Below are 226,842 nucleotides of genomic sequence, written 5' to 3' on the forward strand. Positions count from 1 at the left end.
GAGAACTTGTTAGTGCCTCTGGAAGCATGATTAATTGGAGGGAGAAACTTGGTGGGAAAGGTTTCTGACATCCCCCCGAAACTGGAGGGATAGAGGAGCCATAGGGAGATAGGCCCAAGGTGCAGAAGAGTTGAAGGGAGGGGGTTGTACTGCGGAAGCTCTGATAAAACAGGACCAAATTCTGATGCCCTTGCTCATGTTGAATAGGATCCAACTTAGCAGCTAGTCCTGTTGTAAGCTCTCTGAGGCAGGGGCTGTCTTTTTGTTCTGGGTCTGTACAGCAACTAGTGCATTGGGGTCCTGGTCCATGACTGGTTCTCCTCGGCACTATGATAATACAAATGATAACTAATACATTGAAATCAGTGGATTAAGATACCACCCAACACAAGAAAGGGTGTCAGAATCTGGCCTTGGCTGATCATCTCTTAGGGTACGTCCATACTACCCGTCCGGGTCGGCGTGTAGCGATCGACTTCTCGGAGTTTGATATATCGCGTCTCATCTAGACGCGATATATTGAACTCCGAACGCGCTCCCGTCGATTCCGGAACTCCACCACCACGAACGGCGGTGGCGGAGTTGACGGGGGAGCCGCGGACTTCGATCCCGCGCCGTGAGGATGGGTAAGTACTTCGAACTAAGGTACTTCGAGTTCAGCTACGCTATTCGCGTAGCTGAACTTGCGTACTTTAGTTCGACCCCCCCTCCCAGTGTAGACCAGGCCTTAGACTTCATTCGAAAGGATGCAGAAGTAGTTAATTAACTGAGTTCACTTCATTCACGGCCATCTCTCGGGTGGAGGGCAGCAGCCATTTAAAGTTCACATGCACGACTCTGATGCACTATAGTACAGGACAGGACATGAGGAAGAAAATACCTTCAGCTGACACTGCAGGGGAAGTTTAAGGACAGTAGAATAAATTACCCAAGATGGGATTTGACAAAGGTGGTAACCTTGGACAAGTGTCTTGGGAGCCTGAACAACCACAAATGGTCCAGATCTTGGTTTTGCATCTTGTCTATATTATACTGTTCCTTAAATCCATGCTGGGACATTGGCTCAGTGCTGACTCAGAGGGTCAGAGTGGAGGAGCCAGGACAAAGCCGAGAAGGAAAGGAAAGCTGTAAGCCGTGGGAGTGTAGTTGATGGAGCTCATTGGAGGCTAATACAGGGCAGCAGTGAGTTCTCAGTCTAGCCAAACATGGCAGGAGAAACGATGGAGTAGCACTGGGCTCCATTTGTTTAATATAGCACTGGTAACATTTTCTATAGTGAGGTCAAGCAGTGGAATGGAAAGTCCTCATTTTGTGCTCCCGCTGACGGAGGAGAACTGTGGATATTTTGGGTGAAATGCAGAAGGATGGCATGGGGACCACCTGCTTTTGGGATGATGGCATCATCTCAAAGATCCTGAGGTGAGCTGATGTGTCTAGTAGTTAGAGCAGGGCCCTGGCATTCTGTTTCCTAGCACTGCCACTGATTTTCTGGATAACCTTGGGAAAGCCACACCATCCTGCCATGCCTCAGTTTCCCCACCTATAAAATGAGGCTAACAATGCACCGCCCAAGAGGGGGGGCAAGTATAATTAGTAGCAGTTCATCTGCAGAGTTCCTTGGATAAGGAAAGGAGCTGGAGATGAGCAAAACATAATGAGGCTGAGCACTAAGGTTGTGTTCTGTGAGGCGGCTGCACTTGGGAATACAGTGGTGGGAGGTGGGTGTAGCAAAGCATAATTCCTAAGGGGTGCTTGGAGAAAAAGCAGGCGCATCCCAGCATAGTCCATTCAGTCCTCCCCCCCGCCGAGATAGAGAAGTTGAGATCTGAGTTTACTTTCTGGGGATCTTGCAGAGGTCTATAAAAACTGGGGTGCTCTCTGCACTCTGTGGTCACTAAAAACCCTATGACACATCTCATATGGGGAACTACCATAGTCTTTTGGGCTGTAATTTCCCCTATTGTGTTTGGTGGTTACTGGCTCCCACCCCAGAGCTATCTGCATTTTTTTTGAATGACATGAGGCCAGGAGCCCAACTGCTGCAAACACCACTCAGTGCATCAAAGCAAAGCGAGGCTGGGCATTGTAATTCTCTTGGCATATGAGGCTGCGGCGAGGTGAGGAGCAGGCAGGTGGCTCATGCTAAGATCTAACGCCACAACCTCCCTGTGCATTAGCGGTTCTCACTCCCATCTCCATGGAGTGCAGCGCAGATGCTGACAGGATCATTACAGCTGCTATCTGGGCTGCTGTCTCTCCCCTCTCCCCTTCTCCTTTTGCATAATGGATCGGCTGTGAGTAATGGGAAATGGCAGGCCAGCCACGCTCGCTGGCAGCCCCTTAATGAAGAATATGGAAATCTCATCAGTCCAATCAGGCCAGGAAATGAAGCTGCCTTCCCCTGCTGATGTGAGCAGAAGGCTAAAGACTTGTGCTCCCCAGTTCCATGCCTCCCCCAGGGCGCCACCACATTTTGTGTTGACAACTTAGCTGTGAATTTAATTTTATGCAAGCGAAGCCCCTGACTTCCCCCAGCCTTCTCCCCACTCTCCTTCCCAGGCCTATGCCAGCAGTTAGAGCGGGTTTGAGACTGTCCTGCTGCGGTTCCAGAAACTCTGACTTCCCCAGGCAAGATCAGATTCTGGGGGTTCTGCTGGTGGATGGCCCGTCTTGGCCTGCTGTCTCTGCTCCCAATTGATCTGCTTTCCCCAACTGCTTTCCCCAACTGCCGTGTGCGCCTCTCTCTCCATCTCCCCGGCCCTCCTAGGGGCCAGGCTCCGCTTTGGTCTCTAGGAGCTGATTGCTCCATAGCAGGTTGTTTTATACCTCAACCCAGGCTAATGGGAGTTGATTCATTGTGGCGGGACTAGCGGAGACTCATGGGAGCCAGAACCAGTCAGCACTCCCACCCATCAGCGGTCTTACCCTTGTCTGCTGAGCTCTCACCGGAGCACCCAGCTCTGATAAGCTCCACAGTTCAGTGGCTTCCCCATCTCACCCCCTTCAGTTTATCCCTGTCCTCTGCCTGGGGTATCTTTTCTTTGCTGTGTTTAGCTGGTGAGTCTCTCGCGCAGGAACCACATGCTCGACCCACACCTAGCATGGTGAGGCCCCAATTCTGAATGCGGGCTCTGGGTGTCATGCACCCGTGCCAATTATGGACTGGCTACAGACCTTGCTTCGGAGCAAAATACATACCAGATATGTTCAGTAAAAAAACTTTTAATTGCCCTGTGGCTGATGTTAGCTTAAGAAAAGTGTGATAGACACAGGGCCATCTAGTGGCCAAAAAGTATAATACTGTTAGCATTCCATTACATCTCCCCCTTTCGAATACTACATTCCTTCCATTTGAAAAATATACACTAGCCTGTTATAGTTGAAGTTCAGTGTCTCTGAATTGTGCTGGTTTTTTAAATTACACAATCTGGATATCTGTCTTTCTATTAGTTAAATTGACTAGCTATAGTCAATGTGGAATTCTTGTGTAAGAACCTGCAGGTGATACTTTGAGGAGTCATCTTCTTGTTTTGCATCTGCTATCTGTGAGTTTTCTCTGTTGATTATTCTTTTTGAGGAATAAACTGTAGATGTCATGATCTGGGCCCTGAATTCTTTTTCTTTATGATATTTGTCTATTTTTTTCTCCATCTGGTTTGACATGAACACAGTCACCAGGTTCTAGACCTAGCAGCTCTCCAACTCAGTGGTTCTCAACCCGGCGCAGAGGTCTTCCAGGCGGTACATCAACTCATCTAGTTACTTGTCTAGTTTTACAACAGGCTACATAAAAAGCACTAGTGAAGTCAGTACAAACTAACATTTCATACAGACAATGACTTGTTTCTACTGTTCTATATATTATATACCGAAACGTAAGTGCAATATTTATATTAAGGCTGTCAAGCGATTAAAAAAATTAATCGCAATTAGATGCACAATTAAACAAGAATAGAATGCCATTTATTTAAATGTTTTTGGATGTTTTTTACATTTTCAAATATATTGATTTTAATTACAACACAGAATACAAAGTGTACAGTGCTCACTTTATTTTTATTACAAATATTTGCACTGTAAAAAACAAAAGAAATAGTATATTTCAATTCACCTAATACAAGTACTGTAGTGCAAGCTCTTTACAATGAAAGTTGAATTTACAAATGTAGAATTATGTACAAAAAAAACTGCATTCAAAAATAAAACAATGTAAAACTCTAGAACCTACAATTCCGCTCAGTCCTACTTCTTGTTCAGCCAATCGCTCAGACAAACAAGTTTGGTTACAATTTGCAGGAGATAATGCTGCCCACGTCTTGTTTACAATGTCACCTGAAAGTGAGAACAGGCGTTCATATGGCACTGTTGTAACTGGCATTGCAAGATATTTACGTGCCAGATGCACTAAAGATTCATATGTCCCTTCATACTTCAACCACCATTCCAGAATATATGCGTCCATGCTGATAATGGATTCTGCTTGATAACGATCCAAAACAGAGCAGACCGACGCATGTTCATTTTCATCATCAGAGTCATATGCCCCAGCAGAAGATTGATTTTCTTTTTTGGTGGTTCAGGTTCCGCATCAGAGTGTTGCTCTTTTAAAACTTCTGAAAGCATGCTCCACAACTCGTCCCTCTCAGATTTTGGAAGGCACTTCAGATTCTTAAACCTTGAGTTGAGTGCTGTATCTATCCTTAGAAATCTCATATTGGTACCTTCTTTGCGTTTTGTCCAATCTGCTGTGAAAGTGTTCTTAAAACGAACATGTGCTGGGTCATCATCCAAGACTGCTATAACATGAAATATGTTGCAGAATGCAGGTAAAACAGAAGAGGAGACATACAATTCTCCCCCAAGGAGTTCAGTCACAAATTTAATTTATGCACTATTTTTTTAACGAGCATCATCAGCATGGAAGCATGTCCTCTGGAATGTTAGCCGAAGCATGAAGGGGCATATGAATGTTTTACATATATGGCACATAAATACCTTGCAACGCTGGCTACAAAAGTGCCATGCAAACACCTCTTCTCACTTTCAGGTGACATTCTAAATAAGAAACAGTCAGCAATATCTTCCATACATGTAAACAAACTTGTTTGTCTTAGCAATTGGCTGAACAAGAAGTCGGACTGAGTGGACTTTGTTTCGTTTTTGAGTGCAGTTATGTAACAAAAAAAATCTACATTTGTAAGTTACACTTTCACGATAAAGAGATTGCACTACAGTACTTGTATGAGGTGAATTGAAAAATACTATTTCTTTTATCATTTTTACAGTGCAAATATTTGTAAGAAAAATAATATAAAGTGAGCACTGTACACTTTGTATTCTGTATTGTAATAGAAATCAATATATTTGAAAATGTAGAAAAACATCCAGAAGTATATAATAAATTTCAATTTGTATTCTATAACAGAGTGATTAATCGCAATAAATTTTTTTAATCATAGTTAATTTTTTGAGTTAATCGTGTGAGTTAACTGAGATTAATCGATACCCCTAATTCCAAACAATTTATTTTATAATTATAAAATGAGAAATGTAAGCAATTTTTCAGTAATGTGCTGTGATATTTCTGTATTTTTATGGCTGATTTTGTAAGCAAGTAGTTTTAAAATGAGGTGAAACTCAGGAGTACACCAGACAAATCAGACTTCTGAAAGGGGTACAGTAATCTGGAAAGATTGAGAACCACTGAGTGACATCTGCTGTAAAAGTGTTCCTAGGTTGTTCTACCCTTTTTATTCAATTTAGCTACTCTCTTTGTGTCTGGCCACTTTTGGAAAAGAATCAATCCCCACTTTGGGACAGTAGCTCTGAATTGTCTTCCCATCAGGAGCTGTGCTGGGCTAGATACAGTAGCTGCTGTTGGGGTTGATCTGAAGCTCAGAAAAGCAAGGAATGGCTCTTCCTGTTGTAGGATTTTCTTGGCTGTCTGTACAGCTCTCTGTCTCTCCATTCACTTGTGGGTAATGTGGGCTGCTAGTAATATGATCAAAATCATATTTTGTTCAGAATGACTTAAATTCTGCTGCAGTGAATTGTGGCCCGCTGTCCATCACTAGTTGTTCTGAAATACAGAAGTGAGCAAAAGTGCACTTCAGTTTCTCAATAACACTGTGACATGTTATGTCTTTCAACTTCGTTATTTCTATATACCTGGAAAAATAGTCCATGACGACCAGGTAATGATGTCCTCTGACACTGCATAAATCTGCAGCTAATCTCTTCCAAGGTCTGTCTGGCAGAGGTGTTGTTTTTAAAGGTTCTTTGTGTTGTGTTGGTCTGTTAGTTCTGCATTGTTCACCACACTGACTGGTTGGCCAATTCATGGCATTTAGTTAATCCTTGATGTCCTTCATAGATGAGGTTCTAGGATTCCTCCTCTTGTTTCATTTGGAATAACAATTCAATTGCCTTTAATCAGAAGCCCATTTGACTCATTAATTGTCCTCACACTGGCCAGCCAGCCCTAATGGAGCTTAGACCTTCCTGAAGTTATATATCTGTTAAGGTTTTTGCTTTTTGTAGCTGTTGTAGTCTCTTTTCTCATACTGGTCTGTATATATCCATGTACACCTTTACATCATCTTCAGGCTCACAGTCAGGTTGAGTGCGGTACTGCACTCTGTGATGGAGCATCTGCTACTAAAAGAATTTCCCCAGAAACATATTTAGCAATTTGGTTAAATTATATTAACGTTATCAATAGACGCTGGCGTCTCAGCAGTGCTTGATCCAGGTCTTTTTCACTGATGAAAGTTGCAAGAGGTTTATGGTATGTTATCTGGCTGGACTGGATTCATTTACACTGATATCTGTATGAGTTCTCACGTGCCCATATGCTTGCCAGGCACTCCTTTGCAATCAGTGCGTATCATTTTCCAGCTGCTGTGAGTGTGCAAGAGCAAAACACTTCCACTCAGATCCATGTAGTTGCAACAAAACACCACCTAGGCCATAGCTGCTGTCATCCATGCTGACCATTGTGGGTTTGTTCACATTATAGTACTTGAGAACTGAAACTGTTGAGATAATTTATTTTACCTTTTTAAAGGCAATGTTTTGATTTGGCCCCCATGCCTGCTTTTCCTCAAGCAGCAAAGAAAAAAAAAAGCCATGATCACGAGCTGCAGCTATACCGCTGCCACTTCAGTCTTCAGCGGCAATTTGGCGGCTGGTCCTTCGCCCCGAGAGGGAGTGAGGGACCCACCACCGAATTGCCGCCAAAGACCCAGACGTGCCGCCCCTCACCGTTGGCTGCCCCAAGCAGCTGCTTGCTTGGCTGGTGCCTGGAGCTGGCCCTGCTTATGAGGCGAGGCTGATGGAACTTGGATTATTTAGTCTGCAGAAGAGAAGAATGAGGGGGTATCTGATAGCTGCTTTCAACTACCTGAAAGAGGGTTCCAAAGAGGATGGATCTAGACTGTTCTCAGTAGTAGCAGATGACAGAACAAGAAATAATGATCTCAAGTTGCAGTGGGGGAGGTTTAGGTTGGATATTAGGAAAAACTTTTTCACTAGGAGGGTGGTGAAGCACTGGAATGGGTTACCTAGGGAGGTGGTGGAATCTCCTTCCTTAGAGGTTTTTAAGGTCAGGTTTGACAAAATCCTGGCTGGGATGATTTAGTTGGGAACTGGTCCTGCTTTGAGCAGGGGGTTGGACTAGGTGACCTCCTGAGGTCTCTTCCAACCCCGATATTCTATGATTCTATGAAAGCAGCCTTGGGGAGGCTGTGCAGAACCCAGCTAATTAGCAGGGGGCTTATTGAGCCAGCCAATAGAGAGAAGGCTTAGTGGAGCAGCCAGTCAGGGCCAGGCTGGCCCATAGAAGAAGGACTGCTGAGCAGAACAGAGGCAGTCTCTCCCTGGAGGTCCAGGGAGGAGGACTGGCTGCCTGGTAGGAGAGTTGGGAGAAACAGCACCATGGACAGAGGGGTGCTGGGCAGGGTCAGGGGAGCAATAGGGAGTCCAGCCTGAGGGCTGCCAGACTGAGGCCCTGATACAAGGGCGGAGAAGGTGCTAGGGCTGTGGGGAAGTGTCACAGGGAAACAGATGGCAGAATAGGAGGAGGGGGCAGTATGTTGCTGCTGACTATGGGGTCTCTGGGTCGGGACCCAGAGTACCGGTTGGGCCTGGGTCTCCCCCACTCTCCCCCGCCCCAGTTGCCACTGAGGGGAGTGGCCAGTGCATGAACTGCATTTTCCCACTGAGACGAGTGGCTAGACCAGAGACTGCGGTTTGCCACCAAGGCAAATGGCTGGACTGACTGTCGGATCCCCCAGGAGTGGGGAGAGAACCAAGTGGGACACAGCCAGAGGGCTGTGTCCAGAAGAGGATGGGGAGCGATGTGGATCCTACAGGTGGAGGCAAGAGTGACGACAGGTGAGACACCACTAGGTGAGGGCACTCTGGCAAAATGAGAGTTAATTCCCAGGACAGCCAGTAGGAGGTCCTGTGGAGGTGAGTCCCGCCCCTTTAGTGAGAGGTTGAAGGTGATTAAGTCCTTTCTGAGATGACTGTAAAGTTGACTCAGGAGCTGACATCACAGTCCATAGTCTTGCCATGAATGTTCAATTTCACTGTCTAGGCAGGCTCTCTCAGTCACGTGATAGGTGCCAGAAACAATGGCTCTTGATTGCCACACTACAGCAGTTGGGGGTTGACTCATATTGCAGATAAATAGCTGGAAAATACCTATATTTTGTAAATGTACTATACCTTGTGCCTTTGGTGAAACATATATCTGTTGGTCTATGACATTTTCCACACGTTGTGCATGTAGGCTGAAAGGCTTTGGGTTTTGCCTGAAATTTGTCACTTTTTATTCCAGGGGTCTTATGATGATTACTTTTAGCCTTCATGCTGTTTACCGCTCCTGAGCTAGTTTCAGATTTTTCAAGTTGTGCCTGTTTTTTGTTCTGACTAGTTCAGACAGCTCTGCTATCCATATAGCTGTGTGTAGGGTTAAATCTGTCTTTAATTGGAGTTGCTGTAAAAGATTTTCATCTGTTAAACCAATAACCAGCCTGTCTCTGATATTTTCATGTCTTGCAGTTCCAAAAAGGAAAGGAGTCGAGGAAAGCTGGCTGTATTTTAAAGAAACCTTATTGAGGTTGCAGGAACAAACCATCCCGATGTGTAGGAAGAAAAGTAAATATGGCAGGCGACCAGCTTGGCTTAACAGTGAAATCCTTGCTCGTCTTAAACACAAAAAAACAGCTTACAAGAAGTGGAAGATTGGACAAATAACCAGGGAGGAGTATAAAAGTATTGCTCAGGCATGCAGGTGTGAAATTAGGAAGGCCAAATCACACTTGGAGTTGCAGCTAGCCAGAGATGTTAGGAGTAACAAGAAGGGTTTCTTTAGGTATGTTAGCAACAGGAAGAAAGTCAAGGAAAGTGTGGGCCCCTTGCTGAATGAGGGAGGGAACCTAGTGACAGAGGATGTGGAGAAAGCTAGTGTACTCAATGCTTTTTTTGCCTCTGTCTTCACAGACAAGGTCAGCTCCCAGACAGCTGCACTCTGCAGCATGGTATGGGGCGGAGGTGACCAGCTCTCTGTGGAGAAAGAAGTAGTTCGGGGCTATTTAGGAAAGCTGGACGAGCACAAGTCCATGGGGCCGGATGCGCTGCATCCGAGGGTGCTAAAGGAGTTGGCCGATGAGATTGCAGAGCCATTGGCCATTATCTTTGAAAAATCATGGCAATTGGGGGAGGTCCCGGATGACTGGAAAAAGGCTAATGTAGTGCCCATCTTTAAAAAAGGGAAGAAGGAAGATCCAGGGAACTACAGGCCAGTCAGTCTCACCTCAGTCCCTGGAAAAATCATGGAACAGGTCCTCAAGGAATCAATCCTGAACCACTTAAAGGAGGGGAAAGTGATCAGGAACAGTCAGCATGGATTCACCAAGGGCAAGTCATGCCTGACTAACCTAATTGCCTTCTATGATGAGATAACCGGCTCTGTGGATGAGGGGAAAGCAGTGGATGTGCTATTTCTGGACTTTAGCAAAGCTTTTGATACAGTCCCCCACAGTATTCTTGCCAGCAAGTTAAAGAAGTATGGGCTGGATGAATGGACGGTAAGGTGGATAGAAAACTGGCTAGATGGTCGGGCTCAACGGGTAGTGATCAATGGTTCCATGTCTAGTTGGCAACCGGTATCAAGTGGAGTGCCCCAAGGGTCGGTGCTGGGGCCGGTTTTATTCAATATCTTCATTAACGATCTGGAGGATGGTGTGGCCTGCACCCTTAGCAAATTTGCAGATGACACTAAACTGGGAGGAGTGGTTGATATGCTGGAGGGTAGGGATAGGATACAGAGGGACCTAGACAAATTAGAGGATTGGGCCAAAAGAAACCTGATGAGGTTCAACAAGGACAAGTGCAGAGTCCTGCACTTAGGACGGAAGAATCCCATGCACTGTTACAGACTAGGGACCGAATGGCTGGGCAGCAATTCTGCAGAAAAGGACCTAGGGGTTACGGTGGACGAAAAGCTGAATATGAGTCAGTGTGCCCTTGTTGCCAAGAAGGCTAATGGTATTTTGGGTTGTATAAGTAGGGGCATTTCCAGCAGATCGAGGGATGTGATCATTCCCCTCTACTCAGCACTGGTGAGGCCTCATTTGGAGTACTGTGTCCAGTTTTGGTCCCCACACTACAAGAAGGATGTGGACAAATTGGAGAAAGTCCAGCGGAGGGCAACAAAAATGATTAGGGGGCTGGAGCACATGACTTACGAGGAGAGGCTGAGGGAACTGGGATTGTTTAGTCTGCAGAAGAGAAGAATGAGGGGGGATTTGATAGCTGCTTTCAACTACCTGAAAGGGGGTTCCAAAGAGGATGGATCTAGTCTGTTCTCAGTGGTAGAAGATGACCGAACAAGGAGTAATGGTCTCAAGTTGCAGAGGGGGAGGTTTAGGTTGGACATTAGGAAAAACTTTTTCACTAGTAGGGTGGTGAAGAACTGGAATGGGTTACCTAGGGAGGTAGTGGAATCTCCTTCCTTAGAGGTTTTTAAGGTCAGGCTTGACAAAGCCCTGGCTGGGATGATTTAGTTGGGGTTGGTCCTGCTTTGAGCAGGGGGTTGGACTAGATGACCTCCTGAGGTCCCTTCCAACCCTGAGATTCTATGATTCTATGATTCTATGAAAATTACAGCTTTCAGCCAATGCATGTCAAACTATTATAAAACATTCAACATTTTCTCCTCATTCTTGAATTCTCTGGTGAAAACATACTCTGTCATAACCCACATTCCTCTGAGGCAGTGGTCCCCAACCTTTCCGTGTGGTGGGCGCCGGACAACTAGCCGCCGAGGAGCATGGCCACCGGACAAGCAGCCGCCAAAATGCCGCCGAGAAGCGGCAAGGCCAAGAAGCGTCGCCACCGAAATGCCACCAAGAAGTAGCATCATCAAAAGGCGTCACCGCCGAAATGCCGCCGAAAATCAGCAGCATTTCAGCGGCAATGCTTCTTGATGTTGCCGCTTCTCGGCGCATTTCGGCGGCTGCTTATCTGGTGGCCAGTAGGCGGGTGCGCATAGATGCCCTGGCGGGCGCCATGGCACCTGCAGGCACCATGTTGGGGACCCCTGCTCTGAGGCATAAAGAAAGCATCAAACACAGCCAGAACCCTTTCATAGTCCTTTTTGACTGGCTTCAGTAAAGCCAAAAGATTTAAAGATATGTTCTGCCTGCTTCCCTATAGTAAAAATTAAAGAAGATACCTGAATATCTCCAGTTTCCTGGCAGCGCTTTGTAGTAATTAAAAGTCTTGCATAATACTGCTTCCAGTCTCTCGTTTGTGAAGGTTTGTCAAAGCTGAGGTCCACTTTAATCTAGTTAGTGTGGGCAACAGTAGTAGTGTAGGTATGGTGGCATGGGATAGCTGCCCCAGTACAAGGCCACTGGGCAGCCTGGGTATATGTTCATGTGGCTAGTGTGTGCTGGAGTCCATGTCACTGCCTCTTCATTGCTAATTAGACTTGACCTTGGCAGGATTGGAGATGTTATCAGTGCAGGGTTGTCAGTGAGCCCTAGAATTCAGAGAAGACAGATGGCCTCTTGGAAAGAAACTGGATTGGTTGGGACTCAGGAGATGCGTTGTCAATTCCCTGCTCTGCCACAGCCTTCCTGTGTAGGGTGACTAGATGTCCCGATTTTATAGGGACAGTCCCAATATTTGGTTTTTTTTTTCTTATATAGGCTCCTATTACCCCCCAGCCCCATCCCGATTTTTCACACTTGCTATCTTTGGTCCCTCTAGTCCTGTGTGACCTTGGGCAAATCACTTGATCCCTCTGTGCTTCAGGATAATATTTGTCTACTTAGGTTATAAATCCTTTTGGGATAGAAACTACATGTTTGTGCAGCACTTGGCACAAGGAGGCTCTCTGCTTTGTTGGAGCCATTAGGCGGCACTCCAATACAAAAAATAATTAGTGCTGTTTGGAAACCAGAATTTCCATTCCATGGGAAATTCCAACACTTCAAATTCTTTTTACATTCCAAATTGGAACAATAAGCCAAAGTTTTGAGATTTCCCATGAAATGAAAGTTCTGACTTAAATTTGGGACCATTGAATGGTTTCATTCTATCATTTTGCTTAATTTTTTTGTACTTACAATAAAATATTTTAGAAATGATGAGATGGATCCGAACACTAGAGCTGAAACAAAACGTTTGTAACCCTAGTGAAACGAGAGAGTCCAAATGAATGATTTCAGTATTTTCCCACCAAAAATGTCATTGAAACTGGCATGTTCCCAAGAAACGTGTCATCTTGGATAAAACCACTTTTTTTTTTTTTTACGGAAAACTGTTCTGTCAAACTTTCCAACCATCTCTAATAATTTGCTTCCGCTGTTGCTCCAACAGCACCTGAATCTGCCGACTTTCAGCCTCTGTGCAAAGCCCATCGGTTTTCTTGGCCCTTAGACTGAGGACTCTTGTTTAGGAGAGTGCCTGTTGTTGAAGCATTAGTACTGCTGGTTTAGGGTAATGTTTAATTACTGGCTCTTGCAGCCAGAACATGGCTGCTAAATTGATGGTGTTCTTAAGCTGTCAATTTGCCCAGAGGGGCTGGGAGGGATATATGTCTTTATAAATCAAAACCACTGAAATAAACGTACTCATCCAGCATGGTAGAAATACACAAATATATACACGCTGTATACTCTCTGTTAGTGTGCAGTGCTAGCTCAGGCTTGGAAAAGCCATTCATCTTCCCAAGCTAGAAGATCATGTCATAAAACACTCTTAACAAGCAAAGAATGGTGCCCTGGCCTAGCTAGAGCTCAGGTGCTCTCCTGCATGTGCTTTCTGTATACAACAATAATGATCCAAATGAGCTGCCACTCAATTCTGATCAGCGTAAAACCACTGAAATTAAAGACTGAGGAGGCACAGAGTGTTGCCATAAATGTTTATGGCAACACTCTGTATCATCAGCTGTTGATTTTAACACTATGGAAATATGCAGTCAAAATAATGAGATTTGTCTGCAGCCATTGAACAGTTCCTGATGAGTTGTTAGAGAGATGCTAAACCATATGCAGTCCATAGTATGTGGCCATTCTTTTTTAAAAAATTAAAAGAATTTGCTGCCATTATAAACCATAATAGCAAACCTGGAGTCAATATAAACTTCCAAGGTAAAATTGCAGCCTAATAAAATATACAATTCAGAGGATGCATTATAAAATCCTATGGGATCAAAGAGCAATAAATAACATTGTAGGCTCCAAATGCAGTGTGTAATTTGCTGGAAAGTTGACTTTGTTTACGGTTTGTCTCAGTATATTTTTCATTTGTTTGATCTTCTCTAAATTGTTCTTTGTTCAGTCAGAAAAGCAAGTCCAGGAACTTCCAAGGCTGCTTAGCTGTGGTGAGGCAACTCAAAATCATTAATAATGATAATGATCTTATGTTCATAGACCCGAAGCATTTATAAATTGTTCCATCCATTACTGAAATGCTGGCACTTTTGGGGGTGTAATACAGCTGCTGTGCTAACAGAAAACAGCTCTACACTACAGGTTTGGGCAGGAAATGAAGAAGTTTATAGAACCCAATTGAAACAGCTTAATTGTCTGTTGGGTTGGAAATATATAAGTCCATCAATGGCTATTAGCCAGGATGGTCAACAATGGAACCCCATGCTCTGAGTGTCTCTAGCCTCTGTTTGCCAGAAGCTGGGAGTAGATGATGGGATGGATCACTTGATGATTGCCTGTTCTGTTCATTCCCTCTGAAACACCTGGCATTGGCCACTGTCAGAAGACAGGATACTGAGCTAGATGGACCATTGGTCTGACTGAGTATAGCCATTCTTATGTTCTTATACATAATGCTCTTCCACTTATCTGGTGGGAGATTGAGAAAGAGACTTGAAGAACAATCTTAAAATAACAAAGCAGTTGACAATTGAGGATCATCTGATGAATTTTTTTATATTGATCTGAATGTTTAAGATATTGGATTTCATTTAAAGGATCTCCAGGCAAATTCTCTCTCTCTCTCTCTCTTTTCCCCCTCACCCTCAGAAAAATGATCCCAGTCAAATATTCCCATGAAGGAGCCTTTGACTGATGTGCATATGAAGTGCTGGCTGGTTGGCTATGCAGAATGTTTAGCATTAAAGCATGATTGATACTGCAAAAGACTTCTCACAAATTTTCCTCAGGTTTTAAAAACAAATTGACATTTGGCTGTGTTTATACCCTTATATCCCTCTTAAGCTGTTATGCAGGCAACACAGAATCCTGTCCAGCACTCCTTTCACCCCCCAAAACTCTCACTGAATTCAGTGGGAGTATTAGCTGCACAAAGGGATACATTTTTTATCCTGGCTAATCTATCATCGTTCAGTTTCATTAATATTGTAACAAATTGGCTAGTATTTTTTCTGCCCTCTGCTGAGTGGGATCAGAACTACTCAACAGAGTATCATTAACCCTATATGACTAAGAGCTAAGGAGACACTTCCTTTAGTTCAAGTGAAAAGAGGCTGTATTTCAGGGTCAGGGGACTTGAGGCCCTGTCGCAATGGATCATGAAATTCCCAGTAGCTGTGGTATGCATCATGGTGACACTCTGAAGTCCTAGGTAGCCATGGATTGGCTATGATATCAATGCAAAGTTCTATCTATTGGTCTCCCTGACTACGGTCTTCCTCCTCTGTAGCATTCTGAGCAGCTCACTTGTGAGGAGGAGGTGGCTCTAAAGAGAGACCTATAATATGTCGCATCTATCTTTTTTTTTTTTTTTTTTAAAGAGTCTCAGAGGGACTTGGTGCAAACAGAAGCAACACTAAGCTGGCACTACCTAGGCTCAGGGCCGCCCAGAGGATTCCGGGGGCCCGGTGTCTTCAGCGGCGGGAGGGCCCTTCCGTTCCGGGACCCGCCGCCGAAGTGCCCCGAAGACCCGCGGCGGGCCCCCCCCCGCCGCCGAATTGCAGCCCGGTCTTCGGCGGAGAGGGGCCCCCGCCGCGGGTCTTCGGGGCACTTCGCCGGCGGGTCCCAGAACGGAAGGGCCCCCCCGCTGCCGAATTACTGCCGAAGACCGAGCTGAACTTCGGCGGCGGGTCCTGCTCCGTCTTCGACGGTAATTTGCCGGGGGGGGGTCCTTCCGCTCTGGAGCAGAAGGACCCCCCCACCAGCGAAGACCAGGAGCGGCAGTAGCTCCTGCGCCCGGCCCCGCAAGAGTTTTCCGGGCCCCCCAGAGCGAGTGAGGGACCCCGCTCCAGGGGCCCCGAAAAACTCTGGTGGGGGCCCCTGTGGGGCTCGGGGCCTGGGGCAAATTGCCCCTCTTGCCCCCCCCCCCCCCCGGGCGGCCCTGGGTTACACCAGCGGACAATTTTTCTTGTGCCTTTAAAGCCCTCAGTACATATTCCCCATTGGAACTGCCTTTTGTGTCTCCCTCTTGTTCCTTAACAAGCCCCTAGCAGGGTCCTAGGACCCAGGTTCTGAGTGCTCACTGACCCAAGTCAGACTGGTTAGTGCGTGACTCTCGGGGGAGGGCTCAATAGTTATTAAAAATGAGGCTGTTTAAATGTTTCAGGATCCCTAGTTATGTCTGTAAAATCCTGCCTGTCAGTTAGGGAGTCTTAGGGATTTAGAGGCCAATTCCCATTAAGGAGTTGGGTGCCTCTTTCTGAGGCTCCTTTGATGATCCTGGCCTGGAGATTCCTGGTTCTGCCACTGACTTGTTGGCAAGTCTCTTAAGCAAAAGCCTTCAAATGTCTGCTAATTTGGGGATGGGGGGGAAACTTCGGTTTTAGTGAGCTAAACTGGGTCACCTGGAGGGGGTTGCAGGGGTTGAGTTACCTGTGGCTCTCATTGGCATCACCGGGGCTTGGCAGCTGTCAGGCGTCTAATGTTTGTGACGCTCTGAGTTTTGTCTGGTGAAAGTGCCACAGAAAGGCAAAGCCCTATGCCGAGGGAATGGAGCTCGGTGCTGGGGAGCATGAGGCAGGTCTGGTGGGTTTTGTTGTGTCCAGTAAGAGCAGCTGTGGTGGGAGTTGCAGAAAAAGAGAGATGGAAACAAAAGGCTTTTTTCCGATGGGTTTGTATTTAGAATGGTGGGCCAGAGAGTGGAATTTCTTTTCTTCCCCATAAAGTGCTTTCTTCAGTGCTGCCTTCCCTGCATGGGGCCTTGGTCAATAACATTCCCCACTCTGACCTCAGGGAAGGAGACTGGCCACTCAAGCTGCCGCTGAATGAAATTCCTCTCACCTCACCCCTTAAGCATCCGGAGAGTCTGGCCCCATTATGACTGGGCACAAAAGTCTGGGTCCACAGCTGAACAAAGGGAACCGGGGAGGGGGGGTGAGAAAGTGCTGGTTGCCATGGCAATGCTGGCCAGGCCGGTTGTTTTTATCAGCACGGGGCCTGGGTTTTCTGCCTGAGTTACAGGAATCCAAGGCAATTTATTTCAGTCAGAGACAGAGGGGTTGGAGGAGAGCAGAGGGAGTGTGGGCAGGGCTGGAGGAGGCTCTGGCTCTGCACTGGCATGGGGTATTTCCAGCAGGGCAGGTATGGAGAGAGAGGCTGACTCAGCCAGTATGGGGATCCCAACATGGGATGTTCCAGTTACACACACACACACCCCGCAAAAAATATTTTGAGTAGTTGCTCCTCACGGTGAGGAAAAAATGGCTGGCCCAGGTCCCGGATGGTTAGAGCATGGGAATGAAGCTTTAACAGGCCATGTCAACTCCCCCCCCTGCCCATTATACAGCACCTGATCCCTCCCTGCCAACCCTCTCATACAACACATGCTTCTTCCTAGCCTCCCCCCACACCACCTGCATGTGGCATCAGCTCTGTTCCTGCCCTTTACTTCCTCACTGATCCAGCCCCTGAACCCTCTTTTTCCCCCCTCCCTTGGGCATTCCAGAGTCCCACTAATCTATTCCCACCCTCCACTGTGCCTCCCAGCCCTTCCTGACACCAGCCTGGGTCTTATCTGCAGAAAAGCAGATTAGGGGCTGTAACCTCCCCAGCTGGGACGTGGAAGTTGTGCTCAGTGAAGGGGAAAAGCTGGGGAGAAGTTGGAGGAAGAGGGCGGGTGCTTGGAGGAGCTGGGGCACTCTCTCAATACTCGGTGGTGGAATACAGACTTGCCTCTTATGTCTGGCTTTCTCAAGTGGCCGGCTGTCCACCCTGGAGGTTTTTTCTGCCTGACATCTTGCATCAGCACTTTGGGAGCTGAGACCTTTTCAGTCCCTTTGATTTTAAAACACACACACAGAGGACACAGACCCCCTGATGAATCAGAAAAGCACTTGCCCAAACAAAAAGCCAAATCTGCCTTCCAGGGACTCCTTAGCAGTGGTCACTGAGCTAGTGACAATTATTCTTGGGAGTAAGGGGCTGGGCTGAGCTGAGCTGAGGAGGTTAATAACTTCTTGGGTAGGGAACCAGCTGTGGATTGAAGTGTGAGGGGATCAGTTTAAGCCTGGGTAATACAAGGCATATGGCCATAGGACAGAGAAAATGCAGGGGATGAGCTATACATGCCTCTTCTGTTCACTGCTGCTATCCTCCCAGCTGAGCTTTACTCTGGTGTTTTGGTCTTGACTGATCCCCAGCACTCAGTGTGACCGAGTCTATACCACAAAGGCTCAGCTGGTTCTGGGCTCAGACAATCTGAATCTGTCAAGTTTAATCTGGCTTCTATTTGCAATTGTAGATTGGATTGGCTTTGCCACAGACTCCTCCCCAAATTGCAGCTTCAGGCCCAACTGATGTCAATGGAAAAACTCCTGTAGATTTCAATGGGCTGTGTGGAGCATACAAACTAAATATTCTGCATACAAACGTGCACTCATGCATGCTCGTGGAACTAGCAAGGCACCAGCCTAACTTCCCTGTTAGGGAAGTTGATCACCCTTTGCAACTCCCTCCCTTGTTGGCAAGATGTGTTGCTGAATTGTAACTTCTTCAGGGTAGACATCATTTCTCTGTAAGGGGCTTAGCACACTGTTGATTTTAAGCAGAGGTGAAAGTAAGCTGGTGTGCCCTGGTACGGCGTACCAGCAAGAGCCGGTGCACTCTACCGGGGCAGATCGGCTTCCCCCGGCAGCCACTTAAAGGGCTTGGGGCCCCTTTAAATTGCTCAAAAACCACTGACTGGGCAGGATTTTTGCAGTTCCTTCTCAACTGCATGAGATTAGTCCCTAGATTGCTGGGGGGGGGGACCCAAACACCTATGAAACGTTTAAAGATTTTCACTCAAAAACCATCCCTATAGCTATTGAGAGCAAACACCTTGCACTTTCTAGAGTTCTGACATTTCCTATATTTCAAATTGCCTTGTGCTGCCCCGCCAACCGGTCCCCCTGCCCCGCGCCCCCAGCAGCGCCCCGCCAGCCGATCACTCTGCCCCGCGCCCCCAGCAGCGCCCCGCCAGCCGGTCCCCCCTGCCCCGCGCCCCCAGCAGCTCCAGCCCCTTTAAATCGTCCCTGAGCCCTGCTACCGGATCCCCAAGGAGGCGGCAGCAGGGCTCTGGAGACTATTTAAAGGGCCGGGGCTCCGCCCGCTGGCGGGGCGCTGCTAGGAGCGCGGGTTAGGGGGACCCAGGGCCGCCCAGAGGGGGGCAAGTGGGGCAATTTGCCCCGGGCCCAGCAGGGGCCCCCACAAGAATTTTTTGGGGCCCCTGGAGCGGGGTCTTCACTCGCTCCGGGGGCCCGGAGCTTCTTCGCTCCCGGTCTTCGCTGGCGGTGGGTCCTTCCTCTCCGGGATAGAAGGACCCCCCCCGCCGCCACCGAATTACCGCCGAAGCGGGACCCGCCGCCGAGTGCAGCCAGGTCTTCGGCGGTAATTCGGAGGCGGGGGTGGGTCCTTCCGTTCTGGGACCCGCCGCCGAAGTGCCCCGAAGACCTGCGGTGGGGGCTGCACTTCGGCAGCAGGTCCCGCTCCGGCGGTAATTCGGCGGAGGGGGGTCCCCGCCGTGGGTTTTTGGGGCACTTTGGCGGCGGGTCCCGGAACGGAAGGACCCCCCTCCGACTTACCGCCGAAGCGGGGCCCCCCGCCGCCGAAGACCCCGGGCCCCCGGAATCCTCTGGTGCTGGAGGCGCGGGGCAGGGGGGACCGGCTGGCGGGGCGCTGCTGGGGGCGCGGGGCAGGGCGGACCGGCTGGCGGGACGCTGTTGAGAGTGTGGGGTAGGGGGACCAGTTGGCAGGGCAGCACAAGGCAATTTGAAATATAGGAAATTTCAGAACTCCAGAAAGTGCAAGGTGTTTGCTCTCAATAGCTATAGGGATGGTTTTTGAGTGAAAATCTTTAAATGTTTCATAGGTGTTTGGGTCCTTCCTCCCTTCCCTCCCAACAATCTAGGGACTAGTTTCATGCAATTGAGAAGGAACTGCAAAAATCCTGCCCAGTCGTGGTTTTGGAAGGATTTAAAGGGCTCCCACTGCTGCTACCTCCGGGGCCCTTTAAATAACCACTGGAGTCTAGCTGCTGGACTCCTGGGGTAGCTGCACCGGGGCTCCAGTGGTGATTTAAAGGGCATGGGCCTCCCAGCTGCTGCTACTGCAGCAGAGCCCGGGGCCCTTTAAAGCTCCACCAGAGCCTGGGGTGGCAGCTGGAAGCCCCCCAGGCTCCGATGATGATTTAAAGTGCCTGGGGCTGCGCTGCGGTAGGGCAGCTGGAGCCCCAAGCCCTTTAAATCACTCCTAGCTCTGGGGCTCCCAGCCGCCTGTGCAGCTGGTAGCTCCTGGGGTGATTTAAAGAGTCTTGGGATTTAAAGTCCCGCCTCTTCCGGAAGAGGCCCCTCCCCTTCCTAAGGACTCCGGAGTACCGGTAAGTCCTTTAAGTTACTTTCACCCCTGATTTTAAGTGGAGATTTTAGCCCCGGTGACAAGGCCAAATTTCCAGTCTGGGTAACTACATTTGAACTCTCTAAATTCTTCTGCAATTCCAAGCAGATGCAGTTCCCTTCACTCCCTGTCCTAAAAATGTCCAAACTGCTGTTTGATGTTGGTGAAGCTGAATGGCAGCTGCATTTCCCACCCTCATCCCCAGAGGGGGTGCATTTCATTGGTGAGTGAGTGATCCATCCACACAATGCCAAGTTGTGCTCAATTACACCTGTGCTACCTGACTGATTTCAGTGGTACTATGCAGGTAGGGTGACCAGATATCCTGATATTAGGGGCTTTGTCTTATATATGCAACTATAGTTTTCCCCTCCCCCCCACAAAAAAAGTGTCCCAATTGTTTACATTCACTACACCTGATATTAGGGGCTTTGTCTTATATATGCAACTATAGTTTTCCCCTCCCCCCCACAAAAAAAGTGTCCCAATTGTTTACATTCACACATCTGGGATGCTGTGCTCCAGGACCAGGTGCCAGAAAGGAGAGCAGGGAGCCCATCTCCCCTGTGCATTCAGTGACACCCCTGATAGTGTAATATTCACTACACATTACACCTATGTGCTGGTGTAAATGAAGGTAAAATTTGTTCAAGTCTCTAAAGTCTATTTGGAACCTGCTGGATGAAGAGTGTCTCTCCAACACACTGTCAAAAGAACAGTAAAGTTGCAAAGCGAGGCAGTGAAAGTTAGGAAATGCCAAAATTAAGGTTCCTTGCACAACCTTATTTCAGCCCCCAGTTGGGGAGGAGGGTGCATTATGAGACTGTCTCTAATGATCACATACTATTTCTTTTTGCCACAGGACCCCAGCTTTATTCCATGCATAGAATGGACCTGCTCTGGAAATGAATCAAAGTTACATAGTGAAGCAGGCTGTTGTATGTAGGAGGCCCTGCCTCATTTGTTAGGCCGCTCCTGATTATAAGCCGCACCCTTAAAGTTTGGTGCTATTTTAAAAAAATTAAATTTTTAACTTTTTTTAACTTAAAGAAAATATACACATTAGTAGAACAGTAAAACAGTATTTTATTTAATGAATAGGAAGACATGTACCAGTATTTTTAACACTTTTAACACTTTTGGTAGTCCTGCTTTTGACGGCATGTTATATACTCAAATATTGAAAACTATTTTGTAGTTATACTGTAAATAAAGACGGGAAAAGGAATGGACAACAAGGAGACTGATGGGAACAGTTCTCACCCTCTCCCCTGCACAACAATCAACAACATTAGCAAACGTTCTTAGGGTTAGGAATCATGGCCCCCGCCCCGAACTCCTGCCCCATCCAACCCCCCACGTTCCTTGACACCTCCCCCCACTCCAGGGACCCCTGCCCCATCCAACCACCCCTTCTCTCTGTCCCCTGACAGCCCCTGGAACCCTTGCCCCTGACTCCCTCCCACCGCCCCATCCATCCCCTGATCCTTTCTAACTGCCCCACCAGGACCCTTGCCCCTATTCAATCCCCCTGTTCCCTGCCCTCTGAACCCCCCAACCCCTATCCACCCCGAACCCCCCTGGCCTCTCTCCAACACCCCCTCTCTGCCCCCTTACTGCGCTGCCTGGATGTGGCTGGCGGCACTACAGTCCGGCCGCGGCTGTAGCCAGGAGCCCCGGGATGCTGGGCCGGGGTAGGAGTCACGCGGCCGGAGCCCAGAGCTGGAGGATGTGGCGGGAGCCGGATGGCCAGAGCCAGGTAGCTGGACGGCCAGAGTAGGCGGCCGGGAAGGGATGCGGGCCAGGGCCGAACCGGGGCCGGGCGCGGCGGGGGACGCGCGGCCGAGCAGGGCCGCCCAGAGAATTCCGGGGGCCCGGGGTCTTCGGCGGGGGCCCTTCGTTCTGGGACCTGCCGCCGAAGTGTCCCGAAGACCCGCTGCGGGGCACCTCCGCCACCGAATTACCGCCGAAGCGGGACCCGCTGCTGAAGTGGAGCCCGATCTTCGGCGGTAATTGGCGGCGGAGGTCCCGCCGCGGGTCTTCGGGCACTGCGGCGCGGGTCCTGAACGGAAGGGCCCGCCGCCAAGTACCGCCAAGACCGGGCTGCACGGCAGCGGGTCCCGCTGGGCGGTAACTCGCCAGTGGGGTCCTTCCGCCCGGAGTGGAAGGACCCCCATCCCGCAGGCGAAGACCAGGAGCAGAAGCAGCTCCTGCGCCCGGCCCCGCAAGAGTTTTCCGGGCCCCGGGCGAGTGAAGACCCCGCCCGGGGCCCCGAAACTCTCGTGGGGCCCCTGCTGGGCCTGGGGCAATCCCCTTACCCCCGGGCAGCCCTGAGGCGCGGCCGGCGGAGGCGGGATGCGGCTGGGGCGGGAGGCGGGACGCAGCCGGGCCTGGAGGCGGGACGGCCGGGCTGGGCCGGGCGGAGGCGGGAGGCGAGGGGAGGCGGGACGGCCGGGGAGGCAGGTACGCTGGGCTGGGGCCGGGCGGCAGGGGGGGCGGGGACGGGGCTGGGGCTGGAGCCGGGCGGCGCGAGGCCAGGCCGGGCGGAGGCGGATGCGCGGGCCGGGCGGCGGGGGCGAGGCGGCGGAGGCAGGGCTGGGGCTGGGGCCGGGCGGCAGGGGCGCGCGAGGCCAGGCCGGGCGGAGGCGGATGCGCGGGCCGGGCGGCAGGGGCGGGGACTGGGCTGGGGCTGGAGCCGGGCGGCGCGAGGCCAGGGCCGGCGGAGGCGGATGCGCGGGGCCGGGCGGCGGGGGGGGCGGGGACCGGGCTGGGGCGGGAGCCGGGCGGCGCGAGGCCAGGCCGGCGGAGGCGGATGCGCGGGCCGGGCGGAGGCGGATGCGCGGCCGGGCGGCGGGGAGGCAGGTACGTGGGGCTGGGGCCGGGCGGCAGGGGGCGGGACGGGGCTGGGGCTGGAGCCGGGCAGCGGGCCAGGGCTGGCGGAGGCGGATGCGCGGGCCGGGCGGCGGGGAGGCGGGACGCGGCCGGGCGGAGGCAGGTACGCGGGGCTGGGGCCGGGCGGCAGGGGGGGCGGGGACGGGGCTGGGGCTGGAGCCGGGCGGCGCGAGGCCAGGGCCGGCGGAGGCAGGTGCGTGGGGCCGGGTGGCGGGGAAGGTGGGGACGCGGCCGGGGTCGGAGCCGGGCGGCGGGGGAGGCAGGGAGCCCAGAGCCCTCTGAGTCCCGGCCGCGGCTGGGATTTAAAAGGCTGTGGGCTCCCCGCAGCTGCCGGCAGCCCAGAGCCCTCTGATTCCCTGCCGCGGCTGGGATTTAAAGGGCTCTGGGCTCCCGCCACGGCTATTGTCCCGATTGTAGGCCGCACCCCTAGTTTAAACACTCACCTTAGGGGAAAAAAGTGCGGCCTATACTCGGGACAATACGGTATGTAGTGAATGAGGCAGTGGATTGCAAGAAGAGAAAGGATGGACTTGGTCCCAGTCTCCGCCCCAACCCCCCACCAGCTTCCAGTCCCAGTCTCTCACTTCCCTTTCCTTGTCCCTACTCCTGCCTGCTGGTCTGGCTCATGTCTCGTCTGCATCTGACTCAAACGACTTCCTCCTCCATTCTGCCTGGGCTTAGAAGGGGTGTCACTGAATGCACAGGGGAGATGGGCTCCCTGCTCTCCTTTCTGGCACCTGGTCCTGGAGCACAGCATCCCAGATCAGCATTTCCAGAGAAAGGCCTGCTTAGCCCTGGGCTGGAGCATGCTCAGTGTGGGCTGAAATTTTGCGGAAACTAGCTGTCAAAATCCAAGAAGTCTCTACTGTGCATATGCAAGCTGCAATTTTTCAAAGGCTTACAACATGGCCAAATGTGGGCTGATTTTCACTGGAATGGCAAAAGGCACATCCCAGACCCAAAGGCCCAACCCCCTGTTAAATTTCAAGTCATTGTTCCAAAGTATGGGGTTGCTAGAACTTTTTAAAGAAAAGGCTGCCAGAATTTAACATGGGCAAAACCATATATTTTCCTCTAGCCTTGTTCTCGAAATGGCTGAACCGTTTTGGATATTTTTTTACACAGAGAAAAAAATTAGCTTGAGGCAGACACCCTCCATGAAAAATGTCAGCCCAGACAATTAAAGCTTGGCAAAGTTATAAGCAACTGAAAAGAGGAGCTTATAATGGGAGGTGTATGGCAAACTTAATAATAGGTGGTGCTTGCAGCCCTGCCTATAATATGGTATTATTAATAATTAAAACAGAAAGGATCTGCATTCCTTATACTACTTTAGGTGTCAGAGATGCTATCAGCTGTAACAAAGGAAGTGCAAGACTATGATCTTGATTGGGTCTTTCCAGGTAGATGAAGGAAGAACTGGCTTTTAAATATGATTTCAAAATGCTAGGTCACTTTTACATCTGCAATATACATTTGACTTGATCCTGTAAGCAGCTTAATATTGTGAATATTCCTGTTAATTGTGAAAATGGCCAATTTACCAAATTTTGCAGAAAGCAGTATTTCAAATGGCCAGAATACAAAATGACAAGGGCTTTCACTAAATTATCTTTGCCAATTTGTTATAGCTCTTCTGCATTGCTATATCATCTTGCTGTCTTCCATTATCCCTATATATTTATCACAGTATGGCCAAGGCATGTTAAAATGCATTATCATTTCCTAGCTATGTAATGTTGTTTATAACATGGTTGTATTATCAAATCCAATCTGTTTTATGCTCTATCTAGGCAATGATACCCTGCTATGAGACACAACATGGTATTACAACTTGTGTATGTTATGCTGTGTACTTTCTCATGTCCCAGACTGGGTCCCATGATCTAACATCTTAATCATAGGACTGGAAGGGACCTCAAGAGGTCATCTAGTCTAGTCCAGTCCCCTGCACTCATGGCAAGACTAAGTATTACCTAGACCATCCCTGACAGGTTTTTGTCTAAACTGCTCTTTAAAATCTCCAATTAGGGAGATTCCACAACCTCCCTGGACAATTTATTCTAGTGCTTAACCACCCTGACAGTTTGGAAGTTTTTCCTAATGTCCAACCTAAACCTCCCTTGCTTCAATTTAAGCCCATTGCTTCTTGTGATAGCCTCATATGTTGTGTGTGTGTGTGTATATATATATATATGTGTGTGTGTGTGTGTGTGTATGCCCATGAGTGGATACATGTCAGCATCTGCATGAATGTGTGTGTTTGTGATTCTTCCAACACCTGCCTGGTGACTCCCATTCCTGGTGGGCAGACTTCAGCCCTGCTGTGACCGCTAGACCAGACTGCCTATGCCCAGTCCCTTACAGTGAGTCTCTGTGGGTAATTGTGTGCATGTAAGCACATAGGCACGTGTAATGGGCACGAGCATACAAGTGAAATGTATGTGCCTTGGCCTCACGTTGCTTCTTATTGGGAGAAGATGGGTTTGCCTCTAACCTTCAGGAGTCTGGGCCTGTGTGGTTGCCATGGCAGCCTGATCATCCAGATTAACCAGTACAGGGTCTGGAATCTCTGCAGATCCCAAGGGCACAGTGATGCCCCATGAGGCAGCAGAACAATAAAAGCCTCATCTTTCTTCTCTGTGCCTTGAATCAAGAGGAAAAGACAGTGGCAGCAGCAGGGCCTGGATTACGGTATTTGTTGCCATTTCCTGTTGCCAACAATAACGAGAGGGCATCATTAGTTTCCTGGGCAACGTGCTTTGTATCTGTGGCTTTTCAAGGGCCTCTTGCATTGGGGTCTTTTATTGAGGACCCTATTTCCCCCCCCTTTGTCTGTTAGAACTATTGCTCTGTCTGATCCACTCAACACACCCTTCTCTGCATCTCAGTCCTGCCCTCCGGTGGCTGCTAGTCTTTCGTTCACAGGAAGGCAGGCTTTTAACCCTCTCTTTCATGCTACCTGCTTTGACCTTTGGGCTAAAACAGCTGTTGAAATCCTTCTCATCTCTGTTGACCCATCGGCCAACACCAGATGCTTCTGGAAACCATGAAAAAGGAAGGTTGAGAAGGTGCAGTGAGGCGGCTCAGGGGCGGACTGGAGACCAGGGATGGCAGCCCTTTTGAAGTGAGCTTGACAGTTGGAAACATGACTAAAAAAAGCCCATTCCTTCCCCACGTAATGGTGTCTAGGTCTGACCCTCCTCTAACTGACACTGGAGTGACTCCACTGAACTCCATGGCCATTCAACAGTGTACATCAGAATTGGGTCTTGCAGACATAGAAGCCTCATCTGCTTATTCTACTGGCTCAAGCAAGGCTTCATGCCCATAAACCCTCTGCAGCCTGTTCAGCTTTGGATACATCTACATTGCAGCTGGGAGGTGTAATTCCCAGCTCAGGTAGACAGACATGCACTAACTCTGGATGAGCTAGCGTGCCAAAAATAGCCATGTGGCTGTGACAGCACAGACAGTGGCTTTGGCTAGCTGCCCAAGAGCAACCCCCTCTGAGGTTCTCACATGGCTAGTCCAAACTATGTCCACACTGCTTGGACATGTACATCTACCTGAGCTGTAAATTAGACATACCTTTAGAAGGCAGTAACTGGGTTCTATCTTGTACCATGGTGCAATAACATGAGTTGACAATGTCCCACAAGCCCTGTTCAAAGGACACAGCCTAGCCCCAGGAAAAGCATGGACAACCTGGTGGACTATCTAAATGTTAGGGCTTGGTGTTTTGGGATCCAGAAAAAAGCTGAAAATAGCGGTGTGTGGGTGAAGTTGAACAAAGCTGAATATTTCAAGGGACTTATTGAGTGAAATTCTCTGGTCTGTGTTGTACAGTTGGTCCAAGGAGATGGCCCTCATGGTCCCTTCAGGCGTTAAAATCTATGAAGCTGTGTGTTTGTTTTTTGTGGGTTTCGTTTTGCTGCAGAGTGCCCAGTGCTGGGGCCAGAATCATGTGCAATCTCATTGTGTGGCTGCGCTTTGCCATCCAGCAAAGAGCAGAGCTTAAGTCTGTTGGTGACTCCTGGAAGCAATAGCCTGTGAAAACAAAGGCACAAAAACTACTAACGCCAGCATACATCCCTGCTATTTACCCCCTGGGATTTTCCCAGTGCCCTTTCTCTCATAGCTTATTTCTGTAATGGGGGAGGAAACTGAGCAGGGAATCTGATATTTTGGTCCTATCCCAAGAGATGCAAATAAACATTCCAAATAGGATCTAAAAGTAAAGGCAGGGGGGGGGGAAGGGGGAGGGGGAGATGGAGGTGGATCTATTATTCATGAAGGAGATAATACTACAACAGTCATCTTGAATGGCCCCCAACAGTTCAGTGTAATGTTACTATAGTGACGCTGGCTAGGGATGGCCAACTCTGTGTCCGTTAAGAGACAGCTGCATAACATAGAGCGATCAAGAAAGCCATAAGCCTTGCACCCCCCCCGCCCTTCAGTGTAGAGAAGAGCAAAATAGGGCAGAACCCTTCCCCCCCAATATTTGGGAGTGTGCAGTTGTGCTTCCAGGTCATGCCCCCCCTTGACTCCTTTACAGGCCACAACCAAGATCTGTGGGGCTGGGAGGGGCAGGCACTGGATATGGTCTACTGCCCTTGGCAGAGCATGGATTTCTCAGCTGCCTGCTTTTGGAGAAGAGGGGGTGGGACGTAGGCATAAGCGCCAGTGGCAGCACAGGTCCAAAGAAAGCTATGCTGCTCAGCTAGTGAGAGCCCAGAAAGCCACTTGGAGGGGCTGCCCTTCCACCAGAATAGAGGATCCATGTGTTTCTATGTTGATGCGTGGGATCCTTGGGTTTTACAACTTGTCTCCTCCTTCCTCTGTGTCAATCAGACTTCCTTCCCCTAAAGGGGTGATTGTGATTTTAAGTTCCTGAACTCCACAGTATGAAGACCATTTGCAACCCTCCCAGAGATGGAAATGGAGGATGGCTCCAATGTGAGCTTGTAATTATGGCTCACCTACGACACTTTCTAGCTGCCTTTTCATGGATGATTTTTATTTTGTCTTCCAGGCAGAAGGGTTCTTCCTCTTCTTTGCTGCTTTGTCTCTTTCCTTTACTCAAAAGTCACTGCCTCCTGCTTAGCAGGCTGATTTCAGTGTGTTTTGTGGTGCTGGATGGGTGAGCAGTGGTCATTACTACGCTTTATGTGGCTGCATAATGCCAAGTGGTATAACATGGAGGCTACTGCATAGCAGCTCTCCTGGGGAATCGGAGGTTTCAGGGCACTTGGGGTTATGACTGTGAGTGCTGATTTGGCTATATACTGTTAGAGGCTATTCCCACAGCATACTGTGGCATTCTTTCTAAGGGATGGGGGTGCGGATAGCTGGGAGAATAAGGACACAGTGAAGAAATGGGGGCTTACAGAGAGACTGAATTGGAGAGAGCTGTAGAATTTGTGGATCTTGCTTTCCTCAGTGTGTTACCTGCAATAGTCTCTTTATTAGTGTTGCCTAAATTGTGCCTAATTTATTAGATTGGCTAAGCTCTTACTTCCGTTTGCAGATTGTCACTGTTGTTTGTCTGCATTACAATTTCAGTGGCTACGTATGTGTGTAGTGTGTGTGGAAAATTGGCTCATTTTGTTGAAAACAATATGAATCCACAAAATGTATCAATGCGAGGGGATTTCTAGAGGAGAGAGACCCAAATCAGAAAGGTCAGATTTTCAGTCCTATAACTGGACATTTTAGCAGAATTTCATTTTGTGAAAATGTTTGAATGGTTTTGTTCCTATGTAGAAAGTTGCTGCAAAACTGAATTGTCGTCCTCTGGTCAACTCTAAAATATAAAATACAACCCCCTGAGAAGACAGTCCCTGCCCCAAAGAGTTCACAATCTTAGTCTAAGATGAAAGAGAACAAGTAGATCCATCAAAGAGATGGGGGAGATGTGGTGGGGCATCCATCCCACACTGGCAGAGAAGGGGTTAATAGAGCCCTGGGGAGGCTGTGTGGGAAGCAGCCAATAGGAGAGGGGCTGTGAGGAACAGCCAATCAGGACCCAGCAGGTCCATATAAATGGGAGCTGCAGGGCAGATTAGGCCAGTTACTGCAGGGAGCTCCAGGGAGAGAACTGGGTTCCTAGAGTGCTGCAGGAGGGTAGTGCCTCAGACAGGGCAGCTGCTAGCAGGGACTGGGGAAGCCAGAGAGCTTCTGGCTCGCTCCTAAGACTTCCAGGCTCGAGGCCTTGGGAAGAGGGTGAAGAAGGTGCTGGGGCCGTGGGGAAGTGGCCCAGGGAATTTGAAGCAGAACTGGTGGAGTAGTTAAAGAGAGGCAGTGGGAGGCTGCTAGCTACAGAGCTGGAACCTGGAGTAGTGGGTGGGCCTGGGGTCCCCCCCTTCCCCCACTCACCACTGGGGAAGTGGTTAGATTCTAGAACTGAGAGTCCCCCCACACACACACAAGGGGGAAAACACACAGTGACATGACCAGAGGGTCAAGTCAGGCAGAGGATGCTGCAGTATTTGGACTGAGGTGGGTCTTCAGGCAGTGACGATGATGGGTGAGGCAGGAAGAGGGCACACTGTCTAACAGAGCTAATTCCTGTGATGGCCAGCAGGAGGTGCTGCAGTGGTGAGTGAACCTGTGACAGGAGAGAACAAGGTGACAGCAAGATAATGCTGTTTAGTGTAATAAGTAGTGCCCAGTTTGATGGGCTTTGGAACAGGCCCATAGGGAGACTCTACTTTCCCCCCATTACACCACCTTGCCAGCTGAGTGAATTTCATTAACTTGCAGTTTTTCTTCCAGACCTATAGTGAAGATGCTAAATAAGATGGTACTGAGCCCAAAATCGAGTGGTACCAAGCTATGCACCTCCACTGCCCCTCCCTAGTTGGACTGGCATTGCCAATTATTTCTGTTCCTTCTGCTGCTTTCCAATTAAAGTGCCAATGTTTGCATCCACATTGATTTGCATTCCCTCTGGGCCTGCTCCTGTGAGGTGCTGAGCACCCTTGGTTGCTGCAACCTTCAGTAGGAGCTGAGAGTGCTCCATGCTATGTAGGACCAGTCCCGTGAGAGTAAGAGTTGGTGAGACATTAGCATGTGTTATGCTTATACAAGTATATGGTGACTTCTGTTTTCACTTCACTCCTTCCTTGTGTAGTTCTAGCCAATAAAAGGCAATCACATGTCTTGCAAGACTCATGCTTTATAAACTCTTGCTTATCACGTATGGTTGTGTGCTACCTTCTGGAAGGTTATAGATTTCCCTCTTAGGAAGAAACCAGACCAAATACTGGGGGCAGGAGTCAGATTTGCCAAACAGTAACTACCCCTTCTTGCCTAGTCTGTTTATGGATACTACATTCACTCTACTCTAATCATCTCGGGCCTTCCCAGTTCTTCATAACTCTTCAAATACCATTGACAGTGGTACACTGAGGGCCAAATACTGATCTGCCTCCCCACGCAAAGTGGCCTTTTAGGATTTATCTCCTCGGGACAGGATGCACAGCAAGCTAGGGTGAGAATCTACAGGGAGCTAGCTTGTAGATAAGCTCTTATGTCACGTTAGTCCTTTTGCAGTGGATGGCTGCTGGTAGGTAAAGTACTACCCAACGTGAATAAGGAGATCAGAATCTGGCCCTATATGTATCTAATTCCTAACATCCTACATCATCCAGAATTAGACTGAGTAACATGTTTTTTTTCATTTTCACGTGTTCCCTTAACTGCTCTTATCAATAGGCCTTGTAGAAATGTCTTCTCAGTATTATTTTTGCTTTAAAAAAGAATATTTCAGCCATTTGTATATTACCCTATATTCCATCCTTAACTCTTTCGATGAGCATTAGGTCATTGTACCTTTGCACAGAATGAAGTGAAACACATACTCTCACAAGTACTCCTTGCTCATGCCAATACTCCATCTGTGTCAATAGGTTTTCTCAGGTGAGCAAGGATTGGGTTCTGTGGTTTTCCTTATGATCCTTGCAGGTGATGACACCAAATCATTGTATCAAGGGAAATCTTGGGTTCAGCCATACTGGCTTGGAGCACAGACTATGCGCTATGCTCATTCTGCCAAACACTGCAGTTGGAAGTATTTGGTTCTCACCTGGAATATGCCGGGCGGTGTATCTGGAAATTAAGGGGGGGGGGTTAATTGCACTTGGCTTTTCTGATCTTCCTGCTGGTGGTTGGCCTCTTGTTTAAAAAATTTCACCCAACAGCGTGTGGGCCCAGTGTCAGACTATAAGCAAACCCCCCATCTGGCTTTAATTACTAGTGTCACATTGGCAGAAGAACATGCTATTCAAACACAAATGTTTGACGTTTGGAATGGAAAGCTCTTGATAATCTTCTTGATAAGGTTGCAGGTTAAGACTGAGGTGCATTGTCAGAACTGTATCTACCTATCTATCTAAGGTACTTATATGGGCTTCCTCGCCATAGTGTCTGAGTGTCTTGGTCTTTAATGTATTTATCCTCTCAGCACTCCTCAGGGACAGGGCAGTGCTATTAATTCCATTGTACAGATGAGGGGAAATGAGACACAGAAAGTTGCTGCAAAACTGAATTGCCCATGGTCGCACATCAAGTCTGTGGCAGAGCAGGGAATCCCTGGCTAGTCACCTAGCCACTGCACCATCCTTTCTGAAGGGGAGCCCAGGACTGGAACTGTAAGTGATGCCCAAGATCAGGACTAAGGTGCATTTGTGGAGCTGGGTGAAAACTCAGGCCTGGAGTACCAAAGGGTGTACATGTGAGGAATTAAGGGACATTAGGAGACCTATTGCCTGTGGCAGGGGAGATCAGGTCAGGAATAGAAGGGGATGATGCAGGTCTGGACTCAGATGCTGGGTGGAGGAAATTTGCATGGTGCAGTAAGAACTGGAGTTCTGCAATGCACTCTGTGCGGACAGAAGGGATGCTTAAGTTCTTATAATGAACGAGCCATTCTATTGGGATGTGGTCTAGAACAAAACATATGGACTGTCTGAATGTGTAACTCTACACATGCCATTACTGGAAAGCTGCAAGATGGGAGATAAGGAGAAAGGAATGAATGGAGCCATCTTCTTCAAAGCAAGCCTGTCTGATCCCACAGGCTACATGGTGGTTCATGCCAGAGGCTGATGAAAGAGCTACTAAAATAGCATGGAGACTTGACTTCTGTCCATAGCTTGGCTTGATCATCTCCATAGAATAAAGTGCAGTCATCATGCCCCAAGTCTAAAGCCATTAATGCACACCCAGGAAGCTAGAGGAATCAGGTTGTCCTTGGACCTGACTTGCCAGCACGGTCTTGGTACCCTTCTCCCCAGAAAGGAAATGGGACAGGAAGTGGAGGGTGTTAAAGGATGTTTTCTCAAGGATGCTCCAATTCCATTCCTACTGACTCCAATGAAAGTCTCCATTGACTTCATTAGACTTGAAAGGTCTAACCACTGCTTCTTTAGGGTGACAGTCACCTTGCTCTTGTGAGGCAAAGTGCTGATAATGGACCCAAAAGCCAGTGGGGAGAGCTTACTAGCCCTGAGGGGCAGGAGTCTGGTCTTGCCAATTTAGCAGACTTAGCCATTCTCCTCCCTCCCCTCCCCACCCCATCACCACCTATGGATAATATGGAACTCTGGAACTTTGGGTGAGAGAAAAGCAGACAGTGGCATGATACTTCACAGGACTTCTAGCTAGATTGCCAGATAGGGGTACAGAGGAGCACAGCTTCTCCTTGCTCTTAGGCATATATCCCAAGTCAGCTGTGGCATCCCTCTTTAGCATTGCACAAGCATCACCCAGAACACATGGCCAAATGACGAACCGTGGAAAGTACAACTCCTGGGCTATCTCCCTTTGGGGGAAATGGTGCCCAAACTCACCAGAGTTGGAAAATGGGATTGAGTTTCCTTTCCTTGCACCATCTGGTGACTGCTGAGGCTGGCCTGAAATGCTTCGACAGCTAATTGTGACATGTCACTTACTTTAGCTTGAATGAGGTGTGTGTGTGGGGGGGGATGTGTTACAGAAGATGTCAGCATAACAAATGTTTCCTCAATATATCAGCTGGCACCAGGGCTTCTTGATGGCAGCATGTTTGCCTGAGTTCAGATTGCCTTGTTGTCCTCTCCAAGGAGCACTGCTTGGCTTGGAAAACTTTAAAGACAAAATGTGACAGACCAAAATCAATCAATCAGTAAATAAATTGTCCGTCTCGTTCCTGGGATTCTGCAGTTTATTAACTCAGCACTGATGAAAAATAGCTGAATGCTTAGTAGCTTCATGAAACTAATTATGATAAACAGCCCCATTGCTGTTAATATCCGGCCATTAATTCCGAAATGGAGCCGCGGAAAATGTCAGGAATGGAAATGTCAACTCTCTAAGACGACCTGACAGCTGCTGAAGTGGGGACTGTAGCATCAACACATGGAGGGGGAAGGGGTGAGCCAGAAATCAGCATGATGATGATATATGGTAGGAATTTATAATTATTTGACTTGATTTCCCATTCCTTTCCTATAAGGTGCACTTCCTGCAAGCCCATGGCTACGGTTTACTTCAAATCTTGGGTCATGTGCTATTCCTCACGTTGAAACAAACGAACTTGCAGCCACTGGGTGTGCATTACACGCTCCCCCTCCTCCCCCCCCCGGCGAGGAAAGCTCATCTTGAGTTTCCGAAGTCCCTCAGCTTCAAAACTCCATATGGGCTCCTACTTGTAATGCTGCACTTCGGTGAGGGTCACAGACAGTGGGGAGCAAACCTGTGACTTCTGCATCTTAAAGAATGAATCTCTGCTGTCTGAGTTGAGTCCATAATTCTGTGTCTCAGCCAGGGGGACAGAGCACTATGCAGAATGGGTGCGCATTACATAAACTTGTCACAACTCTAACACAACAGCAACCAGAGTCTGGTGTCCACTGAATCCTGCATCTGTCTCCCTGATGTATTCTCTCCAGAGCTCCACGAAGGATGGCCTTTGACAGGCATTCCCCACATTCTTGTGAACCAATGACAGCTATAATGGGGGAGGGACAAAAAGGATTTGTTTGTTTGTAATATGGTTGCACCCAGGGGCTGCACTGTCGGGTGCTGTGCATGCACACAAACACACCTGACAGTCCCTGCTCCAAATTCATGTTTATTCCTTTCAATTTCATATTGTAAACACTGTTACAATAAGCCTCATTTGTACAATAGCCAGACAGAATGTTGTACAAAATTCCATTTATTGCATGCTTCCCTTGAATATTCTCCTATCATTTGTGTGAATGTTTCAAAGGGGAAGATCACCAGAAGATTCACTACTGAGTAAGCAGGAAGGAATTCCAAATATGCAGATAAATGATGGGGGAAAATAGGGATATTGACGATCCAGCATGGCTTATAATAGAAAGCCAAGCTGGTAGTTGGTGCAATAAATCAAGTGATGCACAAGTAGCAGGAAGACACACTTGGGTGACAGGATCCAATCTATACATAGAACCTAGAGTGGCATCATGCTACATGAGTCAACAATTCAGATGTTGGCACGGCTATGTCATATTCCCCTGGAATGTTGGGATATTTCTGTAGTTCAAAGCTGGCTGTCCCTAATGACAAATAGTCAGGGCCGGCTTTAGGAACTGTGGGGCCTGATTTGAATACCTGGCGGCAGTCCGGGTCTTCGACGGCACTTCAGCTGCGGGTCCTTCACTTGCTCCGGGTCTTCCACCGCACTGAAGGACCTGCCGCCGAAATGCCGCCGAGGACCTGGAGCGACTGAAGGACCCGCCACTGAAGTGCTGCTGAAGACCTGGACCGCCGCCGGGTGAGTAAAAATTAAATAATGAGGCACTCTTCTTTAGGGCATGGGGCCCTCTTAGGCGCAGGGCCTGATTCGGGGGAATCGGCCTAAAGCCGGCCCTGCGAATAGTAGCTCTGTTAAGATACCGGAACTGGTCCTGGGTGCGTCTGATTTGAATGCTGGTCTGTTCTGTATCTTGGGCCAGATCTTCAGCTGGTGTAGATGGGTGTAGTTTCATTCAACTCAAAGAAGATGTGCTGATTTAAACCAGGGGAGGATCCGGTCCCTTGCATTTAGGTAGCCACATTTGAATTATAGGACTGCTTGAGTCCCAATAAGGCAATACATTTCCCTAGCAGCTACTGTTAAGATGTCATTCAGTATTTTAAAGGGCATGGATGGCATTTCCTAGAAGAAAAAAATCTTGTGCATCGTATTCTCCAGGCTGACGTGGGAATAAGCATGGACCTTCTTGGAATTGTGGGAAGTGCCAAAAAATGTGACCTTGTTGGTCAGATCCTTTCCAGCAGAGACTGGGGACATTTGATTCCACAGTTAGCCAGATTGTGTGACTCTGATCTGCATTGTACCTAATCTCATGAATAATGTCCCGGATGGTGAGCACTACTCAGTGTGAGTAAGGGTATTGCAGTTGGCCTTTTGTTTAATGATCACTGGTGACTGGAAGCACAATAGTTTCAAGAAGGTGGAGAACTGTCTGGAGGACAGTTTCTATGGGACTCTAGAATTCTAATTCCCCTTTCTTTTTTTAGGTGCAGTGACTTGTCTGTGCATCATCTGGGACTGTATAAAATTTGTCCTTTTATGCTGGGACTTTCAAGGGAGCTAGGTGCCCAATTACCATTGAATTTCTCCTTGCCTCTAACCCTTCTCAATTCGGTTTGCAATGTGGACATCAGCAGACATCTGTTCCCAGCTGCAGCCACCTTGAGGAGGTCTGAAAATCTGACTCTTCTAGTTTTCTTGGTCTATTATCTGAAAGAACTGATCTAGGTGTGATGACCTGTCCTGTTCACCGTCTGTGGCATTGTGGTAGAGATTGGGGTAAAGTCTCCACTCTGTTTAGTTGACAAGCCCATCTTTACAATTTCATTGTGATTGTAGTTTCAGCATGAAAGTTGCATTGGAAAATGTAGTTAAAGAGGTTTGTTCCATTGGTTTATTTTACAAGGGACAAAACAAAATGGGTAGGCTCACCACTGCATTCTGGCTGCTCGATATTGCTCCAGCAAAACAAAAGACCCATCAGCTAATTTTAACTGACTGGTTTATGGCTGCTTTGTATCCTCAGAGCAGTTGAAAGCAGCTGGAACATAAAAGGGAATCTGGACTAGTATTTCCTTCCCAAATTCAAACAAGAACCTGACGGGGTCCTCATTGGAGTGAGTGAGTGAGTGAGTGTGTGTGTGTGTGACTTATACAAAGTCAAAATTGACATAGCCTTGACTCTCACCATTTCTAGTTGACTCTTCCTGGTGATACTGTATTTTAAGATCTGATTTAAGATATGATGTATTGTTAGGGTGTTAAATGAACATGTGGTGTTTACTCTAGATTAATGCCGTGCCTTGTGTGTGGGAACACATCTAGGCATAGAGATGGCAATTTAGGGCCTGATTCTCCAGTGGCTTTGCACCTACCTCATGTATTCATTTACACCCTCTGCAGAAGGAATGGTGTGTGTGTGTAAAAACACTACTATATCTGAGAGTGTTCTACCCCCACTTTCCCTAGGATGACACAATGCAGCAGAAAATCCAGCTCTTCATATCCCACCTCGTCTTTAAAGTCCATGGGAGTCGGACATTTTTATATTGTAACTTTATTTTACATTTTTAGGAAAGACATTGTTAAAATTCGCTGGCAGTTTCAGGAATCGCTGTGAGTGGTGATGGCTTTCAGAAATATCCATTACTTCAGTGTCCTTCTACTGTGAGCGGCACGTATGGGCCTGATGCACTTCTGCCAGAGAACAGAAGTCAGTGGGGAATTGAGGCCCCTAGATTTTACACTTAAGAGAATGAAGCCCTTTATACAGGGCCGGCTCTACAGTTTTTGCTGCCCCAAGCAGCGCACCGAATTGCTACTGCGGACAGTGGGGGCAGTCCGTGTGCCCTTAGGGCGGCAGGTGCGTTTCCGCGGCAGTGGCAATTCGGCGGCAGCTTTTATGTTTAGCTGAAGCCGCCGTGGAAACATGCCTGCCACCCTAAGGACACAGGGACTGCCCCCGCTGACCGCGGCGACAATTCAGCGCGCTGCTTGGGGGCAAAACAACAGGGACTGCTGCCCCTTGCAGATTGCCGCCCCAAGCACCAGCTTGGAATGCTTTATATGCTGGAGGTGAGCAGTAATTTGTACAGTATCCACTTACGGTTTAAATTTGTATGCTTGTTTTGTGCATTTCTCCTCCAAGACTTGGGTTCAAATGCTGACATCCTATTAAAACTGGCTTGATGGTTCTTAAACAGGACTCTAAGGTTCCAGGCTAATGCAGAAATCTTAGCTCTGTTACAGGCCGTGGGGCTGGATTCTGATACCCTATCTCGTGCTTGCACCCTTAGCCTGAAAATCATCTCATTGGCGCCAATGAGGTCACTCACAGGGCTGTAGCTGTGCAATCTGCCTGAGTCAGGAGCAGTGCATAGGTGTGACCGAGTGGGTCTGCTTCCTGTTTTTCTCCCCACTTTGCTCTGTGGGCGATAATCTGCTCCAGTCCTTTTGCTGGCACAGACTGCTTCCCAGCCTCCTCTGCATAGGCTGTATTGGGATGGAGCCAAGACTGTATTTGCACCGAGTCCACTGGCATTGATCCCATGTGGAGGTTTGGTAATATAGGTGGCCCGCAGAGGGGTGTAAAAGGATGCTGACTTCCCGGTATGGGCATGCAGCCAGGCTAACCAGTAAGACCAAGGTAAGGTTCTCCTCAATGCTTGTCTAGGGTCTTAAGAACAATGCAGCATCCTGTCTAAATATCATCAGACCCAAGCCCCCGACAGAGAGGGAGCAGGAGAAAGAACTGCTGTAGAAAATGCTATGCTAACACTCCCTGCCAAGCCCAGCTGGAGTTGCTGTTTCATGCTCACATCAGAGATCCCAGCTGCAGTGGGATGATGTGAGAACAATAGTGCATAGACACATGAACAGCCATTGCGATGGCTACTGTCCGCTGCCAGCCACCCAAGCTTTGTGTGACTCTTATGCACCCATCTAGACCTAACCCTCCTCTGGTTCAGCCATCCTGCACCAAAACAGCATCCTAGGAAAACTGGGCAGCCGCTAAAGACTGTGGCAAGCAATCGTTCCGGGGGTGTATCTCCCCTTGGGGCATCAGGCTTTGCCTCTTTCAAAGGAGAGTGGGGAATAAGAGCAGTCAATACACACAGACTTTGTGCACGGTGTGTCACGCACCCGTCTGGTCTCTGTTATGGCTCGATAGCTTCTTGAAAGCCTAAAAGTTTAACCAGCTGGGCTTTCATCTTCTGACTCACTGAAGCATTTCATATCAACCCTTGAAATGCATAGTGAAGGGAGAAGAGCTGAACCACAGGGGCAGTGCCAACCTGCTGTGCATTCATTTTCTCCTGTTGCTGAGGCCAAAGCTAGATCACCTGGGCTCTCCATTGGGAATACTCAACCAGGGTTTACCTCCCCAGCCTCTTTCCACCTTTCAGTAAGATTTGAGTTCCAACTACTGGGCAATGTAGAAGGGATATATAATTATATCAAATACAATCAACACTCGCCACTGTGCCCGCTTTCTAATAAGGCACAAAGCCTGGGGTAACCAGCAGGGGCACACAGCTGGGACTTTAATAAACAGCTGCTGCTTTGGTGGGGGTATGGAGCAGCTGAGCTCTGGGTGCATCAGCTTCTGTGACCCTTCTGCTTCTGGGGAGTTGATTATCAAGCTGCTGCATGAGAGGTGTGTGTTGCTGGACGGGAGCCTGTGAGCAAGAAAAGGCTGCTATGCCTCTTGCCTCTGGGACCACTCTCCGCAGCTCCCATTTCACTCAGCCTAACCCTGTTTGCAGTGCAGTTGTAGCAGTGTTGGCCTCCAGGATATTCCAGAGACAAGATGGGTAAGATAATATCTTTTATTGGACCAGCTTCTGTTGGACGAGCTCTTATGTAGCTCAAAAAGGACAGAAGTTGGTCCAATAAAAGATATTACCTCCCCCACCCAGTCTCTACATAACCATGACGTTTTCTTGCTTGCAAATTTTCGGTATGCACCAATGCTTCCCTCGCTGACTTAACCGCCCAGTATCTCCTGGCTTTTTACAGAGCCCGGCTCCACCGGCATCTTCTTAATACTTGAGACAGCTATGGAATCCTGCATTCATTGTGTGAGCTCTGCTGCCCCCATGAGGCCAGATTCTCTGCCCCAATGCTCTAATAGAAGCCCCAGTCCCCAAGAGCCAAAAAACATCTCAACTGTTGCAAGGTCAGATGTTTCCAGCAGAATTTGTGTCCACACTAGTGCAGTCTGCATATAGCACTCCTTCTAGCCATTGCTGCAGCTGTGTATTATGGCACCTGTCACTTAAATTCCAGGTACAAGTCTCTAAGCAGCTGAATTGCATGGTAGCAAGTTGCACATGCCAGCAGCATCAACTGCCCAGGTGGCCAAAACTAACAGGGGTGTGTAGGGGTGAAGGCATTTCTGCTACAGTATAGTGGAAGGCTCTAGCACCAGGAGCAACATTCAGACCTTCTGCCTCCAGTCATCCACACATCATCTCTTCTATGCTATGCACTTTGATCTAACCTCATCTTTCTTCCTGCATGTTCCTCTCTACTCTTCCATCATTCCCTTCCCTTCTCCCATTTTTTATCCTATTTCCCTTCTATCTGCCCCCCCCACTCCAAAAATCCATGGAATGAACAAAACTGGTAGCAATTTCATCCTAATAATTCATTTACATGGGTTATCACTTTCTGCCCATTTTAGAGTGCAAGTTCTTTGGGGAAGTAGCCACATCTTTCTGTGAGTGGGTACAGCTCCTAGCACACGGGGGCTCTGATCCTCCTTGGAGCCTTTGAACGCTACTACAGCATAAATTATAATGGATGGTGCATATATATAGAGAGAGAGGGAGAGAGAGATACCTTATAGAACTGGAAGGGACCCTGAAAGGTCATTGAGTCCAGCCCCCTGCCTTCACTAGCAGGGCCAAGTACTGATTTTGCCCCAGATCCCTAAGTGGCCCCCCTTAAGAATTCTCACAACCCTGCGTTTAGCAGGCCGATGCTTAAACCATTGAGCTATCCCTCCCCCCATGCATGTTCCGTGCATTACACTTGTAAAATTTATACCTGTTTAAAGCCTACACAATTGTATTGCAGAGATGAACCTATTACAGAGGTAATATAAATTGAAGGAGGAGAGGGATTCTGTGCAATAAAGGGCACAACCCTGAGATCAATTAATCAATCACACACCTTTGCTGCTTCAGCTGCTCTTTGTTCATGACTCCATTTCAGTGAGCTTTATACTAAATTTCCAAATCCCTTCATCAAGTTCAAGCAGCCCCCCCCCTTTTTTTTAAATCAACCTGCCTCCAGGGTGTTTCTTCCGTCCTAGATTTTAAGCCCAGAAGGAGCCATTATGATTATCTAGAGCAACCATAACACAGGTTAGAAAATTTCACCCAGCAATTCCTGCATCAAACCCCGTAATTTATGGCTGAGCAAGAGCATAGTTTTCAGAAAGTCATCTAGTGTTTGCTTATTTAAAGATTTCTTCCCCTCCCTGCTCTGCAACCTAGCGTAGATTCTCCCCTACCCTCAAAATAGCACTGGCCTGAGGCACAGGATGGGCAATAATGTGACCTGAATCAATAACAGCTTTTCTTCATTACTTGTGTTACAGTAGCTCCCAGAGGCTCCAGTATAAGCAAGCCCCCCTTGTGCTAGGCACTACACAAACTCCTATTGAGAGACAGCCCCCGCCTCACCTTGCTTACAGTCTAACAAGAGAAACCAGGCAGTGGCGGTATGCATTAACCCCATTCCTAGGGTCACCTTGTGCCAGCACAAGGACTAGAACCCAGATCTCCAGTGTACCAGTTCGGTGCCAGCCACAAAGGGAGGGCCCAGAAGTAGCCTTGAGGGGAAGCTATGAAAGCAGTGGCTGTGGAGTACCCTTCCCTGCCTTCCAGGCCAGTAGGCTGCTGCACGGACCACCAAGCAGCCTCCCTTGCGGCAAGAGAGGCCAACTTCCGGGTTGGCATGGGACGTTCTAGCCTACAGCTCCGTCCCACTCTCCTCCTCTTCCACACTCCCCCTCCCCTTCAGGCTCTGCGTGGACGCAACCAAATTCACTAAAGGCGGGACGGCGCAATGCACGTTCAAACGCCATACAAACGGGGAGTCGGGGGTGGGGGGAAGTCTGACCTATGGGGGCAGAAGTAGCGCTTGTAGGAACGAACCGCTGAATTTAGGGCTGTTTATATTTCACCGGCGGGGTGTGGGGAGAGTTGAACCCCCTCCCTGCTGGTATGGTTTTATCCCCTAGCAACAGACTCAGGCGTCTGATGCTTGACGACGAGGCCATTCCACAGCACGGGACGGGGAAGCTGGGCAGGCTGGTGCGTACTCTCTGCCCTGCCCCCGGCTGGCCTAAGAGTCGGGGCGTGGGGAGGCCCGGAGGACAGCCCATGGTTCAGCCGGGGGGTGGGGGGCATCGCCTTAACAGGGCCTAGGGTCACCAGACAGCAAGTGTGAAAAATCGGGATGGGGGGGTAATAGGAGCCTATGTAAGAAAAAGACCCAACAATCAGGACTGTCCCTATAAAATCGGGACATCTGGTCACCCTAACATGGCCTGGCTGAGGTCCCAGCATGCAATGCTCTGGCCCCCCCATAGGGGCACCCCAGGGCTAGGCACGAGACCCTTCCTGGGAATTGCTAAGGGCGCTGCTCATGCCCCTCAAAGGGGACGCGCTGGCCTGCCCCATAGCTAGGGTTGCCAATTTTGATTGGCAGTATTCCTGGAGGTTTCATCACATGACATAATCTTTTAATTCCTGAAGACTTTGGGACAATCCTGGAAGGTTGGCAACTCTACCCACAGCACCACCTTAGTCCAGGTAGCCCAGGAGGGTGGCTCTCTGCGTGGGGCCGCGCTCTGCTTTACAGGTGGCGAGAGCCATGGTCTGCCCCATTTTGCTGCCCATGGCCTTCTGGCAAGTCGTCGCTGTGGCCCCCAGGAGGAGTTGGGGCATCCTACGATAGGGGTTGCATGGTCACACCTCATGGGCCTAGGTGTTGCTGAGGTGGCCTTTAGGGTTGGAGGAAGCGGGTCAGAGTTTGAAAATGTCAGTGAATTATTTGTCATTGCTGAAAAGGGTTGAAATTCTTTCGCAACTTCTTGTTGCTTTTTGGCCAAGTGTGGGACTCGGAGCCAGCCCACACCCAGATGCTGCTAGCTGTAGGAATCAGAACCACGCCACCCCTGGATGCTACTAGATGTGGGAGTTGAATCCCGCACCCCATCATTCCTGGATACTTCTAGGGGACTCCTATCTGCCCACCCCCCACATGTCCATCCCTCTCCACATTCAAACCACCACTAGAAACATTCATTTTCAGAGGAGGGTGTTTTTACTAATCTCTGCCCCCTCATGAGGCCCCCTTCCCCTTTTGGTAATGATGGCAATTTGACCCTTTTTTTGTATTCTCAATGTCACATGTATTATGTGTTAGGGCCCAATCGAATGCTCGTTGAAGTCAAAGATCAGATCCTTAATACTTAGTATTGTATTTTAATTGGTTTTGCAGTATTCATAAACATCTAGGCGATGGAGTGAAGGGATTGCACTTTATGAATGAAAATAGTATTATCAGTGGCACTGTCTGAACACTTTAATAGCTTTTGTTACAAGGAACATCGAAGGCTGGTATAACTAAAGAAAATTAGCCAGCTATTTTCTCTATTCTTTGTCTGATTTCTTTGTGATTTTTTGGCAACACTTTGTTTATAGTCAGTTTCACTGTTTCCCCTGGGTAGTCAATGTCCTTTGTCATTTGTGTGGGTCTTTTCTTTAGCAACAGAGAGGGAAAATACATTTGAAAAAAAAAACAGGAAAATGGGATTGTAAAACCACCATCATTGTCAGGGGGATAGTGGATTGTGTAGTACTTATCAGAGGGGTAGCCGTGTTAGTCTGGATCTGTAAAAGCAACAAAGAATCCTGTGGCACCTTATAGACTAACAGACGTTCTGCAGCATGAGCTTTCGTGGGTGAATACCCACTTCTTCAGATGCAAGTCTTCTTCAGATGTGTAGTACTTGAAACTATTTTTAACTCTGTTTTTGGAAACGACCAGATTCAAGTAGACTGAAGTTTAAAGGCATATGTAGGTTGCTCGTCACTATATTGAACTCATGTTTTATGGCTTATATTAAGGCATGAAACAATTCCCATGTATTTATTATCTAGAAACTGGTGACTGGGGCATTAGGAATGCATATATAGATTGTTTTGAGAAAGATGAATACTAGTTTTCTACCTATCTCTCTTTCTTTCTGATTTTGCCTTTTTAACTTTTTGTTGTTGGGATTGATTTTTTTTAAGTACTTTTCTTTGTCTGTTACAACCACTGAAGCGTTTTTGAACCTCATTTTTTTTAAATGATGGTTTTCTTATTTGGTTTGATTGAAACCTTGGATCAAAGAATCGAAGAGGAGTCAAGAGATCAAAAGCTCATACCACTCTGAGAAAAATGTGTGGGAGTTTGACTTCTTGGATATGTAAAAACTGGATTTACTGAGAAATTGTAATTATAGTTTTGCTATCCTGCCATACACACTGTAGCTAATGTTGTGTCAGCAGTTCCATTATAATATGATCTCATTTTTCATAGTCCCATTTAACCACTTTATAGATATCAATATATGAAAGTGTATATATATATTTGTGTGTATATTGTATTCTATTGTTTAATAGTGTGATTAATCGTGATTAATTTTTTTTAATCACTTGACAGTGATTTTCAATCACTACACACACATGCACATATAGATATACGTACACTCACATGCACATACGTATATATAGATACACACACACACATAGATAGAGACAGATACAACACTCACACAGATACAGATATATATATACACTCAGAGATATACACACACAGAGATATAGATATATATACATACAGATATAGATACACACACATACACACAGACAAATCTATGTCTATACACACACACACATAGATATAGATACACACAGATATAGATAGATACACACACAGGTATAGATAGAGATATAGAGAGATACACACACATACACACACACACATAGATATATGGATATAAATATACACACAGATATAGATATATGTAGATACACAGATATAGATAAATACACACACATATATATATACACATACACATATAGAAAGATACACATATGCACATGTATACAGATATGCATGCATATACACACACACAGATATAGATAGATACACACACATGGATATACATGCACACAGATATAGATATACACACACAGATATAGATATGTAACACACACATACACAGATATAGATATGTAACTCAGAGAGAGAGATACATACACACATGTATGTACACACAGAGATATAGACATATACACACACACACACATAGATATAGATATATATACACACATATATACACATACATACAGATATAGATAGATACACACGCACATCACACACAGACAGCTATAGATATGTATATGTGTATGTGTGTGTATATATATATACACACACACACACACATATATAGATACACACACACATACACAGATATATATAAATGCACACAGATACACACACAGATATAGATACACACAGAGATATAGATATAGATACACACACAGATATAGATACAGATATAGATACAGGGTATCTATATATAATATATATATATATATATATATACACACACACACACAGATACATATATATATATATATACACACAAACATATATACACACACAGAGATACACACACATATAGCTATAGATACACACACGGAGATATAGATACATATATATATACATATTTATGTACACACATATAGATATAGATACACACACACAGATACAGATATATAGATTAGATACACAGATATAGATACACACAGAGATATAGATAAATACACACACAGATATAGATACATATACAGACAGACACACATATATACGTAGATACAGATATATATACATACATACATACACACACAGATACAGATATATATATATATACATACACACACAGATACAGATATATATATATATACATACACACACAGATACATATATATATATATATATATACACACACACACACACACACACACACAGATATAGATATATAGATAGATAGTTTTTGGAGAGTATTGGAGACAACTTCCTGGTGCAACTATGGAGGAACCAACTAGGGGCCATTCTCCTCTTGGCCTGCTGCTTACAAACGGGAGAATTGGTAGGGGAAGTAGAAGTGGGTGGCAATCTGGGCAGCAGTGACCATGAGATGGTTGAGTTCAGGGTCCTCAGAAAAGGAAGAAAGGAGAGTAGCAAAATACGGACCCTGGACTTCAGAAAAGTAGACTTTGACTCCCATAGGGATCTGATGGGCAACGTCCCCTGGGAGACTATATGAGGGGAAAAGGAGTCCAGGAAAGCTGGCTTTATTTTAAAGAAGCTTTATTGAAGGCACAGGAACAAACCATCTCGATGTGCAGAAAGAATAGCAAATATGGTAGGCGACTGGCTTGGCTTAACAGTGAAATCTTAGGTGAGCTTAAACACAAAAAGGAAGCTTAAAAGGAGTGGAAACTTGGTCATATGACTAGGGAGGAGTATAAAAATATTGCTTGAGCATGCAGGGTTGTAATCAGGAAGGCCAAAACACAACTGGAGTTGCAGCTAGCAAGGGATGTGAAGGGTAACAAGAAGGGTTTCTACAGGTATGTTAGCAACAAGAAGAAATAAGAAGAAAACAAAGAAAGAAGAAGTGGGACCGCTAAACACTGAGGATGGAATGGAGGTTAAGGATAATCTAGGCATGGCCCAATATCTAAATAAATACTTTGCCTCAGTCTTTAATAAGGCTAATGAGGAGCTTAGGGATAATGGAAGGATGACAAATGGGAGTGAGGATATGGAGGTAGATATTACCACATCTGAGGTAGAAGCTAAACTCGAACAGCTTAATGGGACAAAATCGGAGGGCCCAGATAATCTTCATCCAAGAATATTAAAGGAACTGGCACATGAAATTGCAAGCCCATTAGCAACAATTTTTAATGAATCGGTAAACTCAGGGGTTGTACCGTATGACTGGAGAATTGCTAACATAGTTCCTATTTTTAAGAAAGGGAAAAAAAGTGATCCGAGTAACTATAGGCCTGTTAGTTTGACATCTGTAGTATGTAAGGTCTTGGAAAAAATTTTGAAGGAGAAAGTAGTTAAGGACATTGAGGTCAATGGTAATTGGGACAAAATTACAACATGGTTTTACAAAAGGTAGATCGTGCCAAACCAACCTGATCTCCTTCTTTGAGAAGGTAACAGATTATTTAGACAAAGGAAATGCAGTAGATCTAATTTACCTCGATTTCAGTAAGGCATTTGACATGGTTCCACATGGGGAATTATTAGTTAAATTGGAAAAGATGGGGATCAATATGAAAATTGAAAGGTGGATAAGGAACTGGTTAAAGGGGAGACTACAACGGGTCGTTCTGAAGGGTGAACTGTCAGGCTGGAAGGAGGTTACTAGTGGAGTTCCTCAGGGATCAGTTTTGGGACCAATCTTATTTAACCTTTTTATTACTGACCTTGGCACAAAAAGCGGGAATGTGCTAATAAAGTTTGCAGATGACACAAAGCTGGGAGGTATTGCTAACACAGAGAAGGACCGGGATATCATACAGGAAGATCTGGATGATCTTGTAAACTGGAATAATAGTAATAGGATGAAATTTAATAATGAAAAGTGCAAGGTCATGCATTTACAGATTAATAATAAGAATTTTAGTTATAAATTCGGGACACATCAGTTAGAAGTAACAGAGGAGAAGGACCTCGGAGTATTGGTTGATCACAGGATGACTATGAGCCGCCAATGTGATATGGCCATTAAAAAAGCGGATGCAGTTTTAGAATGCATCAGGCGAGGTATTTCCAGCAAAGATAAGCAGGTGTTAGTACCGTTATATAAGGCACTGGTGAGACCTCATCTGGAATACTGTGTGCAGTTCTGGTCTCCCATGTTTAAGAAGGATGAATTCAAACTGGAACAGGTTCAGAGATGGGCTACTAGGATGATCCGAGGAACTGAAAACCTGTCTTATGAAAGGAGACTCAAAGAGCTTGGCTTGTTTAGTCTAACCAAAAGAAGGTTGAGGGGGGATATGATTGCTCTTTATAAATATATCAGAGGGATTAATATCAGGGAGGGAGAGGAATTATTTAAGCTTAGTACCAATGTGGACACAAGAACAAATGGATATAAACTGGACACTAGGAAGTTTAGACTTGAAATTAGACAAAAGTTTCTAACCATTAGAGGAGTGAAGTTCTGGAACAGCCTTCCAAGGGGAGTAGTGGGGGCAAAAGACATAATTGGCTTTAAGACTAAGCTTGATAAGTTTATGGAGGGGATGGTATGATGGGATAGCCTAATTTTGGCAATTAATTTAGCAATTGATCTTTGATTATCAGCAGGTAAGTATGCCCAGTGGTCTGTGATGGGATGTTAGATGGGTTGGGATCTGAGTTACTGTAGAGAATTCTTTCCTGGATGCTGGCTGGTGAGTCTTGCCCACATGCTCAGGGTTTAACTGATCACCATATTTGGGGTCAGGAAGGAATTTTCCTCCAGGGCAGATTGGCAGAGGCCCTGGAGGTTTTTCGCCTTCCTCTGCAGCATGGGGCATGGGTCACTTGCTGGAGGATTCTCTGTAGCTTGAGGTCTTCAAACCACAATTTGAGGACTTCAATAACTCAGACATAGGTTAGGGGTTTGTTATAGAAGTGGATGGGTGAGATTCTGTAGCCTGCATTGTGCAGGAGGTCAGACTAGATGATCATAATGGTCCCTTCTGACCTTAAAGTCTATGAGTCTAACAAGAAAAAGGTCAGGGAAAGTGTGGAACCCTTAATGAATGGGAGAGGCAACCTAGTGACAGATGATGTGGAAAAAGCTGAAGTACTCAATGCTTTATTTTTTTGCCTCTGTCTTTGCAGACAGGGTCAGCTCCCGCACTGCTGTCCTGGGCAACACAGTATGGGGAGGAGGTGAGCAGCCCTCAGTGGTGAAAGAACAGGTTAAGGTCTATTTAGAAAAGCTGGACATGCACAAGTTAATGGGTCCAGATATAATGCAGCTGAGAGTGCTAATGGAATTGGCAGATGTGATTGCAGAGCCATTGACCATTATCTTTGAAAAATCATAGCAATCGGAGAAGGTCCCGGATGACTGGAAAAAGGCTAAATATATGATAAATGGAAGAGGTTCTCAGATACTCTACCTCTCAGCCTCCTAATTGAGGCAAATGAGGAGCAAGGGGTCGAAAAGTATACTCTACCTCCCTCAACCTCTGCTTTTTGGATCTTCTTCCTCAAGAGTTGCCTCTGCTGCTTCTCACAGCTATCAAACACAGCTGCAATGTGAAACTGACATTATTCTGGACAACTTCCTTGCTTCCAAAAGAGTTCTGAATGTCATCAATGAAACTGACCCTAGTCTTGTTAATTTCATTCTACAGCTGCTGCAGCTTAGGCAATTAAGCCAGCTCTATGCAGACTCAGCAAGTTACACTCAATTAATATTTAGAAAAAGATTTTATTTGGAACCACAAGGGCTGGAAAACTTTTCTTCGAGGAGAAGATTTTCAAAGACACAAATGGGAGTTAAACACAAGATTCTCATTGAAAGTCAGGTTTCAGAGTAGCAGCCATGTTAGTCTGTATTCTCAAAAAGAACAGGAATACTTGTGGGACCTTAGAGACTAACAAATTTATTTGAGCATAAACTTTCGTGGGCTACAGCCCACTTCATCAGACAAAATCTCCTGAAAGCAACACTTATACAGAAGTTGATGATATAGCCTCCACACACATAACACACACTTCCCAGACATTTGCCAAGGAAAGTTTCCCCACACAGCACTGGCAAATGGACACTTTGTCAAGTCCTGAACCATTTAACTACAATAAGCATTTTAACACATCTTTCCAGCAGTTCACTACTCATCATCCAGCCAAACAAAGCCACATATCATTTCACACCTGGAAACTTTGTGTGTGTGGATATATCTATATCTATATATCTGTGCGTGTGTGTGTGGGGGGGGTGGTATATATGTGCGTGTGTGTATGTATCTATCTGTCTATCTATATCTGTGTGTGTATGTGTGTGTGTATACAGAATCATATAATATTAGGGTTGCAAGAGACCTCAGGAGGTCATCTAGTCCAAACCCCTGCTCAAAGCAGGACCAACACCAACCAAATCATCCCAGCCAGAGCTTTGTGAAGCCGGGCCTTAAATACCTATAAGGATGGAGATTGCACCACTTCCATAGGTAACCCATTCCAGTGCTTCACCACCCTCCTAGTGAAATAGTGTTTCCTAATATCCAACCTAGATCTCCCCCACTGCAACTTGATACCATTGCTCCTTGTTCTGTCATCTGCTACCACTGAGAACAGCCAAGCTTCATCCTCTTTGGAACGCCCCCTTCAGGTAGCTGAAGGCTGCTATCAAATCCCCCCCCCCCTTACTCAACCTAGTGACAGAGGATGTGGAAAAAGCTAATGTACTCAATGATTTTTTTTTTGCCTCTGTCTTCACAAACAAGGTCAGCTCCCAGACTGCTGCACTGGGTAGCACAGTATGGGGAGAAGGTGACAAGCCCTCTGTAGAGAAAGAAGTGGTTCCGGACTATTTAGAAAAACTGGATGAGCACAAGTCCATGGGGCCGGATGCGCTGCATCCAAGGGTGCTAAAGGAGTTGGCGAATGTGATTGCAGAGCCATTGGCCATTATCTTTGAAAACTCATGGCGAACGGGGGAGGTCCCGGATGACTGGAAAAAGGCTAATGTAGTACCCATCTTTAAAAAAGGGAAGGAGGAGGATCTGGGGAACTACAGGCCAGTCAGCCTCACCTCAGTCCCTGGAAAAATCATGGAGCAGGTCCTCAAGGAATCAATTCTGAAGCACTTAGAGGAGGGGAAAGTGATCAGGAACAGTCAGCATGGATTCACCAAGGGCAAGTCATGCCTGAGTAACCTAATTGCCTTCTATGAGGAGATAACTGGGTCTGTGGATGAGGGGAAAGCAGTGGATGAGTTATTCCTTGACTTTAGCAAAGCTTTTGATATGGTCTCCCACAGTATTCTTGCCAGCAAGTTAAAGAAGTATGGGCTGAATGAATGGACTATAAGGTGGATAGAAAGCTGGCTAGATCGTCGGGCTCAATGGGTAGTGATCAACGGCTCCATGTCTAGTTGGCAGCTGGTTTCAAGCGGAGTGCCCCAAGGGTTGGTCCTGGGGCCAGTTTTGTTCAATATCTTCATTAATGATCTGGAGGATGGCATGGACTGCACTCTCAGTAAGTTTGCAGATGACACTAAACTTGAAGGAGTGGTAGATACACTGGAGGTAGGGATAGGATACAGAGGGACCTAAACAAATTAGAGGACTGGGCCAAAAGAAATTTGATGAGGTTTAACAAGGACAAGTGCAGAGTCCTGCACTTAGGACAAAAGAATCCCATTCACTGTTACGGACTAGGGACCGAATGGCTAGGCAGCAGTTCTGCAGAAAAGGACCTAGGGGTTACAGTGGATGAGAAGCTGGATATGAGTCAACAGTGTGCCCTTGTTGCCAAGAAGGCTAATGGCATTTTGGGCTGTATAAGTAGGTGCATTGCCAGCAGATCGAGGGACGTGATCATTCCAGATGGCATTCACCCAAGAGTTCTGAAAGAACTCAAATGTGAAGTTGTGGAACTATTAACTAAGGTTTGTAACCTGTCCTTTAAATCGGCTTCGGTACCCAATGACTGGAAGTTAGCTAATGTAACGCCAATATTTAAAAAGGGCTCTAGGGTGATCCAAATTAGTTGAAACAATAGTAAAGAATAAAATTGTCAGACACATAGAAAAACATAAACTCTTGAGCAATAGTCAACATGGTTTCTGTAAAGGGAAATCGTGTCTTACTAATCTATTAGAGTTCTTTGAAGGGGTCAACAAACATGTGGACAAGGGGGATCCGTTGTACATAGTGTACTTAGATTTCCAGAAAGCCTTTGACAAGGTCCCTCACCAAAGGCTCTTACGTAAATTAAGCTGTCATGGGATAAAAGGAAAGGTCCTTTCATGGATTGAGAACTGGTTAAGGACAGGGAACAAAGGGTAGGAATTAATGGTAAATTCTCAGAATGGAGAGGGGTACTAGTGGTGTTGGGTCAGTCCTCAGACCAATCCTATTCAATTTATTCATAAATGATCTGGAGAAAGGGTAAACAGTGAGGTGGCAAAGTTTGCAGATGATACTAAACTACTCAAGATAGTTAAGACCAAAGCAGATTGTGAAGAACTTCAAAAGATCTCACAAAACTAAGTGATTGGGCAACAAAATGGCAAATGAAATTTAATGTGGATAAATGTAAACTATACATACAACATGATGGGGAGTCAGGAAAAAGATCTTGGAGTTATCGTGGATAGTTCTCTGAAGATGTCTCAAAAAGCAAACAGGATGTTAGGAATCATTAAAAAGGGGATAGAGAATAAGACTGAGAATATATTATTGCCCTTATATAAATCCATGGTATAGATGTGGTCTCCTCACCTCAAAAAAGATATTCTAGCACTAGAAAAGGTTCAGAAAAGAGCAACTAAAATGATTAGGGGTTTAGAGAAGGTCCCATATGAGGAAAGATTAAAGAGGCTAGGACTCTTCAGTTTGGAAAAGAGAAGACTAAGGGGGGACATGATAGAGGTATATAAAATCATGAGTGATGTTGAGAAAGTGGATAAGGAAAAGTTATTTACTTATTCCCATAATACAAGAACTAGGGGTCACCAAATGAAATTAATAGGCAGCAGGTTTAAAACAAATAAAAGGAAGTTCTTCTTCACAGTCAACTTGTGGAACTCCTTACCTGAGGAGGTTGTGAAGGCTAGGACTATAACAATGTTTAAAAGGGGACTGGATAAATTCATGGTGGCTAAGTCCATAAATGGCTATTAGCCAGGATGGGTAAGAATGGTGTCCCTAGCCTCTGTTCGTCAGAGGATGGAGATGGATGGCAGGAGAGACATCATTTGATCATTGCCTGTTAGGTTCACTCCCTCAGGGGCACCTGGCATTGGCCACTGTCGGTAGACAGATACTGGGCTAGATGGACCTTTGGTCTGACCCGGTACGGCCTTTCTTATGTTCTTATGTTCTTATTCCCCTCTATTCAACATTGGTGAGGCCTCATCTGGAGTAATGTGTCCAGTTTTGGGCCCCATACTACAAGAAGGATGTGGAAAAACTGGAAAGAGTCCAGCGGAGGGCAACAAAAATGATTAGGGGGCTGGAGCACATGACTTATGAGGAGAGGCTGAGGGAACTGGGATTATTTAGTCTGCAGAAGAGAAGAATGAGGGGGGATTTGATAGCTGCTTTCAACTACCTGAAAGGGGGTTCCAAAGAGGCTGGATCTAGACTCTTCTCAGTGGTAGCAGATGACAGAACAAGGAGCAATGGTCTCAAGTTGCAATGAGGGAGGTTTAGGTTGGATATTAGGAAAAACTTTTTTACTTGGCGAGTGGTGAAGCACTGGAATGGGTTACCTAGGGAGGTGATGGAATCTCCTTCCATAGAGGTTTTTAAGGTCAGGCTTGACAAAGCCCTGTCTGGGATGATTTAGTTGGGAATTGGTCCTGCTTTGAGCAGGGGGTTGGACTAGATGACCTCCTGATGTCCCTTCCAACTCTGATATTCTATGATTCTCTTCCGCAGACTAAACAAACCCAGTCCCTCAGCCTCTCCTCGTAAGTCATGTGCCCCAGCCGCCTGATCATTTTCGTTGCCCTCCGCTGGACTCTCTCCAATTAGTCCATATCCTTTCTGTAGTTGGGGGCCCAAAACTGGATGCAATACACCAGATGTAGCCTCACCAGTGCCGAATAGAAGGGAATAATCATTTCCCTCCATCTGCTGGCAATGCTCCTACCAATGCAGCCTAATATGCCGCTAGCCTTCTTGGCAACAAGGGCACACTGTTGACTCATATTCAGCTTCTCATCCACTGTAACCCCTAGGTCCTTTTCTGCAGAACTGCTGCTTAGTCGGTCGGTCCCCAGCCTGTAGTGGTTCATGGGATTCTTCCGTCCTAAGTGCAGGACTCTGCACTTGTCCTTGCTGAATCTCATCAGATTTTTTTGGCCCAATCCTCCAATTTGTCTAGGTCACTCTGGACCCTATCCTTACCCTCCAGCATATCTACCTCTCCCCACAGCATAGTGTCATCTGTGAACTTGCTGAGGGTGCAATCCATCCCATCATCCAGATCATTAATAAAGATGTTGAACAAAACCAGCCCTAGGACCAACCCCTGAGGCACTCCGCTTGATACCGGCTACCAACTAGACATCGAGTCGTTGATCATTACCCATTGAGCCCAACAATCTAGCCAGCTTTCTATCCACCTTATAATCCACTCATCCAATCCATACTTCTTTAACTTGCTGACAAGAATACTGTGGGAGACTGTATCAAAAGCTTTGCTAAAGTCAAGATATGTCACATCCACCGCTTTCCCCATATCCACAGAGCTAGTTATCTCATCATAGAAGGCAATCAGGTTGGTCAGGCATGACTTGCCCTTCATAAATCCATGTTGACTGTTCCTGATCATCTTCCTCTCCTCCAAGTGCTTCAAAATGATTTCCTTGAGGGCCTGCTTCCAGGGACTGAGGTGAGGCTGACCAGTCTGTAGTTCCCCAGGTTCTCCTTCTTCCCTTGTCTACTAGCTAGAGGCTGATATGAAATATGGAACCCCCAAGCAGGATCCAGGAAGAGCAGGGCTAGCTCCAGGCACCAGCGCAGCAAGCAGGTGCTTGGGGTGGCCAACAGAAAGGGGTGACATGTCTGGCTCTTTGGTGTCGAGTCCCTCAGTCCCTCTCGGAGGGAAGGACCTGCCGCCGAATTGCCGCAGAACAATGAAGTGGCAGCAGTAGAGCTGCTGCCGAAGTGTCGCCAATCGCGGTTTTTTTTTTCGCCGCTTGTGGCGGCAAAAACGCTGGAGCGGCCCTGAAGAAGAGCACTCTGGTATAAATCCCAAGCACCTCCAGCAGCTTGAGTTGCAGGGGACTGGGATTTCCTCTTGCACCCATTCTCTATTACCTGTATCAAACTCAGGCTAATCATTTTAATTCTTTGTCCAGTAGGTGGCTGAAAAATTTTTCAAGATCTGATTTTGGACAGTGTGTCAATGTTACATTAGCCAGGCATATACATTATCATCTTCTCTTGTGTATCTGTGAGGGCCTGGCAGATGGATCTTTTTGAACAGGATGCTGAATGGGGGTTTATTTTAATTGGTGAATAAATTTAGTGATCATAAAGGACATTCTGGAGGTGTAAATGACTACACAAGGTGTAAAGCAGTGGAGAATCAGGCCCACTGTGGGTAGGTGTGGTACACACTTCCTCCACACAGCTGTCACTGGAACTCAGCCCTGACCTGCAGCAGCTTATTCAGTTTCAGTCCTGTGCAGAAACTGCCAATCATGCTAATGTGTGTGTTGGGAGGAAGAGGTTGTGATGTTCACTAACATAGTCTAGGATGAGACTTCCACGCTCACTTTTGCATTATACAGGCTTTGAACTCAGGTTTTCAGAGGTGAAAGACTAGTGTGGTAACTTGCTGTGCCACCTAGCCTTCCTGCAGACCACAGAGCTGTCATCTCAAGAAAGCCTCAGCAGGGTAATTTTGCATTACTCTTGTTCTGCAGTATTGGTGCACCAGGCATAAAAGAGTCCAGCAGTAATTCATCAGGAGTTCTTGGATCTCAGCTGATACCAATCAACCCTGTTGTGCTGCTAAAATAGATATGGCCAGAGCATAAAATAACTAATAAAAAAAATCCTCCATGGAAAATTCATCCTTCAGGGTATGAGCTCCCAGATGCCAAACAAAAGAGAGGTTGGGATGAGAAAGTATTTGGGTTTTCTGGGTTAGGGTGTTATTGATCCTCCCTCCAAAGTCTCCCCACTTCACTCATTTACTCACATCATGGTAATCTTAATTTATTGGTTGATTTTTAAAAAAAAAATCACTTAAAATTGTTCACTGATTTGAACACTACAGTAACAAACCTGTGTGCAGTTATTCCCTGCTATCTTAGGTGTGTATGTAATGCTTTCCTTTCTGTGTGTGCCTGATTCATTCTTGTAGGCAGGCAGCTAGTTGAAATTTACAAAATTCATACTCTCTGAACAGAGCAGATAGGATGTTTTGTAAATTTCACTTCACTACCTGCATTCAAGAACAGAGCAGAGGGTCTCAGTAGGCAAATGTATATGTGTTGTCACCTCTGAGTGACAGAGAAACCCAAAACAGCAACAGCACTAGTTTTAGACTATAAGCCTTGACAAGACCTTTTTAATGAAGATCCACTGTGGCAACTCGGAAAACTCAACCAGAAGATTGTTGGGCAAACGTTTTATCCCCCAGGATTAAACCAGACAGAACTATAGGTCTTTCCTGGGATGCAGAACAGACATCTCTGTAAATCATAGAATCACAGAATCATAGGACTGGAATGGATCTTGAGAAGTCATCTAGTCCAGTCCCCTGCACTCGCAGAACTAAATATTATCTAGACCATCCTTGACAGGTGTTTGTCTAACCTGCTTTTAAAAATCTCCAATGACGGAGATTCTACAACCTCCATAGGCAATTTATTCCAGTGCTTAACCACCCTGACAGTTAGGAAGTTTTTCCTAATATCCAAACTAAATTGCCCTTGCTGCAATTTAAGCCCATTGCTTCTCGTCCTATCCTCAGAAGTTAAATAACAATTTTTCTCCCTCCTCCTTGTAACAACTTTTTATGTACTGTTATCATGTCCCCCCTCCATCTTCTCTTCTCCAGACTAAACAAACCCATGGGAAGAATATGGGCTATTCTTCACTTACAACTAGACATGGGGTGGGCAAACTATGGCCTGTGGGTCGGATCCGGCCTGTGAGCTGTTTTAAGCTGGCCCACGAGCTCCCGCTGGGGAACAGGATCTGGGGCTTGCCCTGCTCTGGAGCTCCAGCTGGGACGCAGGGTCAGGGGCTGTGCCATGTGGGTCCCGGAAGCTGCGGCATGGCCCCACTCCGGCTCCTAGGCACTCCAATGGCTCCCTCCAGCGCTCCAATGGGACCTGCAGGGCTGGTGCCTGCAGATGGGGCAGCGTGCAGAGCTGCCTGGCTGCGCCTCTGTGTAAGAGCCGGAGAATGGACATGCCCTGCTTCCAGGAGCTGCTTGAGGTAAGTGCCGCTCAGAGCCTGCACCCCTGAGCCTCTTCTCACGCCCCAGCCCTGATCCCCCATCCAAACCCCTTAATCCCAGCCCAGAGCACCCTCCTGCACTCCAAACCTCTCATCCCCAGCCCCACCCCAGAGCCCGCATCCCCAGCCGGATCCTGCATCCCTTCCCGCATCCTGATCCCCAGCCCAGAGCCCCCTCTCACCCCCTGAAATACTCATTTCTGGCCCCACCCCAGAGCCCGCACCCCCAACCAGAGCCCTCGCCCCCTCCCACACCCCAACTCTAATTTTGTGAGCATTCATGGCCCGCCATACAATTTCTGTGGCCCTCGGGTCAAAAAGTTTGCCCAGCCCTGTGCTAGACTTTAGGCCCAGCTGTGAGCAAGGACTGGTGCACTAAGCTGCACCACCCCAGAAATAGCCTTCAGAGGCATTATGATGTAGAATTCCCATACATTTATGGTAATAAGCTATAACAGGATAAACATATTTATAGCTGTATAACTGCATCAACACTAGGGGAGCTGTACTGCTTTGACTAGTCCAGTTTAGTTAGAGCAGTAACATTTTTGTATTTAGACAAGCCCTTACTTCAGGGCTGAATATCACAGCCCTTGGTTTTACATTAGCATCTTGCCACGAGTCTGAAGGCTGCACTTCATTAGCATCTGCAGTTATGTAAAGATTTTTTGTATCAAAAATAAATGCACACATCAGTAATATCTGCCTGTACTTGTCTCTCCCCGATGGAGGAATAGAAATTGTGAGTTGAGATCACCAGCAAAAAAAATAAAAGAAAAGAAATCCCCTGCAGTAAAAGGGAGCGGGGAGCTTCTGGCTATATTTTAATATTCAACAGGCCTCGCTTAGACACCTCTGCTTTAATTGTCTGAGACTGAGTCAGAACTTACACCTGGGACTATCTGGGTTTAAGTTTACTAGAATCAAGTTACATATGGAGAGGACTGTTACCTTTAAGGGATTTGGTAAAGCTCCTACATACCTGATAGGGGCCTATAGCTCATAGGGGTTTATGTGATAGTTTCAGTGTGGGCCTGGGTTGCTCCAGTTCTGCTGGCAGTCTCTTAGATGCTGGGAAGTCCCTGCTGTTTCAGAAAAGCAGCTTTTCAAACATTGGCTGTTGAGTTTTCTCCTCCAAAACCTGTGTGGAATAATGAACCCTTTTGCCCAGGGTTAGTGAGCCATCCAATCACCTGGGTGAGACAGATGGCCACCAGGCCATAAAAGTAAAGTGTGGGATCAGTCTTGGCAGGCGGTCAAGTGCATCTTGTTACCACTCGTCTGCTTAGTGAACCAGCAATGTAAAAAACCGCTGAGAGGTATTTTACAAGCGGTGGAGACACAGTGCTAACAGTATCAATTGGTTTTCTTTCCATAAGGCCCAAGATCGCTTCACAGCACCTTTCCTCTGACTGGTGGAGAAGATGGATAAGTCAAAGAAAGAATTGACAAACTCGCTGGGGAGGAGCCCCTATTCGCCTCATTCCAACAACCAGGCTCAGGTCTTGGACCCCAGCCCAGGAGCCAGCTCAAGCCCAGTAGAAAGCATCTACAGGGGGACCAACAGGAAATACCCAATGATTAAACAAAAGGGATTTTACTCTGATGTGCTCTATCCAGGAGCCACAGCTTTCTTGGGGGTAAGTGCAAAGAGCCTCCTCTTTCTTCATCTTTTCTATTGGAGATCCACAGATCATCCTAGATGTAAGGATCCATGTGAAAAGCAGATAATCTGCAAGGCTTTCTCATGCAGAAAATAGGACGGCAGCTTAGAATGACACCTACCAATCACAGAACTCCTTGGCTTTCTTGTCCTCTTTTCTCTTGCCCGTAATTTTCCCCTCTGCTCCTCCTTTGGTCCATCTCTTCACCCAATCTGTTCAGAGCAAGTCAGGGAGCAGGCAACAATGCCAGACCCTGCATCCTGTCTCCCATTCTGCAGCTGTTTCCTAGGTCAGAGCCCTCATAGGATTTGAGTTTTCCAGGGTAAAGCAGCAATGCTTTGTCTGTCACAAATCATGATTTCCTTGAATTACTGGGGGGCCTTGCCCTCAATGCAGTTACAGTGTTATGTGTATTATCAAGTTATTGTGGCACAGAACTCCATGCGCTAGTAAATGTATGAGGATGGATCTTCAGTTGGTGAAATAAGCATAGCCCAACTGGCTTCCTTGTTCTTTAGCCCTCTCTCTAGAGATCTCTGGTTGATTTCAGGCTGCATTCTCTTAGCAATCCCCTGCCTCTGTGTTTGTGGTGCTATGTGCCCTATCCCTTTCTGGAGATACTCCCTTTGCCTCTTACAGCCTTTATCCATGGCACTCTGTTTCAACATGTCCTCTCTAACTCTGTTTCAGAGTAGCAGCTGTGTTAGTCTGTATCCGCAAAAAGAACAGGAGTACTTGTGGCACCTTCAAGCCCTCACTGAAGGTTCTTTCTTCCTCTCCCTGTATGACACTCTATGAATCCCCTTACTACCCTCTCTTTCGGTTACTTTCAGGCAGGCTTTGGTGGCGTTTCTGCGGGAGGTCCGCCAGTCACGCGGATTCAGTAGCGGTTCTGCGGGTGATATGCCGGTCCCGTGCCTTCATCCCTTTTGCCGCCGAAACTGCGGGACCAGCAGACCTCCCGCAGAAAAGCCGCCGAAGGCTGCCTGACTGCTGCCCTCACAGTGATCGGCAGCCCGCCCCCCGCGGCTTGCTGCCCCAGGCATGCGCTTGCTGCGCTGGTGCCTGGAGCCGCCCCTGCTTTCTGTGGCCCCTCTCTCTTACCTCTGACTCACCCTGGTGATATTCTTATGTGCTGGATTTGCAGGATGTGTGCGCTGGTCCCAGTGTGTACAAGGATTTACTGAGACAGGCTGATCTTGAGCAGCACACGCCAAAAGGTAAATGCACTGAAAAGAATAATGCCGCTGCCTGTAGGCATGCTGGGAAATGGGGCCTTAAAGGGTTAATGTTGGTAGCAGTAGGCATGCTGGGAAATTAGTGCTTCAGCTGATTACTTTAGGCTAGAGCAGCATTGGAAATACTTCTGTGATTCTGTTCTCAAAGCCGGGGATGATCCCAAGGTGATGGAATCACTTGGGAATGGTGGAGTGAAGTGAACCCCCAGGTCAGTAGAACGATCTCCTTCATGAGCAAAAAGCGATTTACCAACTGTCAGGGTGTATCTGGCCCCTGTGATGTCCACAGAGCATTTGGGTCCCTATCTAATCTTATGAGCCGGCTCTTGTAGTTAGACCTATGGGGTACCCCTGAGAAGAATAACAAGATTAATGTCACTCTGAGCACTCTGTCCTTCACAGGTCCATTATGCTTGAATATGGGGCACAACCCCCGCTCCATAGGCACAGACGTTACCAACGGCAGTGGAATGTGTCCATTACTGCTGAGGGGGGTGCAGGCAGGAAATGTACACCTTCCCCTCATCTGCCCCCCAACCCCCCTTTTGCATGTTCTGGAGTCCAGCTCCATACTCACTCTGCAGTGGAGCTTTGTGTATTGGGAAAAGGGATCTGCCACTCCTTTCCGACTTGCAAATGGTGCACATGTCCTGGAGGCTGGAGTATGGCCATAGAGACTGACTATGAGAGGAAAGGATCTTTCCCTTCCCCAGAGCCTGGCAGACCCATAGGACACAGTCTAGTTATTTGGATTGTAGGCTGGGGAGAGATGGAAGCCATATACCACCTTACTGTACTTTAGATGTGCTATTTATTGTCCTGAGTAAAGGGAAATGACTTCATCCACAAGTGAATCTTGATAAGACCGACTCATCCCTAACAAGTGGAGACGGATCTTTATTTATGATATGCTACTTATTTAATGGGGAAACAATCAGGCTGTTAGTATAAATGCTGATGACACACTAAGTATTGACATAAATAACTGATAATGCACAAAGTGCTGCAATGAATAGTGTCATAGATTTCAATGAAGTGGAATGCCACCATGGGAATAGTAGCATTTCCTGACCGTAGATAAAAACCAGGGCAGTTCTGTGAAGAAACCAAATCAACATTTGTGCAGGGTTAAAGATCTTCTGTTCAAACCTCTGTGCTTTTATTGACTCTTCAGTAAAAGCAAATCTTCAAAAAAATCATACAGACAATTCATGATTCTGTACAATATTTGATTAATGATATGAATAAAAGGGAGATGAAATATACAGAGCAGCCTGTTTAGGATTGATCTCCATTAGTCTAAATGTTGTTTTTAGAAAAAGCAAATGTTAGATTGGTATTTTTGTATTACAAGGATTCTGATCCTGAAATATTATTGACATCAGCATTTTTGCTTTCAGTGAAAGCTGCAGGTGCTCAGTGCCTCACAGAATTGGTTTCAAAGGCCCCGATCCTGCAAACTGCTCTGCATAATTGTTTTAATGTCTGTAGGGCTCTATATGGGCACCAAGATCGAAGTACACAGAGCAAGTTGCAGTCCAAAGTCATTGGGTCCAAAGTCATTAACAACCTTAATCACATCCAGGTGTCCAATTTAAGGCCCCAAATCCAAAGTTTCTCTTTGACCAGTATGAAAGTTTCTCAAGTAAGAGATGAAAAGAGCCCACTCTCCCTCAAAGTCCTTTATCTTATTTTTAGCTCTGTGTTAGGCTCTCTCTAAGGAGATGATGCTCTTTACATCTTGCAGCCAATTATTTATTTCAGGTAACACATCAAATTCCCAGCTTCTTGCAATTCTTTTATTTGCAGCTAATGATGTATACTTAGTCATCTAAACATTTATGTTTTATTTATAGGTTATCTAAGATGATGATTTTCTTTGGGCCAAAGCCTTGGAGATCTTTACTTGTTGCTAGAGCACACTTCCCACTGAAGACAATAGGCCAAAGTCCTGAGATTGCTAGTCAGTTTGTATTCAGGCCTTAATCAGACAAACTCCTGTTGAAGCGAATGGAAATTTTGCCTGAGTGAGAACTGAATGACTGACTCCTTTTGAGGTTTGCCTGAATAAAACATGAGTAAGCCCTTCAGAATGTACTGGTTATCTGACTTGCTCTCAGTCTAGATTTATATGCCTCTCATCACCATAGTATCTGAGCAACTCAGTTATTAATGAATCTTACCTTCACGATAACCCTGTAGGAAAGTATCTTCTCCACTCTACCAACAGAGAGCTGAAGTACTGGGTAGATTAAGGGTTTTGCCCAGGTCTCCTGAGTCCCAGTCTAAAGCCCTATCTGAAATCCACATACTTTATAGTAACTTCTTCGGATTCTTAATTATTAAGTAATTCTTAATGCCCATTATTGCTGTCACTGAGCCCATAGTGTTGTTTTGGTATTATATAAACACAATAACATGTATAAGCACACAAAGAAAGAAAGCTAGGGAGAAAACAAGGTTGGCTTCCACTCATCAGGACAACCTGACTCAGGGTCTACTTGACTCCTCCACTCACTCGTGTAGTACGGTTGCTGTGACTCATGCAGATTGCCCACATGTGCACCCCAAGGGGTGGCATAGTTTGTCTGTCTGTGTGTATGTGCATGTGAACATAGATACATTGTTCTATGAACTTAGAACTTTGCTTGTTTTTTTGTTTGATGTCAGTCACAACATTTGAGACTCCCGAGAACATTGAATCTTACCTGGACAAACAAGTGATTGGACCAACCACTGAGATCCTGGCCAAGTCAGACTTCCCACTGCAAGCGTTTAAGCCAAAGGTGCAGCTTCCCTTTCAGGGGCTGCCAGGACAGTGCCCTCGGAAGATTGAGATAGAGAGGTAACCTCAAGAAGGGGGATAATGTGATAGCTGTTGTATACATTGAATAGCCACACAAGAACCGGGTATTGAAGTTCGCTCTGAAGATGCAGAAGTGCTATGTAGATAATGTTTCAAGAGGGACAGTGTTTTATTGCAGGGTTTAGCCTTACCCCTTGCCACCTGCACAACGCTGTTGACCTAGGCTGCGTAGAGGGAGGATCACATGTTGACAGAATGACTTAAGCTTATTGTGCTTTGTAGATGTTGGAGATGGCAAAGGCCTCTGAGATCACCCAGCCCACCCCTGACAATGTAGACAATGATCCCCTAGAATAAATGTCTTAGGAAGGAATTTTCAAAGTGCTCAGCCTTAGCCTAACCTGGCTCCCACTGGGGTCAATGGTAAAACTCCCACTGAAGTCATGCATCCGACGAAGTGGGTATTCACCCACAAAAGCTCATGCTCCAATATGTCTGTTAGTCTATAAGGTGCCACAGGACTCTTTGTCGCTTTTTGCAGATCCAGACTAACACGGCTACCTCTCCGATACCACTGAAGTCAGTGAGTGCAGAGTTAGGCCAACCCTGAGCACTTTAGAAAATCCCACCCACAGTGTGTTGTTCATTATACTATTAAAAGTTCCATCAGTCTGTTCTGCCTTCTGGGTAGTGTCAATTGTTACTGCATTGGTGCCATATTGAACCTGTAGTTATTAGCACAGATGTTCTTCCCTGCGGCAGACTGAAAAAACAATTGAATAATGACAATTCATATAACTTCATTAAGCATAACCATTCAATCTCATTGACTCCTAATTAGGAGAAGACGGCTATATCTCAAACTAGATATTGCTCAGCTCTTAGCCAAAGAGGGAATAGATTCCAATCACCTGATGCCCAGGCACCAAGACCCTGACAATATGCCAACCATTGAGCAAAAGAGAGATCCTCTCTTTCCCATCTACCTCCCACTGCAGGTAAGTGAGGAGCTTTAGAACTGTCATCTGCATTACTACCGACGCTCTCGGGACTCACTGAAAAGAGCAGGGCACATGATTTAGTAAGAAACAGAGATGAACAGGTGAATATTTTAGAATAGAAGCCATGGGGGCTGGGATCCATAGGATTCAATCCTGTATGGTGCTGAGCATCCCCTGTAAGTTAATGAGTGCCCACAACTTTCATTACAGTCAATAGGACTTGAAGGTGCTCAGCGTCTCGCAGGACTGTTCCAAAGACAGTTGTTTAGGCTTCTTTAATACCATTATTACACAAATTCAGATTTCCTTCTGAATGCAACTGTTGGCAGCATTGATTGCTGGGACTTCTCCAGTTGAGAGTCTCCTCCCCATCTCTACTATCTAGAAGAGAGGGACTAGTCTAGTTGCCACCCTTGGAAATAAGTCCTTCATAAGGCAACACATATGCGGTTTCTGCACCTTTGCTGTTTCCCACGTTATATAAAATTCAGGGAGTTCATGTTTCTTTTCCTTCATAAATTTCTATGCCATGTTGTTATCTTCTTCCCCAGGCAGAGATTCATTTCCATTGCTTACATTGTCTTGCCTATGTAGATATTTGATGATGAAGAGTATGACTGCCGGACTCCTGAAGAGTGGCTCTTGCTGGGGTTGGAGCCAGGATCTCAAGACAGAAAGCCAGTTCCTGGAAAAGCACTTTTACCTACAGATGATCAACTGGGACACGGTAAAGCATGACTAAGCTATAGTTTGGGTGCTCTGCACAGTGACATTGGGCTAATGACACTTACAGGATTGTTGCAATAGAATGGTTAGCATTTGGAATGGAACTGTCCAACTTAGATGAATGTAATGCTGATGAATGGAACACAGAGATGATTAAATGAGAGCGAGTACTTGGGTAACAGTCTCTAGTGGTTAGAGCAGGGGACTAGGAGTCAGGAGAACTGAGTTCTGCTCTCAGATCTGCCACGCATTCATTGGATCTTGTTTTTAGAAATAGCTTCTGATTTTGCAACCTCATTTCTGTGCCTGGAAATAATTGCAGGCTAATTTTATAGTACTTAAATGTTTATTCCCTGGTCAGACCTGCAAATCAATAAGTTAGAAGTCTAAATACTATGAAACATGTCTGTGTTTACCTGTGGGTGCAAAACTGGAGGCCAAGTTGAGGGTCTTCTGAAAATTGGAGCCACTGTGTGTGTGATCCAGTCGTGTTGTTCCAGAACTTAAACGATGGGAAGAACACATGGAGCAAATGTCAGGAAGCAATTGCATGCATGACTATTCTGCATTGTTGTGCTGGGTACTTTATTTTATATATTTATTTATTTATTAAAGAAAATCTTCAGCTCAGAGCAACTGAGGTTGACCTTATGGGACATATGACAGTGAAGAGGAGCAACTTCAGCCCAGTTATTTTGATTGGGAAATCTCACCTGCCACAATATCTTGTGAGAATCAACTAAACCCTTTTTAGAACATAAGAGCCTAAGAACTATCTAGCCCAGTATCTTGTGTTCCATTGGCCAGTGACAAATGCTTGAGAAGGAATGAACAGAACAGGGCAATTTATAGTGTAATCCATCCCCCGTCATCCAGTCCCAGCTCCTAGCACTCAGAGGTTTAGGACACCCAGAGCAAGGGGCTATATCCCTGACTATATTGGCTAATAGCCATTGATGGACCTATCCTCCATGAACTTATCTAATTCTTTTTTGAACCCAATTATACTTTTGGGCTTCACAACATTCCCTGACAATGAGCTCCGCAGGTTGACTGTGCATTGTATGAAAAAGTACTTCTTTGGGTGACCCATGGTTTTGTGTTTATCTTGTATTATGTGAACGGATGGTTCACATGGTAATCTTGTATTATGTGAATGGATAAATAACACTTCTTTTTCACTTTCTCCTCACCATTCGTGATTTGATAGGCCTCTATCATATCCCCCCTTAGTCATTGCTTTTCTAAGTTGAACAATCCCAATCTTTTTAATCTCTCCTCACATGGCAGCTGTGCCATACCCCAATCGTTTTTGTTTCCATTCACTATGGTGCTTCCAATTCCAATATATCCTTTTTGAGATGGGGCAACCAGAACTGCACACAGTATTCAAGATGTGTGTGTACCGTGGCTTTATATAGTGGCATTGTGATATTTTCTGTCTTGTTATCGATCCCTTTCCTAATGGTTCCTAACATTCTGTTAGTTTTTTTAATTGCCGCTGCACATTGTGCAGGTGTTTTTCAGAGAACTATCCAATCCACAATGACTCCAAGCTCTCTTTCACCTGGTTACATCTCATTTAGACCTCATCGTTTTGCATGTATAGTTGAGATTATGTTTTCCAATGTGCATTACTTTGTATTTATCAATGCTGAATTTCATCCACCTTTTTGTTGCCCAGTCACTCAGTTTTATGAGATCCCTTTGTAAGTCCTCTCTGTCAACTTTGGACTTAGCTGTTGAGTGATTTTGTATCATCTGCAAACTTTGCAACCTCAGTTAACCCCTCTTTCAGATCATTTATGAATACATTGAAGAGCACTGGTCCCAGTACATATGTTTGTGGGCCCTGGTATTTACTTCTCTCCACTGTGAAAACTGGCCGTTTATTCCTACCCTTTGTTTCCTGTCTTTTAACCAGTAACTGATCCATGAGAGGACCTTCCCTCTTATCCCATGACAGTTTACTTTGCTTAAGAGCCTTTGGTGAGGGACCTGGTCAAATGCTTTCTGAAAGTCCAAATACACAGTATTGTTGTGGAAAATTGACCACACGGTTGATTTTAGATCAGACAGCCTGAGGCTCCTTTATTTTATACAAGCATATATGCAGGGAGAGTCAGCATGGCCCCACACAAGAGGCAAACTGCTCTGCTCTCCACAAATTTTACCAAGCTTATAAAGGCTAAAACCGCAAGCACGTAACGTGCTCGATACATTTTCAATTGCCATTTTCAATTTTATTTGGAATACAACGTTAATCAAGAGCAAGCTTAATAATTAGTTTTCCATATATGGTTTTTCCTGGTTATTGTTATCCCTAGCCAAGTTTGCGGTTTGACTGTTCTAACACCTTTTCTGTAGTCCCGAAAGCAAGCTCAGCTGTTGTAACTTAACAGATCTCCTGGTTTCCCTTTATCCAATTCCAGTTCCTCTTTCATGGGCCCCTGACCCCACATGACTCTGCCCCCGCATGCCCTTTGTACAGAAAAGCAAGCCTAGCTGAAGCTCTTAAGTTTCATAGCTTTGTTACAGGCCTTTGCTACAGGCCCAAACCCCTGGGGAAAAGGGAAGGGGGTACCAATTTTCTTTGACAGTATCTACTGATCATACTGAACACCCTTTTCCACATGTATGTTGACTCCCTCAAAGAATTCTAATAGATTGGGGAATCATGATTTCCCTTTACAAAAACCATGTTGACTCTTCCCCAACACATCGTGTTCATCTGTGCTTCTGATAATTTTGTTCTTTACTATAGTTTCAACCAATTTGCCTGGTACTGACGTTAGTCTTACAGGCCTGTAATTGCCAGGATTCCCTCTGGAGCTTTTTTTTTTTTTTTTAAATCAGCATTATATTAGCTATCCTCCAATTGGAGGCTGGTGCGGTAGGTGATGTATCACAGCTAGTAGTTCTGCAATTTCAACTTTGAAGTTCCTTCAGAATTCTTGGATGAATCCCATCTGGTCCTGGTGACTTGTTACTGTTTAATTTATCAATTTGTACCAAAACCTCCTCTATTGACACCTTAGTCTGGGACAGTTCCTTGGATTTGTCACCTAAAAAGAATGGCTCAGATGTGGGAATTTCCCTCACATCTTCTGCATTGAATACAGATACAAAGAATTTATTTGGCTTCTCCTCAGTGGTCTTGTCTTCCTTGAGTGATCCTTTAGCACTGATTGCTTGGCAGGCTTCCTGCTTTTGATGTATTTAAAAAAATTACTGTTAGTTTTTGTGCCTTTTGCTAGTTGCTCTTCAAATTCTTTTTTGGCTTGCCTAATAATATATTTATCCTTGACGTGCCAGAGTTTATGTTCCTTTCGATTTTCCTCAGTAGGATTTGACTTCCAATTTTTAAAAGATGTCTTTTTGTCTCTGCCTCTTTTACTCTGTTTAGCCATGATGATTTTTTTTGTTGTTGTCTTCCTGTTTTTTTTATTTGTGGTTTACATATTGTTTGAGCTTCTATAATGGTGTTTTTAAAAAGTTTCCATGCAGCTTGCAGGCATTTTACTTTTGTGAATTGTAATGATTATATCTTTCATCAGAGGATCCCAAAAGCCATGAATTGATCTATAAGTGGGTCAGCGTTGGCATCCTGGATTACGACAAGGAGACAAAATTGTACTTGGTACATAAGACAAACAAGAGGGGAATGGTACGGGATGAAGAAGGGAGGCCTATTCTAAATGGAGGAGTAACTCCAGAAGGTGTGTTCTGACTAGTGTTCATTAGGAGATGGGAGACGTTCATTTACCCCTGTTTGCTTCCTTTTCCACCACCAGAGTTCTGCATTGTGATAATACTTTTCCCTCTCCTTCCCCACCATTGGAGGGCTGGACATGATTCTTCCTGGAACCAATGCCGTTCAGGGGTAATGTGGGTAATTTGGGGATATTCGAAGTACTCGCCATTTGCAGGGGTTCAGGATGCTGCCATTTCAGCACTGCAATCCCCTGCCAACCGAGACCTGAACTCTGATCCCTCATTTGGCAGCCTTTTGTACTGCCACCACCCCATCAGCCTGACCCTGATTGTATATTCAAACTATTGGCTACAATAAATAGGGAATCTGATTTCTGCATTCACTGTGGACCCCAGTGTGTGTTATTTATGTCTTCCCTTCTTTCCCCCCAGGGAGAGCCCCTCTTATGCCATGTCAATACTGGGTGCCACGAGTCCGTCTGCTGTTTCTTGCGGAAGACCCCCATGTGTTTGCCCAGCGAGTGGTTTCTGCCAATACCCTGCGTAAGAAAACACAGGCACTGTTGCGGTACAATCTGTATGTGGACTGCATGCCCGTGGATGGGCTGAGGAGCATTGATGAGAAGAGCCTAGGTAGAATGAAGCAGCTGGCAATGAGCACTTCACACCTGAGAAAAGAGATACGGTGAGTATCCCATTGAGTCTTCGCTGGGGGCTAGAAGAGGTTCATTGAAAGACTCAGATCATGGCTGTGCTTTCAGTGTACTGTACTGGATGTCTGCATAGTGTGACTGACTTCCCTGGGGTGCCACCTAGAACTGGGGTACCGCTGAGCCCTTTGTCTTACCAACCTGGGCTCCCTCTCACACTGTGCTGCTCTCACACAAGCTGCAGATCCCTCCAGATCTGCCCTCACACAAACATTCACAGGCAGGGACACACCCAGCTGTGTTACATGAATACTTTTACCAGCCACCCATGAACCAATAATAGAGAGGCTCCAACCAGTTCCCCACAGTTCCCCAGCCTAAGACCCCAGAGCTGTACTATCTTGCCCTGGTCAGAAGCCTGACCAGTATACGTTTACTACCCAGTACGCACCTCCTTCAATGTGGTGAGGACATTGCAGTAGCCCCTGTTCTTGAGCAGATTTCCCTTTGGACTTCAAACAACACACTGTTTTAGGTAAAAAAAAAAAATAAAACAAATTTAACTACAGAAAGATATAATCACTTAAAAATCTAAGAAATAGCTACAGATCAAAGTTGGTTACCTAAGAAATAAAATAAAATCGCAATCTAAATTCTATACACTAGATAGGATTTGAATCAAGAAGTGTCTCACCCTGATGGTACAAACAGTCCACCAATCTTCCATACACAGGCTAGAAATCCCTTCAGCCGGGGACCACATCCTCAGTTCAGTCCTTGTTCCTAAGGTTCCAGGTGTTGAGTTGTGGGGGGCGGGAGGGAGTGAGGCCAAGTGATGATGTCACTTCCCCCTTTTATAGTTTCTGCCTTGTGGAGGGAACTTCATTGTCCCAAACAAAGCCCCCAGCACAGTTAGTGGAAAAGTATAGGCACAAGATGGAGTCCTGTGTCACATGAGCTGGTCACATGCCCTTGCATACTTCGATGAGTCATGGCAGCAGGGCCGGCTTTAGGGCGATTCCACCAATTCCTGGGAATCAGGCCCCGCAGCGTCCGGAAGAGGGGCCCCACACCCTCCACTGAAATGCTGCCGGAAACAGCAGCAACCAATTGAGCTGCCGCCAAATTGCTGCCGCTATCTTCGGCGGCAGCTCAATCGCTGCCGCTGTCTTTGGTGGCATTTCGGCGGCAGCTCTTTCGAATTGGGCTCCGCACATCCTATATTCTGGCTAGAACATTCACAGAAAAGTTCATCAGGTGGGAGTAAGCTTTTTTTATGGCCTATTGTATTTCTTGATGGGCCATCACCTTGAATGGTTTGTCCACAATGTGCTGGTGAGACTGGATGTAAACTACCTTGTGGGTGTTAACCAGGAGCAAACACATTTGAAATACTGGTATAAAGTCAAGTATCAGAGGGGTAGCCGTGTTAGTCTGGATCTGTAAAAGCAGCAAAGAGTCCTGTGGCACCTTATAGACTAACAGACGTATTGGAGCATGAGCTTTCGTGGGTGAATACCCACTTCGTCGGATGCATCCGACGAAGTGGGTATTCACCCATGAAAGCTCATGCTCCAATATGTCTGTTAGTCTATAAGGTGCCAAAGGACTCTTTGCTGCTGGTATAAAGTCAATATTTCTAACTTCAGATACAAAAATGATACATTCATACAATTAGGATAATCATATTCAGCAAACCATAACTTTTCCACTGACATCTCACATGACATATTTTGTACAAGATTTGTTGCAATTATATAACACTGGTGAATATGGGAGTGCCAGGGTGTTGCTTTGGGGTACAGAGTGTCACAGTAGGATAATGCCGAGAGATGGAAACTTTCATAGGAGCTTCACATTTTCAGTTACAGACACTGGAAACAGCTTCCAGAGCACAGATTGTCAATGGTCCCTACATTAGGCTATGGACCACCAGCTCTCTGCAGAGTGCTTCCTGGTGGTCAGCAGAGAGCTGTCCAGTTGTCTGGTGCGAGCTGCCTTTGTGGTTGATTGTCAGACTAAAAGAAAATATGCATAGGGATCTTGTGTAATCAAATAGAAAAGGAAAGGAGTAATCTGGTTACAAATGAGACAATTTCTCTGCTGAGATACAGCCTAGGCTAGGGAAAAGTTTGAGAGTCCCTGGGCTTGCTGAATCATCATCTACCAGTGGTGGTATTGCCTTCAGTCCCTTGGAATGAACAAGTGCATTGACCCCCTTCAGAAATGTGGCGCTGTGAAGAGCTGTGTGGTATAGCAGCCTTGACTGGAGAGTAAGGTCTCTGTTTATGAACATAGATGTAGCCAGAGAGAAGTACTCTGCTTGAAGTGAAAGACAATAACATTATAGGATAATGGCAGCTGGAGTTCAGGATCAGGAAAATCAGGAATTTTATACTTTCAGTAAATATTCAGAGGGGCATTTGGGAAGATGGCACATATACCCCAAGCATTCCTAGCATTCACACACAGCTTTCTCCAAACCTTAGATTGTTTTTCTTTGACCTTTGTAATACTTTTCTTCTCACATCCCTTGGTCCAAACCATGTTTCCCTTCCACTTTGTTCTGTAGCAGCAATTCAGATAAGATGATCCTAATCAGCTGCTAGTCAGTTTCATTTTGCTGCAACCAGTGCAAGCAGAACAGACTAGTACAGAGACAGCTTAACGACTGGAGGGCAAGGAGGAGAGAGAGAGAGAGGAGTGCTGGTTCTAGCTTCAAATCTAGTCCTCTCTCACACTCACATCACACCCAGCAGGATGGGACACCTTTGCAACGTCACTATTTTGTCCTGTGGCCCCACACTCTGCCAATGAACCTCAAACCTGCATCATCATCTGCTGTTCTATTCCTGGGCCTCCATAGCTCTGCTAATGTAATTCAGATATTTTTAGTAAGCAAGCTAAGTGTAAGTGAACCCAGGAGAAATCATTTGGGGGTAAGGTCTTTGAGGACTGGTGCAGATCTGAGTGGTCACTGTTCATTCATTTTATAATTGTCATCAGTGTGTTGAACTGTCTGCAATGCCTGGAAAAGGAGGTGAGCCTAGACTATGAACGCACCATGAACAAGATTATCTTTGATGGAGTCATCACATCCAAGCCCCAGACGTTTTCATATGTCACCCTGCCAGAGAAAGAGGAGGAGAAGGTGCCAGAGAGAGGTATGGGATCTGGTGAAGAAAGTTGTGCTCCAGTTGGGTTGCAAGGATCCTTCTGTAAAATGATTTCTTCATTATTGTGGGAGACTTTCAGACATACAGGTTTATAATGCAAGAGGATGTACAAGGTGGTATGTTTGCCAGTTATTCTAGGGGACCGGCAGACAGCCAAATTGGATGCATGCATGGAGAACTCATTTATGTTAGTGGGTTAGGTTCTGAATGATCCTTGGAAACTGTATATGTGTATCTGGGACCAGAATTTGGCCTTGGCACTTTGAGTGAGATTGCACAAGCTGAGGCATTCCATGAACAGTCCAGCTTTATTAACAGTGGCTGGAATGCTGCGGGCAAACTGTGGAGGTTTCAAGGCCATGCTTGGGAGCGAGGAGGCCTCTCATTATCATTCATGTTCAGAATCTTGATTTCTTCTTTGTGGCAGCCTCTGCACAGTCCCATTGTGGGACATGGCCCCCACCCCTGGGCCATTCCTGCCATACCAAAAAGAACCTCATGATGGAGGACCTATGAATCAGAACATCAGATCTGTCCTGGGGCCAGGGCTCCATTTCTGTGCATGGACAGAGCAGATGTTTGTTAGTTATGAAGTCCCCTAAAGTGGGGAAGTGCAACCTTTGGGGCCAACACCAGCCCTTTCATCCAGCTTCAGATACACAGAACACTTGGTGTCTGCTGGGACTACTTATGTATGTAAGGACTACTCACATGAGTAAAGTGTTATGGGATCAAGCCATATGTTGGTCCCAACCTAAAAAGGGATTGCAAATGCTCTTCCTCTTAAAATGACACACACTCTTTTGTTGGCAGGGCTGGTCAAGATCCCAGACTATCCATTTGATGAGCAACGGGCATCTTTTATTTTTGTCTCGCTCCTGACCAGGCCAGAAGTCATCCTTGCCTTATCGCAGGTGCGGGATGAGTGCAACAAAGCTGCAGCCATGTCTCTGTTTCATTCAACGTTGTCTAAGTATGGCCGGCTAGAGGAGTTTGAACAGATCCAGACGCAGACCTTCACCCAGGTAAGGAAGGGCAGGGAGAAAACATTTGCTTAAGGGGAGGGGAGATACAGAACAATCAACAGGGCTCTTAGCATATACCAATCAGACCAAGCCAGACAGATCTTAGCAATTATATAATTGATTTATTGCAACTGGACAAAGCTTTTCTAAAAAACATGGGGCAAAATCTGCATTGTAGATTTCCAAATTGTTGTTGTTCCTTCTCCCCTTATTGTTATAAGGAACCAGAGCTTTGATTCCACTAAAAATACTGATTTTCTTAAGATCCTCTCACTTCTTTTAACCACAGGGATAATGAAAAAACAGAATTTTTCTGAGTTCTTATTAGTTTTGTTAGATTTTTTTCACACAATTTAGTGAAAAAGCTTTAGTTACTAACAACCATAGAGTAAAAAAATAAAACCTTATAAATCTCTTATATCTTTCGTCAGAGGACTTTCATACACTGTACAAGGCCGCTTTATCCTCATGGTAAACTGAGGCAGAGAGAAGTTGAGAGACTTGCCCAAGGCCACCCAATCTGGGATATGAACCAGCCAGGAAAAGAGTGTTCCATTTTAATAGGCAGAGTGTATACAGTAACTCCTCACTTACCGTCCTCCCGCTTAACATTGTTTCAAAGTTATGTTGCTGCTCAATTAGGGAACATGCTCGTTTAAAGTAGTGCAGTGCTCCCTTATAACGTCGTTTGGAGGCCTGCTCTGTCCACAGCTTGTAAGATTCTGTGGAAGAGCAGCAACTTTACAAGGGAGCATTGCACAAGTTCCTCTTCTCCGCCTCCTCCCCCTTCCTCCCAGCGCTTCCCCCACCACCGAACAGCTGTTTGGCGGCACTTAGGACTTTCTGGGAGGGGCAGGGAAGCACTGTGTCTCCACTCCTTCCCCTCCCTCCCAGAAAGTCCTAAGCGCGGCCAAACAGCTATTTGGTGGTGCTTAGGACTTTCGTGGGGGAGGGAAGGAGCAGGGATGTGGCATGCTCTGGAGAGGAGGTGGAGCGGGGACAGGAAGAGGTGGGCCTGGAGCATTCCCTGCAAAGTTGGCACCTGTTCTCCTCCAGGGAAGCTGCCACTGCTGCTGCGAAGGTGTTTCCTAATGTCCTTGCCTGCAGCAAGCTGTGCCTGTGTGGGGTAAGTCAGGGGCACTTCCCAACTACAGTATATAATGCCGTTTGTCTGCCCCAAAAAATTTCCTTGGAACCTAACCCCTCACATTTACATTAAATCTTATGGGAAAATTGGATTCATTTAACATCGTTTCACTTAAAGTTGCATTTTTCAGGAACATAACTACAACGTTAAGTGAGGAGTTACTGTATAAGGACCCCAACCCTCAGTCCTGTACTCTGTCAATGAGAAAATGCTGTTTCCCTTTGCACTGTTGAAATTTGATTTCTACACACACATAGCAGAAGTCCATGTAACAAGTTTGACTCTTAGTAGCATTTTAATGAATCAAAGCATTGCAGGAGTCTGCTGCCCTTCAGTTAGCACCTTCCTATCACTTTAATCAGTTCCAAAAGAAGACAAATGTGCATCCCTCATTTCTCAGTCATATTTTACAGAGAGTTTTATGGGGGACCCCTATGAAATACAGCTTCTGATACTGTTCTGTAGAAAACCATGGGGACTAGTAAATTGGAAACTAGGAGAGCGGTAAATAATGAAGAGGACTGATCCAGAGCAATCTGGATTGCTTGGTAAACTGGGCACAAGCAAACAATGTATTTTAAGACTGCCAAATGTAAAGTCATACATATGAGAAAACAGAATGTAAGCCATACTTACAAGCTGCAGGGACTCTGTCCTTGGTAAGTAGTAGTGGATTCTCCATCTCTGGATGTTTCACTAAAAGACATAACCTAGAGCAAAGAGGAAGTATTTCAGGGAAGTTCTGTGACCTGTGTTATGGAAGATGTCAGACTAAAAGATGATCATAATGGTCCCCTCTGGTCTAATTTGTGACAACAGGGATAGAAAGCAGAAGCTTAGGTGAAATGGAGAAGCACAGCTCTGATGTTTTCTCAACAGCAGGCCTTTTCATGAGCCTTTGTTAAGGAACTAGATATATAATATGTTGGGTACGTATCCATAAATATGAGGGTTATTGGTCAACCAAAATGGATTGGAAATGACAGGGCTTGTTTCACAGCGGACTGGTATTGTACTGCGCACTAGTGGTCCCTGCCAGTGGTCAATAGTCGCCCTATTGTTTTCCCATCAGTCCTCTGAGGATAAATTCTTCACTGCATGTTTCTTTGTTCTAGGTTCAGATGTTTCTCAAGGACACCTGGATCAATACTCTCAAGATAGCAGTAAAGAGCAGTCTGAGGGAGATTGGTAAAGGGTGGTACAATCTGTATCAGTCCAACTGGGGTGTATACCAGATGTCCAAGCTACATAAGCTGATGGAGCTCATCAAGTTCAACTTGCAAGACTCTGTGCGCTTCCTGGTCCAGGACTCCCTGGTCAGCTTCACTCAGCTTTTGCTGGATGCTTGCGGCAATGTCCTGAATTGCTCGGAGGATATGGAATGGGGAGGGGACCTCATCAACAGCCCATACAAGTAAGGAGGAGAGAGATGGGAGATTAGGCTTGGGGGAGAACAGGGGAGCAGGGAAGAATATGGTATTTGTAATTACCATAGATTTTTACAGTGACACTTTGCATTTGGGTTGGGGTTTCATGGTGGTGCTCATGATGAAGAGGAACTCAGTTCCATCCCTCTCTCTTGACATGTCTCCAGCACAAACCCTGGAGCAGTGGTCCCCAACCTTTTCATCTGGCGGGCACCACACGAAGGACCGTGGCAGCAGTGGGACCACCCGCCGAAATGCCGCCGAATTTCTGCGGCATTTTGGTGGCGACGCCTCTCGATGACGTCCCTTGTCGGCAGCAAGCGGCGGCATCGAGAGGTGTCGCCGCCAAAATGCCGCAGAAATTCGGCGGCATTTCGGCGGATGCTACACCGCCGGCCAGGACGCGGGCGCATTTAGATGCCCCTGTGGGCGCCATGGCGTCCACGGGCACCACATTGGGGACCCCTGCCCTGGAGCCAGGGGAGGGAGGCATAGAGCTGGGTGAATCCCCAGCTGTCCTGTTAGTGCAGGCCTTATTGGAGGCCAGGATCTGGTTCAATATTTTCAATGCACTTTACTAATGTTAGCTAATGAATTCTCTCAACACCCCAGGGAGGAAGGTGACCACTGCTAGTTCTATTTTAGAGCCTGGGGAAGTGAATAAGGCCACACGGCTGGTCAGTTTCACTGTTGGGATTTAAACACACAGCACAATGGCAGTGTTGCAGGTGCCATTCTTTCTGCAAACAGCCACGTAACACCCCATCTCCTCCCTTTGCAGGCCACGAAAGAATCCTCTCTTCGTGGTGGATCTGATTCTGGATAACAGTGGGGTTCACTTCAGCACACCTCTGGAAAACTTCGAGACCTCCCTTATTTCTCTGTTTGACAAGGGAATCCTGGCGACCCATACCATACCACAACTGGAGACGGTGCGTTACTCTGGGGAAATATTAATATGACAGAGACTAAGTGGCAATATGACAGAGACTAAGTGGCCTAGAGACCCAGAATGTATGGCAGCTGATGAGGGTGGAATCATGAATGGCAATAGCATGTAGACTAATGGCCTCAGACCTGTTAGGGAAAGTCCCTTTGGAGTATATCCTCTTCTCCCTGTTGAGAGGGAAATTTGTCTTCCAAGATCCTTCTATGTTTCCTCTATATTTATCTTTTTACTGGGGCTGGGGTCGGATGAATGAAGTAATTCCTGATGCCATGGAGAAGGATGGACCACATAACCTTCTAGAGGTACCTTCCCTCCTGATGATGATTGTATGACCCATCTTACAGAGCAATACATTGTGAAGAATGTGAGTTCTTCACGCTGTAAAACCTGTTCCCCTGCTGGAGACTGAGAAGCGGCAGGGTGATACCTGCTTGTTTTGAATGACCTCTCCTTTTGCACTCTTCCAGTATGTGCTGGAGAACATGTTTATTAGAGGCACACCATTGCTGGAGTCGGTGGGCCTGCACGAGCCCCCTGTGGAAGAACTGCGCATCGCTATCCAATCTGCCATCCGCAAGGCAGTGATCCCCCTCCAAGCCTACGCCAAGCAGTATGAGAACCAGTTAGAGCTGAATAATAATGACATCCAATCCTTTCTAAAGTAAGTAACATCAAGACGGGACACCACAGACCTGACTTCCATGTCCTTAGAAACTTATTACTATAGTACATCCCCATCTCATGTATCCTTGCTTAAGTGTGTGTGTATGTATTCGCTGTTCTGTGCTCGCAAAAGTGTGTGGCATGCACTCCAGTGAACAGGTACAAGGAGTGAGCAGGAGACTTCACTGATTGGAAGGCATGAGATGTACTGTCCTAGGGATGTGGGTTCCACGACCACCACTCCCTAGAGAAGGAAGCGGGTGGTGGTGGTCGGGGACTCCCTCCTAAGAGGGACTGAGTCATCTATCTGCCGTCCTGACTGGGAAAACCGAGACGTGTGCTGCTTGCGAGGAGCTAGGATTCACGATGTGACGGAGAAACTGCCGAGACCCATCAACCCCTCGGATCGCTACCTCTTCCTGCTTCTCCACATGTGCACCAATGAGACTGCCAAGAATGACTTTGAGCAGATCACTGCAGACTACGTGGCTCTGTGAAGAAGGATAAAGGAGTTTGAGGCGCAAGTGGTGTTCTCGTCCATCCTCCCTGTGGAAGGAAAAGGCCCAGATAGAGACCATCAAATCATGGAAATCAACGAAAGGCTATGCAGGTGGTGTCGGAGAGAAGGCTTTGGATTCTTCGACCATGGGATGGTGTTCCAAGAAGAAGGATTGTTAGGCAGAGACGGGCTCCACCTAACGAAGAGAGGGAAGAGCATCTTTGCAAGCAGGCTGGCTAACCTAGTGAGGAGGGCTTTAAACTAGGTTCACTGGGGGAAGGAGACCAAAACCCTGAGGTAAGTGGGGAAATGGGATACCAGGAGGAAGCACGAGCAGGAGAATGCAAGAGGGGAGGACTCCTGTCTCAGACTGAGAAAGCGGGACAATCAGCAAGTTATCTTAAGTGCCTATACACAAATGCAAGAAGCCTGGGAAACAAGCAGGGAGAACTGGAAGTCCTGGCACAGTGAAGGAATTATGATGTGATTGGAATAACAGAGACTTGGTGGGATAACTCACATGACTGGAGTATTGTCATGGATGGATATAAACTGTCCAGGAAGGACAGGCAGGGCAGAAAAGGTCGGGGAGTTGCATTGTATGTAAGAGAGCAGTATGACTGCTCAGAGCTCCAGTATGAAACTGCAGAAAAACCTGAGAGTCTCTGGATTAAGTTTAAAAGTGTGAGCAACAAGGGTGATGTCGTGGTGGGAGTCTGCTGTAGACCACCAGACCAGGGGGATGAGGTGGACGAGGCTTTCTTCAGGCAACTAACAGAAGTTACTAGATCAAACACCCTGGTTCTCATGGCGGACTTCAATCACCCTGATGTCTGCTGGCAGAGCAATACAATTGTGCACAGACAATTCAGGAAGTTTTTGGAAAGTGTAGGGGACAATTTCCTAGTGCAAGTGCTGGAGGAACTAACTAGGGGCAGAACTCTTCTTGACCTGCTGCTCACAAACAGGGAAGAATTAATAGGGGAAACAAAAGTGGATGGGAACCTGGGAGGCAATGACCATGAGATGGTTGAGCTCAGGATCCTGACACAAGGAAGAAAGGAGAGCAGCAGAATACGGACCGGGGACTTCAGAAAAGCAGACTTTGACTCCCTCAGGGAACTGATGGGCAGGATCCCCTGGGAGAATAACATGAGGGGGGAAAGGAGTCCAGGAGAGCTGGCTGTATTTTAAAGAATCCTTATTGAGGTTGCAGGAACAAACCATCCCGATGTGTAGAAAGAATAGTAAATATGACAGGCAACCAGCTTGGCTTAACAGTGAAATCCTTGCTGATCTGAAACACAAAAAAGCTCACAAGAAGTGGAAGCTTGGACAAATGACTAGGGAGGAGTATAAAAGTATTGCTCAGGCATGCAGGAGTGAAATCAGGAAGGCCAAATCAGAATTGGAGTTGCAGCTAGCAAGGGATGTTAAGAGTAACAAGAAGGGGTTCTACAGTTATGTTAGCAACAAGAAGAAGGGCAGAGAAAGTGTGGGCCCCTTGCTGAATGGGGGAGGCAACTTAATTACAGAGGATGTGGAAAAAGCTAATGTACTCAATGCTTTTTTTGCCTCTGTCTTCACGAACAAAGTCAGCTCCCAGACTACTGCACTGGACAGCACAGCATGGGGAGGAGATAACCAGCCCTCTGTGTAGAAAGAAGTGGTTCCGGACTATTTAGAAAAGCTGAATGAGCACAAGTCCATAGGACCGGATGCACTGCATCCAAGGGTGCTAAAGGAATTGGTGAATGTGATTGCAGAGCCATTGGCCATTATCTTTGAAAACTTGTGGCGATTGGGGGAGGTCCCGGATGACTGGAAAAAGGCTAATGTAGTGCCCATCTTTAAAAAAGGGAAGAAGGAGGATCCAGGGAACTACAGGCCAGTCAGCCTCACCTCAGTCCCTGGAAAAATCATAGATCAGATCCTCAAGGAATCAATTCTGAAGCACTTAGAGGAGAGCAAAGGTGATCAGGAACAGTCAGCATGGATTCACCAAGGGCAAGTCATGCCTGACTAACCTAATTGCCTTCTATGAGGAGATAACTGGCTCTGTGGATGAGGGGAAGGCAGTGGATGTGTTTATTCCTTGACTTTAGCAAAGCTTTTGGTACGGTCTCCCACAGTATTGTTGCCAGCAAGTTAAAGAAGTATGGGCTGGATGAATGGACTGTAAGGTGGATAGAAAGCTGTCTAGATCATCAGGCTCAACTGTCAGTGATCAATGGCTCCATGTCTAGTTGGCAGCTGGTATCAAGTGGAGTGCCCCAAGAGTCGGTCCTGGGGCTGGTTTTGTTCAATATCTTCATTAATGATCTGGAGGATGGCGTGGGTTGTACCCTCAGCAAGTTTGCAGATGACACTAAACTGGGAGGAGTGGTAGATATACTGGAGGGTAGGGATAGGATACAGAGGGACCTAGACAAATTAGAGGATTGGGCCAAAAGAAATCTGATGAGATTCAATAAGGACAAGTGCAGAGTCCTGCACTTAGGATGGAAGAATCCCATGCACTGCTACAGACTAGGGACTGAATGGCTAGGCAACAGTTCTGCAGAAAAGGATCTTGGGGTTACAGTAGACGAGAAGCTGGATATGAGTCAACAGTGTGCCCTTGTTGCCAAGAAGGCTAACAGCATTTTGGGCTGTATGAGTAGGAGCATTGCCAGCAGATCGAGGGACGTGATCATTCCCCTCTATTCAACATTGGTGAGGCCTCATCTGGAGTACTGTGTCCAGTTTTGGGCCCCACACTATAAGAAGGATGTGGAAAAATTGGAGAGTCCAGCGGAGGGCAACAAAAATGATTAGGGAGCTGGAGCACATGATTTATGAGGTGAGACTGAGGGAACTGGGATTATTTAGTCTGCAGAAGAGAAGAATGAGGGGGGATTTGATAGCTGCTTTCAACTACCTGAAAGGGGGTTCCAAAGAGGCTGGATCTAGACTGTTCTCAGTGGTAGTAGATGACAGAACAAGGAGCAATGGTCTCAGGTTGCAGTGGGGGAGGTTTAGGTTGGATATTAGGAAAAACTTTTTCACTAGGAGGGTGGTGAAGCACTGGAATGAGTTACTTAGGGAGGTGGTGGAATCTCCTTCCTTAAAGGTTTTTACGGTCAGGCTTGACAAAGCCCTGTCTGGGATGATTTAGTTGGAGATTGGTCCTGCTTTAAGCAGGGAGTTGGATTAGATGGCCTCCTGAGGTCCCTTCCAACCCTGATATTCTATGATTCTAAGGGATTAGCCATACCAAATCAGAACACTGGTGCATCAAATCCAGCCTCCAACAGTGGCCAATAACTGATGCTTTCAGAGGAAGGCAAAATAGCTACTGGTGGAATGCTGTATATTGTTAGTAGCGGTGGGAATTCCTGTCTGCCCCTGACAACAGTCAAATTCCCTTCTGATCTTATTGGTCAGAAAATTACTCATTCCTTTTGAAAATCTGGTTAGCATGTTTGACCTCTTGCAACTCTGCCTTTTCAGGCTGATGACATGGTGTAGGAAGTAGCATTTCCCTTTGTTTCAACCTGCCTGTTCCCACTGCTAAAACCCCCATCCACACCTCAGTCATCCTTTTGCCTCATTTACTTTCACCTTCTTCTTTTCAGGCCTCCTGTCCTCGCCAGTCGTTAAACTGAGCTTTAAAACCCAATTCTCCCAGGAATCCCTCCTTCCTGCTTCTCTCCTCATTCTCTGTTCCTTGAACAGTTGTCAGTTGGGTTATTGTGTTGTGTCATCTCTATCTTAGATTGTAAGCTTTCAGAGGCAGGGAATGCATCTCACTCTATGGTTCTAAAATATGTAAATTCAGAGAAATCTGTGAGTTTTTAATAATACATGTGCCTGTCATTAATTTCATCTCCTGAACTTTTGGACAAAGGTCTAATGACATCTATGTGAATGTGTATATATGGCATGTAGGGATAAGTGTTCTCATGCGCTGTATGGTATGGGTTGGCTTGTCTTTGATTATATTTCTGGTTGTAGAGAGTACCAAGCCCAATGCCCCTCTGCCCAGGATGTGAGAAAAATCGTAAACCTGCACTTGTCTGAAAAGGAGATGCTGGACAACACTCTGCCAAGCTCCATCATCATCGGTCCCTTCTATGTCAGCATTGAAGGTGTCAAGCAAAATCTGTCCAAAAAACGCAAAGCCCTAGCCACCTCCATGTTGGATCTACTGGCTAAGAACCTACACCTACAGGTGGAAAATGTAAGTTTCACACTTCTCTGTTTTGTCTTGCACCTGTCCCCCTATTTCAGGAGGCACCACTGCAGAGAATTTGGGATTGCACAGTGGCCAAATGATAGCAATTGAGGCCACTCTAATGAGGACGTTTTCCAACTCGCACTGGAATGGTTAGGTAGGACTAGTGGCAGAAGCCAATTGAAAAAGGCTAGAAGGGAGATGTGAAGAGCCAGTTAAATCAAAGTGTGCCTGCATTCGTAACAAATTCTGTGCAAGAAAGCTACACCTATTGGCATGGAAATATTAGTGGCTTTCTACCATCTCCTAAATTGTTATGTTCATGGATTTAAAATGCTCTACCTCGCTGCCAGTTGGAAGTTCTGCAGGAAGCTGATGAGGTTAACTAGAATATATAGACAGTTACATGTGTGAGGCAGGTGATGAAGGGCTACTAACAGGAAGAACTAGAATAGTACTATATATTTGTAGCTTTAGACCACCCTTACAGTGGGTCACAGCCAGCTTTTTGACTTACACTGGAGTCTGGCATATGAGAGATTGCTGGCCTGATTTTCAGATGTGCTCCGCACACACAATTGCCATTAACTCTAATGGGAGTTATGAGTGCTCCTCTGAAAACCAGGTCTTAAGCCTCTGTTGTAGTCCACTGATTAAAAGTAAAAGCAGCAAAAAGTCCTGTGGCACCTTATAGACTAACAGAGGTATTGGAGCATGAGCATTCGTGGGTGAATACCCACTTCGTCGGATGCATGCCAAGGTTTAAAGGTAGTGACCCCATAGGAATGAAACCCTGTAGCCCATTAGAGAAGGCTGCAGCTGCTCCTCTATTCAGTGTGTGCATTTACACATTCTCTGTGTCCTCCTGCAGATCTGTGAAGCATTCAAAGCCATCAGCCGGAAAATGTATGAGAAACCAAACAGCATTGAGGAGCTGGCTGAGGTGCGGGAGTGGATGAAGGGAGTCCCTGAGCAGCTGAAAGTGCAGGAAGTAAGGCGTGCTTTTCTGATCAAAAGGGGGTGCCCAGTAGAGCCAGGGGATAAAAATGTGGGAATAGAGTGGTTGGAGTCTTGGAGGTAGATCTCCCACTGCTTTGACATTTTATTATCCAGCTCTGAATCTGTCCTGGAACAATGGGTCATTGCAAAAGCTGGTTCAGCTTCTTAAATTAATCCATGTTTGAAGAAATGAGATCTGGTCAGTCAGTCCAATTACCTGTTTTGTTGCTTGGGAAACCTTGCCTCTGATCCAGGCTGTTATGAAGCTTTGAGAGGTTGTGCGGTGTTCACAAGCTTTGTAGCCCCTTAAATCCAGATTTTCAGCTGACATATGAAATTTAACCCCAATGTCATCTATGCAACTGGGCATGTGTGTATAAAACCAGTGTGTCTATGCAAATTGGGCAGTCAGATGCCTAGCTACCGGACTGGTATGTGCTAAAGCAGGTTATGTGAACGCAAATATCTTTGCAGGGGAAACTTGCAAAGGCAATTGAAAATGTTGTCCTTAATGTATGCTGTATATCCCTTCTACTTCTTGGTTAGACATTCAATATTTCTGCACAGATATTGGATCTTGACTTTTCATCTGTAGATCTCAAAGCACTTTACAAAGGAGGGATGTGTCATCCCAGTTTTATAAATATTGAAACTAGGCACTGAGCAGTGAAGTGACTTGCCTAAGGTCACTTGAGAGGCCAGTGGCAAAGCCTGGAATAGATCTGGGTTTCCCAATTCCTAATCCAGTGTCTTACCCACTGGGTCACACTCCCTTTCATATATGTAGTCTGAGGATCACTCACACCACAAGTGTTTGGAGACTCAGACCCACTGCTTTTGTGGTATAGAAGTCCTCTGTGTTGGGGTAAGGTTGTGTGATGATGGCATGTGTCATGCAAATGCAGTGTGTATCCTGCCAGACAATCTCAGTAAGCAACATGTTCAATATGTGTAATTTGGAGGATGTCTACTTTTCTCTCTGTCTCCCTGTGTAGGAACTCATAAGTAAGGTCATGGAAGATTATGAGGTTATGGAGGAATTCCTTTACAACCTTACCCAAGATGATTTCAATGACAAGTGAGCATTTCTTTTACTGTCAAAGCAGCCTATTTTGCAGCTATTACCATTCTTAATGCCTCAGGGTTTGATTTGTATACCAGGTGCTTCGGATCTTTTTATGTGGCAGTTCAGGCTAGATGTGCATTGAACACCTAATCCAGAAATTGAGTCTGTAGAGCTGTGCAGATTCATACTGCCTCCTGGCCTGGGCAGGAGGCAAACTTGTAGTGATGGACCTCTTTAACAAATAAAAGACCTTATCTGCCAGCTTATTTATATTTTTTGTTTTATTTTATTATTTCTATTACAGTAGCACCAAGAGGCCGCCCTCAACTAAGATTAGGGCCCCCTCTTGCTAGGTACCGTGCAGACAGATTGTAAGAGAGACAGTCCCACTGGACTTTTTGGAATTGTTTAGCAATCCACACATCTTTTACTAATACACCGGATTTTTTTTTTTTTACAAATTCCTCTCCCTTTCCTTCCTGAGCCTCTTGTTACTGAACAGTTTAGATGCAGACACTGCATATCAAAGAACAGAGCACCAAAAATGTGCTTTGAAACCATGCACGTTTCTGTTGCTGGTCAGCCTCCTTCATCAGTTTGATTGGGTTATCTAATTGTTATGCTCATCATCATTCCAATAATAGGCCTCAGGTTGCTGCTTCTCATCTTTTTTGTATTCTTGTTCCATCTGAGCTCAGGTGGGCTGCGAGCAACTGGCCTCTGAAAATCGCCACGCAGACGGAGATGATTCGGCAGCAGCACCTAGAAGATGAAGAAAGGTTCCGCAAAATTCAGCTCATGGATCAGAACAACTTTCTGGAACGGCTGGATGGTCTGCAGGTACTAATAATCTAGCACTAGGGAGGCTGCCCTAAGACAGCCCTAATCACAAAGACTTGAAATCATTGCTGTTGGCGATCTGGGGTATCTTCAGGAGCATTTGCAATTCTAAGATCAATGGTAGGATCAGTTAAAAAAAATTTTCTAAAAACTGCTTTTGGATGAGAAATTGTTTGAATTCCATGGAAAACTTTTATTTTTCATGGAGAAACTGAATGCTCGAAAACAGAAATATTTTTATTCTGAAATGCTGCCACAATGCCTCAAGGAGCTGCTATGGGCTGAGCTCCCGAGCTAGACTTCATCTCCCATGATGCCCCACCTCTCCTCACCAACAGTGAAGACCATGGTGCACCATAGGAGCCCTAGGCTGGGTTCCATGTCCAGACTAGATAGGAGAATGAGACTGAAGCACCTGAACAACAACTCCCAAGAGATGCAGTGGCAGTGTTTCAAAATCAAATATTTCAGATTTGATTTTTCAACAAAAAATTTAAATTATCCATAGGAAAAACTCTCCATTTTGGACCAGCTCTAATCAATGTGCCAACTGATTTCAAAGACTCTCTCCAAATGGGTATCACTGGGGGTAATGGGTTGAAATTAAGCAAAGAATTTCCTAAAAGTGAAGACTGGTTGGCTGTGGAATAGTCTACCAAAGGAAGTGATAGGAGCCCCTGACACTTCAGTTTATTAAAAAACAAAAAAGATTGGACAAGAGCCTGGTGAATATAATATAGGAAACAATTTTTGGGGATGGAAAAAATGACCTAGTAGATCTTTCATTTTAATTTCTGTGGTTCCACGTTGCTAGCGGTACAGCTCAGTATAGATACATTTGGGCATGGACTGATGAGTGGGTGGCAATCAATTGCAAGAGGAAGAGGCAGCCAGTGCCCACATTTGTTCTTTCTGTCAACTGATCTTGATCAGGGCTTATCATTGCCTCCTCACCACCTTCTCCGTGGCCTGAAGAGAGCTGGAATTAGAATAGGGGAGAGAGACTGTGAAATTTAAAATGGGCTTTAGTGAGAGCTGTCCGATTCTTTGCATGCTGGAGGGCAACCAAGAGTGAGCAGTGAAGCTGAGATTCTAGAAAGCAGCATTCAGCATTTTCAGCCTGAGTTCCACATACTGCCTTTTCTTTTCCAGCTGGTTGTGGCTGGATTTTCTGTCCATGTGGACATTACCCGAGCACATGAGATAGCAAATGAAGCAAGAAGGGTCAAGAAGCAGTTGAAGGAGTCTCAGCAGATGGCGCTGCTTTACAACAACAGGGAACGGATATTTGGATTGCCAGTTACTAATGTAAGTGTCAGATCATGGGTTCTGTTGTGTTAGCCTCTGCAAACAACAGGCCCTTGGTCCTAACTGGGGCCTTTGGGTGCTACTCCAATGCAAAAAAAAATCCCCTAGGTCAGGGGTCCCCAACACAGTGCCCACGAGTGCCATGGTGCCCGCAGGGGCATCTAAATGCACCCGCGTCCTGGCCGGCGGTGGAGCATCCGCTGACTTGGCGGCAAGTGACATCATCGAGAGGCGTCACCACCGAAACGCTGCAGAAATTCGTTGATGATGCCACTTGCTGCCGGCAAGCGACGTCATCAAGAGGCGTCGCCGCTGAAACGCTGCAGAAATTCGGCGGCATTTCAGCAGGTGCTCCACCGCCGCCACGGTCCTTCATCTAGCGCCCGCCAGACGAAAAGGTTGGGGACCACTGCCCTAGGTAATAACGTCCCAATTGTGAGATTAAATCATTTCTTTCCTTCTGAATCATTTTGGCTTATCCATCAGTTCTTATGTTAACTAGAGAGGACCAGCAATCCACTCTGATGGTCACTCCATTCCAATGCTTTCTGCTCATCTCTTCTATGCTGTGGAAGAGCTGGTACAAGAAGACATGGAAGGGTGAGCAAGTTCATAGGACATTTAATTGCCACTTCTGCAGCAGAGCTCTACCTATCCATGCGCCTTGATCAAGAATTCATGGGGTAGTGGTAGCCAGGTGTATGGGAGGCTTGGCTCCTGGATCATAAAGATGGGAAGGCTGATGAAGTAGCAGTTAGTTACATTCATTCCTGTTAGAGAGTTACGGCACAGAATATGGGCATGAGTGGCTGTCATTACTTTTGTCACTAGTGGTTTATAGTCACATACAGGAAAGTGTTTTGTGAATTTGGAAGGCAGTGTTGTCTTAAGAAAATAATTTTAGTCACAAACACTAGTGGCTCTAGCTACTCATAAATGCCCATACACATTTTCTCTCTCTCTTTCCTTTATGGCTATTGAGTAGAATTATTTTCTCTAATAATTTTCTGTATCTTAACTTTCAATAGCTTAGTGTGATTTTTTTTCTTTACTGTTACATCCACAGTTGCAACTTGAGTCCTTAACAGGTACGTCCTCAAAATGTGTATGGGTCCATTGCATCCACAAAAAATCTCATATTATTGATGCGACAGAGCATTTGCAAATGAAAATCAGCTAACTGCACATCAAATTAAGTGTTTGCATGCACGGATATGGGCTTCTGCAGGTGTAACTCAAATGTATGCATTTTGGCCAGCATGTCTCATTCTCCCGCCTTTGAGAAGTTGGCACTAAATGTCATAGGAATAATTTAAGTCATGGTTTTAACTTGGATTGCAGTTAAATGGAACTGTGCCCATGTATGTAAGGTTGAATTCAGCCCAGAGGGCCTTTGTTTTTCTGTGTATATCCTGTCTCTATCCACAATTTTGTATTGTTTCATGACTGATTAGTAAGGGCTAGGTTGTGCCTTGGGAGAGCACAAGGTCTTCCCCCTCCAAACATCCCCAGGGTTGCAAGTCCCCTGAGAGGGAGCAAGCTGAAAGTGATGCTATGACCCTGTGCCTGTCTGCTCTGGCTAGCAGTGCAGAGGGAAGCCTAATAAATCATCTTAAAGGATATTGGACCATGTGCATTCCCCGTGCTTACTCAGGAACTCCAGGTGGGATTGTGCCTTTTTGCCAGGGCCACGTGGTTCTGTAAAATATGAGCCACTGTTAGAGGAAAATACGCCCATTGTTCATTAATACTCTTTTTTCCTTCACAAAGTATGATAAGCTGTCCAGGATGGTTAAGGAATTCCAGCCGTACTTGGATCTCTGGACCACAGCATCAGACTGGATACGCTGGTCTGAGAGCTGGATGAACGACCCCCTCTCTGCAATTGATGCTGAACAGCTAGAGAAGAATGTCAATGAATCCTTTAAGACCATGCACAAGTGTGTGAAGCAGTTCAAGGATGTACCAGGTAACTGGGAGAGTTTGGTTTGTGTACCCCAGCACACAAGGCTATGCAGAGTGTCATGAAGACCTCATTCCTGTGATTCAGCAGGTTATCCCATATGTGTTCTGTGTGAAGTGAGCTTGGGTGGTCACATGCAGCTCTGCAGGTCTGTGTAAATCTGCTTCAAGTAAATGCCCCCACCCCCCAAAAAATGTAAAGAGATTTAAATTTGTAAGTAAACTTCCCCATGTCCCAGTCCAGGATTCCCAAAGATGCATCCACCAGTCTTCTGAAGTAGTTCTAAAACCATCTTCCAGTTGGGCTGGAGTGAAATATATTCTGCAGTGGGAGATTTTGATTTATCCTTTTTAACTTGATCTCTCTGCTGAACAATGCAGTGAATCATCCCCAGTGGAGGAGGTTGTGAGTGGATGTGTGAGTGAATGTGACTCATGATAAGTAGAAGCAATAAGAATACCTGCTTTTGATCTTTTCATTCCACTGCTCCTCCAGGATATAGTACAATATCCACTAAGGCCATGAGTCTGCCAGTCCTTGTGTGACACATAGCAGGGAGTGCAAGGTTGTTGCACTTCTCGTGCAAGTGCAACCAGAGGCCACACTTGGCTGCAATTAAAGTTAATTCCTAGATGTAATTGACATACTAGATGGAAGTATTACTAAATTTCATGGGCCTTGCATGCTCACTGCCTTACTCTAAAGGTGCTAGAAAAGTGCAGGCTGTGGGCAGTGAATAGGTGTGTCTGAGGAGATGTGTGGTTTCCAATATGCAAATATGGCACTTGACTATGCTCCTCCCTTTTTGGCCTTATTCCTGCTATGAGGCAGCATCCTCATTAATGCAAGCTTGGGTTCCCCAGTGTTCCCTGTCCTGCTGTTCGCTTTTTGCATTGTGTTGGAAAGCACAGCACCGCTCACCTGCACTGGGCAGAATCCAGCTCTATATGAAGCATTATCCTCCACCCATCATCTCATTGTTGCTGATGCTATCTTTTTTGTTTGTTTGTTTTCCTGCTCCTTTAAGCATGCCAGGATATAGCTGTGGAAATCCGGGGCAGGATTGAAGAATTCAGACCATATATCCCCCTGATTCAGGGCCTGCGCAATCCTGGCATGCGGAACCGGCACTGGGAGATGCTTTCCAAGGAGATCAACATCAATGTTAAGCCCAAGGCCAATCTGACATTTTCTCGCTGTCTGGAGATGAAGCTGCTGGACCACATTGACAGCATTGCCAAAATAGCTGAGATAGCGGGCAAGGAGTTCTCCATTGAGAATGTGAGGAGAGCATCTAATGAGGGTTTCCTTTCAGTGTCATAGTTCATGCCCCAAAGTTGTCTCTAGATGGATGCTTTCCTTATGACAACTCCATGCTTTCATGAGCATTAAAATTCACTCTTACAGAAATCCCAGAGAAAAGCAGAATGAAGTTCAGAATGTTGGTGTCCTCGCATGACTGGACAAATCCTCTGTATCTGTGTCAGGGAGATTAGACATTGGTATGGTGAATCAGCCATCAGACAGTGTGTGTATGGAAACGGGAGAGGACTGGATAGCTCAGTGGAGTCATTGGTTATATAGATATAGTCTTTCACCTTCACGTCACCAGTTCAAATAGGACCTAAGATGGTCAGGAATGAAAGTCACTATCATCTAGCAGCTTTTTGCTCTGTCAAATGGGTTTGTGAGCTCAGTCCACTTCCCAGTGGGCAGATATCCATACTGCAAAACCCACCATTACCACTGTCTCTAATGGCACTCTACTACCAGACTCAGTGGAGGTGCCATGACATCAGTGGGCATGGAAATGAAGTTACTTTCTCTTCTTTGAAGGTGGTCCTTCAGGATAGGGTTGAGGCTCTTTGGATGGGGCAGAGGAAATTTGTGCTGTTGCTGAATGTTCTGTGGATTAAATAGATGGCTGTAGCTTCCAGTGTGGAAACCATTCACCTAGTTTTTTAAATTATGGTATTTGAGAGACATGTAAGTGGAGGAAAGCATTATGCAATGTCCGTGTATTGAGACCTAAGGTTAAATTGCTTCTCCTCATTTCCCAGGCACTTGATAAGATGGAGAGCGAATGGGTCTCCATCCTGTTTAATGTACTGCCCTATAAAGAGACGGAAACCTTCATTCTGAAGAGCCCTGATGAAGCTTCGCAGCTCCTAGATGATCATATTGTCATGACTCAGAGCATGTCCTTCTCACCATACAAGAAACCCTTTGAAGACAGGATGAACACCTGGGAAACCAAGCTGAAGATGACACAGGTACCAATTTCCCACCTGCTGCCAAGGGAGGGATTGAGGCTTTTCAACTCTGTTTGAATAGAAAGAATATGCAGTTGCAGCTAAGGAGCTTGGTGATATGTAGATATTCACGGCACATCTGTGCTCAGGGAGTCAGAGGGGCTCTCATAATTCTTCTGCTTTAGTAAATGGAACAAACCAGGGGCCTGATCTCACAAATAGCAGGGGTGAAATCCTGGGCCTATTGCAGTCAATGGCAGCACTCCCATTGCCTTCAATGGGCGGAAGAATCTACCCCAGGTGTAGTTCCTCTCACTGTGAGTACACCTCTACCCTGACATAACACGACCCAATACAGCACGAATTTAGATATAACGTGGTAAAGCAGCGCTACGGGGGGTGGGGCTGGCACGCCGGCGGATCAAAGCAAATTCAATAGAACACGGTTTCACCTATAACACAGTAAGATTTTTTGGCTCCCGAGGACAGCATTATATCAGGGTAGAGGTGTAGTTCTATTGACTTGCATAGTAGTTAGCACTTTGCCTAGTGATATTCAGGCCCTACCACAGTCAAACTGCATGTTAAGGGCTTGATTCTGCAAGGTGCTATGCATTCTTGTCCTGATCCTGCAAAGCACATAAAGCACGTGCTTAACTTTTATTAGCATATGAATAGTTCCATTGGACTTTAATGGTCTACATACATGCTTAAAGTTAGGCACATTCTTAAGTACTTTGCTGGTTCCAGGGTAGAAGAGAATGCTGAGCACCTAGGAGGGATCACACTCTACTTTATGTTAGTTGTAGATGAGAGCAGGAAAAAAATCCTAATTAGCTAATGTTTGTAGAGTGTTTTGTAAATTCTAGAAGTAACAACATTGTTGTCTGTTGTTTATAATTATTTCATTTTACTTATGGGAGCTTACCTGCCCATGTGTGATTGGGCAAGGGGTTGTCAAACCTGCTTTACTTGGCTAAGAAGGACGCACAAAGGCAACCTTGCCCCTATGGAAGAAGGTGATGTGGTAATCTGGCTATATTTATGTATATATTGTGTGTTAGTGTGTGTTTTGGCTGTGACACTGTGTGTGCATTTGTCCCTGGCTGCTGTTCTTTCTTTTTGCCATTTATTCCTGTCGCTAAAGGTACAGAGTTCCACAAAGTGACTGCACTGATATTTCTGCCAGGATAGCAAAACTTCTCCATGTATTTCTCCTTTCTCTGATGTAGCAAAAACAGTCTCTGAAGTCCTGAGAGTGAGGGAGATGGCCTTATAGAATTGAGTGGATCTAAGCGTTGATCAGCTTAGTTATTACCAGATGTCCTTGTCACATTGGCTGGAGTGTTTCACAACTGAGAGTGCCAACCTCAGGGCAGACTGTCAAAAAGCAGGGCAGACACCCCAAACAGATTGTATGTTCTATCATTAGAGCTTATCAACCCAGTAACAAGTGTGAACTTCTGACGCACTATAAAGTCTTACCATAGAGTCACTGGCAGTCCCCTTGGGGATTCCAGGCAGCTTGTCTGGGTGTCAAGATAGGATTTAGTGATAGTTGGTTGCCATATACCAAAGATCACATAAAATTCAGGTTGCTTCCAGTCCCAAGAGACCAGTCACTTACCCCAGGTCAATTTGTACCTCAGATCTCACACCTTAGACAATGTCTGTAGCCAATCCTATAGTAAACTAACCAAGGAATTCTTAACTAGAAAAAAGAAATGAGAGAGTTATTTACAGGTTAAAGCTGGCAAACATATACAGAAATGCGTTACTGTCTAGGGTTTGAAAAAGTGACAGAGTTGTAGCAATCTGTCAGCACTGAATGTCTTTTGGGGCTAACCCAGGTTGACTCTGGAGATCTCTGCTTCTGTTTCCTAGCTCCAGCCCTGTGAGAGTCCAAATGGGAAAGAGATGAAAAATTTTCACATCAGCTATCTTTATTTCCTTTTTCCAGAATTCAAGCTGATGGGACAAGTTCTTTTGCACTTAGCCTGTGCAAGGGTGATTTAGCAAAGTCAGTGTATTTTGATGTTCCACAATGGTTTTGATAGCCCTTCCTGATGGGCAAGAGGTAATACCTTTCATAGGGATTTAGCACTAGGTAAAGTTTCTTATTTGGTGAGTTAGATAGTTCAGAACAAACATTTCACAGCTGTATAGCAAATACTTAAGTATTACCTTATAGCATGGAATACAGACATTATAAGTAGGATTAATACATGTAGCAACTTCCAAGCATTTTGTAAAGTCTAAACCCATTGTTATATATCCAATACCCATCTTAACCATACTAACACACACGTGAGTTGCACTAGTTTCCAAGAATGAATTTTTCAGTGCTCAGCTGAGGCCTAAAGCGTTGGCAAGAGTTGGCATCTTGTCTGCCAGCGTCACAGTATGGATTATACTTGATTGGAGTTGCTTTAGACTATTTAAAGACCATCTGTGCATTAAAAATACATGGCACATTCCAAGAGAATTACAGTGGGATTCTATCCAGCATCCATGGGAATTTTAAAAGAATTCCTTATTGATGGGATCACAACCAAAGCCAAAAGGGGAAATCCTCCTGTAACACTTAGGCATGGTCTACACTACGGGGTTAGGTTGAATTTAGCCGCATTAAGTCAATTTATAAATGAATGCGTCCACACAACCAACCCCGTCCCGTCAACCTAAAGAGCTCTTAAAATTGACTTCTGTACTCCTCCCTGGCGAGGGGAGTAGTGCTAAAATCGACTTTGCTGGGTCAAATTTGGGTAGTGCAGGCACAAATTGACGGTATTGGCCTCCTGGAGCTATCTCAGAGTGCTCCATTGTGACCGCTCTGGACAGCACTTTGAATTCCGATGCACTAGCCAGGTACACAGGAAAAGCCCCGGGAACTTATGAATTTCATTTCCTGTTTGGTCAGCATGGCAAACTCAGTAGCTCAGGTGACCGTGCAGTCCCCCGCAGAATCGTAGATTAGAAGGCGAAAAAAACGCACTTGTGATGACATGTTTTCCGAGCTCATGCAGTCCTCCTGCACTGATAGGGCACAGCTTAATGCATGGAGGAATTGAGTGGCAGAGGCCAGGAAAGAATTAAGTGAGCGTAAAGAGCGGAGGCAGGACACGATGCTGAGACTAATGGGGGAGCAAACGGACATGATGAAGCATCTGTTGGAGCTGCAGGAAAGCCAACAAAAGCACAGACCTTCACTGCATCCACCGTATAACTGCCTACCCTCCTCCCCATGCTCTATAGCCTCCTCACCCAGACTCCCAAGAACGCGGGGGGAGGCTCCGGACACCCAGCCAATCCTCTGCAGAGGATGGCCCAAGCAACAGAGTGGCTGTCATTCAAACAGTTTGATTTTTAGTGTGGCTACAATAAGCATTGTGACCTTGTCCTTCCCTCCTCCCCCACCCCACCCGGGCTACCTTGTCTGTTATCTCTCTTTTTTTTTTAATTAATAGAGAAAGAATGCATGGTTTCAAAACAATAGTTACTTTATTTCGAAGGTGGGAGGGTGGTTGCCTTACGGGGAATAAAATCAACAAAGGGGGCGGGTTTGCATCAAGGAGAAACACACACAACTGTCACACCGAAGCCTGGCCAGTCATGAAACTGGTTTTCAAAGCCTCTGTGATGCGCAGCATGCCTTGCTGTGTTCTTCTAATGGCCCTGGTGTCTGGCATGAAACCATTATCTGCTGTTGCTTTCACAGAGGGAGGGGCAACTGACGACATGTACCCAAATCCACCTGTGACAATGTTTTTGCCCCATCAGGCATTGGGAGCTTAACCCAGAATTTCAACGGGTGGCGGAGACTGTGGGAACTGTGGGATAGCTACCCACAGTGCACCACTCTGTAAGTCGATGCTAGCCACAGAAGTGAGGATGCACTCCGCCAACTTAATGCGCTTAGTGTGAACATACGCAATCAACTGTATAAAATCGATTTCTAAAAATCGACTTCTATAAAATCGACCTAATTTCGTAGTGTAGACATACCCTTAGCAGCTTTGAAATCTCAGCCTAAGAGATTTGGCCACTGAATTCCGAGTCATTTTAATTGGAATTGGGTATCCAAATCCCTTAAATAACTGTAAAATCTCATATTTAGTGGGTTTCAACTTCATCTGCACATTTATTTTATGTATAGCTTTGTGAGTGCTCACAGAAACCTCTCTTCTGCCTGTCTTTATAGAAAAGACACTTAATTATACACCTGTCTGCCCATGCAATATGAAGAGCAGTGAGTAAAGTGAACCTCAGGGATCAGGAGCACTTGCAGCTGCCAGTGAAGTTTGAGTGCTCAGCACTTCTGAAGATCAGCCCCTGTGCTGTGCTTTTCTGGTTTTCTTTGCTACATTTTTTTTTAAATTAAAGATTGGGGCCCTCCTGTCTCTAAGTAGCTCCTTTGTCCAGCTGCTCATATAATGCTTTATCCTGCATCACTGAAGTTAATGGGAGTTTGGCCAGTGATTTCCATGGGAGCTGGATCAGGCCTACAGGCCCAAACTGTGCCACTCAAAATATTGAGTTAAGCTATGGAAAAAACCATGGGCCAGCCTGTGCCAGACTTGCTCACACTGAGCAGTGCCTTGCGCCATGAAGTCTCATTGATTTCCATGGGGTTATGCATGGCATACAGTGCTAACCACTGTGAGCAAGTCTGGCACAGGCTGCCCCATTGGTTTTTTTATAGCTCCCTTAACTCAATATTTTCCTTCTTCCTAAATTAACACTAGGGATGGTATTTTGAAAAGTGCTCAGTCTTGGTTTAACTCTACCAATGGGAGCAGAGTTCAGCCAGTGCTGGCTCTTCTGCAGATCCCCTCCAAAGGGGTTGTAAGGAAATGACCCCTGCTCTTTATACCTGTGGTAGCTTCTGTCAGGGTGTGGCTGGCAGTGCTGCTCTTGATGTATTCACACTCTCAGCAAGTCATCAGGTTGCATTCACTTGCTCCTCCTCTTAGATACATGGAGGATTTAGTTAGGATGAACAAATGGTTATTACAGACACAACTGATTTTTCCAGACTGAATACATTGGTTAGCATACGTTCCATTGTGTTCAGCTCAGTGCTCTGGAAGACCCCAGGGTGAAGTTTCTTAGCCTCTGTGATCTTGTGTTAAAACCCAAGTCACATAACACTTAAGAGCTTCTTCCTGAAGGCTGCCATCTGCCTGAAGACTGGCTTTGTTTGAGAGATTAGCAGTATGGGGTGGTCCAGTGAAGAGGCAGTAAACAGGCCCTGTCTAAACTAAAAATAACCCATGTTTAAATGTGGCCGACAAACATGGTTATGACTAAATCATGTTATAACATGACTTATTCTTGCCTGTATGGACAGGACCATGTTTTAATTTAAGAATCTGCCTGGGTTAATATGTGGTCCTTTAACCTCGATATAAGATGGCATTTTTTTCCTGCCACACAACTGAGGAAAAAACAGAGTTTGACTCCATGTTTAATCAGTTCTTTGTAATTTTTGTCCCTATGTTAGCCCCTGAGGTTAACATTGAGCATGTTCTCTCCCCAACCCTGGTGCAGCTGCACTAGTGCTAGTGATGGCCGGAGCACTGCTGTGGGTCAGATTCAGGCATTCTTATCACTGTGTCGTTGACAGCTGCTCTGATCAGGGTTGGCTGACACAGTAATAAAACCAGCAGTATCCGGTCCACAGGAGCAGGTGCACTATTGCTAGAGTTGGAGGAGCTGTATTGGTGCCAGAGAAGCACAAGGAGAATTTAAGAAAATCTCTATGTGGATGCAGCCTTCAGTATATATTGCCATCAGCTGAAAGCGTGTCACATCCTAGGAAAAAAACAGGAGTACTTGTGGCACCTTAAAGACTAACAAATTTATTTTAGCATGAGCTTTCGTGAGCTAAAGCTCACTTCTTCGGATGCATAGAATGGAACACACAGACAGGAGATATTTATACATACACTTCCACCTTTTCATGTTCTCTGTATGTATAAATATCTCCTGTCTGTGTGTTCCATTCTATGCATCCGAAGAAGTGAGCTTTAGCTCACGAAAGCTCATGCTAAAATAAATTTGTTAGTCTTTAAGGTGCCACAAGTACTCCTGTTTTTTTTGCGGATACAGACTAACACGGCTGCTACTCTGAAACCTATCACATCCTAGGGACACTCCAGAAAGCTTTGCAGGATTCTATGGAGCTTGAAACATCAAGTAAATGAACACTGAACAATGAGCTGTTATTTCCATGTCTTAGCTGGTTCTTGAACACCGTGTTCTGAATCTCTTTCAGGCAGTATTTCCTGTGTGTTTTCTTATTTTAAATGTTTGGAATTTATCCAAATATTTTGTTTGAAATGTTCTTAATTGAAGCTTTCATTGAGCATTCTGTGAACAAGGTCAGATTGAGCTGGTATTGGCGGGAACTGTGTACCAGCCCTTCTTTGGCAGCCACATCAGATTCTGCAGAATTTAAGCTTTTATCTTAAAACATAGTAAAAACTTTGCACTTCCTGTTGCAAGATAACCACCTTCGGGCTAGGCTCCCTGGAGCAGCAGTGCACCCCATGGGGATTTGATTTCTAAAGTGCACTGTGTTGCACATTAATTGGTCCATGTAGCCTCTGCTGGAATGCAGTAAAGGTTCCCTGGTGTTCCTTAACGTAGTACTGTTTGAAACAGCACTTTGTTAAAGCGCACTAAGGAATCTAGTGCACACCAGCAAGGTCTGCACAGACCAATTAATGCACAAGACGTTAGTGTGCTCTAGAAATCATACCCCTTAGGGCGCATTACCCCATCGTGTAGACAAGCCCTTAATGTGACCTGATGTCCTGTTGTCTACAGACAGACAGAAGGAATAGCTCTAGCAGCTTAATGCTGCACCGTTAAGTCTGTGGCTGTTTTAATGTTTACTTCAACGGGAGAAGAATAGGGCCTACATATAGATGTGAACCGCCCCCATTCATCCCAGTGGGTGTTGACTCTGATGCCTATTAATGAAAATTTAAATATCAATGTTGTTAGCAATGAAATAATAGGAAATTATTTTAGTAGAAACAACCAGCTGCTCTGGGTGGATTTTAGTGTTGTGGGTGGTGTTTTAGGAGAAGATCACCTCTCTTATCTCCAATCTGAGCCCAGGGCATGTAGAGAGGAACTGTTTTAGGAACTGTACTTATTGCAGTAGGCCTCTTGACCTGATTACATGACTTCCCACCAGGATGTCCTAGAGGAGTGGCTGACATGCCAGCGCTCCTGGCTATACCTGGAGCCCATCTTTAGCTCAGAGGACATCAATAGACAGCTGCCAGTAGAAAGCAAACGCTACCAAACCATGGATAGGACCTGGAGGAAGATCATGAAGAATGCTAATGAGAACAGAGAGGTGAGGCTGTGTGTGCTCACATGGCATATGTGTGTATGTTTGCATGTGCACACTTGTATACTGCATGCACACATCTTTGCCTAGGTATTACTATCTTAGCTGCTTGCGTATGAATTACAATTGAATCCTTTTTTTCCTCTTGCATTCTTTGTTCACTTGCTTAGATTGCAGACTTCTCAAGGTAGGGACCATGGGCCAAAATCAGTCCTGATGGAAACAGATGCAGCGATAGTGACTTACCTGCAATTGTGCACACTTATTCTAAAGCTACATTTGGCCCCCTTTTCTATACTTGTCTGTCAAAGCACCATGCGCAGGTATGGCCCTGCATGAGTAATACCCTTGGTCAGGGGAGCTTGCTAAGATTCTTCTTTTAAAATGCTGTTTACATTCCAGAGACCAGGAGTGTTTCTAAACTGTGTGCTGAGCCACTCGCCACAGCTCTGGCACGTCAGTAACTTGCCCACATTTCCACCTCCCCAACAAGGCTGAGCTGCAGAGATCTGCACATCAGATCTGCCCCATGGTATGCAGACGGGTGCAAAGTCTGTTGTTTCCCCCACCTTCCTATACAGCAGAGCCACAGCCTTTAATTTGCTTTGGGTCCTTACAAATAGGGCATCTCGTGACTTGTTCCGTAGGCTAATTCCGTCAGGTGCTTTAGCAGCATGACCTGGCTCTTCCCCCCCCCCCCCACCTCCTGGTGCCTGATTCCCACTTTCACCTCCACATGCCACCTGGCTCCCTTCCCTCACCCCACACTCTACCTCCTCAGCCCCATTCCCCTGATGCTGGTACTACCATTCTGCACTCTCCTGCCGCACAGCCCTTTCCTCCACAGAGACTGTCATTGTTTGTATTCAGTGTTCGAATGTTGATCATCACTGTTTGGTATCTGGACAACTTCAAAATATGTAGACTTGTCTTATCTCTGAATGTAACTGCCTCTTCTGGCCCACAAAGCTCGTGTCTCTATAGAGCCATGTGAAAAAGCTCCTATGAATGAGCCCCTCTGAGCCCAGCAATAATATCTCTCTGTAGCCAACTTGCCTCCAATGTGGTTATCTAACTAGGACTTAGTATACTGATGCTTTTTTTGATGTTCATGTCCTTTCCAGGTGATTTCCCTGTGTCCCGATCCCAGGCTGCTGGAGAGCCTTCGGAAATGTAATCAGCTACTTGACCTTGTGCAGAAAGGGCTGAGTGAATATCTAGAGACCAAGAGAGGAGCTTTCCCCAGGTAATCCCAAGACTGAAGGCCATTCTTAGGTGTGAAGTCAGAGAATCACTCTGATTATGGCTCCCGGGAACAAGTGCATCATTCTTTCTCATCCAAAGCACAGTCTCATGGAACTCTCATGAGTTTGCAGATCTCAAGGAGGCTGCTTCTTTCAACCCAGAGATTTGATGGAGGAAAAATAGGGCAGACTGTGTGGAAGTGACAACATGCCATGGCCCAGGGTTGAGGTGGGGGTAGTTTGATAGCATCACCACACCCCTGCACCTTTAAACATCATCATGAGGAAGGGGGGATGAAGTGAAATGAGGGGAAATTAAATACTTTGGGCCTTACTCTTTTTAGCCCTACTTTAGCTGCTCTTTAGAATGAGCTTCCCCCCAACAATAATAGACCTAAAGGAACTCCTTTCATTAGACTGTATAGGTAGGAACTAGTTAAACCATTTTAGGCTGAGAGACATCTCCAGTCTCACAATGATTTCCAGCATGTTCAGTGACTCACAAGTATATGTAGCCAATTAATAAACTTCTGGTAGCAGAGCTAATCAGCAGTTTGGAAAGGAAGGATGGTAACATTGTTACAAGTAATGTTATGTGAGAGGTAGCTTCCCTAGTCTCCTTCAAACACAGGCCACACAATTTGTAGCAGATGCAAACCTTCCAAGAGTCATGAAAGGAACTTGCAATAAAACAAAATTAAACAATCCTGCCCTAGAGTAGGCTTTGTTGCAGTACAAAATGGGAGTAAAATACTGTAAAATATTGTCATTTTACACCCACTCTACACTGGTATAAATGAGTGCTCCAGGGGAAGGACATCAGAGATTCAGGCCCTTTTGCAGTAGAGAGAGACTCTCATTTAACTGGACTATGGTCACTGCTTTTCTGCACCAATGCAAATAATGCATGCTGACCAGTAGGATATCTTGAAGACCACCGCAATTGCTCTCACCAAAATCTCAGGACTGTTGCCCAGTACTGCCAGGACTGAGCACCAAACCGCAGAGCATAGACCAAAATGAGCTGCTAGCTCTGTCTCTGTTTTCAGGTTCTACTTCCTTTCGGATGATGAGCTGCTGGAGATACTGTCTCAGACAAAGAACCCCACTGCTGTACAGCCTCACCTCCGCAAGTGCTTTGAGAATATTGCACGGGTAGGTAAAGCAAGCTATTTCCTCTGGGACTAGCAGGCATGTCTTGATGTTGGGAGTCATATATTATGGAAATTTAGAGCAATTATCAAGCATTGCAGTAAGGGGAGGAGATGGGTAGGACACAGGCTCGCTGCCTTGTGAAGACAGCACCTGGATTCTTTCAAATCGCCTCTACATCTCCATGTGAAAGAGAAGAGTTGAACTGGCTTTGTTCTCTTCTAAACTGCATTAAGGTGGCAGGTAGTTATAAATTCTACACTTTTTCCTCAGTCGTGATTATCATTAAAACACAACTCCAACATTCTCAGTGGAGACGTATCCACACCACCACCACCACAGCTGATCACCTTGTTGATAGTCTCAGGAGATGCCAAGAACTGAGTGGGCCACAGAAGTTGAATTACCCTCTTGGTCCTGGGTGTCCCACCTAAATCAGGGTTGAAGCTCACTAGCCCGGTCATATGGGGGAAGCTTACAGAGCTGATTTGCCTGTTTCATTATTTCTAGAACAGTGACTCTCAACCTTTCCAGAATACTGTACCCCTTTCAAGTGTCTGATTCGTCTTGTGTACCCCAAGTTTCACCTCACTTAAAAACTTACAAAATCAGACATAAAAACACATAGCACTCTATTACTGAAAAACTGCTGACTTTCTCATTTTTACCATATAATTATAAAATAAATCAGTTGGAATATAAATATTGTACTCACATTTCAGTGTATAGTATACAGAGCAGAATAGAGAAATCATTGTGTATGAAATTTTAGTTTGTACTGACTTCACTAGTGCTTTTTATGTAGCGTGTTGTAAAATTAGGCAAATATCTAGATAAGTTGATGTACCACTGGAAGACCTTTGAGTACCTCCAGGGGTACATGTGGCCCTGGTTGCGAACCACTGTAGTAGAAGACTTCAAATTCCAGGACTGTCAATCCCACATCTCACACCAGCACTAAAAATACATCTGATCATCACTAGCCTGGGAATAAGTGGAAAAGAAGCTTAGTTGCAGGTCTGATGCAAAGCCTCCTGGAGTCATTAGACAGACTTCCATTGACTTCTTTGGGCTTTGCATTGGATCCCTACACTTTTATTCTTAAAACAAGGAACTCTAACCCTGGGGACAGTGGAAGAACAGAATTGAGAGTAAAAAGGATTTACCGATTCCTAGCCATGCAATGAGACAAATTCACACCACATGTAACTTGCTTCACTTCATTCAAGTTATACCAGGGATGAAGTTGGGCCCCATGTTGTCATATAATCCTCTTTCACTTCATGGAGGGACATGTTGATTTTGCACATGTGTAGTACATTTATTATCAGTAACCACAACCAGGGCCGGTGCAGAGAAGTTTCGTGCCTTAGGCGAAACTTCCACCTTGCGCCACACACCCCCAGCTAACCCTGCTCACCGCCCCCCCATGACAGCTAACCACACTCACCCACCCCTCCCACCTGAGGAGCCCCCCCCATGTCAGTTAACTCCACCCGCCGCGGCAGCTAACCCACCCCCCTAACCTGGAGAGCCCCCCCTCGCAGCAGCTATTCCCCCTTGAAAGTCCCCCCTCCATGGAAGCTAACCCGGCCTGGAGAGCCCCCCTCCACGGCAGCTAACCCCGCTCCCTCTACGGCAGGTAACCCTCCCTGGAGATCCCGCCCCAGCTCACCTCTGCTCCGCCTCCTCTGCTGAGCACGCCGGCGCTGCTCTAATTCTCCCCTCCCAGGCTTGTGGCGCCAATTGGAGGAGACTTAGAGCGAGGGCTGTGTGCTCAGCAGTGGAGGCAGAGTGGAGGTGATCTGGGGCGGGGAGCGGTTCTCCTGTGCGTGTTCCCCTGTTACTGCAGGGGGCCCTCCCCACGCCTCCCCCGCCCCAGCTCACCTCCACTCCACCTCCTCGCCTGAGTGGGCTTTTAGGCACCCTCAACCACTAGGCACCCTAGGCGGCCGCCAGTTTGCCTAAATGGTTGCACCGGCCCTGACCACAACCAAATTGTGGGCAGATCTATAAGTAGCCTAAATTAATGTAGCTCTATCGACTTGAATGGAGCTACACGGCTTTGCTCCAGCAGACAGTCTGGTCCTGTGTGATTATTTTTGCTGTAGACCTGGAGGCACAGCCGTTTTACTGTCTGTAGGACAAAAATATTACACATATTCAAATTGAAACAATGTCTCAATTCTTTGTGTCTTGACCTATGTTGATAAGAAGGCATGGATAGAAGGGACTCTCTACTAATATCATGCTGTGATTCCCCCATTAGCTGCTCTTCCAGGAGGACCTACAGATCACACACATGTACTCTGCAGAAGGGGAGGAGGTGAAGCTGTTTTTCCCCATTTATCCCACTGGCAATGTGGAGAACTGGCTGCTGGAAGTCGAGAAATCTATGAAGGCCAGCGTGCGGGACAATATTGAAAGATCGATCAGGGTTTATCCACATGTGAGAGTCTTACACCCCACACTGTCCTTCCGCTCTTCACCCGCAAATACAGGTGGAGTTCAACAGGTGGCATTTGGCATGTCTTGGCTCAAGAGAACATGCTCCCATCGATGACAGCCAGCAGAATTGTTTTTCTTACACCCTACGGTTTTTATAGTGTAGCCTTTGACCCTGCTATATGATTCCATTTCTACTCCTCGCTCTGTTCTACTCCCTCCTTGGGATAGGGCTCCCTCTTTTATCTTCTCCTCCAGCGCTTGGGTTGATCATGTAGTGCAAAGAGATAGTAGCAGTAGTAACATAGGGCCAGATTAATTCCTGAGGCCAATGGACATACACCAGGGATGAATCTCAGCCATATGTTTCTATGGACGCAGGTAGACAGTCGAGATCACACTTTAGTTGGTGGTTGGGAGAAAGGAAGGTAAAAAAAGATGGAGCATCAGAAATCTCAGGCATTATTATACTCTAGGAATCTGATGCTCCAATAATTCGCTGTAGGAATGGAAGCATGTTCCCATGGATTCCCAGTATTCACCTGCCTTTGGCAGTTCTCCACATCTTGCATAGCCAAGTGATCTGTTGCAGAGAAGGCACCTAAGCATCCATTGTCTGGATGCCCAGCATCTTGGGGAAGCTTTTTCTTAGCAACTGGAGAAAATAGGGTAGACAACTAAGTAGAAATTGTTATATCTGACATGGAATTGGATAGGTTCCAGGCATGGGGCATGAGACAAGAGATCATGAAAGAAAAGATATTTGTAGTGCTTATTACCAATATAATGTATTTTTTTTTAAAGACACCACGTAGTTCATGGGTCTTGCAATGGCCTGGGCAGGTGACCATCGCTGGCTGTCAAACTTACTGGACAAAGGAAGTATCTGAGGCCCTGGAGGCTGGGGATTTGTCAACCAGGCTGTTTCCACAGCTGAGCGCACAGGTAGGAAAGATGAATAAGTGCAGACCAGGTTTAGATTTCTCCACACAGAGACCGGGTCTTTTATCACCTTCTACATGTAAAACAGTCCTGACTTCAAATCAGTCAACAGCCATAACCTGAGATACTGATGCAGCTGCATCTAGGGCAGGGATCTCAAACTCAAATCACCACGAGGGCCACATGAGGACTAGTACTTTGGCCTGAGGGCCGCATCACTGACACCTTTTCATATAAAGATACAAAAGCCTCCTGCTCTGCCTCCGGCCCCGCCCCCACTCCACCCCTTCCATGAGGTCCTGCCCCTGCCCTGCCTCTTCCCACCCCTTTCCCACCCCCATTCCAACCCCTTCCCCAAAGCCCCCACCCCAACTCCGCCCCCTCCCTACTCCTATTCCAACCCCTTCCCCAAATCCCCGCCCCTGCCCTGCTTCTTCTCTGCCTCCTCCCCTGAGCGCATGGCTCCCCGCTCCTCCCACCTCCCTCCTGGAAAGCGCTAAGTGCCGCCAAACAGCTGTTTGGCGGTGGGAAGCACCTGGAGGTAGGCAGAAGAGTGGGGACGCAGTGGGGGGGAGGAGAGGAGAGATGGCGGGTGAGGGGAACTGGATTGCCGCAGGAAATAACTTTGGGGGGGTGGGGTGGGGAGCTTGGTGGGCTGCAGCAAATAACTTCATGGGCTGCGTGTTTGAGACCCCTAATCTAGAGAAATTTTCCAAAGTTAGGTCAATTGTTTTCAACAGCATGTTACATTAGTATGTGAAAGAATTGAACTCCAAAGATAGTGGGGAAAATAGTGAATACAGTAAAATGAGATCTCTGAGTTCTGCCATTGTTTTCTTAACCTGCACATACCTCATCTAGCATATGACCTTATCAGAGCTATGCTCCCATAACTTGGTCATGCTCTAGCATGGCACTATGGGATATTGTCCTTCTGGAGGTGTGGTCCTATGTAACAATGGGGTATTTCATCAGTGCATCCACACCCTGCCCTAAGTCACAGTTCAATATCTTGTATGAATGGTGATACCTCCCATCATCTGAATGCCTTGCAATCTTGAATATATTTATTCTCACAATACCCCTTAGAGGCAGGGCAGTGCTATTATCCCATAGTACAGATGGGAACTGAGGCAGAGAGAGACTGAGTGGCTTGCCTAGTGTCATAAAGGAAGTCTTTGGCAGACGAGGGAATTGAACCTGGGTCTCCCATGGTCCAAATTAGTGCCCTATCTACTGGGCCATCCTTCCTCTCCTTTGGCCATCGTTCAGTACAGGAGTTCTCAAACTTCATTGCATCGCAACCCCCTTCTGACAACAAAAATGACTACCTGACCCTAGGAGGTGGGACCAAAGCCTGAGCCCGCCCAAGCTCCGCCCCCCCGGGTCGGGGGGCCAAAGCCGAAGTCCAAGGGCTTAAGTCCCAAGCAAGGGGTCTATAATCTGAGCCCCAATGTCCAGGGCTGAAGTCCTTGGGCTTCAGCTTCGGCCCCGGGTGGTGGGTCTCGGGCTTTGGCCCCATTCCCCAGCAAATCTAATCCAGCCCCGGCAACTCCATTAAAACAGGGTCGCGACCTACTTTGGGGTCCCGACCCACAGTTTGAGAGCTGTTGGTTTAGTATCTTGTTGGTGAGAGAATAGAAGTCAGAATGCAATTCAGAGCCGGTTCTGACTAGCTTCCCTTTCCTTGCACAGCTAAGTGATCTGGTAGCCCTTGTTCGAGGAAAGCTATCGAGGATGCAGCGAACAGTGTTATCAGCTCTCATTGTGATTGAAGTCCATGCCAAGGATGTTGCTGCTAAGCTGATTGAGGAGAATGTGATGAGTGAGAATGATTTTGAGTGGATCTCTCAGCTCAGGTAAGGGAAACAGCCATCAAACCTGGTCTGGATTCACTGGCCACCATCCATTATCATTACCTATCAGCAGCATCAGTAACACGGAGGGCAATCAAGTGTGTTTGCATAGTGTGTCTATTTAAGACTAATCTTAGAGCCAAGTGGATTGAATGTTTTAGGAGTATATCATAGTCAGTTACACGATCACGACTGCGCATCTGTAACCCATGCCTGCCTCTGTCAGGCTACGTTAAGACAGACCCAGGCTCTGGGGCACTTTCTCCTTGCATGTAATACATGGATTAGACCCTGCCACAACATTCTAAAGGCCTGCCCATGCCCAGTGGGGAGGCATGATTCTTGACAATGTTATCAGATGTCCTAACCAGTGAGGATTGTAGACATTCCCGTTGCACAGCACCTCCTGCTTACAATTGTTTCCTGGCACCCAGAGAAGTCAGGATTGTCCTTCCAGCCAACACCACTGCCTTCCTAAAGCAATTACTTATTATCTCTGACCCAGCGCTGAGGTAGCGCATGACTCCTAGAGCCTGGAGTGCAGTAAATTGTATCAGCCACAAGCAGTGTCTCTTTTAGCTCTTGCTGTTATTGTACCCCTGCCAGTACTTGTTTGTCTTTGAGATTCCATTTTCACTCACCATTAGATACTACTGGACAAGGAATGATCTGTACATCCGAGCAGTGAATGCTGAATTCATCTATGGCTATGAATATTTGGGAAACAGTGGACGCCTGGTCATCACACCCCTCACTGACAGGTACAGAGATTATTCAGAGAATAATAACTAAGCATCTGTGTAGTTTTGGGTGAACAGATCTTATTCTGAGTTAAATCCAGGATCTTCCTCTGCCAGCCTTACTCACGCTGAGCAGCACTTAATTACACAAGTAGCCTTGGGACTGTTTGTATAGCCAGGTGTTACTTGAGATGAGGTAGATTGGGCCCTTACTGATGTTGGATCTACAGGATTCCTAATGATCCATGCTCCCACCGACCAGTTAAAGATTTATGCTATGGCATGATTCTTAGTGATCTGCTCTGAGACATATAAAAAATCCATCTGAATAACAAAGGGCTCATTCTGTTCTTGGTGATTACACACCCTTGGACACATAAACCAGTACCATGGAGTATGTGTGTTTCCTAGTAATTATTATAATAATACTTAGCTCTCTTAGGCTGTGGCTACACTTGCATTTCAAAGCGCTGCCGTGGCAGCGCTTTGAAGCGCTAAGTGTAGTCAAAGCACCAGCGCTGGGAGAAAACTCTCCCAGCGCTGTCCGTACTCCACATCCCTGTGGGGAATAACGGACAGCGCTGGGAGCGCGGCTCCCAGCGCTGGGGCTTTGACTACACTGGCGCTTTGTAGCGCCGCAATTTGCAGCGCTGCAGAGGGTGTGTTTTCACACCCTGCTGCAGCGCTGCAAATTTGTAAGTATAGCCAAGCCCTTATAGTAATCATACCCCTTACAGACAGACAGACAGTGAATTTCCATCAAATTGTGCAAGGGGTTAGCCATGCAACTCCCATTAATGTTAACAGAAGCCGCTTAGCTAAATCCCTGAATATGTAAGTAAAGCTCTCTGAATAATATGGGATGGATTTCCAGTGATCATGCCAGGCAGATAGATAGAGCAGATCACCTTAAATAATGAAATGGGATCTAAGTTCTTAAGCACAAGTAGGAACATTTCTAATGATCATTGTTTTCTTCATTGCTGTAGGTGCTACTTGACACTTACTGGAGCCCTGCATCTAAAATTTGGAGGAGCACCTGCAGGACCTGCTGGAACAGGCAAAACTGAAACAACTAAAGATCTGGGGAAAGCTCTAGCCATACAGACAGTAGTGTTCAACTGCTCCGACCAGCTTGACTTCATGGCTATGGGAAAATTCCTGAAGGGACTAGCCAGGTGCAAAAAGTGGTTTAGGAAAAATAGAATGCCACCTGTGCCTTACAAGTGGGTGGGAGGCGGGAGGTGCTGGCAATCTGGAGCCTTGGAGCAGTAGCCATAAGGAAAAGAGGGGAGCTGTGGCATAGCGTTAAGGGGGAATGAAGAGAGCCTTTCTGCATTGTTTTAATCATCTAGGAACTTTGCAGTTCCAAAGCTAATGAGTGATGGGATGGATGCACAATGCTAGCCTTATGTCTGTTGGAAGGAAAGATAGAGGCATTGTTGTGCCAGTATAAAGGAACAGTTGGATTCTTGTCAAGCAAAAATAAAATGCTTTGCACCATTTTCATTTGGGGCTGTCTACAAATGCTGTCAGCTCAAATGTACGTCTTTGACCCTTTGCATGTCCGGCTGGGTCAGTCCTCAGACCTTTTAAATCTCCAGAGGAGAGAACCTGCTGACCATAGCCATGACTGAGTAGCCAGGACAGCCTGTTGTGGTTCCCAAGGAATCCTTATAGAATTGGCCCCCTGTTCTCTGCATAACAGACAGAGCTGGTCCAATTGTGCATTGCACATGTGCAGCCAATGCATTCTGATATCCTTTCCCAGACCTTTTTTGCAAGTAGTTTTATGTCTTTTTTTGAACATCCCTAATGATGAGAGCACCTCTCTCATGCACAGATGTCTCTTCCTGGAATGCAATGCAGGCATCTTAGATGTCTAAATTATGTCAGCTGCACCCACATTATGAGTACAAAATGAGAGGCTGAGTTGATGTCCCTTTCAATAGCAGGCCTGTAATATGCTGTGTTTGTATCAGGCTGCCCATATGGTTACCTCCCCAGGTAACCATGGTGTAGTATCCTAGCAGCAATGCTGAGGACTGTTGGATTCGTTTCCTGCCTCTCTCTCACATGGCCACCCCCACACAGAACTGATTCTTAGGGCTGGTTGAACTGCTAGAATTTCTCCCTATCTCTGTGTTCCTGACACTTCTCTGGTTTTCCCTTCCCTGCTCAGCTCTGGTGCGTGGGCTTGCTTTGATGAGTTTAACCGCATTGACGTTGAGGTGCTGTCTGTAGTGGCTCAACAGATCACAACCATTCAGAAGGCCCAGCAGCAAAGGGTGAGTCTTCAAAGATAGAGAAGGGCAATCCAGACATTGTCCTTTACTTCTCTGTCCTATATTTGGTTCTAATCTTAGAGCCAATGTGGACACTTAGTGGCACAGATGAGACTGTGCTACCATTCCTGATGGCCTCCACTGCGATGCAAGAAGTAAGATGTACTGTTGTGACAAGGAAAAAGCCAGCATGGTTGCTCATAAGTGATTGAAGGAATTCACAGTGTGTTATCCAGCCCCCAGATATTTCCAAAGCAACCCCCCCCCCAACACACACCTCTGAGTTCTTGATCCCATATGGAGTTTCAGCAGTCAGTAATTCTAACAGCCAACCACTGTGCTGCTCCTGGGAGGATTGATAAAGGTTAAGATCTGAAACTGCTTGACATTGGCTTAGCAGAAACTTGCTTGCAATGAATTCTGCTGCTTTATCCACCATCTGAAACTGTCCACTCTCTCTTAAAAGGAATTTCAGGCTTTTTCTTGCCTCATGCCACAAATTAATTCTGTCCCCAATTCACAGACAGAATAAATGTGAAGGTGTCTGTCTGTTTATAGCTGGGGGTTGGAAGCCTCTTCGTGAGCAAAAGAAATATTGTAAGTGATCAGTAAATCTTCTGTGTAAGAGCCGGGCTCTTCATAAAAGGAGGAGAAATACTGCTCGTAAGACTGGGTTTCTGTATGGGAGCCAGAGCTAGTCATTCATACCAGTGAGGTGACCCATACCTGTCCCCAGTAGCTAATTTCAACATAGAGGGGAAAGTGGTTGTTTTTCTGGTACAAAGGAAGATCCTGTCATCTGCTTATTTAATTCCAGAGTCCCTGCCTTTGTTTATTCGGCATGGCCATGTTTTGGTTTTCTAGGTGGACCGCTTCATGTTTGAAGGAACTGAGATCCCACTGGTCCCATCCTGTGCAGTCTTCATCACCATGAACCCTGGATATGCTGGACGCACTGAATTACCAGATAACTTAAAGGTCAGTAAACACCATCACTGCACTAGCACAGAGAGGAAGGATGGTTCTGTGGTCTGCTAATCTGACTTGGGAGACTTGGGTCCAATTCCCTGCTCTGCCACAGACTTTCTCAGTGCCTCGGTGTCTCATTTAGTGTCTCAGTGCCTCAGTTCCCTATCTGTAAGATGGGGATAATAGCTCTGCCTGGTCTCACAGGGATGTTGAGAGGGTAAATACATTAAAGATTACCATGATACTGTGGAGATGGGGGCAAAATAAGGACCTAAACTATCCAAATTATTACTGAAAAATGAATATATTCTGTACCTCACCCTCACATAGAGATGGGAGTGGGATATAGCTGCCCACTTGGCAAGTCACGTGAGTTGAACAGACAAATATTTAAGGGATTGAGAGACCTAATATTTAATAAGGGAAGTCTGTGGCTGCTGTTCCATATAGTGAAGAGGCATCTTAGAGTGGGCTGACCTGGGGATTTAGAAGCAGCCCAGCATGGAAGACTCAGTTTCAGGAACAGCTTACTGAATTCTTGGTTCTGTCTTTAAACGGGATTTAAAAGAATGATACAGCTCGTGATTACAATGTCTTGCAGCTACAGTGCCTTTTCTCCAGGCACACAGATTTCCCAGGTGTTGTGGAGACTCCTTGCTACCTCCAGTGAAATTGAACCACCTAAGCATGAGTGTTCACATTATTTCCTGATGGATCAGTACCCTGCCAGGGTGTACAGGAGGCCATGTGCATTGCAGTAGCCCTCGTATAGCCAACCCCACAGCTCCATCTCATAATGCCATACCCCTTTAGCAAGCATGAAAGCTGAGATGCTCGCTGAGGCTGGTCTCTGCCCTGCTGGGGAAATGGCTGGAAAAATACTCAGCACAGAGTGGATGCAGTAAGAAAAATAAAATGTAGTTAGAAACATCCAGATCTCCCTCTCCAAAGAGCCGAGCGATTCTGGGGGCTCAGCTAGAGAGGGCCTGATTTCCTAAGTGTGCTGAGTGCCCGCCCGATGAAAATCCAATCAGGCATGTTAAGTTGGGCTCCCAGAAATGGAGGCACCTACAATCACTACCTTCTTTAGAAAACAGGTCCTTAACTTTACAAACTTCATAATGACTGTGAAAGAAGCATACAGGTTTTCTTGTTGCTTGCACATGAGCTGAGTGTGACCTGGCCTGGCTAGTGGGTCCAGGTGAGCTTGTGGCACAGATACTTAAAAATTAGTCAGTTATAACAATTTGTGAATGAGAGACACTAAACCTGCATCTCCATAATGCCATTTTTATGCTGTACCTTTTCAGGATAGAACTCCACCTTGGTATTTACACTGTTAATAGTGAAACTGTGGATTGTGCAAAGTCTGAGGCCTGAGTCACTGAAACTGTAAATTGCTCCTCCCTCTCCCACCTGGTGACCCACCAGAGATTCACCCAAAGAGAGGGCAGAAGGTGTTGCAGCTGCTGCCCTCCTTCAAGATTTTAACTGGGACAGGGCAGCTATTCATTGTGGTTGGGGATCTATAGGAGCCCACCTGGGTAGGCTGCTGGGGAGATGGACTGAATCAGTCTGTTCTCTGGCTGTCCAGGCTTTGCATTCTCCTCTACCACCATTGTGTCCTATGTGAATAGCACTGATCTCCAGCAGACCTCCCAGGAAAAGGGAGCTTGTGTGGCTTTTTTGTGCCACTCCAGCTTACCCACCCCAGCTTAGCCAGCATGAACCGAGGTGTGATTCTGAACCATGGTGTTCTCCTTAGAGAACAATGTATCCAGTATTGTAAGAAATGGACAACGCTGTGCTTCTGCCAGTCAGTGTAGCAGGGTGGTTGGTGATCTGGGCATGCCCATGCCACAAGAGATAAGAGAAGATGCTTTTGGTAGGATTCTAGGATCATTTTGATATCAAAAACCACATCTGTAAGTAAACACTGAGACTGGGACAGATCCTACAGAGAAGGGCTCAAAAGAGAACTAGATAAGTTCGTAGAGGATAGGTCCATCAATGGCGTCCCTAGCCTCTGTTTGACAGAAGCTGGGAATGGGTGAGAGGGGATGGATCACTTGATGATTGCCTGTTCTGTTCATTCCCTCTGGGGCACAGGATACTGGGCTAGATGAACCTTTGGTCTGAGCCAGTATGGCTGCTTTTGTGTTCGTATGTTTTAAAGCTCCTACTGCAGCCTAGGAGTAGAATTCTCACAAGTCTAGACCTGCTGGAGGAGGGAGCAGGGAATAAAGTGGTGTCTTTATCCCGTCTTAATGGATTTGTATATTCCAGGCTCTCTTCCGTCCTGTGGCTATGATGGTTCCAGATTACTCCATGATTGCAGAGATTTCTCTCTACTCCTTTGGGTTCAATGAAGCCAAGATCCTAGCAAAGAAGATCACCACTACGTTCAAGCTGTCATCGGAACAGCTCAGCAGCCAGGTCTGTGACTTCTTGATGTATAGCCTTTTCTAAAATGGGAAGGGCCTGGAGTATTGGAGTGTCTCTCTTAATTCAAGACTCTATAGTAGTTTAATGTTCCACAGGCCCTCAAGCCTTTCCCACTTTCACAACCACATCTGTGCCCCTCCTTCATCCATCTCATTCTTCTTTAATGATGATTTGCATCCAGTTGTGGCCCATCTATCCCTCATGCTGTAGTTTCATTTACTTTACATGAATGTGCAGAGCTGCTCTTGCATGACCCTTGGGCCCAACAGCAGTTCCTTTTAATATTTCTCTTCATCCAGTTACCCTCCACCTCCTCACCCAGGACAATGCTCCTGGGGCATAAGACTTGCTGTTAAAGGAGATGACTTTTCTAGCTTACCTAGCAAACTGATGTGGGTGGGAGGGCTGCTGTTCCAAGGAAATACTCCCTTCCCCCGACCTAATAGATTGAGATTGCAGGTTCATTGTTCCAGGATGATGCGCTGTCTAATTTAGTCATTTCCTCCATGCCTGGTACAGGACCATTATGACTTTGGAATGAGAGCTGTGAAGACTGTGATCTCAGCTGCTGGCAACCTAAAGAGAGAGAATCCTACCATGAATGAAGCAAGTACATTCTAGTTTCATCCATTATGGTTCCACACACATTGTTCTATATTCACCAGCAGGGGTCACTGCAGTCAGTAAGAATTCCAGGGAGATAGAATTTTAAAGGGCTCACAGAGGTGCAACCTGAGAAAAAGCAAAGAACAAAATAGACACGACTTCGGAAGTGAAGACCCTGGAAAACCAGGCTGAGGATGATGGATGTGACGAGCATCTTGCAGAAGGAAGCAGGAAGGGGAGCAGAGTTCGTTTAACTATTGGTCCTTAATTCTTTGCAGGAGCTGATCTGCCTTAGGGCCATCCGGGATGTCAATGTACCCAAGTTCCTCCAGGATGACCTCAAGCTGTTCAATGGTATTGTCTCTGACTTGTTTCCCAAGATCAAAGAGGAGCCTATTGAATATGGCATCCTAGAAGAAGCAATATGCAAATCCTGCATCAAAGAAAACCTGAAGGATGTTGAGGGTAAGTGGAAAAGCTCTTAAAGGTGAATGGCAAAGTGAACTAAAGTGTGTGTGTGTGTGTGTGTGTGCGCGCGCATGCGTGCATGCACATGCATGTGCTGCCGCCTCTATGGCATATGGAAATAGCTGCATCAACTTTTTTCCTAGTGTTTTACTGCTTGGTACAGCAGAAATACCAGGCCCCGACTTCCCTCTCTTTCACAGAGGTCTGAAGCAATGTTTGGAGGACTTGGAGAGTGACATCACAGTTGGAGGTTAAAGCCTAAGTGGCAGCCCTCCCATCCCCTAGGTGACTGTGTGAGGGATGTTGACTCTTACACTGGGAGACCTGCACCTTGGATTTCAATCTCCAGCTATGGTGTCATTTTTCAATGTCTCCAAAACTTGTCAGAGGCCTCCAGAAAAATGGAATAAGTCAGGACCTGATGTTTCCAATGCAAAATAAAACTCAGAAGTTTAAAACAACCAAAACACATATTTGAGAAAATCTTTATACATTATAAAGGAGCAGTAAAGAGCTCAAAACAATTATTTTCCATTGTTTTGCCATTTCCTTAATACTGCAGATGATACCTTTTATTCAGTGCCGTGCTACTCCGGGACAGTGCTGAACAGTGAAATGCAGGGATCCAATACAGAATGTGGTGTCATCTGTTGTTGTTATTGGATGCATCACTCCTTGATGAGCTATTGAAATACAATATGGATATTAAGGCACTGGGTGATTTGATAAGGGCTGAATTACTCTAATGCAGTGATACTCAGACTGAGGTTCCCGAGCCACAAGTGGCTCTTTAATGTGTCTCCTGCGTCTCTTTGCAGCACATGATATTAAAACACTGTGTGATTTCATTATTAAGCAATCAGGAGGCTTTTGCTGTGTTATGAACCAATTGTAGTTGATAAAATAATAATACTTGGTCAGTCATTTTCCTGTAAGAATAATATATATATATGCGCACACATTATGTGTGTACATATAGATAGATAAAAGAGTAAATGAAACACTGAATTCACACTACAGTAGCTCTTTTGGGTAATGCTGATCACTAATTGGGCTCCTGAAGCACTGAGGTCTGAGTATCACTGCTCTGATGATTATGGCCGATGACTGTTTGGCCAAAAGAACCAACTATATGCATCACTACCTATGGGGCTCCGATCCTACTTAACTTTGTGGCACCTGCTTAACTTTAAGGATAGGACTAGTCTCGTTGTCTTCGGTGGGACTGCTTTTTGCTTAAAGTTCAGCACATAGGTGAGTGCTTTGCTGGATTGGAGCCAGGGTCATTACAGGCCAGTAAAACCGCACTGGCTTATGAGATGTGGGCAACAAGTCCATTGCTCTGCCAGTTGGAGCATGCAGCCCTCGGATCTGCTGGCAAGTGAAACAGATTACAAGATCCACATTCAGAATCTTGTTCCTTCTCAGGTTTTGTGACAAAGTGTATCCAGCTGTATGAAACCACTGTGGTGCGCCACGGCCTCATGCTGGTGGGGCCAGCAGGCTCGGGGAAAACAAAGGTAAAGGTGATTGAGATGCTGCATTGGGTACAGTGAGCCATTGCATGTATATGAATAGCTAGATGGGAGTGGAATGGGGAATCATAGATGAGTGTTAAATCTTGCAAAAAACACTAATGCTGTAGCATTTCCAGCTCTCTGTGCATAGCAGCTATGGGAGTGAGAGGTTTTTGTTCTGACTTGAAATATAGATGAAAATATGGATTTGTAGCAGTGGTGAAGTATATTAGCAACCTGCTCTTCTGGGCTTTGCAATCAGTCTCTGAGGCTTACTTGCAGTGTCCTAAACTTCAGAGTGCCATACAGAAGTTTGAAGATGGTTTTGAGGCTGGCCAGCTTCAACTACTATCATGTAGGGTCTCCAGATATTTCACCAGCCGCTAGTATTGGTGATTTAAGTTCCTTCCCTTATTTTCTGTGATCAGCCTCTTTCTTACAGATCCATTTCCCAGGCTACTTCCAGACACTTGCGCAAAGTCCTTCATTACGTCTCTTCCTTCCTCGCTATCTTCGGAATCATATCCCTGCAAGTTTACTTCCCCTCTGATTGCGGTCATAGAAGCCATAATATTTAATTCCCTTCCCTTCTGTCTCTGCAGTGTTACAGAGTTCTGGCAGCTGCAATGACCTCTCTGAAAGGTCAGCCTTCGGTCAGTGGTGGGAATTATGAAGCAGTCAACTACTTTATACTGAATCCAAAATCCATCACTATGGGCCAGCTTTATGGAGAGTTTGACTTGCTAACGCATGAATGGTAAAGGACAAAACCCATCATCCTCTTTCTCATCTGGTCTAGGGCTTCTTGTCATCCATCTAGGTCTATGAACTCTCTAGGATACAGCACCTTAAGGAGTTTTACTTGCTTTAGAGGAAAGAGTGAAGAATGCCTTTTGTGCTGTGTAAATCTGGCTTGTGCTGATGGCCTTCTGTAACTAAGGGAAGATAGTCAAAGAGAAGTTAGGTTCCCAACTCTCATTGCCTGCCATTGGGAATTAGGAACCTATCTTTGTGCTTGAATATCTCCCCCATACTACTTATTTCAGTGGTTCTCCATCCTCATTCTGCAGACTCCTTATTGAGAGAGACTCATCTCCCTTCTCAACAGCCCACTTATTACTGGCTGGGCTTCTAAATGTTCCTCTCTGAGACTGGCTCAGAAGGGCTTGGTGGATTGATGGAGATCCACATGCTATAATGTAAGATCCACTTGCATTATTGTAACGCTTCCTGTCATACCAGCCAGATGCTTAAGAGCAAAGTTAAAGAACGTGTGTTCCAGAAAACTATGAAAACCAATAATAAAAAAACCTCTGAGAAAAGCGAAAGCAAATAAATTTCTCATACTGTACCCTGAAGCTCACTAGCTCTGGGCTCCAGTGAATCTTTATTGAAGGATATTTCTATAGTATATTCCAGTTAAGCTTGACAGCTTATTTACGATGTGGTTCCTGCCCAAGGGCAGCGCATAGACACATCAGCGTGACAAAAAATACAGTCTCCATATAAAACACATTTAGAGACATAAATCTATCTCTTTTAATCAGCTGGGCTTCAGACTAGTCTGTTTTCTTTTGATCTCGGTAACAATGGCCATGAACATCTGTGGTGCTATATAAATAACAATAATTATTTAATAATGGGAGTGCAATTGAGAGTCTGAGCAGCAATTGCACTGTAGACATTCACGTACAGATTAAATCCCAGACGTCAACATCCATCACTCTCTCCTCCACTATCCCACTCATCACCAGCAGCACCACTGGCATTGTATGTATGCATTATTAGTGTCTATGTTGTGCTGTGTACATAGGAGCAACAGGAATCAAGGTCTTCACTCACAGAGTGGAGTAGGTTTCCTAAAAAGGTTATGCTAAAAAGATGTGCAGATTCTAGAGATTTACTGGGGAAGGAGAGAGACATCTTTGTCTGCTCACTTTAATAAACTTGCGAGGCACTCAGATACACAGTATATGAACCCAGAGTGAAATCCCGCTCCAGGGAAGTTGGTGGAAATTTTGTCATTGATTTCAACAGGGTCAGAATTTCACTTGGAGATAGATATAAAGAAAGCAACTGTTACAGCTTCTCTTGCCTCTTTCCTCCCATGTTACAGGACAGATGGGATTCTTTCCTCACTCATTCGGGTGGGAGCAATCGCCAGTGATACAAATAAGAAATGGTATGTGTTTGATGGGCCAGTCGACGCGGTCTGGATTGAGAATATGAACACCGTGCTGGATGATAATAAGAAGCTGTGTCTTAGCTCTGGAGAAATCATTAAGCTAACAGAGGTGACTAACCTCTCTCCTCTTGCTGTCCTGTTTCTCTCTCCTCTCTAGCTGTTCTCTCCTCTGTTCGCTCGCTGTAACATGGTGCAGAATTGCCTTTGCATTTCCAGTTAACGTTATGTACAGGACGGATTCCTGCGGAGATTTTACCATCTGTATAGCAGTAATAGCTAAGAGCCCTCATCATGAACCAGGACCCCAGTGTGCTAGGTGCAGTACAGACAGAGAACAAGGTGGCCCCTGCTCTAAAGAGCTGACAAGCGACATTTGGTTCTTTCTGTTTGACTGCAGTATATGTGCCATACCTTTGCAGGCAGGCACTGAGCCTCAGATTTTCAAAGGAGGGCTAGGCCAAATGCTACTGACATTCAAGAGGTGTTGGGAATTCTAACTTCTTTTGCTTCTTTGACAATCCCAGCTTGAGTCTGAGTCCACTGAGGTGAAAATCTCAGGGAGCCCCAGCATTCGCTTTACTCCCCTACGGCATTACCTGCTTCCCTCCCAACACCAGAGGCAAAGAACTGCATTATAGAGCCGATTCCTTTGAGCCGAATAGGTGACCTTATCACTGAGCCATGCTGAAAGATCCTAGGAGCCTGTCTTTCCTAAGGCTGAGCTATGCTGACAGATCCTTGTTTTCCATCCATGGTTTTCAGATGATGACCATGATGTTTGAAGTACAGGACCTGGCTGTTGCCTCCCCTGCCACAGTCTCCCGGTGCGGCATGGTTTACCTGGAGCCCAGCCTCTTGGGGCTCAAGCCCTTCACTGGGTGCTGGCTGAGGAAAATTCCAGACATCATGAAGCCTTTCTCAGAGCAGTTAACATCCCTCTTCAGCAGATTTCTAGAGGTGAGCTCCTGTCATGTTCCAGATCTGTCCCAGTCTGTCTGACAGACCTGGCTTTAGGATATCAGTTGCTCAGAACCTGTTGGGTTAGTTTTAGAGTAGTCTGTCCTTCTAAAGTGCTAAGATTTTAGCCGCATCTAAGATTAAATGCCTAAATGATTAAATGCTACCGGTACCCAGAGTGAATCTGCTGGTCTTAATAACTTATGTACTCACTAATCCATATGTTGTGACTTCTTCATACTGGTCCAAAGGACTGTGTGTTTTTTTATAATCAGCATGCCAAATTCTTTCCTGCGGTAACTCTGTTTCCTTCTGTGGAGTTATTCCACGGAGGGATGTAGCTTGAATTGTAAAACTGAGCCTTGCTATTTCCATCATTTTGATGGAGAACAACAGAGCACTGTCAGAAATATTTTAAAAGCTATTTATCAGCAGTGATGGCAAAAAGAGCAGGACTGTTACTGTATTATAATCTATTCAGTATTAAATAGAAGAGGTTTACTCAGACTCTCTCCTCGGCCTCCATTCTCTGGCTGAAGCGAACGGTATTTGGGGCACAGCTTGAAATAGCAGAATTTTCAGCTGTGACCTCCCTGATAAATGTAACATGCAGTGAGAAAAGGGGAAACTGAAGCCCTAGGAGGTAAATAAACTCTTGAAAGGAAGATGACACAGGAGCTGAGCTGTGTCTGCCTGATCCTTGCAGGAGTCCATCAGCTTTGTCCGGAGTTCAGTGAAGGAGATAATTGCCTCAACAGACAGTAACCTGACGATGAGCCTTCTCAAACTACTGGAGTGCTTCTTTGAACCTTTCATTCCCATTGAGGTAGGAATTTTTGTATCATCTGTTTGTTGCTATTGCTGCTCATGGCAGTAGAGCGTTAAACTGCTGAGTGTAGGATGAACACACAGCTACCACCTGTGCACATAACAGGATGGAAGTTACAGGGAAACAATGTGTTCTATGCATAGTGCTGGAGGGAGCTTGGTCAGTTACTCTGAAGCTCATCTACATACAGCATTGCCCTGACTCATGCTGAATGCATGGTTATGTTGAGGATTATCTGCAATACACCAGAGAAGGATGACTCTAGCTCTGTACACAATAGAGGATTATACTATAAAGCAAGAGGATAATCTGCTAACTACAACAGTAGCTCCACAATTATAGTGCTGGATGAAACAGGTTGCACATTTATATTTAGGAATACACCCGGGATGGTAGTTTCTTTGTATTGATATTGAAGGAGACAGGCATTAAAATCCACAGGCCAGATTCTGCTCTCATTGACAATAACAAAAATCCAGAGTAACAATGGAGCTTCTCCGGATTTACACCAATGTAACTGAGAGCAGAATTTGGCTCACAGTCTATAATGAATGGACTCATCTAAGAATCATTCAGAAAAGCAGTAAATAAACTAAATGGAGGCATCAAGATTTTCATTGAGGTGCACATATTTAACTCCCAATCCAATTGAACTGTGTGTAAGAATTAAATTTGTGCTGCTTATTGGATATTCAGGGAATTAGAAAGGTTCCCCGTGAGAAGGCTGACCGACTTGGAGAACTGATTGAACCCTGGTTCATGTTCTCCTTGATCTGGAGTGTGGGTGCAACTGGAGATGCCCAAAGCCGTGTGGCCTTCAGCTTGTGGTTGAGAGAGAAGATGACAAGCGAACAGGTAAGTGGATGTAAAGATAATATTAGCTCATGATGGTAGCACCTGGTGACAGGAGTAACAGAGCTCCCTGAATTTCCAGAAGACTTGTGTAAGGGTCCTTCATGGGGTATTATCTACAGGGGGAAAACTTCAAGCTTCATCAGAACATCTGCATCAAAACCTCTAGGAAAGAGGATAGAGAGAGATAGTCCATATGGACTGGACAGAATTTCATTGCTGAAAAGTAATGTTCTCCATATTAGCTTGGTTCCTGTTGGTCAGTTGATCTGGACCAGAACCAGGTGTGACATTCATGTTCTGCTTTATTCCCCACAGATCCAGTTACTTTTCCCAGAGGAGGGGCTGGTTTATGATTATAAACTGGATGATGCTGGGCTCAGCAATCCCGAGGAAGATATAGATGAAGATGTTGTCAAGGAGGTAAAGACTTTACCCACCTCTAAATTGTGGATTAAAAAGCTGAGCAATTCATCAAACTAAAGAATAGAAGGGAGGGACCAGCAGCTAAGGCTAAGGTACTGCACACACAATAAAATCTACTCACCAGGGGCGAGCAGGAGCTTTGCCATACTGGGTGGAGATGTCTAAAGAGAAATTGAATGTTGTGTTTAAAAAAAGGTTTCTTACCCTTGTGATTGTGAAGTAGGTCTTCCAAATGCAAGTCTGCAGACAGTTCCAGTGCCTCTGCCATTGCTCAGGGCTTTCCCCTGGTTGGGAAATGTCCAAAGTCTGGTCAATTTCACTGCTGTTATTCAGAAGGCTGGAAGGGAGGGAGAGAGAAGTAAAAATAAGAGGATTCCTGTCAATTTCATGGTACTGGTGCTTGGGATAGCCATGAGCAAACTGAATATGAGTCCTCAATGTGATGCAGCTGCGAAAAAGGCTAATATTATTTTGGAGTTTAACAGGAGAGTTGTATGTAAGACACAGGAGATAACTGTCCTGCTCTAATCGGCACTGCTGAGGCTCCAGCTGGAGCACTATGTCCAGTTCTGGGCACCACAATTTAGAAAGGATGTGGACAAATTGAAGAGAGTTTAGAGGAAAGCAACAAAAGGTTTAGAAAACTTGATCTATGAGGAAAGGTTAAAAAAACTGTGCATGTTTAGTCTTGATAAAAGAAGACTGAGACCTGATAATAGTCTTCCAGTATGTTGAGGATGGTGATCAATTTTTCTCCATATTCACTGAAGGTAGGACAAGAAGTAATGGACTTAATCTGCAGCAAGGGTGAGTTAGGTTAGATATTTGGAAAACCTTTCTAATTATAAGGGTAGGTTAGCTCTGGAATAGGCTTCCAAAGGGAGGTCATGGAGTCTCCATGATTGGAAGCTTTTAAAAACAAGTTGGACAAACACCTGTCTGGGATGGTCAAGGTTGACTTGGCACAGCCACAGCTCAGGGGGCTGGACTTGATGACTTCTTGAGGTCCCTTCCAGCCCTGCATTTCTCTGGTTCTCTGAGCAGTGGCAGAGGCAGCATTGGAGCTATTTGCACCTGGGAAAGACCTCAGAAATGGAATCTGGAGGAGGATTCTCTGAGCCTCACTGGTGGACCCATTCCCTAATCTTTGGACTGGCCTTGAGTTAATAGATTTTGGCCTCTGGCTTTTTTCAAGTGGGATGGTAATTCATTTCATGCACACATACAGCCTCTCTGCCCCATACATTTCAGGTGAACACAGGAATGGAGACTGCAACAAACACAGAGAAAGGTCTTCCTCCTTTTCAGTCGGATCTATTTCCCCCTTACGGTTTAGGTCTCTGTCTAATGGTACCATCTGTTCTTGCAGCTATCTCAATGTTCTATCAACATTTGAACCAAGTTTTTGGAAAGAATTCAAGAGTGAGTTACTTTGGGGGCAACAATCTCTAACCCTCAGGCTGCCCTTAGTCCATTCCTAATCTATACAAAGAGCTTTGAAGAGGAAAAGCACAGTGTAAGTGCTGACTCTTATTATCACCATTTTACAGGCAGTTGCTTCTTCCAGTAACAACTCTGTCTTTCAGGTGGGCTGGGTGAATTGGATGGATTCCACTGCACAGTTCACCATAGTTCCTGACACAAGCTTCTGTGACATTATAATCCCCACAATGAATACTGTCCAGATGGCCCACCTGCTGGAAATGCTGCTCACCAATCGAAAACCAGTATGTGTCTTGACCTTGCCTTTGCTTTTGGATATAACCTTTGTCTCTTTGGCTGTGGTCCCATTTTCTATATGGTGATAGGTGCCTTAGAAATACCTAATATAGTTAAATTCTCCCCCTGCTGCAGACATTCATTCCTGTAGTTGGACGTGGTACTTGGCTTACAAGCATCATTATTCCTTTTCCTCAGCAACTGAGCTGATGCCAACTTTACATAGATAGACCGAGGCAGTGCAGATGCCGGATTCAGCCTCACTTTTGCTCTAACAGTTCGACCAATCACCATCCAAGATTTCCCTGCTCTCTAGGGCTCCCTCCCCTACTTCTCCAGTTCAGTTCTTTTCATTGTGAAAGAGATCTGTTATCCTGATCTGCCTCCCTAATGAAGAGAGTAAACTTTTTGTCCTTGACTGGTTTTGGTAGGAGTCTGTTTCGTCCCAACTGAGCCAGTGAAAGCAAACCAGTTGACAAATGGTTATTCTATCTGCCAGGGTTTACACTGCAGTGATGACTGCCTTTCCTTTTTCTCACTGCAGGTTCTCTGTGTTGGTCCAACTGGCACTGGGAAGACTCTCACAATTTCAGACAAGCTTTTGAAGAACTTGCCTCTAGAATACATCACCCACTTTCTAACATTTTCTGCTCGCACCTCAGCCAACCAAACCCAGGACCTCATTGACAGCAAGCTGGATAAAAGGCAAAACTCTTGTGCTAGCGAAGGCAGCACTCCTGTCATTGATATACCTCTCTGTTAATACCTTTGTCCTTCGGTTCCATCCCGAGCACTGAAAGGACACAGTCCAAATGCAACTCTGGCTGAGGGAAATAAAAGGCACTCCAATCCTAACTCGGGATCAGGGAGGGCTAGAAACATTGGATGCAATGGCCAATAAAAGACAGTAGTGAGAGTCTGTTGAGGTTGCGCCATTCCTTGTTATCCTTTAAATGCTACACAATTTGGCCTAACTAGCAGCGATCATTCCCGAAATCCGGGTACTGGATCTTCAAGGAAACTGGTGAGGGGAGGAAATGTTAGCTATTGCATGCCAAGAATCATCCAGCATGGGCTAGCAGCATTAATTCTTAACCCCAAAGAGGCTTGCTTCACCCTTCACCATTCACAATCTGGTTTGATGCATCCAGTGATTGATTGTGTGAAGCTCATATAAGACATTCTCTCTGATTCACTTCAAGTTCTCCTGACTGACAATATAACATTTAGGGGTATATTTCGCTACTTGAGATATGCAGGTGACTCTCATCGTCATTAATGGGTCACATATGCATTCATCAAGGGGGGCAAACAGACTGATGGGACCAAATTCTGGTCTGTCTTACATCACTGCAACTATACGGGCTTCATTGGGATTGCACAGGTGTAACTTGAGATGGAATTCTGAAGTAACCAGAGGACTTCACCTGAACACTGTGTTGTGCCTTTTTGGGAGATAGTGGGGTTGGAATGCAGATCCAGAGAAGGGGGGTGAATCCATAGGCAGCTTATGCAGTAGTGGGTCCTTTGGACTGGGTTGTGTCAGGAGTGCTTTGGTGATAGAAGTATTGGGCTGTGCTCCCTTCAGCCATCTCCATTCTCACATACTTTCTCCATCCTTGCAGGAGAAAGGGGGTGTTTGGTCCTCCTCTTGGCAAGTACTTCATATTTTTCATTGATGACCTAAATATGCCGGCACTGGAGACCTATGGTGCTCAGCCACCCATTGAGCTGCTTCGGCAGTGGATGGACCACCAGGGCTGGTACGACAGGAAACAGATTGGTATGATCCAGGTTCTTTGCCTAACACTGTTTATATTCTCTAGGGTTGGCATGCTGACTAATTAGGCTAATTCAGAGTAACCAGCCTCCAGTGTATATACATAGCTAGCGAGTGAGACGTAGGATTCATAGAAAACATTTCTGGTTTAGGCTTGGCATGTAGCTACACCATTACTCTCCTCTGGATTATTTCCCAGGTACCTTTAAGAAGCTGGTGGATATTAACTTCGTCTGTGCCATGGGCCCCCCAGGCGGAGGAAGGAATGCCATCACGGCCCGCCTCACCCGTCATTTCAACTATCTTTCCTTTACGGAGATGGAGGACAGCAGCAAGAAGAAAATCTTCTCCACCATTCTTGGCAGCTGGATGGGTAAGTTCTGAGAACACAAGGCTTTTCCTCTTCACTTCTCAAGTCTCTGCCCATCCACATCCCCCCTTGGTTAAGAATTAAGCTAATGAGGGGATTAAGAAATGCTGGAATATGGAATGGAAAGTGTTTCTGAGAAACTATCATTTGACTCTGAGCACCGGGGTAAATTGGCACATTTTCATCATGTTCAGTGGAGATGTGCCAATTTACCACCATAGAGAATCTGGCCCTGAAAAGTGTACATAAAATCTGACATAGCTTAGTCCTCTTAAAAAGGATTTTCTGTGTGTTGGACAAAGTGCTGTGGGAATTATCTATCTTTGCCAATAGAAAACAATCTTTGTTTTTCTTCCTTGATTTTCTAGCTGGACTCCTTGGAGACAGAAGTTTCAGAGATCCCATCCGTAAGTAAGAGTGGCTGAACACAAACCATACATTGTGAACAGGACAGGGCTCACGGAGTGCTGAGAAGGATTCTAAAACGATGAGTTACCTGTATCCTTCAGTAGACTCAGACATTTGCCCAGATGACTGGGCAAGATGTGTTGCATGATCTCTGCAGTTGGCTTCAGACTTTGTAGAAGAAGCAGGGGTTTCTTTTATTCTCCAACAGCTGTAGCCTGTGAACAGCTGAGCAGTGAGTACTGGAGTCTGCAAAGGTGCTGTAGTCACCCAGGGGAAAGATTTTCAGAATAGAACAAGTCACTTAGAATTGATTTCATTTTGTGTTGTAGTCTCATCATCTTTTGTCCATTTCTAATTGTCTTTTATTCCCATCCATGGGCCTGAAGCTGGGTGGTTTGGGACCAAGGTGTGAATTTGAGGTCACAACCACAGAGCTGAGCATCTGAGTGTAAACACTGGAAAGGAGTATGAACAGCAAGCTGTAACCAAGGGCCAGAGCAGAGATTTCTGGGCACCCATGCAGGGATTCTAAGCAATGACAGGAGATGTTGGCTCCTAGGTATGAACTTGGGGCCATAGCGAGGTCTGTGGGTGTGAGTCAAAGGTACAAGCAGTGAATTTGGCCATGTTTGGTGGGATCTTAGTCAGCTTCGTAAAAAGTGAGCATGATTATAGGGTGTGACAGGGCTGTTACAAAGCTATTTTTTTTATAAGAAACTGGATTAGGATAAAAAATGTTTTGGTAACTGGCATGCTTTTAATCCTGCCATTCACCACCCTCATAGGAAATCTTTCCTTGAGGACCCCATGTTAATTGAGTTTGATGTATGACAAATGTATCCCAGAAACCCAAGATGGCATAGTGCTCATTAGGCACCCCCCTATTCCCTTATTCGTGACATCCCCCATTACTTTCTACTCTCTTTTCTTTAATCTGCCCCTGCACATAAGATACTTTTTTGTACATGTTCAGTCTTTACAGATTTGGGGTCGGGAAGGAATTTTCCTCCAGGGCAGATTGGCAGAGGCCCTGGAGGTTTTTCGCCTTCCTCTGCAGCATGGGGCACGGGTCACTTGCTGGAGGATTCTCTGCAGCTTCAGGTCTTCAAACCGCAATTTGGGGACTTCAAAAACTCAGACATAGGCTAGGGGTTTGTAATAGAAGTGGATGGGTGAGATTCTGTGGCCTGCGTTGTGCAGGAGGTCGGACTAGATGATCATAATGGTCCCTTCTGACCTTAAAGTCTATGAGTCTATGAGTCTATGCTTCTGAGTGTGACCTTTGTACTGCAGCTGCCGCTTAGTAGGTCAGGGATGCCTCCTTGGTAATACAGGATTGATACTTCGCTACTCAGCTCACGTGTGTGGACTAGTTGGACAAAGTCTGGCTATGACTGGTGAAGAGTCTCCCCTTGAGTATTGGTCAACACTGAGCCCATTGGCTTCAGATTCAACAAGTATGGCAAGCTGAGGAGATGGCCAGGGCCTCAGGCAAGGTCCACAACGAGTGTTACTGAACAATAGCAATAGTGGCATCAGTGTCAGTCTGCCTGTCTATTGTGCTTGAATTCTGTCAGTCCTTTACCCCCCAGAAATGCCGCTGCCTTCTGTTCCTGCAGCTGGAGCCCCTGGAGTCGAGCACTTGAATGAGCCCCTTGTCGATGCCACCATTCGTGTGTATTCAACCATCACGTCCCAACTGTTGCCTACTCCAGCAAAGTCGCACTATACCTTTAATCTGAGAGACCTCTCCAAAGTTTTCCAGGGGATGCTCATGGCTGAAGCCTGCAAAATTGAGGTGAGTCCTCCCACCATTTTATCTCACATCATTCTGTACTGCCTGGGGAATTCCAGATCTCACTGCACGCAGGTCAAGGTTCAAAAAGGAACATAGAAAGGGAAGAAGCTGCCAGAGGCCTTACATTATTAGTAGGGGCTTGTTGCATTTCCCAGGTTATTCAGACTTGTGCATTTTGACACTACCCAAGTGTAATAAATGCACAGAAATACCCTATTTGTTGTGTCTTTTTGCACAATTCTAAATATGAAATCACGTGTAAACTGGAATGGATGCTGCTAGAGGAGTTCCAACACCCAGGATGCTGTCTTGGGTCAGTTTCCTTTGAGGGAAAAGATATTGTGGGTTCTCCACCACTTGAGGTCTTTAAATCAAGCGTGGATGTCCTTCTAAACAATATGCTGTAGCAAGATATGGACTTACTACAGGAATTGCTGGCGGAAGTTCTTTGGCCTGTATTCTGCAAGGCAGGTTAGATTATCATAATGGGTCTTTCTGGTCTTAATCTCGGACCTTGTGAAAATAGTAATAAAGGAAGAATTAAAATCTAATAAGAGATGATGGATTGAACTCTAACAATGTGGATTTTAAAGTTACCCTGGCCTGGGGAAGAATAGCACAGATATTTATTGCAGTGTTAATTAACTCCTCTGTAGAGCACATGCGTTAGCATGGAATGCTGCTAAGAAAGGGGTTTAGCAGTGTCCTTCCAAATTCTTCTTTTTCTAACTGAGAGTTAGAAAATGACCACATGTTCTGGAGGTATCCTAGCAATCCTGCAGGAGGGACTCATAGCCTAATGGACATATCTCACTGGGATTCTCTGCCAGGACAAACTGCACCTGCTCAGGCTCTGGTATCATGAGAGTTGCCGTGTGTTCCGCGACCGCCTGGTTAATGATGAGGACCGCAACTGGTTTGATGATCTGATGAAGAGCATGATGGCAGAGTGGGACACCACCTTTGAGGAGGTTATCCCCTACCAGCCAGTTCTGTTTGGGGATTTCATGATGCCTGGTGCTGATGTCAAAATATATGAACTAATTGATGACCAGGAAAAGGTAGGATGCTTTTGATTTCTCCCCATTTTTATGACTTTCTTTTTCTTGTATTCACTCCTGTTGAACACTAAGAAGGCATAGCTGATACAAGCTATGGGTCTTCTCTAGCTGAGTGTTTAGAATGTGTCTCCTACCCAGTGTTAACATTGCTGGGCTATGTTGAGGTGGTTAGGATATGATCCCATACCCAGTGCCAGCCATGTAATGCTCTACAAAGTCAGGCTAGCCTCTAAATGCATGATGGACAAAAGATGAGGACCTGAATGGAATTGAACTAGGAAGTGATGTCTTTCCAAATTCCCCTACTTCTTCTCGTGTTTGGGCAGGTAATAATGATCCTGCAAAGAGCAATAGGCAACCTTCTGTGCCAGCTCTCCTAACCTGAGTGCAATACTCAGAACTGGAGGATGGAATTGACTAGGAGGAATCCCAGCTTTATGTTCAATAGGACAGTGCTAGCCAGTAATATCTTTACAATTGACCTTTACAAGTAATTATCATTACTGCAGGATTCCCTGTTGGAGGAGAGTAGTACTACCAGGGCCTGCTCCAGGGGTTTGGCCGCCCCAAGCAGCCAAAAAAAAAAAAAAAAGCTGTGATTGCGATCTGCGGCAATCAGCGGGAGGTCCTTCGCTCCGAGCGGGAGTGAGGGACCCTCCGCCGAATTGCCGCCGAATACGTGAAAGTGCTGCCCCTCTCTGGAGTTGCCACCCCAAGCACCAGCTTAATAAGCTGGTGCCTGGAGCCGGCCCTGAGTACTACTGTGGTAATGTTAATAAACAAAAGGTAAAATTATAAAGATTTTAATGATAAGCAATGTAGTTTGCACTCACTACTGGAAACAAATAATATCACCTCTCATCTCATGATTGATAAATGAAGTACATTCATTAATTAATTCAGCCTCCTCTCTGGTAGGTAAATGTACCCATGCCCATTTTATGGATGGACAAAATACACAGTGAGGCCCAGATCCATAAAAGTATTCAGACTTCTAATTTCCATTGATTTCAAAGGTACAAGAGATTAAGTTACTTGCCCAAGTTCCCACTGTGAATCCATGGCAGAACTGAGAGTAGAACCCATAAAATATTAACCTCTGGTCCATTGCATTAACCTCTGGGCAACACTGTTGAAGAAGACCCTGATGGAATTGGCACAAGATACTGTTTAAATAATCATGTGGGTGAGACATTTTGGCTAGGAAGGTTAAACTCAATGTAGTATTTCCTCTTTTCTGAAGGGGTGGATTCAGGTGAGTCTTTGTCTGGTTTATTTCTCTTTTTCAGCAGCTACTCTTTCCATCTTGAGTCCAGAAAATGAGACCCACGTGGCCTCTAATAGACCACTCCATGGCCTAGTCAGCAGGAGCACCACATCAGGTGTACGTTATTTCCACCTACATGTGGTTCTCAAGCATCATTTCTGCCATGAGGTGCTGGTCTTTCCCTTGGATTGCCTCTGGGAAGCTGCTGCGCTTGCCATGTTGTTGTTCTTACCTGTCTCTGTTTGCCTGCAGCTTATGCGTGTGATTGAGGAGTACATGGAGGAGTACAATCAGATCAACACCACCAAGATGAAGCTGGTGCTCTTTATGGATGCTATGCAGCACATCTGCCGGATCAGCCGGATCCTTCGCCAGGCGCTGGGGAATGCTCTCCTCCTGGGCGTTGGAGGAAGTGGAAGGGAGTCTCTCACCAGGCTGGCATCTCACATGTAAGAAAAAAGACTTCTGTACAGCTAGCACCGAGCAGCTGTGCCAGGGCTGCCTTTCTATGAATCTCATAGTCTGTTAATTAATACCATAGCCGCTATGGTAGTGCTAGCTCTCAACACCTCCCATTCTGTCCCATGAGAAAAACACCAAAGACCAATCCAGCCCAGCGGCCTAGTGGTGTGCTCTACACAACAATATGAAACACACAGGTTCAATTCCTGGTCTCTCTCCCATGCCAGCAGGAGCTCTGGACAGCAGGAAGGCAATGGCATGAGTTACAAAGTAGTAACCCCTTAGTAAGGCATGGTATTGGCAGGCTGTGAAAGCAATACCAAGCCGTCCTTCAGAGCCAGGGGCTGAGAGGTATCGATCTTGTGAGCAGAGAGGTGTAAACTTGGGGGGAAAGGGTCCTGGGGACTGATGAATATAGAGAACAGCTCAACAAAAATACACACATTGGTGTTTCTAAGGCAGGGGTGGACAAACTACGACCCAGGGGCCACATCCAGCCCTCTAGACATCTTAATCCAGCCCTCAGGCTCCTGCTGGGGAGCAGGGTCGAGGGCTTGCCCTGCTCCGTGTGGCTTCCAGAAGCAGCAGCATGTCCCCTCTCCAGCTCCTACGCATTGGGGCAGCCAGGGGGCTCCACACACTGCCCCTGTCCTAATCGCCGCCCCTGCAGCTCCCGTTGGCCGGGAACCACAGCCAATGGGAGCTGCAAGGATGGGGACTGCGGATGGGGCTGCGCCTTCGTGTAGGAGCTGGATGGGGGACATGCCACTGCGTCTGGGAGCTGCTTGAGGTAAGTGTCCCCCAGAGCCTGCACTCCTGACCCACTCCCATGCTCCAACCCCCTGCCCAAGCCCTGATCCCCCTCCCACCCTCCGAACCCCTCAGTCCCAGCCCGGAGCACCCTCCTGCACCCCCAATCCCTCATGCCCACCCCACCCCAGAGCCTGCACCCCCAGCCGAAGCCCTCACCCCCCCCTGCTCCCCAACCCCCAATGTTGTGAGCATTCATGGCCTGCCATACAATTTCCATACCCAGATGTGGCCTTTGGGCCAAAAAGTTTGCCCATCCCTGTTCTAAGGGGAATGGACTAATCCTCTTGCAGAGTAAATGCAAATTTTATTCCAACCCTCCCTTTCGTTTATCTCTGATTGCACTACAGTACCATGCTCCTAGTGAAATGTGCATAAGGATAGCAACATGCTCATCATTAGGAGGTATAAGAAAACACATGCAATATGTTCCATTTCACATAAAAAAATCCTGGAATTGGAGTCTCTTATGAAAGAAGCGGAGTCCTGTTTAGAGCATGATTTTTACTTTGAGTCTCTCTCCCCTTTAGGGCCGATTATGAATGTTTCCAGATTGAACTTTCCAAAAACTATGGGATGGCAGAGTGGCGAGAAGATGTCAAGAAAATCATGCTGAAGGCTGGCCTGCAGAGACTGCCCATTACCTTTCTATTCACGGACTCACAGGTACCAGAGTGTTATCAGAGTGGAACAGCTGAAAAAACAAGCATGTCTCTCAGCACTAGTTCCTCCTGGTTCCAAGGTCATATTTCAGAAGTTCACCATGGATTGTGAGCTCTACCAGATGGTTCTACATCCTCAGGAAATGGTTGAACATTGTGTTGTAAATGTTGATACGTGCCATAAATGTTGATACATGCCATGCATTGTAGCACACTCCGCTGGAAGCCAGCCAGCTTTACAAGGGATCTCCTATCATGGAAGCTGAGATATTTTGGGGGGCGTGATTTATATGATGTCTGGACAACCAGCTCTGTTATTACCACGGACACTATTTTTATTCTTCCATCTAGATTAAAAGCGAGTCTTTCCTGGAGGATATCAACAATGTGTTGAACTCCGGAGACATTCCCAATCTGTATGCCCCAGATGAGCAAGATCAGATCATGACTACTATGAAGCCCATCGTTCAGGACCTAGGGCAGCAGCCCACCAAGGCCAACCTGATGGCAGCATATACAGGACTAGTTCGCAGTAATATCCATATGGTCCTTTGCATGAGGTATGAGCCCTCCCAGCCTATGGGTCAAATCGTGAAATGATGTTGGGGACCATAGAGCTGCCTAGACTAAGCACAAGGCCTCCTTTCCACTCGTGCACAATTAACCCTTTTGTTCAGGGTAATAATGTCTCTAAATAACACACTAATTCATTTGGGGCTCAGTTCCACCACACCTACTCACATAAGTAGTACTTTATCCATTGATTTCAATGGGGCTACTTGAGGAGTAAGGTACTGTGCCACATGGTAAGGATAGCAGGATTGGGGCTACAATAACTTGCTCCAGATAGACTTAACATCAGTTTTACTTCTCAGATACCATCTTATAGGCTGAATATTCCTGTTCTGTTATACTTCAGTAGCCCTCTGACAATCAAAGGAGGTGAATTTCCCTGAATACACACCATAAACCTTCCAAAGAGATACCTATCACTATAGCCATTCCTGCCCAGGGGTCGGTAGCAACCGTAGAGCACTGTATGGGGTGATCTCACTCCTACTTCCTTTCTCCCCTCACAATTCATCCTATAATAGACTCCCTTGCTAACTGCATCACCTCCTCCTTATGCTGTAGGTATATAGTATACATTTAAGTGAGAGTCGGTATTTCACCCAGCTCTTTGGAACCTATCATAATGTGCCGTTCTCCGTTCTGTCCCCCTCAACCCAATCCTTGCTGCCTAGCCCTATTGGAGAGGTCTTCCGTGCACGGCTGAGACAGTTCCCCTCTCTAGTGAACTGCTGTACTATTGACTGGTTTAATGAGTGGCCTTCAGAAGCCCTGCAGTGTGTTGCATCTTCCTTTTTGCAAGAGATCCCAGACCTTGAAGCCACCTCTGAAGTTATAGATGGAATGGTAAGTGACATCCTTAAAATATAAGGCAGGGGTCCTGTGTATTCAACATGTATTTGTGCTGGATGATTGTTAGATTCAAGCGATGCAGAACGCATGTAAAAAGTCCTCATTTATCTTGTCATGGAGAAATATTTTCTGGTGGTCTGAGTGAAATCAGGAACTAACTTTGTTACGGTTGGAGATGGTCATCTCCTCTCCTTTTCTTATACTTCTGTGCTATCGTGGCCTTCAGATGGGACTGCTTGGCCTTTCTCTCATTGTAGCCCAATTGTTTATAAGGGAATAGTAGTTTGGTTACTTTTGTGCTCTTCTCCAAGTCTTGTACCACTTCCTACAATTTTGCTGGTGCCCTATACCCTATATAGGACACTCCTAATAGAAGGTCGTCTTTCCCTGCTCCTTGTAGATTCAGGTGTGTGTAGCGATCCACCAGAGCGTAGCAGTGAAGTGCAAAGTATACCTGGCGGAGTTAGCCAGACACAATTATGTCACTCCCAAGAGCTACCTGGAGCTCCTTGGCATTTTCACAGCCCTGATTGGGAAAAAGAAACAAGAGTTGAACACAGCAAAGAAGAGGATGAAGAGTGGCTTGGACAAGGTTGGTTCCTCAGAATCAGGGGAGCTTTGGGCTCCCATCATCTATTTAATTGGTGTACTCTTTACAACTAAAGCTCCTGCAGTGATATCCTCCACCCTGCAAGCTGCCACACTGCTGTTTACTCATAGTTATGCAATGAGAGAAAACATCTACATCTAGCTCATGCTAATATAGTGTGGGGCTTTTCCCCCCTCCTCTAGTGGCTAGTCCCCATAGAGGTTATATAAGCCTACTATAGCCACTAAGCTGGTTCTTCAGCTCGGGTAGTAGGGGCTCATGTTTTTAGATCCAGAGGCCCCTGGGTTCAATCCATCTAGGATGCATACAAGGGTGTGTGTTAAGGCTTAGAGTTGGTTCTGAATTACCTGGACTGAAAACAGAGCTTGAATGACTGTGGGACACAAATGTGCCTTTTGAGAACCTCGAGCCATATTACTGGGATCATGGCTGTGTAGCACATGGGCAGTAGCTGCCAGAGGCATTCTGCCTAGAGAGGAAAGCAGCCTCTGCTGTTGCTGGGAGGACTGCATGTAGCTGTTGCAACTACTAAACCTTTGCTAACACGTGGTGTGTTCTCCCCTGGCCATGTAACCCCTCTGGGGGTGTTTAGCACTGTGGGTGCCCTTACCTTGCTCATGTGGAGTGCAAGCACATCCATTCTGGCTATCCTTACTTTGTGTGGAAAGGACAAAAGAAGAACATAAAAAGGGCTTTCCTTTCCCATTCACTCCCTGTGCAGCTGTTTGGGGTAGCTAGTATCTAGCCCTGTGTCCTCCCGCCCCAGCACTGTGTGTATAAACTTTGTACAATCCTGGAGCAGAATCTGAGCTTTCACGAGCACATGCTTGTCCTGTAGGCTTGAAAATAGGATCAGCATTTGGACTAGAAACATCCCCCACCACAGCTTCAGCTCATTGCTACTGCTCCTGAGAGCAATACTGCTTGCAAGGTGGGAATATTTTGCCAAATTTTCATTAGGGCCCTTTCACATAAGTTGTGTACCTGCGCAACAGACAGTTGCTCACACAAATGTTCATAGCGCCACACAGATGTGAATATGTGCAGCAGGACCGCACCCATTTTGCAAGCAGCACTCGGTGCCTAGAGCTGAAAACGTGACCCATCCGTCAGATACTGTGAAGTTATTTCACAATAAGATTTTTAATTAAAAAGGGCATTTGCAAGCCCCCTGCAAGCACCCACTCATTGTCAGACACCATGCAGCCAATTCCATCCCTGGGGGCAGTATTCCTGACCTTCACTTCACCTTCTCAAAATCTATGGCATCATATTACCTTGGCATTCACTGAACACGGTACCTAAGGGACTGAATTTCTCTCGCTTCCTCTAGCTACTGCGAACAGCAGAAGATGTAGCAAAGATGCAGGAAGAGCTAGAATCAGCACGTCCCCTTCTGGCAGAGGCAGCCAAAGACACACTGGCAACCATGGAACAAATAAAGGTACAGGATGCTTATATAAAGACACAGCCTTTCCCCCAGCAAATCGTGCAGAGGACACAGGAGAAGTTAGGTGGGGTATTTTGCGCTTTAAAAACAGATTCTTCTCCTTTCTCCCTCCCCACTCCCTGTAACATGGTGTAATTGACATGGGAAGCTGTGCAAAAGAACCTACTGTATGGAGTCATCGATTCTAAGGCCAGAAGGGACTATTGTGATCATGTAGTCTGAACTTCTATATAGCACAGGCCAGAGAACTTACCCACAATAATTCTTAGAGCAGAGCTTTTAGAAAAACATCCTGTCTTCATTTCAAAATTCCCACCACCTTTGGTAAATTGTTTCAGTGATTAATTACTCTCACCATTACAAATGTACACATTATTTCCAGTCTGAGTTTGTCTAGCTTCAACTTCCAGCCATTGGATCACATTAGACCTTTCTCTGCTAGATGGAAAAGCCTATTTTTAAATATTTGTTCCCCATGTATGTACTTACAGACTGTGATCAAGTCACCCCTTAACATTCTCTTTGTTAAGATAAATAGATTGAGCTCCTGGAGTCTATCACTATAAAGCAGGTTTTCTAATCCTTTAATCATTCTTGTGGCTCTTCTCTGAACCCTACCCAATTTATCAGCAGCCTTCTTGAATTGTGGGCACCAGAACTGATACAATACAGAGGTAAAATAACCTCTCTACTCGTACTCGAGATTCCCCTATTTATGCATCCCAGAATTGCATTAACTCTTTTGACCACAGCATCATACAGGGAGCTCATGTTCAGCTGATTATGCACCACAACCCCCAAATCTTTTTCAGAGTCACTGCTTCCCACGATAGAATCTGCCATCCTGTAAATATGGCCTGTCTTTGTTCCTACATTTACATTTAGCTGTATTAAAATGCATATTGTTTATTTGTACCCAAGTAATCTAGATCTCTCTGGATCAGTGACCTGTCCTCTTCACTATTAATACTTTCCCAATTTTTGTGTCATCTGCAAACTTTATCACTATGATATTACTATTTTCTTCCAGGTCATTGATAAATAAGTTAAACAACATAGGGCCAAGAATTGATCCCTGTGGGACTCCATTAGAAACAGACCTGTCAACAGGGCCGGCTCCAGACCCCAGCGCGCCAAGCGCGTGCTTGGGGCGGCATGCCGCGGGGGGTGCTCTGCCTGTCGCTGGAAGGGCGGCAGGCAGCTCCGTGGAGGTCCACCGGAGCCGCGGGACCGGCGACCGCCAGAGCGCCCCCCACAGCGTGCCGCCGTGCTTGGGGCGGCGAATTGCTAGAGCCGCCCCTGCCTGTCAATGCCTGTTCCCCATTTACAGTTACATTTTGAGACCTATCAGTTAGCCAGTTTTTAATCCATGTAATGTGTGCTGTATTAATTTTGTATCATTCTAGTTTTTTAATCAAAATGTCATGCAGTACCAAGTCAAACACCTTACAGAAGTCTAAGTATATTACATCAATACTGTTACTCTTCTCAGCCAAACTTCTAATCTCATCCAAAAAAGATAAAGTTAATTTGACAGGATCTATTTTCCATAAACCCGTGTTAATTTGCATTAATTATATTACCCTCCTTTAGTTCTTTGTTAATCGAGTCCTGTATCAGCCACTTCATTATTTTGCCTGGGATCAATGTCAGGCTCACAGGCATATAACTACCCGGGTCATCGTGTTTATCCTTTTTAAAAATTGGCACCATATTAACTTTCTTCTAGTCTTCTGGAAATCCCCCAGTGCGCCAAGACTTACTGAAAATCACCATTAATGGTTCAGCGAGCTCCTCAGTCAGCTCTTTTAAATTCTTGGATACAAGTTATCTGGACCTACTGATTTAAAAATGTTGATCTTTAGTAAGTTCTGTTTAATATCCTCCAGAGCATTTAGTAGAATGGAAAGAGTGTTATCGCCATATGATGAGACTGCATCATCTGTTTTTCCCCAAATACAGATAGAAATATTGATTGAACATTTCTGCCTTTTCCGCATTATTACTGATAATTCTCCCATTTCCATCTAGTAATGATCCAATACCATTAGCAGGATTCTTTTTGTTCCTTTTAAAAACATCCTTTATTAATTGAATGTGTATTGTCGGGCACAGTCAGCCATTTGAGCATTCTATCAGTGCATTCCCAAGTGCTTGGTACAGAGCATATAAAGTGTTTTTTTACCTTGACCATGTGTAACCAATACCATGCTGAGCCAGGCACTTTACAGTTAGAAGCCTTGAAATTCATGGTTGTCCTCTGCTGGAGGACTGCATTGATGCTGAGCTCTGTAATTGTGGCTCTCCCTTTCTTTGAGAGAGACAGGTGCTCTTCACGTGGCTGTGTCCCATTTTGCCTAAGGCCATGGCTACACTTGCAGATGTGCAGCGCTGGGAGTTACAGCTGTGTTCGTACAGCTGTGTAGGGAAAGCGCTGGTGTGTGGCCACACTGACAGCTACCAGCGCTGCAGTGTGGCCACATTTGCAGCATTTGCAGCACTGTTGGGAGTGGTGCATTATGGGCAGCTATCCCAGCATTCAAGTGGCTGCAACGTGCTTTTCAAAAGAGGGGGGTGGGGTGGAGTGTGACAGGGAGCGGGGGAGAGAGAGAGAGAGTGGATTTTTGGAGCCGACACTGTGTGTCAGCTCCCTGCCTTGCAAAGCCTGCCTTGCAAATTCTGTGTCAGCTCCCTGTCTTGCAAAATCTGACCATTTCCTAGACCCCTCATTCACTCTTAAATGCAAATAGCCTGCAGACCAGATAAGCAGCTGCTCAGACGGACTCCTTTTCTCCCTTCCCCCCCTCCCACCCCGCCCTCCGTGCTGTTTCTCTCCTCAAGCAAACACTAGCTGTAGACAGTCATCCCCCTGCCTGCCTCATTCACAGCAAACAGGAGCTGTGTTTGTTTTTTAGATAAGCAGCTCCCGGAGCCCTGAGTTCACAACAAAACAAAGAGAGGCATCATAACAAAACAAAGGGTATGTCTACACTACAAGAGTAGTTCGATTTAACTTAGGTCGAATTTGTGGATTCGACCTTATGAAATCGAATTTGTGTATCCACACTAAGGACACTAATTCGACTTTGTGAGTCCACACTAACGGGGCAAGCGTCGACACTGGAAGCGGTGCATTCTGGGCAGCTATCCCACAGTTCCCGCTTCCCATTGGAATGCTGGGTAGAGCCCCCAATGCCTGCTGGGGGAAAAATGTGTCGAGGGTGGTTTTGGGTAACTGTCGTCATTCAACCGTCACTCCCGCCCTCCCTCCCTGAAAGCGCCGGCGGGAAAACTGTTAGTGCACTTTTCTGGTCAGTGACAGCGCGGACGCCACAGCACTGCGAGCATGGAGCCAGCTGCGATCATCGCTGCACTTATGGCCGTTGTCAACTCCTCGCACCTTATCGTCCACCTCTTCCACAGTCAGCTGCTGAGAAATCGGGCGAGGAGGCTCCGGCAGCGCGGTGAGGACATGAAGTGTCAGAGTGGCACAGACCTCTCACAAAGCACGGGACCCCGCGCCGCGGAGATCATGGTGGCAATGGGTCACGTTCATGCTATGGGACGGCGATTCTGGGCCCGGGAAACAAGCACGGACTGGTGGGACCGCATAGTGCTGCAGGTCTGGGATGAATCACAGTGGCTGCGAAACTTCAGGATGCGTAAGGGCACTTTCCTTGAACTGTGTGACTTGCTGGCCCCTGCCCTGAAGCGCCAGGACACCCGGAAGCAAGCAGCCCTGAGTGTGCAGAAGCGAGTGGCCATAGCCCTCTGGAAACGTGCAACGCCAGACAGCTACCGGTCAGTAGCGAACCACTTTGGCGTGGGCAAATCTACCGTGGGGATTGCTGTGATGCAAGTAGCCAACGCAATCGTTGACCTACTGCTCTCAAAGGTAGTGACCCTGGGAAACGTCCAGGTCATCATAGATGGCTTCGCTGCGATGGGATTCCCAAACTGCGGTGGGGCTATAGATGGCACTCACATCCGTATCCTGGGACCGGCCCACCAGGCCAGCCAGTATATTAACCGAAAGGGCTACTTTTCAATGGTGCTGCAAGCACTGGTGGACCATAGGGGACGTTTTACCAACATCTACGTCGGGTGGCCGGGCAAGGTTCATGACGCGCGTGTTTTCAGGAACTCTGGTCTGTTTAGATGCCTGCAGGAAGGTAGTTTCTTCCCGGACCACAAAATAACTGTTGGGGATGTGGAGATGCCTACAGTGATCCTCGGGGACCCAGCCTACCCGCTAATGCCCTGGCTCATGAAGCCCTATACAGGCGCCCTGGACAGTGACAAGGAGCTCTTCAACTACCGGCTGAGCAAGTGCAGATGGTGGTGGAGTGTGCTTTCAGACGTCTCAAGGGGAGATGGAGGAGCTTACTGACTCGCTCAGATCTCAGCGAAACCAATATCCCCATTGTTATTGCAGCTTGCTGTGTGCTCCACAATCTCTGTGAGAGCAAGGGGGAGACCTTTATGGCGGGATGGGAGGTTGAGGCAAATCGCCTGGCTGCTGATTACACTCAGCCAGACACCCGTGCGATTAGAAGAGCCCAGCGGGAAGCGCTGTGCATCCGGGAGGCTTTGAAAGCTAGGTTCCTCAGAGAGCAGGGTAACCTATGACTGTCCAGTCTCTTTACAGAGAAGCTGAACCTGCCCCTGTTTCAGTTACTATTGACTTTTTTCAGCAGTTACATACCCCGTTCACCAGGTTTCCCCCCTTCCAACAGACGTTTAAAAATAAAGTTATTGGAACATTTTTAATTAACAAAGTTTTCTTTACTAACGAATTCGCGTTAAAGTGTTCAAACAGGGATGCAGACTGTGGTGGGTACGGTGTGCAGTGATGTACAGACTGCTTCTACACTCGAGGAATGACAGGCTCCTGCTCCTACAGCGGTCTCTGGGGGGAGGACGGTTACAGGAGGGTGTGCAGGAAGGGGTGAGGGGTGTGTGGGAAGGGTGAGTAGGTGTAGGGGGATGATGGCTCTGGCTGGGGCTCAGGGCATCGGAGAGGTTCATGGCTAGGGTGGAAGGGCATGGTAAGGGCAGCCTGCCTTGCCATTTGTGGATGCCAGGCGCTTGGACCCTGGGGCAGCATACACCTCCCAGACTGACCTGGGGCAGCAGACACCTCCCAGAGTGACCCGGGTGCCTAGTGACTGCACTCTGTGTGTGACCTGCTGTTGATCCTGCCCCCATGTCTGTACCCTGGTAATGGTGGCTGTCCTATGCAATTAACAAACCCCTATCTCCCCTTCACAAAAAATCTTCTGCAAAGAAACATGATGGAAACAGTAATGAACAGCAAACTATTTTTAATACTCAACTACACAGTTGGGGGATGAAACTGGGATTTTGGATTGGGTGAGCCAGGAAGGGAAGCAATTCTCATACTTTAGTGAATGAGAGCAGCTTGTAACATGAGCGCTCAGATGGAGTGGAGTGACAGTTTTCACGGCCCCTAGCGCCCCTCCTTCTTGTGATTTTGGGTGAGGGGGGGACAGGACTTTGTGGCGGGGGAGGGCGGTTGCAGATACAGTTCAGGGGGGCTCTCTGCTCCTGCCTGCGGTCCTGCAGAACATCCACAAGGCGCCGGAGCGTGTCTGTTTGCTCCCTCATTAGTCCAAGCAGCGTTTGAGTCACCTGCTGGTCTTCCTGCCGCCACCTGTCCTCCCGTTCGCTGTGTGAGCGCTGCTGCTGAGAGAGGGTCTCCCTCCACTGGCTCTGCTGGGCCGCCTCGGCTCTGGAGCAGGCCATCAGTTCAGCGAACATCTCTTTTTCTTTCGCCGCCTAATCTGCGCCAGCCTCTGTGAGGGGGATGCCGGGGCAGTTCGGGAAACAGCCGCAGCTGTGTGATGGGAAAAAGGAAGTGATTTCCTTGCAAAGATACATGTTTGCGAACACTGAACACAGTCTAGTCTGTTTCTGTGAACAAGACCATACACGGCACCTATCTCATGTGCTCTCAGGACAAGTTTGCATTTTCGGCATTCGCTTTCATTGCCTGGGGTCTTGCACTGGAGATCAGACAAGCGGGGCAGGACAGCAGAATCCGTGTAGCAGCCAGGCCTGGTAAGCCGTAAACTTTAGGCTGCTTAACAGTTAATGGATAGCAGTGCCCTCCTGCTGCAGGCAATCTGGAAAGCATAAAGTCTGACCCTGTTCCAGCCCGTCGCGGCTGTCCCCGGGAAAGATCCCTGTATGCTTTCCCTCTGCAGCCTCCACCACGTGGCTGTTAAACAACAGTCATTGTTATGCAAAGGAAAAGTCAAGCATTCACAATAGTAACATTACAGTAATTCCCCTAATTAGATGCAGCAGTTGCCCAGCGAGATCACCCTGAGGCGGGTCACTAAGAGAGACAGAGAGCGCATGCTGCGTGAATCCCTGCACAGACCAGGGCCCTATGCTGCCATGCTCGTCGAGGCAATGCTCCCACTGTACCTGAGGATGTCCTGGCGCGGAAGAGTGTGCTTCCACGGAGCACCCAATAAGGCACCTCTCCCCAGGAACCTCCTGTGGAGGCTTTTCGAGTACCTCTACGAGAGCTTCGTGGAACTCTCCCAAGAGGATTTCTGTTCTATCCCTATATGTATTGACCTTCTTTTCATATAGTTTTTATTCCTGTTTTTTTTTTAAAAAATGTTTACATGTTTATAGCACTTACCGACTGATCCTTCCCCTGATTCAGAGTCCGGGTTAACGGCCGGGGAGGGTTGGTAGGGGATCTCTGTGAGGCTGATGAAGAGATCCTGGCTGTCGGGGAAATCAGTATTGTAAGCGCTGTCGCCTGCCTCGTCCTCCACAAACCCTTCCTCATCTTCCCCATCCGCGAACATCGCCGAGAAACTGCCCGTTGACACTATCCCATCCTCAGAGTCCACGGTCACTGGTGGGGCAGTGGTGGCAGACCCACCGAGAATGGCATGCAGTGCCTCGTAGAAGTGGCATGTCTGGGGCTGGGCTCCGGAGCGTCCGTTTGCCACTTTGATTTTTTGGTAGCCTTGTCTCAGGTCCTTGATTTTCACGCGGCACTGCGTTGCATCCCGGCTGTATCCTCTGAGTGCCATGGCTTTGGAGACCTTCTCGTAGGTCTTTGCATTCTGTTTTTTGGAGCACAGCTCCGAAAGCACAGACTCATCGCCCCACACAGCGATCAGATCCAAGACTTCCCGGTCAGTCCATGCTGGGGCCCTCTTTCTACTCTGAGATTGCATGGACTCCTCTGCTGGAGAGCTCTGCATCGCTGCCAGTGCTGCTGAGCTCGCCCCGATGTCCAACCAGGAATTGAGATTCAAAATGGCCAGACAGGAAAAGGAATTCAAATTTTCCCGGGGCTTTTCCTGTATGGCTGATCAGAACATCTGAGCTCGGACTGCTGTCCAGAGCGTCAACACAGTGGTGCACTGTGGGATAGCTCCCGGAGCTACTAAGGTCGATTTCCATCCACACATAGGCTAACTCGACATAGCCATGTCGAATTTAGCGCTACTCCCCTCGTCGGGGTGGAGTACCGAATTCGAACTAAAGAGCCCTCTAGGTCGAACTAATTAGCTTCCTGGTGTGGACGGTTGCACGGTTAAATCGAATTAACGCTGCTAAATTCGACATAAACTCCTAGTGTAGACCAGGCCAAAGAGAGTAATTTAGTTAAAAGCATTATGGGAAAAATCCGGAGGTCAATTACAGCCTAGTAAGATTAATCACTGTTTACACTTGCACTCCAGCGCTGCATCACCAGCGCTGCAATAGTTATACCCGAGGCAGAGCAGGAGTACAGCCAGAGCTGTAGCCAGGGAGATACAGCGCTGTATGTGCCTTGCAAGTGTGGACAGTGACTAAGTTGCAGTGCTGTAAAGCCACCACCAGCGCTGCAACTCTCCAGTGTAGCCAAGTCCTAAGGCTATACCCAGCAAGATATGGTAAAACAGCCTGATCACTTCTAATAAGCTGCTCAAGTTTGCAAACAAGCCTAGATCTATAGTGGCCCTGTGGGACAGACATTTTCAATCTATTTATTTTCCCCACACCTCTTCCTTTAATTGATCCACTCATAAGAAAAGCCCTGTTTCCATTGCATTTTCCCTCTTGGACTTCCCAAGTGTTTTTTTTAAACCATGCAAGACTGAAGCTGTTAAAAAGCCTAGGTACGGTCAGAAAAGTGACTTAAAAAAGAAGCACCTTGTTACTCAGAGCTGTCACTTAGGTGTGTCCCAGTTCATGTCTGCTCACTGTGCTGCCAAAAATAAACATTTACTGCAGTTTATGCCTTCAGAGCGAATGCAGCAACTATGGGAGTGGGAGCTAGAGTCTCTTCCAGCTCATCCATCAACAGAGCAGTGACATAAATGTCAGCTGAAAAATCTGTACTGCTAGCAGCAATGCACAAACTAGAATAGACTCCCATGCTGACGTTCAGATCCCGGTATGAGTCTGTGATGCTTGAGTAGGACAATGCATCTTGTACCCTGTGCAGATTTCATCAGGCATCAATGACAGACACACACACAGTAGTGGGAAACGCTGGATGTTGTCAATGAAAACAAGGCCCTGAGCCAAGCAGCGCAGGTGCATCGGTTCAGGCCTTTGGAAAATGGTGCCCTTGTTCTGAGTCTGTGTCTGGCACTGCAGGTGGACACGGCCGTGGCAGAGGAGACTCGAAATGCTGTGCAGGCCGAAGAGATGAAAGCCAAAGTTAAAGCTCAGACAGCCCAGGCCATTGCAGACGATGCCCAGAAGGACCTAGCCGAAGCTCTCCCTGCACTGGACGCTGCTCTAGCCAGCCTAAGAAACCTTAACAAAAATGATGTCACAGAGGTAATAGAAGGTGGAGGGATTAATGCTTTTCGTGAGTATGTCTTTCTTGTGCAGCCCTCTCTGAATCGTGTCATTGAGTGCCCCAGGCACTGTATTATGGAGCAAGCCTGCATCATAGCTGTAAAGGACACTAGCAGGAGAATCCATTCATATGCACAAATCTGCAATCTCCTTTCTGAAGCCAGGACTGGGTTCTAGCATTCAGGATTCCTGGTCCTTTAAAAAACCTTAAATTACATTTTTGTAGAGCCTTACCGTCCGTGCTGAGACACCAGCGGCTACATGAATCCATATCATGATACAAGATGATTAGAGGGAAATAACAATGGGGGGTAGGGCCCTATCAAATTTACAGTCCATTTTGGTCAACTTCACTGTGGTAGGATTTTAAAAATCCTAAATTTCATGACTTCAGCTATTTAAATCTGAAGTGTCACAGTGTTTCATAGATTCTATTAAATAGCTGAAGTCATGAAATTTAGGATTTTTAAAATCCTACCACAGTGAAGTTGACCAAAATGGACTGTAAATTTGATAGGGCCCTACCCATTGTTATTCCCCTGGCTCATCTTGTCTAATGATATGGATTCATGTTAGTAAACATTACTGTGAAGCCGCTTGGTGTCTCAGCACGGACGGTAAGGCTCTACAAAAATGTAATTTAAGGTTTTTTAAAGGACCAGGAATCCTGAATGCTAGAACCCAGTGTTGTAATTGTAGGGGTCCTGACCCAAAAGGGAGTTGTGGGTGGGTCACAATGTTATTGTAGGAGAGGTTGCAGTACTGCTACCCTTACTTCTGCTGGCCAAAGGGTGGAGGTTGCTGGCCAGGTGCTCAGCTCTGAAGGCAGAGCTGCCACCAGCAGCAGCACAGAAGTAAGGTTGCCATGGTATGGTATTGCCCATCCTTCTGGACGGCTGCCTGCAGAACTGGGCCCTCAGTCAGCAGCCACCACTCTCTGGCCACCCAGCTCTGAAGGCAGTGCAGAAGTAAGAGTGGCAATACCATGACCCCCCCGCTACAACTCTCTTTTGGGTCAGGCTCCCCACTTTGAGAAATGCTGGTCTCCACCGTTAAATTTGTATAGTATAGGGTAAAAGCAGACAAAAGACCAGATTTCACAGTCCGTGACGGATTTTTCAGGGCCGTGAATTTGGTAGGGCCTTAACAATGGGTTTTGGAGCAGTCATGTTGAAGTCACCATTTCAAAACCAGCCCCGGCAAACAGTGATCAAAGAGTTGGCTACCCGGTGAAAGCATTTTAGTGGCTTTACAAAATGGATCTAAGTGAGCTAATGACATTAGGAACTGGACCAGCATCCACATAGAATCATAGGACTTCGGAAGGGACCTCGAAAGGTCATCTAGTTCAGTGCCCTGCACTCATGGCAGGACTAAGTATTATCTTGACCATCCCTGATATCTCTAACCATCATAGAATCATAGATTATTAGAGTTGGAAGGGACCTCAAGAGATCATCTAGTCCAACTCCCTGCTCAAAGCAGGACTAATCCCCAAATGGCCCCCTCAAGGATTGAACTCACAACCCTGGGTTTAGCAGGCCAATGCTCAAACCACTGAGCTATCACTCCCCTAAAGCAGCAGTCCCTGACCGCCTAAGGCAAGGGATGAACAGCCATATAGGTTTGGCTACCTGTACACACCCAGGTGGTCTTATCTCAGCAGGGACAACTGGCTCCTAAACAGTCCAATCACTTGCACAATCTAGATGCAGACTATTAAATAACAGCTTTAGTCAGTCCTCTCACTCCTAGCCAGCACATGCAGCTAGCTGGTCTGTCTTCAGTATTTTTAGGCTGTCTATAGGACACCAGGGATGATGTGTTTTTGTGACCAGCTGCCAACTATCCACACCATCATGGTATAATAGGCTGGTTAGATCAGGTTTGGAGGTTTAATGGCAGGGCAGCTTAATGTAGCTTGCACTGCTGCTACAGGAGCGCTCTCTCTTCTATGGCCAGAGAGGACTTCAGTGTAGATGCAGGCTTGAGAGGCTGGACACTAAATATCTTATTAAAAAAGGGAGTGAACAGAATTAGTGTGGTTTAATGGAATTCAATAAGTGTCTTTGCTTTAGAATTAACCATGGAGAAAGGAGGCCTGTTCCTGATTTCAGTAGGTGAGTGGTGCCAAGCAAGCCCACCATCAAAAAAAGCTCTGAGCTAAGCCACACATTTCGGCTCTGGAGCAGTACAGGAAGGAGGTCTTTAGCAGATGGCCTTGGGAAACAAAGGGAAATAAGCTCACCTTGAAACCACTGCTCCCCCTTTCCTTCACAGGGTTGGGTTTGGAGCAGCAGGGGAGTTGAGACAGGTGAAACCCGGAAGGACAGAGACAGATGCACACATGCCCCTGCCCCATGATTATGAATCAATATCTCATTAGGAAAAATACCATGAAACATGCCTTTATTTTTTACTTGTCCCCTGCTGCACCACTCACACTATCCTTCCAGCCAGCTCTAGCCCACCGCACTGGGTGAGGAGCGGAGAATTCCAGGCACTCACCCTTCCCCTGGTCTGCCCACACAGTGCACTCCCCTTCCTACTCCTCGGCCTCCGTGGGCATAATGCAGAGTTCAGTGAGGTTTCCCACTGTGAATCATGGAAGAGTGTTCACTTCTCTTCACAGTGGCCTGTGCACCATGAGAAACCCACACACCCTCACTGTGACAGATTTTATACATGGTAGGGGCAGGTTTCCACCCCAGTGTCAACCCCAGGTACTAGCCTCATGGGGGGGATTTGATCTTTTTAGTGTGAGGAGGAGGACAGGACAAAGTAATGTGCAACTTATCAGCATAGCAAGGATCTCTGTGATTCTCCTCCCTTTGGGGCAAACACTTCCAGAACAGGCAGCAAAAATCTCCTCAATCTGCCCCCTTGGGTGCTGGGTGAAGTTGTTCCCTTGCTGAGCCCTAGGAGAAGGCTAAGGCCTGTTTCTCCAGCTGCTGCACCACCTCCCTCAGACGGTTGGCATCACGGAAGAAGTGCACATAGAGATTGCGCTCCGTCCGCTGGAAGTGGGTCTGCAGGGATTTCCGTTTGGCCTTGAGGTCACTCAGGAGGTCCATCAGCATCTGATAGAGTTTGGCCTGTGTGGCACAGAGTTGCTCCATAGGCTCAGCCAGCTCCTGCAGGGAAAGGGGAAAAATCCAAACAACCGTGTTGTGGAAGTGTAGGAAAGGAAAATCCTCCTGCCATTACATTAATGAATCATGGAGCTGAAGGACAAAGCATCTCCACACCAGCCTATCAGGATCCCCTATAATCCAAAGGGGATGTTGCAAGCAAAATACAGATGCCTCTGCAACATGACCCATGGCTGCTGATTGGCTGGCAAGGTCACATGATTTTAGAAGGCCTCTAGAGAGACCATGTGGAGAAGAAAAGCAAGTGATGACACCACCCCAGGGGTTGGGGGTCCTTGCACACCTGGGCATTCAGCAGTAGTTGATTGGAGTCACTATACATCATCTTATAGAGCATCTCATCATCAGACTCCAGCATGGGGAGCTGGGTTGGGGACACTGCAAGCTGCACCTCCAGCATCCTCTGCTCCTGGCGCAGGCGCGAGCCACGGCTTGCCAGCGTCTCGTAGGTGCGGAAGAGTTGCTTCTCCTGGCCCTGCTTCTCCAGCATCTCCCAGAGCCTGAGAGAGGGGAAAAGACAACATAGAGTGAGGGCAGCAGCCAAAGCTAGGGAGCAATGATTCCCTTAGGGACTGGATGGAGCTAGCACCCCACATCTCTGAGAGCCCATCAGATTTTGCAGAATTTAAGCCTTCATTTAAAGAGTGTGACTAGCTCTAATGGTTGTGAATAGGAGAGTGCCCAGATGCAGTAGGGTCTGCATGAACCTCTAGACCGAGAAGATAGCGGCTCCGAGTGAGCTGCTCCCATTTATCTCAATGGGGATGTGCAATCTCTAAATGCCCACGAAAGCGAATCAGGCACCCACCTAGGGATTGCCAGAATGGTCCATCCACTCCATTGGCTTGTCACTAACAGTAGTCTGCACCAGGTGCTTCATATACTTCAACTGTCCATTACCAGGTTATCTGTCCACAGAGGAAGTTTCTGTGTCAGCAAAGGGGTTCCAAATAGCTGTAGTACCCACTGGCTGGAGCATGGCTGAACATTTGCCCTTGTTGACGCATAGGGAGGGAGATGGGTGTGGAAGGTCCATGCTCCTCCCCATGCTCCCAGCTGTGCATCTATCTGGCTGAAATGTCTGCATCATTGGCGCTAGAGATTATTTTTGGTGCAAACCTCGCAGCGGAACAGTTTCATTTTGTAAGACTGTTAAGTCAAACAAGAAGCTTATCTACCCAGTTTCTGGCCCTTCCCCTTGTATTATGAGAGGGGGAAAGGAAGCAATAGATTTGCCTTTTCTAGACTATTCATTATTTTGGATCCATCATACCCCCCTCTTCTCCATCTCTTTTCTAAAGATTTCTTCATATGGCAGCATCTCCAGGTCTCTAATAATTTATGACTTACTCCCCCACTGATGGGCACCATGCCTCCTCCCCAGCTCTAAGGCAAAGCCATTTTTACCGTATGGTGGTGACATCACTGGGATCTATCAGAGTGCGTGGACAGATCTTGGTGTACAGGCTGGAATCCTCAAAGCAGGCGAGCCGCCCTTGTAGATTGGCACTGGCTTCCTGCAGGGTAGCTACCATCTTTTCCAGACAGGTCCCCACCTGCTGCTGCTGCTCCTTCTCCAGCTTCAGTTGCAGCCCCAGCAGCTCCAGGCGGCTATGCTGGGCCATCAGCTGCCTCGCAACCTCTTCCTGCTTCAAGGTGGTATACTCAAGGTGAACTGCTTCCCTATCGAGCTCTGCATGCAGGACAGGCAAGTGAAGGAGGTGAGCAGTGGCCTGAAGGAGGGGCACAAGGTGTTGGGTTTGGGTCTGATCTATGTCACTTTGGAGGGCGCACAGCTGCTCCTGGAAGGTGGCTATGCGAAGGCTGAGCTCATCCTCCACCATCTGCAAAGCAGAGCACAACCAAGAGACATGCACTCACAGATATGAAGAGTCTTCCTGAACTCTGCAGGAAAAAAAAAAATATTGGAGATATACCAATCTCCTAGAGCTGGAAGGAAGGTGAAAGGTCAGGAGTCCAGCCCCTGCCCCTGCCTAGCAGGGACCATTTTTGCCCCAGATCCCTCTCCTCTCCTCTGAACTCTCAAAAACCCTGGGGTTTAGCAGGCCAATGCTCAAACCACTGAGCTATCCCTCCCCCCAGAAGCAGCCCTGGATGGAGCTTTGTCTCCCCTTGTAATATATACTGGTTCCTAACCACACCTAAATCAGAGGCTTTCCCATGGCCCATGTGCCACTGCTACTGGAAAGGTGGAGGACAGGAGCAGGGAGAGAGGAGAAGACCCCTACCTTGTTCTCTTTGCTGCTCTTCAGGGCCCTCTCTGCCCACTGCAATCCAGCCCAGATACCGTCAACTTCTGCTGAGGTGGTGATTAGCTCTTTCTGGCTGCAGATGTAAGCCAGTGCCATGCGCTCCAGCTCCTCCTGGTAGCTGCCTAGGCTCTCTAAGAGCTTGGCTTCAGGACCCCCCATGCTCTCCAATAGCATTATGTGGGCAGCTTCTGCTAGTCCCTTCACCATTTCCTGGCAGCTGTCCTGACCATATAGGGCTTCCATACCCCCAGCCTCTGCTTTGGAGCAGTTGTTCTCTTCTAGCAAGGATTTCTGGGGGAGCCCTGCGACTGTCTCCCTGACCAGCTCCTCCTGGGTCTCTGCACCCACTTTGGGATCCACCTCACACTCATTGTTCTCTGGCAGCACAGTCTGAGCTAACTCTGCTGGGGCCTGAGTATCCGGCTTTGCTTGGGAGCTTCCCTGTCTCTTCACTCCCTGTAAGCCTGTCCCCTCAGCATCTGGAGCCTGGGTGGTGCCTGGCAGTGCCTTCTGGATGAATGCCATTAAAGCCCTTGTGGCCAGCTCCTCCAGCTCCATGTAGTGGCCCAGATCAGCCTCAGACATCAGCATGAGAAGCCTCCCATTCCCAGCTTCCCTGTACCACTCCGCCAGCTGGTTTGCTGCCTTGCAGACCTGGCTCAGAACACTGTTGGTTTGAGAGTTCTCCATCTCTAAGTCCAGCTGAGCTTTCCTCAGCACCCGGCCCACCTTCCTTTCCTTGTCTGCCAAGTGGCACAGCTCCTGTTTCAGGCTAGCCGCACGGATCTGGAGCTTGTTGCGCCGTCGCAGCTGGCAGGCACTATGGCTATGCAATGCCTGTGCCTCTCGCTCCAGTGCCTCTAGGGGCAGAGCCTCATCCTCTGACATGGCCCCCTTCAGCTGCGGGCATTGGCGGCAGGTTTGCAGCACCTGCTGTAGGGCTTCACCTTCCAGAATAGGCTTCCCTGAACTGAGCAGGGTCTGATAGGCTTCCACTTCCCCAGGACTCAGTACATTCTCCTCCCCCACGGTGTTACAGAACCACTCAAGGAACTGCTCTGTCTCGGGACAGTCAAAGAGCCAGTCAAAGTCCTTCTCGTGAAGGGCATCAGCCATGGGGTAGACAGTCTTCAGGGTCTCCACAAACTCTGCCCCTCTGTTGACTGTGTCCAGTAAGAAGCCCCTGGAGCGTCTCCGGGTGAACATGGCAAGAGTAGTTAATGCTGAAAAAAAAACATGGCATATTTCTGTTGTTCTCTCCATGGAGGCACAACACTCCCACAGCTCTGCTCAGCAGCCACCAGATCTACCCTGTGCTGCACTCTGGCTCCAGCTCCGGGGGACCAATCAGTCTCTTCTCCAGCTCTGAAGACAAAGCCCTGAGTTCAGGATACACCTTCCAGCAAACCAACCCCCAGGGCAGCAAGAGATCAATAGGAAAACCCAGGGAGTCAAGCAGTGAACCCACCCTCACTGCCTATTGTCTCAGGCATATTGGCTGAACCCATCTGAACACACCAGATCTGTGGGGGATCCAGAGGTTTTCTAATGAAGGCAGATCATGTAGCTACTGTGCACTGGCATTTACAGCCCTAAGGAAAGTAGAGAGATACCTATCCCAAAGAATCAAGGACAGGCTCCTGGTAATACTCACCAGCACTATCATTCCTACTCAAATCTACCAGCACTTGAGGGCCTCACTTAAATGAGTCTTTCCTCATCAATCATGCTGATTTCACCTGTAGCCATGAGAGCCCCCAACCCCCTTTCCTGGATCAGAAGCCACACCTGCTGGCTCAGGTGAAATGCTTTACCAATCACTGTATTCAGTAATAATTTTGCTCATGGCCTTAGCACTGAAAGAATGACAAAGCAGAAACCCCAAACCCTGTAAGGCAGACTGCGTAGCCTGAATAAAAAGGAGGGATAATTACATAGGGGTAGGAAATCATAACATGCATGCTAAGGTTCTGATTAGGTCGTTTGGTTATATCCCACCCCACACACCACTGAGATCACTAGCTAGTGATATCATGTGCCCCACATCGCTATCTTACAGAGTGTACAAATGACCAGTATGCATGGCATAAAATCTGCTTGTATGTTAAACACAAGTCAGCGCTTGGGTGAGAAATCCTGAGTTGGGGGAATGGCTATAGCAATGATACAGAGAATCCTGCCAAATAGAGACAATCAACTCTTACACTGTTGGGAATCAGCAAACCCAGATTTAAAGGGACATTGTAGAGTTCACCATCATGGGGAAGTGGTGTCTGGCAATCTGAACAGAGAACTTGGTGTTTCCCTGGATGTGGTTCCTGGCTGTGCCACTGACTGACTCTGTGGCCTTGGGCAAGATTCTCCACCCCTCTATGTGCACTGTATGGAAGGTTGTGGTAAGAAATTCCCCTTTGGATAGTACATGACAATAATACAGGATTCAGTCCCCTCCCTGTGTCAATAGCTGGGCTGGGCAAACTGGTGTTCCCTAGTGCTAAGGGAAGGAGGTACATCTCCACATTGGTGCCGTGAAGGGACCCTCACCACCCCTGTGAAGAAGACCCTTCTGCAAACACAGGGACCATATAAACAGAGACCACCTTTTTAGGTCTACACACAAGGAGACAGAGTTAAAGCTCCTAGTGCTTAATTGCTCAGCCCTTATGTGGCATCAGCACCATCTATTTTTGGCATGCAATAGTTGCCAATATGCAGTGCAGAAAATCAGGTTAAGAGCTATGTTGACCCACTCCCCAACTTACAGGGACACTTATTTTTTCTAGGTGCGAGCTATGCAGAGACCTCCCCTTGGGGTGAAGATGGTGATTGAAGCTGTCTGTATTATGAAAGGAATCAAGCCCAAGAAAGTGGCTGGAGACAAGCCAGGCTCTAAGGTAGATGACTACTGGGAGCCGGGCAAGGGCCTTCTTCAAGACCCAGGGAAGTTCCTGGAAAGCCTGTTTAAATTTGATAAGGTAAGTAATGGCAGAAGGATGGTCATGCAATTGGAACTCAGGGATCTGTCCACCCTTGAGTGCCCAAAATATTAGAGGGGATGTGCTAGGCCTACAGGTAATGAACTGATGGTATTATGCCAGAAACAGATAATTGGAGCCAACTTTCAACCCAGAAGCCATTAAGAGCAGTAAATTTTAAGGAGTGTGAAGGGGATGCTAGGGTACATGGCCTAGGGTGGGGATTCACTTTTGCTAGATAATCAGTGGTTCTTGCATGGTTTTGTTGTTTGATCACCTTGGGCAACAAGAAATTATTAAAGACACAGTAAATTTCCCCCTTCTGATTCTCTCCTTGCCTTGCTCAAGAGCAGTGTTGGAGCACACACAACTGCAGTTCTAGAAAGGTGATTCTCTAGTTTTGCAGAAGGAGATTGTAGCGATACAGCACTAACCCTGCAGTGCCTCCTGCAGGTCATCCAAGGAATTAGCTTGTCCAGCCTTTGGGGCACCCTCTGCAGGCCAATGTCCTGCTTGTCGCTGGCCCCTGTGCCCCTCCCAGACCCCAATGCCCCTTTAGCTTGGGTGCTGCCTCCTGGCAATACCCCCCCCTCTGGGCTCCCCACCCAGGGGAATCCCCACCCTCTATCCCCACCTTGCCTCAGTGTTCACTTCTAGTCCTCATCTAGCCCCAGCACACTGGGGCAGACTGCAGTCTATAAACCATTCATCATCAGCAAGGGGGGTTTGAACCTGCTTCCTCCACCTACCCCCGGGCTGCACCTGCTGCACCACCCAGTACCTTTTGGGCAAGGGGCAGGGCATGGGCATGGGGTGGGGCGCGCGGAGAGTTCCCCCTCCCTTGCCCTATTCCCTAGCTTGCTCTACTAGTACCTTTTTTTTTCCACCACAGCCAGGTCCTCCCCGCTCTACCACTAGAGAGGGACTACGTGTGCTCCTGGCTCACAGCCTTTTATATGGCCAGCTGTGCCTGATTGGGGCGAGGCCAGGCTGTGGCTGCTTCCCCACTAAGCCCAGCTTTTCCCCTGCCACAGCCCTCTCCCAGGGCTGTTTTAAGCCCTTCAGGGCAGGAGCGAGTGACCACCCCGCTACAGAGATGAACAAGGAGCCATCATGCCTCTGTGCTGCAACAGTTTATTTTATAAAGCTTTTAAGTGTCAGCAACACAGAAGCATAACTGTCTAGCCCAGAGCCCAGTGGCTGCAGTGCTTGGGAAGTCCAGGCTCACAAGCAGTCTTGGATCTCTCACTACATAGCAAGTGGAGCTGAGATTTCATAGCTTTCTTGGGGTCTAGCTGGAGGATGATTATCTGCTCACTACCCCCAGGTCTCTGGTTAGCTGGTTCAGTCAGCAGCAGTGACATAATAGGAGTCCATGTGTTCCCTCTCCTGGTGGGAGGATAACTGTAGCACTTGCTGTGGTCTGGCAGGAATGAGGGAGTCAGAGGCTGAAGAGGACTGTGTCTGAGGATACGGGAAATGCTTGCAGCCCTGTTTAAACTGGCCTGCATTTAGTACCCGACATAGCAAGGAAAGACATTCACTTACAGGGCTTGTGACCAGGACTAGGATAACTCAAAGATAAAGAGAAACACAATTATTTTAGCCAGATTTTCCTGTTCTACAAAAATCAGCTTAACCACAAGATTATTTTTCTGCAGCCACAAAGACTACCAGAGGGAATGAATAAACAGAGACTGATTCACCTTCGTCTCAATAATAAGTGAGGGAAGGGCACCAGCATGGAAAGAGGGGCAGCACGCACACTGTTCCACACAACAGCAGCATGGGATTTCACACTGCTATGCTCATAGCACTCTAAGCCCTTCACTCTCTCACTGCGAGATCTCCCACTGGCCCCCTAATGCTCTCAGCCCTTTGCTCACCATCTCTCCCCCCTCCCCATCATTCCTTCCAGGACAACATTGCAGATACAGTAATTAAAGCCATCCAGCCGTATATTGACAATGAGGAGTTTCAACCAGCAGCCATAGCCAAAGTGTCCAAAGCCTGCACCTCCATCTGCCAGTGGGTGCGCGCCATGCACAAATACCACTTTGTGGCCAAAGGAGTGGAACCAAAGCGGGTAAGAGCATTGCTTGTGTGTGACGCACTGGGGTACATGGCACCTGGTGAGCCTGGAATAAGGGCTTGCCTACATTTCCAGCACGGCACCCCTGCAGCTGTGCTGCTGTAGAGTGTAGTGAAGAGGCTACCTATGCTGATGGGTGGAGGTACTCCACCTCCCTGAGAGGCGGTAGCTGTGTTGACAGGAGAAGCCCTCTGATCCACATAGCGCTGTCGACACCAGCGTTTAGATCAGTAAATCTGCATTGCTCAGGGGTGTGGCTTTTCTATTAAAGTGAATGGGACTTACAGCCCTTCCTGGTGGGAGGTCGTGAAAACTGCCAGCCACATGGGAGAGACCAGAGAGGATTTAAAAATGAACAGAACAAAGAGTCTGAGCCCAAGCGCGAGGAACCAGGTATGAAATGTCAGCCCCAAAACAGGCCCTCTGGAGGAATACAGTAATCCCAGCAAAATCCCTTATCCCAAACATCCCCAAAACTAATACTTTGACCAGTGCAAACTGTATTGAGAAGAGCTCCCCGTATCCCACTTGTATTTTAACTTAATGCTCTCTACTGGGGGCGGGGGACAGGGAGGAAGGGGAATGCAACCCGGGCCAGCTCCTCAGCTGGGTGCCAATCAACATGGCTCCAGTGAAGTCAGAGCAGTGCTGATTTACACCCACTGAGGAGCTAGCCCTGGAATCCTGCTTTACTACTTGGCTTATGGGCTGCAGTAGCCATCTGGAGACTGAGCAGGTAGTTGGATGGGAATTGAAAAAAAAGTGATAAAATCATCGCAGCGCGGCACAAATCTCCCCCTCCATCCTCCTGTGATGGCAGCGAAGAACACCAGCGATCTTTCATTTGCTTGCCAAAATAATTACACGCCTAGGCCAGCTAGAGAGTTTGCAAGGTTACTCCAGAAACTTTGGCCCCCCATCCCAAGTTTCACCCCATTGGAAGTTGTCAAGCAATGATCCAAGAGTGTCTGAGCTGGATCCTCAGCTGGTGTAGCTCTGCATAGCTCTGATTTACAGCAGCTGAGGAGCTGGCCCATGTCTCCCTCTAGCTGTAAGAACCAGCTGGTGGCTTTTTTCAGGGGTAAAGAGTTGATGTGGGTTTAGACTATTGCATTTTATGATTAAGTGTTTGGTGGCGAGGCAGACATTGCACTGTGCCCACAGAGGGCCTACCTTCCTGTAAGCTGTTGGTCGGGGCTCAACTCTCCGGCTGGCGGGAGGGGAGCCACACCAACTCGCTTCTTGTCCCCTCTAACTGGTGGGACGGCAAGACTTCAGACGGCAAGACAACGCCTCCCGTTCTCAGGCCCTCTGGATCAGGGGGCGGGGCTGAATAACAATAGTTCGAGGCAAGCCCAGGCCCTCTGGAGCAGGGGGCTGGGTGACAGCAGTCAGCCTCAACAGGTCCAGGCCCTCTGGAACAGGGGGGCTGGATAACCACAGTTCAATAGGAGCCCAGGCCCTCTGGAGCAGGGGGCTGGGTGACAGCAATCAGTCTCAATAAGCCCAGGCCCTCTGGGGCAGGGGCTTGGGTAACAGCAATCAGTCTCAATAGGCCCCGGCCCTCTGAAGCAGGGCTGGGGTAACAGTAATCAGTCTATAAGCTCAGGCCCTCTGGAGCAGGGGCTGGGCAACAGCGATCAGTCTCAATTAGAAGGTTCACAGGTTCAGACCCTCAGGCAGGGGCTGAACACAAGGCACCCAGTCAGTTAGTGGAAGCCCAGGCCCACAGTCAGGGCGGGGCAACAGCAGTTCCAGTCTATGAGCCCAAGCCCTAGCTCAGGGCGGGCAGCAACACACAGAGGGCTCAGACCCTTAGGCAGGGCTGAGCAGCAGTTCAGTTTATAGGCCCAGGCCCTCTGGAGCAGGGGCTGGGCAGGCAGCAGTACAAATAGGCCCAGGCCCTCTGGAGCAGGGGGCTGGGCAGGCAGCAGTACCAATAGGCCCAGGCCCTCTGGAGCAGGGGGCTGGGCAGGCAGCAGTTTACAGGGCTCAGGTCCTGGTGGCAGGAGCTGAGCAATAACAATCGCTCAAATTAGTGCAGGCGTCTGTCTGCGCTGGGGTGAGGGGGAGACTGCCACCCGCGAGTGGGGTGGCAGGGGGGACACAGGCCCACCCACTCCACTGTGTCCCAGCCCGGGGCCCTATTAGCGGCTAGCACGGCCGCTGGTCAGTGGGGTCCTGACCGAAACACACCGACATGGGCACCTCGGTGCCTATAGCCTGACCGGGGTCGGCTATCCCCGGGCTACAGTCCATCTCCCCCTCCGTGGGTACCTGCTCCTCGGTCGCCGGGAGGTCGGGCCAGTCCATCTGCATGGGCTCCTCGGGACCAGGGCTTGGGGGCAGGTCCGGCAACTCCTGTTGGAAGTCCGGCCCGGCTGCCTCCGATGGCTCCTCCGGGTAACAGCAGGGCGGAAGCGGCGGCGGCGGCTCCTCCTCGTACCGGGCGGGAGGAAGTCCTGGCGGCTGCTCCGGGTTCCGATCCCGGGGAAGTTCCGCAGGTTCCTCTTCGTACCGGGCGCGGGGCAGTGGGGGCCAGTCCGGATCGCCGCCTCGGGTCCTGGAGGGTTCCCAGTCCGGAGCTCCCGCCGGCACGTCTGCTCGCGGCGGTGGCTGGCTCCTGACTGAGGTCTGGCGTTCTCCTTTTCTACTTCCTGTCCCGCCCCTTGACTTCCGGGGGGCGGGGACAGGAAGTGGTGACTCAGCCCAGCTGGGCTTCTGGGAGGGAGCGCCCTCTGCTGGGCAGGAGGGGAGCCACACCGACTCGCTACACTTCCCCTCCTCAGCACATGCACTCTGGAAGGGGGAAGGGCACAGGGCCCTTGTGTGATGCGGGGGGAAGTTTAGATGCTGTATTTGTCACTGGATTTTTTGTACAGAAGGTAAAATGTAAGTTTGTGCTTAGAGACAATTGTGGTGTAGGGGGTTAAACTTTCATTCTAATCCTGGCTCAGACAGCAATTCTTTTGTGAGCTTGGGCAAGTCACCATGTATCTGCTTCAGTTTCCCTATATATCAAGGGGCGATAATACTCATCTGTCTCTAGGGGATTTGAGGAGTGATTCGTTGATTTTGTGTAGTGTTTTGAACATGGAAAGTGCTACCGTTGTATTATTATTATTTTAGATCCTGTGGAACATTATCATTTTCAAGCACCTGATTGTCATGGTGCTGTGTTTCCTGGTTAGAGCTCCCCAAACGTCCATTTGTCACCATTGTGTATAGTCTGTTTTCTCTGCAGAGTCAGGATTTGGGGGATGGGATAACAGTAAGTAACAGTGCTTAACTCACGTCTGTGGCTGCTACTACTGACAGCAAATCAGGTTCCTAGCAGCCAGTGGTTAATCTTGATAGACCTGACCCTGAAAGATACTGGGCCCCCAGCTCTGTCCCCCAGTGGCTTCAGAGACACCTGGGAATGCTCAGCATCTTTGAACCTCAGGCTGTTTATTTGGGTGCCTAAACACTAAAGTAGGTTCTTAATGTTAAACACCCTATTAGCCCAAGTGGCTTGGCCAAGGCAGTGATGAATTAAGCTATGTGTTGGATAAGCCAAGGCCCATGGTACCTTGGAGATGGGATAGTGGGAAAACAGTAACATTCAGGGGTGGGGGTGCTGAATTCTGACTGCATAGCATGAATAGCCTAGGTAGTTTCTCATGAATATAGTCCAGCTCTAAGCCCTCTCCCTTGTGGGTGGAAGTCTGCTCTGGAGTTCCAATGCATCTTCTCTTTTCACAGCAAGCCTTGCGGGAGGCAGAAGAGGACTTGCAGGTCACTCAGAAGATCCTTGATGAAGCCAAGGACCGCCTGAGAGAAGTGGAGGATGGCATTGCCACCCTACAGGCAAAGTATAGGAGCTGCATCGCCAAGAAGGAGGAACTGGAGATGAAGTGTGAGCTGTGTGAGCAGAGGCTGGGCCGGGCTGACAAGGTGAAGGACGGAGCCAAATTCCGACATCAATTCCATGGCAAACATGCTTTTGGCATATTCCTCACTAGTAATGAGACTTGCTGCTTGTGGGCTCATGGGGCTAACAATAAAGGTCTCATCTCTACAGGCTGCTTCTAATGGCATTTTCTGCCACACAGCTCATGCCAGTAACAGGATAGACCCACCGAGCCAGATCCTGGCCCCAACTGTGACCACTCAAAGGGGTTAGGAAGCTGGTTTAAACACTCAGCTGCTGATTGCTCTGGCATGGGAGAATCCCTGGGTGACAAAGCTGCCTTCCATCACCTCCTGTCCCAGCCCCAGTGTGGAGGGTGTGCCTGAGATAGGCCAGGGGCATGACGAGAGCGTCACTAAGCCCTGGCGATATGCATTGCCTGGGGGGGCCATTGTGGCTGATCATAGTTTAAAAGAGTCGTTGGAGCTGTGGCACAGCTAGGGCACCCCTTGTAGGGATGTGGGCCATAGGAATGGGGTTGTGCTATGAGAAAGCTGGCTGGTGATCTGGTGTGTGTGGTTATTCCAGTTAATTAATGGCCTGGCAGATGAGAAGGTGCGCTGGCAGGACACGGTCCAGAACCTGGATTATATGATCAACAATATCGCAGGAGATGTGCTGATTTCAGCTGGCTTCGTGGCATACCTGGGCCCTTTCACAGTAAGCAGATAACAGGAGCTCTTTCTTTGAAGGAGCTGAGTACAGCTTTCCACCTCTCTTAATCCCAGGGTCTAGAATTCAGCCTCTCTTCTTTGTTGGTAGATCAGCTTCCAAAAGCTGAAGGGAAAAACAGATCACTGGGACAAATTCAGCTCTCGATGCCAAGACGGTTGCATTGAATTTGAAGAGATTGTGCTAGTGTTACAGCACAGAACTTGGTCTGGTGCCCAAGAACTGTCAGGCTCACTACAGTTATCCAATTCAGCTAGTAATCGGACAGCCTGTGGGGTTCCCAAAAGCATATTCTCTATGTTTGGCCCTTAAAGAGGGAAGATTTCTGAGGCAATTTGAAGGATGTCACCAGGAAGTCTAAACCCTATAGAGGCTGTGCCATGGAGCACGCATGCAGCAACCAGGCAAATGAATCTCAAGTTTCCCCTTGGTCTGTTAAAGAGGTTAGGCTGAGCCATGGAGCGGGATTTGAACATGAACAGCAGTCGGAGGGTTGATTTTAAAAGCAAATCACGCCAATGCATAGTTCACACTAGTGTCTGGCTGATGGAGCGCTGCTTCTCTTGGCAGGGCCAATACCGCACAGCACTATGTGAGGACTGGTTAAAGAAACTGGAGGAACACAACGTCCCGCACACCAGGGAGCCAAACTTGATAAGCACTCTGGGAGACCCAGTGAAAATCAGATCATGGCAGGTATGTGATGATTAATTAAGAGCATTAATGCAAACTGATGTGTTGCATGATGCTAATCCATTCTGTGCAATGAAAACCAAAGGACAATGTCAGGGACAATGCAAAGAGTTTGGATAGCAGGGGCAGCCAGTTTCCTGGCACACGTAACCAAGGGAGAGATCCCAGAAAGGAGCAACCTGTACAGCTACCAAAAGCACAGGAGCATCCCAGCAACTGATCCAGCAGGAGCAGCCAAAGGCCAGTTATGTAGGGCACTGATAAGAACAGCACAGCAGTAGCTAACACCATACTGTCTGACTGCTTGTACTGATAGCAAATATCTGGAAGAGGTTCCTCTCTCCAGGCAGACCTAGTATAATAAAGGAAGAATCATCCCAGTCTTGGCCTGTGAATTAGCTGCACTGTGTAATGGGTTGCCTGTCTAGAACCGTATGGATTCCCACCTATGCTACAGATTTCCCTGTGTTATAACATTGTAGAGCCCTGGCCACGTTCAAACAGCTTTGACTCTCTGTGGAGGAGACCAAGCCATGTAACCACATATTATGGAACAAGGCTAAAGCCCTGGATGCAAATCCTGAGCTGCTCTCAGCAAGGCCAGTGCAAAAGTGACTTTAAGCCACATTTAATCTTGGCATCAGCCAGCTGCCAGGCTAGCTCCTGGCACATACTGGAGCAGCAGGAGGGCCATTCTACACTAAATGCCCATGCCATCAAGAAGCTGTTCTCGCTGGCAGGATAGTGACATAGGGATGGATAGTCCATGTTCCTTCTCCTTGGCTCCCCACCTCATGCTCTACATTACCCAAAGATCCCCCTTCACAATGGGAATCCTCAAGAGGCTGGTTATGGTGACTTTAGAGCTGTTTTGAGCAGTGTAAAGGAACTTTATTGTGGTGGAGGACCTGGCCCTGGTCTCTGCATGTCTGTAGCACAGCTCTATGTCATGGCATGGTTCCCTCCACAAAAGCAAGACCAGATCCTGTTTAAACGCTGCTGGTGCTAGCAAGACTCTTAACGCAGCTTCCCTGATAGTGAGAAGAGGGCTTTTTGGTGAGAAGGATGTGTTAGAACCATGCTTGGGGATCTAGCCTAAAAAATGGTTTGGCCAGCACATTTCTCAAGAGAAGAATTACTGTCCTCCCTGGTCAGAGAAGCATTGTTAGAACCTTGCTAGCTGCAACGGTGTTTAAGTGTGGTTGTAGTTGGCCAGGTTCTGAGTCCAGTGCGTATAAGATCCATGTGAGTTACTCAGATGTGTGTATCAGACATTAATGTGCTGCGAGAGGGATAGCTCTGCAATTTATCAAACACTGAAGTGTGGCAGAAAAGAATGCCTATGTTGTAAGACACAGTTGCTGTTAGACATCTGATGTGCTTTTTCGGCTGTGATCAGATTGCCGGCTTGCCTAATGACACCCTGTCTGTGGAGAATGGAGTAATAACACAGTTTTCACAGCGTTGGACTCACTTCATAGACCCCCAGGGACAAGCCAACAAATGGATCAAGAACTTGGTAAGGGCTTCTACCACTTGACAAGTGGGTAGCCAAGTTTGCTGGGATCCTTCCATTGTTCCAGCCTCAGGGTCAGAAGATTCCCAATGGTTCCTTCTATTTTTTTCCCTCCCTCTCTCTTCCTTTCCTTCCTTTTACAATAGACTAGGGGTCGGCAACCTTTCAGAAGTGCTGTGCCGAGTCTTCATGTATACACTCTAATTTAAGGCTTCACGTGCCGGTAATACATTTGAACGTTTTTTAGAAGGTCTCTCTATAAGTCTATAATATATAACCAAACTATTGTTATATGTAAAGTAAACAAGGTTTTCAAAATGTTTCAGCAGCTTTATTTAAAATTAAATTAAAATGCAGATCTTATTAGTTTAGTGTGATCCTTCCCCTTGCTTTTCCTTGCTGAGTTTTCCAATGTCTGGTGGCACCTATTTAGATACTTTAAGCTGCACACAGGCTTCTGAGTGATCAGTTGATAACTATCAGAGGGGTAGCCGTGTTAGTCTGGATCTGTAAAAGCAGCAAAGGTGCCACAGGATTCTTTGCTGCTTTTACAGTTGATAACTGGCTGGCAGGAGGTCAGTGGCTGAGGTGAGTGGAGCTGGCGGCTGGTAGGGCTGAGCAGGGCCAGAAGCCTGGACCCTGTCTGGCAGGGCGCCTGCGCTGGAACTCCATCCGGAAGCAAGGTGAATGGGGCTGCAGGGACCCCAGCGGGCAAGGGGCCAGCAGCCAGAACCCCAGAGCGGCGGCGGGCTGACCGCCACCGCTCTGGGGTTTCCACCACCGGCTCCTGCCAGCTGGGGTCTCAGCCTGCTGCCAGCCTGGGGTTCCTTCCCCCAGGCCAGCAGTGGGTACTGAGTGGGGCTGCGGCGGGGGGGACTCTGGCTGGCAAGGGACCAGCAGCGGGAACCCCAGAGTGGCAGCAGGCTGAGCAGCTCAGCCCGCCGCTGGTCTGGGGTTTCCACCACCAGCTCCTTGCCAGCTGGGGTCTCAGCCCGCTGCCAGCCTGGGGTTCCTTCCCCCAGGCCAGCAGCTGGCACTGAGTGGGACCGGCAGCAGGACCCCGGCTGGCAGGCGCCGGTGGTGGAAACCCCAGAGCGGGGGCAGGCTGAGCTACTCAGCCCACCCCCACTCTGGGGTTTCGGCTGCTGGCTCCTTGCCAGCTGGGGTCTCAGCCCGCCACCAGCCTGGGGTTCCTTCCCTCAGGCCAGCAGTGGGTGCTGAGTGGGACCAGGTGGGACCCCGGCTGGTAAGGGGCCAGCAGCAGGAACCCGAGAGCGGTGGCGGGCTGAGCAGCTCAGCCCGCCCCGCGTGCCATGAAAAATCGGCTCACGTGCCACTTTTGGCACGCGTGACGTAGGTTGCCGACCCCTGAAATAGACTCTGTTTGGAGCTGTGTATAGAGAGGCCTTAAATCCCTTGGGGGTGGGATTTTTGTAGGGAAAGGACAAGGGAAAAATCCAGCCCACCACTGCAAAGCCTCACCCACCCCAGAGTCAGGCAGAATAGATGGGCTTTGCAGTTTGCCTTAAAGGTCCACAGATTCAGGCTACTTTCACTAAAGTGGGAGAAGAGTCCAGGGCCCTCACTCAGCACTCCTGTTGTTTTATACCAAGGGGGCTCCAGCCTGAGACCGATTCCTGACCATAACTGTGGCAGCATAGCTCAGGGAGGAGAGAGGAAGTCTCCCTTGCAGGCTTTAAGAGGCAGTGTGGCCTAGTGACTAATGTACTGGACTGGGATGCAGGAGACCTGGCCTCTTGGGTGTCTTTGGGCAACTCACTTTAACCGCTCTGTGCCTCAGTTTCCCCCATCTGTAAAGTGGAGATAATGATACTGCCTCTTGTATAAAGTGCTTTAAGATCTACTGATGAAAAGTGTATAAGAACTAGGTATTATTATTAGAACCAAAGCACTCACCATGTCTTGTGTTCACCTGCCGGGACGCAGTTTGTTCTATATGGTCTGCCTCCAGACTGCTGTACATGTAGAGTGTTTCCGGAGAGAGACACTGGTGCTTTAAAGCAGCAGCAGCTCTCTAGTGCAGGGGTGGAGTGTGTGTGTGTGGGGGGGAAATTTAGCAACTTTCCTTACTGCTGCTGCTGCTCCTCTACTCCCTGGAGGCTTCTGTATTCCCACCTGGCTGCTCCTGCCTTGCAGGCTAGTCAGAAGCAGATCTTTGAGCCCTTAAGCACTGAAGGGCGAGGGATTCCACTAAAGTTGCAGCTATGAAAGTAGGAAGTCAGGAAATGCAAAACATACCCATATTACCTTGGCCACATTGCACTTAGTAGGCATTTGCTACAAGGTCCTGATAGGTAACACAGACGAAGCCTTTGTATTTCCTTCTTTTCTTTTCTTTTTTTTTGGTATTTGCAATCTTAATGTTGCAGTAGCACAGTTATTTGTTTAGGCCTGGTCTACACTGGGGGGCGAGCTAAGTCGGTCTAAGTTATTCAACTTGAGCTACGAAAATAGCGTAGCTGAAGTCGAAGTACTTAGAGCTACTTATCGCGGTGTCTTCACTGCGGTAGGTCGACTGTTGCCGCTCCCTCGTCTACTCCACCTACACTTCTTGCTCTGGTGGAGAGTCGAGGGGAGAGCACTTGGTGGTCGATTTATCGCGTCTTCACCAGACATGATAAATCAATCCCCGGTGGATCGATTGCCGTAAGGGTAGACATGCCCTAAAGTGCATAAGCAGTTTGGCTCCCCTGCTTTGCCCACACCTACACTCTAGACTCCCCTCTCACCATCTTGCCCTTCAGGAGAAGGAGAACGGTTTGGAGGTGGCTAAGCTGAGTGACCGGGACTTTCTGCGCAGCTTGGAGAACTCCATTCGCTTCGGGAAGCCGTTCCTGCTGGAGAACGTAGGGGAGGAACTGGATCCGGCTCTCGAGCCCGTCTTGCTGAAACAGGTTCTTCCCTGCTGTTTGTCTGACGAGATGAGCAGGAAGGCTGGCTGGCCTGGAGCTGGGGTGGAGTGGAGTGGGCTCTCCAGCACTGGCATGAAGAATGGCTTTGTCCTCCCTTACTGAAGATGTGTCTAGTAAGGTTGAGATTTTGGATGCAAAGAATTTAGATGCTCAGTACAAATTAATGGAAATTGTGCCTCTAAATCTCCTAAATGGCTTTGAAAATCTTTATCTAGCCTCTTTGGCAGGCTCTCAGCACATCTATGTTTTTTAAATGTAGATGTTCTGACTTGTGTTGTCCGTGTCCCTCTCTTTACAGATTTATAAACAGCAAGGCAGCACGGTACTGAAGCTGGGAGACACGGTTATTCCGTACCATGAGGACTTCAAGATGTACATCACCACCAATCTGCCCAATCCCCACTATACGCCAGAGATCTCCACCAAGCTCACGCTGATTAACTTCACCCTCTCGCCCAGGTAACCGGTCACCTCTTTGTACCAGTAGCCACTGAACAGTTGCAAATATTGGCCACTCTCCTGCTCCTGAGCTATTGAAATCAAACTCAGCATGGAGTAAGTAAGGATGGTCCTGTGCTTAGGGTATGAGCCTGGAATTCTGGAGATCTGGGTTCAATTTCCTGCCCTGCCACAGACTTCCTGACCTTGGGCAAGTGACTTAGGGCAGGTCTATGCTACAGGGCTAAGTCAACCTAAGTTACACAACTCCAGCTCTGTGAATAACGTAGCTGGAGTCGACGTACCTTAGATCAACCTACTGCAGTGTCTACACCATGTTGGGTTGATGAGATAAACTCTCCCATCGATTCACCTTATGCTTCTCATTCCAGTGGCGTACAGGAGTTGATGGGAGAGCGATTGGTGATCGATTTAGCGGGTCTTCACTAGACCTACTAAATCGACCCCTGGTGGATCGATCACTGTGCAAAGTGGAGACAACCCCTTAGTTCCTCCATGATTCATGAAGATAATAGCCTTTCTCTGTCATGCTGGGGTTTTGTGAGGTACTCAAGGATTATAGTGATGGTGGTCCATGTATGTACCATAGATAGTTGCACCATGTGACTCCAGAGGAGATGGGACATTTAGGGCAGTAGTTCTCAACCACGTGTACGCAGAAGTCTTCCAGAGGGTACATCAACTCATCTAGATATTGGCCTAGTTTTACAACAGGCTACATAAATAGCACTAGCAAAGTCAGTACAAACTAAAATTTCATACAATGACTTGTTTGTACTGCTCTATATACTATACACTGAAATTATTTTATAATTATATGGTAAAAAGGAGAAAGTAGCAATTTTTCAGTAATAGTGTGCTGTGACACTTTTGTATTTTTGTCTGATTGTGTAAGCAAGCAGTTTTTAAGTAAGGTGAAACTTGGGGTATGCTCCGACATCCCAGCGATAACATCCAAGGGTTCTTCTTCGAGTGCTTGCTCATATCCATTCTATGTAGGTGTGTGCGCGCCGCGTGCACGTTCGTCGGAGACTTTTGCCCTAGCAACTCAGTGGGTCGGCTGGACGCCCCCTGGAGTGGCGCTACCATGGCCGCGGATATATACCCCAGCCGACCCACCCACTCCTCAGTTCCTTCTCACCGCCCGTGTCGGTCGTTGGAACTGTGGAGTGCAGCGTAGCTGACCTCCACCTCCCTAGCATTCTCTCAATTTTTCTATTGTCATTGTGTATATAGTTCTCTAAGTTGTTAATTTAGATAGAGTAGTTAGTTTTAGTTGACTAGTTATAGTTTAGTTAGTCGGGTTCTGGGCTTAGGCCCTTCCCGCCCCGGGGCCGGAGCTCATGCCCGGCTCCCCGGGATTCAAGCCGTGCTCGGCTTGCCATCGCCCGATGCCGACGGGGGATCCACATTCCTCCTGCTTGAAGTGCCTGGGGGAGTCGCACTTAACAGCTAAGTGCCCAATTTGTAAGTCGTTCAAGCCTCGTACAAAGAAAGAGAGGGACATTAGACTTAAACAACTCCTCATGGAGGCGGCTCTAACCCCTCCGTCCTCGGCACCGAGCGCTCCCCCTTCGGAACCGAAAAGCGGCTCTTCGGCACCGGGCCGAACCAGTGCATCATCTACTCCTCGGCACCGGACGCCTGCTTCCAAGTCAGGCCACAGCCGCTCGCTCTCGCCGCAAGCGAGAAAGCCTAAGACCCCTGCCAACCCGGCACCGCCCGTGGTCCGGCAAGAGGCCACGGCTCCAACGCACCGGCCGGTGCCTGCAGCCACGGTAGTGTCTGCTGAGCCGTTGCCATCGACTCCGGTTCGCCAAGGGCCATCGAGTCCGGCACCTATCTCCCCGGCACCCACCGTGGTTGAGTTGATTGTCCCATCCACGCCGGAAGTCTGTGAAGTGGCGAGGGACTTAATCGCGATCTCAGATGCGGCATCGCCCCCACCCCCGGCACCGCTGGTGCGGGTAGTCCGATTGCTTGGGAAGCCGGCCCTGATCTGTCCACCATCAGTCGGCGCCCCGGACCTGCACCGCTCCCGATCACGGTCCCGTCGCTGTTCAAGATCTCGGCACTGTTCACAGTCGTCCCGCCGCTCGCAGTCCCGGCACCGCTCCTTGACACAACGCCGGTTGGACTCGCGGCACCGTTCCCGGTCGCCTTCGTATTACTCTCGGCACCGTTCCAGGTCTCGGCACCGTTCCAGGTCTCAGCACTCGGAGCCGCTCTCGATGCCGAAGCTCTCGGTCACGGTCGACCTCCCGGCACCGTCCAGGTCGCAGGTCCCGGACCAGATTGCGGCACCGGAGTACCTCACGGCACCGTTCCCTGGTGCACAAAAGCACCAGGTCAGTGGGAACATCTGCCCAAGGCCTATCTGCTCCACCATGGCCTTCTCGACACCCCTCGGCTTCGTCCCGGGCAGATAGCCTCTACTCCCAAGATCGGGAAGCAGATGTGCCGGAGGCTTTATTCCAGGACTCCCACTCTGAATCGCAAACAGTTCAGCAGTGGCCTTTTTGGACACCTTGGGCTTACCACCAGGCCCAAGGGGCTCCCATAGTTCCATCTCGGACGGTCCCTGCCGAACGTCGGGCCCCAGAGGAAACAGTGAGTCGCCCTCCGCCAGCTGGTACGGATGCTCAGCCGCCTCCTACCACCAACTCGCCTGAACACCTGGAGCAGGAGCCCCAACAGGAGGAGCTCATCCAGGAGGTCCTCCGACCCGGTGGTTCCTCTTCTTCCTCACCGGATGAGGCGGTGGCGGGCGCGTCGTCCACGAGCCCGCCCCCACTGGACCTTGCTGCACATAAAGACCTCCTCAGACGAGTGGCACTCAACATTAACATCAAGATGGAGGAAGTCGCAGAGGTCGACGACCCGGTCTGCAGCATTTTGTCGGCAGACGCGCCTACCAGGGTGGCTCTACCCTTTATCAAGACCATCCAGGCAAAAAAGGATAAGTTGTGGCAAACGCCAGCTTCTATTCCGCCGACGGCGAAAGGAGTCGAGCGGAAATACATGGTGCCATCCCAAGGGTATGAATACCTTTATATGCATCCGCCTCCTTCTTCTCTGGTCGTTCAGTCGGTTAACGACAGGGAGCGTCATGGCCAGCCGGCATGGGCGCCGACTTATATGGGCTCCTGGGGCTTTAGCCCCAGGAATATTCCCAAGCAGGGGCTCTGCTCCACCAATGTTTGGAGCTAAGTTGGTTTCTCCCCTGCTTGGAGCGCCACCGCCGCCGCCAGGGCTGGAGCTTCCCCCCTCCCCGCCCCGCCCCGGAGCTTCCCTGCCTGAATGCAGGCAGCGTGTCTCTCTCCCTTGCTGCTGCTGCTGTGCCTAAGGGCTACAGCATAACAGCAGTGCAAGCTGCTGTTGCTGTAGCACCTCGGAGGGGGCCCTGCCATGCTCGGCAGCCCTCTCCTCCTCCCCTCCCCTCCCCTGCCCCTACCTGGAGGAGACGCGAGGGGACTTCCGGCCAGGAGACAGACATCACTCACCTTAGCAGCTGCTGGGGCTTCCGTGAGTGTTTGACCCTATGATTCCCCCCCAGCCCCAGCCCCCACTCCTGCCCAACGCTGGGGAAGGGGCAGCCCCATGCCATCCCCTCCCACCGTCCCCCAGTGAAGCTACGGTGAGGGGCAGCAGGCTGCAGCCTGCAGCAGGGGTCAGGGAGGCAGGAAGCCATATATGAAGGCAGTGCCCCTCCCCTCCAGCACCCACCCACCACAGGGCAGATGGGGGAGGGGGTTCATAGACCTACCTGAGCAGCTGGGGCTTGGGTGAATTTTATGACACCCGTCCCTGCTCCCCCGCCCCATAGCCATCATCGTGCAGACCCCACTTCTGCCCCATGCTGGGCAAGGGGCAGCCCCATCCACAGTGAAGTTATGGTGAGGGGCAGCAACATGGAAGGCCACCTGTGATGGCAACCCCCACCCCCTAGTACCCATCATAGAGGAGGCGAGTGAGCTTTCTGGACCTGAGAGGGGCCCTAGGAGCATGTGCAGTGACTGTGGTGCAGAGTGAGTGTGCTGTGGGGGGCAGGGAGGAGAGGAGGGGTCCCTCCCCTGGAGCTTGCTGCTGCCAGTGGTGGTGATGGGGAGTCCTCTCTGGCCCTAGCCCTGGGGCAGCCTGTCTGCACCCCAAGTTCCTCATCCTCAGCCCTGCCCCACCCCAAAGCCTGCACCCCCAGCACTGAGCACGCTCCTGCACTGTGAACCCCTCATCCCCAGCCCCACCCCAGAACCCTCACCTGAGGGGAAAAACGTGCAACTTAAATTTGGTGGTCAGTTTGGAGTATCATTTTGTTTAGCACGATACTTGACTATTTTACACCCCTTTAAAGTATATAACTAGTCGTATACAGGTGTTACAAAGTGGGAATGTTCTTAATGTTTTCTCTGAATACTGTGTGGGTGCCTCAGTTTCCTCTCTGCATTTCTCAAGGATCTAGATGGTGGGATAAGGGGGTGTGATTGTTGTAGAGCCCTAGAGGGACAGTGTGAGATGTCTGCACAGAGAATGGCTGAAACCCTGTCTCCTGGTAACTGATGGCCTGGGCCACTCTCCTGCAAGGTGCCAACTGAAGGTGTTGGAGAACAGAGAGATCGGGTGGCCTCCTAATGCCTGGAAAAGAGACAAAGGCCAGAGGAGGGCAGGGCCACCCAGAGGATTCCGGGGGCCCGGGGTCTTCGGCGGTGGGGGGCCCTTCCGTTCCGGGACCCGCCGCCGAAGTGCCCCGAAGACCCGCGGTGGGGGCCCCCCGCCGCCGAATTACCGCCAAAGTGGGGCCTGCCGCCGAAGTTCAGCCCGGTCTTCGGCGGTAATTCGGTGGAGGGAGGCCCCCGCCGCGGGTCTTCGGGGCACTTCGGCGGCAGGTCCCGGAACGGAAGGGCCCCCCACCGCTGAATTACCGCCGAAGACCGAGCTGAACTCGGCGGCGGGTCCCGCTCCGTCTTCGGCGGTAATTTGCCAGCGGGGGGTCCTTCCGCCCGGGAGCGGAAGAACCCCCCCGCCGGCGAAGACCGGGAGCAGAAGAAGCTCCTGCGCCTGGCCGCGCAAGAGTTTTCCGGCCCCCCTGGAGCGAGTGAAGGGGCGAGGGAGGTTCGGGGCCTGGGGCAAATTGCCCCTCTTGCCCCCCCCTCTGGGCGGCCCTGGAGGAGGGAGTGTCGGTGCCTGTGCAGACTTCTGGGAAGTGCATGGTGTGGAAGGGGATGCTGTGATGCTTTGGAACAACTCCATACAAAGCCAGTCAGGACTCTGGGGGAGCCTCCTCTCTCGGAGCATACTGTCTCCAGGGAAAGAAGCTTACACCTTCCTGGGTCTGACCTCGGAGCATTCAGCATGCCCTTCCACATCATGCACTTTCCACAGCGAGTCTGCCCAGGCGGGTCCTGGGGCAACCAGAGGTCCCTGCACCCCAACTCCGCAGTCAGATGTGACTCTCAGCCAGACAGTAAAACAGAAGGTTTATTAGATGACGGGAACACAGTTTAAACAGAGCTTGTTGGTACAGAAAACAGAACCCCTCTGTCAGGTCCATCTTTGGGGGTGGGGAGCCCAGAACCAAGTTCTGGGTCTCTCCCCATTTCCCCAGCCAGCTCCAAACTGACACTCCCTCCTCTGGCCTCTGTGTCTCTTCCGGACAAGGAGGCCACCTGATCTCTTTGTCCCCAACACCTTCAGTTGGCATCTTGCAGGGGAAACTGAGGCACCCACACAGTATTCAGAGAAAATATTAAGAACATTCCCACTTCATCACAACAGGTGCAACAAAATATAATACTGTATATTGAAGTAGGCAAGTGCTGCTTCTGACTTTCCACTTTTAATTGACCCTTGTAATCTTGTGGCACTGACGCGTTGTAGCTTCATTTTATATCGGCTTACAGGGCGGGAGTGGGGGGGCACCACCATTTTGGGCCCCACCAAAAATTATACAAACCTGCCGCCTATGCCAGCCGGCCCCCGCGCCAAAATCTAAAGAGGCCAGGCATATGGACCTTCTGGGCCGTAAGGTATACTCGGCGGGCGCCCTCCAGCTGCGCGTAGCCAATCAGCATGCCCTGCTGAGTCGTTATGACTTCAACACCTGGACTGAAATGGACAAGTTTCAGGAATTGCTTCCCTCCGATTCCCGCCAGGAGTACAAAGCCTTCCTAGCAGAAGGAAAAAAGGTGGCAAGGACCTCCTTGCAGGCTTCCCTTGACGCGGCGGATTCCGCGGCCAGGTCTATAGCGACCGGAATCACCATGTGGCGCATTGCCTGGCTCCAGGCCTCCACTCTTCCACCCGAGCTTCAGTACACCTTGCAGGACTTGCCCTTCGAGGGCAGTGCCTTGTTCTCGGACAAAACCGATTCTAGACTCCAGAACTTAAAAGATGGCAGAGTCACGATGCGCAACCTGGGTATGCACACTCCCGTAACCCAGCGACGCACCTACCGCCCTCAGCATTTCCGTCCGTACTTTGTACCCCGACGGGGTCAGGATTTCAAAAGACGCCGAGGGCGAGGAGGCCGTAGATGGTATTCGGGCCCTCAGTCCGGCCAGAATCGCGGCTCCTCTAAACCGCAGTCGGACCCGAAGTTGTCCTTTTGAAGGCGCGCCCGGGGGCAGCATACCTTTTCCTGTCTCGGATCCTTCCCCCCCGTTCTCCAACCGCCTCTCTTATTTTTTCCCGGCGTGGTCCCTCTTGACCTCAGATGTCTGGGTTCTGCGCACTGTGAAGCACGGATACCACCTCCAGTTTGCTTCACCCCGCCTTTCCGCCCTCCCTCCCAGTCCCTCTTCAAGGACCCCTCTCACGAGCACCTCCTTTTACAAGAGGTCCGAACGCTCCTCACTATCGGAGCGATAGAGGAGGTTCCACGGAACGACTGGGGCAAAGGCTTTTACTCCCGCTACTTTCTGATTCCAAAGTCAAAAGGGGGTCTCAGGCCGATTCTCAACCTAAGAGGCCTCAACAAATTTCTAGTAAAGTTAAAGTTCCGCATGGTCTCCCTAGGGACCATTATCCCTTCCTTGGATCCCGGGGACTGGTATGCTGCCCTCGACATGAAAGACGCTTACTTTCACATAGCCATCTTTCCTCCACACAGACGATACCTCCGCTTCGTAGCGGGCCATCGCCATTTCCAGTTTGCAGTCCTACCCTTTGGCCTCTCCACAGCACCTCGAGTCTTCACGAAGTGCATGGCGGTGGTGGCCGCCCACCTCCGTCGCCAAGGGCTCCATGTGTTCCCCTACCTGGACGATTGGCTCCTCAAGGGGGCCTCTCGAGAACAGACCGCGGAACATGTGCGAGTGGCATCGGCCCTGTTCACGAACCTCGGCCTGTTGCTCAATACGGATAAATCCACCCTGGTTCCCACACAGAGGCTGGACTTCATAGGAGCTACCTTAGACTCCACTCGGGCCAAAGCCTGTCTCTCTCAGCCAAGGTTCCTGGCGTTGACGTCCATTGTCCGCAGCCTTCAGGCTTTCCCTACGACCTTGGTCCGCACCTGCCTCACTCTGATAGGACACATGGCGGCATGTACGTTCGTCACCAAGTACGCCAGGCTTCGGCTCCGACCATTTCAAACATGGTTACATTCGGTGTACCGCCCGGCCAGAGACTCGCTGGACACCCTGGTCACCGTTCCATTGAGTACCCTTCGATCCCTCGACTGGTGGCTGAACCCCTCCACGGTCTGTGCGGGGCTGCCCTTTCACCCGCCCCAACCAATGCTGTCCTTGACGACGGACGCGTCTTCTCTCGGCTGGGGAGCCCACCTAGGTCATCTGCGCACCCAGGGCCTGTGGTCACCAGAGGAGCTCTCCCTCCACATAAACGTGCGGGAGCTCAGAGCAGTTCGCCTAGCCTGCCAGGCGTTCCGCAGGCCTCTGTCCGGCCGTTGTGTCTCCGTCCTCATGGACAACACAACGGCCATGTACTACATAAACAAACAGGGCGGGACTCGCTCCTCCCCACTTTGTGCAGAGGCCATCCACTTGTGGGAATTTTGCCTGGCTCATGCGATCGACCTGGTGGCCTCCTTTCTCCCGGGAGTTCGGAACACTCTCGCGGATCGATTGAGCAGATCCTTCCTGTGCCACGAGTGGTCCATAAGACCGGACATTATCCACGCGATCTTCCGCAAGTGGGGCTTTCCCCAGGTGGACCTCTTCGTGACACACGCGAACAGGAAGTGCCAAACGTTCTGCTCGTTCCGGGGGCACTCTCAGACGTGTTCCTCATCCAGTGGATGCACCACCTGCTTTACGCGTTTCCCCCCTTCCCTCTAGTCCACAAAGTTTTGTTGAAGCTCCGCCAAGACGGGGCTCACCTGATCCTGATTGCCCCAGCATGGGCTAGACAACCGTGGTACTCCACGTTGCTCAGCCTCTCGGTATCCCCACCGATCACCCTCCCCCTCTGCCCGGACCTCATAACACAGGAGCACGGGACTCTTCACCACCCGGACCTCCCCGCTCTCCACCTCACGGCGTGGCTCCTGCGTGGCTAGACGCCTCTGAGCTACGCTGCTCCGCCCCTGTGCAACACGTCTTGCTCAGCAGCAGGAAACCTTCCACTCGGTCCAAGTACTTGGCCAAGTGGAAGTGCTTCTCGTTGTGCTGTGAGTCACGTACTTTGGTACCCATGGAGGTTCCCGTTCCGACCATTTTGGACTACCTGTGGTTCCTTAAGCAACAAGGCCTTGCTATTTCTTCCCTGAAGGTGCACTTAGCGGCGATATCCGCCTTCCACCCTGGCGAACGTGGACACTCAGTGTTCTCAGTGTTCTCTCATTATATTCCGCAGGGGGCTGGAACGCCTCTACCCTCCGGTCCGTCGCCCCGCCCCTATCTGGGACCTCAATCTGGTACTGACCAGGCTCATGGGGCCACCCTTTGAGCCACTGGCAACCTGTTCTCTTCTCTACCTTTCATGGAAGACGGTTTTTCTGGTTGCCATTACTTCGGCCCGCAGGGTCTCCGAGCTCTGGGCCCTGACCGTAGACCCTCCTTACACGGTCTTTCGTAAAGACAAAGTGCAGCTAAGGCCGCATCCCGCTTTTCTGCCTAAAGTGGTTTCGGTCTTTCATACTAATCAGGACATCTTCCTCCCGGTCTTCTGCCCAAAGCCTCACGCATCTCCCCGAGAGCAGCGCTTACATTCCTTGGATGTCCGCAGGGCACTTGCCTTCTACATCGATCGCACCAGGCCCTTTCGTAAGTCCCCTCAGCTCTTTGTGGCAGTAGCGGATGGTATGAAAGGCCTCCCTATCTCCACTCAGAGAATTTCATCATGGCTCACGACCTGCATCTGCACGTGCTATGACTTGGCCCATGTTCCGGCGGGCCACCTCACTGCCCATTCCGCGAGAGCTCAGGCTTCCTCGGCCGCCTTCCTGGCGCACGTACCGATCCAGGAGATCTGCAGAGCAGCAACCTGGTCCTCGGTGCACACGTTTACCTCGCACTATGCTTTGGTGCAGCAGTCTAGAGACGATTCCGCCTTCGGTTCGGCAGTTTTGCACTCGGCCACGTCTCACTCCGACCCCACCGCCTAGGTAAGGCTTGGGAATCACCTACATGGAATGGATATGAGCAATCACTCGAAGAAGAAAAGACGGTTACTCACCGTTGTAACTGTTGTTCTTCGAGATGTGTTGCTCATATCCATTCCACACCCACCCTCCTTCCCCACTGTTGGAGTAGCCGGCAAGAAGGAACTGAGGAGTGGGTGGGTCGGCTGGTGTATATATCCGGTGCCATGGTGGCGCCTAGCCGACCCACTGAGTTGCTAGGGTAAAAGTCTCCGACGAACGTGCACGCGGCGCGCACACACCTACATGGAATGGATATGAGCAACACATCTCGAAGAACAACAGTTACAACGGTGAGTAACCGTCTTTTTTGTTACAGTGGCTTGGAAGACCAGTTGCTGGGACAAGTGGTAGCTGAGGAGCGACCGGACTTAGAAGAGGCCAAGAACCAGCTGATCATTAGCAACGCCAAGATGCGACAAGAGCTGAAGGAGATAGAGGATCAGATCCTCTACCGGCTAAGCTCCTCCGAGGGAAATCCTGTCGATGACTTGGAGCTCATCAAAGTGCTGGAGGCATCCAAGCTAAAAGCAGGGGAAATCCAGGTAAGTGACTGATTCACAGGCACAGACACCCAGCCCTGGTCAGTTTAATCCTTTACAGAAACATGAAATGTGCAGCTGTGATGCCTCTGAATGTTCCCACAGGCCAAAGTGAAAATAGCTGAACAGACAGAAAAAGACATCGACATCACTCGTCTGGAGTACGTGCCTGTAGCTGTCCGCACTCAGATCCTTTACTTCTGCGTCTCTGACCTGTCCAACGTTGACCCCATGTATCAGTATTCGCTTGAGTGGTTCCTTAACATCTTCTTGTCCGGAATCTCAAACTCCGAGAGAGCAGGTACCTCTGAAGGGTTAGGGTGCTTGCTGAGAAAACGTGATCATTGCACGACTTTGCTCAACACCTGGGGGCAAATTCAGCCTTAGTGCAAGTATGAGACTTAGATCTGGCATAGGCAGGTTTAGTGGAGTTTCTGCAACTCCACTAAACGTGCTTATGCCGGATCTAAGTCTAGCTGTAATTGTTTACTGCCACAGCTGCTTGAACATGGTCTCATTGCTGTCAAGCTTGAAAGTTCCTTCTTTTTTGAGACACACACACACAGCTGTAATTCAAGATGAAACATGGAGGCATCCTACATCAGCCAGCTTGGCATTGCCAGCATGAGAGAATTTTCTCTGGCTGGGAGCATCTTTCTCCTCCAATGGTTCTCTTCTGAAGCGCCAAATTATTACTTGGTTCAAAACAGGGTAAAGAGCTTGTCCTTACCAGTGAGTGTCTCCGCTCCTTCATTTGGGGATTGCTTTTTCCTTGCAGTAAACTTTATTAAGCCCTTCAAGTGCCTCTCAGAGCCTAAGCATCTACCAGTTCTCTCATTCCAATGTCCATCAACAAGAAGTCATCAGCATGACTTTCTGAGGAGCGAGACAAAGCTCAGAGGAGCTCTGATCCATTCTCTGACAGCATTTTTCCCTGCCTCTGGGCCACCAGGCCAGTCCCATGCAAAGATGTTTAATTTCTGGTCAGACTGCTGCTGTTAATTAGAAATACTGAATTTCATGGATCAGGGCATTTAAAATACTGGCAGCACAGAGTAGCCTTGAAACTGATGCAAGGGTAAATTCATCTCCCTCAACCACTGCCACTTTGCTGACATCCCAGGAAGAGCACAGATATCCTGGCCAGATGCATGTGCCAAGTAAACAGGGAGCATAGTTCATTAACATACCACAGCAATATTCTATGCACCTGCAATTAACAGTAATATGGGCCACATCTGGAGGTTCTTCTCAGTGTTTGCCTGAGTCAGTGCCCTCAGGTTTGGATACCCCACTGTTCCTTGTGAAGGAGCAAACTTCCTGAGCCAGATCTAAAGGAAGCTGAGATGGACAGCAGGAGGGGGCTAAGAGGGATGTGAGCTCCCTGCATAATTTACATGTGTAAACTTGTACACTGAAACATACCCAGAGCCCGGCTGGCAAAGGGCCGTGTCAGTACCAAGTGTGGGTCCTTTCTTCCTCCACTCTCGGCATTTGCTGTTCTGTGCCTGGTTCTTTTCAGACACTCTGAAGAAGCGGATAGTGAACATAAACAATTACCTCACCTTCAGTCTCTACAGCAACGTATGCCGCAGTCTCTTTGAGAAACACAAGCTCATGTTTGCCTTTCTGCTGTGCGTCCGGATCATGATGAACGAAGGGAAAATCAACATGGTGAGTAAACAACAAACTCTCTTGTCTGTTTAAATGAGAGGATATTCTGGGACAGCCAAAGTCCAGACTGTGCCTACTCCTGAAACTGGGAGCCAGCGTACTTTGTCTGTACAGATGGTTCTACCACCAGGGTCTGATGATTTGGATTATCTGCCCAAGTTTCTATTCATAAGGGAAGAGTTACTTATCCTGGTCATCTGTTAGGTTGATGTTCTGAATCTTCCAAATGTTCATACATCAAAACATGAGTTCAATCTCCAGGGGTCTCTTCTAGGTAGTTTAGTCTACAACACACACCTTTCTCCAGTATTTGGCTGTGACAAAAGCAAAGGGAATTCAGGGTGGTCGATTCTGGCTCATTCATGGATGATCTGCTATCTGTCCCATTAAAACAGCTTTTCATTGCCACACAAGAAGATTGGCAGATGGTAGAGTGTCTTACCACGCTTAAATAACCAGGGGTTTGCAAGAGTTGGGCTTTCATGGAGAGCTTTGCTTCCAGAAAGATCAAGATGAATCTGGCTACAGAGAAGGGATTTTACAGAAAATGGGCTAACCAAAATAAGACTAAGTATCAGATGGGCAGCCATGTTAGTCTGTATCCACAAAAACAACGAGGAGTCCAGTGGCACCTTAAAGACTAACAGATTTATTTGGGCATAAGCTTTTGAAAGTTTATGCCCAAATAAATCTGTTAGTCTTTAAGGTGCCACCGGACTCCTTTCCAGGTTAGATGTCAGTGTCCTTCCTTTTCTTGCTTTGTTAATTAGCTTTCTGCTTTATGCAGTGCTGCTGAGTGAACTTAACACTGGACCCCCTTGTGCCGCAATGAGATCCCAAACCACCTCATCTGCTCATAAAACAGGACTCTGTAGCAGGGAATTAACTACCCATTTGCCAATCCTGTTGTAGGGTCTCTAGGGAATGTAATAGAGTTTCTCAAATCCTAGAGAGATAAGGATTGAGGTGCATTGGCAGAGCACTGTGGAGGAAATCTACAGATCTGATCCTGTGACTGTATAGTCAGATCTGTCACTTACCACATGCATCTGTTGGATTCAAACAGTAAGGCAGGGAAACACAGCATGAAGTTACTGTAAGAATTTTGTTTCTTTAACATAGTGTTAGTGCTGCAGGGTGTTGCTATTGCTGCTGGTTTTGGGGGTTCCTGTGTACTCGGCAGCAGCAAAGAGTGCAGCTTGCTGATTCAGCAGACCTCAATGTGATTTTTCTATATGAATACCAGGCTTGGTTCAGTGGCAAAGGCGATCAGCCAGGTTTATTGTCAGCAAAGCATGGTACTTGCGCCCTGTGCTGCAGGTCACAGGGACACTAACACACGTATGCCTGTGACAAGGTAAAGGCTCAGTCAGCATAACAGGGTGCTGTCCCCTACGCTGATACAAAGATGCCTCTCCTGTGACTTCTCCTTTATACATTGATATGAACAAGTTACGTATTACTTTCCATGTGTCATTACTATCGTGTATCTTGTACCTGCTCATTCAAACAAAATGTCCTCTCAGGCCAGGAATGTGCTTACTTGGTTAGCTAATATGTGGTGTGTTGCTATTCTGCCAAGGGCAGGCCTACTTTGGTTCACCTCCTTTGGTTCATACTGTTCTTCATGCCCCAGCAAGGCCACACGCAGTAATGACTGTGTCCCACAGCATGACGCTGAGATCTTCAAGGCCGAACAGGCTGGCTGTAAATGTGTGCTGTGTGGTCCACAGGACGAATGGCGTTACCTCCTGTCTGGAGGTGCCATTAAAACGATGAGAGAGAACCCAGCTCCTGAGTGGCTGTATGAGAGAGCCTGGGGTGACATCTTGGCCTTAACCAACCTGAAGAATTTCTCCAGCTTTGCGGATGATTTTGTTGACAATATCCAGGAGTTCCGTGCAATTTTTGACAGTGCTGAGCCGCACAGGTGAGTCCTTCACCCCTTAACTGTGGATCTGAATTCTGTCTCTGCTTGGTGAGCAGTGCAGACCCTTCTCCCGCAATAATACAGCCATATTGCCTGAAAAAAGAATCACTAAAATCCAGGCACTGACCACACATGATCTCAGAAAATCCTGGTGCATAGTCACGTGGTTTTAGGAGACTTGTTTTCCTTGGGCTGATGTATTTGGCATCTGTTTTCATCCCCAGAGAATAACCCAAAGTCAGAGTGTGATTCTCTTGCAGAGAGCCCTTGCCTGGAAAGTGGAACAGCACGTTGGACTCCTTCCAGAAGCTGCTGCCCCTGCGCTGCCTGCGAGGGGATAAGGTCACCAATGCCATGCAGGATTTTGTGGCCATGAATCTGGATCAGCGCTTTATCGAACCGCAGGTAACTGGCCAAGATAATGCCATGGCAGAAGGCATTTCCATTGACAATGGATGGGAATGATGCAAACCGACTGTACGCTGCCCTTGATCACCCCAGCCAGGCTAGCGGCAGATGCTGATTTAGCTTTAAATGAATGCTTTACAACATCCCTTGTTTAAATAATGCCTAGCTTTTATACAGCACTTTTCATCAATAGATCTCAAAACCCTTTGTAAAGCAGGTCAGTGTCATTATCTCCATTTTGCAGATGGGTAAACTGAGGCTTTGAGCAGTGAGGTGACTTGGCCAAGGTCGACAGGCCAGTGGCAGAGCCACACATAGAATCCAGGCCTCCTGAGTCCCAGTCCAGTGCTCTATCCACCAGCCACACTGTCTGTACTCACTGAGTGAGTATTGGGTGATGATGATCCACCCACTGCCCTTTAACCTCAGAATTACTGTTAATCTGGAACTAATAACCATACACTGAAAACTACCCAGTACAGGGCTGGGCAAACTTTTTGGCCCGAGGGCCACATCAGGGAATAGAAATCGTATGGAGGGCCATGAATGCTCACAAAATTGGGGTTGGGGTGCGGGGGTTGGGCTCTGGGGTGGGGCTGGGGATGAGAGGTTTGGGGTGCAGGAGCAGCGGCGGCTCCAGGCACCAGCACTCCAAGCGCGTGCCTGGGGCGGCAAGCTGCGGGGAGCACCCTAGCGGTCCCTGCGAGGGCAGCAGTCAGGCAGCCTTCGGCAGCTTGCCTGTGGGAGGTCCGCCGGTCCTGCGGATTTGGCGGCAATTCAGCTGTGGGTATGCCGAAGCCGCGGCAAGCTGCCAAAGGCAGCTTGCCTGCTGTGCTTGGGGCGGCAAAAAAGCTAGAGCCGTCCCTGTTCAGGAGGGTGTTCCAGGTTGGGATTGAGGGGTTTAGAGAGCAGGAGCGGGGCCGCACCATGCGCTGCGGCCCCGACACAGAGCTCCAGCCGGAGTGGGGCCGAGCTGTGTGGTGCGGCCCCGACCCAGAGCCCCAGCCGGAGTGGGGCCGAGCCATGTGGTGTGGCCCCCAACCCAGCGCCCCGGCCGAGGCGGTGCCGAATCATGTGGTGCAGCCCCCAACCCAGTGCCCCGGCCGGAGCAGGGCTGAGACGCTTGGTGCGGCTCAGGGGCTGGCTTAAAACAGCTGGCGGGCCGGATCCAGCCTGTGGGCCATAGTTTGCCCGCCCTGACCCAGTAGGATCAAAGGCAGAGAGGAGGCATGGCTGGAGGTGACAGCAGAGATTAGGAAGGCAGAAGGCCTAGATTCTGTTCTCCACTTTGCTCTGAGAACTTGAGCACATCACTGGAAGGATGTGTGCCTCAGTTTCTCCATCTGGAAAAGGTAGGTACTTGCCAGCCTTTTTAAAGCCATGTGAGAGAGGTGGGTGAAAGATGCCATAGGAATGCAAAGCGAGCATCGTCATCATCAACATTCTGCAGAGCAGAGTTTATCAATGCAGCATCCTTAATAGATCACTTGGAAGTGCAAAGCAGCATTTAGGCATGTACAGTCTTGTCGACACTAGAAAGCTGTAGTGCTTTAACTATACCAGGATAATGAAAGTGGCACAACCCCCCTAGTGTGGTTGCATTTATACCATTATGAAGTTGCTTTATACTATAGCTGTTCTCATATAGGAAGGGAAATAACCTATACAGCTACAAGGCTTCTTCATACCGATATAGCTGCATCCATACTATGGGTCGTGCTGATCTAACTTAAGGTATGTCTACCATTATGGCTGTGCATAGAGTAGAGACACTGCATGCCCAGCTAACACAGGTATAGATAGCAGTCTAGGCGGTGAGGCCCAGCTTAGGCAAGTAGAGGAGAGTAAGTTCCCTACACGCCTGAACTATTAGGGATAGCTTTCTACGCACCCAAGTAGCACCTTCCCCATCTACACTGCTATTGTTAGCAGTGTAGTGTCCCACTGCTGGAGCCTTTCTCCTCTGCCTCCCCTCTGCTGGAGGGTTTCACTGCAGTGTGCAGCCATACGTGTAGTACCTGTACGCTATTGGCTGCCAGAAGTGTAGACATAGGGGAACGCTTGTTTACAGATATAGGCTAAGTGCCCTAGCTATACCAGGACACCTTTCCTATGAGCAGCAGGTCTCAGTAACTGGTTTATGCACCTGATGCCAGTCAGCAACCAAAGGTGGGATTTTAACATCTTATGAGAAGTATCCCCATATTTACAAATTGGACCCCCAGTGTCAAAGCCCTGGCAGAGCCAGGGGTAGCAGACTAGGAAGCAGTCGTTGCATATCGTCTGCTTGCCAGTTTTAACATCAAGCAGTTCAAACCACCCTTTCGAGAGCATTCTGTAAAGAAAATGCAGGAATTCCCACGTGACAGCCAATGGCTTCCGTTCGATTAGGGTAAAAGAGACGTGTCTGGGCAGAAGTGTGTGGTAGCTGTCTGCCTGCCAGATGCACCATTTTAAACCAGTTACACATCGGGCCACAATCTTCAAATATGGCTGCCCAGAGTTAGGCACCTAAATCCATATAAAAGGGGCTGGATTTTCAGAGGGGCTTCAGTGGTGGTACCAGGCAGTGATTCACTGGAGGCAACAGGAGGAGGAGGAGATCAATGGTTCCTGGAGCATATGGTGGTGGAAGACATTGCCCACAGGGTGAGTGAGAGTGACTGATGCAGGGAAAGGAGGAAGGAGTTAGAATGGATAACTAAGGAATGGAAGGGGACCAGCTCTCTGATCCAAACCCCACCACAATCAATGGAGAGACTCCCTTTGGCTTCCTTGAGCTTTGGATCAGGCCCCCAGGGATATAGTGGCAAATAAGTTAAAAAAGGAGGAAGCAAAGGCCTCTGCACTCGGCCTCCTGAAGCATTATCTGGGTCAAAGACCTGTCTCTAGAACAGATTATTTCCACTCATCAGGAAGACTGATTCCTGAGGACAGACACGACAGTGAACATAGTGGCAGAGGCAGGCCGTTGGACCTGAGAGAATGCCTTCTCCTTTTGCTTGCCCTCCCCAGCGCAGGTCATCAGATATTACTCTGAGTGAGAAGCCTTCCTGTCTTTCAGACTTCAGACCTCACTGCAGTGTTCAAAGAGTCCACCTCTACTACGCCTTTGATATTCGTGCTCTCACCTGGGACAGACCCAGCTGCTGATCTCTACAAATTTGCTGAAGAAATGAAGTTCTCCAAGAAGCTGACGGCTATTTCCCTGGGGCAGGGGCAGGTAATCCACTGGTTCCACTTCACTCATTCTGAGCAATATAGTCATCTCAGTACACAAGGGTTTACTCCAGGAAAACCAAATCCTACCCCACCATTCTGAAAACACCCCCTTTGGTCCCAGCCGGTCACAGAGGTTCCTAGTGGCTTGAGGGATTCATTCAGCAGCAACATCCACTCGCATTTCTTCAATGGCTTAGAAATGCCATTGAATTGGCATGGACATTTGTAGAATGGACATTTGTAGTTTGTAGATTCTCTCTCCGATTCTCTTTTGGAGCAGATTTTTTTTTAAAAAACCTTTCTTATAAAAGTAGGTGGAAAGCAAAACTAACTTCAGGCATAGACTTAACTGTGGCCTATGTCCCTCTTATATTGTTAAAATGCTTTTCTGAGACACTGGTTTGGTTGGAATTTTGCCATTTGGTTTATGCGGGCATCAGACCAACAGTTGAGTGGAAAAGTAGCTTAAATGGTTTGAATGTCTTTGAGCACTGATGTCACATGCAGTCATTCTAACAAACAATATAGCATACAGTAGGTATGGTAAAGTTGGGGAATTTTGGTTTTCTTCCTTAGGGTCCCCGAGCCGAGGCTATGATGCGAAGTGCTATGGAACGTGGGAAGTGGGTCTTCTTCCAGAACTGCCACTTAGCCCCAAGCTGGATGCCTTCGCTGGAGAGACTCATGGAGAGCATCAATCCTGACAAGGTTACACAAACACACACATGGATGTTCTCCTTGAATTTCAGCCTAATGTTTTATTCCACAGCTTTACCCAGCTTCCTCTGGACCAGGAAGGAGACTATCTTATCCTGTGATCTCTTTTCCCACACCCATTCAGTGTGGGCAGAGTTAGTTGCCTATTTGATAGGATGTGACTCACCAGTCCCATGATGCACTGCTGCCCTGTGCACACCTCCTCCTCCAGCCCAATGTTAACAATTCTTAACACTTACCTTTTCATATATCAGCTCAGTGACATCACTTCGATGGCACTATAATTGCTCCTTTTCTGCCAGTCCAGTTAAGTACCCTCCCTCCGTTATCACCTTCCCAGTTCCACCCGCTGTTTCCATCCCACTGATGGAACATTGCACTGGTGTCCTGGTCACTCATTTGCCTTGTGCTTGGAGCCATCACCCCTTTACTGCCATAATCACTGGCTGACATTTCCAGCCTGGAGTGACACTGAAACATCTATGTTACACCAACCCTCTTAAGGAAGTTACAGATGTTACTGACCTGATGGAGGAATGATGGCCAGGCCTTGTCACTCTAGAGCTTTCTTCTCTCTTCAGAGAGCCTCCCCAATGACAAAGAGCTGCCTGGGTTGGCTAGAGAGTGGGTAGTAGCTTACAACACTCCAGGGAGCACAATAGCACGAGGCCTATGTCCAGTGGAAAAGTCTCCAGTGGATCTGTTAGTCTACAAGCCTGGACCCATTTTGGGCACTAAGAGGAAACCCAGCAGCTAGAAAAATGTAATTGTTACCACATGTTAGGCACATATCCTGTGGTCATCACCAAGGGGGCTGTAGGTGCCGGAAGCAGTTTTTCTATATCACGTAATGTGTAAATGTTATCAGGCATCCAATCTGAAAAGAATCATAAAATCACAGAAAGAATCATAACTCATAGAAACATAGCTTAATTTTGAGCAAAATGAGCAGGAAGCTTAATTGATAATGCAACTATGTACTCAAAATAGTACAGTTTTGGAAAGTTTGGGAAATATTTAGCCCCAGTGATTTTATGCATTTTCTCGTACTTTTGTGCCATTGGTTATGACAATATGAACTTGTTTCCACCATGTAATACATCAAAATATTTGCCATTGTTGTAGAGTGGACTGATTTCAGAAAAAAAAATTGGTCTGCGATTTGTAGGCAGCTATGCAGATAAGAAGACTCCTACCTCCTAATATAAAACATATTTTTGCTCAACCGGAGGCCAGTCTATAGCACACATGGTACAACTGTAATTATTTGCTTACTGAATGCAGTAATACATGTAAACTACTTATATAACAGAAATGACTCTTAGTAGAAGGACTGTAGAATGTCTTGTATAAATATAGCGTCTGAATAACAAAATATAACCATACATTCTTATATAACCCTACATCTAACTATGAGCTACTGAATGTCTAATGCAACACCCCCTCAAGTTATATTTACTCACAAAAGTAGCCACAGTAATCGGCAGATAGTTGAAACATTTCTACTCCTCCACAGAATCTGTATCCAATGCATTCAATACTCTGTTGCTACTCTCATCACTCACAGTTGCATACATCGGAGCACACCAAGTCTTCCTGCGGCATTTGCAGCTCCTTGTTGCATGGGTACTCTCAAAGCCATGTTGCACAAAGACGAGGATGACTTCTGGAGCAGGTGGTGGCACCGTCATTTTAGGAACAAGATGTCCTGTGCTATCTATCTCCAATCCAATGTTGACAGGGGACACTTGAATATACATAACTGTATGTATGACTGATAAATTGCATGTTCCAGGAGCTGCCTGACAGAGGCCATTGTTGGTGGCAGTTTCTCACTTGTTTTGTTCTTCTGAGCAAACAGCTCATACCCACCTTATCCAGAGATGCTTGCTTCTTACCACAGTATAGTACAGATACCAGTGAGCCATAGGCTGCTCACTGAAAAAGCTGCATTTGGGTTGGACTGCAGTTACCTACCTTTGAATCTTTCCAGTGATACTGAGCAGGGACTACTTGATTCACCCACTGCTTGGTTCTTCATTAACTCTCTAGTTAGGTCAGGTCTGTCCATGTCATGAATTCAAAGTAGTAGTCCTAATTTGTGAAGCCATCAACAGGCAGAGACGTAGCTACCTCCTAGACTGTTGTATTATCTTTGATGTCTGACTGTGTCTGAGTGTTTCTGTTCTTTGCCCTCAAACTGCTCACACGTGATACAGAAAAACTGCACCATGTCCAGCTACATCCACCCTGGTGATGCCCACCAGAGATGTGCCCACCATGTGACAGCAATAGAATTTTTCTAGCTGTTGGATTACCCTACTTCATTAATAAAACCCATTTGAAAATCTGGCAGGCAGATTATTGCATTGTATTAGCACTTTGGGCAATAACAATGTGCCACACATCTTGATATCTGACTGGGATAGGTCTGCTCATCAACAGAAAAGCCTTTAATGCGGCTGGGTACTTGAGCAGGGCTGAAACTACTCTGCTGAAAGAGTTTCCAGTGGTTCTGAGCACAGGGGATCTCAGGAGAAATGGATCCCTCTGGAGAGGTTTGTTCCATCTGAGTTGGGAAGAGCATTGCCTGGTAGTGAGGGAGGAGGACCTCCAGTTAAGAAGGCTTCCACTAAACTTCCTTAGTAAACAGGTATCTTAAACCTCAGCGCACTTAGAATCATAGAATATCAGGGTTGGAAGGGACCTCAGGAGGTCATCTAGTCCAACCCCCTGCTCAAAGCAGGACCAATTTCCAACTAAATCATCCCAGCCAGGGCTTTGTCAAGCTTGACCTTAAAAACCTCTAAGGAAGGAGATTCCACCCCCCCCCTAGGTAAAAGTTTTTCCTAATATCTAACCTAAACCTCCCCCACTTCAACTTGAGACCATTACTCCTTGTTCTGTCATCAGGTACCACTGAGAACAATCTAGATCCATCCTCTTTGGAACCCCCTTTCAGGTAGTTGAAAGCAGCTATCAAATCCCCCCTCATTCTTCTCTTCTGCAGACTAAACAATCCCAGTTCCCTCAGCCTCTCCTCATAAGTCATGTGCTCCAGCCCCCTAATCATTTTTGTTGCCCTCCGCTGGACTCTTTCCAGTTTTTCCACATCCTTCTTGTAGTATGGGGCCCAAAACTGGACACATTACTCCAGATGAGGCCTCACCAATGTTGAATAGAGGGGAATGATCACGTCCCTCGATCTGCTGGCAATGCCCCTACTTATACAGCCCAAAATGCCGTTAGCCTTCTTGGCAACAGGGGCACACTGTTGACTCATATCCAGCTTCTCATTCACTGTAACCCCTAGATCCTTTTCTGCAGAACTGCTTCCTAGCCATTCGGTCCCTAGTCTGTAACAGTGAATGGGATTCTTCTGTCCTAAGTGCAGGACTCTGCACTTGTCCTTGTTGAACCTCATCTTACAACTTACAATCCCTTTATTTGTCTAGGTGCACCGTGACTTTCGCCTTTGGCTCACCAGTTTACCCAGTAACCAGTTCCCAGTGTCTATCCTCCAGAATGGCTCCAAGATGACCATTGAGCCCCCCCGAGGTGTCAAGGCCAATCTGCTGAAGTCCTACATTAGCCTGAGTGATGACTTCCTGAACTCCTGCTCCAAGGTAAGAACCACATCCTTTCCCCCAGCTCTCTGCCTGGACCACTTGGCTAGACTCATTCTTCCTGCTGCCGTTGGATCACTGAGGAGCAGACTGGTTTTGTAGGGCCTTATGGGTTGAGTGTCCCTCTCCTGGCATGAAACCTCAGCAGTATGGGTTCCGTCACATATTTCAAACAGCAGGAACTCTGGGGCCTATTGGAAATATTGTGGCCTACCTTTTCAAACTGAGATGTCTAAAATTCACCCTTATATCCTTATTTAGAATCATAACTTTAGACACTCAAGTTTGAAAATGTTGGCCCATGACTTTCCCAAATGGCATAGCTAGGACCAATATTCCAGACCTTTGGGCTGGGCTCCTTGTCAGCCTTCTGAAATCAGCAGGTTGGGCACTTTAGCTTTCCGCCTGCTGATGTGCCTAAGAGCATACATATCTCCTCCAAAAAGAGAGAGCCAACCACTGGTCAAATAACACTTGTTCCTCTTATTGTCCCCATGTCCTGTAGATCTCCGAGTTTAAGGCCTTGCTGCTGTCACTTTGCCTGTTCCATGGTAATGCTCTGGAGCGGCGGAAGTTTGGGCCACTGGGGTTCAATATCCCATATGAGTTCACGGATGGAGACCTCCGCATCTGCATCAGCCAGCTAAAGATGTTCTTGGACGAATATGCAGACATCCCGTACAAGGTGGGAATGGAGAGCTGGTCTGCCTTACCTCTGAATGGGCGCTGGAGAGGTTGCTGGTGCATAAGGAGGCTGCATGTGCTCTGTTGTGAGTGTGGGAACTCTACACAGCTGGGAAAGTCCATGGAAGCAGTATAGTGTGTGATAACGATGGGGGCATCATTGAAGGTGTCTGGAGACAACCTAGGAGACACTGGATTTCAGAAGCTCGATCTGCCTGTGTGTTCAGTTTCATCCCCTCTGACTGTTGTGGAAAGTTGCATGGAATTGTTTGCAGTCTCACACAAATCCAGCAGCAGTAAAATATACAAGCCCTGATTTGCCCTGCGGAACCTGCGTGGAATGTCATAACTCCCATTCCATGGGCCAGCTCCATTCTTTGCCATCCCTGGGCTTCTGGTGGGCCCCTATGTTCGCCATGGAGACCAGAGGACTGGAGTGCCCCCTGAAATGATTGCCTTACCACCCACAATTCCAAAAACCATATACATTTAAAGATATTGCATGCAGTAGTCTATATTCCTACCATTGCAGGCTGTTCCCAGCAGTAATTTCCCTCATGCTATGGACTAGAAATTTATAACAGACCATGCAGCGAGACAGACTTTCCCAAAGATTTACCAAGTCATCCTTCACTTTCTTTCTTGCTGAGATTCAAGTTCATGTCCCAGCTTAAAATTTGCAATGAGTTCTTTGGGGTAGGATGTTGCTTCTAAGGTAACATTTTCCTTTGCAGGTTCTGAAGTATACAGCTGGCGAGATCAATTATGGAGGCCGAGTGACAGATGATTGGGACAGGCGATGCATCATGAATATATTAGAAGATTTCTACAAGCCGGAAGTTCTAACTGAGGATTTTGCTTATTCCGAGTCAGGGATCTACAGACAGATCAGCACCACCTATGACCTTAATGTAAGTACTCAGCTCGTAAACCCACATGTTCTCCTAGCCTCACAGGCACAGAGCAGAACGCTAAATAGAACCTGGAGACTCCAAATGTGAGATCATCTTCTGGAAGAATGTGATAATGTCCGAGTGAATTAGCAGAAAGTACAAGGTAATAAAAGCCTGCAAATCCGCTTTTATCTGACTCTGTACCTACATCTCACAGCAAGAGAATCAACATAGAACCGTGAGGCAGGGCTGTCTTTGTCTGTGTTTGTACAGCACCTAGCACATTGGCTCCTAGGCACTGCCATAATACAAATAATAATGATGTAAAAGCATGTCCAGCTGCACAGTAGAAGACTTTCTACTGAGGACTTCTGGTGGCAATAGAAGTGACATGAGTGGTTCTGCAGTCGCTTGTAGCTATTTTCAGAATCCCCAAAGTAAGACTCTACCCTTATAATATGTAGCTTGAGTATAGATTGTTATCTAGCCTAATACCACCCAAAGTGGACCCAGAGTGGAACCCTTACCAGCGTTAGCCTACAGCTTTTGACGCTTGTCTATCTTGATGAGTGTACACAGTGGTGGTGTAGCTGTGTCAGTCCCAGGATATTAGAGAGACAAGGTGAGTTAAGTAATATCTTTATTGGACCCACTTCTGTTGGGGAGAGAGACAGAACTCTGCATGGCTCGAAAGCTGGTCTCTCTCCCCAACAGAAGTTGATCCAATAAAAGATACACTCATTAAAGAGACAAGGTGGGTGAGGTATGTGCTGCTTCTCCAGATCGCTGCCCTCACATCCCTTCTCCTTTAGTGCAGAGCCAAGCTCCACCCCACATATGGCATTCTCCTCAGCTTCCCTCCCAGGTCAGCCCTTCATCATTCTTGTTACCATTCTCTTATTCCTCTCCCATCCCCTTTCTGGTGCTGGGACATCTCGAACTAGCCACGTCTGACAGCATTCTGTTGGTGCATCACCATGTAAGATATGAGGCTGTATAAAAGCCAGGAAGTCCAAAGGCATGTGTCATATTCCTCTCTTCTTTCAAACTCTGCTGGGCCAATAACCATCAGAATATAGCTATGCTGTTTTCCCCTCCTCCCTTCCAATGCACACGCCTCACCTCAAATCTTGTGGCTGATTTCACCCTAGGGATACATCCAATACATCAAGAGTCTGCCGCTCAATGACACCCCGGAGATATTCAGCTTACATGACAATGCCAACATCACCTTTGCTCAGAATGAGACCTTTGCCCTGCTCGGAGCCATCATTCAGCTGCAGCCAAAGACGTCCACCTCAGGAGGCCGCGGCAGGGAGGAGGTGTGTAACCACGGTCGCTGGCCTTGCCACACACTCAGTGTAACATACAGTGCTCTGTGGTTTGAATTGCTATGTGGGACAAAGAAAGGTAAAGCCCGCCCTCCGCTGGTTACTGCTGCCTACTACAGCCATAGTCCCTCTAGCTAGATTTTACAAGGCAAGCAGGATCAGGTCTAGTCAGTCCTTGGAGGGAAGGTCCTTCGCTCCTGCTCCCCAAGGAAAACCCAGGAACTACAAGACGTGCTATTAGTGAGTCAGTAGCTGGCACTCTTCTCCCTGACTCAGGACTGAAGGTAGGGTGCTCTGCAACTGGAGATAGCATTCAGAAACTATCAAATAGTGTCCTGACCCCTTCTGCTCATTATAAACCACATGGTATTTTGCACAGGGGCATTAGCCTTTGTGTCCTGGTCTGGGGATGTGTAACTCCCTTGGTAGTTTCCACAGGATAGTGTTCTTCACATCCTGACTGGAACAGTTGTTCAGCATTGCTGAGCACTGCTAAAGCTTTGTTGCCTCCCATGGGGGAGGCGTTTCTTGTTCTGGGATCATGTTGGCATTGTGTACGTGGAGCGAAAGCAGCTCTGGGATGGTGGACAGCGTTGATTATAGGGATGGAATGTAGTTCCCTTCCCATTACACCCTTATTGGGAATGAGATTCCCTAAAAGATCTGGCAGGAAGCTGGGCAGTCATGTAACTGTTGATTTTGAGTTAGCCCTTCCAGTGGGGTTCATGCACTGTATTTCGACAAGAAAATGTCCTCTCCTACACACAGCTGTGGTATCAATTCAGCCGGGTGAGTCTGTGCCACCTCCTGGTGGATGAGAGAACAACATAATACAAGGAGCTAAATACGTAGGCCCAGATCCTCAAAGGTATGTAGGTACCTAGACCTGAGGAAGAGCTCTGTGTAGCTTGAAAACTTGTCTCTCTCACCAACAGAAGCTGGTCCAATAAAAGATATACCCTCCCCCATCTCAAGTCACTCAATGTCTCAAGTCGCTCTTGGCAGCCATCCTTTCCTTTGCATGTGGTCTACACCACAAATACTTTTTCTTAATTTCCCCAACAAGCCTGTCCATTGAGTGCCTCAAGGAGTCCCCTCAAGGATGACCTTTAGAGAGTGTCAGGAAGAGGCCTTTACTTTGCAACTCAAGAATTCCTGCCTCAGGGAGCATTTTTTGGAGGAAATAACCAGCAGCAAAGTTACTGCTAACCCCATGTGTAAGTCTGGCCCCAGGGAACAGAAGCGATTCATTTCCCCTTTGACCTTGGTCAGGCTCGTTCCTTCTGCTGTCAAGTTAAGAAGGCCTCTGAAGTTCTCTGCCCAGAAGTCATTTCCAGAGCAGCTTCTCATGCCTTGTTCCATCTGCTTTCTAGCTTGTAGAGGAGACATCAAAGGACATCTTGAAGAAGGTCCCTGACCCCATTAACCTGCAGGAGGTGATGCTGAAATACCCGGTGCTGTACGAGGAGTCCATGAACACAGTGCTGGTGCAGGAGGTGATCAGGTAAAGCTCTTACTCACACCCAGCCTTCCAGTCTGCAGGTACACACCTCCTCTACAGAACCACTAGGGGAACTGGCATGTGAGCTTCTGCCCCCAGTGGGAAAGGAAATGGCTATGCAGGCTCTCAGAGCAGCCATTCCTGGAGAGGGGAAAGCAGCGACTTAGCCCCTTTTCAGCTGGTCCTTGTGGAAGGTACCAAGTGCTGTTTGCACCACATGTGGTGGGACTGGAGTTCCAGTGTTGATTAGGTTCAGATGTTGTGTTAGTGACAACAGAGAGGGCTTACAGCCTTAAAATTCCACCTGTCCTGCAGGGATCGAGTGTCTTTTCAATACAGGAACTCCAGGTTATTCAGTGGAATTCATCCTGCATTTGAAGTTTGAAGGTTCAAAGACGTAAAAGAACCACGTAGACAAGAGGCGTCATTTATCGGAGAGAACTTACTACAAGTTCCCATTGTTAGCTGAGCATTCTGATAGGGTCAGAGTTTAGAGACATTTTCCATGCTCTTCAAAACTCTCTGGGTTGGGGCTGCAGGCCAGAAGGCCACACTTCAGTAGGGCTAAAGTTGTGCAGCACATCAGAAGGGCGTTGTTTTTACGCATTGATGGTGATGGTCTCATTCCTCAGCATTGGAAGACCTCAGCCAGTGTTCATAAATCACGGTCTTGGATTGCTCTGCTCCTTCCCCAGAACTCCTATCTTACTCTTTGTTGCTCAGGTACAATCGGCTGCTGGAAGTAATTGCACAGACACTGCAGGATTTGCTGAAAGCCCTGAAGGGCCTGGTGGTGATGTCCTCCCAGTTGGAGCTCATGGCCAACAGCTTGTTCAACAATATTGTTCCAGAGCTCTGGAATGCCAAGGTATGCATCTACCTGCCTGTTCAGGAGCATTGGCTCGTCAGGTTTTGAACATCGCCTGCATGGACCTTCCTTCATGGTGAAGCAGCTCAGGATTTGAACAAAGGAGACTTAAGAGCTGGCACGGGGGTCAGTGAAACTAGAACTTCCCCATTAGAAGGGTTCTGATCCTGATTCTGTTACATACTGAAATGAATTAGTGAGTCTTATGCTAGTCTCCAGTGGGCTCTGATCCACACCAAAAAAACTACCCCACAGTATGACATGCATACCTTGGGCTGAAAATGCAGGCATGGTGCAGGTCAAGATTCAGGTGCACAAGCAGAGCTTTACACATAGGTTTGCAAGTCTTACCACCCTTAGTCCAGCTTAGGCATTTGCAGCTATTTCTCTACTAAGTCCCACATTTACCTCTTAAGAATGGCCATACTGGGTCAGACCAAAGGTCCATCTAGCCCAGTATCCTGTCTTCCAACAGTGGCTAATGCCAGGTGCCCCAGCGGGAATGACCAGAACAGGTAATCATCAAGTGATCCATCCCGTGTCGCCCATTCCCAGCTTCTGGCAAACAGAGGCTCTAGACACCATCCCTGCCCATTCTGGCTAATAGCCATTGATGGACCTATCCTCCATGAATTTATCTTGTTCTTTTTTGAACCTTGCTATTGTCTTGGCCTTCACAACATCCTCTGGCAAAGAGTTCCGCAGGTTGACTGTGTGTTGTGTGAAGAAATACTTCCGTTGTTTGTTTTAAACTTGCTGCCTATTAATTTCATTTGGTGGCCCCTAGTTCTTGTGATATAAAAAGGAGTAAATACACTTCCTTATTTACTTTCACCACACCAGTCATGCTTTTATAGACCTCAATCATATCCCCCCTTAGCTGTCTCTTTTCCAAGCTGAAAAGCCCCAATCTTCTCTCTCCTCACAGAAGCTGTTCCATACCCCTAATCATTTTTGTTCCCCTTTTTTTAACCTTTTCCAATTCCAATATGTTTTTGAGATGGGGTGACCACATCTGCATGCAGTAGTCAAGATGTGGGCGTACCATTGATTTATATAGAGGCAACATGATATTTTCTGTCTTATTATCTATCCCTTTATTAATGATTCCCAACATTTGGTTCACTTTTTTGACTGCTGCTGCACATTGATTGGATGTTCTCAGAGAGCTATCCACAATGACTCCAAGATTTCTTTCTTGAGTGTTAACAGCTCATTTAGACCCCATCATTTTTTATGTATAGTTGGGATTATGTTGTCCAATGTGCATTACTTTGCATTTATCAACTTTGAATTTCATCTGCCATTTTGTTGCCTAGTCACACAGTTTTGTGGGATCCCTTTGTAGCTCTTCACAGTCTGCTTGGGTCTTAACTATCTTGAGTAGTTTTGGAGCATCTGCAAATTTTGCCACCTCTCTGTTTACCCCTTTTTCCAGATCATTTATGAATATGTTAAACAGCACTGGTCCCAGTACAGACCTCTGTAGTGGGGACAGCACTATTTACCTCTCTCCATTCTGAAAATGTACCATTTAGTTTCCTATCACTTAACCAGTTACTGATCCATGAAAGGATCTTCTCTCTTATCCCATGACAGCTTACTTTGCGTAAGAGCCTTTGGTGAGGAACCTTGTCAAAGGCAAATGTTCTGCCACGTTTTGAAAAGCAGCAGGACTCTTTTATCTTGTGGTTCCCTATGGAAAGAACCCAAATCACCCAGAACCTTGACACATGCCCATCCTTCAGCACCTTGGCATTACTTATTATACTTGCCTGGAATTGGCTCAGCCCATCGGAGGGCAGGGATGCTCCCTAAATATCTATGCACAATGGCATTGTTACTCAGATATGCATTTCCCAGCTGGGACAGGTTGTGGGAGTCTTATTTGCATAAAATCACTGTACAGTTATTTCTCAGCCCAACACTATGTGAGTCTCTGCACTCTGATTGACTGGTGGGCACTAGCTCGAGGGCAGGGATTTGCATAATCACTGTGTGGTTGTTTCCTAAGAACTATATCGTGAATATGCAAATCTGTCTACTCCAAATGGAAATGGAAACCGAAACGCTGCACCCCGTGAGCAGCAGAAAGCATCCAGATTGGTGAGGGGGGTTAGTGGTGTGCACAGCCTAGACCTGGCACAAAGGCCCACCTCCTAGCTTTTTTGAAGCAATGCCTTCCCTACCCCTACAGGCGCTGGTCTGGACAGAAAACAGGGTCTTTTTCAGTCTTTGTAAGACACCCCTTCCCCACTAGTCTCTTGTGGGTTGGTTAGCTGCAGAATCCAAGCAGCAGGTGCAGCCTATTACTGATGGATGGGTGTCTGAACTAGCAAGAGGATTCAGGACAGCACAAAGCACTCCCTTGTTGGTCTCCTGCAGGCATACCCATCCCTGAAGCCCTTGGCCTCCTGGGTTAATGACCTGCTGCAGCGGATTGACTTCCTGCAACGATGGATCACTAAGGGGATCCCGCCTGTGTTCTGGATCAGTGGCTTCTTCTTCCCCCAAGCCTTTCTCACAGGGACGCTGCAGAACTTTGCCAGGAAATCAATCATCTCCATCGATACCATTGCGTTTGACTTTCAGGTCAGTGACCTGGGGGGAGTTCTGTTGACTTGGCACTGGCTGGCTCTCCAGCCGTAGGAACCCAACTCAAGGAGAGTAGAGACCCACATCCCTTTGACACCACTGCCTAACAGGTCAGCCACGGAGCTGCGTGCATCACCTAGCCTGGAGCGCTAGCTGTAGACTGCCCTTTGCAGACCACTCTGGCTACACTACGTTTAACTGACTTTTGGAAGTTAGGGCTCCAGTAGGGGGACAGAACGCTCGTCCGTCCTATCTGACCTTGTGGGAAGAGCCCAGGGACAAATCCCAAACACGCTCCTCCAAAAAGCCTCATCACGTGGGCCCAAAAGCCTGACTTAGGCGTTTTAGCCACCACCTGCTGAGAGCAAGCAGTGCCCCACTGTGGCATTTATATGTATGTGCACCCACATTTTCACACCCCTCCACTGCAGGGCCTGGTTTCAGAGCTGCCAACTATCCACAGCTTCCATTGACTGCTCAGTGTTCCTGAAAATCTCAAGCTGGAGACTGAAAGTCAAGTATGCCCCAGGGCTGTTTATGGCCACCATTTTCAGAGCCTTTTATGAATGGAACACAGCCCCTCCTGGGAAGCAGCACAGCTGTTAGGAGCAGGACGTTTACACTAGTTCCTGGTGCTGGCGGGGTGGAGGGTGTGTGTGCTCAGTTAGGAGTGGATCACTGTCCGGATGTTTAGTGGTGGGCCTCTTGTGACATTCTGCTCTTCCTCGGGCCATTAGGTGATGAGAGAGTCAGTGAGCGAGCTGGCCCAGCGTCCCGCCCAGGGTTGTTATATTCATGGCCTGTTTCTGGAAGGCGCTCGCTGGGATCCCCTCTCCTTTCAGCTAGCAGAGTCACGCCCCAAGGAGCTTTACACAGAGATGGCAGTGATCTGGCTCGTCCCTGTTCCCAACCGCAAACCTCCAACCACGGGCTTCTACCTGTGCCCAATCTACAAGACACTCACTCGAGCAGGTAAGGCGGCCAGGGAGGGCTCCCAAAGCAAAGGCTGTAAGGGAACTGCACTAGCACCTAGTGAGATAAAGCAGCAGCTGACAGTTAGGCGTAGGCTCCTTCTCCGTCACTGCAGGGCTAGTGCTCATGCTCAAAGACTCTGGCAAGATGACACTATATTACAGCTCTCATGTGAACAGACCTGGTTCCTGCTGGCCCCATTGACATGAATGGCAGGATATGCATGAATGACAGAGCGACCCAATTTCTTAGATGTGTAAGAATAGCCTTGGTAAGGCTGCTTTATTATACGTGCTCCAGAATATGCAGGCAGAACCAATTAGCGTGATGCTAACAGAACAAGCAGGAGTATTTTCTTATCAAGCAGAACCTTATCCATTAACCACAGACCATCCCAGCCCTCAAGATGCATTTCTTTGCCCGTGTTGTCTCTAGTAAATATACCTGGTGCTCTGTTTTATATTTATTACATTTTAAAAAACCTTTCAAGGCAAGACACACCCCTGCCTACACTTCTCCCGCTCAGCCCTCAGGAGAGGAGAACCAGTATGTGCTAGATGTATCATCAGATTGCTTAATGCACTCCTGGAGGATGCTTAACCAGCACCGTGCTGAGTGCTGTATAAAAACCGACACAGGACAGCATGTTCCCAGCTCAGCTGCAGAAACATTACTAAATGACTGGCTGGAGCCCCACTGTAGGCAGACTAGTACAAGACCAGGATGCTCCTGCAGTAACTTTGATGCTAGAGCAGTTCCCACTTGTCCATGAGTCACAGCAGGGGGTGAAAGGGATGAGAATTTTTTTCATGTATAGAAACTTACCAGCCCTGGGTTTGTGTTCTAATACAGCTTTACCTGTTTCCATTACAGGGACATTGTCAACAACAGGTCATTCTACCAATTATGTGATTGCGGTGGAAATCCCCAGCAGTAAACTCCAGAGGCACTGGATCAAACGGGGTGTAGCCCTGATCTGCGCGCTAGACTTCTAGGAAGCCATAGCAGCAAAGGGTCTGCACACCAAGGTACTGTTGTAATGTGCCTTCGTATGCACTGCTTGGTTGGTGCAGTCAACTAGGGCTAGAAGAGGCCGCCAATTAAACCCTGCTCCGGCTGCCCCTGCCTCTCGGAGCTCTTGTTGCGTTGTCATAAATAAAGCAGCTGTTCTGTTTTACCAATAGCGTACTTGTTTCTTCTAATCAGGTGCCCCCTTCCCCTCCCACCAGTGTTTAAACTAGGCAGCAGCTGAAATCAAGGGCCAGGAAATGCAGAGAGCCGCATGGTTCCCACAGCAGGGGCTGGTAACTGACTAGAGCAGCTTAGGCCAGGTGCCATTATTGTGTGTCTGCTGCTACTCTACCTGCTGCACTGACTGCTTATCCAAATGCTCCCCTGCACAGTGTGCTAGGTACCCAGCCTGCACCCCCCAGCCTCTGTTACCCATCCCTCCCCAAAACAGCCATGTGCTATAGGACAGCTTTATTCTTTCCAACCAGGCTGCTATTTACAGCAGATGGTGTTAGACGCAGCCAGAGACCAGCAATGGTTTCATTCGACAGTCAAGCTCTGTACAAAGCGGGGTATTTGTGAATCCAGTTCTTCCCTGAGGCAGGTCTGCTTTCACCTGCACCACCACCCTTCCCTTGAAATGCCATTAACAGCTTTGGCTGGCCTGGCAGTTCGCAGCACTCAAGCCTGAACGCTGCTACTGGAGAGGAGAAAGCCCTGTCCGGCAGTGCTCACAGGGTCAGTGTGGGGATAGGACTGCCTACCTGTCAGGCTGTGACAGTATAAAAAGGTAACCCAGGCAGGCATGAGCCAGAGTCCAGCCTTGGGCCCAGGGGAGAGCAGCTGTGGACACTAGCTCCTGTGAGGTGGAAGCTGCAGCACACTGGCTTCTGTTTGATTTACCTACATGATGTAAATAGGCAGAGCAGCAATTCTTCCCTCCGGTGACTGGGGCAGAGCTAGCTCTCCACCCCAGCCTCCTTTTTAAAACGGGTTGCAGGGATCAGCCATTCAAAGGCCCGACCTCCCTGCCTGAGAAGAAACACCGTGGAGGAGGGGTGGGGTTTATTGAGTTTCACTAAGGTTTCCTGCCCAGCTGCTTCATGGTTTGTTTTGAGTTAGGCACTGAAGTTAGTGGAAGGCCATTAAACAAATGCTGCCTCTGCAGCCCTTCCCCCCAGGGCTGATGCATGGTGCAGCGAGGGCCTAATCTGAGCATGGAATGACACCATCTCAGGAACTAGAGCGTCCTCCAGCAGTTGCCCTGCCATGAAGTCACTTAGTCTGAGTGCTGCACCGACTAACTAGCACCAGCAGCACAAGCATGCGACTGCAGTGATCTCCACCGCATCTGGAACCCATGCCCAAAGGAGGGTGGGTGGGCCAAGCCAACCCAGCAAGAGAAGGGACCGTGGGTAAGCATGGGAAATCCTACCACACCCACCAGGTGATGGTCCACAAACAGCGACACCCAGTGCTAACCCCCCAGAGGCATGCTCAGAGGTGAGCAGCCCACCATGACTAACACAAGGACAGCAGCAGCCCAGAGGCATGTCACTGCAGCCCAGAGATGGCCCAGAACAGGCCATCAGGGAGCCAGCTGTGCTCACGGGACGACGCTGGCAACATTGGTCAGAACCACAAAATAAACATTTGTGAAATAGAAAATTGATATCAATGTCCCAGAGCAGTGTGGAGCTGAAGGCCTGGATGCTGGAAACCAAGAGCCATAGCCAGCTGGGGCCAGCACAGACACTCATCAGCATCATCATACCGACTCCAGCTGCCTTTCCCTCAGCAGATTGCTGATTTCCATCAGACCTGGGCTAGAATGCCATGGACTATGCAGAGCAACCTGGCACATTTTTGTCTAGTAGATCCAAGTGTGACACTAGAACCTGCCCTCCACTGCTGCAGGGAGTGCCCGTTCCCAGACTCCACAGGATGCCCAGGCTGTGGCTGATAAAATCCAAAAATTCCATTTGAAACAGCTCTGAGGACATGAACAGAAAGGACCCGGTCCCAGGGTTCTTGTTGGGTCCATCTCCCCTGGGCACAGGGCGACTGGTCCAGCCGAGTGCTTGTAGATACAAGCACCAGCTAGCATGAGCAATGTGGGCGCATGGTTCTGCTCCCCCTCTTGACCACAAGGATGCCACTACTGGCGCTTGGCTTTATATGGGCGGGAGCGTTTCCGGCGATCCGGCTTCCTCTGCTTGTGGAGACGCCCAATGCTGACTCCTTGGCGTCTGCGGACAGAGATGTTCTGCTCCACAAGGCTGGCCAGCATTCCTGCAAGAGAGAGCAGACAAACCAGAGAACAAGTCTCTCACCCACCTTCCAGGGTGGAACGTAGACACCTGACGCCACATTGTTCCTAGTGAGTTCATCTAACCTCCTACCTAACCACCCCAGCCCAGTTTTAGGATTCCCATATCAGCAGCTTAACCATAACCCTTTTGCTAAGCTGGAGACCCTGGCTTCCCAGTTCATTCTAGGACAGAAAATCTTCAGATCCCAGAGCAAAAAGGCCCATGCTTTCCAGGGAGGTGTAGGAATGTCAGCCCCCATGCTTGCTCCCCTGCTCAGGGCCTCTCTACCGGCAAGAGACCATGAGTTAGTCTTGAGTAGTGCGTCTCGAGTGGACCTTTCAATGTGGCAGCAGTGTGCTAGGATCCCCCGCAGAAGCAGCTGATGAGCTCCAGTGAAGTGCAACAACAGGGCAACCCCTCAGCAACTCCCCATCTTCAGACAGGCAAGTGGGCATGCCGCTTCCAAGGGGTTATGAACCAAGCAGCTCCAAGCCTCCCCACACCTGCATTGCAAGGTAGCAGCCAGCCTCACCTTCCTGAGCCAGCATGGAGATAAAGGTGCAGATGAATTCATCATAGTTGTGGGTTCTTCTCTGGTCATCAATCTGCAAAGAGGTGGAGGAAGAGAAAACTCAAGGTGAACAGCTACTTCCCAGGGCAGTCAGGAACCGAAGCCCAGAACCTGATCCCATCCCTAGAGACAGGAGCCTGGGGTCAGCTCTTGGCTGGTTTGGGTTCTAAGCTAAGTCCACAATGGATCTGAAAGCAACACCCCAAACCCAGCTCCTGGCTGCTGCCTGTATGGATGGGCTCAGACAGGAGGGATCAGGGAAAAACACGGTTAAGGTGGCCAGATCCAAGGGCAAGGAGTATCTAAAGTGGATTGTCAGGCAAGGAAAGATTTGCCCCAGTTCTAGTTTGCAGACCTACACGGTAAGCCATGTGCCCGCAGGGAAGTGCAGTAGAGATCAGAACTAACTGAGTGGGGAGAGTGGAGGAATTCTGCTATGCAGCCAGGCAAGCCCAGCACTTCTCCTGTAGGTTTCTGCCTCAGTTCAGCTGCGCTGCTCACTCAGCGTCCCCAACATTTGTAATGCTGCTTAGGCAGTTTGTTTGTCCTGACCAGGCTTTGTCATCTCGGGACAAGAAGCCTTCCTAGATGGAAGGAGAGGGCTGGCAGAGACCATTCCTTCCTCTCCCCAGGCCTTACCTAAAGAAGTCTCTCCCTGTATGCCCAGTGCGAAGGGCATGTCCCCTGGGGCTATAGCTTGGTTTAGCCTCCGAAGGGACCCAAATAAACAATCAGCCAGCGCACCTTGAATTTTTTCCTCTTCTCCACCTCCTCCTTCAGGCAGGCCTCATAGTTCACAATCTCGGCTTCCACGCACTTCAGCAGCGCCAGCAGCTCCTGGAACAGCCGAGCAGAGAGAACATGACCCACACTGCCCCTGCTGCGGCTCAGGGCCAGGGAGAGGGTGCAGGGAAGACACCCCTCCGTAACGCCTGCTGCCACCACAGCCCAGCAGCCTTCCTAGATCAGTACAACCGGTGCACCGGCCAAGCAACTCCAAGTCACGTTGCCCCAAGCAGTGGGAAATGCAGGTTTGGGGCTGTTGGCACAGCAAGGCGTGCCGATATCAAGCCCTGTGTTACAGAGGGAAAGGGCTCCTCTCACAAGCCACAGGGCTTTGCTGGACAGCGGCATTAGAAGCAGTTCTAAGGGACCGATGCAGTTCCATTTAACTGCAATAGAGTGGGATTGCCAAGAGCCCAGGGTGTCGGTGTGGTGGATCTCGCCTGGAAAGTCCCAGCATGATGAGCAAGAGCACAGCACAGATGGCAGCACGGCTCAAGGCACCGGCACCAGCACACACAGCTTTTCTCCTCTAGGAGGGGCAGTAAGCAGCCAGTTGGGGCACTGTGTAAAATGCACCGGTGGACTCGGCCCAGTTCCTAGCGGACACGTGTCCCTGTGACAAAGCGACTGGCAAAGTCCGGCCTGCCCTCCCATTCCCAGAGACAGACAGCAACACCTCAGGAGGGCAGGGTGAGGTAGCTGTGCTGGTGCTGCTAGCTCGGGAGATAAACGGGCTCAGTGGCCATGGCTCGCAAGCCAGCACCTTTCACCAGTACCAAATTCCCTACAATTTAAGGGAATAAAGGTGGCAAGGCTGGTGGACTGAGAGATTGGGGTTAAAGCACGGGCAGGCTATAGGCAGGAGCTTCCACAGAGACCAAACTGCAAGGAGCAGGCTGTAAAGAAACCTGACTCCCGGCACCCAATGGTTAATCCAATGACTGCACTTGCTACCTGCCCACAGAAACCAGCTCCTGAGGCCTCTGGCAGAGAGGCTGTGCCCCTAGCCGCTAAAGCGGGACCCTGGCTCTGTGGATCTGCTGCCTCGCTCAGGGAAGAACGACAGGACACTCACTTTGGGAGAATACTTCTCCCCACAAGGGTGATCGCTGGACCTGCAGAGAGCAACCTTCTCTTTGCTGTCACTTGGCTCGCTTGCATCCCTCTCGTCCATTCTGACAGCAGATTGGGCCTCTTCTCTTTGCTTGCTGGAGAGAGGGGAGCTTTTCCCATCGTCTGGGCACACCAGGAAAGAAAGCGTTAGGTACCGTGGCCATGTGCTAACACTGGCTCCCTGCACCAATGGATATGCTACCTCCCACCTCAACATCCAGATAGAAGCAACATTACATCCCTTCCCTGGTCATCTCAGGGCCCAGCATCCCGCCCTCTCACCCATGGCAGAACCGAGGTCTTTCCCTTCAGCCTACTGCCATGGGAGAGCCCTGGGTCCCCCATCTCCCACCCAGAATGACTGGTCCTTCCCCACCACCTACCTGTGATGGCAAGAGGGCAGAACACCCCTTCCTCGGTGAGGCACAGCAGGCCGGTGCTGATGATAGGCCCCAGGTCCCTCACGGCCCGGTTGTACCGCATGCAGTCCACGCGCAGCAAGCTGTCCTCCTCCCCAAAGAGCACCTTGGAGATGTGGGAGGTGACAGGGCTGGAGGGCCGGGTAGGGTTAGCCGAGCGGATGGGGGAGCGCAGCGGGGAGTTGAAGGCGCTGCCGATCTCCGAGGCAGTGTCCGTGCTCTCGTTGCTGGGCGTGGGGGAGGGCTGTGAATGGGCAACCACGGCTACGGTGGCGCCCCCGCTCCCAGTCTTGATGGAGAGGGGGATGGAAAGGTCCTTCTGGGACTCCTTGAGCTTCTCCGCCAGAACGTTGATGGTGTTGGGCTGGAGGATGGAGAGCTGGCTGTCTGCTGCCCCGGCCACAAGCTCCTGCTTCCCCTGCCCCTTCCTCTTATACCTGCCCAAGGACACAGAACAGGAGATCAAGCACAGATAGCAAGGAGAAGCGACAGCACCTACGGGGACGGAAGCTGCAGGCAGCACCAGGTCCGGCACCCCAACAGCTGGGGAAGGCCGACATATTACAGCCCCTAGCACTCACAGGCAATTAGCTAGGACACAGAATACAGAAGCAATGCTTGAAGCACCTCCAGGAGTTCAGATCACTCCGAGCCTGGCCCAGTGTAACACAGCAAGCTGGGGAAAATGGAGGAAACATCACAGCTCACGTGACTGGAAAGGTCAGTCAGTGCTTTGTCCTGCACAGCCGAGGGCTTCCCAAAGGCACAGACTGATCAGCTCAGCCTTCATGCTCTAGCATATCCGACGTGGGAACAGGAGTGTTAGCAGCTCAGGGTAGGGAACTACTCAGCACCCAGCGCTCTAGAAATAACGACAGCGGCAGTGTGGACTCACACACAGAAGGCCTGGTCTACACAAGGAAATTAGGCTGGTCTAACTATGTGAAAAGTCCATACCCTGGGCGAAGGAGTTAAACCAACTGACCCCCAGCGTAGCCAGCATTAAGTTGACGAGAGAACCCCTCTCGTCAATGTAGGTAGTGTCTACACTGATGCACTATTTTAAGCGTAGACAAGGCCAGAGTCTGTTTTTTCACTTTCCCTCTCTGGGGAGGCATCACTGACCCGCAATGCAATGGGCCAATCACAATGTCATTCCATTTCATTTAGAGCGTCACCGGTTTGGAACTCACCATAAGCCATTTCCACCATGCAAATAACACTTCACACCTCTCTGCTCCCTTCCCTCTGAGGATCTCAAAGCCCTCCACAAACTCATGGATTTAGCCTCCCAACACCTTTCAAAGCCACCATCCAGATTGCATGGATGGGGCCAAACACAAAGATTTCAAAGCCTTCCACTAATTCCGAGTCCTCACCTTGTCACCTCAGTTCTCAGAGGGGCTGGACACCTGCACTTGTCGCTGACATCAATGGGAGCCGTGGGGGGTCCCAGGCCTGATAGACAGGCTCTGGGGTCCTGATTCACAATGGGAGCATTTCACACCCACTGGGCATTGGGGTAAGATGAAAAGCAATGGGGAACCAGGGCTTATGTGCCTCAAGTTGGGCACCCAAAATTAATTGAGCCTTGAAAATGTGTATGTAAACCATTTGCCTCAGGCGACAATGATATGTCCCGGGCCTCTCAGTCTTGTGTTTAAACCACAAGCTCATCCTTCCCCTACACATTCCTAAAACTGATCACCCTTCAAGCACAGCACTAGCCTCCTTTACCACCACCAAGATCCAAGTAAGAGCGCTAGTCCCCACCCCGCCATGCTCCTCGCTTTCCCTCCCCCGCCACAGTCCCCCACGAGCGCAGCACGCTGGAGTAGCTGGTATGAGCTCCAGTAAGGCACACTTGGAGATAAGCCCCAGCAAGGTGTGACTTAAGCACAGACTAGATGAAGAGATCAACTGACCACGTCTGGATGAATATCCAGAGGGCCTCTTTCGCCAGCCAGTCTGTGCTCAGGACACACACACACCCCGCCCCGCAAGCACTCCCTCTGCTAGGGCTGCCTTCGCACCCAGCCAACACAGGAGATCTCGGTTGGCTGGAGTGACTGGTCACCTACCTGGTGAAACACTTCCCTAGGGCATCCTCTGCCTCACTCATCTACACTAGGGAACAAAAAGGTCGGGGGGGGGGGGGGGGGCCGGAGGAGAAGCTCGCCCCCTGCTGGGGGCACACTCTGCTTAAGCAAAAGCAAGGCCTTACGCTCCCAGCAGCCTGAGATCTCAGCTCCATCCATTACCTGATGGCAGGGGCAGTGTTACAAACTTCCTCCTCCTCCTCGTCATCATAGTCATCCTCATCATCGGAGTAGTGCTGGTGCTGGCGGACCGGAACCCGGCTACGGCCCACTCCCGCTGCAAGGTCCTCCTCTTCCTGCAAAACACACCCACTCACTGCCTGAAAGGCCCATCCTGGGCAAGGGACCACATGCAGTCAGCCCTCCTTGGAAATGGGGCAAAGACTCATGCCATCCCAACGCAGGCCTGAGGCTGGCCGCAGCCCAGGGGTAGCCCCTTTCTCGGGGAAGGGATTCAGCGATTCAATCCTGGGCACACGCACACACACGCTGACCAGATTCACCCTGGGGCACTTCTAGGTCCAGCCAAACATGATCTCAACATAAAACTGAACCCATCAAAGCTCAGGACCAAAAATGCCAGGGCTCAGTGCTTTGGCCTCTATTTCCCCACAGAAACAAAGTGAAACAAACGTGCCTAGAGCATGGTTTATCTGGTCATGTAAATCCAGAACAGGCTAAAAACCCAGCAATGCATCCCCAGAGGGGACAGCATAAAACATACCTTTTAACAGATCAGTAGAAGCAGATCAGCCCGACTCCATTTGTGTCTTGTTCTCTCTGGCGTATACAACCTGGCTTTACCTGTATTCATTCATAAGGAACTGTGGAAGTGCTACAGGCCTCTAGACAGACCTGGGGCTCTATGGGACCTCACCCTGCACTCTGGTGGAGTCAGTTGCTGGAGCCAGAGGGGTAGAAAGTTTCCCAAGACTTCATTCATGAGGCTTAAGAGGCACAGCCTAGAACACTGCAGCCCCCAATGGGATGAAAGGCCAGGCCTCACGTACCTGCATGGGCGACTTGGCGTAGTTGTGGTTATCCAAGAAGGCTGGGAGTCTCTGCACAATGGGATTGGGGTTTGTGGGAGCACCGTTGATGCAGCTCCCAGATGGCTTTGCTACCAGTTTGGATTTGTTGGGCAGACTCTGTGCGGCAGGAGGGTGGCCCTGGCCAGTGGAGTCCTCAGTGCTCTCTGTAACACACACACCCTACATCAAAGAGAAGCTTTTCCCAATGGACTTGAGCTCCTTTGATTCTAGATGCTCTACTTAACCTCCTTCCTGCCCCACAACAGCAGTTGAGCTTTCATGCCCCTCTCCAGCCCAATACACTCCCAAGAGCAATAATAAGCATGGCGGAAGTTCTGCCTTTCTCAAATTCCATAGCTGCAGCCCTACCAGAGGCAGGGTACAGGCCAGCAAATGGGGGGTACAGACCAGAGTAAATCCATGCCCCACGGCCCTGGGACAGCATGCACAGCTGTATTTGGGAGCAGAACAATCAAGGCCAAGCCAGCACTGCTCCACCCTATTCCATGGAGGGACCCAGTACTCCAGTGTCAAGTTATCAAGCCACAGCTGGGTGCCTTTGCGCCAGGACTATCGTCCCGGCAGAGTGAGTCCCATACCTGGGTGTGAGCTCTCCGGGGCCAACTGTGCTCTGCTCGTCTCCAGTGCCAGACATGCCTTGCTGCTGGCCGGCTTGGACTCCTCAGCCGGCTGAGACTCCTGGGACTTTTGGGTCTGAATCAGCTCCGGCTGAGTTACCCGGATAAGCTTGAAAGCAAAAGACAATCTGCACCTGACTGTTGAACCAGATGCTTCTCAGAACCAGTTTCGCAAGTCACAGGGCTAAAGGAGGGAAGCAGATGAACCCGCACTGCTGAGCCACTTCCCAGCACCCACGTGCAGCCAGGAAAGGAAGTAGAATCAGCTGGTCGCTTGCCCTGCTGGAACTCCACCAGGTTAGACGTGATTGACCACTGGGCTAAATGGTCAATAGAGCAAAGCCCGGCAAATACAGGGCATGGCACTGAAAGCCTGTGCAGGGAGAGCAGCCACATGAGACTACACCGAGCAAAGCTACAGGATGGAGGCATAGAGCATGGTACCAACCACAGGCAAAGGGCGCCTGGAGGTGCTCCTCCCACATGTCCTAGGAGCCAAGCTGCCCACAGGCTGGAGTGAGAGAAAGCAGGGCTGGGCAGCGCCTGGAGAAGCCAGAAATTACAGGCTGATGGTAAACCCAGCTCATTTGTTCAGCTAGCTCACCCATCCCTACCTGCTGCAGGGCCTCCAGTACAGTCTGCCTGTTCATCTTCAGGATGTGCAGCTTAGATTCGTATTTCATCCTCCGGTCGGGCACCACCGCCATGAGGTTGAAACGGATGTCATGGTACGGCTCCCTGAGGCAAACCACACCCAGCACGTTAGCCCTGGCTCAGCCAGAGGAAGGAGCTGCCCCAACAAACGCTGATCGGCGTTTGGATGCCACCAGAACGCAACAGCAGGTCCCAGGCAGCAATGCAGGTTAAACCAATATACTCATGGTCCACGCAGCATTCCATGAGCCAATAAAGCAGCTTCACGGCACCCAGAAAAACAGTGTGCGGTTAACGTAGTCTCAGGGTAAGAGGACACACGGTCATGCACATTACGTGATTTTTACGCCACATGCTGCAGACCTTCCTCCATTTGTGCTCCCCTATAAACGGGGGCACAAGGAACCCAACTGGCCAAGCAGGGCTCCAACTGTGTGGCTAGCTGGGTACGAGATTCCTTAGCCAACTGGCAGGGCTGTATGTTGTCAGTGAGTATTTGGAAACAAATTGATGATTTCAAGTCAGATAAGTCACAGGTTGCCTCATCAGTGCTTTACAACATGGCCCCTGCAGGTACATCCTCCATCCTCACTGCACTGCAGGAGTGGGAAGCTGGGGCTGTTACTTTCAGAGGGCCGGCTGCGGAGCAATCAAAACTCACCTTGTACAGAGGAGAAAACCCTACCAAACTTTGACCACCACAGTTTGGGTCACAGTAGTCGTGACTAGGAGGGAAGGGACATTCTTACACTTGAGAGTAAGGTAAGGTTCATTGCCTGCCTCTGCTATGGATTTCTAGTATGACCTTTAGCCAAGTCACTTCATCTCTCCACACTACTGTGGTTCCCCTCCTGAAAGTGGGGACCCCCTTCCCTCCACCCCGAGGCGCTGGGAGGCATCAGACACTACCCTGGGCGGGATCACATAAGGCCCGAGGTAGTTAGTTACAAAGCCATAATTCATCCAAGCAGCAGCACATTGGGAAGAATGGAAAGCACTCATGCTGCATGGTGGCACAGCACACCCACAGGCTGCTGCAGAACTTGTGAGGTTTGGGTTACTTGGTCCCACCTCCTGAGCCACACAGCAGCCAGGGCACTCCTTCATTAGCCCAGAGGCCTCTCCTAAGGCAGATCGGAATGGAGGGAAGGCCAGCCTCCATTCATTCTTGCCACAGACACTTCTGGGAGAAGAGCAGTTTCTTGTTCCCAAGATGGGCGTCAGAACATTCACTTCAGGGGTCCCTCATTCACAAGGAAGTGCTCTGACACCATATCACAGACAATCATTGTCTGTCCTACAGCAGTCAGGGATGATGAGCCCGCCAGGACATTCCCACAAGTGGAAACCCAGAGCTGCTAAACCATGTTCTGAGTAATCGAGAGCATAAGTTACACAAATGTTTGGGCCCTCACGCTGCGGCTCTGAGATCACAGCTGGGCCCCTCTGCAGACTTCCTAAGAGGCCCAATTCAATAACAACAGGGTCAAGCAAAAGGCATCTAACTGGTCTCCAATGTTGCTATGATTAGGGATCTGTGCAAGTGAAGATCCACCATTACCATCCCTTCTCCTGCATTCTGATTGGCTGCACAGCTATTCAGAGAAACATCATGTTGCAATGAGAGAACATTTCCCTGCCTCTTCAGACAACTAGTCAGATTGCAGAAGAGACAAAACAAGTTAATAGGACTCATGGCCTACACACGTGTGAAGCGTCTCACGCTCCTATGGCACAGAGTAACCTCTCCCCTCCACGTGGGGCCCAGTAATCCAGGTCTGAAATTTTTGCTATTTGCTAAAATGCATCCATGAGCTGTCACGCTGTAAAACAAACACCGAGGTATGTCGAGGGAAAGCCCACCTCCACCCCACCCCCCCGAGCTCATCTGGGCATTTACCCTGCTGTGGCCAGGCCAATTCGCTCCATGATCACTCTCCTGGCTTTGTCTGTCCACTCTTCATCCTCAGCCCAAGGCCCTGGGAAACAAGAGAAAGCAAATTAGTAAAGCAGGCCAAGATCCCCTACTCAGACTGGGCCAGCACAGCAGCTAGGCCGCTTGGGTCCAGCAATCCACATAGATGAGCAGCATCTTCTGAATAGTCCCTTTCATCAGCAAGTCACGCCAGGGATGGGGACCCACTCCCGTCTCTAAGACGATATCTTGGGCTCACTTTACCCAGTCTATGCAACAGGGTTCAATTCTGGTGTGTACTGCGTACAGCTATATACAGCACATCATCTCCTGCTCTGCCCTCCCACAACAGCTGGGGCTGGGATTTGTGCTGGTAAACCAGAGATGCAAACAAGACACACTTAGAGTATGCTTGCCATTCACAGGACAGATTTCATACCGGTCCTTCTGCCAGGAGATTCCCTCCCTTGTAACCTTGCTGTAGCTGAAGAGTGCAGAGGTAGTTACGATTTCCTGGATGGGAACAAGTCTGGAGTCAAAAAGCCCAAAGCTTGACCCATCGAAAGAAAACCGATCTAGATCCTCACAACATAAGAACATCCATACTGAGTCAGACCAAAAGTCCATCTAGCCCAGTATCCTGTCTTCTGACAGTGGCCAATGCCAGGTGCCCCAGAGGGAATGAACAGAACAGGTAATCATCATGGGATCCAGCCCCTGTCGCCCGTTCCCAGCTTCTGGCAAACATAGGCAAGGGACACTATCCCTACCCATCCTGGCTAATACCCTTTGATGGACCTATCCTCCATGAATTTATCTAATTCTTTTTTTAACCCTGTTATAGTCTTGGCCTTCACAACATCATCTTCACAACTGTGCGCTGTGCGAAGAAATACTTCCTTTTCTTTGTTTTAAACCTGCTGCCTATTAATTTCATTTGGTGACCCCTAGTTCTTGTGTTACAAGAAGGAGTAATTTACTTTCTCCACATCAGTCATGATTTTATAGACCTCTATCATATTCCGCCCCCCCCCAGTCATCTCTTTTCCAAGCTGAAAAGTCCCAGTCTTATTAATGTCTCCTCACATGGGAGCTGTTCCATACCCCTAATCATTTTTGTTGCCCTTTTCTGAACTTTTTTCCAATATTTTTTGGAGATGGGGTGACCACATCTGCATGCAGTATTCAAGATGTGGATACACAATGGATTTATATACATGCAATATGATATTTTTTGTCTTATTATCTATTCCTTTCTTAATGATTCCCAACCTTTGGTTCGCTTTTTTGACTGTTGCTGCACATTGGGTGGATGTTTTCAGAGAACTATCCATGACTCCAAGATCTCAAGTGGTAACAGCTAATTTAGACCCCATCATTTTATATGTATAGTTTGGATTATATTTTCCAATGTGCATTACTTTGCATTTATTAACATTGACTTTCAGCTGCCATTTTGTTGCCCAGTCACCCAGTTTTGTGGAATCCCTTTGTAACTTTTCACAGTCTGCTTTGAACTTAATTATCTTGAGTAGTTTTGTAGCATCTGCAAATTTTGCTACTTCACTGTTTACCCCTTTTTCCAGCTCATGGAGGACTATGTTGAATAGGACTGGGCCCAGTGCCAGACAGAGATGCCCAGCAGGAAGGTCAATTCAATGAGCCTAATGAGATGCCAGGTGTGATGCAAGTGTCACTGTATGTGCTCCAGCAATGCCAAGGAAACATACACAGCAAGTGTCATGTCCTGGGGCCACACACAGGCGAGGTCTTTTCTAGACATCCCTGTGGCGGTGGGTGCTGGGGCTCCTTACCATGGTCGATGGGATAGACCTTCAGCCCGTCCAGCTCGAAGAGCCGCCCCTTGATGGGAACATAACTGACAAAGTGAAAAGCCTCCATGGTCCGCACAGCGCTGATGCCATTCTGCTTTTCCGGCAGGTGCCGAGGCTCTGGTCTGCAAAGGCAACACATCCAAGAGGTCAATGCAGCAGCAGCAGCAACTGCCCTTCCCCCAGGAAGCAGAGCTGCTGGGGACACCCACACTCACCTGGCATGGCTGTTATGGGCCTTGGCCAGCTCCGGAGCATTCCCAATGGCATAGCCTTTACTCTGCAAAAAGCAAAGGGAGATTATAAAAACCTCTGAGGTGGAGGGACGCGATAGCTGGAATCCCTCAACTAAGCACCTCTAGTCCATGTCTCTGGAAACGCCTCCCTCATCTGTGGGCACCTCATTAACAGATTTACACAGGGCTGTACAAGAGTGGATCATGACCTGGAGAGACAAACCCAAGGTAAAGACATAGTACCAGTTCCAGAGGCAGATGCCAAGGGCATTACTGTGGGGAAGGAAGGAGGAAGTGCTTGAAGAACTGGGTGCTTGGCTAAAGAGGGTATGGAGAATTTTCCAGACTTAGGGGACAGCACAGAGCTAGGCAAGAGCAAAGGAGATAGTCTAAGGGTGAAGTAAGGAGAAAGGATTAGGAAGAACGCAAGAACAAGAGGGGAGGAATGAGACCAGAAGCTTGGATGAGGGCATGACTACCTAAGGAGCCATCCCTTTACAAAAACCTCACAGGAAAGGAGCAGGGTCCCCACAGCAAGACGCATCCCTCAGATGCTCCCCCCAAAGCCCCACCACCGCAGGCCACCCCATACCTCTGGGCTGAACCCCTTGGTGAAATCCTTCATGCGACTCAGCGTCGGTCCCAGGTCCACATTGCTGCAGTTCAGGAGGACACTCAACAAGGCATGGGTGGCACAGGAATTGGGAATCAGCTAAAGGGCAAATAGACCAATTAAACAACAGAAAAGGGATGATACTTCAGCATCACCACCTGGGAGTTACCCAGCACCCTGCAGTAACTGGTGCCGAAAAATAGCACAACAGCTGCCTGGAGCACTAAATTGACCAACACAACCCCTGTCCCGGTCAGTGTCCCCAGGTCAATCACACCATACCCCTGTGAGCAGCTGTTCAAGACAAAGGCAAAGGCCGGGCCTGGTGCAGATTGACTGGACCTCTGTTGTAACAGCTGACTTGGATTCCCTCAACCCCTCCAGCCTGCTGCAAGGTCCCGGAGTGGACGAGGGAAGAAGCTAGACATACAGCCATTTAATAAAGTCTACAGAAAACATGGCACCATGGGAGAATGCAGTCCCAGAACATTTGGGGACTGGAGTTGCACTCATTTAAGCTTCCTTCTCCCAAAATGCTGTGACCCACCCCCCGATTCACCTCCACCAGGGGACTATACCAAACACATCAGTTGATGCTCTGCAAGACCACAATGCTGGCTAAACTCCTGATCCCTTTCTCCAGAGCAGGATGCACACCTTGTGCACTCAGCACAGCACCCTGGACTCCAAAGAAATGCTAGATCCCAAGCAAGTCCTCTGGCCTTTCCTACCAGCCATGTGTTAAGGAGTGACCCAGGGAAAGTGTTAGTTTCACATATCCCCACTGTCCAGACTCCCAAATCTCCCAAACTCTGTTGTTCGGTCCCCATTTCCAACTGCCCCTCAGATAGCTGCTGCCTTCATTACGTCCCAAAATACACCTGGGTGACTAATATAAAAGCCAAACCCAAGCTGGGACAAGGATTCCTGCTCAGCGATAGGCTAAGGGTACAATCCCCATAGAACCATGCGTTCTACCAACCGGGGTAACTACTCTATACCTATTGACCATTCCTTCCAAGTCTTCCACATTTTGGGTAGCTACAGAGTCCTCTCTGAAAGAGTCCTCACTGCCCACTCTCCTGCAGCAGCATCCTGAGAGACACGCCTCGCCCTCTACTCCCAGCCAACCTACCTGATGAGCAAAGAACATATTATTGACGATATCATCGTCAATCACCGATGTCTCATCCACCAGGGTGGAGACCTTCCGGCGGGACCGGCGCTCTTCGATCCATTTGAAGAGGAAGATGAACCCGTACACTGGGCTGGCAGGGAAAGAAATGCAATGGAGGTGGAGTTAGCAGCTGAGCCAGTTTAGAAGGGTTTCCATCAACATGAACTGTGCCACTCCAGTCAGTCAAGCACCAGAGGTGTTTTCAGTTTAAACCACAATTTGTGAGGAGAAACAAGGAGAGGCATTAAAGCCAACCCACAGCCTACTGGGAAGTGCCACAGCTGTCCTTGTTCCCACACTCCAGCTGATTATTCTAGTCTGATACTCAAACCTGGCATCTCAGAGAGCACCCAAGTCTGTAATCTTTGTGATTTAATGGAAACCCACAGTACAGTAATAAGGAGACCCTATGGAGTGGGGCAGTTACACACTCTCCGGGGAATCAGAGAATCATAGAAGATTAGGGTTGGAAGAGACCTCAGGAGGTCATCTAGTCCAATCCCCTGCTCAAAGCAGGAGAGGGATGCCTCTCCGTGTCCCGCAGTGTAGCCGGGTCATCATCAGATAACCCAGTATTTCATAGCGTACTAAACTAGGTTTTCAGTGTAATGTTTTTGAGCAGGGCGAGACATTAGCTTCGTGGGAGCGCCCTGGTGGCTCACTCTTAGATGCATGACTTTATTTCTAACCATCAAGAAAAACCACATCAGCCACTGTTTGCAGACTTGAAATTGCCTCTGCCAGTGGAGAAGACAAAGAACACTAAACCTCTGTAATCCATCCCGTGACCCTGCGGGATCTTTCTCTAAACATACTGTTATTCTGGTACCCGCTTGGAGTCCCCATCCCACAGCACTGCCACGTGTTAACTCACTCCTCCTTCCACCTCCTCCTCTTGACCAAGCAGGAAGACTGATCACACATCCTACCTCCCAAGTCTGACCAAACACTTTTCAGAACTTCCCTGTGAAGTGTCTATGACACAAACCACTGTAGAAATCTGATACAGTGACAAGCAGGCCCTTCAGAACTGCTTGAGGGGAGCTCCCAGACTCTCAGGGCAAGTCTACAGGTGGACTATGGGGATATGATTCCTAAAACACACTAACATCTGCGCATTCATTGGTCCACGTAGACCATGCTGGTGCGAACTAAAAGCTCTCTAGTATGTGTTAACTTCATGCTGAACAGCACTGCATTAATGTGAAATAGGGAACTTTTAGTGCGCAGTAGGGTCTACAAAACCAATTAATCACAACATATTAGTGCCTTTAGAAATCACACCCCCGTAGTCCGTGTTACTACTCTGCGTAGACGTGCCCTGAGAAGTTTTTGCTTGATGAAATCTACTTCAGCAAGTCGTGCTGCTGACTGAGTAACTTACCCCTGGCATTTGCTTTGTAGATCATAGATCTCCTCAACCTGCACCCCTTTAACTCCTACAAAAAAAGAGAGCAGGAATCAGTGTGATGAGACCAGCAGAAGGGAGCTAGAGCCCATGTCACAGATGAAACCTATCTTGCAGAAAGGCTCTCGTACTCACCAAAATCCTCTACTAGCAGGGTGAAGAGACCTGAAGAGGAACAAAACAGAGAGATTACTTCTGGCTGCGAAGTTCATGCTGCTACATGGAAGGCAGACAGAGAATCTTCTGCACCTTACCTCTGACTAGTGCTATAGGGCTCCCATGGCAAATTTTGAAAGAAACTATAAGTTTGGAACTGTGATTAAAAATAATGCACCATAACAAGCCTTAATTGTTTTCAGTACAGATTTTCTCCTGACCTGGACACTGCCCCATAGTCCTTACCTGAGTGGTTTCCTGGCTCATGCTGCCTGAATAGAGATTTTTAAAATATTTGAAGTTTAATATTTTTAGGAGACCTTCTTTCCCACCTGATCTTCCTGCTCAGACCTGGTGGTGGAGAGGATACCTACATGTCAAGGTATTGACGAAAATGATTGATGAAATTAAAATGATTAGGGGCCTGGGGCACATGACTTACAAGGAGAGGCTGAGGGAACTGGGATTATTTAGTCTGCAGAAGAGAAGAGGGGGGATTTCATAGCTGTTTTCAACTACCTGAAGGGGGGGGTTCCAAAGAGGATGGAGCTCGGCTGTTCTCAGTGGTGGCAGATGACAGCACAAGAAGCAATGGTCTCAAGTTGCAGTGGGTGAGGTCTAGGTTGGATATTAGGAGACACTAATAAAAAGCACTGGAATGGGTTACCTTGGGAGGTTGTGGAATCTCCATCCTTTGAGGTTTTTAAGACCCACCTTGACAAAGCCCTGGCTGGGATGATTTAGTTGGTGTTGGTCCTGCTCTGAGCAGGGGATTGGACTAGATGACCTCCTGAGCTCTCTTCCAACCCTAATATTCTATGATTGACCCACTACTGCCAGCAAACTAAGAAGTGATATGAGTCCATCATAGTAGGAGCCTCCCAAGCATTTAAAAAGAGAAATCATCTCTCTTTCTTCCCATCAGTAGGAGGAGGAGCTTAATTTGTTTATAGGATATTTTATTTATTTATGTTTGTATGAAAGTAGAAGAATAATTTATTATGGGAAAGCTAGATCAAAGAAATTAGTTTGCCATTTAGATCTGAGAGCTGTGAGACATGTCTTCATTCTTCTCTCTTGTGGGAGTGAGTACCATAGGCTAGGTCCAGCTGGTAGAAAACTTGTTTCCCACATGTACAAGATGAGAGACACTATCCTGGAATGCAATGACACCAAGACTGTGGGGTATGGTAAACAGCCAAACAAACATGAGTTGCCAGTGTAATGCTGTAGCTAAGAAGGCTAACATGAACCTCAGGTGTTTAAGCAGGAGGAAGATCAAGGTGATGTAGGGAGGTAGTTCTGTATATGACATCAGAGAGACCATTCCTGGACTACTATGTTCTGTTCTGGTGTCCATACTTTAAAAGAATGTTGAAAAACTGGAAAGAGTTCAGAGAAGAACGATTCAAGGACCAAAAAGTAATAGAACTGAAGTACATACTAAATGTGATGTCCTAGCCTAATAAAAGGATTCTCTCCTTGAAACCACAGAGATAAAAGTTATGGTATATCAATTACAACAACGCTCATCAGAGCACACAGCCTCAGGTTTATTTGCAGGGCAATATTTGCATGTCTCTGTCCAACAACAGCACAGGACAGGACCCAAGACTTAGAGGGTTTTGGTCTATATATAAACAGCGCTCAGGGCTGCAGACAGAACTATAAGAGCAAAACTGAGCTAAGAATCCCCCAGTTTCTGTAACTCAGCCCTGGGGAATGCAAGCCCTGGAGTGCACGGAGGGCCTTTCTCCTCATAGACTCTAAGTGTATGTCTACACTGCAGCTGGGCAGGGTAATTCCCAGCTCAGCTAGACATACACACATGGGCTAGCCAGCCAATGACATACCTAAAACCTTGAATGGATTGTACTTAGGCAACTAGCCCAAGCTGCCACCAGTGCTGCCACAGCCACACAGCAGTTTTTAGCACACTAGCTTGATCCGAATTACACCTCCCAGCTGCAGTGTACAGGTCTGTCTCATCTTACGCCGGGGTTACGTTCTGCAGTCAGCGGGTAAAGTGAAAATCGCGTATAGTCAAAATTACATTGAATGTAATGGCAGGCAGAATCGCCCACACTACAGAAACAGTATTTAAATTGTTATTTTTCTCTTTATTTTTGTTTTTTTCTTGTTTTTGCCAATCGTGTAAAGCTGAAATCGCGCATGTTAAATGCGCCTAAGATGCGACAGACCTGTATACAGACACATAGAATTTACGGCCATAGGAGACCATCAAATCATCTAGTCTGACCACCTTTTGCGGGTGCCACAACGCTGGATATCTTACGTCTCCCAGGCTGTTCTTCAAGAACATGTAGTACAATGCTAGGGCTCAATGTTGGCAGATGAGGCCAGTTTTGACTTCACAAGTTTTGCTTCTGATTTATCTGCAACCTCTAAAATCACTTTCATTTCACTTCATGCAGTCAGCAGTTACTTCAGCATCCATCGAAGAGAATTGGCCTAACATCCTGGCTGATCCAGGGGCAGGGGCTTTTTAGATTATAAATTCGGAAGGGACGCTACCAGTACAGGGCACGTAACTCAAAGCAAATGGCCTGAAGATCCCAAGTTCCCTCTCCATCCTCCCAAGAAACCAAGAATCCACGGTGGGGAAGAAGAATAGTGTTAAGTCACGGCAAAGTAATCATGCAGCTGATGCAATACATGGTGATGATGCATTGAAAGGATACCCTAACTTAGACCACACTGCCACTTACGTCAGCATAACTTGTGTCACTCAGGGGTATGAATAATTCACCCCGAGTGACATAAGTTACGCTGACCTAAGTGCTGGTGTGGATACATATAATTTCCCAGGATGGGTATAATTTTATCACAACACAAAACAACGGGGAAACCCCTTGGTGTTCACAGCCTGATAGCTCACTCATACACCTCCGTCCTGAGCCATCTAAAGATGTCTGGATCAACTGTGAGTTAAAATGACGATTTCAGTACACTCCTGGTGTTCTGAATACTGGTCCATTTCGGAGAGCCCATCCCTCAGCCTTGGCTAGGAGCTATTTCTGGACGCCCCAGAGAGTGTGTGCACGTAGGGGTCTATCAGCGATGCCCAGGGACATCACCAGCCTGAAAACTGAGGCTGGGAGGCCAGAATCACGGGATTAACCAGAGAGGGGCCCAGGCAATCGGGGCTTCAGCCTTTTTCTTTAACTGTCTCACTGGCTCCTATCCCGTTTGGGGGAAAGTTGCTCATCCCACCCACCCTGCCTTACCCGGTCTAGCCCCATAAGCCCCCTGGATCCCCGTGGCCTTCCCCCCACAACCCCTGTGCTCCCCACAGCCGCGCCCGCCTCACCGGGGTCGCTCTCCAGCTCCAGCCAGCCCTTATTCATCGTCCCCCGGGCCGGGCCTCAGCCAGCGCCATGTCCGGCCCCTCCCCCCTCCGCTGCCCGGACGTTAGGGCCCCACAAGCCCATCCGCCTCCGGCCACGCCCCCAGCCCCATACGTCATCGCAGCGCGACTCATGGTGCAAGCGTCCGGCGAGAGGAAGGGGTGGGAGATAAGTCGCGGCCGCGGCTGTCAGGCCGATGACAGCGTGAAATAAGTCTCGGGGGTGCAGGGGCTTCGCCAGGTCCCCCCTCTCCGGGCGCCGGCGGCGGGTCGCCACTGGGAGGCGCGGAAAAGGCCGGGGTCGCCCCGCCTCTCTCCCCCGCCAGCCCATGGTGTCCAGCCAGGAGCCAGCCTGCCCCCCAAAAGCCCGCTGTCCCGCACCTAACTTCTGAAAATCGGACCCTGGGAAAGCGCAGGCTTCGGAGCGCGGTGCCCAGCAGCTCCCATCGCGGCGCTGACGGCCAGAGCCTCCCCAGGGCTGGGCACGGCGCTTGCCAATTTGCCATCCCAACCCCCCCGTACCTGAATGGGAGACCGGCCCTTCTGAAAATCTCACCTTGATCTCCTCCGGGCAGAGCGGGGCTGAGAACTGGAACCTGGGCGCGGACAGGCAGTTAAAGCCAGGGGACGCTCATCGCTGCCCAGGCCACGAGAGGAGCATCTGACCTAGGGAGTATTGGCAAGGGAGCCGACGAAAGACAGAGACGGAGGGTGTTGTAAGAAAGCATCCATCTTTCAAACGACCACACGATGGCACCATCACCACAGGGACAATTTAAAGGCCTCCTGTCAACCGCCCTACAGCCCTGAGCACACCGGCCATACAACACCAGAGGACCCAGAGCACACCCGCCGTGCATCAGGGGACCCTGAGCACACCTGTTGTACAACACCAGGGGACCCCGAGCACACCCATCGTACAACACTAGGGGACTGTGAACACAAGCGTGGTACAACTAGGGCTGAGGTCAGGCCCACACATTTATTGCACATCTTGGGAAAATGGCCTTTTCACTCTATCGTTGCAGAAGTAGCCCATCACCAGCACAGACCTTGGAGCTAGTAGTTCAAAAGGATTTCTCTTTCAAAGTAAACTGGAAGAAGTCTGCTGTGGGAATAGCAGCTGCTGGCAGGACAGCAAGTCTTGCACTGGAGCAATTGCTCGAGACAAACCCAGAGGAGACTCTGGAGTGACTGAGAAGCCAAAGGCTAGGGGGAGCTTTACAAGAGTTGTGCTCAAAGGTGACAGCCAATGCAGCAGGCAGGCAGCACCTGGAGAGTCCCATTCTGTGACCAGACTAGCTCTGAGAGCTGCCTCCTGCTATGGCCAGAGTCTCCGGTTACAGGGCTAACCTTGCACATAAACCCTGTGGCTCCTGGTTTCTTCAGGCTGTGTTTTCACTGTGGCTCTATGATAAGTCAATTTTAATCAGTTTCATGCAAGTCTGAAAGTGCTGGCAGATCAGGGGAGTGCAAGCAGGTGCTAGGGAAGATTGCATGCATGCCAACTCTGCCAGTGCCCTCAATGCCAGCCTGCAGCCCCCTGCTATTCCAATCCTGGTGGTCTCCACACACAGCTCTGCCAATGCCCCTCCATCCCGACCTGTAATCCCCCAGCTATCCTAGTCCCAGGCTTCTCTTAAGCAGAAATAGCCCATGGTTCTGATATGGAAAAACTGCCACTGTGGACTCAGCCCAGCCCATTGAACTCATGTCACTAATGGCCTTAACCCGGTCTAGGGAGAGAAAAGCTAGTGCATTAATGGATACATCACAGCACTGCCATGTATGGTGGCCCTAGTTTACCACTATTCCACCCTGCTCTCTCACACAGATAGGCCTGGTCAGCTTATTGCAAGAAAGTCCTCCCCAGACAGCCAGAGAAGGGAGAAATCATTCAGATTTCTGCATGGCTTTTGCTTCTTCCCCTGTTCCCCATGCTGATCTCCCTCACACACACCTTACTTTATATGCTTCTAAATTACCATGGATCACCATCACCACAGGGGGGAGGGGATCTCTGATTTGAACCCTTTCTCAGGAAGGCAACACATTGGTAACCCCAGCAGTAAACACAGGAGCACTACCCTTTGCTAGCCATCCTCATGCTTCAGGGCAGAAGCTGATGATCAGCTGGGGTCAGGAAGCAAATGCACTCCCCACAACCTAGTCCTGCACAATCAGAGGCATAATGGGGGATTTGCTCCTCCTGTAGCAGCTGGCAATGAAACCACCCCACAGCTGTGTGGAGCAGGCTGGGCTACTCAACACAACCATGCCTTGGCTGGAGATGGCCATTCGCCAGCTTTGCTGGGAATGGGCACCAAGCTAATCCCAACAGGCTCGTGCTGCCCTGGCTGCATACAGTGCTCTAGTATAGCACAGCCTATGTTCTTTCCAACTTGCTTCTTATGCTGTGGAAAACCCACCCACAAGCCTTTCCTGTGTGCTACTCACAGCGCTCAGAAACTCAAGGGCTCTGTTAAGACAGAAGCTGTCACAATGATAAATTGTCTGTTTATTACATCAACATGTGGGGGGAGCGCTCCACTGCCCTCCCCTTCAGCCCCTTGCTAACAAGCCAGGACCAGCGAGGGAAGATCTGGGCCATCTGGAGGAATCCCACTTGGTAAGGTCACTGGCAGCAGCTGGAAGAGAAAGCCCTCCCCTTCCTCTCCAGGGACAGCCCAGCAAACCAGTGTGTCCAGAGGTGTTTTCATTGCATGGGCCATGCTCAGCAATCCTGGCTACTGCCCCCCCTCACACCTCCCTCCTGCTAACCAGGCTAGGAATGCTCCCTGCCCAGTGCACTTTCAAGAGGCCTTCAGTCCCAGCCATGGGGCCTAGGAAGCAGGAATACAGAAAGTGTGGGGGCTGCATCCAAGGCCATTGTTGTTATTATGGGTTCACAAGTCCACCTGTACAGCTCTGACTGCAGGATTGCGGCTGTCATGAACATACAGCTAAGGGTAGCATAAAATCCCTGCTTTACCTGTAAGGGTTAAGGTGCTCAAATAACCTGGTTGGCACCTGACCAAAAGAACCAATAAGGGGAGAAGATACTTTTAAATCTGTGGGGGGAGGTTTTGTTTTGTGCTCTCTTTGTTGTTCTCTCCGGGACAGAGAGGGACCAGGGCAGGAAAAACCATCTCCTAAAACCCTACCTGAAATAAGCATCCAAGATTACAAAAATTGTAAGTAGTAACAAGGAAATGCGTTAGATTGTCTTTTGTTTAGCTTGTGAATTTTCCCTATGCTAAGAGGGAGGTTTATTCCTGTTTTTTGTAACTTTGAAGTTTTGCCTAGAGGGGAAATCCTCTGTGTTTTAAATCTCACTACCCTGTAAAATTACCTTCCATCCTGATTTTACAGAGGAGCTTTTTTTTTCTTTATAAAGTTCTGCTTTTAAGAACCTGATTGGTTTTTAGTGTCCTAAAAACCCAAGGGTCTGGTCTGTGCTCACCCTGGTTACCTATTTGGTTGGTATATTATTCTCAAGCCTCTCCAGGAAAGGGGGTGAAGGGTCTTGGGGGGATATTTGGGGGAAACAGGAACTCTGAGTGGTCCTTTTCCTGAATCTTTGTCTAACTCACTTGGTGGTGGCAACAATACTGTCCAAGGATAAGGAAGGATTTGTGCTTTGGGGAAGTTTTTAACCTAAACTGGTAGAAATAAGCTTAGGGAGTCTTTCATGTGGGTCGAGTGGGGAGGGAACCTTGACAGTGACCATGACAGGGGGCTAAGATGCTGCATTCCTCTGCGTTGTCTTGAGCTGGAGGTTTGGCACTGGCCAATGAATAAGCTGAGGGAAAGTATCCCTTAAGCTGCTGGCTGCCAGGTGAGTCACACCCACTGGAATGAAACCACCCCACGGCTGTGTGGAGCAGGCTGGGCTACTCAACACAACCAGGCCTTGGCTGGAGATGGCCATTCGCCAGCTTTGCTGGGAATGGGCACCAAGCTAATCCCGACAGGCTCGTGCTGCCCTGGCTGCTGCTCTAGCAGGGACTTCTCTCTCGCTCACTCCCTTCTCTCTCTGCCGGCGTTCCAAGGACACGGGCTCAGACCCAGCCGCTCTAAAGCCATAGGCTGCTGCTTCCGCTTGGGCAAAAGGAGACTCCCTGCTAGGCTGGAGGGCCCCCACTCAGCTGCCAGCACCTGGAGCAGCACCGCGGACCCTCTCCGCTCTGCTGGGTTCCTGTTGCAGGAAGTGCTGGGAGTTGGGGCCTGATCCCCAGTTCATTGAGCTCAGGCCTTAGCAGCAGAGGGAAGAGGAGTAGAGTGGGAAGGCAGGACCCAGGCACCCAGAAACCCCTCATTCCTCTCTGCACAGCACCCCCTAGTGCTTCCCCAACAGCACACCAAACGGGGAGGGAGGCAGTCAGCTAAAGGAGTGGGCAGATCCCCTGGCAGGCAGGGCTAGGCAGTCAGATACACATCAGCAATTCTTTCCTCTAACTTCCCCCCAGGCTGCATTAGCCTCATTCAGCTTAATTAAAGCTCAAGCAAACAAGCCCCTGGGTGGCATTTTCCCCATGTTTGTCTGGTACTTGCTTTAATTAGCAGGGAAATTGCTAGGAGCTCCTTGGTTGCATTTGCTTTGCCCCAGGGAAATAACACCTGGGAAAGCCCTTTTAGGTTGTGTTGCTCATGGGCCCAGTTTTTCGGTTTGGGGGCCGAACTGGAAAAAAAAATCATAATTTTGGGCCAACCTCAAACAAACAAAAAACAAATTGGATTTTTTTGGCAAAATGAAAAAGTTTAGTTTTGGGTCAGGTGAAATATTTTGATTGACATGAAATTAATGTTTCATTTGGGTTGAGAGTTTGGACCAGAGGCTCTAGTGGTCCCTTCTGGCTTTAAACTCTGTGATGTGAGTACTTCTTTGAGCCTGATTTGAAATGTTCCAAGCAAGGGGGTGGTCGGCCCATTCCTAGAGAGACTGCACCCCAGCCAAGTGCATCCCCGTGGGGGGTACTGTGTTCTGAGCATCTACCGCAATTTCCTCCTAGTGTCACAAAAGAGAAAGATTCATAGACTCTAAGACTTTCTAAGAAGTCGTAGATTGCAAGGCCAGAAAAACCCACTGAAGCTCCAAGAGAAGATATAGGGCCCGATCCAACGTCCAATGACGCCATTGGGTGTCGTCCCACTGCCTCCGGAGGCCTTTGAGAAGGGGCTGAAGCATTCCGCCTTATTCTCCCTCTTTCAGGAGGGATTTTCCATGACCTGACAACAGGGAGCATTGTCAGCGAGTCTGTTCCCGTGTAGCAGGTAGGCTCTGCAATAGCATTCTTGCTTGGTGAAGAAATTGCTCCCTTGCTCAGACGCCACCAGCCAGCAATGTGATATTAACCCTCTAGTGCCTGAGGGGTTCAGACTGGGTTTTGTTTTTCTCTATTGGTCCCAGTTATGCCCTGGACCCACCCTAAATAACATTTTTCCCTCCTTGTTTACACCCATCAAACATTTGTAGTCTGGCATCATTTCCCCTCCTCTGTAGTCAGCTCTTAGCCAAGCAACACATATGTCACTCCCACCTTTCCTTGTAAATCAGCCCATTCAATATCCCGGATCCTTTTTTGTTGTTGTTGTTCTTCTTCTTCCCGGAGCCTTCTCCAAGCATCAGCATTTCTCTGGCAAGGAGGTGCCCAGACTGGCCCTCTGCTGGGAGTGGGACATGCACACTTGGAAAGGATGAGATGAAAACAATGTGACAGCCATGTGATGCAGTGGGCATGGACTTAGCCCTGCGATCCATGGCCATCACAAAAGACCAAGCCCTGCCCTCTGTTACACCTCTGCAACTCCACCAGTGTCAGCAGCTGTAACTGAGGAGAGCCATTGGCCCAGAACATCTGCAGACCCCAAAGAGCTGACACTGCAGTACAAGTGGGCTGGAACTACCTGGATCTTTCGGGAAGTCCAGATCAAACTGCCCAGTTGAGGCTTCTCTTTGTAAGAAGGCTCAGAAGCAGAGCCCGAGGTCTGAAAAGACGTAAACCTTGGAGGAGTTGGGATTCCTCCTTGAACCCAGTCAGAGAGTCACTTCTTGGGCCCCCAGATCAGAGTGGAGGATGCTGCTCTATGGACCGACCACTGAGCTGCCTCCACCGGTGCCGAGCACAGCTTGGGGTGGGGAGGCAGGGGTGTCTGGACTGAGAGGCTAGCACCAGCTGAGAGCTCATCTGATCCAGTCCCCGTTATAAACATGAACACTACAGCCACGGCCTCCAAGGCACCATTCCAGCAGCTGACCGTAGCCAGAGCACAGAGGCAAGCCAGCCCTGCCGCCTAGACCAAGGCATCCTCAGATGGACTGCTACATTGGCTCCCTGCCAGCCAGGGACCCCCTGGAACAAAGGGAATCCCTGCTTAGCTAGTTCAGCTAGCTATCCACCCCCGGAGCAGCACACAGCAGAGGCTTTGTACATTTTGAAGGAGGCGATATGGCAAATATCGGTTGTTCAGCATTACCCAGGGGAGAATGAGGCTTTGGTCTGTGTGCCAGGCCCCCCCAGGCCAACGATCACTTCCTCTCTCCCCGACAAACATGAAAGGACAGCTGCCAAACGAGAACCACCCCTCCCGGCGCTGCACGTGCAGTTTTGTTCCAGCCTTAGAAGGATCCTCCTGCATCCTGGGGCGAGGAAACCCCAGCAAACAGGGAACAATTCCCCATTGTGCTGCCCTGCGCTGCGTGGCAGCGGCTTGCAGACGCCCACCCCGGCTGGCTGGCTGGGGTTTATCGCCAGCCCCTGGTTGGTTTAGGCTCAGCCCAGCCCAGACTTTGGCATGTGATTCCTTTCCTCTCTCTCGCTTTTAACAAAGCCCTTCCCAGCAGGGCCTGTGGTTCACACTATTGTGTGGGGTCAGGGGCTGCAGGAAGGAGTGAGATCCTTATCCGCTTTGGGGAGTTTACTCAGCGAGTGAGATCATGCTGGCCGTGTGGAAAAGGAGCTGCTGCTGCTGGCTGCCACAGAAGTGATTTCCCCTCTGCCTGGAGGCTGGAGAAACCGCTCCAGGCAGCTGCACCTCACCTGGCTTCCTGGGGTGGAGATGGGCACCCAGCTGCCAGGGCCAGGGAGCTGCAAAGTTCTCAATGCCTGATTTGCCAACAAGTCCCTGAGCAAGGGAATGAGGGCCAGCCTCCCTCACCTTGCTGCATTCAGACATGGGCTGACCAATCCCCCAGAATCCTTTGCAGCGGGTCCCAGGCAGGAGCACTCCACGGACGAGGCCTGAGCGAAGCTGCGGCAGTCAACCAGAGGAAGGCAACGGGGAGCAGATTGGTGACGCCAGCTAACTGACCAAGGCTTTCATAGGGGTCATGGCTTTCAGGCTGGGACTTACTACCTGGCCTAGGGCTGGGACAGGGCACCGCAAGCTGCTGAGCCCCCACAGCCCACTGAATTGCCATGCGCACCTCTTTTCCAGAGGTTCCCTTGGACAGCTGGAGCAGAGAGTGACATGCAGGCGAGCAGAGGAAATGTGTTGAATTTCCCTCCCATCTGCCCCTTTGGCTTTTCTTTGCTCAGCCCAGCCCGGGCTCTGATTCCTCCTCTACAGCCACGCGCTTGGGAAAGGTTTAACCACTGCCCCTTTGCCTCTCTCTGATCTGCTAGTGACAGCACTCGCAGGCACCTTTGCTTCAGGAAACAGCATGGGCACATTCCGCAGCCAAGCCCACCCACCCTCACCCCTTGCAGGGCTGGAATATGGACCATGGGGCTGAGCCCAAGTGGGTAGTGTATCTGTATGCAAGGGGTGGGGGGAACATCTGGGAGACAGTGGGCTCTGAGCCACTCCTGGCTGTAAAATATAGACACAGACCCAGATCAGCCTCCCTTTGGGGTGTCAGGCCTGGTGTCCAAGAATCCAATGCTGAACGGCCCACAGACACCCTGCTTCATTCCAGTGCACCGTGGCCAGCTGGAGTGTGAATGGCGGTGGGCTCTGGGCCTCTCCCCTGCCTGGCGGTGCTAGGAGCTGTCCCCTGAGCAGAGGGAGTACCAGCTCCTCACCCCCCCCTGGATCTGAGGTTCCCTCACTGTCCTATCAGCTCAGCAGCCACCAGCTCGGGGCAGTGGCCGCATCGCGGTTGGGCAGGTGCATGTAAGCACACCTGGCACCTTCAGGATGCCCTGGGGGCGTCTGATGTGCAGCGATCTGCAAGCAAAGACCATCTTTCCCTGCCAGCCCATCCGACTCAGGCCACAAGGGCCAGGCAGGAGGTGAAACCAACAGTGAGGCATGGCCCAGTCTCAGCAGCTCCACCCGGAAGGGAGTGAGGGGCGGGAGCCATTTCTAAGTGGGAGCTCAAGGGCTATCGTGAAGTCAGAGTGCACGTTCTCCTTGTAGGGTCCCAGCCGCAGAGCCAAGACAATGCCAGGAGGAGGAGATTTTGACACAACTTCAGCATCATGGCAGACGCCCCAGGGAATTTGTGACCGGGCTTTTCAGCTGCTGCTCTAATGGGAATCGGGAGGCCACCAAGTGGGAGCTCGTCACACACAACACAATATTGTGCAGCGCGGATACATACAAGCAGCAGCTGGGGAATTGGCAAGGAGGGAGGAGGAGGGTGAGTTGTGAGAAAGGAGAGAGAAGGAGGTGGCAGGGGGGATATCACATGGGACAGGTCAGGAGAGATGGACAGTGGGAGTCAGATTTCCACGGGTTCTGGCTCCTAGCCCTGCAACCTGTCCCTGCTAATGAAACCCGCAATGAGATTTTCTGCCTATTTGAGCTGGTGGAAGCTGCAGCATCAGCTTAGATATGGAACACCGGGGAGCTGGGCCCCAGTGATCGGACAGTGGCCTCATGCTACTGAAAGTCACCTGAAAGCTACGTCCCTTGATGGGGATGCCAGGAATTGCCCTGCAGTCCTGCACTCTGGCTCTTCCAGTGCACCAGGGGAAGGCACGTGAGAGCACTCTCTTCGCAATGCACCCTGCCGTGGGTGGCACCCTTTCCTAGCCTTTCCTCTGGCCAGAAGCATAAACTTTGATCGTGCTTCTCAGCTGAAACTGCACAGCTCCAAGTGTTATCAGTACGTATGAATCACCTGGGCCCTTTGGAAATGCCACCCCTTGACCCTGATTACCTCCTGTAGCAGTGAGTTCCAAAGGTCAGCTATACATGGCATATGGAGCCCTTGGGAGGCATTCCAGGAGGTTGGCATGTGAGGCAGGAAGTGGCAGCAGTTGCAGTCAGGATTTCACTCATGAGGAGCGGGAGCAGGGTCAGTTTCTTTCCTTGTGTTCAGGTGCAGGGGAGGGAAGGAGCTAACAAACAGGGAAGAGGAAGCTATAGGACTGGTGCCCACCCACTCCCCAGCCACTTCCCATCCTGAGCTGCACGCACAGGCCAGCTCTGGACATCACAGCCCTCGGGAAACGGGATAAGTGGGAGACAATGGGCAAGATCTATGCTCCAGCCCTCACTGTAGGAACAGTAATGAAATGTGTCTGTGCCCCCCCCCCCCCCGCCACACACACACCTGGTCCGGGAGCAGTGTCACGGCTGGGGGGAATAGGGGGGACTGGGGCCAGGAGCGGAACCACAGCTGGGGGCTGAGAGAGAGGGCCAGCAGCTGCAATGCAGCCAGGAGTGGGGCCAGTGGCCGGGAGCAGAGCTGGGGGCAGAACGGAGGCTGGGGGGGATGCTCCCTCCCTGTGGGGGCTGGCTTGAGCCCTGCCGCACCCCCCTGGACATTCCTTCATGCCCCCTAGGGGGACATGCCCCACAGTTCGGGTACCACTGCTGTAGGAAATGCCTGGGTCCCTGCAGATTTCTGAGCCTGGCTGAAAACCAGTTCAGTCACCAGGTGCCCTCTGGGGGACAAAATAAGAACTGCTTGGCTGTGTGTCATAGGCCCCACACTGCTAACAGAGAGTCTCCCTTAGCTCAATGGCAGGGCTCTGTTACCATCTAAGTCCAAAGGTCCACACTGACAGCTGTTATGGGCCTAGACTAATTATACTACTAATACATTTTACAGCTGGGGACGAGGAGGCTTGCATTTCCCCAGATAAAGGTTTCACCTGGTTTCCTTATCCCCTTTTCCTTCCCCTTGCTTTCGAGGCTGGGGAGAGCAAGGTCAATGGCAGAAGCATGCCTGCTCCCCGACTGGTCAGCACCCTTCTCATGTGCTCCCAACTCCCTTCCTTTGGGTGGGCTTACCTGGGCCAAGGCTGCCTTCCCCATCACAACCGGCCTGTCCTTCCAGCCATAATGGAGGAGAGGCTATTTATAAAATAATCCCCTCCCCTGGGTGGGGTTATGGTAATGAAGGGGTGGAGTTAGACAGCCAATATATAGCTGAGAATTGGTGCAGCTGATTGGTTTTACATGCACTTGACTTTGATTGGAAGCTTTCTGGGGCAGGGTTCTCCTTTTGGTTGTGTTTGTACAGCACCTAGCACTGTGGGGGTCCTGGTCCATGACTGGGACTCTGGGGTCCTACCACAATACAGATAACAACAACAACTCTGTACAGGTGTCAAGGACTCAGGCCCTTTAGCACCGCAGGCTGCTCGCTACCATTGGCTGCTGGCTTCCAGCCCCCTACCCACACGGTATTGGACTGTTTGTTATTTTACTCTCTTTCCTGCTCACTTTGCACATTATCGCCACTTTCCAAAAATAAATGCCCCATAGCTGCACCCAAGCCAGCTGCAGGAACGCGCTGATTGTTGGACTCTCTCTCCTCCCCCCACGCTCAGGCTACAGGGCCTGTCCTCAAAGCCCTAGATGAAGGTCAGCCAGTTACTCATAGGAAGTAGCTAGGGACGGCAAAGATCATTAATCCGGCCCCTGTAGAGGCAGAAGGGAGTTCCTCATCACAGGGCGTGTCAGATAAATATACTACAGTATTAACACAGGGCTGCACTCCCCTTGTTACAGTGCTCTGCAAAGCAGCACCGAGCTCAGGGGTTTCCCACCCTTCCACCCCAGTATGTCGAAGCACCTGAAGGAATTCAGCCCAGCAATCGTCTGAGGTGGTAGGTCAGTCTCATTTTACAGATGGGGAAACTGAGGCCCAGAGCGGCTCAAGGAGTGACTCCCCTGAGGTCACACAATGGGGCAGTGGCAGAGCAGGCGCTAGGACTCCCAGTGCTAGAGTCCAACCCCTACAGCACAGTAGGGCTAGCTTGGTGTAGCAGACAGGAGAATCCAGCCCTCGCTCTGTGGAACTTGCATTGCCCATCCTCCACCCCAACTGCTCACATTTTCCTCTGTGGCACTGGTGCTTTGGAACGTGCAAATCAGATGCACGTGGCTCGCTGTGTTTAACTAGGAACCAGTCTGACCAGCGCCAGCACTCAGCTTTTTCCCCACTCCCACTCTCCCAGGTCACCTTGGGTAAAGCAAATATTTTACACTGATGGAAGCCCTCAAAGCAGGGCTGGAGCACGGCCTCTGTGCATGGCTGGAGAGCATTAGCCTTGGGACAGGACAGGCAGACACCACCATTCAGCTAAATAGCATAAAGGCTTCCCTTCCCCACAGCTGCCCAGCCAGGGCAAGCTAACACAGAGACCCATCCCCTGGAGGGACCCCAGAGAGGGCACAATAACCCGGAAGCCAAGAGTATGGGGGAGGTGGTTGGTGCATGGCCCAGCAGAGAATGAGCAACGCTTCACTACCCGGCTGCTCTGGGCAACGGGGCAGGCCAGTGGACGCCCCAGGCCAGATCAGGATGCCCTTCCTTGCTCAGGCACCCTGGGCAGTGCGTACACCAGTGACTCCTCTACCAGCACCCATGGAGGAAGGTCCTAGGTGCTGGCAGGAAGGATGCATGACCTGGCCTTAGAAAACAGGGCAAGAGTGCATTTCCTCTCGGTGAGTCAGTTCTCAGCGCAGCCACAAACTCATGTCACGGCAGGGCTGCATTGCTATCTCGCTGCAGCATGCTTGGCTTTGGGAACAAAGTTTTCATGCTTTAGGCTCCCCTGCCATTGCGCTCCCGTAGAATTTCCATTAGCAGCCAGCTATATAGGGCCTATGACACACATTCAAGACAGAGTCTCTTCTATTCTCATACCTATTGTGTCTGGCCTGGCAAAGGGGAGTTCATAGGTGGTGTAAAGCCAGCATAGCCAGTTCTTATGCCACCCCTCCCCAGCATAGGCATGTGGCTGAAGCACTACTGCACTCTGGCTATTCTTGGCTGGCCAACAGTCCCTCTGAAAGGGTTGTCAGAGGGTGTAAATCAGAGCAGCCCCTAGGCTGCTCTAACTGGCACCAGGGCCAAGCGGAAAATCAGGTTGCTACAACTGGCTGTCTGGTGGTCCCTGGAAGTGGCCAGGTCAGGTTGAGTGGATTCCCAGCTGCAGCAGAGATCTGAT

At 48.2% G+C, this 226,842-nt stretch overlaps 3 protein-coding genes and 1 long non-coding RNA gene across 13 annotated transcripts; 1 reads left to right on the plus strand and 3 right to left on the minus strand.

Annotated features, from left to right (window-relative positions):
- The first annotated feature begins 22,085 nt into the window (after positions 1-22,085).
- On the plus strand, positions 22,086-194,328 carry DNAH1 (dynein axonemal heavy chain 1). Of its 7 annotated transcripts, none has more exons than XM_039546880.1 (79): positions 22,086-22,101; positions 57,974-58,234; positions 59,406-59,478; positions 62,167-62,341; positions 63,144-63,300; positions 63,898-64,030; positions 67,587-67,748; positions 68,176-68,428; positions 71,400-71,557; positions 72,383-72,594; positions 74,857-75,155; positions 75,950-76,100; positions 76,585-76,778; positions 81,276-81,501; positions 82,367-82,486; positions 83,490-83,572; positions 84,259-84,400; positions 85,553-85,708; positions 87,479-87,677; positions 88,699-88,952; positions 89,732-89,944; positions 97,131-97,295; positions 98,414-98,535; positions 99,583-99,688; positions 101,955-102,134; positions 102,935-103,075; positions 104,768-104,931; positions 105,576-105,689; positions 106,658-106,846; positions 107,851-107,956; positions 108,818-108,931; positions 111,209-111,358; positions 111,887-111,973; positions 112,252-112,438; positions 113,870-113,961; positions 114,561-114,715; positions 116,075-116,252; positions 116,906-117,100; positions 117,807-117,926; positions 118,626-118,784; positions 119,100-119,204; positions 120,794-120,934; positions 121,471-121,631; positions 122,552-122,709; positions 122,906-123,079; positions 123,445-123,483; positions 125,104-125,282; positions 126,113-126,343; positions 127,863-128,059; positions 129,413-129,548; positions 129,896-130,104; positions 130,789-130,960; positions 131,367-131,558; positions 132,910-133,020; positions 141,667-141,852; positions 150,082-150,273; positions 152,192-152,359; positions 156,110-156,301; positions 156,846-156,977; positions 157,560-157,685; positions 159,082-159,201; positions 161,964-162,113; positions 162,430-162,590; positions 172,508-172,733; positions 172,836-173,031; positions 174,253-174,404; positions 176,138-176,334; positions 176,595-176,739; positions 179,807-179,965; positions 180,541-180,672; positions 184,137-184,307; positions 184,813-184,992; positions 185,726-185,902; positions 187,036-187,206; positions 188,589-188,719; positions 189,440-189,584; positions 191,970-192,176; positions 192,917-193,151; positions 194,025-194,328. In XM_039546880.1, the coding sequence occupies exons 2-79, from the start codon at positions 58,019-58,021 to the stop codon at positions 194,144-194,146; spliced, it is 12,678 nt and encodes a 4,225-aa protein (XP_039402814.1). In that variant the 5' UTR covers positions 22,086-22,101; positions 57,974-58,018; the 3' UTR covers positions 194,147-194,328. The 7 variants fall into 7 exon arrangements, 6 of the variants coding, with proteins under 6 accessions (XP_039402814.1, XP_039402812.1, XP_039402810.1 ...); XM_039546878.1 differs by lacking the exon at positions 22,086-22,101 and adding an exon at positions 25,837-25,928; XM_039546876.1 differs by lacking the exon at positions 22,086-22,101 and adding an exon at positions 41,436-41,609.
- LOC120409214 (HAUS augmin-like complex subunit 3) lies at positions 143,750-149,084 on the minus strand. 2 transcript variants are annotated; one of them, XM_039546894.1, is made up of 5 exons: positions 148,953-149,084; positions 147,275-148,521; positions 146,433-146,869; positions 145,309-145,525; positions 143,750-145,007 (listed from the first exon to the last, which is right to left on the minus strand). In XM_039546894.1, the coding sequence occupies exons 2-5, from the start codon at positions 148,502-148,504 to the stop codon at positions 144,792-144,794; spliced, it is 2,100 nt and encodes a 699-aa protein (XP_039402828.1). In that variant the 5' UTR covers positions 148,505-148,521; positions 148,953-149,084; the 3' UTR covers positions 143,750-144,791. The 2 variants fall into 2 exon arrangements, with proteins under 2 accessions (XP_039402828.1, XP_039402827.1); XM_039546893.1 differs by lacking the exon at positions 148,953-149,084 and having other exon boundaries at positions 147,275-148,703.
- Positions 193,405-214,591, minus strand: BAP1 (BRCA1 associated protein 1). 3 transcript variants are annotated; one of them, XM_039546890.1, is made up of 17 exons: positions 214,454-214,591; positions 211,102-211,131; positions 210,943-210,997; positions 209,517-209,649; positions 208,361-208,480; positions 207,751-207,812; positions 207,515-207,657; positions 205,686-205,764; positions 203,746-203,869; positions 203,093-203,240; positions 202,473-202,657; positions 201,625-201,758; positions 199,328-199,800; positions 198,907-199,067; positions 197,790-197,882; positions 197,007-197,079; positions 193,405-196,454 (listed from the first exon to the last, which is right to left on the minus strand). In XM_039546890.1, exons 1-17 carry the CDS (start codon positions 214,488-214,490, stop codon positions 196,321-196,323), a joined length of 2,184 nt encoding a protein of 727 aa, XP_039402824.1. In that variant the 5' UTR covers positions 214,491-214,591; the 3' UTR covers positions 193,405-196,320. The 3 variants fall into 3 exon arrangements, with proteins under 3 accessions (XP_039402824.1, XP_039402825.1, XP_039402826.1); XM_039546891.1 differs by lacking the exon at positions 214,454-214,591 and adding an exon at positions 214,022-214,337; XM_039546892.1 differs by lacking the exons at positions 210,943-210,997; positions 211,102-211,131 and having other exon boundaries at positions 214,454-214,475.
- A 5,349-nt stretch (positions 214,592-219,940) lies between these two features.
- On the minus strand, positions 219,941-224,697 carry LOC120409219. The gene is made up of 3 exons (XR_005601201.1): positions 224,675-224,697; positions 223,596-223,776; positions 219,941-220,176 (listed from the first exon to the last, which is right to left on the minus strand). It is a non-coding gene; the product is annotated as an uncharacterized LOC120409219 (long non-coding RNA).
- Positions 224,698-226,842: the final 2,145 nt, after the last annotated feature.

The sequence above is a fragment of the Mauremys reevesii genome, linkage group 7 (genome assembly GCF_016161935.1).
Source record: "Mauremys reevesii isolate NIE-2019 linkage group 7, ASM1616193v1, whole genome shotgun sequence".
NCBI lineage: Eukaryota > Metazoa > Chordata > Testudines > Geoemydidae > Mauremys > Mauremys reevesii.

Coding starts and splice junctions, on each gene's coding strand:
- DNAH1 (XM_039546880.1), top strand. CDS start 58,019: ATGGATAAGTCAAAGAAAGAATTGACAAACTCGCTGGGGAGGAGCCCC. Junction 106,847..107,850: donor TTCCTGAAGGGACTAGCCAG/GTGCAAAAAGTG, acceptor TTCCCTGCTCAG/CTCTGGTGCGTGGGCTTGCT. Junction 185,903..187,035: donor GCACCACCTATGACCTTAAT/GTAAGTACTCAG, acceptor ATTTCACCCTAG/GGATACATCCAATACATCAA.
- LOC120409214 (XM_039546893.1), bottom strand. CDS start 148,561: ATGGAGAGAACAACAGAAATATGCCATGTTTTTTTTTCAGCATTAACT. Junction 145,526..146,432: donor AGTGATGTCACCACCATACG/GTAAAAATGGCT, acceptor CCCCTCTCTCAG/GCTCTGGGAGATGCTGGAGA. Junction 145,008..145,308: donor AACTACTGCTGAATGCCCAG/GTGTGCAAGGAC, acceptor CTTTCCCTGCAG/GAGCTGGCTGAGCCTATGGA.
- BAP1 (XM_039546890.1), bottom strand. CDS start 214,490: ATGAATAAGGGCTGGCTGGAGCTGGAGAGCGACCCCG. Junction 203,870..205,685: donor ATTGGCCTGGCCACAGCAGG/GTAAATGCCCAG, acceptor GGTTTGCCTCAG/GGAGCCGTACCATGACATCC. Junction 197,883..198,906: donor GGGAGAAGTATTCTCCCAAA/GTGAGTGTCCTG, acceptor CGGCTGTTCCAG/GAGCTGCTGGCGCTGCTGAA.